This window comes from Enoplosus armatus, chromosome 14 (genome assembly GCF_043641665.1).
Source record: "Enoplosus armatus isolate fEnoArm2 chromosome 14, fEnoArm2.hap1, whole genome shotgun sequence".
In the NCBI taxonomy this organism is placed as follows: domain Eukaryota; kingdom Metazoa; phylum Chordata; class Actinopteri; order Centrarchiformes; family Enoplosidae; genus Enoplosus; species Enoplosus armatus.
Genome location: NC_092193.1, coordinates 22,739,710 through 23,022,971, shown reverse-complemented (window position 1 = coordinate 23,022,971; position 283,262 = coordinate 22,739,710). Strand labels below are relative to the sequence as shown.

At 45.5% G+C, this 283,262-nt stretch overlaps 13 protein-coding genes and 11 non-coding genes across 24 annotated transcripts; 16 read left to right on the top strand and 8 right to left on the bottom strand.

Annotated features, from left to right (window-relative positions):
• The first annotated feature begins 698 nt into the window (after positions 1-698).
• Positions 699-5,046, top strand: LOC139296897 (proenkephalin-A-like). Its single transcript, XM_070919461.1, has 3 exons — positions 699-872; positions 1,235-1,381; positions 4,196-5,046. The coding sequence occupies exons 2-3, from the start codon at positions 1,238-1,240 to the stop codon at positions 4,793-4,795; spliced, it is 744 nt and encodes a 247-aa protein (XP_070775562.1). The 5' UTR covers positions 699-872; positions 1,235-1,237; the 3' UTR covers positions 4,796-5,046.
• Positions 5,047-25,371: 20,325 nt separating this feature from the next.
• Positions 25,372-56,581, top strand: LOC139296745 (epidermal retinol dehydrogenase 2-like). Its single transcript, XM_070919243.1, has 7 exons — positions 25,372-25,450; positions 26,852-27,176; positions 32,467-32,598; positions 33,977-34,076; positions 38,795-38,939; positions 42,156-42,281; positions 56,253-56,581. Exons 2-7 carry the CDS (start codon positions 26,859-26,861, stop codon positions 56,347-56,349), a joined length of 918 nt encoding a protein of 305 aa, XP_070775344.1. The 5' UTR covers positions 25,372-25,450; positions 26,852-26,858; the 3' UTR covers positions 56,350-56,581.
• A 7,936-nt stretch (positions 56,582-64,517) lies between these two features.
• On the top strand, positions 64,518-98,991 carry LOC139296063 (choline transporter-like protein 5-A). The gene is made up of 22 exons (XM_070918346.1): positions 64,518-64,605; positions 77,308-77,356; positions 77,838-77,911; positions 81,400-81,484; positions 85,801-85,885; positions 89,926-90,054; positions 90,232-90,292; positions 90,865-90,988; positions 91,098-91,181; positions 92,377-92,489; positions 92,611-92,742; positions 93,890-93,989; positions 94,082-94,174; positions 94,996-95,083; positions 95,489-95,757; positions 95,861-95,955; positions 96,058-96,161; positions 96,295-96,368; positions 96,502-96,572; positions 96,733-96,821; positions 97,025-97,109; positions 98,894-98,991. Exons 1-22 carry the CDS (start codon positions 64,518-64,520, stop codon positions 98,989-98,991), a joined length of 2,190 nt encoding a protein of 729 aa, XP_070774447.1.
• Positions 98,992-104,669: 5,678 nt separating this feature from the next.
• Positions 104,670-146,729, top strand: LOC139296478 (voltage-gated inwardly rectifying potassium channel KCNH2-like). Its single transcript, XM_070918886.1, has 23 exons — positions 104,670-104,745; positions 108,438-108,668; positions 116,083-116,247; positions 116,737-117,247; positions 118,020-118,192; positions 119,490-119,569; positions 120,348-120,470; positions 131,999-132,171; positions 132,973-133,111; positions 134,807-134,944; positions 135,162-135,316; positions 136,824-137,065; positions 138,647-138,846; positions 139,471-139,558; positions 140,197-140,361; positions 140,442-140,563; positions 140,724-140,795; positions 141,278-141,389; positions 142,115-142,217; positions 142,321-142,469; positions 142,581-142,854; positions 144,665-144,893; positions 146,481-146,729. The coding sequence occupies exons 1-23, from the start codon at positions 104,670-104,672 to the stop codon at positions 146,727-146,729; spliced, it is 3,969 nt and encodes a 1,322-aa protein (XP_070774987.1).
• trnak-cuu (transfer RNA lysine (anticodon CUU)) lies at positions 128,435-128,507 on the top strand. Its single transcript has one exon. It is a non-coding gene; the product is annotated as a tRNA-Lys (tRNA).
• On the top strand, positions 129,020-129,092 carry trnak-cuu (transfer RNA lysine (anticodon CUU)). The gene has a single exon. It is a non-coding gene; the product is annotated as a tRNA-Lys (tRNA).
• Positions 129,610-129,682, top strand: trnak-cuu (transfer RNA lysine (anticodon CUU)). The gene has a single exon. It is a non-coding gene; the product is annotated as a tRNA-Lys (tRNA).
• trnak-cuu (transfer RNA lysine (anticodon CUU)) lies at positions 130,401-130,473 on the top strand. The gene has a single exon. It is a non-coding gene; the product is annotated as a tRNA-Lys (tRNA).
• Positions 130,980-131,052, top strand: trnak-cuu (transfer RNA lysine (anticodon CUU)). Its single transcript has one exon. It is a non-coding gene; the product is annotated as a tRNA-Lys (tRNA).
• Positions 146,730-150,947: 4,218 nt separating the features above from the next.
• On the bottom strand, positions 150,948-156,238 carry odr4 (odr-4 GPCR localization factor homolog). The gene is made up of 14 exons (XM_070919293.1): positions 156,172-156,238; positions 155,712-155,815; positions 155,299-155,415; positions 154,829-154,921; positions 154,310-154,416; positions 154,171-154,207; positions 153,670-153,813; positions 153,498-153,593; positions 152,971-153,018; positions 152,763-152,882; positions 152,545-152,662; positions 151,504-151,707; positions 151,348-151,401; positions 150,948-151,056 (listed from the first exon to the last, which is right to left on the bottom strand). Exons 2-14 carry the CDS (start codon positions 155,808-155,810, stop codon positions 150,986-150,988), a joined length of 1,308 nt encoding a protein of 435 aa, XP_070775394.1. The 5' UTR covers positions 155,811-155,815; positions 156,172-156,238; the 3' UTR covers positions 150,948-150,985.
• Positions 156,239-156,737: 499 nt separating this feature from the next.
• On the top strand, positions 156,738-183,786 carry LOC139296064 (nucleoprotein TPR-like). Its single transcript, XM_070918347.1, has 55 exons — positions 156,738-156,888; positions 157,534-157,638; positions 158,835-158,899; positions 159,248-159,338; positions 159,603-159,706; positions 159,946-160,110; positions 160,314-160,406; positions 160,771-160,851; positions 160,951-161,038; positions 161,260-161,397; positions 161,517-161,611; positions 162,320-162,517; positions 162,618-162,725; positions 162,878-163,098; positions 164,270-164,433; positions 165,338-165,462; positions 165,574-165,722; positions 165,859-166,021; positions 167,343-167,477; positions 168,159-168,299; positions 168,402-168,606; positions 168,711-168,907; positions 169,122-169,262; positions 169,970-170,086; positions 170,176-170,379; positions 170,513-170,700; positions 171,178-171,325; positions 171,443-171,580; positions 172,263-172,394; positions 172,640-172,770; positions 173,037-173,247; positions 173,361-173,510; positions 173,739-173,852; positions 173,949-174,053; positions 174,209-174,421; positions 174,619-174,657; positions 174,806-174,973; positions 175,543-175,654; positions 175,748-175,941; positions 176,245-176,315; positions 176,609-176,808; positions 176,935-177,129; positions 177,266-177,372; positions 178,727-178,801; positions 179,133-179,408; positions 179,504-179,687; positions 179,775-179,971; positions 180,164-180,235; positions 180,332-180,423; positions 181,184-181,296; positions 181,418-181,516; positions 181,607-181,748; positions 182,074-182,171; positions 183,101-183,202; positions 183,427-183,786. The coding sequence occupies exons 1-55, from the start codon at positions 156,738-156,740 to the stop codon at positions 183,480-183,482; spliced, it is 7,566 nt and encodes a 2,521-aa protein (XP_070774448.1). The 3' UTR covers positions 183,483-183,786.
• Positions 183,787-194,519: 10,733 nt separating this feature from the next.
• dusp12 (dual specificity phosphatase 12) lies at positions 194,520-198,083 on the top strand. Its single transcript, XM_070919366.1, has 8 exons — positions 194,520-194,639; positions 195,398-195,665; positions 195,802-195,915; positions 195,988-196,106; positions 196,302-196,389; positions 196,622-196,713; positions 196,854-196,933; positions 197,144-198,083. The coding sequence occupies exons 2-8, from the start codon at positions 195,400-195,402 to the stop codon at positions 197,300-197,302; spliced, it is 918 nt and encodes a 305-aa protein (XP_070775467.1). The 5' UTR covers positions 194,520-194,639; positions 195,398-195,399; the 3' UTR covers positions 197,303-198,083.
• Positions 198,084-207,109: 9,026 nt separating this feature from the next.
• Positions 207,110-215,027, bottom strand: olfml2bb (olfactomedin-like 2Bb). Its single transcript, XM_070919345.1, has 9 exons — positions 214,716-215,027; positions 213,542-213,796; positions 213,338-213,445; positions 212,765-212,932; positions 212,427-212,664; positions 211,262-211,741; positions 210,996-211,172; positions 210,312-210,508; positions 207,110-208,540 (listed from the first exon to the last, which is right to left on the bottom strand). The coding sequence occupies exons 1-9, from the start codon at positions 215,025-215,027 to the stop codon at positions 208,151-208,153; spliced, it is 2,325 nt and encodes a 774-aa protein (XP_070775446.1). The 3' UTR covers positions 207,110-208,150.
• Positions 215,028-217,510: 2,483 nt separating this feature from the next.
• On the top strand, positions 217,511-231,409 carry LOC139296820 (protein Niban 1-like). Its single transcript, XM_070919344.1, has 14 exons — positions 217,511-217,569; positions 219,619-219,749; positions 219,880-220,017; positions 220,110-220,227; positions 220,646-220,807; positions 225,344-225,459; positions 225,584-225,688; positions 226,510-226,672; positions 226,815-226,996; positions 227,117-227,263; positions 227,346-227,456; positions 227,972-228,079; positions 228,196-228,307; positions 229,430-231,409. The coding sequence occupies exons 1-14, from the start codon at positions 217,515-217,517 to the stop codon at positions 230,899-230,901; spliced, it is 3,120 nt and encodes a 1,039-aa protein (XP_070775445.1). The 5' UTR covers positions 217,511-217,514; the 3' UTR covers positions 230,902-231,409.
• Positions 231,410-233,148: 1,739 nt separating this feature from the next.
• LOC139296823 (kinesin-associated protein 3-like) lies at positions 233,149-242,057 on the bottom strand. The gene is made up of 20 exons (XM_070919346.1): positions 241,988-242,057; positions 240,632-240,763; positions 240,284-240,441; positions 240,137-240,198; positions 239,739-239,880; positions 238,410-238,509; positions 238,197-238,321; positions 238,008-238,106; positions 237,564-237,742; positions 237,064-237,226; positions 236,645-236,745; positions 236,397-236,505; positions 236,104-236,216; positions 235,837-236,002; positions 234,712-234,837; positions 234,423-234,521; positions 234,226-234,311; positions 233,953-234,109; positions 233,648-233,729; positions 233,149-233,276 (listed from the first exon to the last, which is right to left on the bottom strand). The coding sequence occupies exons 1-20, from the start codon at positions 242,014-242,016 to the stop codon at positions 233,174-233,176; spliced, it is 2,331 nt and encodes a 776-aa protein (XP_070775447.1). The 5' UTR covers positions 242,017-242,057; the 3' UTR covers positions 233,149-233,173.
• Positions 242,058-242,880: 823 nt separating this feature from the next.
• On the bottom strand, positions 242,881-244,709 carry pdca (phosducin a). The gene is made up of 4 exons (XM_070919367.1): positions 244,648-244,709; positions 244,233-244,452; positions 244,008-244,120; positions 242,881-243,069 (listed from the first exon to the last, which is right to left on the bottom strand). The coding sequence occupies exons 1-4, from the start codon at positions 244,690-244,692 to the stop codon at positions 242,881-242,883; spliced, it is 567 nt and encodes a 188-aa protein (XP_070775468.1). The 5' UTR covers positions 244,693-244,709.
• Positions 244,710-251,910: 7,201 nt separating this feature from the next.
• trnad-auc (transfer RNA aspartic acid (anticodon AUC)) lies at positions 251,911-251,982 on the bottom strand. The gene has a single exon. It is a non-coding gene; the product is annotated as a tRNA-Asp (tRNA).
• A 955-nt stretch (positions 251,983-252,937) lies between these two features.
• Positions 252,938-253,011, bottom strand: trnan-guu (transfer RNA asparagine (anticodon GUU)). The gene has a single exon. It is a non-coding gene; the product is annotated as a tRNA-Asn (tRNA).
• Positions 253,012-253,184: 173 nt separating this feature from the next.
• Positions 253,185-253,258, bottom strand: trnan-guu (transfer RNA asparagine (anticodon GUU)). The gene has a single exon. It is a non-coding gene; the product is annotated as a tRNA-Asn (tRNA).
• Positions 253,259-253,475: 217 nt separating this feature from the next.
• Positions 253,476-253,548, top strand: trnak-cuu (transfer RNA lysine (anticodon CUU)). The gene has a single exon. It is a non-coding gene; the product is annotated as a tRNA-Lys (tRNA).
• An 88-nt stretch (positions 253,549-253,636) lies between these two features.
• Positions 253,637-253,709, bottom strand: trnav-aac (transfer RNA valine (anticodon AAC)). Its single transcript has one exon. It is a non-coding gene; the product is annotated as a tRNA-Val (tRNA).
• A 97-nt stretch (positions 253,710-253,806) lies between these two features.
• On the top strand, positions 253,807-253,878 carry trnag-ucc (transfer RNA glycine (anticodon UCC)). Its single transcript has one exon. It is a non-coding gene; the product is annotated as a tRNA-Gly (tRNA).
• A 3,096-nt stretch (positions 253,879-256,974) lies between these two features.
• rab36 (RAB36, member RAS oncogene family) lies at positions 256,975-259,694 on the top strand. Its single transcript, XM_070919368.1, has 10 exons — positions 256,975-257,052; positions 257,592-257,683; positions 257,771-257,845; positions 257,985-258,086; positions 258,228-258,292; positions 258,408-258,459; positions 259,054-259,135; positions 259,233-259,323; positions 259,429-259,542; positions 259,633-259,694. Exons 1-10 carry the CDS (start codon positions 256,975-256,977, stop codon positions 259,692-259,694), a joined length of 813 nt encoding a protein of 270 aa, XP_070775469.1.
• Positions 259,695-261,416: 1,722 nt separating this feature from the next.
• On the top strand, positions 261,417-281,802 carry depdc5 (DEP domain containing 5, GATOR1 subcomplex subunit). The gene is made up of 42 exons (XM_070919343.1): positions 261,417-261,474; positions 261,573-261,660; positions 261,820-261,866; positions 262,303-262,388; positions 262,474-262,557; positions 262,655-262,704; positions 262,888-262,957; positions 263,414-263,492; positions 263,597-263,658; positions 263,745-263,814; positions 263,901-263,973; positions 264,096-264,199; positions 264,300-264,374; positions 266,212-266,346; positions 266,422-266,483; positions 266,566-266,639; positions 266,725-266,794; positions 266,893-266,929; positions 267,486-267,606; positions 267,721-267,944; positions 268,025-268,225; positions 268,770-268,905; positions 269,016-269,101; positions 269,950-270,009; positions 271,010-271,193; positions 271,918-272,078; positions 272,170-272,290; positions 272,447-272,614; positions 272,744-272,966; positions 273,402-273,538; positions 273,630-273,726; positions 273,999-274,061; positions 274,925-275,067; positions 275,182-275,265; positions 275,523-275,655; positions 276,250-276,349; positions 276,443-276,682; positions 278,971-279,140; positions 280,352-280,523; positions 280,616-280,676; positions 281,106-281,188; positions 281,271-281,802. The coding sequence occupies exons 1-42, from the start codon at positions 261,417-261,419 to the stop codon at positions 281,567-281,569; spliced, it is 4,791 nt and encodes a 1,596-aa protein (XP_070775444.1). The 3' UTR covers positions 281,570-281,802.
• The last annotated feature ends 1,460 nt before the right edge of the window (positions 281,803-283,262 follow it).

Genomic DNA, 283,262 nt, shown 5'->3' with positions numbered 1-283,262 from the left:
ATAAAACAACAACCCCCCCCCCCCCTCCCAGAGCTGTTTCTACTGGCCTAATGGCATGGAGAAAGCAATGTTAATTCATCTTTGTTGAGGATAAAAAGACATTTCTCACTCGGACTGCACACACACACACACACACACACACACACGCCTAGAGACATAAAAGCTAACGTGATATATTATTCCCACACATAGGCTGCACGCTAGAGTGCCATTTATTATCTATGTTCCTGAGAAGCAATAAAACAGATGACTTGATAGAGTCAATGTGTGACAGAAAATAGGTGTGTGTGTGTGTGTGTGTGTGTGTGTAGGGGGGGGGGGGGGGGGGGGGCTGTCACCTCACATCATCACGCGCACCCCTCCACCCACTCCCCTTTATGCCCGGTGACGTAAGCCCCACAAACTACTTAAACAAGCCGCGGAGCCGCCAGCCGCGGCAGTACCCCGAGCACTTTGAGCGGAGTCCGCGCGAGTTAAGCGGGTGTTTCGTGGGGTTTTTTTTTCTTGGGGGGGGACTCTTCGCCGGTGGAGTCCTGAACGACGTGGTCCGGTGCCGCACTTTGTGTGTCACGGTGGGGGGACACAAAAAAAACAAAAAAAACCCCACATAAAACCGAAGACAGAGCGCGGATAGACCGTGAGAGAGCGAGAGGGAGAAAGTGTTGCGCGTGTGTCTGGGTGCGTGTTTGCTGATTGGCTGAGCCGTGAGCGCCGCGTGCGAACACGGGACGCCGCGCGGCATACACATATATCGGGTGCACAGGCTCGCGCCGCTCGACAAGTTTCCCCACTCCGCCGGGACCCCCGAGGGCGCGCGCGGACCCCCGAGGAAAGCACAGCTCGGCTTGAGTAGCGTTTGAAACAACTCCGAGGTAAGCTAATGACTTCTGCTACTTCTACTACAACTAGTACTACTACAATTTCTACAACTACTACTACTACTACTACTGCTACTACCCGGCTAATACCCGCACTCGCCGGAGTCACGCGCAACATCCACTCATGCAGTTTACACTTGAGGCAACTTTCACGACATGGCTTACACACACGTTTTGTATTGCTGTTTAGTTCCTGTTCGCAATACTTAATAATATTAGTTGCAGTAGTTTGAAGTTATTTGTGTTTTATTATTATTATTATTATTATTATTATTATTATTATTATTATTGTGTAGTGAAGTATAATGTTAACTACCTGACAAAGTCTTGTTTCCTATTTTCTGTTTTATTTCAAGTCCATGGCTGCCCCTGCACACGGCACATGCGCGTGGGTGTTGGTCCTGGGCGCGTGCGTGTCGCTGGTGGTTGGAACGGACTGCGGGAAGGAGTGCGCACTGTGCGTGTACCGCCTGCTGGGACAGCAGTCTGGCTTTTCCTCGCTGGTAATGTCACTATATTTGATTGTTACTATAAAGTATATATATATACATTTTTTTTATGAGTTTGTCTCTTAAGTGTTATTTATATTATATTTAATATGTAATATTTTCTAGTATATAAAAAATCTAAATCACTGAGATTACAGAGGCAGTCTGCTGTCTCACCTGTTTATTATACATTATACATTATTATTATTATTGTTTTTATTCCACCCCTGTCACTCTTTGCTTTCTGTATAGTTCCTCTCCTGTCCTCTCTGTTTTTCTTCATTTCCTTTCCTCTTACTTTCACCCCCCACCCTCCGGTGCCATTTTCATCTCCAGTTATTAGGTGACTATAAATGTGATAATAATGTTTCTATATTATTAATATAGAAATAATATTTCCTAATATTAATAATAATATATATTTCCTTTCCTTTCCCACGGGCTTTGTCCCCCTCTCTCTCTCTCTCTCCTCCGTTCCCTCTCTGCCCTGCTTATAGTTCTGTAGGCTTCAAGCCAATTTTCAAAACTGCTAGCTTTTCGGTTCCTTTTCTCTATTCTTCTTTCCTCCTCCCGTTCTCATTCTCTTTGCTCTCCGTGCCGCCTTTTCTCTCTCTCTCTCTCTCTCTCTCTCTCTCTCTCTCTCTCTCTCGAGTTTTCTTTCCTTTCCTGTCCTCCTCCATCCGCACCCCTGCACCCTCCGTTTTTTTAGACCAGAGTAATCGTGTTAATATCATTCTATATAGATCAGTAACAACAACAACAAAAAAAAAAGCAGCTTAAATACAAGAACATTTTATCTAAATTGAATTGTTTTGTTGAGAATGCAAAATACATTTATGTGCATGTCCATCGTCATTAATAAATATATCAAAGGGGCTCTTCTAGTTCAGGATATTGTAAATTCCGTGAAATCCTCCGAACGCCAAGAATGTGGATTTCATTCCCGATTTCCGTACACTTTAAAAAATGTTTCAAGACCTGGTCAAAACATACTATAATTGAATATTTTCTTTTAGGCTTGAAATCTGAAAGCCTGTCCGTATTTGGCATTTGCTGTCCCTTCTTGCACTTGCTGTGTGCTTCACAATGTGGCCAGCGGAGGGTGCTGCTGCTGCTGCTGCTGCTGCCCTCCACCCTCCCAGCTCCTCGGGTGCCAATATGTCCTCGATTCAATTTTCCTGTTCGTTAATTCTGTCTCCATAAGCCCGCGGCACTGAAAGCTCAGCGAGAGTCCCTCCTCCGTGCCATCAAGCAGGGATCTCCAGTGGCTCCAATAAGTGAAATCCAATGACACACGTGGGGGTTGGAAGCATGTTATCCTGGCAGTGTGCAGCCCCCAGGGCCCAGCAGATGCCTTCAGTCTGATTATACTACTGCCACCAGGTTATATGGATTCACATAGTTAAAGGATGACTGGGATAAGTGGGTGGTGGGGGGGGGGGGGGCACACAGCTTTTATAGGGGATACTGTGTCAATGGGTGAGAAACCAGCAGGTTCAGATGGTTTTATAGGAGCAATTGCGCTTTTCTACGTTGTTATGGGTGAGGGACTGTTTCTTTCTTTTGTGTCTTTTTGTCTTAAGCCTTATTGTCAGGCTCAGCAGGCGGGAAAATGAACAGTGATGGAGCAAGCCACATACAATACATGATTCAAAATCCAACCCTTTTTTTGGTGTCTGTCAGTGGAAAAATCTATTCCAATCTGTGCCAATCTCTTCAGTTGAATGCTATTGGAGGTTTGGACTATGGCCTCAAACGACTCTCCCACCGCAATACACTCCGACTATATAACATATATGAGATTTGTTTTATTCTGCCATGATTCCGTCGACAGGTCGGTGGGAGAATTATTCTCAATTAGGGCTGATATTTTTCATTATCGATTCATCGATTATTTTCCAATTGCCGGTGAATTGTTTGGTCTATAAAATCCAAAAGAATTGTGAAAAATGCTCAAAAGTAACTTCAACTTGCTTTTTTTTTTTTTTTTCCAACCAACAGTCCAAAACCTTCATTTACTGTCAGAAATGACAGAGATGGGTTGTTGGCACCATGGGTCCTGTACAGAGACCAACGTGAAAACCTGTGCTCACCAAACCAAAGTCCTGGGAGGATGAATCATTTGTCAAGAAACGTATGCATGTAGAGTCTCTTAAAACCGCAAACCTTGACATGTTCAGTACACGTACAAATGAATCTTTTAGCACTTTATCACAGTGACAGTGGAGGTCCCCTCGCTGGGGACTAAAAGCATTGCCACGCACTCAGGAGGTAGATCGGGTCGTCTTCTGATCACAGGGTTGGCGGGTTTGATCCTCACCACCTCCTGTTCACGTGGTCGAAGTGTCCTTGGGCAAGACACGGAAGCCCAAATTGCTCCCGATGTGCGCAAGTTTCATTTTGCACCGCCAGAAGATATTTAGAGCGCCCGCTGACACGAGAAGGCCTTTAGACACATATTTGTACACAGTTGTAGGTGTTGAATTATTATGATCCGATATTTGTTTTGACCTGTCTCTGGACCCCGTATAATAGCAGCGGAGCCTTCGTTTCAATTGCACTTTCGAACGATAGAATGCTTAAAGTAGAGGTAGCGAGTTTATAGCAGTTGAAGAGATTTTCATACAGCAGCAGCGCTAATCATTTAGCAGCAGCGCTGCACTGGAATGCAAATAGGGGAAACACTGTTTGATTGTGGTAGAAAATGGAAGGATTCTTTCCCTGATAAAACCAAAGGGATTTCAATGGAAACATGACTGCATGTTGGAATTGGCAAACATTGTATTGATCGACTATGAAAAGTCATAATGATCATTTTGATTCTTCCAGACATGCTCGCTTGAGTGCGAGGGTGGGTTGGACAGCCAGAAGCTCCGCCTTTGCCAGGACTTCCTATTGGAAGAGGAAAACCACATTCCTCTGGATGCTGACCCCCGTCAACAGCACGAACAGGAAGTAGTGAGCGCCATGACGGCTGACGAAGAGGACGCGACATCACCGGAACACCAGCTGGCCAAGAAGTACGGCGGCTTTATGAAGCGCTACGGTGGTTTCATGTCTCGCCGCTCCTCCTCTCCAGAGGGGGCACTAGAGGAACCTGGAAACCAGGATGAGGAAGAAAACGTGCGCCTGGAGATCCTAAAGATTCTCAATTCAGCGGCCGAGCATGGCGGCGAGGGGAATGGTCAGGGAGGCGAGGCGGTGAAGAGGTATGGGGGCTTCATGCGTCGGGCTGAGGGAGGGGTGGTGCAGGGCGACCTGCTGGAAGCGGTGTTAGGCCGTGGGCTTAAGAAGCGCTATGGAGGGTTCATGAGGCGCGTGGGCAGGCCCGAGTGGCTGGTGGACAGCAGCAAGAGTGGGGGGGTGTTGAAACGGGCTTGGGAGAACGGCAGCGAGCTACAGAAGAGGTATGGTGGGTTCATGGACTAGTACGCCACAGTTATGACCCTTCACTTCCCCTCATCCCTCTCTTCAACCAATCACCTTGTAGTCTGGACTTGTTGGTGTTCGAATCAACTGGCCACCCGCTCTGCTAATTACATTGCATCATCTGGCTTTGTATAACGTGCTGCTGCCTACTTCATTGGTCCAATTGGTCCTGTAATGATAAAAAAAAAAAAAAGATAAACATATATTGTTCAGATGTACACAATCATTTTTTTTTGGGGTCTGTTTTTGGTTTTCATGATGATATTATTTATTAAAAGAATCTGTTGATCGAGGTGTGTTGGTCAAGTGTATGATTTAAAAAATGAAAAAAAAATGTTTGTGTGCACGTGCTAGGGTATAGGTTTCAGAACTGGGAGACACAATAAAGTCAATGGCTCTTCAAACATTAACACCGTACTTGACACCCGACCCGATACTTCATGATAGATCCTGTTGTATTCGCGTCTTTGATGCCTTATCTTGGATTGAGGTCCAAAAAAATTGTAATCACATATCGTCAGCAGTGAACCAAAATATGCATTTAAGATCCAGGTCAGCCTGGAATGGCAATCGCGTTTTAAAGCTAGCCGAGCTCACCTGGATTTCTGATAAGGCGTGCATCTTTTCTTGTGCTGACAACAAAGGCATTTCTGTACGAATGGCGCGTTAGCAGCTGGCACAGCAATGAGGATTACCGATAATTAAGTCCCCTAGACCTCAGAACAAATCATTTTACCGGTACTACCTGTGCCATGATACCACACTGAATACACAGTCCAGGTCACCTTCAGTGCCCCTCCAAATCAGTGGTTGGGATAACTGGATTATGATTTCAATGAGGTTCAAATGATGTATTCAAGTGTTAGGCTATAGTTACAGGTTAGTCCACTGAAGTATAACCGTTTAAACATGGCCACATACACACTGTAGGAGACCCCGGGGCCATCAATGAGCAGTGGACCCCTATTAAACTCCAGTATCAGAGTCCAGATCAGGGCTGTCCAGCACCTCAGGGAATGGCATAACCTTGCCCCCAGCAATGTCATTACTCAGAATGAAATTGACACATTTAAAGGGCAAGGCTGGACAAACTACAACTTTGAAGAACCCACTGACCAGGGGAGACTGGCCATGAACTTGGTGCAAAAGGTGACGGTACCAAGCCCATTTCGAAACCTTGAACAATGGCTCTTGAGTGGCAAGATGATCTTGTTGACAAGGATAAGATGCCCTCTAGGACAAGACGATTCAAACCCCCAACAATGTGTCATCCCCGAGGTGGACTAGGGGAAGTGGAGTCAGTAACACCACAACCAGAGTGAAAGAAACAGAGACCAAATAGTGGTGAACTGGTGACATTTACATAAACAAAACCATAAAAGAGGGAGACCCCATCATACCTTAAGTTCTGGACACTGTAAGAAAGGGAATATGAATATCAACAACCTCCGATGCGAGCAGCCCACACCCTGAAAAATGGCAAGTTTTTACAAAGATTTGGATCGCCAGTGGTTTTAACGGGTCCAGTGAGCTAAAGTATAGGTAAGCTTCATCTCTAGGACGCCAATGATCAAGTTATGTTCGTCTTTTTTGCATCCTGGCGACTGTGATTGGTTTAAAGAAAAACAAACAAGCCAGAGTGTTTTTTTTTCCCCCCCTATCCCAGAAGGACGATGGGTTGAGCCAGACCTTTCTCCAACGTGAGCTGGAGATAGGTCTAAGAGGACATCTCTTGCTTACATAGAACCATATATGTACTCTTAAAACACATGGCACTATAGTAGTTCTAATTCAAAGGTTGCGGGTTTGAGTCCCACCAGAATCGCCAGTCTAATTTCCCCCCCGGGGATCAATAAAGTAATTCTGATTCTGATACCTTATTTGGTGGCATCATTTCCTAGCGGTACCCGCCAGCACCAACGCTTTCAAAGCTGTCAAACCAATGAAATGCTTCGTGAGGCGCCAGTGACGTCTGAAGCTCCGCACGTCTTCAGTCACGTGGTCATTTGACAGCTTGGGAGCTTCGGTGTCGTCTATTGCCATCACCGCAGCAACCCACTGAGGCTGTTTTGAAGGTAAACCTCACATGTACGTTGTTTTAATCCTTTTTGAAGGAGCTGAGTCAAACTGAGGCCTGAACAGAGGGGCTGATTGTCCCATCGAATGCAAACAGGCCCATGACTTCAGCAGCCAGTGATTGCAGTAATCCACAGCAGCCTTTTATTGAATCTGAAATTACTTGCCGGTTTTTGAGCCAGAGGAGCCACTTATGTATCTCTGAAATAATTGGATACATAAAATCCACACAGTGTGCAATAATAGTGGATGTCCAGTCGTGTAGAAAAGGTGAGGCACGTTAAAGTAAAGCGGGGGAAGTGCTGGGTAAGTCAATACAACCATTTATATCAGAATTTTCTTCAGGCTATTTTTCTTGGCAAGAGAGAACATTTATTCCATCTGGTGATAAAAATAGATAAATAAAATCTTCATTCAACCAAATGCGGACGAAATCTCTAGCGGCTCTACAAGAGCAAGCTCACCGCACTATGGCATCGGACAATCAGTCAATTAGTTCATCAATAAGTCTTAACGTACATTACTCTGAATGCGCAGAAATGTGTGACTGTATCCAGATTTCACGGAGGTTTCTTTGAGGTTTCTCTGGTTAACGTAGCAGTTCGTCCGAGAGGTGACGCAAGGTGTTTCTCATATTTCTCAGTCCTCAGATCTCACCGGCAAAACAGGGTAAATCACACATTTGGTTAGGACTAGATCAAACCCTGGACCTAAGTGACAGGGATCTATATATCTATATGATATTTATACACCCCCTGTAGATTCTCCCTATTTTGAACATTGAAACATTTTTCAGAAAATCGCCCAGGTAAACGTACTTCTAACTGGAGATCTGCACGGACGAACAGGGACTGAACCTGATGTCATCGACCCACAGGGCAATAGCCGTGTGTTTGGTCAGTCTCCCCTGTTTACCACGCCAACCATCACCCGTCAGAACAACCCTGACTCTGAAATAAATCAAAGTGGCAGGGAGGTACTGCATCCCGGTCGTGCCTTAGGCCTGTACATAGCTAACGGTAGCCTCAGAGGGTCTTGGGTCGAGTATAGTAGACTATGCAATCACTGACACGGACCCCTCCGCTATCAGCGTCACTGTCAGCAACCCCCGCTTTCAGACCACAACAAATGCGTTCTTTAAAATCTCAGGTCTACTTACAGATGGGCCCCAGACCCCAGACAGTGGAGACAAATTCATCATGGCCTTGAACTCACCTGATCTGATGAATGGCATACCAATATATATACCAAAATCAATAAGTCCCTACCAGAGATGGTGATGATATTTCATGACCTTATAAAGCAGAAACGCTGACAGATGGTTTGATCAAGAATGCAAAACCGTCAGAGTAGACCTGAGGAAAAAAAGCTAATGAAAAACCATCGCCAACCAAAACAACCCACCCATACGCATTAGGTTCAATGACAAATATAAACGTACAATTAGGAACAAAAAACAAAACGATACCCACATGAAACTTGGAAGATTTTGAGAATACCATTAATCAAAATGAAATCTGGGATATGTGGAACAACTTCAACACAAAGCAAGCACTACCCATCCAAAACAGTAGACATCTGGGGCCAGTTGTTCAAAAGTAAATCCGATCGGATTTACGGCTGTCAGACTGGATCAAATCTTGGAAACGGGCTCGTTCAAAAGGAGATCTGGATTCTGAAAATCGGATCACGTCACCCGATCCTGTTTTTAAACTGGATAAAACCCTCAGTTTGTGTTGTTCAAAACATTTTAGTAGGATTGGGATCACTTTGATCCAAAAAAAAAACCCAGGATTATTCTGATCCCATCTGAAGGGTGGATTCAGGGTGAAAATGTCATAAAAACTTTGAAATTGACAATTGGATCCCTCATCCCACATCTGGTTAGCGGACCTTATTGTAGGTCATCGGAAAAGTCTGACAATTTAAAAGGTGTTAAAAATGGAAGAGCATGTTGGCATTCTGTTGGTCCGTCTCTTCACTTAAAAAGACTTAAAGTGGCCCCCTGCTGGCCATTGTTACCATTCAGAGCGCTGGTAATCTGGGGCCAGTTGTTCAAATTCAATCTGGATCAGAATGGAAAGCATGATTTTTTTCATCATCATCAGATAATCCGTCTTGCTTTTTGTGCCGGTTTTTCAAAGAAAATTGCATTGGTAAAACGGATTACCTGATCCTGGTTAGGAAAAAAGAACTGGTCCCTGGAGAGCACAATCAGTGTATTATAAAAGAAAAACTCCAAACATTTGACGAAACTATTAAGACAGAATCTCTCCTTGTGGCCCAGACAGTATTAAAAATGAAATGCTCTAGCGCTCGCCCCAGAGATGCAGGGGTGCAGTAGCTCAATATAGCGTTACAGTCAGGATGTTTTCCTGGCATCTGGTGCAAAGGGCTCATTCCCTCCACTCATAAGAGTGAGGACAAATCAGACCCTAGGGACTACCAGTCTGCAGATGTCTAGGTAAATGATCTTCTTGAGTAAAAGCCTAACTGGCATCCACCCAAAACGCCGCACCATTGACCATGTCCTTCACACTTTGATTGGACAAACACCAAACAGAAAATGGTAAGATACTCACTTGTTTTGTTGATTTCAAGAGAGCTCTAGACTCTATTTGGCATGGTGGAGACAACTGGAGACAACAACTGGAGACAAACAAACCGAATTCTTCGCCGTGTTCGGAGAGAGTTAGGGTACACCCTGGACAAGTCGCCAGTTTAGAACCAATACCAGTTTACCATAAACAATCAAATCATTGAACGTGGAATGAGTTATAGCTACCTTGGTATGACCATAACAGCGCCAGGGAGTTTCAACATGGCAGTGAGTGCACTAAAAGAACATTTTATCATGTCCAAATTCCAATTAAAGCCCTGTCTTGAGCCCATGTCGCTGTATGGCAGTGAAAGTATGGGCTCCACCCAGTCATCATAGCTGTACCCGCTGGGACAAAAACACATCCAGTGGAATCTTTACATGCAGAGGCATATGGAGCTGAATGAGGCAGATAGCCCCGCTGATTATTAACATTCATAAGGGAGCACTCAAATGTTTGAGTCACTGTGACGACCTCTGACTCGGTCAGTGCTCCTCCTGCTGTTTTGTGTTCTCTTTTTGCAGGTAGAGATGGGCGGAGCCATCCAATTGGTCTTTCACCTGGGCATGCTGGGCTTCTGTCTCTCTCTCTCTCTCTCTCTCCTGCCATCATCATTTGGTCTTTTGGTTTGGTTTACCCCTTTTGCCTTTACAACACTACACATACATTCACCATTGCATTCACCACTGACTTGCAGACTACCTTTGCCTTTGTCTTCCTTTCAATTAAAACATTGTTTAAATTACTTTAAATCTTGTGTGGTCTCCCTCTGTGCCAGCCCTCTAGACACCCTCCATCCCAATGCCCTCCAAGCCCAAGACCTGAGAGCCCAGAAAAGGGTCCCCTGCCCCCTCTCAGACAACAACATTGCTTTCCAAACACCAACCAAGAGGAAACCAATTTATAACACAATGTAAATAAACATATTTGGAAGAAACTGAAAGCCAGAGCAGGTCGGAATGCTATCTGGCCCTAGAAAGAGAGTCTGAACTGGCGGAATATCTCTCTACTGTCAGAGAGAGGAAGCAGAGACAGACCCTAACAAATAAAAAAAATCACAATTCTTCTGTTTATGTACATTTTTTTTTATTCCACACTTTTTGGCACGTCCGTTTCCAATGCCAATAAAGCCCCTTATTTGAATTTGAATTGGAGTGTTGAGCCCAAACCCCTAAAGCCCCGCTTCAACTGTCGTCGTAGCCCTGGGGGTATCTCTAGAGTGGGCTTCAGACGATTGTGGCAGCATGTATTGTGCTGCACAATATTGCATCGCATTAAACATGAATATAATCAGTAATATTAAAATGGCTCCATTTCAGTCCAGGAACCTGGTATCGTAAACCTGTACTTTTCTTGCACAAGTCTACTGGCATGTGTACAAACTACTTTCAGCTAACAATGTGACTAATACTGTTGTGCCTCCGTAAAAATATAACAATTAAATCCTTGTAAAACATTTCGCTTTTGAGTTTTTCTCTCGCACTACCACGAGGTCGCCAAGTTGAACAGCCGAATCCGATTCAATTGTGTGACTGTAAAAAAAATGCACACAACAAAATGTGCTACAGTAATGAGAGTAAATATAATTTGTGTCACTTCCGTCCTTGCTTTTATGATTCCCCCCAAACCCTTAATGCTAGAAGGCCTGAGAATAGCCTGTTTTTCTTGCTGGTATACAGTATACTAGCTACTAATGGTAGCTGCTAATGGTCACACACATATTCTTCCCCCCAGAGTCTAATATTGTAGACGAACTTGCACCTTAAAGTTGACTTAATTGTTAAGTTTCATCTCTTTCCTCTATCTTGTTGCAGCAGTATTGCAACAAAAAAACAAATCCTCCCTTGCGGCGCCTGAAAGCGACGATACCATCCCCAGCATTAGTCATACAAGCATCCCTGCCTGATAGCAAATTACACCAAATCAGCAATATTTATTCATTGAGTCTTCACCTTTAATCAAATGAGAGATTCCTTTTCATTGGACCATCTCAGTTTACCCATGCATATAATCCCTCACAGCCACTCCTTCGTCTATTTTATTGGATTATCTGAATTATCTGATCGCCGTGTTTGGGCAATACTGATCAGACTCCATCTCAGACACCCTTCCACTTATCTGATTACATCAACTTCATGATGAAGAATTTGATTTGCATTTAAAACTTGAGCCTACGGTTTCTCTCTCACCGGGCATTTCTCTATATTTTCATTCTGGGGCTCTGTGCAGCTCTCATGCGCGTGAAGGCACTTTGAATCCAATGGCAGAACCTGCCACTAGTAGTGAAAACTGCGGTAGGAAGGTCATTTCGGAATGGAAATACATTACAGCCGTGTTTGTGTACATTGGTGTTTGACTTCACGGAAATCAGAATGATTAAAACGTTAAGGGTACTGTGCAGTTCAATGAATCCAAAGCAAACTGTAGGTGTCAAACATGTTCATTCTTAACATTAAGTCGGTTTGGGGGCAGGCCGCGTTGGCCCTATAGCAGAAGATGGCGCATTATGGTGGTACACACTTCCTGTCTCGTAAGTGGGCGTGGTCACCTCCCCGCCGCCTTATTTTGCCGCTCGTAAAACAGTTAAATATTAACGACAGTAGTGTTATTAAGCAAGTGTCAGAATGTTCAGAAGATATGTGGTCCAGTATAGACTACAGGGCGAAAGAATGGGTCATAATCTGTGCTCACGTCCACTTCCCCCATTGGAGTGAACGGACTTTCTAAACCTTTCTCTGGTAACGGTAAAAACCTTCGCCGCACTAGCTGTAGGCGGAATCAGTCGTTTATCAGGTATAAACGATAATAATATGACCATCCTACCAGTTGTACTGCAGTGACACGTCCTTCTTACTTACGCATCACTTGCTTTCAGTCATGAGAATCTTGCCAGCGGGGGTGTTATTGACAACAAAACCAATGTGATTTGAAAGGTGCGATTTCAGGTTTGTGTAGCTGCTCCGAAGACAATGTTTGCTGGCAAAAAAAAGCAAAAACAAAAAACACACAAAAAACAGAATGAAGCTCAGGGATTTCGTTTTGTTATTGCTCTGAACATGAGAGACAGAGGTCTTTCAATTATAGATCACAATTATCCCTCTCTCTTTCCATCTCTCTCTCTCTCTCTCTACCTTTGTTCTCTCTCCCCCTCCTCCCTCTTCATTTAGCTTTCAGCTGTGAAATGGGGGAGGGGGGGGGGTCATTTCGTCCTGTTGGGATGGAACATAACAGCATTTTACTTCTATTAGACTGCACAAAAACACAATCAGTCCTCCAGATAGAACACAGCAAGCCTCTGATCACTGTACGTGTGTGTGTGTGTGTGTGTGTTGCATGCCAGTGTTGGGTTTGACAAGATTAGTCTTGTGTGATTACTATTATATATTATTATTTTGTTTTTTTTATACATCTTTGCCGGGTTGCAAGTGCGCTGTTTGTTTTGTAGTCTTGTAACCTCTTTGTTGTAAATAAAGTTTTTTAAAAAGTTGAAAAGAGATGGCCTGACTCAACGAACCGGACAGAAATTGATAATCAGTTTATAATTTAAGTTAAAAAGAACTGAACAGCTGTAATATGTTCCACCGTAGCAGGGTCCACAAGGAGGTCTAATGTGTAAAAATTATTAAAAATTATTAAAATTATTTTAAAAAATGGGTTTTCCCATGGGTGTGTGGGGCATTTAAAGGTCCCATATTGTAGAAGGTGAGACGTCCATGTCTTGTTTGATTATAAAGCAGGTCTGGGTGCTGTATATATACTGTGAAAGGATCAAAACGCTCAGTCCACGGAGAAATGAAACACAGCCCGTATTCAGACTTCCGTAAGGTTGTGATGTCACAACTATACAGTCACCGCCCTCAGCCACGCCCCCCCCAGCAGGTCATCTGCTGCAATCACAGCAGCAGTTATTGGAGCGCTCTGCTCAGGAACTACTCTTCAAGTGTTTGGAGGTTGTTCAGTTTGTCTCGCAGAAAGTTCTTCGGTTCGGTTGTGAAGTAAAGTTGGTTAGTTTCTTGATGGACTGATGGATTTACTTGTTGCTAAAGTAATCGCTAACTACTGCTAACTGTAGCTGCCGTCAGCTAGTTAGCTCTGTTAGCTGTGCATCTAGCTAGTAGCTAGCTGACTCTGCCTGGACTGAGATCTCAGAGCTCCCAGTCCTATTATATATATATATATATATATGAAGAATATTTAGGAGACTCTGGTTTAAGGACTTTATCAACTCAATGGCGTGTCGGTTAGGACAGATGAGCACAGGCAGGAGGTTCCATTTGAACCTTTTATTGTAAGGCAGTTGAGCTGGTTTGTCTGACAACAGAAGAAAAGGATAAAGAGTATTAAACTAGACATCATGATTCCTGATTTAAAATAATTAATAATCCAACAAAGGTCATTTAACTTCAAACAGAAGAACTATAAACCTATGTATCGGGAAATAACTTAACATAAACTTAATCAACACAACAAATAAATAATGGTCCTCTAAGATCACTATAAACGCATTTAAATCAAAGGAACTCACATTTCATGTACTCAGTTCAAACAGTTCAATTGAAGGATGAGGCATCCACATGCTCCTTTGTTCTCCAGAGAAAAAAGGACGCCACATTTCAATTTCAATTCAATTTTATTTATATAGCGCCAAATCACAACAAAAGTCATCTCATGACACTTTACAAATAGAGCAGGTCTAGACCGACTCTTTATGATGTTATTACAGAGACCCAACAGGTCCCACCATGACCAAGCACTTTGGCGACAGTGGCAAGGAAAAACTTCCTTTTAAGAGGCCGAAACCTCGAGCAGAACCAGGACTCGAGGTGGGCGGTCATCTGCTTTGACCGGTTGGGTTTGAGAGAGAGAGAGAGACAGAGAGGGAGGGAGAAAGAGAGGGAGGGGGAGAGACAGACAGACAGACAGAAAGAGACAGAGAGAGAGAGATAGACGTAGAGACACAGATAGACAGACAGACAGACAGACAGGCAGAGATGGATGGCAGCACTAGCAGTAGAAATAGCAGCTATAATTATAATAATACTGGAAATATGACCGATAATAGTAGTTACAGCTGTAATAATAGCTGAGATTAATAATAGCAGCTTTAATAGTAACAGAACTACGACTAAAAATAATAACTGTAGTGATGAGAGTCAGGCAGGCCCATGGCAGCAGCACCCAGGCGTACCAGGACCACGATCCACAGCAACCTGAGAGACGAGAAAGCACAAAGACACTCCGGGGAAGATATAAAGTTAGTAACATGCATTGGAGGGACATGAATGTGTAAAGATGGAGAGGAGGAAAGCTCAGTGCATCATGGGAAGTCCCCCAGCAGTCTAGGCCTATAGCAGCATAACTAGGGGCTGGTCCAGGCAGGCCTGAGCCAGCCCTGACTATAAGCGTTATCAAAAAGCAAAGTTTTAAACCTACTCTTAAAAGTAGAGAGTGTGTCTGCCTCCCGGACCCAAACTGGGAGCTGATTGCACAGGAGAGGAGCTTGATAGCTGAAGGCTCTGGCTCCTGTTCTGTTTTTGGAGACTCTAGGAACCACAAGCAACCCTGCATTCTGGGAGCGGAGTGCTCTAGTGGGGTAATAGGGTACTATGAGCTCTTTAAGATATGATGGTGCCTGACCAGTAAGAGCTTTGTAAGTCAGGAGAAGGATTTTAAACTCTATTCTAGATTTTACAGGGAGCCAGTGCAGCGAAGCTAACACAGGAGAAATATGATCTCTTTTCCTGGTTCCTGTCAGTACACGTGCCGCAGCATTCTGGATCAGCTGGAGAGTCCTCAGGGACTTATTGGGACAGCCTGATAATAAGGAATTGCAATAATCCAGCCTAGACGTGACAAATGCATGGACTCATTTTTCTGCATCTGTTTGAGACAGGATCTTCCTGATTTTTGCAATGTTACGGAGGTGAAAGAAGGCAGTCCGTGAAGTTTGTTTTACGTGGGAGTTAAAGGACATGTCTTGATCAAAGAGATTCCTCACGGTGGCGCTGGAGGCCAGGGCAATGCCATCTAGGGTAACAATATCCTTAGATGCTGTGTTTCTGAGGTGTTCAGGGCCAAGAACAATAACTTCTGTCTTGTCTGAGTTCAACATCAGATAATTACAGGTCATCCAGGACTTTATGTCCTTAAGGCGTGCTTGGAGCTTGGCTAACTGATGAGGTTCTTCTGGCTTGATCGATAGATATAGCTGGGTATCATCCGCATAGCAATGAAAATGTATGGAGTGTTTTCTAATGATATCTCCTAAAGGAAGCATATATAAGGTGAATAGTATTGGTCCAAGCACAGAACCTTGTGGAACTCCATGACTGACTTTGGCGTACATGGAGGATTCATCGTTAACATGTACAAACTGAGATCCATCTGATAAATACGACTTAAACCAGCTTAGTGCGGTTCCTTTGATGCCAATTAAATGTTCCAGTCTCTGTAATAGGATATGATGGTCAATGGTGTCGAATGCAGCACTAAGGTCTGACAAAACAAGTATAGAGACAAGTCCCTTGTCTGATGCAGTTAGAAGGTCATTTGTAACTTTCACCAGTGCTGTCTCTGTGCTATGATGAGCTCTGAAACCTGACTGAAAGTCCTCAAGCAACTTATTGTCATGTAGAAAATCACACAGCTGGTTGGCGACTGCTTTCTCAAGAATCTTGGAGAGAAAGGGAAGGTTAGATATAGGTCTATAGTTGGCTAAAACCTCTGGATCAAGAGTGGGCTTTTTAAGAAGAGGTTTAATTACAGCTACTTTAAAGGACTGTGGTACGTAGCCTGTTAATAAAGACAGATTGATCATGTCTAGTAAAGAAGTATATATATATAGACTCTGGGCTCCGCCCATTCAGGAAGAGGGAGGCAGGTAGGAGTGGTTGGGGATTTTCCACAACCGCCCCTCAAATATGTGAATCATATTTGATTTTAAGGAAAATCCTCATGGACCAAGCAGAGGTTCTGTATCATCCTTGATCTCCGTGAGAGCAACCAACCGACTGACAGGACGCACACAGGTTTTTCCTTTCATCAGTATCTCTGCAACTCTGACTCTGCCATCTGAGCTCGGGAGAACTTTCTGCACTTTTCCAATTGGCCATGACGCACGGGGAAGATTGGGGTCCACAACCATAACCATGGCATTCGAGGTGAGATTAGGGTTATCCACTTTCCATTTTTGTCGTGACTGAAGTGTTGGTAGGTAATGTTTGACAAAACTTGGCCAGAATTGGTCAGCAAGCACTTGACTGTGACGCCATCTCCTTGTACCCAGAAGGTAGGGACGGGCATAGATGACCTGTGGAAGGGCCGCCTCCAGCCGCCCCTTGAGAAGAAGATTGGGAGTCACTGGGTCAGGGTCGGATATGTCCGATGATAGGTATCCAAGGGGTTTTGAGTTTGAGATCTCCTCCACCTCTATTAGCATAGTGTTCAACATATCTTCTGTGACAGTTTGATCACCCAAGGTCACACGTAAGGCAGACTTGATGGGTCTCACCTCCCTTTCCCAGGTTCCCCCGAAGTGTGGAGCATGTGGGGGAATTCTCAAGAAGCAGACTTTGGATTTTTCCAGTTGTTCCTGAAGGGCAGGCGTCAACTGATCAATGGTTTTCTGTAACTCTCTCTCTCCTCCAATGAAGTTAGTGCCACGGTCAGAGATGACCTCAAAGGGGGTTCCACGCCGAGCGACAAAGCGGCGGAAAGACGCTGTCAGTATCCAGGCTGGCAAGAAGCTCAATATGGATACAGTGTGTGAGACATTTGAAAAGTATTCCCCATCTCTTTTCCTGTCGGTGGCGAGGGACCAGTGGTTTTGCTTTCCATTTCTTACAGTCGATACATGAATGCTGATGTTTCCTTACTGCTTGTCTCCCACGCAGGATCCAATAGTTCCTCCTGAGGCTGGCAAAAACTCTTTCTGGGCCAGGATGGTGCAACTTGTGGTCATAATCCTTGATGAGCAGTTGTGTAATGTAGTGTTTTGGATCCAAGACTACTGGATGGATATTGTTGTAATCCAGATCCTCACTTTTCCGCAACCGACCACCCACTGCTCAGGTTTGTGGTGTAATCGAACTCGGGGGCCAGACTGTTTAGCCGACTTTGGTTAGGGACAGGTTTACTCGCTTGTAGTAAAGCATACTCTTCTGGGAAACTCCCCTGTTGTGCATGCTGTAAGAGGAGAATTTCCACGTGGGATCTCTCAGGGGGTTGAGAACCTGGATCTGAAGACGAGATGATATGAGATGCGCCAACCACTAAATCCTCCCAGCACTGGAAGTTGAGGAAGGAACGTTGGTCGGCATTACATGAGTAGTACCACAGAGTGCAGATTTTTTCAACTCTGTAGCTGCATCATTGGAAGCAGTCATTGGAAAACCTGACGGGAGAATGTGCGCACCTGCTGTACGTAACAACTCAGACCCATGCGTACGAACATTTTGGAGACGCGGGCGGTGAGGTGGTGAACTGAAGCCAGGTTGTATAATGATGCCATCAACATTCAAACCAGCAGTGTTATTCGTACTTGCACTTGTAGCGAGCCATAGCTTAATAGTCCAAGCAGCCTGGCTTTATGATAATAAATAAAGATATAACTTCTAAAATAACCCTTAAATTGAGTTGTCTTCTTCACAGAAATGAATTAAATGCATGTATATTATATATTTACATATATATGTATATAAAAAGATTCTTACACCCTTAAAATCAAGAGAGCTTCACGACCCCCCGTGGAGGTTTGGTCTCAAGCGCTCCCTTGTCCACACATGACCAGTGGAGACGAACATGTAAGCGTCTTAAATCTATCTTAAAGCAAGTTTACCTGGATATGATTTGATGTGACGGGTGTACAAAAGGGGCAATTCTCTTGCTCTGGGACAGTCGACACTATTTCTCGTTTTCATCTCAGATAGATGTTCCTTCCTTTTTTTGGTTTGGATAGGCCCGGTGATTCCAGAATTCTCAAACTGCGGGCCTCCATTTCTATTTTCTCATGTTGATTTTAACATTAAAATTAGCATCAAACATTGTTTGCTTTTTTAGCTGGTGTGGGTTGTAAAAATGGACAAATTGTATCATACATTTAGAACAGCACAATCTCAAAAGGTGACAAAGAACCACAGAGAAGAGACAGAGCCTTTAACATGCAAGCATGCATTTTAAAAACACAAGTAACGGGATAATGTACAGCCAAATCCATATTGTGGCCACATCTCTACAGGTGTGCCCATAGTCACATCCGTCACACATGTAGCGGCCATTTGATCTGCTCCCCCTCTGTACAGATTACAGACATTTCATTGCACTGTTATCTTCAGCTCCTTCCCGTTCCTCTGTTATGAGGACAGCACCACCACCCCACCCACCGACCTGAGACGTTTATCACTCGTGACAAACTGTCCCCCTTTGCACAGGGAAAGATAAGGGAACGTAATTTACCTTATCGTTCAGATGATGGTGACGTCGTCTGGGGTTATTTTCTGAAACTTTCCACGTGATCCTCAAGATCCCTAGTGTTTTGGGTTTTTTTACAGGCTGAGGAGTATTGGCCGTGATGATACGCTGATTTTGATGTGTAAAATCGTGTGGCGTGCCCTTTTAGTTTGATGCACTCTTACGCATGTGCGCATCTATGGAACGTGGAAATGTTTCGCCGTCTTTCCAAGTTTTGAGATATGTTGCATTATTAGAAAGTGTCACTTGTTGCCTGGCCCTGTGTTGCTCTTGTACAATGTGATCACTTATCTTTCTGACTTCAAGCGGGCAACTTTGTCCACACGCTGACAGCAAAGCGCAACGGGGGAGACACAAATTCATTTAGAGCCATTTCATTAAAAATTACTGGCTTGTTGCTCTATTAGTATCATATGGTGCTGATTTCGCCTGTGGCTGCACACCATGGGGAAACAAAGTGCCCGAGACAGTGACAGCACAAATTGTATTCTCATGACGATGCTCAGGCACTTAACCATTCAGCGATCCAAGTTTCTGTCTTTACAGTACTGAACAAACAAAAAAATACTTCTAAAACTAAAAACGCGATAAAGGCAGTGACAAGTCTTTACACTGGAATGGAACAGCATGGAACTAACTATTGAATTTGCTTACATTGTTGAATGAATAAATCAAATAAATCATAATTATTCATGTATTATTATACGTAACGCTACCATTTATTTCGCCGTTTGCTGCATTTGCAACCGAGTTTGAGAGGCAACGGGTGTTTTTTTTGTTTATTTTCCTATGTGGCTTTAGTTGGGAGATTTCAGGCAAAGATGGGGTTATAAACTGAGAGCATGTCTGAGAGCTACTGCGGAGCCTGAATCCTGAAAGAAAGAGGTAACCAATGAAGGTTTCGGGGTGCTGGAGTTCTGGGTAAATTGTAATCTATCGATTGTTTTTGCAGCTCATATCACCATCCACGGTTACTCCTTGGTTTTTCATCTGGTCACTTGTTTTTGGAGATCTGGACTCCAGTTACTCGCAGACCAGCTGTCTCAGGGCACCGGAGACCAAAATCTTGCTTTTCTCATGTTTCAGCTCAAGGAAGTTTGCTTCAGTCTGTCCAGTCTGTCAAGATGATTTCCAAGCCATAAACTCCGGCTTAAAAATCGTCAGTGGCTATAGTGAGATGAGAAGCAGCGTGTCATCAGAATAATTATGGTGGCTGATGTTTGTGGCCGAGGGGAAGCATGTATAAGTGAAATGGAAGAGGATCCAGGATGGAGCCCTGCGGGACCCCACGCGGTAATTCGTAACTGATGGAGTGGAAGTCCCCAAGTGTGACGATGAAGTTTCGATAATGCAGGTAAGATTCAAACCCCTGGAGAACCGTCCCAGACAGGCCCACCCAGTGTCAGCCTTTCAAGCAGCGTCCCATGATCCACTGTGTCAGATGCAAAGATATACAACCTTCTCGATGATCTTACTCAGGAAGGTGAGGTTGGAGATTGCAAGTTGCAAAGTACCATTAGGTTGTTCTTTTTTAGAAGTGGTCTGAGCAGCAGTTTTCATGCAATGGGGAAAAATACCAGTCTTGAGAGAACAGTTTACTGTTGACGAGATGTCGTCTGTTAAAAATTCGGCCACTTCCAGTGGATCAAGGGGGGCTGGTGGAGAGCTTACGTCGATTGATAGCAGTCAGTCAGATCTCTGGAGTCTACAGTGGAGAAATGCTGAGACCGTCGGCCCTCAGTGGTGGACGTACGTCATGGTTAGAGGGGCCAGTGATTGAAATACTTGCGTCTGATGTTCCGAATGTTGTCGTTGAAAGGCGATGCAATGATTTGAACATCTGGGGGGGGGGGGGCCTCAGAGACTGCCGATGTAACCATGCCACCTCCATTCCTCTCTCCGTTCCACAGAGGCGCGCACACCTTGTTGTCATCTGTTGATAAGATCGGAACGCATCAGTCAGCCAGCTCTCTCCTCGTGACACCTGGGGGTTGAGATGGAGATTAATTATCGTCGTTAAAAACTGAATATTAATTCCTATCTTGCCATCAAGTCTGGAATAGGATAGATGATATCAGCCCCTCCCCCGACCCCACTGATGGAACTTTATATTAACTGTTCAATCAAAACATAGTTAAGGTTAAGGTAAATTGATTTAATGATACGTAACTGTGCAAGAAGTAATTCGTCTTGCGAGGCCAAACTTTCTCTGAAAACTAAAATGCTCTGTGGGTAGCGGACATGGCATCATGTGCCTGATGCCTGTGTAGTTCTTGTGCTCTGGAGAGGCTAGATGAAACCCCTGTATCCAGTGCTATATTCAGGGGTATGCTTCCAGCGGGGGGGGCTGTCTCATGATGTGTGAAGTGATTTCAACTTACTCAAGCTAATTAGTCTCTCTTCTTCCTGTTAATTGATATTTTAACATGGCCGACATGTATTTTTTAAAGAGGACCTGTTATGCTTTTCCTTATTTTCTGTTATATATGTAACGTTATGTCGGATATTCACACTAAACGTTGCCAAAGTTGCCAAATAATGAGGTAAAGGTATGTAAAAGTAATCCCTGTGAGCCAAAAGCTCAGGCTGCAGACTGCTCGGAACGCTCCGATTCAGTTTTTTCAGCCGCTGGGTCTATCTGATGTCAGACAGGCACGGATGTCCTAATATGGTCATCTGCTCCAGGCACAGATGATGACAGATGACAGACGTTTATGTCAACGTTGCATCGCAACGGTTTGCCTTTGGAGATTCTTCCAAAGACTTCCGGAACTTGGCCGGCCAATCAGAAGAAAGTGGACTTTTAGGGAGGGGGGGCGGCCTTAAAGAGACAGGAGCTCCAACGGCTTGTTTCAGACAGAGGGTGAACTGAGGGGGCTGCATGAAGGGCCAGGAGAAGATAAATCAGGACTTTTTTGAACTGTGAATCATGCAAAGCTGCTCTAGTGGAGTCACAAAATGAAAATATACAGCTGGAAATAAGAACAATAGGTCCTCTTTAAGAACAAACATTGTTTTCAGCCAAATAATAATGGATGCAAGTATAAAATAAGAGAGATAGTCCTGTCTAGTCACCAGGGTTGACCTATAATGCAATACTATAAGCTTGTGCCAGTCAGTCAGGCTTCCACCCTTCCTTTCATATGGTTCGTCTTTAGTTTAATTTCTTTTAGTTGAGTAAAATTAGCTTTCTTTTTTATTTGTTACATCTCCTGTCTGGTCCTGGTCCATTGTTGATTCCACCTGCTCATAATTCCTCCCACCAATAATTTAGTCACTCTGCTCCAGCCTCTTCCTCCAGTCTGTTTGACAACCCGGAGATGGTCACCAAAATTTCAAAACATGTGTGCTAACAGATTGTGCATGTGTTTGCCCTGGGGGGCGGGAATTTTCAACTTCTTACTGTCGTGATTAGATCCAATAAGTGGAGAGGGAGCGCTGTTTTCAGGCCCTTACTCCATCACACTGTGCGTCAAACCATTCCCTCCCTCATTTTTAGTCCTGAATTGCAATATGAAACACAAGCGGCAGTTAAGCTAACTGGTCTTTTATGGAGATCAGACTCTCTCAAAAACAAAACAACAAGAAATAGTGCAGGAGCAGCAGCTTTCTTTGTTTGGAAAAGTTCAACGCAATAATTAGGAAATGCGTGATAGTCCCCCACCTGTGCGAGGACGGTGAAATGAAAGTGTTGCTTTTGTATTCGTTTGTTCGAGAGACCCACGCACAATCATGCCCTGTAAGCGCAGACAAACATAACATAAATTCACATACACACGGTTTACATACGCAACACAGTGGTTCGGCATTAAAGAATCAGATCAGCTTTATTGGCCAAGTGTGAGCGCACACGAGGAATCGGACTACAGTTTTTTTTTATTGCTCTCAGTGTGCTTGTAGACATCATATAGACAATAGACAGGACAGGATGTACACAAGTATGTGAAAGAAATAGGTGTATATATAAATGTATATATGATATATATATATATATAAAAATCAGGAGCAAGCAATTTAGTCAGTGTAAGTGGAATACTGTTTTTAAAACAAAAAGAGAAACCAATTGGACGCCAACATTTTCTACATGTGTGTTTCTATGTGGGGGTTTGGACCCAACACTATTAGTTTGTATGGAATAGAGTAAATCTGTGTTATGTATGAATGATTGATTTTAGATAGTTTGGACAAGCAGCGGACTGTCGGTCCCACAGTACGGACCGACAGGACTAAAATCCCTCAGAGATCTATTGAAGTCCCTCGATGCGATCAATCACCAAACACAAGGGGGCGGGGGGCAAAGCGGCAAAATGGCAAGGCCGCCTTTTGTTTTTCAGCTGACATTAATTATTCCAAACTCTTGATTTCACCGTCAGATATCTCCTAAAATATATCTGTCATCTGCTTGTCAAAACTTCATTGTAGACAAATATTATATGAATTAATATATGCCTTTCAAAACCTTCAAAACCAACTTTTTGGGAACTGAGTGAAAGAAAAGCCAGCTTTCAGTTTGACCAATGGGGGCACTGAGTGTTGGCCTGATGCACTCCTGTATTAGAATTACATACAGTATGACCTGCGGACCGAGTACCCCTAAAAAGCTTGAAGTATACTTTCAAGATCATTCAGAAAGTCCTGAAAAATTGACACTAAAGGTGCTTTCCTTAAAAAAAAGTGAAGTGGAAGTAGTGCGATGCAAAAAAGGTCCTGCAGACTCGTTGAAATCGTTGCAAATTGAAATTGTTTGTTGAGCCGAAAGCAATGGAACCGTTTACACCTACCGCTGGTAAACAGAGTTTGTTTGTTCTCATCGTTGGGAAAAGGTTGTCAAACCACAGTAGATTGTAAAACCTCTTCAAACATTGTCAATGTTCCATGGAACTATAGTTTATCATATGTGTATATATATATACATATAAAAGGAAAAAAATGGTTTAAACGACATCAAATATATAGTTAAAATGTACAATTACGACCATATTTTGAAATATTTGTATTAATTGCACTAAATGAATGCTGGTTAGAAAATGCATAACTCAATGTCAAGTTGACTATAAGACTTGAATATGTATTAGTTGATTAGTTTGCACACAAAATAATTTAGTTTAGTCACATCGTTGTTGTTTGTGTTGAAAAGCCATTAATGTATACGTTTAACAACTTAACACCTTTGTGTACGCTAGGTATTCCCGCTTGATATGATATATAAATTCTATGTTATCAAAACACATTGAAAATGAAATCAGCAGTCAGACAAGGGTCTTGGGTTTGTTTAACATAAAAATAAACACTGGTAATTTGATGTTGTATAAGATATATATATATATATCCCCTGTTAATGTAACATAGACTTTTATGCTCAAGAGCACGAATGATTTAATTGTGTGAGCAAAAGGTTCTGTAGAGCTGAACAGAAATGTCCAGTCAGATGAGGGTCATGTGACGCAGTTATTTTGTGTCAGGTGTACCCATAGGTGACTTTCATGTCATTGTACTGTACCACACTAAAGGTACCGTGTGCAAACCATTTCCAATAAACCCTGAAGTTGAGTGAGCGAATTGGGATTTACCGAAGCAGTTCCCGGTTTGTTTTTTTTCCTCCACATATCATGTATATGTTAGTCATGTGATAGACAACTCATTATGTTTATGTTATATTTTAACATTAGCACACATTTATACCATCTAGAATGGTACCCAAAACTGCCATGTTTTAAAGACATTCTTTGTGTATATCTTCATAGATGTATGCGAAACTAAATTTTTATCTCTATAAACATATATATAGCGTTCAGGTTTCCGTTTGTAGTCCAAGTGGTATTAACCAATCACCTTTGAGCAGGCTTCGGTTGCATGCAGGTAAACAGTACCTTTTTTTTTTTCTTACATTTATCTGCAGATTGCTCAAATTTCAACTAGTGTCTGTTCAATGTTGCACTCTGGTAGTCTGGAAGTTATATATATCTACTTGTTGAAAGCGCCTCCCCTTTTTACTGATAGGTCACTGAGTCATACCTTGTAAAAAAAAAAAAAAAAAAAAATAGATTGAATACACCAAAGTCCTTTCAAATTCTCATGTTTTTATTCATCCGTTTAGCTTCGTCCATAGATTGGATGACATTACTTTCAGCGTCTCCAAGGAAATTTGCCGTTGCCTTTAGCTCTAGTCTCTTTGTTTTCCAGCACTATGCATTTTATTCATTTAGTTCGTTGCAGTGTTTGTTGTACATTCAATTCACATTTAACTCGACAAAAGCACACGCACTCCAAGTCCCACGTTGCCTTGCGCGGCAGAGGAGGGGCGCGGGCCTGGGAGTGGTCGACGGCACTGTCACGTGACGCGCCCGGCGTCTCCCCATTGAGCGGCGGGTTGTTTTGTTTGATGTGACATCCTGCTTTTTTTTTTTTTCCCGGGGGCTATAGAAACGGCAGGCACCTCCGACGGCCGGGACAACGCACCGAGCGCAGCCCTGTCAGAACCGCCACCCCGCCAACAAAACCCGACGCCACGGTACGTTCAACCTACTCTGGCAGCTGTAGACACGCACTTGCGTTGGTTCTCTGAACTTCAGCGTGATAAAAAAAAAACTTTGACGAGAGCAGGGCCCCGTGTGTCGTAACGTCAGCCTGCGTGTTGAGCAAAGGTCTCGGGTTGTAGAGCACGCACTCGGTGGTGGCTCAGCCGGGACTCGGTGCGTCGGTGAGTTAGAAGCGTGTTTCCATCAAACAGGCGCATTATCAAGCCGAGTCCGTTAGACGTATGACCTATTGTCACTTCCGCTTTGTTGGGGGAAAAAACCTCCTGCCTTTTGTTTATTGCTCGGAGGTTAAAGGTGTTCGCCGCATGTGGTGGCTTTTTTAAAGGGAAGCCAAACTTCCAAAGTTCCTCGACTCGGTGAATGCCTCAGAACAAACGAGGGGAAAAAAACTACTAGGTTGTTGTTTTTACGTGACTGTGTTTCCACGTGATGTAGCTAATTCCTGCTGTTCTCAGAAGCTTCTCCATCATTTGCATGTTGTGGTGGATAGAGCTGTGGGTTTCTTACTTTCCTCACAGTTTTTGCTTTTGTATTCTACATGGTCACTAAGGTATGGGAGTTTAGCTTGAGTTTTTAATCCTTTTAAAAGTAAATGTATAATTGGTACTTTTTAAAGGGGACCTGTTATGCTTTTCCTTATTTTCTGTCGTATATATAATGTTACAATGTTGAATATTCATACTAGACGTTGCCAAATAATGAGGTAAAGGTATGTAAAAGTAATCCCTGTGAGCCAAAAGATTCAGGCTGCAGACTGCTCTGAACGCTCCATTTCAGTTTTTTCCAACCGCCGGGTCTATCTGATGTCAGATAGGCATGGATGTCCTTATATGGTCATCTGCTCCAGGCACAGACCAGATGTTTATGTTTCTGTCATTGTTGCTTATTATCGCTAAGTTTACAGTTTGCCTTTGGAAGTTCTTCCAAAGACTTCTGGAACTTGGGCGGCCAATCTGAAGAAAGTTGGCTTTTGGGGATTGATTAGCTGAAATGATTAGCTGATTAATACGTGAACATGTTACCCCACCCCACCAGCCTTACTGGCCTGCGAGTGGCTAGTACTTAGTGGCTCATTACTTTGACGCATCCTTGTGATCGGTTGCTCGCTGTGGGCGCCGCTGTTCCCCTAGGGTGAAGCATTTTGGTAACTCATGGGAAATAATCAAAGCTGTTTGTATTCATGTAGGACCCCGCCACTCATAGTAGGAAGCAGGGCCTTTAATGTTTATGATGTAAGTGGAGGTGGTCGTTGTTTCAGACGAAGGCAGCCCACCTTTGCTATAAAAAAAAAACCTTTTACTTGAGTTCATCCTGCCATCCCATTATGGTTCTCTCCTAATGTATCCTCTTTCTTCCCCTCCCTTCCTTCTTAGATCCATCATGAATTTCTTCCTGGAAACGATCCAAGTCCTCCTGCTGTCCATCTGGTACAACGTGGAATCCTTCATCCACCTCTTTGTGCCCACGAAGAAGAAGAACATAAGTGGTGAGGTGGTGCTGATAACCGGGGCGGGCAGCGGGATCGGCCGTCTCATGGCTCAGGAGTTCGCGGCTCTCGACACCGTGCTGGTGCTGTGGGATATTAACCAGGAGGGGATGAAGGAGACGGCTAGGCTGGTTAAACAGGGCGGAACCAGAGTCCACTACTATCTGTGTGACTGCAGCGACAGGAACGAGGTCTACAGAGTGGCTGACCAGGTACGGTTTGACCAAGTCCAAATGCCTGGCTTGCTGTGCTCAGCTAGCTGCACTTGTTCTTGTTGTTGCTTCCATTTTTCAGATGAACAAATCAGGAGAAAATTAATTTTGTTGGAAGCCTGTCTCTGTTTCAGCCACACACCCTCGCGAACCCGTGCCGAACCAGCGCTGATTTAAAAAGTTAGAACTGAAATGAAACGTGTGTTTCTTTGTTTGAGAACACTATTATTGTTAACTGTTTTTGGAGGGGGGGGGGTGAAAAAGAGAACATTATTAGACGTATAAAGTGGCAAAATAAGGCGGCAGGGAGACAACCACGCCCACTTAGGAGAAAGGAAGTGTATACCATTTCGTACCATTGGCGCAGCTTGTAATGCGCCATCTTCCGTTACGGAGCATCTTTGGTTTGCGCTCAAAGTAATTGCAGAGATCTGTCAACGTCAGCAGCTATTAAAAAGAGGTCTGATGGGTGAAGTCAGACCGGGTTGTAAACCAACAGTTTACACGCTTTGGAGACAGGTGTTGTAAACTGTCTGACATATACACAGATGCAGATATATTCCTGCAATAATCTAATATTGGCCGATATATCAAGTCGAGCTTTAATTTTGACGCTTTATTTTCTACAAATCATCTTTCGTTGGCAGAGTGGTTTCCTGTCTAACTTTATCAAAACACAGCCCTCTTACATTTATTGGTTTATCATGTTGTTTTAGGCAGCATATTTTATGTTCAGCTGCTAGATATTTACCTAGTTTAGCCTTTAGCCTATTTTATGTTGGGTAGTAGTAGTAGTGTACTTTCCTGGAAATTTGAGAGCCGCGAGACTCAACCACATGGTCCACGTTCTGGCTGTAAAACCAAAACCGCGAACCAGGGCTGCACAACTAACGGAACGTTAATCTCGATCGCGATTTTGGCTTCCCACAATTAATTTGAACACGATCGGATGGGATATTTCATAAATCAAGCGCTTCCTAAACTAAAACAGCCAGTCATCTTGCTTCCAGGAGATGCACTGTGAGTAAGGGCCGGCCCTTCATTTGATGCAGAGATTTGTACATTAGCAGGAACGTAGCACAACATGGAAGTGAACGCGGCGCTCTGTTTATTGTGTGTCAGCACTTGTCCGTGTTCATATAAAACCTGTTGTTTCGAGGGAATTGTTCATGACATTTCGCAATGTAAAAAAAAAAAAACAGAAAAATCAGCTTGTCAGTGCTCACTGGTGGAGAAACTGTGTAATGGAGACATGGTAAATTACACTGGGGAACACAATTTTTGTTGAGTTAGGTCTGACAGCTGTTTTTAACTAATTTTTGGGTGCGGAATCCAAAACTGATCTCAGTTTTTCTCTATCACGTCAAGTTTTTGAACTATAGGATCCCCGTTTTCTTAAAAAATATGAAAAATACTGTCCTTAACAGATATGTGTGTGATAGTACTGACCTATTGGGAACTGCACACACCTCTCACCGCACTGTCTCAATTGTGACTGCACAAACAAGTTGCCACGTAGCTGTAGATGAGTCCAATCGTAATCAGCTGTCAAGTCTTACTACAGCTAATCAGTGGAATTTTGCTTATCTGGAGGGTAAGCTGTGAAGAAAAAACTTGACGTGCTAGAAAAAAACTGACTGCAATTTTGGAATCAGCATGCCAATTTTAGTTTTAATCAGCATAAAAATCTAACTCAACAGAAATTTTTTTTCAAATTGTTCCCCAGTGTTACCTGAGACTGAGACATACAGGCCGACATAAACGCCGATACTGACATCTTTTGGTTTGATGTCACGTAAGTAGACGTGCAGCTTCCGACTAGTTTTATTGCACTTGAAGCTGCCGTAATTCCCGTATTTGAATGAGCGGCACATGGACGCGCTAAAAAAAAAAATGAGGTTCAGTGATCCTTACCTGCCGAGAGTGGGAGTCCCGAAATGGCTCAGCCTAGTTTTACACTGAAAGGTGAACCGATGAAAATACGCATATGTTATTTTCTTTCTTTTTTTTTTCTTGTTTGGCCAGTTGTTAAATAGATGATATCCACATAGACTCAGTTTATGAACACCTCTTGGTGTAGCACAATACAGTTCAACACAAGCACAAATGATAACTTTTGAAAGTTAAAAAGTTTTAAATATATAACCGAATCATTATAACGTTCATGAAGGTGGGATTTATCGCCGGGCTGTTGTGTCACGCTGCATTAGTTTAGACCCTAATGTAATGTAGTGTAGTGGTATGTAAATCAGGGCGTCGCCTGGAAAAGGTCATGCATGCGTAATCAGCACAAACCAGGCCTGGACAATGCATGTGGTTATTGGGTGTGCCATGGTGCTGCCTTCAGGGTATCGTATTTGATAACATTTAATGCTAAAATCTTACAAATAATACAACTTTATTCCTAATGGTAAGTCAGCTCAAGGAAAAAAAAAAATTCTGAATTTAAATCTAGCTGTTTGTCTGTGTGTGTGTGTGTGTGTGTGTGTGTGTGTGTGTGTGTGTGTGTGTGTGTGTGTACACGCGCCCTTGAGGCAGGGGTGGAGTGACTGTTGTGTAAACAGACACACTATTAGCCTACTACACTAAACATGGCCAGGAACTGTAACGGCTAGACCCAGGTGAATACAGAGAGAAGGATCTGGACCACTTTTTAAGGTAAACAACACCGCGGTTGTTGCATGGCTCAGGGCTGTCGCAACACACACGTGTGTGTGTGAGAGAAAACTAAAGTCAGTCATAAAAGACTAGATTAGTTGCAGCTACGCCAACAGATGTAAGGCCATTATCTTGTATCAGGCTTACAAGACAGGAATATTGAACGGCACAGTGTACCGCAACCTGTCTGCTGATTGGTGCTTGAACAAGAACAGATGCCTCGAGTTGAAATTTGTTTTTATTTATTAAGAGAGGTGAAAACTGCTGAGACCACAGCACTGATTCACCAGCTGAAAAAAGAATATTTATATAAATATAAAAAAAAAATATCAGAGTCAGCATTGTTACACTTCCTGTTCCCTCGTCTCGAAGTCAATGGGTGTTTTGAACAGGTTTTTGGTGAGATTTTAACGTTTTGTTCTACAACATAAAATACGTCAGTAGATACCCCCCCACTCGTGAATTTTGGATCTTTTACGTGTCTTAAAAAAGGTGGTTGCTAACAAGCGGCTAAATGAGACTACAGAGGTTGTCGCGGACATTAAACGTCTTCATGCCGAACACGGAAAGTCATCTACTCACTAGTCCGCCTTTACGGCCTCGCTGTGTTTATACTCTGTATCTATCTATCTATCTATCTGTCTATATATCTATATCTATCTATATTCTCTTAAAAGTGAAGCTTAGTGGTGGTGATGTTGAAGTGATGCGACCGTGGTGTAGTTCGTTTGTAGCCTAACGTTAGCTTTTTACTTTACACTTCAAAAATCCTAAAAGTGGTGTTCATCTTGCTGAACAGAACATGTAAGCATCATAAACTTTTTGTTTTGCCACAGAGTTTATTTTCTGCAATAATCCAAAATCCCATGGAGAAATCCCATTGGCTTTTAGTCGAGGGAACCAGGGCGACGCTAACTTCCGGGTTTGGCCTACTAAAACACATTCCTGCAGCACTCCATAATAGACAAAAAGCTATCAACTGCATTCCTCAGCACATATCATGTCTCCACCTGTCTGTGTCAAGCGGACACCTCATCTCCCACCTATGTTTAGTGGTAACTGCCAAGGGATAAGTAGTTTTTATGCCCCAGGGTCAAGAGAAATGCTAATTTCAGATCAAGCTAGAGGGCAGAGACAAAGCCATCAGGGGCCGCATTCAAAACAGTCTGAGAAAATCTGAGTTCTCCGAACTCAGCCAAAAAACGTCTAGCAAGGTAGCATTACCTTTCAGGGTTAGCTCCTCGCTGGTGTGTGAGACGCACATTTACGATAAACCAGCTAATAGAGTTCACGCGTGGAAATTGTGTTTTTATTAAAGTTACTTCCGTAAAGATCTCCTTCCACACCGAAATGCTTACACAACAGGAAAAAGACAAAACTGCAATGAGACAGACAATCTGCTAAACCTACTTTGCTGCTGCACAGCTCACAACCCAGGCTTACGTCAGAGTTTTTCAAAAGCTCAACTTTCTTTTGCTCACGCTAAAACGCTAGGCTGACGTTTTCAAATGCCATCTTAAGCTGGATTTATGGTCGCCATAGTGTCTCTGGCGAGAGGGTCCGTGCGCCCAAAATGACGTCATCACGCCATGCCAAAGGCTCCGCAAGCTGTCGTGGCGCATGGTCGCGTACCTCTGAATTTTTGTAACTGGGCGTCTTACGATTTCAACGTGGACGCCTGTGAAACCAGACTGGCCAAAGCCGGTAGGTCATTTCAAGCACCTCTACGACCCTTCCGTGAAAGACCACAAAGAACCGTAAAGACTACTTTAGTGAGAAATTTTCATTTAGCGGTCTTCTCCCACTGAAATATGGGAGCAGCAAACTAACGCTAACTAAGGCTGGCGGGCGAGTTGAGGTGACAAAATTCAAAATGTCAAGTTTGTACGGAAATACACGATCTTTTCATGGATTATTATTGATGCCGAATTGACAAGAAGACTATCGAAATACAGAGCACTTCATCTTGTGTTTCCAGAGTGATGTGTTTTTACGGACACGTAGGGTGTCACAGTGACCCTGCAAGATCCCCAGTCTTTGCAAAATCTTTTAGTCTATGACTTAAACTCTTCAGATGTGAGAGGGCGTCAGACTTTAGTCAAAGTCTTCTCGTGTATGGTAGGCATGACGCTGTGTCCATGTCATCCATGTCTGTTGTCACTTTTCACGGCTGAAGCTAGCTAAGCCCCCACCCTTGATCCAGCCTACAAAGCTCTAAGTAGACTGGGTGTATAGGTCCCGTACTTGTCATGTGATTTCTCTTTGTGTCGGTGAAGACCAAAAGGATTTTTAGGACTTGAAGATGTATTGCTTTCCTAACTTTTGAAGGGGATTGCACTTTGTGACAGTGCAGCAGACACATTATTGACTGGTTCAAACAGATCAATCACAGGCTCCTAGGAAATAATTCATAGCTTGTGTCTAGACATTTCTTGTGCAACGGAAGTCCCGGAATGGTCACTTTTTATTTAGGGTATCAACAGCTCATGTAAACAGTCTAAACAGTCTTCCGCCTGGTAACATTTCAAGCAAAAACCTACGTGTTGAGGCGCTCCGTCTGCCCTCGGGAATATGTTTTTACAACATGGGGTCCCATCATTCATGACGGCCGTTTTTCCTTTGCCCCACACAGGTGAAGCGAGAGGTGGGCGACGTCAGCATTCTGGTGAACAACGCTGGGATCGTGACAGGAAAGAAGTTCATGGATGCCCCTGATTCCCTGATTGAGAAGACGGTGGAGGTCAACACCATGGCTCACTTCTGGGTCAGTCAGACACGGGGGATGGGGGGTTTGTGGTGTGGCTCCATATATTTTCTTATGCAGACTGAGAAATTAGAAATTAGGCAATATACCCTTCCCAGGCGGCAGCCAGTCCAGAAGCAGCACACATCCGATTGTCTATTTCTGTTTTCATTCTAAATATTTAAAGTTTAGCTAGCAGCATGTAACCTGGTGTTTGGTGCACTCTTTTCAACCAGCTACATAGGCCCTGTTCAGACCTGGTATCAACATGCGCCCTGGGTGATCCGATCACAAAGTGGACAGCTCTAATAGCAGGTGTGAATGCACCCAAGACGAATTGAGATCCGATCACTCAGACCGCATTCGGAGGTGGTCTGGGCAGCTTGTGTCCACATTCTTTCAGCAGCGCGTACGCAAATGCGTCCTGGGCCACATTGTAGGACCACCTACTGCGAAACAAGAGGAACAAGGCGCCACAACAACAGGCAAAAACAGATTCGCGTGGATGGAGTACACACAAAACGTGCTGTGCGACGTCCCCCGCCTGCTCTGCCTCAACTGTCTGCAATTTTACAGAGGTTCCAGGACGACGGATAGCTTTACTTGTTGTTAACATAACCGCTAACTGTAGCTGCTGTTAGTTCGTTAGATAGTTAGCCGGACTGTGAACCTCAGAGAACCGGGGGGGGGGTGCTGGTGTTTTACACCGCTAGCACAGGAGCTTTTGACCGTCGGGTGGAGGAGGTTTAAAGCTTTATTTAGGCACAGAGCAGGCGGAGGACGTCAGAGGGAAAACAAAATATTTATTTCCGTTAAACAGGTTTCACAAGTTTCACCGGTGAGTAATCGTTTTTTTTGTGCAGTAATCAGTGAGGCGACGGCCCCCAGAAACACTCCGCTCCCTCTGCATCTAGCCTGTTGTTTTTCCAACCTAAAGTCTCATTTGTGGTACGATAAACAGTCAAGTTCATCAAATTCAGGGTAAAAACATTTGGTCTTGATGCGCGTGTTTATTTGCATATAGAGCGGGTGAAGTGAGATCCGATCACAAGTGGTCACTGGAGACGCACGTGGAGGCGCATGTTAATGCCAGGTGTGCATGAGCGGTCCACTTGTCATCGGATCACCCAGGAAGAATGTTGATACCAGGTCTGAACAGCCTCATAGAGCGGCCTGCAGTGGAGGGGCGAGCTCCTTTTGTTTACACCAGGGAGCTACTCCAAGCCCCGAAGATCGGCTAAGGTGCCCCGGGGGGAGAAGCTGGAGACAAAATCAGGAGGAAGTACCGCGGCTTACATTTAAATGACAGTTTGGAAGTGGCTGTCAGTGGTCCTCTGAAATGTCAAATCCTATATTTTGCTCTGTGGTTTATTTGTTTTCTGTCTCTCTCTCCGCTCAGACCTACAAGGCCTTCCTTCCCGCCATGATCGCCAACAATCACGGCCATCTTGTCAGCATTGCCAGTTCTGCTGGACTCATAGGAGTCAATGGATTGGCAGGTGTGTGTGTGTTTTCTCCTCCTAATCATATCATGCATGCCACTAATTCTAAAGTAGAGTGCCATTGATTTGGATCCAAGTTTAACTCCTGAAGGAATCGGCGACGTGGACGGTGATTCAGAGGTCTGGAATCAGGCTGGAAAATTGATTCAGTCTGTGTTGATTTGTGCCAATTCATTCCCACGACCGTTAGGAGGGACCAAATTAAGTCGTAAAAAAAATGAAGTCATTTTCTTTTATTTTTTTGATGCTCTCATGTTTGAAGACGAAAATATTAAACCGATGCCCCCATACGTGTCGTACAGAGAGGTTTTATAAGGAAAGAGAAGACCCTGACAGGCAGAGACTAGTGCTTTTTGAGTAGAAAGAAAGGCGAGACGGAGGGCGAGCGTATGGTTTATATTGTAGTTATAGCACGGATTATCAAAGGGTGAAGGCCATGTGCAGCATTCTTTTGATAACAAGGTGCAACTCTACAAGTAAAGGCCCTTTGACCGCCAACCATCAGTGGATGTAATCGTGCATGTAAATAGTAGGGATGTTAATGATTAACCGTTTAACCGACAATAAGAATTTTGATCGATTTTAATACTGTCAGTTAAACAGTTAAAAGGATATGACTGACCCTTTGAACTCTGCCATAGAAAGGGTCCGCCGGTGCCTATATTGGAATTTTAGCACACAGTGATGTCATTTCTTCAATTACAAAGTCCGGCTCTTGTTTGCTGGGCTATTTATTTTAATCAGTAATAAAAACATTGTTCTACACGGGAGATCCCGGCTGTTATGCCCACTAAATGTTCTATACAGCGGTCTCAGAGCTGGAGGATTCAATGTATGCGGGCTATCGGTCAGAAATAATGATTCTTAATTAGCATCCCATTTCCTCTACAGCTGTTATAGCTTGTACTACTCTCCTCAATTATGTCCTCAGTCGATCAGCAAATAGTTTTCACATCACTGATTGTCTGTGTACTATAAACAGAACCACACAGGCATCCGCTATCTGCGCTGTCTGTCTTGCTTTTGAACTACGTCCGGTGTGGACTGAGTGCGGACAGAAGGCCAAAACAGAAAAAGATTTTTCAGATTTCTCCGCCTCAGCATGGACGTGATCAAAGACAAAAAGATATTTCCACCAGAAGCTTCCCTCAACCGGTGACGAGGAAGGAATTTGATCAGGTTTTGTACCGATATTCAGTATGGAGTTTTTGTGATTTGGGGAACTGTATTAGTTAGCTGGCCAACAAAAGGTTCAAGGTATATCTATTTGTTGTCTTGTCTACAACACAGGGCTGCACAATCACCATCATTAAGATCTGTACACTTCTGTCTTTTTAGGCAGTGAAACCTTGATTTCAGGCTGTAGGATGGGTTTAAAATTTAGAAAACAATTTAGTATAGTATATTATAGACTGCAATGTCGACAGTGAAAGTAGCCCTGGGCTCCAAAAGCAGTTTATCTCGTTTAATTCAATTTAAGTAGACACGCCAGCTGCTTATCACCATACAGTTGTTAAGAGGACGGTACTGATTTTGCATCATGGCTACAACTATTACATAATCTGACCCAGACAGGGTTACAGGTGATAAGCCACTAAAGTTGTTCTGATGAATATAGGTGAGAGGGCAACTCCATCTCGGAGAGTCACCGATCTATTAAATAGTAATATTCTACCACCTCCTCGTCTTCCCAAAAAAGTCAGCTGATGCCTAAAGGATTGCCAGTTTTGCAAGTTCAATCTTCAGAATGCACTGTGGCCTATTTTACTGTGACCCCGGAGGAATTTAGGGTCCAGCGACCGGAACTGACGTGCAGCTGTCCTTGTAAATACTGTCACCTGGTCATAACTGAACTGTCGGGGAGGGGGTGAGAGAGTCAGGGATGTCCTTAGCCGCCCTGCACCCGCTTTCTGTCGGGGCGGATCGCAGCGTCTTTTTGTAATTGATGAGTGAAAGGCTGCGTAGCGGCGATCAGTTTCCAGTCCCATATTTATTGTAACCCATTGTGCTTTGGGTACACAAGCTGTAGAAAACACTCCATTGTGGTCTTTTTAAATGAGTGGAACGGTTTTCTGACTCAGTGTTGTGAGTGACTCAACCTCCGAGCAGCACAAAGTCAAATAAACAAACAGCAGGCGTTCATCCTCAGTGAAGTATTCACACTGACAGAGTGTCAGCAAGGGGGTTGAATAAACAAACAAAACAGAACAGTTTTGTCTCTACATTCGTGACATGAACCAGGTCTCTAAAGTCCTGCATTTGAACTTAAGCGTTTTGATCATTTGATTTGGTTTGAAGAGCGGCTGTCCAAATCCTGGCCCTTTTTAGTGCAGATGTCATGATCACGGTGTTCACAAATCACCTCAGAGCAGTCGGCTACATAACCTCGCAAATACATCATCATCATCATCATCGTTGTGTTGTTGGCTGCCAGAATGGAAGGAGTAATGGCTCCAAATTGAAATTTTATCACATACGAGCTGCCACTGCCAGTCAAACAAAATCAAAGACAACTACGGTTAAACGCGATAAGACGAAAGGATTGGACCGAGGCGATCGTCAAAATCGCTCGTGTTTGTAGCTCAGACTTCGTGTCACGTAAGGTTAAAAAGTGTTGTCTGCTGTTGGTATGGAAAACGTTATGTGTCGAAAGGTTTGTCATGAGAAAGAATCAGAAACTGGGGAATAGGTGATTTCTCTCATTACGCTAACTCTTTTACCGCATTAGAGACAAACGTCATCTTTTAAATCTTTGCATTTCAAGTCTTGTAGACCCACATGACCATTCAGGACGTAGTTAAAGGAACATTTATACATTCATACGCTCTCAGTTTCTTTTTACTACACACGCTTGGTTTCTCTGTCCAGGTAGGTGTAGCGCTAAATGTCTGGCCATTCCACCACCGGAGGTAGTCCTGTCAGATTGTCCATCCACTGAGTGAGCGTGTACGGGTTGGCCAATCAGGACCCATTGGTTAATGTTAACTTTAACCAAGTGACTGAACATATTAAGAGCTGTCTTTTATTGTTTTCTTCAGCCATTGTTAAAAAGCAAGCCAACAAAACTTGCTAGCTAGTGTTCAGGGAATTATTCTGCCTCCACCTAAGCCCCGCCCACAAAAGTTATAATATTTACTATTTATATATACTACCATATATACTATATACTACTATTTACTGTGTATTTCCAAACTCCACGGTTATGTTCTGAAGTCAGTTTGCAGGCACCTTCTATGTTTGATTTTCCGTTCATTTGAATTCAGGGGTTTTGGGATGTGCTAAGGCACTACAACTAAATCCGCGAGTATCATAAAGCTGAACTAAGAACAGTTCTTAAAAGAAATAGACCTCAAATCTTTAAAATGGTAATGTTCTATCTTTTTGCTAATGCTAGATTTCTGCAGTTTTTTTTAGAAAGTAACCTTTGTAGTAAACATCTTGTAGTACTTTTAGTAAAAGGTGGAGAAATGGATCAACAACCAGTTTTCAGTGCCGATCAGTTCCAAATTCCAATTAGGAAACAAGACATTGGTAGTTAATTGAACTTGCAAAACTGGCAATCCTTTAGGCATCAGCTGACCTTTTTGGGAAGACTAGGAGGTGGTAGAATATTACTATTTAATAGATTGATGACTCTCCGAGACGGAGTTGCCCTCTCACCTATATTCATCAGAACAACTTTAGTGGTTTATCACCTGTAACCCTGTCTGTGTCAGATTATGTAATAGTTGTAGCCATGACGCAAAATCAGTACCATCCTCTTAACAACTGTATGGTGATAAGCAGCTGGCGTGTCTACTTAAATTGAATTATACGAGATAAACTGCGATGTCGACAGTGAAAGTAGCCCTGGGCTCCAAAAGCAGTCTGTAATATACTATACTGAATTGTTTTCTAAATTTTAAACCCATCCTACAGCCTGAAATCATGGTTTCACTGCCTAGAAAGACAGAAATGTACAGATCTTAATGATGGTGACAATAATAAGCTACAATCAGAATATATCTGGCCAGCAAAGCATGTCATTTTGATAAAAAAAACAATACGTCCTGCACAGTTCTACCCTTATGCACTCCATATGAAACAAGGGATACTCTGAAATTCATTTTATTATAGTAACAGTAAAACATTGAACAGAACTTGCAAAAAAAAAGGAAAACTATATAAACACTCTTTTTTTTAATTCATTTCGCAGCCTTGTGTTGTAGACTAACAAATAGATATATCTTGAACCTTTTGTTGGCCAGCTAACTAATACAGTTCCCCAAATCAAAAGTCCATACTGAATATCGGCACAAAACCTGATCCTTGTTTGAAACACAACCTTCCAAATTCCTTCCTCATCACCGGTTGAGGGAAGCTTCTGGTGGAAATATCTTTTCGTCTTTGATCACGTCCATGCTGAGCCGGAGAAATCTGTAAAATCTTTTTCTGTTTTGGCCTTCTGTCCGCACTCAGTCCACACCGGACGTAGTTCAAAAGCAAGACAGACAGCGCAGATAGCGGATGCCTGTGTGGTTCTGTTTATAGTACCTTGGGAGTACATGGAAGGTACTTAGGAATAAATTGTGGGTTAAAGGATGAAATCACTGCCATGGTCCAACAACGAATATCCAAAGTGATAAGCTACCATTTCCTGTTGGAATGTATCCAGTATGAATGAGACTTGAAGCAAACAACAAATAAGTCCTTTCCACATGTGTGTTTTTTGCCAGACTACTGTGCCAGTAAGTTTGGAGCAGTAGGTTTTGCAGAGTCCGTGGGTCTGGAGCTGCTGGCAACTGGGAAAGACGGAGTCAAGACCACCATCGTGTGCCCGTACTTCATCAACACTGGAATGTTCGACGGATGTCAAACCAAGTAGGTTTCCTTTTACATGATTTTCACCTGTTTCAACTGTTGGTTGAAATGAAACTAGTCATTCAAAAATAATTTGCAAACATTATGTCCAGGAGCCTGCAACCATGTCCAGTTTAGTCTCTCTGGATGACCTGGCTTCATGAAGTATAACGTTGGTGATCCTGGATGAACTCTGGGGTTTACTACGTTTTTCAACATGTTCAATAGGACAGAGTACGTTTGCTTTTGTGAACAAGCTATAAAGAAGCAGACTTCTTAATTACAAGCCAGTAAGATGCACCGAGAACCAAGTATTTAATATGTCATAAGATAAAAATGTTCCTATCGTGGGGAGCTTAGATTTCTTTACAAAAAATACCAAATTTTAAAAGTAAGGCTAAAACAAAGTGTTGGGATCATTTATTCCGACATGTAATGTAGTTTATAGAAAATACATGGGTGTATATATGATATATGGATGGATATTACACTACAAAACAGTTACCACAGTTAGGAGAACGTTCCGTTTCTTGCAGGTTTTGATCTGATCCTCCTTAAACGTATCTGCTCTGGAGCAGGTTAGCCGTATAGCATAGGTTACCACGGTGATCTAACCTGGTTAAAAATGAGCCAACCTGTGTTACCCACTCCCCCGCTAACCTCGCTTCATGATGCAGGCTCCTGGTTTTTCCCATTCTGAAGAGAAGAGAAACCCGAATGATATGCTAGTTTTAGCTTCAGTTTAGCGGCTGGGGTCCCGTGGCATTTAAACTACCTTCACCGGGTCCCTGTCTGCTTGCAGTACCTTCCTCGGCTCCAGTTATGTCGGCAGTCAGTCAGTAAAACTGAAAATGTGATGATAAACAACACAGGGATATCACAACCGATCAGGTGACGAAAGCAACTCGAGCTAAGCGGTAATCAATCCGGTAATTGAACAGAACTGGGTGTAACTGTTGGTTCAGACAGATGAATTCCTGACAAGGTCCATCAGTTTTCATGAGCACTTACTTTCCGTCGAAGAAGTAATCCCTATGACGGTGTGTTCTGTGGATTATCCAGATTAACGCGTACATTGCTTCCGGAAAGACGAGGATTTGTTGAGTGTAATCTTTTCAATGCTATGAGCGCCTCAAATACAATTCTGCTCGCTTCCATCTTCGGGCTGGGCGATATGTTGAATTGACTGGCTGAATTCAAATCATTGTTTTTGCTTCACGTGTAAAATGGCTAATGACATCTTAAAAAAAAAAAAAATCATTTCTGAAGAGAGCTGCCACCATCAGGTCACCAGCTCTAATCGCTGTGATGTAGACGCTTCTTCGATCACAAACTCCAATAATCCTCTCTTCGTGTCGCTCTGATGGATTCAAATGATTGGCTGTTATCGCCTCATTTTGGCTCTGCTCGGCTTAAATGAACCAATCGCACATTATCACATCGTTCTCAACTTATTTAGTGTTTTTCTCTTTTTTGTGAAAAGCCATGTCACTATAGGGATAAGTTTTCTTCAACTCTTACTTTCTCCCTTTTTTCCTGATTCCCTGGCTTTAGTAATCGCATGGCCTGTGTAACTAGTAGGGATCGGTATCGTTATATATTAGAAACAGAGTTGTTGAGATAAAAGGTGCAAGGTGTGTGCCTTATGTGAAATATATTTGCTTAATGTCTCCAGTACTGACAGCAGAACCGATAACGTCGGAGCTTACCATGGTCATCAACAATTCAGTCCCGGGCCCATCCCTAGTTACTGGATTCCTACAAATTTTCTTATCCTGGGTCTATTGAGAATCAGAATCAGAATCAGAAATACTTTATTGATCCCCGGGGGGAAATTGTACTTAGGTGTGTGTGTGTGTGTGTGTGTGTGTGTGTGTGTGTGTGTGCCCTGGGTGTAACCGGCCACACAGAAAGACATTAAGGAGTGCCAGATTGACTGACTTGTTGTGGCAGAGGAGGAGGTGAGAATCATAGTTTATGTAACTGGGCAAGTCCAATTAAGCGCTAAGTCTTATTTGTAAGGACAGCCTGAAAAGCTAGGGACCTCCAGGGGAAGGAAAAGGAACAAAACAAATGAAACGGAGAATATGGGCACCCGCTGCCCAAAGGTTGACGCCCGAAAACGTCCCGAACACAGCAAAATAAGAAGAATATTAAGTGAAGTTTGGTGCCCTTTCAAGGGTCAGCCTGCACCACGTGGTTCTGCTTCTCCGTAATCAAAGTCTTGGTATCAAAAGTGTCTGTTCACCAGGGTGTTAGATAATTATACTCCAGCTCTCCTCCCGCTCTCTAAACCCCACTGGGATAGTGCTTCCATTTTTATTTTCAACCGATGCAATGGAAAGACCCGATCAACTTGTTTGTGTTGTTTGTTGCTGCTCTGACCAGCCGTTTTTAGGAAATTACTGAGCCTTTTTTTTAAGAACTAAATTTTATGTTTGTGTCCTCTGTCGGAACCAATGAATTGGTGGAATTTGTTTTGTCTACTTTTGTGTAATAGAAAACAGAAATGTCAACCAGCTCACAGACAGACAGACAGACAGACAGACAGACAGACAGACAGACAGATGGGTGAATAGACAGAAAAGAAGCCTCTAACCCATTCAACAAAAAACACAAAATGATGCGGCCTAATGAGGTCTCTGTGGTGACATTTAGACTGGTAGACATTAGACTGACAGTCTCTTTTTTTATCTATGCACACACACACACACACACACACACACACACACCATTGCAGGGGCCATTGTGGTACACTCCCGGATGTCCGGGGGTCAGGTTTTGAAGGTGTTTGGAGACTTGTGTCCACCTTGTACTTCTGTCTCCCTGCCTTCATCCATCCAACAGCCCCCCTGAAGCCACCAGGACACATGCTTTACGCCAGTGCCAAACACTTGGCCTGTCACTTTCGACTTCTCACACCTGTACCTTGAGGGTCTTTTTTTTTTTTTAAAACAAGCACACAACATCATAAAAAAAAAAAACCTGTACATGTTTGTTCTGTGCTCCTTACCAAACAACACTGGACCTAAGAGTCAGGTTTTGGAAGGTTTAAACGCTTCTGGCAGCATAGGGAAGTTTGCTTCATTGGTCGAAATTATGCATTAATGTGTACTGTGATCTTTACCTTCAAAAACTCATCGTGGGTTCATGTTATTTATTATGCCTCTGCGCCGGCCATGTCTCCGTCCCATTCTCGTTTTTTTTTCTCTTAACTCTTTTTCTTGTCTTCATCAGGTGGCCAACACTGCTGCCAATCCTGAATCCAGACTATGTAGCCAAGAAGATCATCAATGCCGTGCTCACAGACCAGGTCTTCCTGCTGCTGCCCAAGAGCATGTACTTCATCGCTGCCTTCAAGAAGTTAGTGTCTGCCTTTTTCTTTTCACCTAGGTGCCATTGAGTCAATAGTGCATTCATGTTAGAACTAAAGGTTCAAGGTGTGATGCTGAAGAACCAAGAACCTAAAACTGTTCACTTGCCCCGCCAGAAGTAAAAAGTGTTGGGCTTCAAACGAATTACACCGCGGTCGCATGACTTCAACTTCACCACCACTGAGCTTCACTTTGAAGAGAATATAGATAGATATAGATATATAGACAGATAGATATAGAGTATGAACACAACGAGGCTGTAAAGGCAGACTAGTGAGTAGATGACGTTCCGTGTTCAACGTGAAGACGTTTAATGTCCACGACAACCTCTGTAGTCTCATTTAGCCGCTTGTTAGCAACCGCCTTTTTTAAGACATGTAAAAGATCCAAAATTCTCGAGTGTAAAATACTGACGTGTTTTATGTCGTAGAACAAAACGTTGAAATCTCTTAAGCTCGTGTTAACCACAGACCTTATTTCAGGCATCTAACCAAAAAACTTCCAGACGAGGGAACCGGAAAAGTGTAAATATACTAACTCATTTCTGGGTGATAGGACTCATTCCTGCAGCACTCTGTTGCATTTCAAAAATAGCCAAACAGACAGACCTGTCAATGATAACATCTGTACTGTATGTTTTTTTTTTTTGCTGTCAGATGACACAAATATTCTGGATTTCTGGATCACAGGTCTTAAAAATCACCTGTTACCAAAGGTATTAGTATTAACAATTAACATTGGGCGAGAAGCGAGGTACACTCTGGACCCTCTTTTGTTAGATAGTAGTAATATGAAGTAAATGGACCTCACTCCTTAACGGTTGTCAAAGCGCTTTGTGGATCAGGTCTCAATCACCCATTCACACAGCGATGGCGACCGAGCATGCCACCTTAAGGTTCAGTGTCTTGCTCAAGGACACTTCGACATGTAGACGGGGAGGGGGGAGGGGGGAGGGGGCGGGGATCAAACCCCCAACCCGCTATGCCCTGCTCTATTTCCCATGTGTCAGATCTAACACCACCATGCCGTCAACATTAAACAACATTAGTACTTAATTCTTATTAGTGATGATTGCACCATAGTGACAATATAGTTTGTGGAGTCCTGAGTAATGAGTGTGACTAGTTTTTTTTTTTTTTTTTTCATAACTTTGGTATCTGAGACACACATCCCCACCACCTGCTCCCTGACATGACCCTAAAGCAGGAGGTCACATGAAGGGTCAGAGGTCAGCCTGACCAGAACAGATGGTTTAAAAGTATCCAAAGCCTTCAAGCTAAATCATCTTAATAGCTTTGATGTTTATATTGTAGAAATATAATGGAAAACATCTCTAAGTACTCTTAGTACGCCGATAAACTAGTGCTTAAAAAAGTTTCAATTGTGACGAGTCACAATCAGGTGGGTGGGCCTCTGGGTGTTGATCCCGAAAACCTGAAAACTGTGAAATCTGTCTGCATCTAGCTAACATGATGTTAGTCTGGGTTAGTAGTAGCCTGATGTTTCAATTCAATTCAATTCAATTTTATTTATATAGCGCCAAATCACAACAAAAGTCATCTCATGACACTTTACAAATAGAGCAGGTCTAGACCGACAATCCAACAAAACATTTCTTGGGAGACGATAGCAACTTTTTCAACATCTTCCAATAACGCCAGAACGGCCACGGTAACTTCTTTCTAATTTGACACAGTATTTATTGAACACCGTGCGGCGTGTTTAATTCAAAACGTCTGGAAATTCATTCCTCACCTCTTTTTTTAAAATTGATAACTCCCATCACATTGTTCTTAAAGCTAATGCAAAGTACCCCACAGGCTCGGGCGCATATGCGTCCCAAACTGCAGTACCCCTGCACAACCAGCAGGAGAATCGCTTACGTCAAGTTTAGAGATGAGACCATTCCCACGTCAAAGCAAGGTTTTAGAAAGTACTACTTATACGTGGTTTTCTGCTGAAGTCATACTTGAGATCAAAATTGATAGGAAGTCTGGTTTGTAAGTGAGGCCCCAGGACCTTTAGTGACTGTGAAGCCCACAGAAGGTGTTTGACTTCATACTGACATGAAACCGCAGTTTAATTTCTTTGCTGGTGCGCACGGGGTTATTATCCTCCTGGAACATCAGCGCATCCTGAGTGAACATTCTATTGAACTTGGAGTCCTCGGCCATTTTGCCCACGCAGAACTAACATTAGACCCGTACCGTGTTTAACAGATGACAACATGCCTGGTTGGGTTGAAGGCATCCTTAGGCTCTCTCCGAATGAAAGCCAGAGTGGATCCAGCAAAAAGATTGGAGGGTGACTCACCCCAAACATTTTCCATTGACCAGGGGTCCAGGTTTTGTCCGTAGCACCGGGTTACGTGTTTTTTCGCGATGCCCTTGGTTACAATTGGTCTTGTAATGGAAACCCTGCCCATGAATTTCATTTCGCTGCTCATGCCGTGCAGTTTTTATTAAGAGGGGTCACGGGGGTGCCGCCTCAGTGCTGTGGTAATTTTCAGCCTGTACATCTGTGGCATTAATCATCTACAACAACAACAACAACGTGTGTGTCATATCAGGTCGGTGTTGATGGGCTTCTGTTTTTGTGCAGTTTGTCCATATTCGGCGTATCCTGTCATGATGCTTGGGATCGGTCCTCTTGACAAATTAAAGAACTGTGTTTGTTTGTGTAATTCGGGCAGTTTGGAACCCTTCTCGTTAGACCTTTTTGATTATAGCTGCTAATTGGTAACCGTCCTTGTATGACAACATTTGTAGCTGATAATTGTGGTTTGGTTACTTTAAAGTTCTTCCATAGATTGTGTTACGTCCCAACCTTAGGCCACCCTATGGGACGAACAAAAGAAAACGTCCACCACAGACCCAATCAACCATAGAGAAACACCTTTTTAAAACAACCAAAGCGGATGGATTTATTCCCATGAAGACATACAAACAACCAAGACACTAAATGAAATGCTAGTCAGGGTCTTTTAAGTACTTCTATGCCCAGGCCAGGTGCACCTCCATTGGGCAATCACGATGTACAGCACCTGGACAGAGCAAGAGAGGACACTTGTACGTCACTTACTTGTACGTTTGAAAGTTCGGCAAAGTCTCCAGGATAATCAGTACTCAGCACCACTGCTGCTTTCAAGGGTCCTGGGTGCATAAATAAACTAGATTCAGAGTCTATTGCTATGATAGTGGCTCAGTGAGGCTCTAATGGTCACTGTAAAGAAAATTAAACTGTTAGATAAACCCAAGTATTGGACGATTTGACTCGACGATGGCGCTAGATGGAAAGTTAGGGGCACTATGGATATCTGTGGTATTCCATACACCGGCCCCGACCCAATCGTGAGTCAGTCACAGCCGTCAATCATGACCCCCTTTTTCAAGCGTCAGATTACTAATTAAAACCAAACTTACCAGCAAAATGAACACTTGAGCAGGATAAGAACTACCTGAAATGGCAGAAACCATCTTTGGGAAACATTTTATTTGACGCCTTTTGATTAGTTTAGTTCGGCCCATGTCCCATCCGCTAACACGGAGGGGGCGGGGCTTATGACCTATACTGCAGCCGACCACCAGGGGGCGATCAAGATGTTTTGGCGTCACTTTTGGAGAGCTGTCATGTCGTATATCTCTATATAGAGTCTATGGCCTGCACACTTCGAGTCACCTTGTGTGCCACTAATGTTACGATTGGCAAGCAGCAAAACCAGCAAAAGGATTCAGAATTTCCAACAATACCAATACTGTATATTGATTAATTGAAATGCTGAATGCCCTTCCTGCCTCACCCTGTCCCTCCATCATCCTCTTCAGTGTTCTACAGTGGAAGCAGACCACCCTCCTTGGCTCTTACCTGGGATTGTCGGTCGAAGAAGACTGCCACACTAACCGCAGTCTGCACTACAAACTGCAGTAGCACGCATTCAGCAGTACCGCTATGTTTTTCTGCAGGCGCTTTGAACAACTTGTTCTCCATCTCTGCCTAGTGTGTGTGTGTGTGTGTGTGTGTGTGTGTGTGTGTGTGTGTGTGTGTGTGTGTGTGAGGAGGTGTACTCTACTCCAAGCACTGACAACACACGGCAGCTTACTTACAAATTCAGTAAATGCTATGAAAACCAGAATGTGATTCAGCAGCATACTCCGAACAAAGTCAAATTGGCGTGTTCAGAGACTATACGCCGCCACATCAGCACACACACTGTGACTTCAGTTGTTTAAAACTGTCCCCGCCATTTTGTTTTGAGTACGCTTAAAGCGGAATTCTGCTTTATTACAACTTTTATTCTTTATTTTGGTCGTTTCTATCAAACTGTATGCACACTAAGGCTGTCTCTCTTCATCTCTATTCTTTGCTCACACAAAAACGGAGGAAAACTAGTGAGCCGCGCTACACACAAACAATCATGGCCGTGCCAGAGCATCTAAGAAGTGGCGTTTGGCAGCAGTTTGGATTCGATGAAAAAGATGAAAAAGAAATTAAGTAATTGAAAACTTGCTCACCATAACGCTACTATGACAACGAAATCTGTAGTGGAGGCCGCCAAGGCACGGCAAACGAAAGAAACCGCATACAGGCTACATGGATTGCATTCAAATAACATCCAAACAAATGATGTGATCGGTTCATCATTCATTCCAAAGGTTGCCTTTTAAGGACTTCTTCTCTAGCACTAATGTACTCTGTATCAACCATGGAAAGCACTGTTATTATGGTGGTTGTGGCTTGAGCATGCCGCACTCACAGCCTAAGTACAGCTTTTCAGGGAGGGGGGGGCTCTTTAAACCCCCAGATTATTGTTCTCTATTGATTTGCAGGGACAACGCACTGTAGAACAGAGCCAGCAGCGTGGCTTCTCTTTTGATCGCAGGCAGTTTAGTTTGCTTTTTAGCCATAAACAAACCTCGCTGTTACCCAGAGACAAAACTGAACCTGTTTTTTTTTTTTTTTTTTGTAATGTCATCAAGATAAAGAGTGCAGAGAAACTGACTTTGACAGCCCGAGGGTGCTTCATTGTTTCATTTGTACTCGGGCAGGTTCCTGCGCAATGGAATGATGATGTTCCTCGGGGCGTTAAAAGCTCACATATTCTGCGAATCTTGTCAAGTCCGTGTCGGCAGAGTAGCTCGAGGCGACGTGTCAAGTCCTCTGGTTTGGAAAGCTCTTGTGCAGGTTTTGATCGAACGTGAGCACCAATTGATTAAAGGTCTGATTTCATGCTGCTTGAGTAACTTAGAGTCAGTTCGTATTTAAGCACTAAAATGTGCCTGATTATTGTGCCGAGTTAGTCACTTGTCTCTGATGTTGAACAGTGTTAAATAAAGATTGTGTCAAGGATCAGAATTATGTGTGTGTGTGTGTGTAATAAAGCCACAATTAGGGTGTGGCACTGCTATCACTGAGGCTTAGGTGTGTTCAACATGTAAATCATTCTATGCACTATCTGCAGGGTTGTAATGTAACAATTCGGTGACCTTTGACATGCTCATGCCCACTGATGACAATAGTAAACTTTTTAAGTCAGAATTGAGTCTACAACTGACAAAGTTTCATATATATATATATATATATATACATATATTACGTGTCTTGGTAAAATAATTATCAAACGTCAAAGAGATGAAGAAAAAAAAATTCAGAGTTACGCGTATTTAAACATTAAAGCTGCGAGCCCGTTCTGGTAGGTTGTAGACCGCCGCTACTGAAAGTGGAGAAGCTGTCTAAACATGTGTAACCGCGCTCAGCTACACTTCGCTGTAACTGGCCGGTTCTATCAACCCCCCGACTCTGCGTTGTGTGAATAATGATGAACAGGAGGCCGGTTTCTCTTTTTGGGCCGCCGTTAAACATCTGAACGGGAACAGAACATGTACCGGTCAGTCTCTCAGTCGGCTCGTTTCAGGCAGCTCACACACACAGCACACTACAAAAGATCAGCAAATTATTTTAACATCGACGCTAGCTAGCTAACTTAACAAATGTGTTATACCGTTAATTGTGCATTTTTAGCACTTAAAAAGTACAGCAACCCATTTTTTTAACTCTTCTCATTAACGTTTCCGTAAACCACAGTGCATATATGTTCATATGGTGGACATACAGACATTAAATGCACGACATTTGCATACAGTGCTGTGCACAGCAACTTACCGCGGGCATGTCTCTCACAACTGGCAATGCCTCTAAGGTGCCAGTGGCATTTACCGCCCCTGAGAGAGGGCGCCCTTGAGCCAACGAATCTACATGAAATAGCAAGTGGAATTACATCATACAGACTCTGTTACACATGTCTTTTAAGGAGCTTTGGGTCACTGGGGCCTGCTTAAACTATTAAAGAGATGAGATACGGATTAGCCTGGCCTGTAATGGCTACATGCATTTACCCATCATGCATATACTGCATTGTATGTACAACCTATGTCATTTGATGTGCATGAAGTTTTAAGTTAAAAGTTCATCAAGTGGTGCTCCAAAGTTAATGAGGAAACTGTGTCGGGCCAATGCCAAAACAAAATTCTCAAATAATGGCCCAGGGCGGGAGAGAGAGAGAACCAGGCCTTTATTTGGGACATGCTTATACTAGAGACTCATACGGGGGCTCTACCTTGCCTTTTCCCCCTGTCAAGCTCCCGTTCATGAAATTTTCACGTGAAAAGTCTTGCAGCCTTCCCTTTATAGGCTTTCTTTTAATGTGGAAAAAAAGGAAGCGTTGAGTTTTGTTGACGGTAGCCTAACATCGATTAGGAGTAGGGCAAAGAAGAAACGACTGAAATTATAAAAACATTCTTTCTGAAAATAAAGAGCAGCAGTGACGAGTATAACTCTCAATGAAATTCAAAAAAACATCATTTGCTGACATAAAACATTGGACTAAACGCTTGCCTCTAACTAACTATCTTGAACACAATTTCATTGCTCTGCAGTTTGTTATTAAGGAGACGCTGTGTTTGAGGTCGTCCCCTTGAGTAAAGTCTTCCTCCAGTTCCATTCTGTCTCCGTTGTCTTTGCTTTTCACTCCTCACCCGGTGCAGTGAATAAGCCTGGTTGACACCGGTGCCCGCTGACATCGACTCACATTCAAATTCATAAATCCCACGTTCGGCTTTGAAACGGTCAGGAGCACAGTTATGACACAGCTGTGCAAAGACAAAGTTTTGATAAATGAGGAAACGTAACCGGAGGCCATTTTCAATTTTCACTTCACTCCTAAAAGCATTTCCTATTTTTCTTCCCTAAATGCCCTCCATTTGTTTACCTCATTATCTTTTACACACATTTAGAGTTCTGGTCCAAGTTCATTTCTTCACACAACCTTTTATCCCAAGCAGGGGCTTTTAAAGAGGGGAAATAAACCGAGTAAGGTGACAAGAACAAGAAATTAAACGTAACCTACCCAGATCTAATAAATAACAAAACCACAGGACGAAATATGAATAACAGACCAATCTAGGCATGCGTGGAAAACCTGTGGCTAACCAAGCACACAGGTTCTGAGCAGAACATTAGAGTTTATATGATGTGGATAGTGGCAGTCAATGAAACCAAATGGGGCTGGAAATTTTATATTGAATTGATGTGGGCTGGTACCAATGTACAAAGTGTGGCAATAAAAGATGGACTTAAGTTTATGGTTAATGGCAGCAACTGCCTCGGGATGAAGGAGCCTTGAGCTCTGCCCAGAGGGCGGGTGGAGGTGGAACTCCTGATGCAGGGGGTGGGATGGATGGGCCAAGATGGAGGCAGCCTCTCAAAAGTGATGGAACAGAACAGAACGCCCCTGAAGGCCCGGGGCAGTTTCCTGGCTGGTAAATGAAATCAAAAGTCAATATCGGCAACAGTATTTAAAACATGATCTTTCAGCAGATCACTTAAGCGGTGGGGGGGCTTGACTCATACAATACGCCAGCAATGCGAGACTAAGGCGCTACAAAAATTTCAAGACGTCTCCCAACACCGAGCTTGACTGAGTGCAAGCCGGACAAACAGCCAGCAGAAACAGCAAACGGGAGACGTAATATAAGACGTAAATCAGCTGGCTGCTCTGTAGCTGTGTTTATGACCTTCGGTGAAACCGAACGCAGGCCTCGAGCTGCCTTTTATACAGCCATCAAAGACCATCAGTTTTATGGAGACACTGGAGTGTCTTTATGGCAGTGGGCACAAGTGTCTGGCTAGATACAACTTATGAAGCATGATAATGTTCCTGTCAGGAGCCGGGGTTTTTTGTTTTTTTTAGCTGAGCAGTGGATTATGCAAAAGCTGGAACACATGCAAATGAGTTCGACCGTGTTGTGAACTGAACTGGGGGGGGGGTGGGGGGGGGACTGCCTGCACAGTGTGACAGTGAAGTTGAAAGGGCCACCCTCTGTGGTCCCCAACTTCAAATGTTGATGCAGCTGATCCCAACCTGTGTTTATGTTGATTTTGTCAAGCGATGTCGTGGTTATTAAAAGTAGAGATTTAATTACCACTGGCGGGGGGGTGGGGGCCGTGATTAAATGATCAAGGGCTATTTCTTACTCGTTCAGTTGTCTGACAACAGAAACAGAAAAATATGTTAACCGCTAACTTTACCTCTTGTGTAGGCTATGTGTCACAGAGAGTTGCAAGTCCCCCTTTTGCGGGGGTTGGGAGTCCCCGCTACCTGTGAGGATCCCACTGAGGTCATTAAGCAATGGGTTGATGGTAGGGGGTGTGCATCTCTCCCTTACAAGACGATCCGATATATATATATATCTAGATAGAGGGGCTACGACACGATTCAGGGACGATACATTTTAATACAGAAGGATTCGGTGCAATCTGATCGTTACACCCCTGGTGGTCACCTTTTTAAGAAGCAGCTCAAGACCCTTTTGTTCCGACTTGTTCTTGTTTAGTTTTGCCTCATGTTTTTAGCTGGATGTCTGCATTTCATGTCTGTTGCTCTGTCCGCCGACTGACCCCAAGAATAAACTACTGCGAGAAACAACCATCATAGTCGAATGTTGACTCATTTCCAATCAAAACACTAGTTATGCAAGTACTGCCATCTGAAAACCAAACAGATAATTATTATTTTAGGAAAGTCATTTATAGTTCTGACTTTGATAGTGTGTGATACTTGGCAAACGTGAACTTAATAAGTAGCCTACTTCCATCTATTGAAACTGCACCGGAGGCATTGGGTGCTTTTGACCCTCCCATGCCATCCATTGACTGCAGAGGTTAGCCAGGACAGCCTCAGACAGTGGGTTGGGCGTCACAGGGATGTTTTTACATTACTGTATTACTCCCATATGAAGCTATTGACCATGTTGTAATCTTAATGTGATGGATTTGATGGATCTTGAAAGAGCAGTAAAAGTAAAAAATCTGAATTAGGCCTTGAAACACGCACTTGTCCTGTCTCTTAACAGCTGGCGAACGGCCAGCCAGTCCATTTGGATGTTTTACGTCGAGGGCTGAAGATGAATTAAATGACAATCTAAAAGTGCGTTACCTCCGCTCATCGAGAGCTCACTCTGTGGTTTATTCTTGGCAGCGTTTACGGTGGCCGCTCACAGTAATGGGGCATTTTCATTACACTGCGTTTTGTGTCCAGCTTGTGGTTGGATTACAAATCACTCTGTCAGCCCGCAAAATCATTGCGCTTGATTTGATTTAGAATGCATGAAAGTGCTCGTGAAGCCAGATGTCGTCCAGTCTCATGGTTCCGTCTCATCACGCCTTTGTTTCTCAGCAAAGCAGCTGTCAACATAATGAGCAGTAAATGCCATTTAACGTTAAAGGTCCCATATTGTAGACGGTGAGACGTCCATGTCTTCTTCGATTATAAAGCAGGTCTGGGTGCTGTATAAATACTGTGAAAGCATCAAAACGCTCGGTCCACGGAGAAATGATACACAGCCCGTATTCAGAAACTGTGCCTTTAAACGAGCCGTCGGGACTTCCTGTAAGGTTGTGATGTCACAGCTACACAGTCACCGCACAGATCATCTGCTCCAATCACAGCACCACCCACCCCAAGTACAGGGACACGCTCATCCAACTGTCTGAGTTATTGGAACGCTCTGCTCAGGAACTACTCTTCAGGTTTTTGGAGGTTGTTCAGTTTGTCTCAAACGGCTTGTTTCAGACGGGGGGGGGGGGGGGGACTGAGGGGCTGCATGAAGGGGCCAGGAGGAGATGCATAAGGACTTTTTTAAACTGTGAATCATGCAGAGCTGCTCTAGTGGAGTCCCAGAATAAAAACACAGAGCTGGAAATGAGCATCATATGGGACCTTTAAATTGGCGCATGCACTGTCTAGCTCATGGAGGGATTCATGCATTTGAAGATGTTCTAACGTGCACACTTTGTTTATGATGTTTCTGTCCTCAGATGGGTTTAATTCATGAGTTGAATGTTAGTGTGTGGAATAAGCCAACTCTTTATTAATGATAGCACATTTCAAACATGATCTTTCAGCAGTGTCAGGGCTCCACTGTCTGGAAGAAGCGTCCCCCCCCCCCCCCCACACACACACACACAAAACCACTCAGAGTGCTCAAAGTGCAGGCATTAAAATGAGATGAATGCATTTAGCTTTTTCGACCTGCACCATTCCGGACCAGATCTGTGTGGAGGTCCAGACTACTTTGCGGAGTCATCAGGCACCACTGGTCCTCCATCACCCACCTTGTGCACCACTGTGAACAAAGGCTTTCTGATTGATTGGCAAGTGGTCACATCTGCTAGACTTCTTTAGCCACCTCAAGTGATAAGATCAGTGATTGTCCGTTACTGTCTTGTGTTCCTTTTTTTTAAATTTTTTTTTAATTCTTTCCGTCACATCATTTTTCCTTCACTCATCTCTGCTCCTCACCTCTTTCTCAGATCATCGTCCCTCCTCCTTTTTTTTTTTTGCTCTTTCCTCACCATTCCTGGTCTTTGGTCCTTCCCTGTCCACATTATTTTCCGTTTGCGTTACAAAAAGCCAATTGGATTTCTCCACGGGGCTTTGGATTATTGCAGAAAATAAGCTCTGTGGGGAAACAAAAGTTTATGATGCTTTCAGCGAGATAATCTTCACTGACGAACACCACTTTTATGATTTTTGAAGCGTAAATGGAATCGCCAGAAGTAAAAAGCTAACGTTAGGCTATAAAGGAACTACAGCACGGTCGCATTACTTCAAAGTCACCACCGCTGAGCTTCACTCTGAAGAGAATATAGATAGATATAGATGTATAGACAGATAGATATAGAGTATAAACACAGCGAGGCTGTAAAGACGGACTAGTGAGTAGATGACTTTCCATGTTACGCGACAACCTCTGTAGTCTCATTTAACCGCTTTTTAGCAACCGCCTTTTTAAAGACACGTGAAAAAAAGGTTCAAAATTCCCGAGTGGGGGGTATCTACTGATGGATTTTATGTCTTAGAGCAAAACGTGTAAATCTCTTGAGCTTGTTTTAACCACAGACCTTATTTCAGGCATCTAACCAAAAACCCACTGACTTCCTGACGAGGGAACAGGAAGTGTAAAAACACTGACTCATTTCCAGGTCTCAACTCTGTTCAAATTTTAAATTTTTCTAGATTCCTTATTAAAGCAGCACATGGGACTCTGCATTGGTTCCAGTAGAAGGAAGGCCGCGTGAATCAGTGATGGTTCCCATCGCTTGATCCAGATGATTAAAAAAACGTGTAATATCTTCGCAGTAAGATTGGTAACGGAAATGAAACGGCACCGCTTCTGATAACCGCGCCGAAAAACCCTCCGAGTTCTTTTGCCCTTTTGATTTCGTTTGATAAGAGGATTCTGAAGACGTCTTCTCTCGTTGTTCTCTGTTCTTTCTTTCTCTGGTCCATTTGTCTGGGGACAGAGCCCATTATTCTCTATTAGAAAGCTTTTTCGTCTCCGGAACACAGCTCACACAAATGGAGATAGTGCCTCGCCTGTCACCTCTGTTCATTTTACATAAAAGCCATTGTGTTCACGCTTTTAATAATGTGTTGTTGTGTTACCCAGCCTTGTCTCTGCTCCCTCTTTGAAGACAAGTCATTGTTAGTCAGAGGATTGTTAGTCATCCAAAAGCTGCTAACATGGGCTGATTTAGGAAGGGACGCAGGAAGGCATCATTCTGGCTCTAACCAAGTACTTAGCACAAATGCGTTATTCCTTTAGGAGATTCAGTTCTTCTTGTTGACCCTAGCAAAGGCAGTTTTTACTCCAAGCTGTTTCGTATTGCACTTTCATGAAGTCAGAGGACTTGCCAGAGTCAGAACTGATGCGGAAGCCAGTATATCCTGAACGTACAAATATTTTCATTCACATATTTTCACTTTTCTTGTTGAGCAGACCTAAGGTTGCATGAGTGCCATTCACGTGGTGACATAAACACAAGGTGCTCTGATGCTAACCGGAGCCTCTTTTTGTTCGGCTTCTGAAGGACGCGGCGGAATAAACAGTTTTGAGAGTTTTATTCAGCGTATCCCCGAGCTGCTGTTTGAATTCCTTATCCGCTCTGCCACAGAACAGTGCACAACACAAGAACAGATGTTAATGAACTAAATCAATCGATCATTACTAATACGTAAGCGTGGTCGACAGCATCAAACAGCTGCAAGAGCTCTAAATACATAGTAAACCCAAAACAGTCATTATGAAGATAACTCGGCGTCTGTTGAACGCATCTGTTCACTGTGGTGAAGCAACTTGCAAATTGTAGCTTTCTAACAAGTAATGCTAATGATGGGATGTCTAGACTGAGGGCAGCAATGCATGAGCATCATTGAAGTGGTGATTTACATATGTACCACAGGCTGTATATAAAGATGGACGACATGACGGCCCCGGTGACCGGCTGCAGTATAGGTCATAAGCCCCGGCCCCCTCCATGTTAGCAGATGGGACATGGGCCAAACGAGAAAATCAAAGAACATGTCAAATAAATTTCAGGTAGTTCTCATCACGCTGATGTTTGTTCAAGTGTTCGTTTTTTCTGTTAAGTTTGGTTTGAATTAGTTATTTGATGCTATAAAGACGGGCTGAGACGTCATGATTGACGTGTTTGTATGGGCGGGACCTCAATTACCCCCCCCCCCCCCCCCCCCCCCCCCATCTCTACTGTGCAGACTCTGGTTCCAAATGACAGTGGGAGGAAGTGGAGGCGCGTCGGCCATCTTTATATACAGTCTGTGGTGCATACATGGTCAAAGCAGATGACCGCCCACATAGAGTCTGGTTCTGCTCGAGGTCTCTGCCTCTTAAAAGGAAGTGCTTGCTCATGGTGGGAACTGTTGGGTCTCTGTAATGATATTGCATATTGCATTATTTGTGTGATATTTTGTTGTTGTTGTTATCTCTAAACTTGCCAGACCCCTCTGCCTCACCTTTCAGTCTGCGCCATTCAGAGGGAATTCTTGTCGTTCTGGTGCAGGGCTGTCACTTTGTCAGGTCTGACAGGATTTAAATACAGTCGTATGTTTGAATTAAACAGTAACCCATGTAGCCTGATCGCAAACAACGCAGTCGCCTCACTTTGGCGTTTACTGGTAGTTGGGGCAGTTTCATTTTACAAAGTCAGATTAATACAGGTTGAAAAGGTGCTTTGAAATGAATCAAAGTGAGCGCTGGCTTGCTAACACATTGCAATCACACCGGCTCTTTTGCATCGAGTCTACACACTTTTAGTCTAAAGCTGGATTTATGGTCGCCGTGGTGTCTCTGGCGCGAGGGTCCGTGCGCCCCGAAAATGACGATTCGATTTAAAAATAGACTTTGGATGCAAGTGACTTACGAGAAAAGACATGAGGACCAGCCAAAAGGTCTTGCTGGCGAGCTGATTTCTTTGTGTAAATGACCATCCCCAACCAAGTTCGGCACTTCCTTTATGACCGCCAACACCCTGTACAGCGCGGCGCTGCATGCAAACCACAGTCGCAGCTTGCAGCCCCTTACGTTTGTTGTGCTTCTCTCCACAGCCTCCTCCCCATGAAGCAGGGCATTCTGCTCGGCCAGTACCTGGGAGCCTTCAACCTCATGGACACGTTCAAGGGACGCTCCAAAAAACAGGAGTGACATGAAGGAGCAAATGGGAGGAGACGTGGAAGTATTAAACCCATCCATTTCAACACTTAATTTAATCTTAATCCTGGTGTAATAATACTAAAAGAGTCGGGCAGAAGAGTCGTGGCAAAGGTTGGATTTGAATTTGATGCCTCCCTCATTTCAATGGTCCAAACTTATATTCTATATATTATATCGTACAAATACTGGGGGCTGAATAATTCATGTTTGAAGCATTAATGTCCTCGATGTGCTTGTTTTTTAAATGTGCAAAAATCAAAATGTGATCTCGTATTGAGTAGAAAATATACTGTATGTTGCAGGCGATAGACGGAGCCCTCCTGATGGATTACGTGATTGCATTTGAATTGTTTCAGCGTTGCTGTCACGCATGTAAACCAAGTGCTCGTGAGGGCCTCTTAAATGCGGCCAGCCGCTACTTCCTGTCGAGGACCAATCCTGGTGACGTAGCGGCGTGCCATCAGTCCAGGGCATCCACAAACAGTCCATCCGCTTAAATGCGGTGCTTTCTGAATTTCCCTAGTTCCCACGTGGATGTCCTTTCTTTGTAATGTGTCTTTTGCTTTGTGGCGTTCACAGCAAATACCAAACCCAAACAAAGAAAGTCGCGTCGATTCAAAACAGGGTATTTAGCAGGAACATCGAGTGCAGGTGGAAATCAATTATATACGTTTATATCTATCAATATACACTTATTACAAAAGCTTTTTGATGACCTCTATTAAAAAAAACAACAACAACAACAAATACGGAGAGGCTTAGCTGTAGTAATAGAAAGTAATCTCGTTATAGTGTCATATTAGCACTGTTATCATGTAATTGTCATGTATGTGGGGTTTTAAGGTACACTTTTTTTTTTAGTTTTGTTATTAATCTGGCTCAGTGTTTTACAGTCTAAGTCATTTCTTGTTTTAAAAAAAAAGAAAAAAAACAGGCGCCAGAGCCAGGCGCTCACACTCAGGAACAGTGACCCCCTGCTAAAGAGGGTTTCTCAGATCTCCGATACCTCACCTTGTAAGGTTTGATCAGCGATGGTCCCGGACCACTAGGAGCGGAATGCGCGCCTCCGCGTGGCTGGCGTGAGTTTCGAAGTCGGCCCCCGTTCGCCAACCGCAACCGCTAACCGCCGACGTGCTAGCTATAGCTAGCTAGCTAGCTAGCGTGTGTGAGTGAGTGAGTGGACACCCCTCTGCTTTCCTTCTTGTGTCCACATATTCAAAGCCTCGCGCTAAGCACAAATCTTTTCAGCGTGCCTGCTATTTGGACCCGTGGTCTTGAACCCAGGCGTCGCTGTGTTAGAAAAAGCCACAGGGAGCGCGTACGTTGCAGCGCACTAACAGAAAGGTGCTTGTGTCCTGAATGACCGCCTGGATGAAGACGTTTTTTTTTAAATTCCGGGAAAACCTGAAGTTATTGTGTCTTTGAAGTAATAGCCATATATTTCTCACCCATTAAGCACATTTACTACCATGCAACGTGAGCGGCGCTATTATAAAGCTTATAATGCACGTAACTTTGTTTTTACTCAACAATGTGTCATATGTAATTTGTAACTGATTATATGCCATTATGTATGTAATTTGTATGCGTTTTCATAGATTTAAGCATTTAAGAGTATACACCTGTTGCCTTAATCATGCAAACCGTTAAGATGTACTGGGAATGGGCAAAAGGAGTGCCAGGAATGTAGAAATTGTTTTAAGGGTGTATCTAAAGGTACATTTTTAGTACATGTAATATGTTTTCAGAGCTATCTCACAGCCTTTGAATGTAAACTACCTGGAGCTGTAATTTTTGGAAGTCCCAATCAATACACATTCCCGATTTCAAAATGTTTTCTGCCTGCGTGTTGAGTCTCTTCTGTTCAGCGTTACGACTGTTAAGTGAGTTACTTGTGTTTCCCACGAGACAGCGTTATGGCAAATGTTTGTTTTCAGCGATCGGTGGTTGTTTTTATTTTTGACCTCTGATTTCACAACCCACGGCACCAACCCTCAGTCCATGTTACAGTACATTCCAGTAGACTCCACCCTGCACCCTCATATAGGAATTGCAATGGAGTGTCGCAGGGGTGACGTATTTTTTCTGGAGGCGAACCTGGAAGTTAGCGTCGAAAATAAGCTCTGTGGCAAAACAAAAAGTTTACGATGCTCACACGTCTCGTTCGGCGAGATGATCTTCACTGACGAACACCTCTTTTAGGACTTTTGAAGCGTGAATGTAATCGCTAGAAGCTAAAAAGCTAACGTTAGGCTATAAAGGGACTACACCACGGTCGCATGACTTCAACGTCACCACCGCTAAGCTTCACTTTGAAGATACAGTGCATCCGGAAAGTATTCACGGCGCTTCACTTTTTCCACATTTTGTTATGTTACACCCTTATTCCAAAATGGATTAAATTAATATTTTTCCTCAAAATTCTACACACAACACCCCATAATGACAATGTGAAAAAAGTTTTTTGGAAATTTTTGCAAATTTATTAAAAATAAAAAACTAAGAAATCACATGTACATAAGTATTCACAGCCTTTGCCATGAAGCTCAAAATTGAGCTCAGGTGCATCCTGTTTCCACTGATCATCCTTGAGATGTTTCTGCAGCTTAATTGGAGTCCACCTGTGGTAAATTCAGTTGATTGGACATGATTTGGAAAGGCACACACCTGTCTATATAAGGTCCCACAGTTGACAGTGCATGTCAGAGCACAAACCAAGCATGAAGTCAAAGGAATTCTCTGTAGACCTCCGAGACAGGATTGTCTCGAGGCACAAATCTGGGGAAGGTTACAGAAAAATTTCTGCTGCTTTGAAGGTCCCAATGAGCACAGTGGCCTCCATCATCCGTAAGTGGAAGAAGTTCGGAACCACCAGGACTCTTCCTAGAGCTGGCCGGCCATCTAAACTGAGTAATCGGGGGAGAAGGGCCTTAGTCAGGGAGGTGACCAAGAACCCGATGGTCACTCTGTCAGAGCTCCAGAGTTCCTCTGTGGAGAGAGGAGAACCTTCCAGAAGGACAACCATCTCTGCAGCAATCCACCAATCAGGCCTGTATGGTAGAGTGGCCAGACGGAAGCCACTCCTTAGTAAAAGGCACATAGCAGCCCGCCTGGAGTTTGCCAAAAGGCACCTGAAGGACTCTCAGACCATGAGAAACAAAATTCTCTGGTCTGATGAGACAAAGATTGAACTCTTTGGTGTGAATGCCAGGCGTCACGTTTGGAGGAAACCAGGCACCGCTCATCACCAGGCCAATACCATCCCTACAGTGAAGCATGGTGGTGGCAGCATCATGCTGTGGGGATGTTTTTCAGCGGCAGGAACTGGGAGACTAGTCAGGATAGAGGGAAAGATGAATGCAGCAAAGTACAGAGACATCCTGGATGAAAACCTGCTCCAGAGCGCTCTTGACCTCAGACTGGGGCGACGGTTTATCTTTCAGCAGGACAACGACCCTAAGCACACAGCCAAGATATCAAAGGAGTGGCTTCAGGACAACTCTGTGAATGTCCTTGAGTGGCCCAGCCAGAGCCCAGACTTGAATCCGATTGAACATCTCTGGAGAGATCTGAAAATGTCTGTGCACCGACGCTTCCCATCCAACCTGATGGAGCTTGAGAGGTGCTGCAAAGAGGAATGGGTGAAACTGCCCAAAGATAGGTGTGCCAAGCTTGTGGCATCATATTCAAAAAGACTTGAGGCTGTAATTGCTGCCAAAGGTGCATCAACAAAGTATTGAGCAAAGGCTGTGAATACTTATGTACATGTGATTTCTCAGGTTTTTTATTTTTAATAAATTTGCAAAAATCTCAAAAAAACTTTTTTCACGTTGTCATTATGGGGTGTTGTGTGTAGAATTTTGAGGAAAAAAATGAATTTAATCCATTTTGGTATAAGGCTGCAACATAACAAAATGTGGAAAAAGTGAAGCGCTGTGAATACTTTCCGGATGCACTGTATATATAGATAGATATAGATATACAGACAGACCAGGTCTTTGGGCCTCTCAAGGTTCCTGTGCAAATAGCATGATTTTGAAATGCGTTTGTAAATGCATGCCTCGAACCTGAGTGAATCTGACAGCATAATGTGGAATCAGTAGAAGATGTCATGGATCTGTGTTAACGGTACAATTTCAAATACATTTTGCCGTTTCAAAAGAAACACGTCATTGGCTGTTGGGTCAAAGGCTTTAGTTTCATCCTCGTTTGACTTTGTTGTGAGTCGTACGGAAGGAATGTTATGGTATCTGATGGACCTGAAGTTAAACAGCGTTGGACCTCCACCGTGCTCCCCGGGGATTTATTTGGCAAAGTGGCTCTTGAACGGCGACGCGTGCGACGGAGAATTCTATTAAAACTGCTGGTAATGATGTGCCTCCGTCTAATAACGTGTAAAGCCGCGTTTCAGAGCTGCTCATCATGAAGTATGTGAACCATTCTGCCATCCCTGCTGACAGAGAACACATGAGGAGGAGGAGGAGGCTCACTCAGACTGCTACTGCCATCTTATGGATTCTTTTGAAATCACAACCTAAATCACCTCACTCTAGGTTTTGGCCAGAATACACCCACACAGCATGGACTCTCGTTCGGTGGTCTTGACTGAAATCCACTTTGTATTCTCAAATATTAGGGTGCTTTTTTTTGTTTGTTTGTTTGTTGTTTTTTTCCCCCAGAATTGGTTATACACATTTCTCAGTAGTTCCACTCTTTCAAACTGTCAAACACAGTCGGCACAACGGCACTCACTGCAGACTCAACTGTGGATCATTTGATGCGTTCAAGCACACCTTTTCACGGTCAATCTTACGCACGTCTGCGCGCCGTTGGCAGCCTTTTCTGATCCAGCACACCGGAGGGAAGTCCTTTCCAACGCGTGGTGGTGCTTTCCTTTATTTGTGAAACTAGAGCGCTGCGCTCCCAGAATGCAGGGTTGCTTGTGGTTCCTAGAGTCTCCAAAAGCAGAACAGGAGCCCAGAGCCTTCAGCTATCCAGCTCCTCTCCTGTGGAATCGGCTCCCAGTTTGGGTCCAGGAGGCAGACACACTCTCTACTTTTAAGAGTAGGTTTAAAACTTTGCTGCTTTTTGATAACGCTTATAGTCAGGGCTGGCTCAGGTCCTGCCTGGACAAGCTCCCTAGTTATGCTGCTATAGGCCTTAGACTGCTGGGGGACTTCCCATGATGCACTGAGCTTCCCTCCTCTCCCTCTCCATCTTTACACACTCATCTCCCTCCGATGCATGTTACTAACTTTATATCTTCCCCCGGAGTTTCTTTGTGCGTTCTCGTCTCGCAGGTCTCCTGTGGATCGTGGTCCTGGTACGCCTGGGTGCTGCTGCCATGGGCCTGCCTGACTCTCATCACTACAGTTATTATGTTTAGTGGTAGGTCTGTTACTATTAAAGCTGCTATTATTAATCTCAGCTATTATTACAGCTGCAACTACTATTATCGGTCATATTTTCATTATTATTATAATTATAGCTGCTATATCTACTGCTAGTGCTGCCATACATCTTTGCCTGTCTGTCTGTCTCCCTGTCTGTCTGTGTCTCTACGTCTATCTCTCTCTCTGTCTCTCTATCTGTCTCTCCCCCTCTCTCTCTTGTGCAGCTCAGAACTGCCACAAAGAGCAGGTGGTGGCTCTTTTTATTTATTTATTTATTTTTATAGCTGAATTCACTTTTGTGGACACGTGCGTAATAGCAGCGCGATTGTTATTTGCCATCACAATGGTCCACGCAATAACCATCTGCAGTTAACGCCGCAGTACTTTCAGTGGGGGGGTGAAAGTAACATTTAACCCTTTATGTTGGGGGGGGTTTTCCCAACATAAAAGATGCCAAAATACAGCCCCGAGATTCCGTCCCAACAACATAAGAAGACATTGGATTTACAGGAGGTAGTCCGCCAGGAGTTTTTAAAAAAAAAAAAGAAAAGAAAAAGGTTTATGCTATTTCATGTTATTTTCTGCGCCATTATTTTGCGTTGGCCAGTTATGTTGAGGTGAAGGCAGGCATGTCATGTCAGGATATTTGAGTGGAAGACCGCACGTTTATCCTTCACTCTCGCAAAATAAAGCACATTACTGTTGTACCTTTAGGGGTACAACGGCCTGCCACTGGGGGTAGTACAAGGTAGGTACAGCTATTGACACTGGGTAGTTATTTGTACCCTTGTAGTTTGTATCTTATAGAGCTATGGGGGGGGGGTCGTGAAGCCCTCTTGATTTTAAGGGTGTTTTTAGATATATAAAATAATATATATACACGCATTTAATTAGACAACTTAACTTAACCCTTAAATTTAAGGGTTATTTTTATCTTCATTTGGTTATCATAAAGCCAGGCTGCTTGGACTGTTACTATAAATCGTATATATATATATGTGTACACCGATCAGGCATAACATTATGATCACCTGCCTAATATTGTGTTGGTCCCCCTTTTGCTGCCAAAGCAGCCCTGACCCGTCGAGGCATGGACTTCACTAGACCCCTGAAGGTGTGCTGTGGCATCTGGCACCAAGATGTTAGCAGCAGATCCTTGTAAGTCCTGTAAGTGGCGAGGTGGGGCCTCCATGGATCGGACTTGTTTGTCCAGCACATCCCACAGATGCTAGATTGGATTGAGATCTGGGGAATTTGGAGGCCAAGTCAACACCTCAAACTCGTTGTTGTGCTCCTCAAACCATTCCTGAACCATTTTTGCTTTGTGGCAGGGTCGCATTATCCTGCTGAAAGAGGCCACGGCCGTCAGGGAATATCGTTTCCATGAAAGGGTGTACATGGTCTGCAACAATGCTTCCCATAGTGCATCCTGGTGCCATGTGTTCCCCAGGTAAGCGACGCACGCGCACCCGGCCATCCACGTGATGTAAAAGAAAAGGTGATTCATCAGACCAGGCCACCTTCTTCCATGGCTCCGTGGTCCAGTTCTGATGCTCACGTGCCTATTGTTGCCGCTTTCGGCTGGTGGACGGGGGTCAGCACGGGCACCCTGACTGGTCTGCGGCTATGCAGCCCCATACGCATCAAACTGCGATGCACTGTGTATTCTGACACCTTTCTATCAGAACCAGCATCAACTTCTTTGGCAATTTGAGCTACAGTAGCTCGTCTGTTGCATTCGCTCCCCATGTGCATCAATGAGCCTGTCACAGCTGTTCACCACTGTTCCTTCCTTGACTGTTACAGGGTGCAGTGTATGTATTTGTCCACACACACACACACACACATATATATATATATATATATATCAAACTTCAGAATGTTGAAAGCAAAGACGTTTCAATTTCAGTTCATTTTTAAAGGGCTGAAGTCCCTAAAGCTTTTTTCCCCCACTGTAATCGTCATATACTGTGCAGATTGTAAAGCCCCATGAGGCAAATCGCGATTTGAGATACTGGGCTGTATAAATACAATATGATTTATGAATATTAATAAGCGCAAAATGTATGTACAACGAAATATCTCAGGGGGGGGCGGCATATTGGCCTCTTCACTTAATTGAAAGTGACAGGCGAGTCGGTGTGAGGTGTGCGGGTCTCAACAGGCGAGAGCTGCAAAAGGTAGGAACGTCACTCCGTGTGCTACCGCTCTTCTACCGGCAGGGGGCAGTGGCGCCGCGCCAGAGACAGCACAGAGTGGGCCGCTCGCTCCCGTCAGAGACGCACAGGTGCTCCTCCAGTCGACGACTTTACTGTCGGCGTCATCATCGCGATAAGACCCGATGACGTCGCAGCAGTTTGGCTGTTCGCAAAAGTGCTGAAACAGTCAACTAATGAATGGATTAGTCTTCTTGTAGATAGTTTTAAAAATATATATATGTAACATTAAAGATAATAATAGCAGGTTAGGTTGTTTAAATTCCTACTTAAAGCCTATAAAAAGGATACGTCACAGTAGTGTGAAGCACAAAAGTTAAGACTCCATTCTTATACGCCGGCGTGAGGTTTAATCAAAATGCCATTTTGGAAAAAATACAAGTCGGCGTGACGTCGGAGGTCCGGTCTAAGCAGCCTGGAGGAGAAGGCGGGGGGGGGGGGGGGGGGGGCGCTGGAGGAGCGCTGTATTTTACTCCCACAGTCAGTCAGCTGCCTCCTCATTCACCCTCTCCTTTGTCCGACGGCAGCACCGCACCCGCACCCGCACGCTATGGTGACCCACCGGTACAGCCCGAGCGGCTCCGCCGCCGTTCAGAGCGAGGCAGCGGCCGGAGCCGCGCCGCCAGCTACCTACTACGGTGAGTCCCCGACCATGTGTGTGGACGGCTCGACAGCGTCACAATGGACAGGCTGTTGTTTCTACAGCCAGGAAGGATGCATGCATGCCAGTGTTATGCCCACGAGGTATAGCGGCGTACTCCTGTATATTGAATATGAGCTATGTGGCATATTATAAAGGCTAATAGCTTTATCATTATAATTAGTAGTTGAATTAAGCTGCTAGGCAGACAGAACAGAAACCACAGTTTTCAAAACTTATGGTAATGTAGAGTGGACAGGTTCTCCAAATCAGTTTAACTAATATGATCAATATAATTAAAAAGCATGAGAAAGTCTTAGGAGTTTGGTGCCACACTTTTTTGACAGAAACAGCTACTCTGTGTGTGTCTGTGTGTGTGTGTGTGTGTGTGTGCGTTTGTGTATTTGTGGATGCCTACCCAAAGTTAGAGTTATAATTCCACTTTTTAGCATTTAATAATAAAAGACAAACTGTTAAAATGAATTAGCCACTAGCACTATTATTGGGTAGCCTAGCCTAAACAAGTCGACATTCTTGCCTTACGGTGGGGGTTGGCTTTACAGTGAAAACACGTCCAGCCAACTTGTCCGGCTAACCTCCTAGCAAGCTAACACTTCAAGCTAACAAAGCCAACATACACCTTCATTGTTTAGGGGGGAAAAAAGAACGTTTATTTTGACCTTTGCAAAACACTGGTGATTTGAATCACAAAAATGTCGGAAATTAGTTCGCATTTTTACACTTGCGCCTGTTCCCTCGTCTGGAAGTCAGTGGGTTTTTTGGTTAGACGCCTGAAATGAGGTCTGTGGTTAACACGAGCTTAAGAGATTTCAACGTTTTGTTCTACAACATGAAATACATAAGTAGATACCCCCCCCCCACTCGCGAATTTTGAAGCTTTGAGGCGTCTTTAAAAAAAGGCGGTTGCTAACAAGCGGCTAAATGAGACTACAGAGGTCGTCGCGGACATCAAACACTCAAACTATATCTATCTGTCTATATATCTATATCTATCTATATTCTCTTAAAAGTTAAGCTAAGCGGTGGTGACGTTGAAGTAACGCGACCGTGGTGTAGTTCCTTTATAGCCTAACGTTAGCTTTTTACTTCTGGCGATTCCATTTACGCTTCAAAAATCCTAAAAGTGGTGTTCATGAGTGCAGATTATCTCGCTGAACAAAACATGTAAGTTTCATAAACTTTTTTTGTTTTGCCACAGAGCTTATTTTCTTGCAATAATCCAAAATCCCATTGGCTTTTTGTCGAGGGAGCTGGGCGCGACGCTAACTTCCAGGTTGGCCTACAAAAATACGCCACCCCTGCAGCCCTCCATGGCCGTGCACGGATCCTGAAAACCAGGCAGACATTTCATCATGTTGCATTGCTGTCGTAAAAATTTGTATCTAACTCAAAACCTAAAACTGAAGTTGTGTTTTGCAAACAAGCCGCGCCTCATGCCGATGATGACTTCATCTTGACTGACGGCCGTCATTCCTGCTGTATCATCTCGGGGGGGGGGGGGGGGGGGGTTGCTTCGTGTCGTGGTCCTTCAGATGAGATGTTGGCTGTGTTTTATCTTCTGAACATGAACACCGCAGGATACTGTAGATGGCCAACGAGTGGTTTAAAAATAGCCAATGCCGACTATGCCAACAAAGGTGTTGGTGCTTTGTACTGAGAGGGCTGCGGCTATTTTGGTCAGCAGCAGGATAAAGATTAGCTGAGTATTACAGTTCACTAATGCCATCAGCTGACCTCAGGTCTGTTTACTTCAACAAGGATGACGCTTACGCAGCCTGCCTTGTTGTAGGCTACATTAACTGCCTGCCGTACATTGGTTTACCAAAATGTTTTCTTTTATTTGTGTATTATTAGTGTTAATATCCTACTTTCCTCTTTTTTTTTCTCCGTTTCTGTCTGTCGATAAAAGCCTGGGGACAGCTTGCAACAAATCTGTGTGTGTGTGTGTGTGTTGGGGGGGGATTTGGTAGAGTGTAACAGATAAGTAGCGGTCCTTTCTGATAAGACGTGGCTAAACATTTTCACAACCACACTCTCAGTTAGGTGTGTGTGTGTGTGTGTGTGTGTGAGTTTCGCAACAGTAGCTCGGTTTGTTTGGTCTGGACCAAATTGAAAAATGAAATGAAAATTAGACAATAGGCGTTTTCTGGACCCAACAGGTCTGGACACTCCCCCGAGAGGAACGGCACACTGGCGAGAACTGCTGAACTTCAAGGGCTGTTTTTTTCTATTTGCAGTTGCGCCGCCAACTGGAACGCTGAAGTGACGTAAGCCGTGTCCCGGCAGCTGGCATAGCAACGTTTCTTATTTTTATATTTTGTACATACTTTTATTTCTAAATTTGTGCTGCTTTCTAATCTTGAATGGGAGCACCGGTACTGTACAATTTCCCCCCCCGGGGATCAATAAAGTATTTCTGATTCTGATTCTGATTTGGAAACGTTGCGCCCAAGATTTTTTATATTTAATTTTGACAAGTCCAAATCGCACTGTATTTCCTGTCGCATGTATGCGAAAATAAAGCCCGAACTTACATTTTTGAAGGTTTACCGCAGGTTTTTAAAGATGGCGGGTGCCACTCGAGGATTCCTCTTGTGCTGGGAGAGCATTAACCCTGAAGCAGGAGCGAAGACAGTTGATCAAAACGGCGTTTGAAGAACTTTCCAGTTCTTGCAGAAACACAAAAAAAATGGGCGGGGTCCTGCAACTGTTCTTAACACCTATTGATGCCTTTTAGTTCTGGTCCGTTTCATGGTCACGCTCACCAATTACACACGAGCCAAGAGCTGAAACTATGAAGTCCCCAAAAAAGGTGACTCGCAGGCGTTCAGCAATATAGCGGGGATTACTGCGGGATCACTATGTCACACGCTTTTTAATGGACTTGATGGACTGCCAAAGTGCACAGAGTAGCTGTAGCAAGCTCAGCACACCACAGTTGTAACTTCTTTTGGCCTGCTGGGCTGATTATCCCAACACTCGCGTGCTGGAGCGCACACATGTTACCACGGTTACCAGACGATTTACAGAAATATGGCTCCTACAGATCGGCAGATGGATTCAGTAGTAGGTTCGCTTCTGAGCTCATGCTAAAATTGCACATATAATTGTGGTTGGTTGGTCTGTTTGCTGTCTACGGTGCGTGGGAGGTCTTATGGAGGAAAAATAAATAAATAATTTGTGCTCTAATGTAATAGCCTATTGTACACTCCAGAAGTACAAAACACAGGGAGCATCTAAATAAACAGCCACTTCATGAGTAAATGGCACAGGCTTACTGCATTATTTCATGAGTACTGGTCGGTTAACACTTCATTTTACAGGTCCACAAATGTCATGGTAAGTAGGTGATAATTAGATAGCAACCTATCTGAAATGTCTTTGAAATTACACCCAACATTTACCCCAGAATTTATCGGAAATAACGCCATTTCCCAGTAAGCAGGTACATTTCTTTAATACATTTCCAGAAATGTAATGCGAAGTTGAACTGATTGCCATGAGGTAACACAAACGCTTTATTCCTAGGTCTGTTATTTCCTGGCAAATCGATGATAATTAGCAAGTAACTCTCCTTGAAACTTCTTGGAAATTACAACCAAATAATAATTATGTATAATTACATTCTCTTTCCCAGTTGAAAATGAGCTGGTAATGTGTTTTATATAGGCCCACCAAGTTACTTGATTAGGCTCAAAATACAGAGGAATTACATACCTTTTGTAATTAGGCCTGCATTTTCTTTCACATGGAAATGATATCATAGAGGGGGTCAGTTGTGATATTCACCTTCAAGTTGTCCTTACCTGCTTGTGATGGGCAATGAGTGTAGGGCCATGGCAAAACAGAAAGGGGGTTAACAACTCGCCTTACCGGGCACGGCCTTCTTTTCAAGGACGGAGCAGTTGAAGGTCCGGGCTTGGTGTTTCACTTCAGTCACTGAGGGTTCAAATACAACGTCATAATGGAGAAGAGTTTTAAGTGCCGTTCCTAGTAGTCATTACTGCATTATTGGATGGGGCCACACCCACACGCTAACATACTGGGCCCTAACTACGCCCATTCTTCATGTGGCGACGCTCGTATTGTCCCTGCTGCTGCTGTGTGATGGCCACCGGTGTTTAATAATGAACGTAAGTAAACACATTATTTAGTGAGATGCAAACATAATTTATTCATCTATTTCTTTATCTATTCGGTGATGCGGGGAGAGACACCCAAAAATTGCACCGGCGTTTGATTCGGCACCTTTCACATCTGCTTAAAATGAAAGGTTTGAACCGGACCCAACAGGTTTTATTGTGAAAGCACCCTTAAACAACAGCATCACGTCCAAAAAGAAAAAAGTTTGAAGTGATTTTGAAAATTTAGGGACTAGCCTCTCTGTAGTTTTTTCTTCCCACTTTCGGAGTCATGCAAAAGTCGCCAGTCATTAGAGACGGTGGGGACGTCTATGTATTAATGCCTTTAAAACAGTCGGCGTGAAAATAAACAACGCAGTATCCTGCCAATGGGACCAGCACTTGTGTGTGTGTGTGTGTATATATATATATATATATATAAAAACATCACAGGGTCTTTGTACTCTGGTTCCCTTGATGTTTGAATCTAAAAACTCAGATGATTTATCTCAGAGTGGGAGGGGGGGGGATAAAATATAGACGAGAGAAGTGCAGGGGTAAGACGCGGACTACAAAGTACAGCATGTTGAGAAGATGTGCAAGTGCAGTGGTGCGTTAAAATGGAGGAAACTAACCGGAGGAGTGACGATGACGCTAAAAAAAAAAGAAAAAGAGGACACTTGAAAAATGAATCGAACCAAATTATAATGAATGTTCGAGAAATTACATATAAAAAAAAAAAGAACAAAACTAGCAAAACGGACTGTAGGAAAAAATGACTAATAGGAGTAGAAACTGAAGCGAGCGGAGTACCACGGAAAAACTAGACAACACAGTAAAACAGATGAGACCAGAGAGTGGGAAAGGATGTGATAATTGTCACATCTGGCCGGACACAGCGGTCAATATTCAGCGGTAAGAGCGGGGATTTTATTCTCGTTTTGGCGGAAAAGCCTCTGAAGTAACATTTAAAATCACTGATAATAGTAATAAACTTTTATTACTTCTACAGAAACAATTCGTCCCATAATTGTGCCGGAGTTTGCAAGACCGAATGTATCCGCAGTCCTGAAAAAGGACGCAATGTCGTGTTTCTGATGCAGGTCGTAATAATAAAAGAATAGATCAGAGTGTATGGAGCGATGCCACAATCGTTAGGCTAGGTGTGTGTGCTAAATATGTACCAAATCAAGTGATAAGTATGGCGGTAAAACACACCGGAACAATAACTTCTACAGTGTCTCTATTGGCCGAACGAGCACGTCCACTAGGCCAGAGTTGAATGAAGGTGAAGGGCGTGGAAAGTACGACGCAAGCTTTTTAAACAAGAAGGGGTACGGAGGATATCGGACGGCGGGTTGTGTTGCATCCTGTCTTTCCTCCTGCGCCCGTCCTCCTCTCAACGCTCCTTCAGATTTCCTCTATCTCCCTTGTACTGCTGAGTAATCTGAATATATTTCCATCTCATCTTCTCCTCTGTTCCCCACCTCTCTGTTCTTCCTGTCTTCTCAACAATTGCTTCCCCTCTTAGAGAAGTCCTCGACACACACACACACACACACACACACACACACACACTCTTTACAGTCCTCTGTGATTCTCAGAAGGACTGTCTGACAGGCAACCCTCCTGGGCTCTCCTCATTTTAGCTTCCTTTTCTTGTGCCTCCTTTGTAGACCAGTACTCACTGAAACGTACGAATATGGCCGTGCCTTTCGAAGTTCAGGGTTTGTCCCCTGTGTGGCGGCGATGGTCGCTCTCGTGATGAAGCGGGGGCTGAAGCGTTTTCCAGAGATTGGAGGCATGCATCGACGGTTCGTATGGAGTTGCAGGGTGGCGACCAAGGTGTTGCCTGAGGTGGAGTGACCTGGAGCGGTATAGAGAAGAGAGAGAGAGAGAGCGATGTGAATGAATGAGCCATAAAGATAGTCTTCCTAAGCTTAATTTGTCATACGGGCAGCGTTAGGTAGAGGGGGGGAAGAAAAGCATAGATGAAAGGGATAGTTGTGCGTATAGGAGTCCATGTCGGGAGGGGTTTAGGGGGAAGAATGATGGAGAAGGTTCGTGTTAATATGGCATCTAACAGTCGCTGATTATTAGATACATCACAGCGGATCAAAAGAGATCGAAGAAGCACATTTGTTGTTTTGTCTGCGTGGTTTCATAGAAAGTAGAAAGGTTTGCGCTGTTCGTTTATTTCGCGTGGGAATTGGTAATTCCGTATTTAGCGCCTTTTCGGTTCCTCTCCTTTACTTGTAGGACCTTTTTCACGCCTGAAAGTCCGAACCAAGGTTTGTGGTTTTTGCTTCAGTGTATTTGATGGATAGAGAACTATACGCGACATATCGGCGCCTTGTCGCCATCGCCTACGTGAGAGCTGTGTCTTCCTGTACTTGCAATTGATTGGTTTGTAGACAGACGTGCCGTCAATTTAGCGATTAGCCCTTCAATCAAAGATTAAAATGAACAAATAAGCAGCTATAATCGTATTATTGTGGCATTACTACCAGCCCGGACCAAATGTCAATGTCTGATGATAGCCCACCAGAATTCCCATCTTTTTGTCCATTGTTTCGACAGTGAATTGGAGGGTGCCGTTGGACTGATCTAGCTTTTTTTAGTGTCGAATTCCAGGCTTGAGCAGAGCTCTCGTTGCATTGTGAAAGTGTGTGACCAGGAAATCAAGTTAGTTATTCATGGAAGGAAGGATACTGACCTCGATTCCTGGAGTTTGTTGACCCCTCGTGTCTGTCTTCTTTAGCTCGTTTGGGTCGGATGGGTCTTGCTGGAGAGTATCAAGCCTAATATCCATTTTGCACTGCAGCAATTCAGCCAAGGACCATACTTGGGGAACACTCCATGTTCACCAGGTCATACAGTCGGTTTGTCAGAGCTTTTTTGACTGACACCGAGCGGCCTGCTGCTGCTGAAATTGAGGCTGATGAGAACCGCAAGACCGAAACAAACGTTAAGTTTGCTGTAAGAACCAAAGAATGAATTAAAAAAGGCTAAAAAGCGTTAATTAGATTTACCACAAGATGTATTCTAAAATGCCACAACCTACCCCAGTTGTACAATTGTGTTAACATTTTTTTTGTTCTTGCAACAAGTTTCGTAAGTGGAGTTGGCAACAACCCCCATGACACTCGCATATTTCAAAAAATGGCATAATCTTTGAAAATTGGAATGAGTTCGCTCGAGTTGTGGAAACCCAGTCTTCTGGAAATTGTTCATAAGCTACAAATTTTTGCAACGAATGCATCAGCAAGATGCACACCGACATCGTATCTCATTTGATTTTCTGACAATATCCACTAGCGGCAACGAAAGCATAATTCACCTTTTTTTAGGGTCACGCTTAGGCTTTCACAGACAGCATGGGCTCTGATTGGACGTTACGTAACCAAACCATGACTTTGACGGCTGACATGAAGCAGGGGGGGATGAAAGACGAAATGCTGCCCCTCCTCCGAAATGTTTCCTGTCAGCCCTGAGATGTAAGTTTCAAAGACAAGAGAAAGCCCGCGTCGCCTGCATGCATGCATGCGCGTCATTGCTGTGTGTGCGTGGATGTGGGTGGATGGGAGGGCGGGTGTGAACGTGAAGCATGATGCAGCTGATGTTTAAATCTTGACAAGCATCGTCTCATTTCCATATATTCATCCTCGAGAACACTCGGCGAAGAAAGGGAGGGAGCGGAAACATTCAGCGAAGAGCGGAAGAGAGAATAAATTACAGTCTCATCTGCATGTTCAGCCGTGTACCTCAGCCCTCCGGAGAAACTCCCAAAGCAATTCATGCAACGTGGACTAAACGAACCGCTTCATGCAAGGTGTTTGTGCGTCCTACAAAGCTGTTACTGTCACCGATGAAGCTGCATGTTGCGTACAGCTTCAACTTTTAACTTCAACCGCACAACCAGAGTTTCTGTGGGACACATAGAAAAAATAATAGACCCCAGATGTATGATTGTCAATATCAGAAAATGAGCTAACGATGTGTATTTTAATGATTTTAAAAGGTACCCTGTGGAGTTTTTGTGAGTGGGTCCCCGTTTTTTTTTGATCGACGGGTGGTAAAGCACCAAGGAACACAGCGATGTGCCAACAACAAGTCCTCTAAATCATGGGCCTCAATCTCGCGGCCCGCGGGCCAATTGCGGCCCGCAGGACAATATTTTGTGGCCCCCACCTTGATATAAAAGTTTAATGTTAGTGCGGCCCGCGATGTTTGTTCGTCCAATGTGCGCTGAGAATGTGCGCACCTCACGGTAGATTGTGTTGTTATTTTTGCTACACAGCTTTCTGTAAAATTCAAAGATGCATTATTAAACCTTAATAAAGCATCATTCTTTTAATTTCAGCATCATCTCCCCGTTAATGATCACTTAGTTTAATTATTGTGAAGCACTTTGTAAAGTCCGTTTCAACACGAGCTCTGTCAATACATCACAATACGTTCTTCTGATGTTTAATAATGATGACTGACACTTTACAGTGGTGACGGTTTGCAGAAACGTGATGAATTTTGGGTAAAGTCGCCCCAAATATCCAGCTGTGCGTACTGATCAGCTGTTGGAGAACCTGTGCGTAATTCTCACTGAGGTCTAATGAGTAGAGCAGACGTACAAACGGACGTTAAAAGACCTTTACATCCATGTTTGGCGCGCTGTGTGACAGCAAATGAGGCTCGTATATGTGATTCCACAGCGTGTGACATTAATAAAACAGAACCAGGCGAACCTGCTGCTGTGCCACACGACATATTTGATTAGACAACGCCGCTATGCTCCTACTGCATCCATGGAGTTATTATAGAAAATAAAAGCCAGTAAATAACGCTTCCATGGGATAATGGTGTCCCACATGCTTTCACTTGTTTCTATGACGACGTTTACAACAACAACAGCACGGCGGATAATGAACAGCCTGGTAGAATTTGCCTTTTTTTGCGCTCACTAACCCGATACTTTCTACCATCTACAAATGTCATGATGTTCATATCATCATGAAAGACATGAATATCGAGCGCAAAAAGAAAGGCGACTGCTACCGGGCTGTTCTGTTCGGCTCAGCTATGTGAGAGGAAGTGCTGCCAGGTTTCTGGCAGCAAGGAGTAGGCAAGAGACGCCATGTTAAGAAGGAACGTTCATGTTCAGAAGAACCCACTGAAGTTAAATAACTGTTAGTAATGTAGTTTGAGAAGTTTGGATTTTTTTTAGCAAAGCTTTTTTTGTGGAATACCTGAACACCCAGACTCTGCCTCCAGCGGCCCCCAGGTAATTTGAGTTTGAGACCCCTGCTCTAAATGAAACGTCAGAATACGTTGTTAGTCCGTGCCCTCAAGTGACACGCATACCCGTTTTTTTTTCTTCCAAAATGGTTACCACTGCAAAAATCAACATGTTTTGCGACCCGACAATCCTATGATTAAGGTTCGGTTAGGTTCGGGAACGAACACGGCTAGGTTCAACTGGCTCCTCGACACGAAGGAGCAGCGGCTCAACTCCGAGCTCCCCTCCGGATGTCTGAGCACCCCTTTCTGCATCAGTAAAGCTGAGGTGGAGCAGGTGGAACAGCTTTATGTTCCTAGGTATCAGCATCACACATCTCCGTGCTGGTAAAGAAAGCTCAGAAACGACTGTGCCAAGTCCTTGTTAGCTTACAGAGGAGCCATAGAAAGCATCCAGACTGGAAACATTACAAACCGGCATGGGATGCGTAGGCCCAGGACTGGAGGGCTCTGCAGCGGGTGATTAAAACCACCCAGAACACCATCTACCCATCTACCAAACATCACTGATACTGGAGAGGTGAGGTGCCTGCACAGAGCCCAAAGGATACTCAAAGACAACCCCCCCCCTCCCCCAGCCACAGCCTTGTTCACCCTGCAGCCGGAGTTTTACGCGCTGCCACGGAACCATGGATGTATTTTCTTGCACTAAATCCGTGACTACAATGCATTGCGGGTGATATGCGCGTCTGGAGGGACCACCATCGCTGACTCACTCCTTCAGCCCTCCGAGGGTTGATCTCACCAAGTTCACGTCAGTTTTTCAGACAAATGGAACGACACTTGTGATGGCGGCGGGAATTCCCCCGAGGGCGAGTGGGACAAGTCAGCCGGGACACGTTGAACGACAAATGAAACGCCGCCTTAGCTTTTATTTTATTCTACTTGAAATATTTGTTTATACTGTATGTTCTATGTGTGTGTAGCATGAAGGGGCTACAACTTACACTTGTGCATGATGATAATGATAAGGGCAGTAAATGAACCTTGATACCTTCGTCACATGACCTAAGCATGGAAGTGACGTTATTCCGGTTGTTCTTACTCTGAACAGGTGGGATACTGTTGTATGGTACTCATTTCGGCAGTAAGGACAAGCCGAGTCCTTCCTTATAGTTTTCAGGAAGTTGCCACGGCAGCATTAATTGGATTTAAGGACAAGGACTAAGACCCTACCGGTCGAGGCAGATGACCGCCCCACCCAGAACCTGGTTCAGTCCAAGGTTTTTCCTAGCTCATGGTGGGAACTGTTGCTACTAATACCAGGCGCTACTAATCATGATCACACTATATTTGTTCATCACAATGAATTAAGAATGCTTTTTTTTTTAATTTAAATTGAATTGCATCTGAATTAATTGAGTGCTGTGCGCGAAATACGAGGGTGTCACTTTCGCAGAAACTGCCAAGTTTCTTTGTTCAAAAGCTTTTTGAACTGTGGGATTCAGTGGGATAACTGCATTGATAGTGTGACTGTGTGTGTCAGACTATTGAATAAGACATGACAGACCTCCAGAGTGACCTAGTTCTCTGTTCCAGGAGCCAGCTGTACAGTATTCATATCAACACACTGAAAACCCATAAGGCTTCAAAACCAGAGGCTCCCAGACAAAGACAGACGAGAGCTGTCTGAACCGCGTAACTAAAAATGACAGATGGAACTGAAGAGCTGTGTTGCTTTGATTCATAAAAATGGGTTTTAGGCTTATAGTTAGGAAAATATATCGCGATGTCAAATGCAAAAATTTAACTAATACTTATCAGCTGGGGTGGAAATGACTGACGTATCCAGGGCTTTCCACGAGGATATGGAGTAACCAGCCAGTGGGAAACAGCTGGAGGGGTCCGTTTTGGCCACATTCTAATGCCACTATTCCATCATATACACCGATCTTTATTGTTTGCACATTTTTTGAGTTTGTAGTGAATTGTTGTAAAGGAGAATTAGCCCACACACAGTAAATAGCTGTTGGTCTTTAAAACCTTGCCTGTTCCTGACTGATCCGAACTTTTGTATTTAAGAATCGTCAGCCCCCAGTTTATTGTTTTCTACTTATTTATTGACACCTTCACTGTAAGGTTTATCGCCCTCCCAAAGTCAAGGTGAAGCCACCAACCAGCTGTAGGGACGGGTACGGTTAGCGTTTTGCCTTTATCTTAACCCAGCAAATGAATTAAAGAATGGGATTAAAATTGATTTATAGCTTAAATATGGATAAACAGCAAAGTCCCTATATACACACAATAATCTCTCACTGGAAACAAATCTAAAATGTCAGTAAAATGAATAATATTATAATAGTGAAGTTCTGATACCAGGTGTACCCAGGACGCATTGAGGTCCGAACGCTCAGACCACATTCGGAGGTGGTCTCTAGTGTTAAATTATGATCGGTCGACACATTGATGAATTAATATGTGCGTGTATTTATATTATAAAACCAAGTTATTATAAACGTTTTTCAAAAATTATGATAAAAGGTGATTAATTATTAATATAAATGCATTATATTTCCTTATTCTGTGTTTTAAAGGACGAATTTTAAAAATCGAACCGCCAGGTTAATTTTCCTTAAGTTGAATGCACCTGCGTGTCCGCCAATCTTGTTCACAATGAATATGTTTTCTGCTTTCCAAGATCAGTTTGATTGAAAGATGTGCGCCAACCCACAGAGCGGCAGGGATAAGGAGCGCTGGCAGATTAATCAAGCCAATGTAATGATACTTTTACGATATAATTCAAATTTAATTTATCACTTCATCAAAACCTCTCACACCACTCCTGCTGTACGATCCATCTTCAACTGTCCATCTGTCCATATGCTTAGCATGTTCAGTTTTGCCAAAGTACGACTAAATGCACTTCTGTTGACAGCGTTCGGTTTCCGTGTTCTGGGACTGGTTTCACAGCGCTGCCAGCTGTCAGTACAGTCCACGGTTACTCTAAATTGGCCCCTGTGATAAACATGTTGTGGATCTGAATGTTCGTTTCTCCAATCGGCAAAAAAAGTCTTTTAGCAGTGGGCAGCCTGCACGGACCCACTGCCGGTCCTGCTTCCTGTTAGGTCGGAGTATTTGCGGTGATCCTCTGGATCCATCATCTTCAGACCTAACCCTAACCCTCGGCTGTGTATCAAGGGTTTTGGCGGCGTTGGTGAATTTTGCAAGTGAGATGAGCTGAAGCTGAGCCGCATGTTGCTAAAGAGAACCGCGTGAAGAGCTTCCCATTAAAGCGTTTCCATTTCTTTTCTTTTCTTTTCTTCCAGGAGAGCCACACAAGTTTGATCCGTCCTTCCGAGGTCCAGTCCGCAGAAGGTAACTCCATACTTTTCCCTTCTTCTGCATGTAAAGCACACAAGTACTGACGAACATAAATGAACAGAAGACACTGACAATAACAATAGTTTGCGCCGGTTGTGTTCGACTTCTCTATGTAATATTAAGCTCCTCTTCGAGTACTTCGGGGACTTTTCCACCCACCTCATCATTTTTTGGGGTGTGAACCGGCAGCCCTCCGATAACAAGCTCACTTCTTAAATCTTCAAACTCCACCCGACAGATTTCTGTCTGTGCTTATCTCGCTAGTTTTAGGTTCCTGCTTGAAAACATGGCGTCGTACATTTCTGGGCGCCAGTCAGGGTTGGGCAACATCAGAAACGCGCCCGATGCCCTGAGCCTCTTAATGGAATGTGATCAAACTAGCGGCGACGCGGAATCACAGTAATCATGGATCCGGAATGAAATCAGAAATATTGCTGCTGTGGTGTACAACTATGTTTCTTCTCTGTTTCCTCAGAAGCTGCACTGATGTCTTGTGTTGTTTGATCTTCATCATTGTCATCCTCTCGTATATGGCCCTGGGGATAGTGGGTGAGTCTATACACACACACACACACACACACACACACACACACACAGTGCCTTGAGTGTGGCAAAAAGCCTCTTTGATCAGACTCCTCTTGCAGTGCATTCTCTTGTGAATCTACTGTACAAACACATACAATCTGTGCTGTTTGCTCTTGATCTCCAACACGTAGCTGCACCCGCCGCGATGCTGTGCTGTGCACGCACTTAAAAGAGCAGCCTCCTCCTGCGCTGACTGCTATAGATGGGAAGTTCTCACAGTAATTAACACTCTCGCGCACACACACACCGCAAATGCTGCGTTGCAGCTGGACACGCGTTTTCCTGATTTATTTCCTCTCCGCGTGCGCCCCGCTCACGTTGATCGTGCAAGTGGATAAAGGTTTGGATGGGGGGGGGGGAGAGGGGAGGGAAGAAAAAAAGATAGGAAAGACGGGAGAGGAAGGGGAGAGGCGGCACGCCGCTGGGAGGCTTATCGGAGTTGTTTCCTGAGCGATGAGAAATGGAGGCAGGGGAGAAGCTGATGATAATGAGAGCGCAATGGAAATCTCTTTGTTGTGCAACAGCCGATTGATATTTCCAGTGGCTCCTGAAGTCGCAGCGGGAAGTGGAGGAGGAAGCTGAATTTCAAGCATTTGATGTGAGGGCCGGAGGAAGAGCGATGCTCTGGAGCGCACGGCTCCGTACGAAACCGTCAGTGGAGTGCAATATCCACCTCAAGCGCAGTCTGTGCTGACACACCAAAACCAGCTGACGTTATCCCTACGCAGGTCCAAAGGTTACCGGTCCCCCCCCCTAACGCAGGCCGACCCACAACGTAGCTGTTCCCCTTTTGACATATTTCACCTTGTCGTCAGACAATTAAATGAGCATTGTGGGCTCCAAAAGCTACGAACCAGGAACTATTAACCTAGACCTACACGTGAAAGAAACTGTTGCACCTGACATCAGGTGAAGTAGCCTCGAGTCTCAGCCATGTGTACCGCGCTGTCCACAACCGAGTCACGTTGGGGGCTCTGTGTTTCTTCCTTTAGGGGAGTAGACTTGTTAGTTAGTTGTTTAAGAGAGGGGGGGGGGGGGGTAGACGGTATCGGATTGGTATCAGTAGCAGCAGACACTCAAGGTTGTAGTATTGGTAAGTGGTATCGAGCCGTCCCTATTCGTAAGTCAAAGCCTTTGTCTCCACATGACAAAAGTATGGGGGGGTTTTTTTGTTTTGTTTTGTTTTTTAATCAAGCCGTCGTCATCATTTTACCTCAAGGCACTTTTAATGTAAGAATCCCCTGAAGCTCGAGCTGCAGTCTCAAACAGCATGAGATCATCCTCCCTCTCTCTCTCTCCGCTCTTTTGCTCTGTATACATCACCAAAGGGTTCAGATCACCGGGGCGGGGGGGGGGGCTCTCAAATGCCGATGCGTGAGGAGTAAAAACAACGTGTTTCCTCCTGAAGTATCTGAAACAGCCGATTTAAACCATCACAGACGCAAACGAAACCTATTTTCACTTGTAAATTTTTCCTGTCATGTGGCCACGTGTGGTTACAGGTAAAAAGATTTAAGATGGTGTGTGTGTGTGTGTGTGTGTGTGTGTGTGTGTGTGTGTGCGCGTTGCCTCATTTGCTAGTATGAGCTCATTCCCAAAGAGCAGTGTGTTTGTACAGAGCAGACGTGGTAAATGGAGTTCTGAGTGAGTGGAGGGGTCCACTGGTGTGTGTGTGTGTGTTACTGGGAGCTACTGGTGACATCATCCTATAAAGACATGAATCCACTAATCCCACTTTACACACAGACATGCACTAAACAGCCGAGCCTTCATTTCTACACACACACACACACACACACACACACACATTTACCTGTGTGTGTGTGTGTGTGTGTGTGTGTGTGTGTGTGTGTGTGTGTGTGTGTGTGTGTGTGTGTGTGTGTGTGTTGTATGCGATCATATGGGTGAATGAATAAAGAGCACGGACACGGACGTAAATACATAGTCGCACACACTCACAGGTGCACGTGTACTTACACAAAGACCAAAACCACTCCACTCCAGCTCTGCTACTACCACACACGGATGACATCATTCCCAATGACATCACCCTCTCTCATGCATACCCCCCCCCCTGTCTGCACCTTGTACTTAGCCCCCATCTCTTTTGTGTCTCATCCGTCCTTCCTTTCATCAGTGTCACACTCACAGTATAAACACAATCTCCTCTCTCTTCACTCTCTTCCGTTGTCATCAATCACATCAACCGTGTCACTGCACTGTAGATATATGAGTGTTTATTGGCGGGGGGGGGGGGGGGGGCACTGGGAAGCCACTTTTTGCACACTACAAAACATCTACATTTCCATCCAAGTTCCTTTGTGCGGAGAGGATAGTCAGTTTCTCCAATCCTCAAAAAAAAAAACATGGTTAGCAGCCAATATTCATAGAATAGAATATATCTTCCTTTCTTCAGAAAGTTTGACACGAAAGTATGAAAACGAAAACAAACAAAAAAAAAAGGATTGGAAACTGTTAGTGTGAAGCATCGGTGCAAATGACGAGCAACCCGGGAGACGAGTCAGCACTTTTACACGTCCGGTTCCCCCGTCTGGAAGTCGGCTGGGGGGTTTTTTTCTGGTGAGACGCCTGAAATGAGGTCTGTGGTTAACACGAGCTTAAGATTCACGTTTTGTTCTACGACATAAAATGTGTCAGTAGATACCCCCCACTCGCGAATTTTGAAGCTTTAAAAAAAAGTGGTGTAGTTCCTTTATAGCCCGACGTTAGCTTTTTACTTCTGCCGGTTCCATTTACGCTTCAAAAATCCTAAAAGTGGTGTTCGTCTTTTGGTTTTGCCACAGAGCTTATTTTCTGCAACAATCCGAAATCTTTTCGTCGAGGCGAACCTGGCCGATGCTAACTTTCGGTTTTTCGGCCTGCAGAAAAACACGTCGTCCCTGCAGCGCTCTCACTGTGGCTAAATCACACTTCTCTATATTCCAAGTCTGTGTTTCTCTATGCGAGAGCAACGTGCAGCTCAGCACGACGGATCACCTCACGCTCAAAGCCCTTCATACCCAAAAACCTAGTAAATGAGATTTTTTGACATGCCACTGAAATATTTTGGCACTGAGGGATAATGGAAGGTTGAAAACGAGCAAAATTCATCATTTATTCACACACACACACACACACACACACACGGATTCCTCCCGAGGTAACTGGATGTCTCAGTCCCTCCCTGTTGTGTTGCGCAGAGACAATGTTGCACGTCAGCGTTCGACTGATTTGGATAGTTTGAAGGCCGAGTGAAGCCACAGCTGGAAGGTGTTTTGTGCTGACATTTCGTGGCTTCATAATATCCCATTTTAAAACCCATGAATTTCAAATGATGCAAATAAATATTCAGATATATAATATTATTGTAACAACCAGGTCTGAGCCTGGTCTCCACACTGTATAACTGCGCATAGGACTCTCTGTTTAACGCCTTGTCTTGTCTGTCACAGCCTGGCTACATGGGGACCCCAGGAAGGTACTCCACCCAACGGACAGCTACGGCCGGTTCTGTGGTCAGAAGGGAACGTCCAACGCGTAAGTCACCGACATTACACTCTACTCGTAGTCTGAAGGTGCTCCCGACGCCAAAAAAGTTCCGTGAAATCCGAATTTACAGTTCTGCTGTTTCGCTTCAACACACCAACGCGGCACGGTGCAACAGGTGCAACGGTGGATGTATTAGCGTTACCACTGGGGCTGCGACTGTGATGCGATTGTTTTCGTTGTCGATTAACCTGCCGGCTATTGTCACAAGTCGTCGGTGAATGAGTTGTGAAAAATGCTTCACATCACAATTTCCCAGGGCCCGAAGTGGCGCCTCCAAAATAGCGTCTTTTGTCCAACCAAACCACTGTCGCAAAACGACATTTTTGAATGAATAAATCGATGAATCGAGAAACCGCTGCAGCTGTGATATCCATCCATCCATCCGTCCATATAACCTCCATTTATCTGTATCTCTCATGAACGCCAATGTCCAGGCTCCCTTTAGCAATTTGCAGAAATACCGTACAGTGGATTATGGGATATCACAGGCTGCTAATAATAACCTAGTTCAGTCCTCCCGAGTTCTACCGAAAACACAAAGGCTGCATTCCTTGGCTGCATTTGAAGGAGTCTTTGTTGTGGGACGTCACTTATCGACCTGTTGTGCTGTATTCCCGGCCAAAAACAAAGGGCCGACTTCAGAAGATATAAGCCCTGAATTAGGACACAGCACATATTTGCAAACCCTCTATGGGGAGGAAACCCTCATTATAGCAGTGCAGGCATTCTCTTTGTCTCTTTGGCGACAATTATCTCTCGAATTCCTGAATGCGATGCTCCCGATGCTCATGTTTCTCCACGCGACCGGTCCAAAAAGAAACTTCTCCCTCATGAAGCTGGTGCAACCGTGGCGATGAGTGAAGCAGGAGAGGTAGTAAGGGTGTGTGTCTGTCACTTTCAGGAGACTCAGTGCGATGTGTGAGGTACAGACAAAGAAACCCTGGAAAACTGAAGAAGCAACGCAGACGCCCAGTATCTTCCTCTTGTTTGCGTTGCCATCTACTGGTGATTCCCTGTCGCTGCATGCTGAATGTTTTGTTGTTGTTGAAGTACAACAACAACTTACTTTGGCACTAAAGAAAACTGATGATTCTCCGGCGCGTTCCGGAGTTTAAGGAGCATCTTCTCCGTGATTCCTGATTTATGGATGTTTATTTTCCCGCTGGACATTAGAGATAATGATGTCCTCAGGAGGTGTACGTCACACAGAATCTATGGATATGTCTTTTAGGAGTCATGACTCCAAGAAGGAGTACAATTATGGGTGCAAAGGGTTTTAAAGTACCTTTCGGAACACTGGCACACACCTGCCCCACCCCCACCCCCCCCCCCCCCCACCCCTTTGCAGTGCTGCTTATACGGGACACCTGAGCCCTGGACCCTGTAGAAGTAGCACTGCTTGACACAATTACAGAGACAAAATACAGTTCTTTTTTTTTTGCAATTCTATATTCAGAGTATAGTTGAGAACATTTCACCAACTACAAAAAAAATAGCCTTGCAGTTACTTAGAGCATTAGTTAGTTGGCAACAAATCAACAGCATGAAATTTGAAACCCTTCCATTCTCATTATCCTGTGTTTTTCTTTTTTTTTTTAACGTCATGGATCCCATGAAATAGGGGAGGGATATATAGTAACAACATGGTGGGAGACAATCAAAAAAATAAATAAAATAAAATAAATAAATAAATGATTTTTTTTAGACAGTAGAACTGTGTATCAGATTATTAAAAATTAAAAAACAAGCCAAATCTACAAAGGGTCTATTCGTTTGTTAACTCCATAAAGTGTGGCTTTGACTGCCGTACATAAGAAACCCACTTTGACCATAACTGAGTAAATCTGTTCATTTGTAGGCGGAGTGAAAACATTTTTTTTCCCCATTATGCGTACTTCATCAACTATCTCTGTCCGTTCCTCTATTGTGGGGGAATCGGGAGGCAGCCGTGGCCTCGTGATTCTCTGAAGTGCCCTGAATGAAAGTCCACTTTCCCTGAAATGAAAGTGCAAAACTGAAAAGGTTTTTTTTTTTGTGTGTGTGTGTGTGCCTCCCAAGGTTTTGCGCATCTTTGACCAGAAAGGTCTTATTACTGGACATTCCCAAAATGTATGCCAGTGATTGGCACCCTGCCTCCCACACGGTCTCCAGCACTTTGAATCATCCCCTCCTGCATAGCGTGCTTTCTGCTTTAGGGTGATAAAAAAAAATTAAAAAAAAAAAATCTAATTCGACACTTATTTTGAACATACTCTGTGGAATGAGATTTTCTTTTTCCTTTCCTGGAAGGAATATAATACCTCTGTTTGACTCTGATCATCCACATCTAGGGGGTCATTTTTAACAACTTGGTCAACATAGTGACGTAATTGGAGATGCGTATAGAAATCCCGCTTCTTTTTAATTGTTCCTTATCAGAATCAGAATCAGAATCAGAAACTGTTTATTGCCAAGTAACATACATTACAAGGAATTTGCTGTGGTCTGAAGGTGCTATTGTTTTGATAACAAATATGACAAAAATATGAAAAAAATGTCAATGTAAGTTTGTCAGGTTGACTGCAGAGGGGAAGAAACTGTTCTTGTGGCGGGAGGTTTTGGTCCTGATGGACCGCAGCCTCCTGCCAGAGGGGAGGGGGTCGAACAGATGGTGTCCGGGGTGGGAGGGGTCAGCAGCGATCTTCCCTGCTCTCCTCAGGGTCCTTGAGGAGTACAGGTCCTGAAGAGATGGGAGGTTGCAGCCGATCACCCTCTCTGCAGAGCGGATGATACGCTGCAGTCTGCGTCTGTCCTTGGTGGAGGCAGCAGCGTACCAGACGGTGATGGAGGAGGTGAGGATGGACTCTATGATGGCAGCGTAGAAGTGAACCAGCATTGTTTGTGGCAGGTTAAACTTCCTCAGCTGCCTCAGGAAGTACATCCTCTGTTGGGCTTTCTTGATGAGGGAGCTGATGTTCAGCTCATCAGCCCAGGAAACGGAAGGACTCCACAGTGTCCACTGGAGAGTCACACAGGGTGATGGGGGCAGGTGGGGCTGCGCTCTTCCTAAAATCTACAACCATCTCCACTGTCTTTGAAGCGTTAAGCTCCAGGTTGTTGCTGTTGCACCAGGTCACCAGGTGGTCGATCTCCCACCTGTAGGCAGACTCATCCTCTCCAGAGATGAGTCCGATGAGGGTGGTGTCGTCCGCGAACTTCAGGAGCTTGACGGACTGGTGACTGGAGGTGCAGCTGTTGGTGTAGAGGGAGAAGAGTAGAGGAGAAAGAACGCAGCCTTGAGGGGAGCCGGTGCTGATCGTGTTTCCCCAGCTTCACGTGCTGCTTCCTGTCAGACAGGAAATCTGTGATCCACCTGCAGGTGGGGTCAGGCACGTTCAGCTGGGAGAGCTTGTCCTGAAGAAGAGCCGGGACGATCATGTTGAAGGCAGAGCTGAAGTCCACAAACAGGATCCTGGCATAGGATCCCGCGGAGTCCAGGTGCTGGAGGATGAAGTGTAGAGCCAGGTTGACGGCGTCGTCTACAGACCTGTTGGCTCTGTAGGCGACCTGCAGGGGGTCCAGCAGAGAGTCTGTGATGGATTTGAGGTGGTACAGGACCAGGCATTCAAATGATTTCATGACCACAGAGGTCAGGGCGACGGGCGACGGGTGTCGTCCTGTAGTCAGTTTCTACACGCACAGTATGGACTATTTATAGTATAGACCAGACTGCAGTTTAAGATGTTGCGATTTAAATCTCTCAAACTCTTGATCTCCTCCTTAAATGTTCCCCTAGGTTTGTTCAGATTTAGGCTCGTCCCAGCGCAGAACCCAGTAAAGATAAACGATTGGCTCCGGCACCATTCCATCAAATGGAAACAGCGCCGCTTTCAGCTCGCATGGCTTTGCGCTTCAAGCTTTCGGATCTCCAGGACGATTTTAAAACACAGTTCTGTTTGGTTTGCGACAATGGATTTCCGCTAGCGCACGTTTGTAAGGTTGAGCCGCCAGCAGGTATTTCGGAATTCACGAAGTGAAGTAAAAACAGCGCAGCAGGGACCACAGACGTGTGCTTTGTTTTTTTTGTTTTTTTACAAACCAGGCGGTCAGCCCACTATGTTTAAAGATGTTTCTAACCTGCTTTTGATATAAAGCAACAATCTGTGCTCTCTGCTGTGGGGTCATCGCTCAAAGGAATTCTGGGACACAGTAGGAAATCACTGACTGAAAGGAAGCAGACAAGAGAAAAGTGAAATGACGACATGTAATCGCAAAATAACTCCTGAACTTTTTTTTTTTTCTTCTTCTTTTTTTTTTTTTTGCAGGAAGAAGCCCATCCTATTCTATTTCAACATCTTGAAATGTACCAACCCGGCTATACTCATCAACCTGCAGTGCCCCACAACTCAGGTAACCATTAAGGATGCGTGCCTGCCTGTTTATCACGGCCACATCTGCTACAACTGATTAATCATGTCCGTTTTAAAGGTCCCATATGATGCTCATTTCCAGCTCTTGTGTTTTCATTCTGGGACTCCACTAGAGCAGCGCTGCATGATTCACAGTTGAAAAAAAGTCCCTATGTATCTTCTCCTGGCCCTTCATGCAGCCCCTCAGTCCCCCCCTGTCTGTCTGAAACAAGCCGTTTGAGACAAACTGAACAACCTCCAAACACTTGAATCAGAATCAGAATCAGAATCAGAATCAGAATCAGAAACTGTTTATTGCCAAGTAACATACATTACAAGGAATTTGCTGTGGTCTGAAGGTGCTATTGTTTTGATAACAAATAAGTAGAATATAAAAGCTAAAATAAGAATAAGAATAAAAATAAAAATAAAAAATAAGATAAGATAAATAACAACAGTGCAGTGACCAGAATAAAGTAAAGTTTCCAGATAAAGTGTCCAGTAGGGGGTGGGTGCGTTAATGTAACGCAGTGGGGACAGGGGTGATGTACGTTAATATAACGTATAGCTTGTGTTTGTGTTCTGGGGGGGGGGTCAGTGAGAGTTTGTCAGGTTGACTGCAGAGGGGAAGAAACTGTTTTTGTGGCGGGAGGTTTTGGTCCTGATGGACCGCAGCCTCCTGCCAGAGGGGAGGGGGTCGAACAGATGGTGTCCGGGGTGGAAGGGGTCGGCAGCGATCTTCCCTGCTCTCCTCAGGGTCCTGGAGGAGTACAGGTCCTGAAGAGATGGAAGGTTGCAGCCGATCACCCTCTCTGCAGAGCGGATGATACGCTGCAGTCTGCGTCTGTCCTTGGTGGAGGCAGCAGCGTACCAGACGGTGATGGAGGAGGTGAGGATGGACTCTATGATGGCAGTGTAGAAGTGAACCAGCATTGTTTGTGGCAGGTTAAACTTCCTCAGCTGCCTCAGGAAGTACATCCTCTGTTGGGCTTTCTTGATGACGGAGCTGATGTTCAGCTCCCACCGGAGGTCCTGGCTGATGATGGAGCCCAGGAAACGGAAGGACTCCACAGTGTCCACTGCAGAGTCACACAGGGTGATGGGGGCGGGTGGGGCTGCGCTCTTCCTGAAGTCAACAACCATCTCCACTGTCTTTGAAGCGTTAAGCTCCAGGTTGTTGCTGTTGCACCAGGTCACCAGATGGTCAATCTCCCACCTGTAGGCAGACTCATCCTCTCCAGAGATGAGTCCGATGAGGGTGGTGTCGTCCGCGAACTTCAGGAGCTTGACAGACTGGTGACTGGAGGTGCAGCTGTTGGTGTAGAGGGAGAAGAGTAGAGGAGAAAGAACGCAGCCTTGAGGGGAGCCGGTGCTGATCGTCCGCGAGTCTGAGACGTGTTTCCCCAGCTTCACGTGCTGCTTCCTGTCAGACAGGAAATCTGTGATCCACCTGCAGGTGGGGTCAGGCACGTTCAGCTGGGAGAGCTTGTCCTGAAGAAGAGCCGGGACGATCGTGTTGAAGGCAGAGCTGAAGTCCACAAACAGGATCCTGGCATAGGATCCTGCGGAGTCCAGGTGCTGGAGGATGAAGTGTAGAGCCAGGTTGACGGCGTCGTCTACAGACCTGTTGGCTCTGTAGGCGAACTGCAGGGGGTCCAGCAGAGAGTCTGTGATGGATTTGAGGTGGGACAAAACCAGGCGTTCAAATGATTTCATGACCACAGAGGTCAGGGCGACGGGTCTGTAGTCATTTAATCCTGTGGGCCCTGGTTTTTTGGGGACGGGGATGATGGTGGAGGCCTTGAAGCAGGCTGGCACGTGGCATGTCTCCAGTGAGGTGTTGAAGATGTCCGTGAACACCGGAGACAGCTGATCGGCGCAGCGCTTCAGGCAGGATGGGGAGATGGAGTCTGGTCCAGCAGCTTTCCGGGGGTTTTGTCTCTTGAAGAGCCTGTTCACATCTCTTTCAAGGACAGACAGAGGTGTCGATGCTGGAGGAGTGGGGGGCGCTGTGGGGGGCAGCTGTGGTGGTAGGAGGTGTGAGAGTTCAGCCCCAGGTGTGATGAGGGGGTTGGGGCTGTTGGGCTGGAGCTGGTGGGTGATGGTGTGGGGGATGGTGTCAGGACTGTCCCATTGTCTTTCAAAGCGACAGTAGAAGTCGTTGAGGCTGTTGGCGAGGCGTCGGTCGTTAGCAGAGTTGGGGGCTCTTGGCTTGTAGTTGGTGATCTGCCTGAGCCCCCTCCACACAGAAGCAGAGTCGTTGGAGGAGAACTGGTCTTGTAGTCTCTCTGAGTACAGTCGTTTAGCTTCCCTCACCGCCTTGCTAAACTTGTACTTGGCTTCCTTAAACTCTGCTCTGTTGCCACTCTTAAACGCCTCTTCCTTTTCCAACCTCAGCTGTCGCAGTCTTGCTGTGAACCAGGGTTTGTCGTTGTTATAACTCACCCTGGTCCGAGTTGGTACGCAGCAGTCCTCACAGAAGCTGATATATGAAGTCACAGCCTCTGTGTACTCATCCAGACTGTTGGTAGCAGTCCTGAAAACATCCCAGTCAGTACAGTCCAAACACGCCTTCAGGTCCTCTGCAGCTTCACTGGTCCACTTCTTCGAAGTTCTCACAACAGGCTTAGAAAGTTTTAATTTCTGCCTGTATGTGGGAATCAGGTGGACCATGTCGTGGTCAGAGTGTCCCAGTGCAGCGCGGGTGACGGCGTGAAAAGCGTTACTGACTGTGGTGTAACAGTGATCCAGAGTGTTCCCCTCCCTGGTGGGGCATTTAATAAACTGTTTGTATTTTGGGAGTTCATGTCTGAGATTACCTTTGTTAAAGTCACCGAGGACAATAACTAAGGAGTCCGGGTTGGTCTGCTCCGTTTCCAGTATCTGGTCGGCGAGTGCGCGCTGTGCGTCCTGCACGTTGGCCTCCGGTGGAATGTAAACACCGACCAGAATGAATGAAGCGAACTCACGGGGGGAGTAGTAAGGTTTACAGTTTATGAAAAAAGTTTCCAGGGAAGGAGAGCAATGCCGTCGCATCACTGTCACGTCGTTACACCAGCTGCTGTTGATGTAGAAGCAAATCCCTCCACCCTTTGTTTTGCCGGAGAGGTGCGCGTCGCGGTCCGCTCGGAGAAGCTGGAATCCGTCCAGCTGCAGCGCCGCGTCGGGAGTTCTTTCCCCCAGCCATGTCTCCGTGAAGCACAAAACAGCAGATGAATAAAAGTCCTTGTTTCTCCTCATCAGCAGCTGGAGTTCGTCCATCTTATTCCCCAGTGAGCGCACGTTAGAGAGAAATATTCCGGGTAGCGGTGTGCGTTGTCCTCGCCGGCGAAGACGCACGAGCGCACCGGCACGTTTCCCTCTACGTCGGCGTTGAGCTGCAAAGGTGAGAGCACCTTTGACCAGAATGTCCCATAAAGCAGTTAAAGGTGCCAGAAATTCGGGAAACAAATCCACTGGAGATGTTCCCCTGATGTTCATGAGCTCTTCTCTGGTGAAAGAGCTCCGTGAACCAAAACAAAAAACACTGTTTACAAACAAAACAAGGCAAAACAATGCGCTCCAACAGACCGAGGCAGCCATCCGCGGCGCCATCTTGGATGTAGTTCCTGAGCAGAGCGCTCCAATAACTCAGACAGACTGAGCGGGTGGATGAGCGTCCCTGTACTTGGTGGGTGGTGCTGTGCCTGGAGCAGATGACCTGCTGGGGGTGCGTGGCTGAGTGCTGTGACATCACAACCTTACAGAAGTCCCAACAGCTCGTTGAAGGGGCGCAGTGTCTGAATACAGGGCTGCGTGGACTGAGCGTTTTGATCCTTTCCCAGTATTTATACAGCACCCAGACCCGCTTTATAATCAAACAAGACATGGACGTTTCACTCTCTACAATATGGGACCTTTAAGTTGGGACAGAGAGGGCTAAACTAACCATACTATTACTAAAAGCAGCGTGATGTTTACAAGCTGACTGCGAATTGGTGTCGGCAGCGATAAAGCCATGTCATGAACAAAGCGCACTGTCTTGTGTGAATTTCCTTCCAGATGTGTGTGTCAAAGTGCCCGGACAAGTTCGCCACCTACACCGAGATGCAGCTGCAACGCAAACTCGGCAAGAGTTACTGGGAATATTACCGACAGTTCTGCAAGCCTGGCTTCAACAACCCTGACAAGGTACCGATGCTGACGCACGATGTGCACGCTGAGCCTTTTCAAAGTTCAGACCATGCTGGACGTTTTTGTTTGTGACCAGACGTCTTCACAAAGACCAAAGTAACAGAACGCTACATTATCATTATTATTATTATTATTATTATTCTAAGCCTCCCGTCTCTCCTCTGTTTCTTCCAGCCAGTTTCTCAGGTTCTGCGCGATGAGGACTGTCCCTCCATGATTGTACCTAGCAGACCATGTAAGGATGAGACACCTCTCTCCCCAGCAACCTACTGCAATTATGTCAGTATTTGAATTTACAAAATAGCCACAGTATAAGTCCCCACTTCATATATATATATATATATATATCATATCATAAATATGGTTATATTTACAGAATTGATGGAGAGGAGGACTTTGGAGATTTCATCCTGAAAATAGTTCAATAGTGTGTTATACAGGACCTCCTCACTAATCAAGTGGTTTTTTGTTTGCTTGGTTGTTATTATCTCATTTAATTAATTATCATTATTGCCATTTGTTGATTTCTTTGTATACCTATTTATCTATCTTCTATTATATATTGTTAATCTCTTCACCCCTTCCATAACCAATGGCTCCCCAGAATGGGGCGACACCGGGGCCTGATCACCACTATGGGGCCGGGGGGGGGGGGGGTAGGTTTAGGCTCTGTAGGCTCTGGAAATGGTCAGGTCCCTCTCACCTTGATATTTTGAAGTATAATGCGCTCATATTGAATATTATAAGGATTTGTCTGTCTGTGTGTGTGTGTGTGTGTGTGTGTGTGTGTGTGTGTGTGTGTGTCAGTTCTCCAGAGATGTCTGCCGGACTTCATCACTCTGAATGGGACTGTGACTGTAGCGAACAGAACCAGGTTTAAAGACGCCCTGGAAATGGCACGCAGTGTTACCGAACTCCAACATGCTGCCAAGTACTGTACCGTCTTCTTTTACATGTTTTTGTATTTTGCCCCCCCCCCCCCCCCCCCGTCAAATTCCCACTTTTGCACATTAACACTCATTTCTCTCTCGTCCATGCAGGGGTATAACAGGACTAGTGGACACCAGGGAGCTGGGCATGAAGATAGTGGAAGATTATGCCAAGTCATGGGCATGGATACTCATGTAACTACACAAACAACACACACATAGTGTGCACAGTTATCAGAAGCAGTTCTGCTTATATCTACTTTCCTTCCAATGTTTTTTTAAATGTTTCTATCGTTTCTAAGTTCTCTTTCCAAGTGTTCTACCATTTCAGACCTCTCTGAATAACATCCACAGTAAATTTACATTGATTTTCCGATTCAACAAATCAGTAGCCGCACCTTAGCAGTCTGTCACAAGTTAAAGTTGTAATCTTTATGATTTCACACCTGCTTGACTTGGTGACACCCATGGTTACTGTGGTAACAGCAAGTGCGGGATAATAGACCCCTTTTCTGTTAGTAAATATTATAAGGGGTTTTTTTGTGGGCGGAGCTTAGGTGGAGGCAGAATAATTCCCTGAACACGTTAGCTAAACGCTAGCTAGCAGGTTTTGTTGGCTTGTTGTTTTTAACAATGGCTGAAGAATGGCTTGAAGTGTTGTCCCCTAAAATCAGCACCGCATTGTCCTCAAATGGCTACGTTATGAATAATGTGTCATTATTAATGTGTGGCAACATCAGGCAGAGTAATTCCCTGAACACGTTAGCTAAACGCTAGCTAGCAAGTTTTGTTGGCTTGTTTTTTAACAATGGCTGAAGAAACTAGGAGTTTCTCTGTGTACGGCCACTCACTAACTAACCCATACCTACAACTGACAATATTTATTATTAGTCTTATGGCGTTTAACCATAGTTGTCTTTGATTTGTTTGACCGGCAGCGGCAGCTCGTATGTGATAAAATGTCAACGTGGAGCCATTACTCCTTCCATTCTGGCAGCCAACAACACAGCAAGATGATATATTTTCAGGAGGTTATGTAGCCGACTGCTTTGAGGGGATTCGTTTTTTGCCTCCAGCCAACACCATGTCGTAGTCATGGCGTCTGCATTAAAAGGGTCTATACTACAGCAAACAAGAGCAGCTGGTGTGTGTGTGTGTTTACAGTGCAGCCAAACAAACGCGCGTTGTTTTTAATAAAGAAGTCAGTATAAATATATAATATGTGGTTAATACATGCCACACACTGAGCGAGTAGTTCCACACGACAAAAAGGCCTGTCGCCAGCAGTGCCCTGTTTGCATTAGCAGTAACTTGGTACAGCTCTGGCAGTAAACAGTGAGGTTTACATCAACAAGCTTTCAAAGTACCTGTATCTGCACATGTGTCACAGAGGCCTGCTGTTGTCCTTGGCTGTCAGCCTGGTCTTCATCCTGCTGCTGAGGTTCACCGCTGGGTTGCTGTTGTGGGCTACCATCTTCACTGTCATACTGCTGCTGGCGTACGGTGCGTGCTCAGGGCTTCACATTGTTTTAAAGGGATTTCCACCTGAATGTTATCATTCTAACGTAGAATTCAAATGCGTCACTGAATGTGTATCCGGGTGTCGGTATGTGCGGGTGTGCAGGTATGTGGTACTGCTCCGTGGAGTTGTCCCAGATCAGACACAGACCAGGCTCTGACGTCACCATCGTGGACGTCGGCCTGCAGACTGACCTGCAGGTCTATCTCCAACTCACGCAGACGTGGATCATATTATGTAAGTCTGCCTGTTCTATCGAGATTCTTACTTTTGGATATTTAGTGTTTGGCGTTCTGTTTAAGTTTAAAAGTCAAGTTAAGAGCAACTGCGCATCTCTCAGGTGCTGTTTTCAAGAAGATCTGTCTTTTTTAAAGTGCTTAAGAGGACTGTATGCGTTCTCTCTTGCATGGATAGTGCAGCAATTTCCAATCTGGGAATGGGAGTTTGTAGTCTCCTACCTTCCTATGTATTTTCAGTTCAAACAAGCTGTTGGATAGGACTTACTGCCCAAAAAGCACTGAAGTTGTTCAAATAAAATGTCAACAGTCAATTTTTCAGTTTTCAAGAAGTCAGTCAGATAATGTTTTTGTAACCTGTGTACTAAATGTACTCCACATTTCCCTTAATCCAATTAAGTACTGTAAGATTATATATATTGTATGGGTATATATAAGTCAACCAATTGGTCATAAATGGCTGCTGCATCCCTGCTGGTTTACGTTATATGGGAGCTATAATAATTCAGTATCAAAGCAGTCAACTTTTGGGGAATAGAGTGTGTGTTAGCGTCGCCCCGGTTCACCTCGACTAAAAGCCAATGGGATGGAATCGCTAGAAGTAAAAAGGTAACGTTAGGCTATAAAGGAACTACACCATGGTCACCACCACTAAGCTTCACTTTTAAGAGAATATAGATAGATGTAGATATATAGACAGATAGATATAGAGTATAAACACAACGAGGCTGTAAAGGCCGACTAGTGAGTAGATGACTTTCCGTGTTCGGCGTGAAGACGTTTAATGTCCCTGCTGTAGTCTCATTTAGCCGCTTGTTAGCAACCGCCTTTTTTAAAGACACGTAAAAGCTTCAAAATTCACGAGTGGGGGGTATCTACTGTCGCATTTTATGTCGTAGAATAAAACGTTGAAATCTCTTAAGCTCGTGTTAACCACAGACCTTATTCCAGGCATCTGACCAAAAACCCCACTGACTTCCTGACGAGGGAACCGGAAGTGTAAAAACGCTGACTCATCTCCAGGTTTTAGGACTCATTCCTGCAGCACTCTGTTAGAGCAAAAGCAAAAATGGGAAAAACAACTAGCTAACTGTGAAACTACCCTGTCCCTGAACAGCGGCATGAACGGTCTGTTGTCTGTTTGTCAGTGGTGTCTCTGGGAGTGGCTGAAGCGTCCATCTTGTTGATGCTGATCTTCTTACGGAGAAGAGTCCGCGTGGCTATCGCCCTGCTCAGAGAGGCCAGCAAGTATGACCTCTAAAAGACAGACCCATCTATTCATAAATGTACTGTATAATGACAGTTGTTTTCCTGGTCTCATGGGTTCTCTCTTGTTGCAGAGCCATCGGTCACATCATGTCCACGCTGTTCTTTCCAGTCATCACTTTTCTCTTGTTGACGGTGTGCATCTCCTACTGGGCGGTTACTGCTGTGTATCCTTCAGAGGAAAAAAATGGAAAGAGAAACACGTTTATTTTTCATGTGACGTTTTGTAGCTCAGGGCTGAGATACATTTTAAAGTCGAGATGAGGTGAAATGTTCCCTTTTGACCCTCGTGGGTCACATCCCCGTTCATACTGTGCGCATATTTAACAATATATGCCGAAGAAATTACAAAAAAAGAAATGTCTTTGTATTCTTATATCAAAATCCAGTCATGTTTTCTTCCTGTAAAACAAAATATGACGTGTGCTTACGTAAGCTTGAATTAACCGATTTCAACCAACAATGTCATGACATCCACCCATCAATCGATCTTCAACTTTTGGTGGCACAGAGCTAACATTCATTAGTTAGCTAGCTAGCAACAGCATGCTACGTCGGTTATGACCACAAACTGTATATAAAAGATGGCCGACGTGTCTCCACTTCCTCCCTCTGTGCAAAAAATGAAGCCAAACTTGGAGCCGTCATTTGGTCTGCGCAGTGGTGATCGGGGGGGGTGGAGCCACGGTACGGAGGTTCCGCCCATACACCCGCTCGAACCAATCACGAGCACACCACCGACAATCTCAGCTGTCAATCATGATGTTCTCCCCCCACCGTTTTTATAACATCAAATAACTAATTAAAACCAAACGTGAACAAACATCAGCGCGATAAGAACTGCCTAAAATGACAGAAACCATCTTTGGGGAAAATGTCATTTTTTAGTTTGGCCCATGTCCCATCCGCTAACATGGAGGGGGGCGGGGCTTATGACCTATACTGCAGTCAGCTAACCAGCTTGTTAGTCTTTAACCTGTGGAACCAGTTACCTAGCATCCTCCGGTGAAGCCGTCTACAAAGTGATGTCTCCTGATGTGAGCTGCCCCTACGCCAACAGTACCTGCAACCCTGAGGTACAGTATATTATCTCCATTTTAAAGCTACAGTAGGCAATATTATTGAATCATAATGTAGGTTGAAATAACGAACAATATCTAATTGAAAGGCTCCTTTTAAAAAAATACGAGTCTGTGAGCACCCACCCCTTTATATTTAGTCTTTTTTAAAAACTGGAGGTCTGAATCAAACAACCAATCAGGGTTAGCTAGCACGTTAACTGGCCAATCACATCGACTCTCTACGAACAAGGGCGTAAAATGGCATAGGGCATAGAGTGTACTTAAGGGTTCAGCATGCTTCAGCTAAGCAGTTAGCTAGTAGCTAAGTGTGTGAGTACAGTCTGCTGTGTAATAAAGGCATATGACGCCGACTTAAAGACATACCTCCACCTCTCCTCTGTACTCTGTTCTCTCCGTCAGACCTTCAACCGAACCAACATCTCCAAATCAGAGTCGTGTCTAAGTTCTCAGTGTCTGTTCGCCTTCTATGGCGGGGAGACATCCTACCACCGCTACCTCTTCCTGCTGCAGCTGTCCAACCTGCTGGTCTTCCTCTGGCTGGTCAACTTCAGCCTGGCCCTGGAGCAGTGCACCCTGGCGGGGACGTTTGCCAGCTACTACTGGGCCAGGAGGAAGCCTCAGGACATCACGCCGTGCCCGCTCTTTTCGTCGTTCAGCAGGGTCATCAGGTCAGGGCACGTGCTCAGAGGAACCAGGGAACTAGGGATTCATCAGTTTCACACGTCAAGTCTATGTCTTGTGTGTAAGAGATCCTCCTCTGTCTGTCTTCAGGTATCACACAGGGTCTTTGGCGTTTGGATCTCTAATTCTTTCAGTTGCCCAACTGGTCCGGATCATACTGGAATACCTGGAGCAGAAACTAAAAGGTTCACACACACATATGCACAGTTTCTCCATAAGTCCTCACGACTACTTTAATTGCTACCCGCTATCACCGTACTGATCTTGGACATGTTGATCCCCCGTAGGTGTTGACAACAGCTTGTCCAAGTTCATAATGCACTGTCTGAAATGCTGTTTCTGGTGTTTGGAGAAATTCATACGCTACATGAACCGCAACGCTTACATCATGGTGAGTTGGTTAAAGTTTTAGTTTTTTTTTTTCCAGCACGAGTGGCATGAACGCTAGCTATGCTGCCGTTCATTTCGCCGACAATAACCTGGCGCTGTTGTGATAGCGGTGTCTTTTGTCTCTTCTCCACCAGGTGGCGGTCTACGGGAAGAACTTCTGCACCTCAGCCAGAGAAGCCTTCCTCCTACTGATGAGGAACGTGGTCAGGTAAGGAGGCTTTAAAGGCTGTCCCGACAAGTTCAGCGGTCACGTTACCTTTTTTCCCTCCGGACGCTGTGACTGTAAGCAGCTTGTAGTCGACGAGCGGAAAGGCCGAACTTTCCTGACTGTGTGTCCACAGGGTCGCAGTTTTGGACAGAGTGACGGACTTTCTGTTGTTTCTGGGCAAAGTGCTGATAGCCGGAGGAGTTGGTGAGTGACAAGGTGCAAGGTCTAAAAGTCTTGTGCCACTGTCATGTTCATGTTCCACTTCACACTTTCCAATGTGTTTAACCCACAGCTTATTTTTTAATCAGATCAGAGAGCTCATGCAGACAGTGTGTGTGTGTGTGTGTGTGTGTGTGTGTTTCAGGTGTGGTCGCATTCTTCTTCTTCACTAGGAAGATCCCTATTATCCAGGAGGAAGTACCCAATCTCAACTACTACTGGGTCCCCCTACTGGTCAGAGTCACAAACACACACACACACACGTACTGTACATACACTCACATGCATGATGAAAATGTTGTCCTTGTTCAGCCCCCGAACTAATAAGAACTCAAAGGGATTATGTCTTAGGTTTCTTGTCGTCTGTAACCAGAGCTGCAGTCCCGCTGTGGTGTTTCTAACCTGTGTGTGTCCCCCCCCCCCACCCCCCCCATCAGACAGTGGTGATAGGAGCCTACCTGATAGCTCATGGTTTCTTCAGCGTCTACGCCATGTGTGTTGACACGCTCTTCCTCTGCTTCTGTAAGTACAACGCGATTGTTTTCAGACGAACATTATGTGTTTCAAAGTTGCAGTACTTGAGCTGTAGGATTCCTTCACGCCAAGGAAACCGAGGGTTTCTGCCTTCGCTCACTCGAGAAACACGACAGTTATTCTACTTAACTCTTCAAAATTCATTTCTGGCAGAACGTTCCTGCTTGCCTTTGAATCTAGTCGATGCAATTTCACATCAAATACCCCCTCTTGTTCTCGCAGCCATCAAAAAGTCAAATCAGGACACAACAGGCAACACACACTTAAACTACTTAACTCTCTCTCTCTCAGTGACAGTGGCGTCTCCATCTGGTATAAACAATTCTTCACTGATTACAGTGTAAACAGGAACATCACTTATAATGTCTTATGTCCCTGGAACATATACACTTTCACCATTCAACAACAACAGTTTCAAGTTGTGCAATTGTTTTGTCATTAAAACGGTCCGAGAACATTTCTGAGTAGCCTGACTTATGTTTAAAATAAGAATGGGTTCATTTATCCCACCCATAGTATGTATTACTTTGGTTGGATGTTGCAACAGGTCAAGGCACTGTTTGAGTTCTGGGGGGAAAAAAAAAAAAGATGGCTGCACTGATTTGAGTGAACCCTGTAGTCTTTAATCACATGGGACCAGTTGTTTAAAAAAAATGTAATCTGGATCAGAATGATCCGCATTTGGAAATCCCTTTTTTTTTCTTCTAACCAGGACCAGGTAATTCTGGCTTACTTGTTTTTCAAAGAATAATTGGATCGGGATCACCCCTGATCCAAAAATCCAACTTTTTAGGATCACCAAATCCTGGATCAGCAGCACTCTGAATGGTAACAACAGGTCACGGCCAGCAGGGGGCCACGTTGAGTGTTTTTAATTGAAGTTGCTCTTCCATCTTTAATACCTTTTTAAATTGTCAGACTTTTCAGCTGAACCCACTATAAGTAAATTAGAACAAACATAGGAATTTACCACAAATACACATTTTTAACTTTGAATTGACCAAACTGAATGTCCACTGACCAGATGTGGGATGAGGGATCAACTTTGGACTGCTTCATCTCTGACGATTGTTTCATTGTAAATCATGTACAGTGGTAAATGATCATTGAATGTAATTCATTTTTACTTCATCACGGTAACAGTTCAACAAACCGAGCGCAAAATGTAAATAAATGTTGTTAAACTTCATGTATTTTTGATCAGTTTCAAAGTTTTTTATGACATTTTGATCCTGAATCCACCCTTCAGCTGGGATCAGAATAATTCTGTTTTTTTTTGTTTCCAAATCCTACTAAAAGGTTTTGAACAACACAAACTGAGGGTTTTGTCCAGTTTAAAAACAGGATTGGTGACAGGATCTGGTTTTCAGAATTCAGATCTCCTTTTCGAACCACCCATTTTCAAGATTTGATCCAATCCGACAGCCGTAAATCCGATCGGATTTACTTTTGAACAACTGGACCAAGGTGATCATCTTCTTTTGCATGTCTGTGTTTAACAACACTAACTAACAAACCTCTTTTTGCCATTTTTGTCTCCACCCCATTTAAAATCACCCTGCTATCCTGCCGTTCTACTTCCCCTCTGTACCTTGATTTGACCTTTTAACCTCAAACTTGAACTCCATCCTTGACTCCCTCCGTCTCCATCATACCCATTCATCCAAACATGTATTATTCATCAACAACCCATCAACCCGTCGTCCGTCCATACCTGCTGTTTCTCCCATACTTACCCCCCCCCCGATCCATCCATTGATTGGTCCAACCAGGCGATGACCTGGAGAGGAATGATGGTAGTTCAGAAAAACCTTTCCTCATGTCCCCAGAGCTGCACAGAATTCTGGGAAAATCCAGTCAGGCACGTTGATATGCGGCCCTCCTATGCGCCGCATCAGCAGCCAGTCTGGTCAGAGACAGACAAGGCCAAATCCAAGAGATGTCAAGGTCCCCACACTGAACAAATATGAGACTAAGTTTATCCTCAAACTTGAACTCCATCTTTGACTCCCTCCATCTCCGTCATGCCCCTTCATCCACCCATGTATCATACATCAATCCATCTATTTGCCGCAACCCATCTACCCGTCGTCCGTCCATACCTGCTGTTTCCCCCCCCCCCCCCCCCACAATCTATCCATCCATCCATTGATCGGTCCAACCAGGCGATGACCTGGAGAGGAATGATGCATCAGCAGCCAGTCTGGACAAACAAGTCCTGGACTGGTTTCACCCGGCCAAATCCAAGAGATGTCAAGGTCCCAACACTGAACAAAGATGAGACCACAGAACAACACCAGACAGTTTTACAATAGGAATCAGAAACTAGATAAAATTTACACTAAAATGAGGCAGCTGCTTGAGTCAGGACCACGTTCTTTTGGTCTTCTTCTTTCTCCTGAAGCCCTCTGCAGTGGCACCCTGTACCACCAATGTAAGAAGAACTTTGTTTTGTATTCAGTGTTTGAAAAAAACTCCTTTTTTTTTATTAAACATGTGTATGTGTTGTGTGTTTTGGATGACTGTTCCAAAAGGACATGGATTTGGATATAAATGGGGAAACTACCCAGTTGTGACTGTATCATTTAATCAGTACACGGTACAAGAACATCTACACCTCTCTGCAGATTCGAACCCATGAGCTTATCAGGACTTTGTCAAATTCTGGAGTAGTGCTTCCTTTTCAGATAGTCCAGTCTTGACATGTCCGGCTCAATCCCCAGCTTCTCCCGTCCACATGTCAAAGTGTCCTTGGGCAAGACACTGAACCCCAAATTGCTCCTGATGGTTGGCACTCGCTGCCATCGGTATGTGTGTGTGTGTGCGCGTGAATGGCAAAAACCTTGTAAAGCACTTTGGATAAAAGCAAATGATGCTAAATCGATGGCTGTACGCAGACAATTCTGATCTGGAATATTATGTGGCCAAATTTTCTCTGCTCAGTTTAAGTCTCAATGATTTTCTTTTTCTATGTGACGTCAAGGCTCATGTTTTTTTAAAAGGCTGTTTCAAACTATTTATACTGATATATATACTCCCTGTTCATTCTTATAAGATGGATTGCTTTTGTATTTGTAATGTGGGTTTGTTTTGTTACTTGTTAAGTTGATTCCAATATAACACAATGTTCTTAATTAAAACAAAACAAAAAAAAAAGAATAACAATGTTCCAGAATTTAGTTGTGACGATTTTGTTTTGTCTTTGGGCTGGGTTACTCCAAAATATGACACGAGGCACATTGTTCCAGTCTCAAGTTGGTGAATTTAGTTAAAAACCATCATCAAGTAGGCTGAAGATGTGGCGGGCCTACGCAGCTTGTAAGACAGTTCGGATAAGATAGTTAAGATGAACACGACGACGTTTCCAGAGGCCCCCAAAGAGCAACCAGTCAGTGCAATACCTCAGATACAGCTCCCTAAATCACCAGAGGCCTGTACTACGATGCAGGTTCAACATATCCAGGATATCCTTTGGCTGTCTGGCTTCACTAAGCCTAACAACCGCGATCCCGCTAAGTGGTCACGGTGGTTATCAGCTTGGTAAGTCGACCCAGGTGTTTCCCATTCTGGCCACGAGCGCGTTCACACAAAAGGGCCGGTGTTTGCGGCATCCAGGCCAGTCGCAAATGTGGACGAGTCTACAGGCAGCAGAGCGGCATATTTTACAAATAAAGGGCAAACTATAATGTTAGACAAATACGAAGAAGTCAAACACATCAGTCAGGCTAAAAGCAAGACAGCTGCAGCTGCCAAATGCAGGAAGTCACCGCTGTGTGAATACATCAGGTTCCTAATGTCACTGCCCGAGGAGCTCTGAATGTGATTCTTATGGCTTTAGTGCCTCAATCAGTCTCTGCTGGAGGACGCTATCGGTGTACAAAGGCACAATGGAATGCACACATAAGCCAGAATCTATATCTCTCTTAAAAACACCGCCATTTTCCAAGAGAGTTGATTGGTCAGTAGGGCTGTGCTTTTATACGCGTTGTTATCTTGAACATGCCCTGCTCTGGAGCAGGTTAGGTTTATGGCCTAAGTTACCATGGTGATGTACCCTGGTAAGAAGTGTAACCCTGAAAACCCAGGGTTAACCTTGAAGTCACCTCGCTAAGCTCAAATCCTGCTTCACAGTACGGGCCCAAAGTGTCTTACTATAGTAGGCTTGGAAGGGTTGTGACAGCATATGATAGCAAGCGAAACAGCTGGCATTGTCCTTGTTCCAAAGCAAGGCAATCTTAAAGCAGTTGGTATCTCTACCACCTTACAAAAAGGCAACTGTTCAGGAGGGTCGAAAACAACCGAACTAGAGGGAAGCCCTCCACCACAGCACACCACAGAACAGAACCCAAGTGAAATGGAAGGTTCTGGCACGGATGGTGAGGTACCTCATAGCAAGTAAAAACAACCCCCCTGCTGAACTCCCCCAGGCTGTCGTAGAGCAGTCAAGAGATGCAAAGGTACTGAATGGCTTTCCCAAGCGCCTGATCCGGAAAGGGGCCCAAATGCGAGGAATGTGAACACGTACTCGCCGACCCTCTACTGCAAAAGGGAGGATTCGGACGAAACGCTGGTGTGGTTGCAGGTCAGTCATATCACAGTTCTTTCGTTGATTCTAGCTTCTAACATCCTTATGATCCCACAGTACATGATTCCCAGATACAATGGATGATATAAAAACCATAGTCCTACTAGTCTCAAAAAGCGTGTGTACAAGATTTATCACGTTTTGGTTGAATTGTTTTCTTTTAAGGGATAGAAACCCACAGGAAGTCATGCCCGAACTGCGGCGTGATCTCCAGGTTCCAGGAGTAGGGAGGATCAATCCTGTCTCTGCACCTATGCCCGATGATGAGGATCCGTTCCTCTGTGGTCTCTTGTCCAGTTTTTCAGAAATCATCGAGTGATAGTTTCTCAAACGTCAAACGGCGGTTTTAGAGAGAGCTTCTTGAACATATAGTCACCCGTGGCAACCAGCGTTCCGTCATACGTCCGCACTAAAAGACCAGTTGTTAATCATAACTGGACGGAATGTTTCTGGGGGACCTGGAACACCACAGCCTCATGTCTTATCCTACTGGAGGTCCGGCTGAACTAGTCACGGTGCCAGTCATTGCACTTGGTGATGCTTTCAATGCCTCTGTGTGACTTGTGAATTTTGGTTGTCGATAATTCTCGTGGGGTAATGTGTATGTGTAGCAAAGTGTGTCCTCCACAACCTGCTGTGTTGCTGAAGCTGAACATACATTGCACACTATGATGTGCATCTATATACTTTATATAAACTGCATTTCCATTTTCGTTACTTATTAAAAGTGTGTGACGATTGTTCTCTGGTGCTCGTCAGTCATGTGCCGAGAGGAATTTAACACACTAGATGCAGGACATGTGCGGTTTTGAGGTTGTTTGTTCATCAACCAGCAGGTGGCGCTTATGTTCACTACTTTGCATTTACTGGCCCTCCACCACCTTGTATTCGTTTCCTTCATGGGTCGTCAGCTCTTACAGCACACGAGAACATTTTTAATGAAACGTAAAATATAACACAACATACACGTAAATATGAAATAGAGAAATAATTGAAATGGCTTTTCAACAAACATTGGTACAAATTCTTGAGGGCAATTTTTGTTTCAGTAACACAGTCACCTGTAGATGAGAATATTGTGGGATGCTGCAGAGTGAAGCCTACAAATAAGTTTGTAATAAACTCACTGGCAACTGTCTCACATTGTGTATACATTTAATTTTGTCCCGACCTGGGTCTTAAGGTCGGGACAATGGGGGATACAGTTATTTATGTCAGAGGAGGCCCAAACAGATTTCACGAAGAAAGTTTGAGTGCTTTGGAAAGGTGGTCAAAGACTTCATCGCCTCCACACTACCGCTTCAACAGAACCACGGACGGCGCCGTAGATCACCTCATACACACAGCCCTGGCCCACCTGGACATCGAGAGGGGGAATTATGTTGAAAAAGCTGTTAGTGGAGGGGGGGGGCTGAGAGGCTGTCATGGCAACAACTGTATCGAAAGGCACGAGAAGAGAGGATGGAGGGCTTTCGTCAGTGGTCTACGTTCCTTAGGGGATACAAAGGCCTAAGTAAGCTGTTTGCGGGCGACATCTCAGCATTTAATGCAATTACCCCCCCCCCCCGGACTCGTCACGAAGGGCAGTCACACCTCCATCCTTCCACACCATCAACACAGGAGCCCCCTGAGGATGCGTCCTGAGCCCTCTGATTGTGTGGTCGGACTCACCTGGAGAACTGGTGCCAGAGGAACAGCCTCTCTGTGAAAGTCAGCAAGACTAAGGAGCTGATAGTTGATTTTGGGAAGAAGCAGGAGCTGAAACTAGCAACCCCTCAGGACCAACGAGGCCCGGGTGGAGAGGGTGGTCAGCTTCAGACACCTCGGCGTCTGCATCACAGGGGACTTATCGTGGTCCTCTCACGAGCAAAGCCCGTCAGCATCTCTACCACCTCAGACGCCTAAGGGTCTTCAGGCTGCCCCTTAAGGTGCTAAAGAGTTTCTACACCTGCACCGTAGTGAAAGTCCTGACAGGCGGCATCGCTGCCTGGTTTGGGAGCAGCGTCCCTCAGCCCCGCAAGACATTTACACCAGGAGGTGCAGGACGAGGGCTGAGAGGATCATAAAAGACCTCCATCGCCTCGACAACGGACTCTTCTCTGCCGCTGCCTCAAGGCCATAACCGAGAGGATGAGGAGGAGTTTCTTCCCTCAGGCCAACCGCGGTCCTGAACCAATGACTTTATCTGTACTTACACAATTTATTAACCGATTCACTGACAAAGACCACGCCATTAGTGAGGTATAAAAGGTCATTTATTCGGATAGATCCTGGCAATATAGGATGAGGGTCGAGTACGGTAGGATGATTAGGGGTCGGGGGGGTGGGGGGGGGGGGGGAGGGGGATGAAGGGGGTTGAGGAGAATCATGATGTGGCTGGAGGAGCCAGGGACCCGGGGCTCTCGATGAGCTGCTGCTTCATCGGATTGATGAGCGTGAAAAAGGATGTGGTCTTATTCCTGAACCTTAGTTGCAATAACTTCATTAATCATAATCCATCCAACCCGCCACACACACTACCTGATGATGTAACCCCCCCCCCCCCCCCCCCCCCCCCTCCGCCCCGCCCCCCATCTACCTGAAACTGTTTTGTTTTGTTTTGCTGCTGACACAGTACTAATAGCTGTGATGGCTGCTAATAATAACAGTAATAGTTTATAGATAATAATCCCACACAGTCTACCTGTTTCCCGGACCAATCAGAATGCTTCTTCGGGTCATGGGCGGGCCCCTGTGCTGTCCGGGTAGGACAGAGCGCGAGCGAGCGAGAGAGGGGAGAGTTGGTGGGAGGGAGGGAGGGGACGTGGTCGGGACAGACAAACCCAAACAACAACAACAACAACAAAAAAGAAAGAAGGAAGGAAAGAAAGAAAAAGAAGCCCCAACCGCGTTGACGGGGTCGGAACGGCTCGAGTTTCAGCCAATCGGAGGCAGTAGGAGGCTCCGGCACCGGGTCCCGAACCATGCCGGTGAGACGGGGCCATGTGGCGCCCCAGAACACTTTCCTGGACACCATCATCCGCAAGTTCGAGGGGCAGAGTGAGTACAAGGATCCGGCGTGACAGCGAGAGAGATGATGCAAAAAAGTCTCAGTGAAAAAATGACGTAAAGCCTCCTTTTTTGGGGGGGTTATGTTTAGAAACAAAGTATAACTGGATTGTTAGATTTTCAGGTGTAGCTCTTATTATGTTTTCTTTTTTTAATGTTTCCATGGCAACCCGATTATAGTTACTGGTTAATTAGGCTACAAGAGGCGTTTATTAACTGCATTGGCTGCTCCATAGGATCTGCATCAGCCGTTCATTTATCTCATTCAATCTGGAAAACAACAACAACAGCAACAACAACAAAACTCATCAGCTGAGTGTATTTCACTCATGCGGAACATTTCCATGTAAAATGATGAGATTCATATGTGGTTTTCCTCAAAACTCAAATGTAAATGTGGTTTCCTACCTCACCAACATAAATGTGTTACCGGAACCCCCCCCCCCCCTTCACGAAGTTTCAAATTGAAGAAGAAATATAGTAAAAAAAAAAAAATGTTTTAAAGTACCGTTCCTGACTCTAAGGAAAATTAGAAGCAACAATAAATGGAAGACATTTTTTAATAAACCCTGCAAAGAATACTGACTTCCTGAACAACTGCAACAGAACCGCGCGGGGACAGTTGAGGACGACAGTTGATAATGATGAGTTACAGGCGGGGAGATACTGTATCAGTGAATCATTAGGTTGGTTCACGAGTCTCCGTGAATCGGAATAACGACACGTCACAATAATTAGTTCCTCTGTTTGTACACCCCCAAGGAAAGTGAGGGAGTCCCACTTCCTGATTACCTGACCATCGCTTCATGGAAGTTTTGATTGGACTTTGATAGCTGAATGGTTGTAAAGTCCAATCAAAACTTCCTTAAGGAGAATCGCGCCACCTGCATCCAGGTAGAGCGATGACGAGGGAGACGCCCGTGAGACCCCCTAGTGGCAGGAAAGAGAACGGCACGTTGGATTTTCACGATTTTACCGCGTGCTTACCGTTGCAGCCCTGCAGGCCGAATGCGTCCGTTGTTGCCGCGGTTACGACGCAGCCTGCCCTCTTCCCGTTTTCAACAAAATTCCGTGACTAACGCGCAACGTTCCGAACGCAAACCGAGCGTTAGGGCGTGGCGCGTTCTCCTCAAATAAGACGGGGCGTGTTTTTGGTCAGCAACCGAACAACTGAGGCAACTCACGGGGACAGCTGCGTGGTTCTCTTGGTGTTTTTTTAACAGCCGTTGGTAACGACAACAACAACTGACGCATTCGGCTGAAAGTCACCAGTTGACGCGGTCGCTCGTTTAAACTGAAACATGCGAATGAGTCCTAAAACCCGGAAATGAGTTCGCAATTTTAAACACTTCCGGTCCACTCGTCTTGAAGTCAGTGTTTTTGTGTTTTTTATTTAATGTTTTTTTTATTTTTTTTTATGTAAGCCCCATAAATTGAAGAGGTCATCAGTTAAATGAAAGGTAGGACTAATGGTGCAGTTTGGCTAAATGTCCAATAGAAGGTGCCAGACACCTGTAGAAAGAGTCTGTAGCCGGCATTGGGAAACGAGAGAACGTAGAGTGCTGCGTGTACGCAAGCTAGCTTAAACAGTGGTGGGTAAAAGGCGATTATACCCGTTGGAAGTGCATAGTTAAAGCTATCCAGGGGGTAGTTACCTTGTTCGGCGATACTGGTTTGTTTATGAGAAGATTAAGAAGGACCATTATTCGACGTGTTTTCGAGTGCGTTTTTCTCTTTCGGCGCTAGCTTGAAATGATGTTAGCTCATGCTTCATTTCGTGGCTGCTAATGGAGGGGGGAAAAAAACTATCGGAGAAACTTGTGTGTGAGTTTGAGAGATTGAGATTTGTGAAACATTGTTGCCAGCAGAAACTACTGCTGCCTCGGGAAATTCATTTTCCAATCAAAGGCAAATTGAGTGTGTAAAAATAGAAGGTAAGTGCAAGATCTTGCTGTTATATGCATACTGTAAAAATGGACGTAAAGTTACACCGTAAAGGTTTGTTCTACGGCAAAAAAATGCGTCAGCAGATACCCCCCCACTCGCGAATTTTGAAGCTTTTACGTGTCTTAAAAAAGGCGGTTGCTAACAAGCGGCTAAATGAGACTACAGAGGTTGTCGCGGACATTAAACATGCCGAACATGGAAAGTCATCTACTCACTAGTCCGCCTTTACAGCCTCGACGTGTTTATACTCTATATCTATCTGTCTATATATCTATATCTATCTATGGTCTCTTAAAAGTGAAGCTCAGCGGTGGTGATGTTGAAGTAACGCGACCGTTTTGTAGTTCCTTTATAGCCTAACGTTAGCTTTTTACTTCTGGCGATTCCGTTTACGCTTCAAAAATCATGAAAGGTGGTGTTCATCAGTGAAGATTATCTCGCTGAACAAAAAAGTATCATAAACTTTTTGTTTTGCCACAGAGCTTATTTTCTGCAGTTATCCAAAATCCCATTCGCTTTTTGTTCCCTGCAGCACTCTATTGTAAGCTATTTCTTTAAAATCCTGACGCTGAATCTCCTTTTGGAAATGCACAGCGGGTAACCCCGAAGCCGCCATCCAGGTCACCCAAAGACCTCATCCCTCCACTTCCCGACATTTGGAACAAGTGCAGAATGTGCAGACCTGTCCGTTGCTGCAATGGCTGACGACCAGTAGCCGAATGTGCTACTAACTGTAATATGGTCCAGGTCACCAAAATGGTCAAGAGCCATCCTCTGGTGTGAACCTTCCTTTGAACAACTTTCGAGGCGACCTGGCCGGCTTCAATGGTCACCCAGATACATCACAAGCACCGCCATCCGCGAGTAAAACGTGACATTCCTAGGATTCATGACAAATACTGTTAATATTACTTATTCTGCAATCTATTTCTTTATGTTAAAGCCACTATTTGTAGGTATGGAAAAGTTCCATACTTTGGTGGTATCTAGTGTTAGTACCAAGAATTCACAAATTCACAAAATATCTTGATGATGAGAGCATCGACCATTGACATATTTAGTATCCACATCGGCATCATCGGACTTTAGGCCTACTTTACGGTGGCAGTGCGTGAAAAAGCGGCGTTTTACCTCATGCCGATACGCTAGCTTCCTCTTGGCAAAGAGTTCGCCGAGGCACTCGGGCCGCCACCGTGTGTGCTGCAGGTGCCGCCGTCAGTTGCAGTCGTTGATCCTGACCCACCAGGTTTTGCTCTTTTCGAAGGATTCAGAAAGAAATCCGAAATTCGCTTTCTGTGCCTCCATTTTCTCTCGTGCTGTTGCCACGGTTGCGCACCTGAACGAGCACCTGACACTTGAGACCTAAACGTCACCCAGGACCCAGGATCTGTTATTAGCCGCTTACTGAAATCAAAATATCATTAGAATATAAACATAACCGATGACATTTTTATATATATATATATATTTTTTTCCATTTATATTGAACTTGCAGGTCCCCTACCGTCCGCCAGGGGGTGCTGCAGCCCCCTCCGCACCCCTACTTCCCATGGCCTTGCTCCGACCTTGGAAAATTATTGTGAAAACAAGATCGCTTCATAGACCTCAGAAATGATCTGATCTGAGTACATTGTTCAGACACTGACGGACTATATGAGTGTGTGTGTGTGTGTGTTTTTGTGGGGGGGGGGTATTTGTCTTCCTGATCCTCTCCCCTCCTTCCCGCTCCTCCACAGATCGAAAGTTTATCATCGCCAACGCCCAGGTGGAGAACTGCGCGATCATCTTCTGCAATGACGCCTTCTGTGGGATGTGCGGCTACACCCGGGCTGAGGTCATGCAGAAGTCCTGCACCTGCAGCTTCCTGTACGGACCTCACACCAAGAGACCGGCGGTGGCCCAGATGGCTAAAGCTCTGCTGGGGGCCGAGGAGCGCAACGTGGAGATCGCCCTCTACACCAAAGACGGTACGATCCGGTCGAGATTTTTCGTAGATTCAGTCGTTATTTGCATCAGCTTTGGTAAGGTTTGACTCTCCAACTTCATTTAGGAGGTCTGGTGGTGTAACTCGTGAACCGATCATTAATCGTTAACTGACGAGATACAAATACATACATTGTGTGTGTGTGTGTGTGTGTATAACCCGAAGTTGTTACTCTCACATAAATCATACATTATAACAGAAACGTGCGACGACTAATAAAAAAAGCGCCGCCTACAGTCTTTCCCCTGTGTGCGCTTATCTCCGCCCGACGTCGGCCTGTGTAACACGTTCGCCTTTCCCCCGGCGGCCCCTGATTGGTTGACGCACTGGAAAATAACTCGACACGTTGCCAAATTGGGCCTAACCCTATTTAGGTGGCTGTAGGATGGTCGGTTAAACCTAGCTCGGGTTTGTTGGCCAAATTTTGGGCTGATTTGTCGTGGTGCCCACATTTTTCTAATTTGCTTCATATTATTTTCTTCATATTATTTTCTGGCGACATTTTTGAACCAGCCAGCGCGCCCGTAAATGACGGTAGAGACTCTCAGCATTGCTTTTTAATACTACACGTACAATCTCCAGTTGTTTTAGATTATGCTGTATGGCCAATGTTCTGTTATTGCCTGCTTTATGTCAATGGCTCAGGGATTTTTTTTTTTATATATATACACATAACCTCCAGTTTAAATATGGGCCAACACAATGTTGACTTGTATTTATGCCACTCTTGAGTTCAAGTGGTTACATGGTACAAATATGTCCTGGAGCGGAAAACACATTGAACACAGAAAATGAGACAGCCTGGACAATTTCTGACTGAATCCGAATACATTATACATAGTGAAGCCAAAACGTCTTGCCCCCCACCCCCGTGGCTGGCTGCAGTATAGGTCATAAGCCCCGCCCCTCCATGTTAGCGGATGGGTAAGTACACATCAAATACATTTTTCCTTGACTTGGTGTGTTCACGATTGGTTTGGCTCCATTGTGCTGAGCGCCAGTCCAGGTACGACACTAACGCCAAAGAAGTTCAAATGGAAACCACAGCTCAATTCTAAGTAGTTGTGAGTAAGCTCTGCGACTGTGACCCACTTGAATGAAGTCCAGCTGTGCGATTGCGTTCGGCTGGACATGAATGGAGACGAGTAATGACTTTGAGGGATAAAGACTAAACCCAGTGAAAGCCGGCGATTTGGCCACACATTATTAGCTGCTGACAGTAAGTTAAGGAAGAGTGAACTGAGGAGAAAAGGTACGTCTTCCAGACAGAAGAGTTTCGGTGGCGTGGCGTCACAGGTCCCTCTGTGTCTCTGCTGCTGCAGAATATCGTGAAGTCCCTATTTAACATTTCATCCGTCATCTCAGCAGCTGCTGACATTCACCTTTTTTGCCAATATTTCACGGTGAGCTCGTCGCACGCGAACACTGGAGGGAAAATCCGAGAGATGAATGAAACCGGGTCTGCATCGGCAGTCGCGTCACCTGGCAGAGGGGAGGGAGCAATTAAAGAACAAGACAAACATACAGCCTTTTAAGGGTTTTTGTTACCGACAAAACCATCCTTTATTAAAGACGCAGTATGATAATATAGTGTATGTTTGCTCGCCTATCCTGTGCACCCAGAACAAAGAAATAAGAGATAAAAATAAACATCCTTAGCGAGCTGGCCAGCTTAAACAATAAAGTCATTATACAAAGGAATGTTAAGGAGCACCACAGTGGATTAGAGCGTTAAAAGGCATATTTGATGCCTTAAGAATGATCCATTTTCACCCTTGAATAATTGGACTATGGAGAAAATACATAACACTTAAAGGTCCCATATTGTGTTCATTTCCAGCTCTATATTTTTTATTCTGGAACTCCACTAGAGTAGCTTAGCATGATTCATAGTTCAACAAAAAAAAAGTCCTTACTTATCTTCTACTGGCCCTTTATGCATGCGCAGCTGAGGGCGGTGACTGCATAGTTGTGACATCACAACCTTACAGGAAGTCCCGGCGGCTCGGGAAGCTGAGTCCGTCTCAACTTGGGTGTCCGCTGAATGACAGAATAAAACACACTTTTAAAACGATTACAATTCATTCTGCGGAGAAAATATTCAGTCATACATTCTGTGCTGCATGTTAACTGCTACAAGTTTTCGGGCTTCGCTTGTAGGGCGATGATCGTCAGCTGCGGGGGGGGGGGGGGTTTGAAGGGGAAATTCCGCCTCGCTTATTTTCACAGCTTTGTCCATCATTGTACTCACCGAGTCGATCGCGGGGACCTGGATTAAAAATATAGATAAAAAAAAAAAGAAGAGGAATAAAGCCTGCGCTGTGTGACTGGGAGGCAAGGTTGGGAGTGATTCTATGCTACAGGTCAATCAATGCCAAGTCATCTGTGCACTTAATGAGGGTGCGTGGGATTGCATGTGTCTACAGGGAATACATGGACGGAAGATAGGTCCGTATCAGGTCCGTATCTTCTATGTCAAGTTCCTGTTTACTCACTTCCTGCTGCTGTGGTTTCACAGTAAAAGCCTTGCATTGGCAAACAAAGGTTTTTATTGTGAAGCAACTACAGGAGAGACTTCGCAAGTCTCATATATCTACCGCTAACAACCCTGACGACTGAAAACTACTACACACTATAGCGCAGCCGATACTGGATTTTGGAGGCCAACATTGATAACAATGTGCCCCCCCCCCCCAAGTCTCTCACTACTTTCTCATTTTCACTCGTTGCTGTTTTTGGTGAGACAATACATTTTTTTATCACAGTTTACTGAGATAAATATATCTATAGCCCCATCTGAACTACTGTAACCATGGCAACTGTATGCATCTCAGAATGCTTAGAAATGCCCAGATGAGACAAAAGATTTCAACTAAAAATGTCTTTTGTCTGAAAACAAAGTGTTGACTAATCCTAATGAACATTACATCAAAAACACAAAAAAAAAATTGAAATGCCCAAATGAACACTGGCTCCGTCCAAGTTACTGAGTGGAGGGTTAAAGGTTTGTCCAGACTGAATTTAAAGCGAATGAAGGCAGATTCCAGAATTGCGGGGTCAGCAATGACCACATTACAGTCATCGTCGCTGAGAAAGAATTCCTTTTCAGCACCCTCTTTAAGTGGAGTCAGTGGAGCGCATCTGGAGGTTTTTTTGTCACCGCACATTTTGCTGCCATTTGGCCAAATGTGAAGCTCTTCCCGCAGGCTGTTGGCATTCCAGCACAGAAGAGCCTGAAATACTGTATCGTCTGATGGGCATGATGGGGGGGGGGGGGGGGTCACACACGTACAGACAAAAACCCTCTTCATTATAATAGTTCAGTAATGTGTCTCCTTGGTTTACATGACCATTTTGACTTTCACCTCCCTCCACACACACACACACACACACACACACACACACTCACACACACTCACACACTCATAAGACTGTGTGAAGACAGTAACAGGCTTTGTTAATGGAGTGGTAACAGGCTTCATTTTACAGTTATGACAATACAAACTCACACCCAAATTACATACCACACAGAGTGAATGCATGGTGATTACAGGGCGGTTGAAGGGGACCTTCACAACCCACCCCCACCCCCATTGGAAGGATGAGAGGATCTGTTCCTCCTCACAAACTACGCAAGCTATCCTAGGACTGGTTAATATGGGGATATGGTAATTAATAACATTAATAACATAACTGTTTATCCCCCCAATATCTATATATAATCAGTCAAATATGGTTTTCAGGCGGTTCTTATCACGCTGATGTCTGTTCAAGTGTTCGTTTTTCTGATACGTTTGGTTTTAATTAGTTATTTGATGCTGTAGAAACAGGGTGAAACCTCATGATTGACAGCAGAGATTGCCTGTGGTGTGCTCGCGATTGGGTCGGGGCGGGACCTCGATGTCCAGCGCAAGACGGCAGCGTATCTCGCCTCGGCCATCTTTACGTAGTCATGGCGCTTTTGGTGCCCGTTCGGCCATTTCAAGCTCTCGGCGTACTTCAAAACCAGACACGTTTTTTGCGCGTTTAGGCCCGAAAAATATCTTGGAATATAAATGTACGCTTTCATATGTTGAAATGTAATATTTTTCAATTCTTCAAACTTCTTAGACTACACGTTTTAGGGGAAATAACGCTCTATCAACCATGAGATAGACTGCGTCTGCGGACTGAAGAGTGTAGCTGCGATTTAATGTTAGAACATGCAAATGCAAAACAAGACAATTCACTGGAGGAGGAGGAGAAGGGAGGTCGCGGTGGAACGACAGGAAGGAAGAGCGAGGTGCGAGGCAGAGCGAGAAGCAGAATGAGTGTGTGTGTGTGTGTGTGTGTGTGTGTGTGTGTGTGTGTGTGTGTGTGCGCGCGAGGGCTAGATAATCTTTTGGCTCTTTCCATTAATCTCTAATCCATTTCTTTTGTCTGATATGGTACTTATGCTCTAATGAAAACTATGATCCCGTTTCTCTCATTGTCCCTAAAGACTGGCAGCGACCTTCACTATGACCCCCCCCCCCCCTTCACTATGACACACACACATTCTCACCATGGTTGATGTGCAACTTCAGGAACATTTATTCCAACATTAACTGAATTCATGTGATTGAAGTAGAAATGCTTTCAGCTGGACAACACTGCAGTGTATGAAAATGACTGGTTGAATGGATTTTAAATGATGTCTAAATGTCGATGCACCTGCAAATAATAATCTAAACCACCTCGGGGCTAGGCTGTCACCAGATGCTCCGACAAAAAAGCTCCACATTTACATTTTCGTGTGTGTTCTGAAAAATAAAACCGATTCAGTTTAAAAAAAAAAAAATATTCAAACACATAACTGAGCACAATTTAACTTGTTGCCATTGGCTACAGCAGTGGTTTCCAACCTTTTTCTTAAGGGACCCCTAGTTTACCATTATATATTATATATACGCTGACAAAAAAACAACCCTTAAATTTAGTCGTCTACTTCACAGAAATTAATTCTATTTCATATATATATATATATATAAATTCTTACACCCTTAAAATCAAGAGGGCTTCACGACCCCCCCGTGGAGCTTTGGCGACCCATGATGGGGGTCGGGACCCGCAGATTGAGAACCACTGAGCTACAGCATGTGGGAGTGTACATGTAAAAAGGTCAGTACAGCTCATGATTTAGTCTCAATATCAATTCATAGTTTGAGGATTATCACGTTGGAAATGCCTGGCTATTAAGTGTGTGTGTGTGTGTGTGTGTGTGTGTGTGTGTGTGTGTGTGTGTGTGTGCGCGCGCACTCTATAGCAGATGGTCTTCCAGGCATGTCGTTGTGATATCATTATTAAGGTAGAATAAGTTAGCATGTAGCTACGTTAATCCACCCTGGCTGTCCTAACAAGCCCCAACACACACACACACACACACACACACACACACACACACACACACTGCACTGCATTCTGTTTTATCCATCCATTAAATCCTGTTTCAATAGGAGACAGAGGACAGTCTGTGTGCGTAACCTTTTCTGTTTTGAGCGAAAGAATTGGTGACACAAAGTCACACCGTCATGTAGTCAGCAGTCACATGAATAACACACCAAATCAAATACAGTGCAGTGCTTTGTTACACTAAACATCCAGAGATAAAAAAAAAAAAAAAAAAAAATGTATATAAAGTGTACTTATCAGGACTCGTACAATAGTTGCACGAAAATACTGGATTCTGATTGGCCAGAGGGTGTTCGTTATTTTTCACGTCACCTCGCGGCCCTTATATGATGTCGTCATCAGTCTGGATGAGTTATCACGTCAGCATCAAAAGCTTTGACTACATTGTTGAAATAGTCAAGGAGCCATTCCATTTAAAGTGTACATACACATGCAGTGGGTAGCCCATTCGGATCCGTTTGGTTATGAAAAATGTTTTGAAGCTAATAACCGCTGACATTAAGGAGGATGAGATATGACTTCTCAGAGGTCGCAGATTATTCCTTAAATAATAAATACTGATAATGCGCCGTCACCAGATAACCAGAATGTATGAGTTACAAGCAGTGATGTCAGGGTGTACTGAGCACGCCCTGACGTGCACGTCTACATCACTGCAGCAAGGGGAGAATGTAGACTGCTGGAATGTCATCTGGTAATTTGTTCCAGCGTGAGAGCAAGGGTCCTCACTCTTTGGAATTCCAACAGTGTAGTTTGTATTACTGTTCCTGCAGGCTACTGAATGGATGTTCGAATTTGGATTTCATACTCCCTGCCATCTTGACAGGTACTGCAGCCAAACTTAAAGGGGAGCTATTATGCTTTTCCTTCTTTTCTGTCACATATATAATGTTACAATGTCGGATATTCATATTAAATGTTGCCAAAGTTGCCAAATAATGAGGTAAAGGTATGTCAAAGTAATCCCTGTGAGCCAAAAGCTCAGGCTGCAGACTGCTCTGAACGCTCCGATTCAGTTTTTTTCAACCGCCGGGTCTATCTGATGTCAGATAGGCACGGATGTCCTTATATGGTATCTCTGCTCCAGGCACAGACCAGATGTTTATGTTTATGTCAACGTTGCTCAGTAACGTTAGGTTTACAGTTTGCCTTTGGAAATTCTTCCGAAGACTTCCGGAACTTGGCCTGGCCAATCAGAAGAAAGTGGGCTTTTAGGGAGGGGGGGGGGCTTAAAGAGACAGGAGCTCAAAGGGCCAGTAGACGATAAATTAGGACTTTTTTCGAACTGTGAATCATGCAGAGCTGCTCTAGTGGAGTCACAAAATGAAAATATAGAGCTGGAAATGAATCATAGTAGGTCCCCTTTAAGGCAAAAGTTGGGAGATGGTTGGACGAGTGGAGCTGAGAAGAATCAAGGAAAGCTGCAACAACCATGGCTATGATAGCATGAGACCGCCTTTTCTGCCCCAGATCTAGCAGTAAAGTGAACTGAAACAACAACGAAAAGAAATCACGTGGCTGGTATCAAGCCATGCAAGTACTTTCAGTCGAAATCACGAAGTTTTAAGACATCCGTCTTCGAGACTTCAAATCTGCCTCTTGAAAGTCCGTGTGAAGAGAGAAGATCTACAGTTTACTAAATTACCCCACAGAGCCCGAGTGGATTTGTATTTACTCAGGATTCTATTTAGTAACATACTTATCAGGTGAATTAGTACTCTGATTGGACCTACTGATGGTCATTAGGGACAGATTTCAAGACGTCAGCTTTTGAAACGGTGTGAGTGTATACACTCGGATGATATAATGAGGAGCGCAGTCGTGGTTTTCTGTGTGATGTCACCACCTAGAGGAAATATTCAGAATTACACACATTTACTGACTTTTTTTTTTGTCTGTCCCAAACAGAAGCTGGTCACACGGCTGCTCCCCTCTAGTGTTCTCTCCTGTGTCTCTTGTCGCTGCAGGAGTGTGTTTCCCCTGCGTAATAGACGTGGTTCCAGTGAAGAATGAGGACGGCCGGGTCATCATGTTCATTCTCAACTTTGAGCTTCCCACTGACCCCAGGCCGACCAACAGCTCTCCAGCCAGAGAGCTCAACAGCGCGATGCGTATCCCCTGGCTGACCCTGGGTATGTTTTACACTGTTGTGAATACGAATGATGACATACAACACATTGAACTTGAAACACTCACACAAACTTGATGTTCTTACTACATTTTGAGGGATTTTATTTATATATATTTTTTTTTTGTTACTTTTATTACAAGATAGTCTCATGATTGTTACATGATATGTAAAGAAAGTAACCCTTGGGTTACAGATGTAGTGAGTGCACATTAAAGGCCCCATATGATGCTCATTTCCAGCTCTGTGTTTTTATTCTGGGACTCCACTAGAGCAGCTCTGCATGATTCACAGTTGAAAAAAAGTCCTTATGTATCTCCTCCTGGCCCTTCATGCAGATTATTTTGTGCTGTAGTGGTGTATATTAGTAAAACCTTTGGGGTCTTTCTTACAAAACTACTCCGTTATAACAAGCAAATAAAGCGGAATTGTATTCCATCCTTTCTTTGTCAGTAACTGAACCATCACTGTCTTGCCCCTGTGTTGCATCCAGCTCGGAGGCAGCGCCTGCGCCTTCTCCTCCGCTCCTTCAGCCCCAGTACGGGTGTCCTGTCACAGGACACAGAGCTGGGGGCTCCTCGCGCCAACCTCCCTCCCCTCGGACACGAGTCCATGGCCCTGGACAAACTGCTGTCCCTCCCCGAGAGGCAGCAGCTGGAGGAGGAAGGAGCCGGACTGCTCCTGTGGGACAAAGAAGGGGAGGAGGAGGAGGAAGAGGAGGAAGAGGAGGAGGAGGAGGAGGAACGAATGAGAGGAGGGGGAAGAGGAGGAGAGAGGGTCGGCTTGGCGGCATCCAGGCGAAGGAGCGAGGGAGACAAAAAGAGGAGAGAAGGAGGTGACCTCTTTGGGCTGCTGGTGGATACAAGCGCAGGAGGAGGAGGAGGAGGAGGAGGAGGAGGAGCAGGGAGAAGAGGGAGGGAGCTCCACACAGGTCTGCCCCCAGCTCCAGCCTCAGCACCCCCAACACTGGCCCTGCCCCCTGCCTCCTCACACGCTCCACCAAGGTTATTAAATATATTTATTTTCAATGTTTTAATAAAGTTGTCATTGTGATTGTATTTACCATGTACTTTCACAAACATTAAGCTACAGTAAGCAATATTATTGAATTATAATTTTGTTTGAAATAACTCATTTTGACCATTGTATGTCACTAACAATAAAAAAAAACTGGACCAGGTCTGAATCAAACAACCAATCAGGGGTTCTGATCCAATCCAGAAGGTGCAGCCTTCTGTAGAACGCCCTTGTTTGTATAGAGTCAAAATTAGTTATTTCAACTGAAATTATAGTTCAATACTATTGCCTACTGTACCTTTAAATAGTAGTTTATAACAGTATAATAAAGTATATTTGTGAATGATTATAACTTCTCCTATGAAGACATCTTTTGTGTTACCACAAATGTCCTGTTTACGCAGCAGCCTCCACTCATGGCTGCCCACTGAAGGCAAAACATCTGGACGTTAGCTGATAAATGCTCCACTATGCTCACCAGCTAGCTCGCTAACCGTTCAGCGGGTTTATCAGAGCTTCTTCGGTGAAAACTGCGGTGGCCCTGAGAGCTCAACGCACTGCAAATTAAGAACAACATCTTCACCGCGGAGCCCTGCTGTTGTTGAGAGGGGGGTTGCTGCTGTGGTTGGGTGGGTAAGGGTAGTCCAACAGTAGCCGGTCACTGCTTTGTGGGCCGGACCTCCTTTCTTTCTTTCTTTGGGTGTCAAGAAGCCCCGTGGTCCGACGCCCCAACTCACAAATGTCCATTCTGTCTAGGAGAGAGGAGAGAGGAAGAGGCAGAGATCAAGACGACTGTCCTCTCCACGTGAGCCGCCCTCCCAGCCGGTCGGACGGCGGCTGCGGGAGCTTAAAGCATTCCTCCTCGGTAGACGACATCAAGAGAGGGCAGAGTTACTGGGAAAAGAGGCTGCAGCTGAGACACAGCTGCACTGGTGAGAACAGGTCCAGTTCCAGAAGGTCCAGAAGAATATCTAGCATACCCCAAAATGGGCCTGTAGTATTTGCACATTGTCACTTTACTTCTGCTGCTCGACTTCAGGGACTAAGGATCGTTGTGGGTTATGGTCAATACTGGCCCACAGAATATAGGGTAAGACAACTACATAATTATTCATTTTGAGTGACGTATTCCTTATTCCTTTGTCCGTCCACACATGAAACTATTCGGTCCCCTTGCAAGTAGTCTACGGAATCCGGTAGTTTCTTTTGTAAATTATCTTGGAACAGGCCAGAGTGTGCCACCATTATAAGATGAAGATTATTTGTCAAGGGGCAGTTTGCAAATATTACTGGTCCTATACAGGCCTAATGCATGAAATAACATATTGAGCAATGGCACTGAGCATCTACAGGTCTAATATTTAGCTTACCAACATCTACCATTTGAAACACAAATATATCAAGTATATCACATATGTTATGAACGTCATTTACAAGGTCCTGTTATTAAACAGTGCCCGCCGTCTTCTTTCCAAAAGACACCTTATTTTGTTGCATTATTGAGGTAAACCAACAAGGCAGGTAGGCTGCAGGCTTAGGTCTGATTGGCTTACCCAGATATTCTAACTCTAACCCTAACCAACCCAACCAACGAAGGCTATGAGTACTAGCCAATCAGAGGCGGCAGACTAGAGCGGGTCATTCCCTCGCCATCCTAGGGGGGGGGAGAAAAATTGAATGATATGCATCAGAGAGGATTTAGAAGTGGGTATACGCACCATTGCCACTGCCTCAATGAGACTATAACTTCCCAACTCAAATGACTTCCTCAAAAGAAGTACTGCTGAAATGTTTTACTTCCAAAGAAGAGAAAGAAATGTTCTACTTCTGGTCAAATGCGGCCCCTTTAAAATATCCCCATTGATATGATCACTTTGCTTCTGTAAGGTGCTTGTTCTCTTGACCTGCACTTTCTATTGGCGTAATGCGAAGTAAGAAAAACCTTCATGATTTTCAACCATTGAAAAATAAAATAAATGATGAAAACAAAACAGGTAGGTACTGGTCAACAATTACCAGTTAACTTTTACCAGTGAAACTAACCAAGACAGAGGATGATTTAACGAAGTTTAAGGAGTCATGTTGTTTTTCATTTGTCTTTTTGAAATTTTGATAACTGCTTCTGATAATCAGTAGGTAGTAGTAGTTTTTTTTTTTGGAAATCCCATTGTATTTGGCTTTGGCATACTGTAATTATGAATGTAACAGAAGCTCTCCCCTCCTCTCTAGCTGGTATGGTATCCATTCGAAAGAGCAGTGGGCCAGTTGGGACATCAGACGCTGATTTGCGTTGCCGGACCAACAGCCAGGTAACACATGCAGACACACACAATTACCTTTTTATTTTACATGTAAGGGAACTAAAAACAGAGTACTTTCCTATGCTCAATTAGTATATGATATTACATTTTCTACAGACAATTTTAATTGTTACACAGTTTGGTATCACGTCAAAGACCTAAACTGTTGTCTAAGATGTGGGGTTGCTTGACAGGTACAGTAAAACATTAATGTGGCTTATCAGGGACCAAGCAGTATAGGCAGGGACACAAGGATAACTTTGTAAAGTTAAGGCTTTATTTGGCCAAAAAAAAAAAATCAGACATTTAATCACTAGAAAAACAAAGTTGCAATTGTTTAAAACACTTAAGCAAAGAAACCTGACCTAACAAATGACACAATAAGAGGGGTATATATACCCATAGGCTAGCCTAGCACAGGAAGTTGTCTTCTTCCACTTCCTGTTTTTAGCATAAAAGCAGCAGCAGCATGTGGAGAAACAAAGAGAAAACCAGGTAGACTACATTAACAAATTCCAAACCACTCTGATAAACCCATGGCCATTCACTGTCAACCAAAATGCGTGCACATAAAGTCATATAAAAAGAAACATGCTTAGCCAAAAATATTGTTTAGCCATTATTTGTGCCTTTTATATACTGAAGTGAAAAGTAAAGTAGGTAGGGCCGCCACATGGCTCATATAGAAAGAGTGGCCAGCTGATTGTGTGTTTTTCTTTGAGTCATCCCCTTCAGCCTATAAAATGTCATTAATGTGTGTCGAAATGTGTGGTTTGTGCACATGCAGCAGATGGCCCAGAGCCTACTGGACGCAAAGGCAGACGCCTTCGTGGCATTACCTCCTGGTGAAATCAGACCTCCCTGCAAACTGATCGACAGAACACACCATGTTACTGAGAAGGTCACCCAGGTTAGTAGAAATGACTTGCAGAGACCAGCCGTCCGTCCATTTTGTGGTTGTTACTCCAGGTCCGGGTCGCATTGGCAGCAGGCTAAAGTGGAAAGGACACTTTGCCAGATAACTGCAAGGGTCTGTGTGATGTAAATTTTATCATCTGCCCATGTCCGTGAAGGTCCACGCGGACCATCTGCAAGCAGATTACATTTTATGACCCCCCGGACTGTCAACGCAAACCATATGGGCTAACAATCGTGTGAACGCTCCCACCATGCAGACACCCAAGTGTAGTATAGACGGAAACATCTGCATCAGTCGTCCGTTGTCGCGTCCGTGCACGAGCACCAGCTCCTCCTCGAGGGTCCCAAGATGCTCCTAGGCCAAATGGCATAGGTAATCCCTCCAGCATGTTCTGGGTCTGCGGCGGGGTCTCCTCTTGAGTCGGCCATAATCCCAAAGGGAGGCATTCTAATCAGATGCCCGAACCACCTCAGCTGGCCGGTTTAGTTTAGTTTAGTTGCACATGTAACAAAATGCACAGACAGAAAGACAAAATAAATGAAAGGAGTAAAAAGTTCCACACCTTCAGTGTCCTTCACAGTGTGTTTGTAATGAACTGAGGGTTTATCTGTGTCTGCTGGGATTACTGCTGACTAAACAAATACAACCACAGCTTCAAGGAGACACCCAGTGTGTGTGTGTGTGTGTGTGTGTGTGTACTGAACATACTAACATCTGATGACACCACATGAGATTAAACATGAGATTACTGTTGGACTACCCTTACCCACCCAACCACCGTAGTAAATGGATAAGCTACATTTTCTGTCTTGGCCAGGACTCTTGTGTCCCAGCACAGGTAGTACTGGTAAAATGATCCATTTTTAGGTCTAGGGGATTCAATTACCACTAAGCCTTTTGGCTGAACCAACTGCTAACAAGCCACAAGCCACAAACTATGCTAGGTTAACAAATAGACGCCGACAGAAACTAAACCAAAACACTGATGAGGGACGAGGGTCATCATTCATTGTCCACCATGGTCTCGACAAAAAGGTTGTTCTTGCACGGCACTCTCAAGCATCCATATCTCTACTCTGTCTTTCTTGAGGGTTGACAACCAATCAAAAATGCAACCGGTCATTGCCATTGTCATTGCCACTTGCTGAAACTGCTTACACGGAAAACTTAAGTCTTATGTTCCATCAGTTAAAATGACCTGTATGTAGTACCGTGACATAGTTATTGCACCTCAACACCTCTTGGGTTGTAGGTCAGGATGGACCTCACTTTGAGTCGGAAGACTGCCTTTGGCATACTAGCAGAACTAAGCAGGGTGCCCCTCCATATGAGGATCCCAGTGATGGCTGCTTTCCTCATTTTCTCCTCCAGTACCACGTTCCCAGTGGATTTGAAGAGGGAGGTGTGTAAGATACATCAGAACGGAGAAAGTTAGCTGCAGACTAGGAGAGCATACCCCCTCCTCAGTATCCTGTCCGGCCAGGGAGAGGGTGAACTGCTGATTTGAATAGTGAGTAGAGTGTTTCTCCAGGAAAAAAATTGCTAACTGCTAGCTTGTCAAAGAAGCCATTGTTATTTGGAGGGGATGGTACCTTCAGGATCTCAAGCATCTTTCTGAGAGGATAACCAAACATTAAAGGAGCAGGAGTCGTCTAGACAAGGCTGTAAAATTAGGCCCGCTTGGTAGCGCAAACACAGCTGCCCAAATTGACTGCGCAGGAGGAGAACAGGTATGTGCTCAGTCGCATTATTACCTGTATTAAACTGTGTGGAAAATGTGAAATGGCGCTACATGGACAAGACAAATCTGCGGATTGCGATTGTGACCTTGTGATTTTCCGGCGCATATTTGAAACCATGTGTGAGGGCGACTCGAAGCTCCGGAGGCACTATTATGTTCAACCAGTTTTCAAAGGGACCTCTTGCACGAACGAGCTGTTGGACCGCATCTAGGAGGTGTACAGGGAGGAAAGTGGCTGAGACATCGTTTGTTTCTGTACAAGCAGATGAAACGACTGAGATACATACTGCCTAGTCTCACATAGCCAGTCCAATCTCCACACTTCGGAGGAAGGTCTGGCTGCACCCATTATCATTCTGGGATAGGGGGAAAACACGTTCTGGCTTGTTTGTATTTCTGTAAAACAATCACAATCGTCTTGTGTAGCGGCTGTAGCGGCTGTAGCGACGGTGCCTTTTGCAAAAACAGTAACAAGCAGATGGCGGAACGGGAGGAGAATTCCAACTCAAATAGTCGGCCAGTGGCAGGCTTATCCAACAGCCTACATCTGGCTAGTCAGACTACTGCCAAATGATACAGTGACAGAACATTTCGTGGAGTTTGTCAAGTTTGGGATAAAACCACCCCGGGCCATCAAAAGTGTACTGGAGCCACAAAAGTTAGGGGTTGATTGCACAAACATATGATGGTGATGAGCGGTAAGGTCCGCGGCATGCAGACCTTGATGGAAGGAAGCCTACCCAAAGCCCCGAAGCCTGCCCACTTTGTGCACCGCTATGCACACCAGCTAAATCTCACTTTGCAGCAGCTTTGCTCGGTCAGGGGTTAGCATGTTGAGGGTGTTTTTTGCAGACCTAACTGCTTTCGCCACCTTCTTCCCGGGGTCTCCAAAACAAGTTGAAGCCCTCGCAGACGCCACTCAAGGATGGATTCCAAGGCCACCGGCTGACTGATGGAACTTTAAAAGTGTTGTTTCACAAAGTGCATGATATCATCGCTGTCAGATGACCATGGTTGTGTAGGGCCTTTAACAGTGCCTTTTATGTTATCGACATAGTGGCTATTATATCACTTTATGATACCATAGCCAATGAAAAAAATACATATTCAAAAATGAATATTGAATGTCATTTTTATGCTATACACTAATGGTTTTACATATACTGTATATACTTACATCGTAAGTCTTAGGGTGAGATTGATTTCCTGATATAACCAGTGTTTTTTTGTTATATCACGCTTACATAAATAAATAAATCGGTCAAAACCACAAGCAGATGTTGTTTGAAAGAGTTCGACGATTGGAGTCAGAGTGTCACGCGGCATTTATGTTGCAGCTCTGAGGCTGATGTGGGGGGGGGGGGCAGCGTCTCCCTCACTGCCTCCCCAAAACACTCAGCTATTTCAGAGGGAGGGCACTGAGGTACATGGGAGATATTTCTGTTGTGGGGCAGATCAGATGCAGACTACATGATTAATGAGGGGGGCACCCACTGATAACTGTATAGTTAATTTGCACAGGGCCAGGAGCGTTTTGATGACGTTACTGATGTCCTCCTATTAAGGACACTTGAGTACAACAGTAGTACTCTCACAGTGGAGCTTGGGCAGTCTGGGTATTTGTAGCATTTATTTGATGGCCTTTGTCTTGTAGTTTACCTGTTACCCTTGCAATATGGTGAAATCAACTCCCCCCCTCCTTATTTGTTTTTTCCTCTTCCTAATCACACATCAAGAATGTCACCAGATAAAGCCGTGATGAGAAATGTGTCAGCAAACAGTTTAATCTCATAGAGCTGGTGTGAATACGGACCTGTTTTAATGGATTGCTAATGGATATAATTTCTCTCTCTTCCGTTCTCCCACAGAGAGAGAAGGAACAAGGTCAGAGATAATGATGCCGTTGTGCAAACAATGGAGGTGACAACACTGTTCCTATGTTAGTGCGTGCCTGTGTTGATAGGATAGGTTGTTGTTAGCTATAATTAGGCGGGCACATATTGAAGCTCGAGGCTGTGCAGTGGACCTTACCCAAAAATATCTGTTGATTTAACACCAGCAGAGTCACTTCAGTTTACCATCACTGTCTGACATCGCATCGTAAGATTGAATATAACCACTGTAACCCTGGTTCTGTGAGCAGAGCCAAAGCGGTCTAACAGCTCAGACTCATGGTCATGGGCCTTTTGAGATGCGCAACATAGTCCATGTCAAGTTAGAAACCTTTATAAGAAAACTGCAAGTCAAGATTGAACTCTTAAGCTGGATTTATGGTCGCCGTAGCGTCTCTGGCGCGAAGGTCCGTGCGCCCAAAATGACGTCATTGCAACCTGCCGAGGGCTCCGCAAGCTGTCGCGGCACGTGGTCAAGCACCTTTGACCTCTGACTTGCTGTTAGAAATTAAACCCTTTTGTGATTTTAACAAAGTGAAACAACTCTTACTTTCTGAGCACAGGAAAAAAAACTACAACTCCCATGTAAGTTTACTGACAATTTGGGGGCTTACACCATTGTAACTTGGTTTTCGCTCCCCTGTCTAATCCTTTTGATAGCGTTCTCTCCTCTCTATTACATGCATGTCTGAGCTAAATCTGGTCCATCAGCTCACCCATGGCCTTATCGGTCAAGGTAGAAGGTGGAAAAGGAAGTGGGGTTGAATTGGACACAGACCGGCTCTAACATGGAGCCCACAAGGGAAGAGAAGACAACGGAGACCTAGAAACAGCTGGGGGAGTACAAGCACTGTCAGTCCTAGAACCATGAGCTAACCTCTTCTCTTCACATAACCCGCTGATGAGGGGTTTTTGTCCTTGTTGACTCCAACCTACACAATGGGGATGAAACTCCCACACACTGATGCCCTGCTGTTCAGGCTCATCGCTGGCAAGTGAAAGCTAAAAAGAAGAGGGTGGGGGGACGGGGGGTGAGAAACAATAAGGAGGGAGACAAAAAAGGGGAGGAGAGAGAGAGGGAGTGACGGGAATGAGAGAGGCAGCATGGATCAGTGTGTGGGACTGAAAGTGCTGAGGAGCACCACTAACGCTAGCCCAGAGATCCCGGACTGACAGAGAAAGATTCATTTAATAAAAAGAGACCGTGAGAGAAACAGGGAGCTGTCGAGGAGTACTTTTACTTCAACTGAGTTTTACTTGCAACGTCCACTCTGATAAAACAACTACTGAAGACAGATGGGGACTATATTGGTCACTTCTCGGTCTACTTTGTCAACACTCGGGACTCTTGGATTTAAAGCATCACTGGGAGGATATAAGTGAGACCAAATGCTTTTGTTGAAATGATTCAGCGAGTGATGCGTTGTGGATGTGGATGCTGAAGGGAATCGGAGTATTATATGTCACTGTGTAAAACCTTGAGAAAACTATCCTGGAGATCTACGAACTCAGGACTTCTCAAGAACTGTACAGAAACAAGATTTTCTTTTTGGGAATATGCTCAAATACCAATAACGAAAGTACCCTTTAAGAACATTGTCCTCTCCGAACTTAACTAAATCGTTATCCAAGCATCTAAAGTGAAAGCCGGCTGACCCCAGCCCTGTTCCAGTGGAAGTTCATGGCCTACAGTGAGATGGAAACTGATGGTATAGCAGTGAGGTGAAAGGATACAATGACCTCCACAAGGCTTCAACCAAGAAGTGGGTGGATAGGGTGACAAACTCCCAGAGATAAAGGTGGAGGAAAGTGGAGAGAGAGCTAAAACAGGGAGAGTGTGATGGGGGAAGGACAGGCAGAAGATCAGGAACCGAACAAGTACAAAAGAAAGGCAAGGACAGAGGGGGAGAAAAAAGACGAGATTGAATTGCACTTGCAGCAGGTAGTTACCATGTCTTCAGTGAGCGTTGTGGACAGTGGCGTGTCTCAGGACGGCCAGTCAGCTTTGGGCAGCGAGCGCCGAAACACCAGAGCAAAGAGAGTCGTCCGCATCTCCTCGATAGTAGCTCATGAGGTGAGTGGAACTGTGTGTGTGAGACTATCACCTAACCCCTGATACAGTGGATGCAAGGCAGTTGAATTGATTCCATGTTCATCGCAGAACTGATCAATATGAAGTGGTGTCTTAATGGGAAGACCTTCGCCATAATGGATACTATTCAGCATTGGTATATTATTACTGTATCAATATAATTATCCTCCTGTGTCTTAATGGTCTAAATGTGTGTGTTCAATACGGAGAATATAGCCAGATGTTTTTAGCCAGATGTTTTCGGTGGTTTTCGTTAGGATCACTGTACTGTAGCACAGTGGTTCCCAAACTTTTTCTCACGTCAAAGACCCCGAAACTGACACAAATTAGACCACGGACCCCCGTTTGATAAGATTTTGTCCCAGCGTCTTCCGATTCTTTTGCTTTTAGATGTGTTATTACAGAAAGTATTTGAAACTCATGACCAAAATAGTCATACATATTCTGTCATTGTGTTACTTATGGATGGAATTGTAGCAGGGGACCCCCTGGAACCCCCTCAAGGGTCGCACTTTAAGAACCACCGCTGCAGCAAAATGAATACAACAAAGAATGTATACTATTATTTATTGTAAAATATAAAGGTACTAAAATACTCATTTTAAAGATGTTTTGAGGACATTTTTCTTCTCTACTGAGGATCATCTCTACCTCCCAGTCCTCCACCCATTAAGGTACTCAGTCAGACCCTTGACTGTCCTTGACTGCTCTCCCTGGGTGCTACTGGTCATGTCATGTCAGATCCCAGAGGACTTTAGATCTGCTGCTGATTAATTACACTGTTGACTACACTACAGCTCCCTCCCCAGGGTCTACATGTGTGTGTATGTATGTGTGTGTGTGTTTGTGTGTGTGTGTGTGTGTGTGTGTGCATATTTGAATTGGTATACCTGCCCCACTTTCATGTTGGTGTAGCTGTAACTTTTTTTTTTTTTTTTTATGTCGTGTCAGCAGTTCACACCAATAATTAGTTATCCAGTAACCCCATTAACAACAGGCCCCCAGTTTAGCAATGAATTGCACCGTAAACCTAAAGCCGAATTGAAAATGGAGGTACTTCGATTGCTAACATGAGAGAATTTTCCTCTAAGTTAGATTTAGATTACTTTTTTTACATAACAAATATCCGTATATCAGCAAAGTTGCTTTAGATTATTCACGTGTTGATGCTGTTATTGCATTTCTCGTAGCTCTGTGAAACTTGATTAGGATTTTTTTTTTTTTTTAAATGTCCTTCATGGTTTATCAAGTAATTCATCACTGTCATCGGAGTCCACACACACACACACACACACAGAGTTGTGAAGGTACAAGGTCACTGTTAGGTGTGTGTCTCTGTAGACAGTCTGTAGAGGCCGTGGTCCGTTAGAGATGATGAGATACGAGGTGTAGAAAAAGAGACGCACCCCATTAAAGTTGCGGGCCATATTGTAAATGTCACATCGCCTGCTGTGAAGTTGCCCTTCACGGGAGCAAAGAGGAAATGTATATGAAGTTGTCGTTGCCCCTGCTGATGCAAAGGTTGATGGATGTGAGCAAGGAAAATATGCGATCCAGGGATAAGAATGTGTGCACAAATTAAAGTAGTTTTGCGTGATTATTGCTCAGTGTGTGGAAACAATTATTTGCCTTTCCTCATTCATTATTGTTGAACCAAGAATATATCAGTACTTGTATGAAGAAATGTGTAAATAATCCCATGTCTGAGGACAAACCAACAAGATTTAGCACTGGACAGCTCCTCTGAGTCATACAGTAGCTCTAACCCAATTCCATATTACACACAACAGTAATTCAATGCAGTGTTTGCTATAGAGTGCTGCAGGAATGAGTCCTAAAACCCAGAAATGAGTTAGTATTTTTATGCTTTCGGTTCCCTCATCTGGAAGTCAGTGGGTTTTTTGAATGGGTTTTTGGTTAGATTATTATTTGGTTGGTGGTTAGAGATTTCGATGTTTTGTTCTACGACATAAAATACATCAGGCCGCAAGTTGAGTATGTTAAATGTTGGTAACATGATACTAGTGGCAGGTTTTGAGCCCCGTGGTAGGCGCTGTCGTGGGAATTTCAGGAAAAACAGGCGCTAGTGTTTTTGGGAGATCCAATCAATCAAAGATGTCGTCATGCTGATATTGTTGCTGGAGCTGAAAGAAGGCAACCACCACCCTCCTGAGTGTTGTCAGTCCTTGATACGGCTGCGAAAATATGACCAATTTTCTTTTCATCAGTCGCCCGGCTAGCTCAGTCGGTAGAGCATGAGACTCTTAATCTCAGGGTCGTGGGTTCGAGCCCCACGTTGGGCGTGTGAGTTTTAGGGTTGAGCAGATCAGAAAAGTGAGGACATGCCAAACTCCTCAGTGGTCTACAAGCAACTTCATAACTACAGCCAAACTAGACCACTAATGAAAAGGCAGGGGCCAGTTAATCGGCCTCAGGCCTTTCTGCCAGAAGGCCTTTGTAACACGTTAACTTTGTGAAATGCTCGCAGTTTGGTTAGGTTTAGGAAAAGGTCATGGTTTCGGTTAAAATGACAAGTCAACGTTGACTCATGGTTACTCACGGGACACGAGCAGCAGTCTACTGGGTTGAAAGTCCTGTCTTCCTTTTGGAAATGCTTTCTGGCAGAAAGCCTTGAAGGCAAACCTCTCCCACATTCCCCAAGCAGGTCAGGTGTACCTGAACTTTTTGTCACTGCTTATGTGCACTGCATGCTGATATTGTTGCTGGAGCTGAAAGAAGGCAACCACCACCCTTCTGAGTGTTCTCAGTCCTTGATACGGCTGCGAAAATATGACCAATTTTCTTTTCATCAGTCGCCCGGCTAGCTCAGTCGGTAGAGCATGAGACTCTTAATCTCAGGGTCGTGGGTTCGAGCCCCACGTTGGGCGTATGAGTTTTAGGGTTCAGCAGATCAGAAAAGTGAGGACATGCCAAACTCCTCAGTGGTCTACAAGCAACTTCATAACTACAGCCAAACTAGACCACTAATGAAAAGGCAGGGGCCAGTTAATAGGCCTCAGGCCTTTCTGCCAGAAGGCCTTTGTAACACGTTAACTTTGTAAAACACTTGCAGTTTGGTTAGGTTTAGAAAAAGGTCATGGTTTCGGTTAAAATGACAAGTCAACGTTGACTTGTGGTTACTCACGGGACACAAGCAGCAGTCTCCTGGGTTGAAAGTCCTGTCTTCCTTTTGGAAATGCTTTCTGGCAGAAAGCCTTGAAGGCAAACCTCTCCCACATTCCCCAAGCAGGTCAGGTGTACCTGAACTTTTTGTCACTGCTTATGTGCACTGCACTGCATGCTGATATTGTTGCTGGAGCTGAAAGAAGGCAACCACCACCCTTCTGAGTGTTCTCAGTCCTTGATACGGCTGCGAAAATATGACCAATTTTCTTCTCATCAGTAGCCCGGCTAGCTCAGTCGGTAGAGCATGAGACTCTTAATCTCAGGGTCGTGGGTTCGAGCCCCACGTTGGGCGTATGAGTTTTAGGGTTCAGCAGATCAGAAAAGTGAGGACATGCCAAACTCCTCAGTGGTCTACAAGCAACTTCATAACTACAGCCAAACTAGACCACTAATGAAAAGGCAGGGGCCAGTTAATAGGCCTCAGGCCTTTCTGCCAGAAGGCCCTTGTAACACATTAACTTTGTGAAACGCTCACAGTTTGGTTAGGTTTAGGAAAAGGTCATGGTTTCGGTTAAAATGACAAGTCAACGTTGACTTCCAATCCTCAGTGGTCTACAAGCAACTTCACAACTACAGCCAAACTAGACCACTAATGAAATGGCAGGGGCCAGTTAATAGGCCTCAGGCCTTTCTGCCAGAAGGCCTTTGTAACACGTTAACTTTGTAAAACGCTTGCAGTTTGGTTAGGTTTAGAAAAAGGTCATGGTTTCGGTTAAAATGACAAGTCAACGTTGACTTGTGGTTACTCACGGGACACAAGCAGCAGTCTCCTGGGTTGAAAGTCCTGTCTTCCTTTTGGAAATGCTTTCTGGCAGAAAGCCTTGAAGGCAAACCTCTCCCACATTCCCCAAGCAGGTCAGGTGTACCTGAACTTTTTGTCACTGCTTATGTGCACTGCACTGCATGCTGATATTGTTGCTGGAGCTGAAAGAAGGCAACCACCACCCTTCTGAGTGTTCTCAGTCCTTGATACGGCTGCGAAAATATGACCAATTTTCTTCTCATCAGTAGCCCGGCTAGCTCAGTCGGTAGAGCATGAGACTCTTAATCTCAGGGTCGTGGGTTCGAGCCCCACGTTGGGCGTATGAGTTTTAGGGTTCAGCAGATCAGAAAAGTGAGGACATACCTCAGTGGTCTACAAGCAACTTCACAACTACAGCCAAACTAGACCACTAGTTGGCAGTGGCCAGTTAATACGCCTCAGGCCTTTCTGCCAGAAGGCCTTTGTAACACGTTAACTTTGTGAAACGCTCGCGGTTTGGTTAGGTTTAGGAAAAGGTCATGGTTTCGGTTAAAATGACAAGTCAAAGTTGACTTGTGGTTACTCACAGGACACGAACAGCAGTCTCCTGGGTTGAAAGTCCTGTCTTCCTTTTGGAAATGCTTTCTGGCAGAAAGCCTTTAAGGCAAACCTCTCCCACATTCCCCAAGCAGTTCAGGTGTACCTGAACTTTTTGTCACTGCTTATGTGCACTGCACTGCATGCTGATATTGTTGCTGGAGCTGAAAGAAGGCAACCACCACCCTTCTGAGTGTCTGAGTGTCCCTGATACTGCTGTGAAAATATGACCAATTTCCTCATGTCAGTAGCCCGGCTAGCTCAGTCGGTAGAGCATGAGACTCTTAATCTCAGGGTCGTGGGTTCGAGCCCCACGTTGGGCGTTGGAATTTTAGGGTTAATCAGAAAAGTGAGGTAATATGGAACTCTAGGAAATAGGAAGGTAAAATGCGTAATAAAGTAGATGGCATGAAACACCCTGCTGCTCTTTAGTCTTGCGTTGTTGTGGTGCTGAATGAAGTGTCCTCAGTTTTCGACTCAGAGTAGGAGGAGCTCATGAAGTGGTCTGGGACTGCAGAGGCGACTAGAGCTCTCGCTGTCGTGAATCATCTGGTACAGCTACTGCAGTTACCAGCTTGGTTTGGAATTACTGTCAGACTGTATCTCCAGATCAAAGCCATGGAACTGCTGATCAAACTGCTGTCATAACTGATAGGTGACCAAATATTTAATATACTGGAAGTATGCTTTCCTATCCCTTCATCCTATTTTCAGCGTTTCAGGTGAGGGGTGGTGTCTTGGGACTAATGACCTCAGTGATGTATATTTACTGTCATCACTGGTTATGGTCATGACACAAGTAGAGTTTGGCCTGAACTGATTAGATCTGAAAAGTCACTAACTTATGATCAGTACAGAGACTGATAAATATAAAAGATTATTGCTGTGACTTAAGGAGATTAACCATTGTTATGTCCCACCCTTTGGCGGCCGTAAAAACTCTTACCACCGACCCAATCAAACAGAGTGAGACGCCTTTAAAACGACCAAAGCCATGGGATTTATTACATAAATACATACAAACAACTAAGACACTAAATCAAGACAAGCAAACAACAATCCCAGGCTGAGAGGCGGCAAAACCAGCAGTCCCCATGCCAGAAGCCTCCCCCCTTCTGATGCTGGTTTCAGATCTTTTAAGCACATCATGCCCAGGCCAGATGCACCTCATTGGGCAGAAGAGGATCCTACTTTTGCTGCCTTGCGAGGCATTGGTAGCATCATGCAGCTGTAACAACAGACTAATAGATCTCCATCCCTGTGCTCTAGGTGCTGTCTCTGGGTGCCGACGTGTTACCGGAGTATAAGCTGCAGACTCCCAGGATCCAGAAGTGGACCATCCTTCACTACAGTCCATTCAAAGCTGTGTGGGACTGGGTCATTCTGCTCTTAGTCATTTATACAGCCATATTCACTCCTTACTCGGCTACATTTCTACTGAGGTTGGTGGAGATTCGGTGCTCTCCTGACACTGCATGAGTTGATTTTGAAGATGTAAGGCCCCCCCCCCCTCTGCTGTCCTCTAAACTAAGAGATAAGTGACCATGACACTCCTTTCCCAATCCAAAGCTCAGATAAGGAAAAAAAAAACCCCCAGCAATGAGCTGGTAATAAGTGTGGGGCTTTGGAGCCTCCAGTGGGCGCTGTAACAAATCAAAGAGTGGAAGGTCATGCAGTGTTTTCGACAATTAGTGAATAGGTCAGGTTGATGTCTCTCTGTTTGATATTGCGAGAAGGTAGCAGGAAAATGTTCAGGACAGCACGTTCAGTTCAGTACGTGTCACACAAGGTGCCCTTTCAAATACTGCCAGACGCACCCGGACCCATATGGTCCCATATGAATTCCTGACCTTCTCCTCTGGCGCCCGTCCATCTTCAGGCCAAAAATTTGAACTCAGCTGAACAAAATATCTCCTATATATCTAATCTGCAGATTAAACTTGAAATGACCCCACGGCCTCGTTCCTCTCCTCTCTGGAAGCACATAAGCTGGCTCAAAGAATACCAGACCTGTTTGTATGTCCACACATTAGACTGCAAAAGCCTCTTTTTGATCTAGAAGAATTTAAAAACATGTCAATATTGAATGTGTGAATGTGTCTTTAATTCCTTGTTGTCTTCAATGTTGTGGTCTAATTAACTTAAACTGTTGTTTTGTTTTGTTTTTTGGATGTTTCATTCTCTTGTTGAGCGAAAACCCATTTTATTGATTCCCTTCATTTGTTGATCGTATTACCCTTTAGTGACCAGGAGGAAGCTGCCATGCAGACCTGCGGCTACTCCTGTTCCCCCCTCAACGTGGTGGACCTCATCGTGGACATCATGTTCATCGTTGACATCATCATCAACTTCAGGACCACATACGTCAACTCCAATGATGAGGTCTGATCCGACTCATTAGCCGGCTCATTTGTAGCGCCATCTGTGGTTTCGAGGTGAAACAAAGAGTGCTGTCCGCCGTGGATGCGGGGAAAGAAGCAACACTGTTTGCTTGTTCAAAAATAAAAAGCCTTTTTTATTGTCATGATAACTCTAACTGTAGATTGATCCATTGATTAATTGTTTATTGTTTATAATTGCATGACCAGGGGTTTATTTGTCTTTGATATGGCTTTCATAATAAGTTATAATATATTATTGTACTGTATTGTATTCTCTTCTATACTTAACTGTTTGTTGTTGGGGGTTTTTTTTGGTAGAAAATCTTTTGTAACACGCACATAATTATGATAGTGTCACAATATGTAGTAAAATGGCACAACTTTTTCTACTGAGGAAAAAAAACATTGGTTACCTGCCAGGCTAAATGAAATAGTTCTTTGGTGGTAGCTTAATTTTTGAAAAGACTTAAAGCGGACCTATTGTGCTTTTCCTTATTTTCTGTCATATATATATACAATGTCGGATATTCACACTAAATGTTGCCAAAGTTGCCAAATAATGAGGTAAAGATATGTAAAAGTAATCCCTGTGAGCCAAAAGCTCAGGCTGCAGACTGCTCTGAACGCTCCGTTTTAGTTTTTTCAACCGCCGGGTCTATATGATGTCAGATAGGCACGGATGTCCTTATATGGTCATCTGCTCCAGGCACAGACCAGATGTTTATGTTTATGTCAACGTTGCTTAGTAGCGTTTAAGGTTTACAGTTTGCCTTTGGAAATTCTTCCAAAGACTTCCGGAACTTGGCCGGCCAATCAGAAGAAAGTGGGCTTTTAGGGAGGGGGGTGGGGCTTAAAGAGACAGGAGCTCAGACTGCTTGTTTCAGACAAGAATCAGAATCAGAAATACTTTATTGATCCCCGGGGGGAAATTGTACCGGTGCTCCCATTCAAGAGTAAAAAGTGGCATAATTTAGAACTAAAAGTATGTACAAAATATAAAAATAAGAAGTAGAAAATAAAAAATATACACATTTACAGTATTTAAGTGAACAATGAAGTAAAAAATATATACAATAACAATGTATATGTATGTGTATACATATATAAGAATAAATAGTGAGGTAGTGTATGAACAGGTGAAGTAGATACAGATTTCCAGTCTCTTCCTGAGTGTCTGACACTCAGAGGGAGGAGTTGAACAGTCTGATGGCCACAGGCAGAAATGATTTCCTGTGGCGCTCTGTTGTACATTTGGAAGGAATGAGCCTCCCACTGAAGCTGCTCTTGTGTCCGACAAAGGGGGGACAGAGGGGGAACTGAGGGGCTGCATGAAGGGCCAGTAGAAGGTAAATCAGGACTTTTTGGAACTGTGAATCATGCAGAGCTGCTCTAGTGGAGTCACACAATGAATATATAGAGCTGGAAATGAATCATAATAGGTCCCCTTTAACAAGAAAATCCAGTTTCCTTTCAGAGGGTACTGCATAGACTTATTTTACTTTGGAATAGTTACGTAGTACGTGAAATATTTGATACCAATCAAATATTTCACGTATACTGTACATGTTATACTGTAAAGCCTTAACACAAAATGCTACACATGAAAAAAAATGTTTTTGATATATTCCTACATATATATCGTCAAGGCAAGGCTGTGGGATTCTTGAGTTCAAACCTCTCTCTTTTGTCCCCTCAGGTGGTGAGCCAGTCTTCTCGGATCGCGGTCCACTACTTCAAAGGGTGGTTTCTCATCGACATGGTGGCGGCCATTCCCTTTGACCTCCTCATCTACCGCTCAGGAGAGGAGGTGGTTAGGGGAGGTGGAGAGGGAGAGGTAGGGAGGAGGGAGGGAAAGAGGAAAGATGAGGATGGGCTGGGAGATGGTGAGGTAAAACAGCTGGGATTGCAGGGGAGGGAAAGACTGTTTGGGAAGCAAGAAGCCAGAGAGAGAGAGAAGAGGAAGAAAAAGAAACATCTCACACTCACACTGACGTTTTCTGTCCAGTCACATAGTCACATTGCCGCTATCTCTGCCTCCCCCCTCCTGACAGACCACCACGCTGATCGGCCTGCTGAAGACCGCTCGCTTGTTGCGATTGGTCCGCGTAGCCAGGAAGCTGGACCGTTACTCGGAGTACGGGGCAGCCGTCCTCTTCCTCCTCATGTGCACGTTCGCCCTCATCGCCCACTGGCTGGCCTGCATCTGGTACATTACTTACTTACATCGTGCAGGATTTGTGCCTCCCAAACTCCAGACATTCATTTCATCATTGTTATAGGGTAGGAATAAAATGCAAAGTGACGTATAAAATCAAAACTAAAAACGCACAATGGTTTTATCAAACATTGAGCTGAATTAAGACATGAAGAGTAAATAAAGAAAAACTGGGATGAAATATACAAGAATAGAAATGAAATGAAAAGAGAGAGGACAAATGATAATAAAATGTAACGTCAATAATGATGATAATACAGTTAAGCAGATCAATCAATAAAAACATTGATAGGCTATTGCTTGATAGATAGTTGAACAGACTCAATGTAATACACAAAGTCAGTGATGAATTAATTCAACAGATGGGAGAGATTTAGAGAATTTGGACTTATGAAATTTACCCAGGTCAGTTGTATTTTCTGTTTTCATAATATAAAACAGTATCCTTGGCTTCCAGCTTACTTGTATGGGTTTCTTTGATTTGCTAAATAATTCTCCAGTCTCCTCCAGGATGTGTATAGATGTTGTATATAACATCTATACATACATGTATACACATACATATATGTATATATATATATATATATATATATATATATATATGTATATATATGTAGATGCCATCACATTTGTTGAAGAGATGGTGGGATGTGTTGTAAGTTATGCACAATTTTGTCGTCCACTGTAGAAGCCATTTTGTTTCCCACTAAAAAGAGTTATGCATGTTTTCCATAGAGTTATCCATATATGATGTTTATTATGGATTTCAATATCTACTCCCATTTACAAAGAAAGTAGGCTTTTGGATATATGGCATGTAGAATTCCACCAGGAATGGCATTTACTACGGTTTGGTGCGCTTGATGTGTCAGGGGAAGGAGGTTTTGGATCTAAGACATTCCTCACGTCGAAGAATTTGGGCGTTATCATTTCTATAATAATAAGAGCTTTAATAGTAACAGAACTATGACTAAAAATAATAACTAGTTAAATAACTAGGTTAGTAACTATAAGCCTACTCTTGAAAGTAGAGAGTGTGTCTGCCTCCTGGACCCAATCTGGGAGCCGGTTCCACAGGAGGGGAGCTTGATAGCTGAAGGGTCCCATTCTGCTTTTGGAGACTCTAGGAACCACAAGCAACCCTGCATCCTGCAGTGCACATGCACCAACTGTGCACGCAGCCTGTTACAGTGTATAATTTCCTCCCGGGGATCAATAAAGTATTTCTGATCCTGATCCTGATCCTGATCCTGGGAGCGCGGCGCTCTAGCAGAGTAACAGGGTACTATGAGCTCTTTAAGATATGATGGTGCCGGACCAGTGAGAGCTTTGTAGGTCAGGAGAAGGATTTTAAACTTACTTTTGATTTTCTTTCATGCAACATATTCTTTTATAAATGACATCATGGGAGAAGTACTCAATGTTGACAATAACTCTGTGTGTGTGTGTGTGTGTATAGAAGGAGCGTTAAGTTAAGTCTTTGTCTTATTGGCCCCAGGTACGCCATAGGTAACGTGGAGCGGGCCACCTCGGCCGGGATCGGCTGGTTGGACAATCTGGGCGACCAGCTGGGAAAGCCGTACAACGAGTCCATCGCTGGGTCGGGTCCTTCCATTAGAGACAAATATGTCACCGCTCTGTACTTCACCTTCAGCAGTCTGACCAGCGTGGGCTTCGGGAACGTCTCCCCGAACACCAACTCTGAGAAGATCTTCTCCATCTGCGTCATGCTTATTGGCGGTGAGTTCCGGTAGGACTTTTTCGGGCCATGTCGGAAAACTCGAGCGAAAGTAGCTAAAGTAGCAGCAGGTTGGTTTCCGAAGAGCGGCACCAATGATTTTGAGCTCGGAGCGTAGAATAGTGTCAGACACACTTGCGTCAAGGAAATGTGCGACAATGTGGGGGGGGGGGATTCTGACCACTCATTATCATCATTATTATCATGTTCTACATGTGCTCATTTTGCTATAATTTACCATTGCTTTTGTAGCATTGCATCACTTACCATCCCGGGTTTGTTTGTGTTAGCGTTAGCTTACAGGTCACATCAAAGCACAAGTTAGTTTCAGTTACCTTTATTTGAGTTTGATCGTGGTTTAATAGTTTGTTCCTTTTTTGGGGCCCAGCATGCAGGACTAGTGTTTGGGAGGAGGGGGCCGCCCAGTATTTCCTGATTTTTTATATAGTGTTAGTCATGGCTGACATCATCGGGTCAAACCAAATGGAGGGGATTTCTTTTTTTTTGTAGAAAGGTTTTTTCTGTTTCTCTTACACATTCCAAGTAATGTTTTAGGAATGATTTACTATTAAAGAGCCATTCAGTAGGGTTAATGAGCTGAGGCGTAAGCTCGTGAATCGTGTTTGATTGTCTGATTATAAGTTTACAGTGTAGTTCACCCACTTTTGGTTTAGTACTGGCTGAAGCAGGCTTTGTGTTAACGGAACAACCTATAAATAGTCAGTTGGTTTTTGCTGGGGGGTGGAGGCCGTGCTGCCATTCAGACGTGCCTATCTACCACCTTCCGAGACGCTCGAGCTAAACTATCTCACAAAATGACTATTTCTAACAAGTGGTTCAATAATTAGCTCTCAAAGAATCCAGGCAAGGTTCCTGCTGGTAGTAGTGATACCAAATGTTGTTGGGGATGCGCCTGGACGTGACTAGTCAGCTGATCGCACATCTTCCCCCAGTTTATCAGTGACAAGACAGAGGTCAGAAACCTGGGTGTCATTGCTGTTTCGGATCTGGCATTCCAGAGCCATGTAGCTTAGACCATTTCACACCTGTCCAGAATTTATTGCACATTTTTTACTGTGGCCTTGCTCCCGCAGTACCCCTCTGCCATCAGAACTCTTGGGTTCATCTGGTTCATCTGGTTAAAGAAGAAGAAGAAGCTTTTGGTTTTTGTGGTCTCCCTTGCTGGAATACCATGCCAGATTGTATCAGATGTGCTCCAACATTAACATATAGGGTTTTTCCATGGGACCGATCTTGCTTGGTAGCACGGTTGACCATGGTCAACCCATGGCAGACTCTCTCAGTACCTACCTTCTACCTGGATCTCTTTGGTTTAGTTTCACCCGTGTTCCTGTTCCTGTCCTTTTCCATATCGGCCTTATTTCACCGTTTCCTGATGTCGTTCAGCCTTATTGGAGCTGTGTTAAGTTTCTGCTAATGCAAACTGAACCTTTCCTGCTGCTGCTAAAGTTTTGGTTCCTTGTTCTCGGGACTCTACAGAACCGCTTGACAATCAACTGTCAAACTCCGTGTTTGAATGAAAGGTAAATGATACAAGGTCTCTGCCGCTGTCTCTCCTCCAGCTCTGATGTATGCCAGTATCTTCGGTAACGTGTCAGCCATTATCCAGCGACTGTACTCTGGTACGGCACGCTACCACGCCCAGATGATGAGAGTTCGAGAGTTCATCCGCTTCCACCAGATCCCTAACCCTCTTAGACAGCGGCTGGAGGAGTACTTCCAACACGCTTGGTCGTACACCAATGGGATAGATATGAACGCTGTGAGTATGGTCAACTTTCAAGTTTTAAACGTTACGGCCATGGAATTAGGGACAGCTCAATACCACTTTTTCACGTCCGATGCCGATACCGCAACCTTGAGTGTCTGCCGAGACCGATACCAATCCGATACCGTCTTCTTCACCTCTCTTAAACAACTAACTAACAAATCTAAACAACTCTACTCCCCTAAAGGAAGGAACACAGAGCCCACAACATGACTCAGTTATGGCCCTTCCACCTGATATCAAGTTAGATGAATTGAAAAAAATACATATCTAAGTGTCGAAACAGTGCGAGCTCTAAAGTTTCTTTCACATATAACCTCTTGGGTTGAACTGTATGTAAAAGTGCAAGTGTTTAATCAGGTTCAAGTTTCCAATCCAGTGTCCAAGACAATACAAGATGCCCGTCTCCTTCACCTATACATGTACCGGAGGCAAATCCATTCTCCTCCAAGGTAAAGCGATCATCCTCCTGGCCTGCAAGAGTCCAAAGTCAATTAAAGTGAACCGTTTCAAACAAAAAGACACCACATTGATGTCTGCGTGCTAGTTGTACGCAAAGGTATTAATCCAACACGTGTCCACCCTTTGTGTCCTCCGTCCCTCCTGCTTCCACTTCAGGTTTTAAAAGGTTTCCCAGAGTGTCTCCAGGCAGATATTTGTCTCCACCTCAACCGGTCGCTGCTGCAGAACTGTAAGGCTTTCAAAGGTAATACTCATTTTACGTCACACATGATGTTTACTGAGACAGTTCCGCTTTATGCCACTTTACACTCCTACCCCACTATTCGACAGCTGAGTGTTGAGTGCTGTTATCGCATCCAGTGATGTCATAATTGATCCCCAAGCTCGAACTGCTCCAGCGCCGTCAAGTCAAGTCTAACTGCTTATAATCAGACACCTTTACTGACTCTTTGCATTTGTCCTGCAAAAATCCAAGTAGGTCTGTCCTAGTGTCTTTCTCCCTCGGTCCTGAACTTGTTGACGGTAAGCTTCGGAGACTAACGTATGCACTTTTAGCACTGGCTTTTTCTGAGACCTCTTACGAAAACGTCTATAGGAGTGACAGTCACCTCACTATTGTATTGTTGTGGAGGCGGAAATCTCAAAACCTGATACCTCTACAGCTCGGCTAAAACGTGGATCGACACACTTGCAAAAGAGAATGAATCCAGGGATGACTATGCACTGCTGACCCCAAGAATCTGTACTGAAGAAGCTTCCATAATGTCAAATATATATGCTATAATATGATATGAATAATATAGTAAATCTAGTAAAGAAACATAAAGGAAACATGGTTCCTGTAGCATTGGACCAACACATTGTGTTTGTCATGGTGTCTAGGATCCACAAAGGGCTGTCTGAGGGCCCTGGCCATGAGGTTTAAGACCACCCACGCGCCCCCCGGCGACACCCTGGTCCATGCCGGAGACATGATATCAGCTCTGTACTTCATCTCCAGGGGATCCATCGAGATCCTCAAAGGAGACGTGGTGGTGGCCATACTGGGTAGGTGCTTGCTCCATCAAGTGGCCCCAAGTAAGACTTAAGTAGAACCGGCAACATGTCTACGTGTCCCTCTCCTCCAGGGAAGAATGATATCTTCGGAGAGCCCATCAATCTGTACGCTCTGCCGGCAAAGTCCTGTGCCGACGTCCGAGCTCTGACCTACTGCGATCTGCACAAGATACACAGAGAGGACATACTGGAGGTATCACGCATTGTCTCAACATATCAGTTTTGTTTATCTGTGCCATCGTTTGTTTAGAATACACACGTATACACATGTTACTTTTGTTCTAACCGTAGATATTTTTGATTTCGTATTGATTGACAGTGCCAATAACAGCCCCGGTATTTGCGTTTTGCAGGTTCTGGACATGTATCCTGAGTTCTGTGAATATTTCTGGTCCAACTTGGAGATCACCTTCAATCTCAGAGACGTACGTTACCCACGCCACAGCGCGTCCGTTTATCGAGACCGGGCCGAAATGACGGCATGCCCAAACCACACTGGAGGCATCTTGAGTTTCGATGGGTCTTAATTTCAATGGAGTCTGGAGTGTCAGATATATTCTCAACTGGGGGCTCAGTTACGATGCCAAGGCAAACGTAACTTCAGCCTTACTTTCGGAATGTTAAGTAAAACATTGGACTCTTTAAATATCATTAAAGGCATCCATGTAAATTGATTGTAACTCCCACGTCTGTGTTTACCACTGATCCCATTGGCCACGCTCGAAGGTGGGCCGTCCTCCAAGCAGCTCTGATGGAGTATACTGGAGCCCTAAGTTGAATATGTGCATTACTGAATGGAAATACTGCAAAGCCCTGGTTGACCGCTGCCTTACGTGAGTCATTTCATGTCTAAAATGTTGACTTCATTTATATACCTTTGCACATTTCCTCCCTCGTCTGCCTGCAGGTGAATAATGAGGCCGTAGGTCTTCTGAGCGGAGAAGACTCCGACCGCGAGGGGTTCAGCGGGCCGCAGGGGAAACCCAAACTCTCCTCCACTCACACAGGTAGCACTTCATGTCAACACATGCGGCCGTAAGGACGTGCGCCACCTGCAGAGAAGCACTGCAGTGAAGGGCAAGAGGCAATGAGGAAAAAAAACTTTCAGATGTTTTAAAGATGAAAGGAAATCAGTACCTTGACATCTCGTTTCCAATCGGACAATGACGGTAATGACTTAATTTCATTCGTTTTTGGCCTACAAAAGGTCAAAATACAAAATTATGCATGTTTTTGATTGTGTTAATTGATACACGGTGGTGCAATGTCTTTCAGAGAGGATGGTACAGATTAGCTGTGATGGATTGAACAACGATTGAACAACTTTCTTATTTTATCTTTTATCTTTTATTCTACTTCTAATTCTAATCATCAGTAGTATTGCACAGCCTTTTAGCACATCCTCTAAAGCAGTGGCTCCCAGCCTTTTTCTTAGGGGGGCCCCTATTTTACAATTGTATATACACTGATGTAGCTGGGGTAGCCTACTTCTTTTGAAATATCTTAATACCTGTAGGAAGTTTGTTTAAAAGTATAAAATTCTAAACAACTGTGACCCTGAAAATATGAGTATGTGACGCATAAATCGTTGAATCTTGAATTTAAATCTCGCGTTTTTTTAAATGCATTCGATCTGTTGAAGGGTGCGTAATGATTTGCTTAGGACTCAGAAACACAGGACTTGGACTTCTGTTCATTTCTCCGGGTCGCAAACTCCCAGTGACTGTTTGTGTGTTCTCACCAGGGGACAGCGGGGGGAGGCCGAGAGCTGCCGACAGATGTAGAAGAAGACCCAGTGACTGGGAGCAGTGTGACGGCCACAGCAAAGACGATCTTAAACAAACACTGTAAGACTTTTGTTCCTCTCCTACCAAATGCCCCCCCCCCCTCACACACACACACACACACACACACACAGCAAAACAAACCTCTGAACTAGTGCTTCTGTAGATATGGCCCTGTGTTCTCCAGTGAGGATGAAGGGGAGGATTCGGAGGCGACCAGCCCTGCTCAGACCTCCGTGCTTCGTGCTGCTGCCGCGAACGCTCCGGGGTGCCCCGAGCCTGGCAGGAGAGAGAGGACCTGCGCCCCTTTAACAGGCAGGTGTAAAGATGCACTGGAGGCAGGTGCAACAGCAATAGCTGTGTGTGTGTGTGTCTCACTGTGTTTCTGTGTGTGTGTGTGTGTGTGTGGACCAGATGCGTTCTCAGGAGTGTCCAACATCTTCATGTTCTGGGGCTCCGAGAGTCGAGAGCAGCAGAGATACCAGGAGGTGCCCTGCTCCCGCAGCCTCCCCTCGCCTCCTCCCCCTCCTCCTCCTCAGCCTCCCTCCCAGCAGCTCCCAGACCCGCCATCCTCTTCCCACTGTCCCTCCAGCCCCCCTCCTCCTCCCCCTCCTCCTCCTCCTCCTCCACCTGTCATCTCTCGGAGGCAGAAGGTGGAGCTGGAGCACAGGCTGGAGGCACTGCAGCGACAGATAACCAGGTAGGTAGCGGGCCTCGATCAGACTTTCAAACACCACCAGCACCAGCGAAATAGTAGCAGGTTGCAAAGGGTGGGTGCACTTTTCATAATTCACTACATCTATACAATTGACAGCTATATCTATATTACGTGGTGTTTAGGCCGGAGTTACTACAGGGCAGGTAAGCTTTTAATTTGAATCTTTATTCTCAGTGACAGAAGAGACTCGAGATGGCACCCAGACATGTTTCAAGACATATACAAATACCATTCTTTTTCAAAAGGGGTTCTGTGTACTGTGGGCATCTAGCAGGCGTGACAATGCACATCAAACTGAATTCTGAGATTTAAAGGTCCCATATGATGCTCATTTCCAGCTCTGTGTTTTTATTCTGGGACTCCACTAGAGCAGCTCTGCATGATTCACAATTGAAAAAAGTCCTGATGTATCTTCTCCTGGCCCTTCATGCAGCCCCTCAGTCCCCCCCCCCCCCCCCTCTGTCTGAAACAAGCCATTTGAGACAAACTGAACAACCTCCAAACACTTGAAGAGTAGTTCCTGAGCAGAGCGCTCCAATAACTCAGACAGACTGAGCGGGTGGATGAGCGTCCCTGTACTTGGTGGGTGGTGCTGTGCCTGGAGCAGATGACCTGCTGGGGGGCGTGGCTGAGTGCTGTGACATCACAACCTTACAGAAGTCCTGACGGCTCATCTAAAGGCACAGTGTCTGAATACGGGCTGTGTGGACTGAGCGTTTTGATACTTTCACAGTATTTATACAGCACCCAGACCTGCTTTATAATCAAACAAGACATGGACGTCTCACCTTCTACAATATGGGACCTTTGAGGAAATTGTGCAGTCCTCACTTAGGGCCCCATTTCAATTAACTGTAAACTGTTTTTATTCACGGCACGAGTTTTCCTCGTTTATTCTGGTCTGCCTTTACATCCCGCCTCAGACCTGTGTTAGTGAGAAATTCCAACACCTGGCTGACCAGATGACTAACATCCGGGCTCCCTGCTCATTGTTCTTGGGGACATTGTTCAGATGACCTGCTGGGGGGGCGTGGCTGAGGGCGGTGACTGTATAGTTGTGACATCACAACCTTACGAAGGTCCCGGCGGCTCGTTTAAAGGCACAGTGTCTGAATACGGGCTGTGTTTCATTTCTCCCTGGACTGAGTGTTTTTGATGCTTTCACAGTATTTATACAGCACAGTGAAAAGTCGTTCATTGAAGGTCAAACATCCAAGTAACGAGCACAGTATTAAACAAGCAAAACACTTTTTTGAGAGGAGGTGGGACAGTGACCACCGCAAAAGTCCAAAAAAGTGGACTAGTGCTGTCAAAATGAAATAAGAATCATTTCTGATCTCCATGTAATTATACTATGACAATATAACTATTTGACTCTGTGTGATAAACGTTTTCATGTATATTTGTGTCCTCTGCGGTGGCTTTTTGTAGATCTGAATGCCTTTTAAGCACCTTCGTCAACAAGGACAGTTTGACAATTTGTATTTCATACACCGTTGTATCTAAATATAGCGATACAAGCAAATCAGGGACCTCTGAGACCCCCTGGACTCTGATCTTAACTCCTTGTTAGCGACGCAGCAAGTTTTAAGGACACGTTTTATCGCTTGAAATAAAGAGAGGGGGCAGGAGAAAAGTTCGATTCCGGAGAAATTGGTTCACATGTACACATTACTGAAGAACTTCTCCCAGAGCGACAGAAAACCACCTTCTTAATTTTACTTACATGTAACACGTGTGTGTGTGTGTGTGTGTGTGTGTGCGTGTGTGCGTGTGCGTGTGTTTTGTCCAGGTTGGAGTCTCGTATGTCAGCCGATGTTGCGACCATCATGCAGCTGCTGCAGAGGCAGATGCCAATGATCCCACCCTCCTACAGCACCCTGACATCTACGTCTAACGCACCCTCCTCCCCTATCCTGTTGCCATCCCCTACTGCTGCCTCCCCAACCCCTGTCTCCCCCACAGACAAGTCGGCAACCACCAACCCCCAGCGGCGGCAGTCCGACGACAACCAAGACCAAGTCTTTCAACAGCTTCCAGAATCGAACTCCCTCGATTGAGGTTCCTCTGTCCTCCATCTTTTACTGCCCCCCCTCTCACCCGTACCTCACCCTTGCACACTTGAAGTCACAGTCTGGGAGGTAGTTTAGAAAAGGCGCCCGCAACTTATCAAAAGGCCTTTCATTCCCCATCAAAACCAAGCTAAAGATTTCTCCATACCACTGGTTAACAGGTGGAGGTCTGGGCTTAATGCGCTGTTATAAAATGCACCTCCTTGCTAATAGCAGAAGCTTATTCAATATTTTTTTTTTTTTGCCGGATACTTGTCAAAGAGAGCCCTTAGCCCTTCACTTGAAAGATTGAACAGCAACAAGCCGGGATTTCTTTGAATTTTATTACCAAAAATGGAGTTAGGTTCTTCAACCTCTTTCTTGCACTTAACACAGAGGGGAGAAATCCCAGGATAGGAAGTATTAAGGGATTGGGGTGTGCATTTGCAATCTATGACGGATTCTGTACTGACTCTCTGTTAGCCTATTGCACATGAACATTTTTCCTACTGGCTCCACTGCATCAGACCAAGCCTCCTCCCCAAATCCAGTCCCCAAGTCCCTCCCCCATTCGCTTTCACTTCTGTCAATGTTGAATGTATCTAGGGACTGTCATTTTCCTTAAAAGTGGGATATCTGTTACAGAAATTAGTTAATAGCAGAGGCTATTGGCTGGGTTTCAGGAAAATTGAGATTGCTAGTGAAGTGTCTAACCTGTAGAAAGCCATAAAAAATGTTTCGATGTTATGCCATATTTGGCTTTGAGTTGTTCAAATGATAATAATCTTTCAGCCTCAAATGAATCACTCACAATCCTGATACCGTGATCGTACCAGCACAGAAATATGTTTGTACCCAGTCCAGGGGGGGAAAGACTTTGTATAATGGGGTTCAGGGGTGTTAAGGGACCCTTCCTTCGAGTGAACTTGACCATCTCCCCCCCAGGTTTTGATTGTGTTAATCATAATTGGACTGCTTTTGACCTCGGTTGGAAGCAAGGATGTTTCATTGGAGACAAGGCTAAGCAAAGACAGAGAGGGGGGCAGTATATGGATCTCCTGCCTGGAATCAACAAAATGCCTCAGCCAATCTGACAGTATTTTAATTAGACTGACTCTACCCAACCAGGAAAGAGGGAGGTCAAACCACCAGAGCAGATCAAGCTTATATAGATTATTTAACTTGGCAGAAATTTTAACGCCTAGATATGTAAAACCAGATTCAGACCATTCAAGTCAAGACAAGTCAAGAAAATTATCTGGATGACAATTAACAGGATTATTTTAGCCAGATGATGACATGTTAACCTGAATTAGTAAAGCCCCATTTGAAGAACAGGCCCCAGGATACTAGGGTCCATGTAAAGGTATTCATCGAGAACTGTGCATGCCTCAATAAACTGAAGGCCATTCAGTTTTAAAAGAAGGGCTCCGTTTAGACACCCATCATTTTCTCACTCTTAGAGTTCAGTATGTTTTTAATTAAAGACCACATTCACCGGAACTCAGGCTTCCGTAGACTCTGAAACGTACCTTACCGTATGTCTCTCCATGGCAGGATCTCAGCCAACACCTCCACAAGCCCCCTAGCCCCTGTCCCCCCCACCATCAGTCCGAGCCTCTCATCCGGAGTGGAATCAACCAAACTAGAAGACAGCCCTGGCGAGCCTCACACCTGCTCAACCCAAGAAGCAGCATCTGGCCAATCAGAGCAGCGCAGGAGCCAGCGGCGCCCGTCAACGCCACGGTCACCGGACAAGCAGCTAGCCGCCTCAGCGCAACGGTTCAAACCCAGGGAGTTAGTTAGCAGGGGTGAAGAGGTTTGGCATGTCACCAACACTGCAGATAGTCGGCTCTGAACTTTGTGAACATGCTACTGCTGGACGACGTGGCATGGATTTACTTCGTCAGCAGTCGACATGTATAATATGTAAGTAAGTAGCAAAGAGAGAGGGAGGTTTTTTCATTTTCTCTCTTCGTGACATTATTCTTCAAACCTGGCTGCTGTATTTTTTTAACCTTCAATTAACCAGGAATGTTTTCATTGAGAGCAATGCTGGGGAACGGACCAAGGACGTCAGTGTCACAAGCCTGCTCCTTTTAACCTTCAGGTCACCACTGCACCATCTCATCCCTTAACTCGTCAAGTACACTGTACAGTATGTAGTCATGTAGAACTGGTGAAGCATTGGAAAAGTTATAACGTACAAATCTCCCTTACTTTTAGAGTCACCTCGTTCAGTTTTTTATACTTGCAGGGCTAAATTTAAAAAAAAAAAAATTCTTTTGGAGCAAGTTAGTATGCAGGAACGGCGATATGGTATGCAAAGTGGAGTGGACATAGGGACTTTGTACAGCTGTGGAGGTGTAGTGTAGAATAAATATATAATATAATGAATGAAGTTAGAAAAACTGCAATACTAAACAAATACTGTAGCTATGGTCCAGAGTAATGTTGTTAGTAAGGTTGTATTAATGTGGTTGATTTGTTACTTCATTTCTGTTTAGTTCTCCTCGTTCTAGTTTCTTTCATTACCTTACATAAATAATGAACACCTGCTCAGTTAACATAAGAGGTTTTTCAGAACGGAGGCTAAAAAAGCGGGACAAAGCCTTGAGCGAACATAATGGATGTTCAATGTATAGTCCAAGATCGTCTGCATAGAGAGGAATAGAATGGGAAAGTGTTGAGAGGTAGATGTAAGAGTACGTGGGAGGCTGAACGGCTGATTGAACAGTGTAATTGTGCTCAAGAAGAGGCTGTTCAGCATAGTGGGGGTTCGATCCCCGGCCCCCCCCCTTCATGTCGAAGTGTCCTTGAGCAAGACACTGAACCCTAGGATGCTCCTGATGGAGGCCAGCACCTTGCATGGCAGCTCGGTCGCCATCTGTGTGTGAATGTGTGTGTCTGGGAACCCTTATGGTTGAAGAGCATTGTGTAAGTGAAGTCCATTTATTAATATTGTGTCTACACATGTTATGGTGTATCCAAACAGGGAAAGTTCGGGAATGTCAGGGAATTCTTGCAAATGAGTCGATGTACAGGAACATAGTAGATTTCACTGCTTTTTCACATTTGTTGTATTAACCTCTTCATCCTTAGGCCTTGAAAATGACATGCCCAAAATTAATATGAGTATATTATGAATGTGATGCACGCTCAGTCAGTTGCTTGGTGTTTTCCTTGTGCTTTGTTTAGGTAGGAATGGTTACGCTGGCTTAACTAGTTGAATTTTTTCTGGTCAAAATGGTATGTCACGTGACTATGTTCTCACGTGTTTAAATGCCCCGTGACGTGTTTGTTTATGCGAGGGTGGATTTGCCCCGAGCTGGCAAGGGGGCTCTCAAGTGACCAACAGGTTAAATGGTAGCTTTCAGCTGTCCTCACCTCTACAAACCAAAAAAAACCCCAGACTCAGACTTGACACTGACAAACAATAGATCAGGTCATAGAAAATCCCAGAATACCTTTTGCAAAGTTACGTGCACCAATTTGTTTTTTAAAAAAAGGCTGCCTTTATAAAGGACAAGTTGTAACTAATGGCTTAAATAGTGGTTCACAAATCATTTGCTGATGCTTTTCATCGTGAAGGCCATTAGTTCAAACGTTTAAAGAGAACCTATTATGCTTTTTCCTTATTTTCTGTCATATGTATAATGTTACAATGTCGGATATTCATACTAAACGTTGCCAAAGTTGCCAAATAATGAGGTAAAGGTATGTAAAAGTAATCCCTGTGAGCCGAAAGCTCAGGACGCTGCTCTGAACGCTCCGTTTCAGTTTTATCTGATGTCAGATAGGCACGGATGTCCTTATATGGTCATCTGCTCCAGGGACAGACCAGATGTTTATGTTTATGTCAGCGTTGCTTAGTAACGTTAGATTTACAGTTTGGCTTTGGAAATTCTAACAAAGACTTCCGGAACTTGGCCGTCCAATCGGAAGAAAGTGGGCTTGTAGGGAGAGGGGGGGGGGTTTAAAGAGACAGGAGCTTAGACTGCTTGTTTCAGACAGAGGGTGAACTGAGGGGCTGCATGAAGGGCCAGTAGAAGGTAAATCAGGACTTTTTTTGAACAGTGCAAAGCTGCTCTAGTGGAGTCACACAATGAAAATATAGAGCTGGAAATGAATCATAATAGGTCCCCTTTAAACCGTGTATAAAAGCTGCCTTATGAGTTCTACCAGCCAATGGTCCTTGTAATCTTACATTAAGATATTAGTGAGAATCTAACTGCCTATGATCGGCTTGTAACACTCAGCTTTTTCCTTCAAACACCCTAATTGTGGATTTGAGGACATTTATTGTTGAGTGTGACCCCGTTCATAGTTCACCAGATGTTTAGACTTTCTGGGCAGTCTCACCCAGAGCGCTGAATGCAGCTATTTCAATGCGGCCATTGAGAGACACAAGCATCCAAACCTCAACCTCGAACCTGTGCGAGTCATATTTATATGATTTTACGCTCACCGCTAGTTATAGTTGTATTTTTCTACATTTTTTCCAGAGCTGCCAATGCTCTGTAACATCATCGTGTTATCATCAAAATCACTTTATTAGAATTTGGCAAAAATAAACGAGATAGAGATAGAAACAGAGATATCGTTGATATCGTATATTGTCATTTCTTTGCCATCTATCAAACATGAAAAGTATTACACTAATATATATTACTAAATTATGTCACTATTTATGTATTTATTTGATTGCAGTTTATTTGTATAAATATATGAAATGTGAAACCATGATAGGTCATTTGCACAAAGACGGTTTAACGTATTACTGACTGTAGAAAAAACACTGCACACTTAAAACCACTGGGTTAATGTTGATTAGTTACAGAGTAACTGGTTGGGTATGGTGCGACTGCATTAACTTGCTGCTCATTTACTTTTTTTAATACATGCATTACATTACAAAACCGATCTATTGTAGACCGATTCTTACCAATCAATCAATCTCATATTCGAACCCCTGATTGTATATTTTTCTTATACCTTTAAAATGTTATGACCTCACATGCGTTCTATTCCCTTTGAAATGTCTTTTTATTGTATGTATATTTTAACATGTGTGAACATTTTTGGGTAGCTCAAGTAGTCCAATCGGTTTGTTAGATCGCAGGAAATCTGAGAATGTATTCATATATTTGTATTCCTCTTGTTTTCACGTGTATATCGCTTAATTATCCAACTGGAAGTTGGCCAAAAGACCATTTGTGTTGTGCAAGTCCATGTAGAATTAAAGAACGTGGGTGAACAGCATATGTTCATTTAAATTTTTTTTGGGTTAGGGTTAGGTTCATTTTGAGATGAGTTTATTTCGACCGCTGTATTGGGTTAAGTTGGGTTTCACTGATTTCTCCAGTTTAAGGGCTTGAAGATTAGCTTCACAACAGGCTGAAAAGCAGTGTTTTGCTGCCCCCTTCTGGTAGAAAGTTTCAAGCCTGTTTCACACCCAACAGTGATGCCACAGGGTCCCGGAGTACACCGGTACGTCGCTGCAGCAAGCTGAGAAATTAAACCTCTGGAAGTCGGTAAAAACAAGATTACTCCTTACTCCTTAATTCCCCACCAGACCTTTACGAAAAGCCACTCCGCTTGAATAAACTGTCAAGCACCAACATCCTGAGACATTAGACCAGTCTCATATTGACATAGTAGCCCCCCCGTGAAACCAGGACAAGTCCAGGAACTCCAGCCACTCCAGCTGCACTGCAGGGCCAATCTACCGCCACCTGAGGTTGGCAAAAACCAATACCCAGCCATCAGTTCTCAAATTGCGGTGAACCACCAAACCCTCCCATCCATCCTCTACGAACTATAGGCATCTCGGGTACAAGTCCCTAATCTGGTTTGAGTCCTACCTCGCAGGACGACCATTCAAAGTGGCAATGCAAGGGGAAGAGTCCAAGTAAGGCACCCTCCCACTGGGGTACCGCAAGGATCGATGCTTGGTCCCCCTTCAAATCCACTTCTGATTAAACCAAAAACACACACACACTATGTAGAAATGTTACAAACAAACACTTTATTAGGTGCGCGCACGTGTGTGTGTGTGTATGTCAAACGTCATTGAGATACAGCATCGAGGCGGCAGTGGCAAGGAGGGCGGCGGCGGCGGCCATGGCAACACCTACAAAACACAGAGGAGAATGAGGACACACAGGCACATCACACCGTTTGTTGTTGTGATACCAAGCTGTTCATTGGAAAAACGAATTGCTCGCTAAACATACCGGTCCGATGAACCACACCAGACACGGTCTAACATGCAATTCCGCCGCCCTCCATTCTCTACGCAAAGAAAGCAGTTCCCTGCACAGTGCATGCTGGGGAACACATTACGCAAACGTGTTCGCCGTAACGGTCTGTGAGAACCGATTCCAGTGGCCGTTTAGAGGGTTACAGTGGAAAAGTGTCTTACCAATGTAGCTGTTCCTCTTGGGCTTCGTTGCTTCGACAGTTTCCACAGTGGGCTCTGGAAATGCACGACACACAGTGTCATCCAATAGGCCGCTACAATAACATCATGTCTCAGTCTCTCAGACCTGCCTTTCTCATCTAGGGTTGATTTCAGTACCTGCCTCTGCGTCTCCCTCTGCGATTTCAGCGGCCGTTTCCTGCCCGGCGTCCAAGTCTTCCTCGGCCGCGTCGATGTCCAGCATCTCCCTCAGCCTGTCGGTCACCTCGGATGGGCCCTCGTCGCTGAACTGGTAGTCGCACACACACACCGGCCCGCTGGCTTTTACTGGACAGAAGATGCGGCGAGGGAGACAGAATTGCTCTAAAAAAAAAATTTAAAAAAGAGAGAGACAGATACAGTTTGTTTGGGGTTTATTTCCCAGTTGCGTATTTATCCCGTCCTCGCTCAAAACCAATTGAACTGTCACCTGCGATATCGCTAATATTAGCTAACATTAGCTTTGCATTTGCACCCTTGGTTATATAAATGCAGCTCAAAATAATTACGCAAGTTAATGACAATAAAGTTGGGATAAGAAGCTGTATGATTTACAACTTGTTAAATTATGTTCGTTCACTCGCCAGGGGCGGATCTATGGTTCATGGCTCTATGTTCCAAAGGTCCCATGTTCCCCAGCTCAATATCCCCTTAATGTCGCACGTTAAGGGGACCTTTACACGCGTTTTACGTTCTCAGCAAGGATTTTTCGTTCGGTCAAATGTCCAATGTAAATTTCCCTGTAAGTGTCAATATGTTGAAGTCACCCACCTACTGGTTTTATTCTCCTTGAAACCTACACACAAGGTAGTTTTCTAGACTTTAGACATTGATATCTCTACAGTGGCTGGATTTTTGTGCTAAAAATCATAGAAAACATGGTGCAACAGTAGCACGGGTCACTTAAACAGCAATATAAGTATTGTAACATTAGCATAAGCTGCTGGTCATACCAGACCAGCTAAGACCTTAGCAGCAAAACTGAGTGTACTGAAATTATTAAAAGGTCCCATCTTATGCTCATTTCAGCTCTGAACTCTGAACTGAACAACCTCCAAAAACCTGAAGAGTAGTCCTGAGACTTTGGAAAGTAAAGTCAACGTTTGGCTTCAGCTTTCAATGCAGATCTTATTGTCACCGTCCGAATCCTACCTCCCTCACCTGTCTGTCGTTTGGCGGCGCCGCCGCCGCCCTTGCTCTCCTCCTCTGATATCAGCAGCTCCTCCAGCAGCATCTGAACCCTCGTGGCCACCGTAGAAACCACATCCCTCTTCAGCAGCTGTGAAGATTTGGTGACAAAATGAAACGGGGATTGTTCTTTTTTGGGGGGGGGGGGGGGGGGTTCCATTTGACGTCGCCTACTGTAAGCAAGGCGTTACCTTCTCGGCCAGTTTGGCCTTTGGCTTGTTGCTGTGCAGGTAGGCTCTGCTGTGGACCGCCTCTCTGACCGACACGCTGCCTCCGCACTGCTGGACCACGTCTGTCGACCTCCGGTCATCCTAACACACGGGAAATCATCTTTTCACGAACAGCGGCCATGATCGCTTGTTTTCCACCAAACCTTAAAAGCAGCGTTCTGTCTCTTACCGGTGCGGTGAGCAGCTGGGCTGTGTACGTCTGTCTCACGTTCCTCCTCTGCAATAATCAGACACGGTGGGTTAGAATTATACTGCCTCTCACACAAACCAGAGAGCCAGTCCAGATTCATTATTGTAGTCACGTGTAGTTCTTCTAGGCTTTAGAACCAACCCTGTTTCTCCTTTAATGCCTTGTGGTACCATTATTATTATTATTTTTTTGCCTCTCCTGGACTATGGGGATGTTCTGAACATGAATGCGCCTCAGCTCAGGGTTTTTTTTAATGGGTTTTGGTTAGATGCCTGAAATAATGTCTCTATATCTATCTGTCTATATATCTATATCTATCTATAGTCTCTTAAAGGTGAAGCTTAGTGGTGGTGACGCTGAAGTAATGCGACCGTGGTGTAGTTCCTTTATAGCCTCTGGCGATTCCATTTACGTTTTCAAAAATCATGAAAAGGGAGATGCAAACTTCCGGGTTTGCCTCCAAAAATACGTCATCCCTGCCCAGTGTTGGTTTGCACTTATACAACCTGTCCGGCTGTCAGCTCTGCGTCCTCTGGCAGCTGTCTTCCGTCGATCAGACAAACTCCACTCTGAATCTGGCGTGCCCACGCTTTTAGTCCCTCCTGGAAACAAAGCATGACCTGAGAACAGTTCCACTCAAGTTCCTGAAAATGGATTTATATGTGTGTGCGCGCTAACCTTAAGACATTTATCCATGTTGTCTGAGCCGGATCTGTTGTCTGGCAGTGGTACCATGATGTCCACATTTAGGCAACATGACACCATGCTCCAGGAGGAACACACGCCTGACTGGTACCTCCAGTCTGCAGGCTTGGCCGTGCTCTGGAACGGCCAATGGCATTAATATGAGTGATGACAACACAATGCTGCGTGTTTGAATCTAGAGACCACGTCAAGACCGAGATCTTTGGTCAGTTAAAACAACTTGAGTGAGAGTCGTGAGCTCAAATCCTTAGTTCCTGTGTCCAATCGACTGATTTGGCCCTCAAATCAAGCTGCTGATAAGTCTTGAAGACATTCAAAATAATCTGGATGGACCTTTTAGAGTGTTTCTCTAAAGGGGTTGAGCACCTATTTACTCAAAACATGTCAGCCTTCCTTTGCTGTGGGTAGATCAGTGACAAAAACTCTTGAAGTACTTCTTGAAGGAAATGTGCGATGACAAAGATGCAAACTAACCTTGGGATCTTTGGTGTCAAAGGTTCTGCAGACGGTTCTGACATGTGGGGTTAAAGACTATCCACACACACACACACACAGAGTGTCTGGCGGCGAACCTGAACCCACTGAGAAGGCTGTGCGAAAAAACAAAGGATACTTTCTGGTTTTGGGGTTGACGTGCAGCGCGACGCAGTCCGTGACGTCGTCGTCCGCAGGGCTCCACAGGTGCTCCGAGGAGATCAGGTTCTCCACTGCGAAAACCAGCTGCACACACACACAAGGATCAGAAGAGTAGAAAGCACTCGCAGCTACATGCACATAAGCAAAGTTGGCAAATCATCAGTGTACATAACAGGAGTGGGTAGGCTATGGCTGGCTTTCGACCAGATCCTCCAGAAGTTCTCACGCAACGCCGATCTTGATGTCTCTTCACTGGCTCCCCGTCAAACTCAAAATCCACTTCCAAGGTTCTTGTGATCACTGCTATAATGAGTGCTACATGAACAAACTCACTTACTAGTCATAACTCATTTTCTAAGTCAAACGACATGCGACGGCTGCGGATCTGTCAGCTGATTTGAATGTTTCTCTGCCCCCTAGTGGCCAAAAATTGATTAACGCAGCTTTAAGAGTATGGACGTCCTGTGCGCGTGCAGTGCGTTTGTATGACTCTCACCTGTCGGAGTGTGGTTAGCGTGTCCTTGGCATCGGTATCAGCGATGATGAAGACTCCCAATACAGACAGGCCTCCGGGCAGCATCCTAGACAGCTGAAAACAGATCAAACCAGTAGCCAATCACAGCACCATCACAACAACAGACGCTGGCAAAAACACTTTAGCAACCATAGTTGTCTACAACCAGTGGACGCAACTCGTCCATTGGTTGTATACCGTAGACTCGTGCCGTAAAACACATATAAAGCTCCACGTATCTAACTCTTACATCATCACATGGAGCCATATTTTACAAAGTCTTTCTGTTATTGTTTTTTTATTTTGTTTATTATCATGCACTGACTGCATGAGGTTCTCATGTCAACAAAGTGTGTTCTAAAAACCCTCCACACTTAAGAGTTATCATGCAATACACGCCTAGACACTCAACCACACGGGTGTGTATTGGAATAAGGGCTTCTTGTGCCTACCTGTCGAGCGTGCTCAGTCACCCACTCCTTGTCCGGAGAGTTTCCCGCCGCCGGAGCCGACTCCTCCCTTGGAGGCGTCCGAGTTGCCATGACGACGAAATCCCTCTGGGCTGAACTCTGAAATGTCATTGTCATTGTTGATGTTATCTCTTCACACATGTCATACTGTGAGATACAACGAAATACGTCAATCAAAGCCCAGGCACTTTTTGACAGCTGTGTTAGCAAGCGTACATCCTGAAGACACCGTGTTACAGGTGAGGTGGCGATTTCCTTACTTCATCATGACCAAAATGTAACTGCAGTGAGTGATGTCTGGCGGTGGCAAGACTGCTATATCTGATCAGAATCAGAATCTGGTGCTATCTTCTGCGGAGGAAGGCTACAGACTGATAATTAGCGCGTGACCTCACCTGTCCAATCAGCAGGCCCGTGACTGGAACCCCTTGTCGCTCACACAGTTTGGACAGGTATCCCTCCACGGCATCCTCTACTATATAGCTACGACCCATGATGCCTATGGAGGGTGTGGAAAGAGATGGAGACGGTGACACCAACAGACATACATTTAAACTTAGCCACTGTTTTTTTTTTATGCGCACTCCTGCAGTGAGGAAGTGCTGGAAGAGGGGGAGCTGTTGGGGGGGGGGGGGGGGGGGGGGTATAATATGGCAAAGTTATCCACAAAAATGGGCACACAAGTAGTTAAACCACATAAACTCAAGCTCAACGTTAAGTCTTAGTTATAATTATGGGCTGCCTGCCCCTCTAACTTTAGCTAGCCGACATTCATTTGCGACATTTAGCCGACGTTGGGTCGTCAAAGTTGCAATTCAAAAGTTCGGAGCTACAGCTTGAGCCCTGTCAACGTACCTAGAGGGACGAAGCAAGACAGTGGGTCAAATACGAACCAGAAGGCAGGCAGTGGGTCGTCAGCAGAGCAGGAACAACTCAATTTACAACAATGCTTCAGTGCAGCGACGCACTTCCGTCGCACGTCTCTGTCGTCGTAGGTAAGTCAAATAGTCAAGGCACGCAACGAAACGACAACGAACTGATGGGACGCTTGATTTATTTTCAAGATAAAATATGTAGCAACCAACTTAAACTAGTGGTTCATTTCAGACGCTTATTACAGACAGGCTTTATTTGTGTTTTACAACAAAAGCAGCAATTCTGAGTTCAGTCGGTGCAAATTGAATAACAGCATCCTCGCTACAGTAGGCTATGTTGTTTTTCACTTAGCTGTCTGGCGTCAACGATTGCTTTATTCTGAAAGTCTGGAGCGGATGTCCCGCCTGAGAACAAGTGTGGCTTGACGCTGTCTCTGGTGAGTTATCAGCGTTGTTTGCGGACGGCAGACGGGACAACATTGTTTTACCAGGTCTTTGGTGTCCATTTACTCTTATATTTCGGAGGCAGGGGGCGGATAGGTGGAGATGGCGACCGTCTTGCTGCAGGTTCTGGAAAGGACGGAGTTGAACAAACTCCCGAAAGGCGCCCAGAACAAGCTCGAGAAGTTCGTAGCGGAGCTGCAGAATGCTAACGAGGCGCTCAAGACGCAGCACGAGCGGTTCAAAGCGGACAGCGGTGGGTAGCTACAACCAACTACAAATGAGTTAGCCGGTTAGCATTAAAGCTATGACACAAACCTCACGTCAAACCCCATTATACAATGAAGCAGTGTCTTCTGGTAAATTCGGCAAAATAAATAAAAACTAAATGTTGTGTGTGTGCGCGCTAACGTTAGCTAAGTTACCATGTCACATTCAGGCTAGCTTAACTTTGGCGGTAGAGAATTGTTTGACGTAAGGAATTACGAATTCTCGTGTTGAATTCATGCCTGTTATGTTTCATATATTTGTTGAAAATTCAAGTGAAGTTTGGTATGACATGTTTTCACTACTTTTAAAGCAGCTCAACTGAATTCCCAATTATGAATCCGGGATCAGGTTAATTCGGAATTTAGCTATACTTTTAGCTGATAAGAGACATTACAATATGATGGTCATTAATGTTCAAAGCCTGCCATTAAACCTGTGTGTGTGTGTGCGTGTGCGTGTGCGTGCGTGTCCTTTTGCACGCTGTAATGCCAGTTTACAAAGCTGAGTAGCTGTTGCTGTTTCAAGCTGTAGTCTGTCAGACAGCAGGGGAAGATGGCATGAAGCTACTTTTGTGTTGGGTCACTTTTGTGTGTATCTCCCGTTGAATGTTCTCTGCCCCCCACCCTTACAGAGCAGCAGTACTTTGACATCGACAAGAGGCTGGCCGAGAGCCAGGAGCAGATCCTGTCTGCCACCAGGGACCTGCAGACCCTGAAGGAGGAAAATAAGAAACTCAGTGAGCGCCCACACATACACACTATTAACACATATTTTCTTACCTTTTAGTTGTCAGTGCTTGCAATAAACAGCTGCTTCTTATTTTCTATGGTTGCTTAAATGATCCATTGTGCTTTTGCCTTAAAGTGGCCTCAGGGCGCTCATGGGCATGCACAGTTCTTCTGACATGTAAAAGTGTTGTTAATGCCAATTCGTACCATTTAAAGCATTAGAGCGTCAGGTCTACGTCAACACAGAACAAGGTTAATAGTTCAGTATTTGTTCTATACTTTCAAGTAGGGCTGCACGATTATGGCCAAAATGATAATCGCGATTATTCATTGATTTTTAGGCACAAGATATTTTTATTGCACTTTCACGTTCAAATAAACAGTTCACTTCCATGTTGTGCTACATTCCTGCTAATGTACAAATCCTTGCTTCAAAGTAAGACGGGTCCTTATTCACAGTGCATCTCCCGGAAGCGCAACATAAATACAATTGTGCCAAAACTTTTAATGGTGATGCTGCACAGCATGGTTGGGATTCAATGAGGTCACGTTAGCGACATTATTCCTCTTGGCCTTCATGCATTCATTGTGCTGCAGTTTGTGGTGTTTTGCACTCTTGGCTTATGATTTGTGTAGCGACTTCCTCCAACCACCATAAGCCGCTGAGAGGCTGAGACGGGGAATGTTCTACACCTGTATGACACAAGGTTTGAATGATTCAGGTTGTGCATTTAAAGATGTATTCTTCATTTTAGAGTCGAATAACACGAACAAAACCCAGTTTATGCACTTGATATGTGGCAAAATGAACGTGGACGCTGTGACAGCATCCACAGTTGTGACATCTTAATCGCACCCCCTGGTGGCTGGCTGTTTTAGTTTAGGAAGCGCTTGATTTGATATGCAGCGGAGTTTCGTAAGAGCGGAGGACGCATTTTAAATGTCTTCGTCTTCATTTAATTGTGCGGAGCCAGAATGGTGATCGAGATTAACATTTGATTAATTGTGCAGCCCCTACTTTCAAGCGGCAAAGATTTAGAATACCATAGTATCATGTTGTAAAGTTTTGGAAAGATTAGTGAGGAAAGAACCCTGTGTACAAAGACCTCAGAGGATACAGGCCCTATGATCACCAATACAGCCAGTTAAGTAGATGATGATGATAATAATAATAATAATAATAATAATACACCCCTCTGTGCAGATGAAGAGCTGAGCACTCTGAAGGGAATCGAGGGGGAGACTTCTGAAGATAAACCACCGCAGCAGGTAAACATACCCGTGCACCTCCGTGAGCGTTAATGATGTTCTGTTAGTGTTTGAGTTGTGATGGCGCACCCAAAAACAGGATACATTTATTATTTTTCTGTTTACAACATTCACTTGCCTTGTTTGAGAAATTGAAGTACACGCTTTAAACTTCATTTGAGTTCAAACGGTAAATAAGATAAAGAAATGAAATGAGAGTAAAGCACACTCAAATGTGCATGCATCTGCCATGTGTTATTTTTGTCTGATTAGTGTGTGCAGTGTGTTATAGTTCAAGCAGTGTTTGTAATGTGTGTGTGTGTGTGTGTGTGTGTGTGTGTGTGTGTGTGTGTGTGTGTGTGGCTGCAGCAAACCAAGGCCAAGTATGAGATCGAGGCGGAGAAGAGAGAGCTGGCGAGGCTGCTGGAGAAGAGAACGCAGGAGGTGGAAAACCTAACTGGTGAGATATCTGGTTTACACACACGCAGAAACAGTCCAAAGACTCCAATCTGGATACATTGCATGTTTAATACTGCATGTTATGCCATAAAACCAACATGTTTTTTCTTTTTAGGCATTTTTTTACAGTGCTAACAGTTAGTCAATATCACAAATCACAAATCTAGCCTCAAGGGGCTACAGTCAATCCCTCGATTAAGATAAGGGGTTCTGTTTTTAAGTTTTTCCTCTGTTTTATGTTTGTGCGTTTCGCACGCGTTTCCAGAGGACGTGAAGCGTCTGAATGAGAAGCTGACGGAGACCAGCAAGGTCAAGGTGGAACTGCAGTTAAAACTGGATGAAATCCTGTCATCGGAGACGTCTGTACAGGTACACATCCAGACACCGTTGCAGCTCAACGTGTTTTTAAAGCTCACGTGGACACACGTGGAGTCAGTTACGTTTCTCCTCCAGAAGTGACTTTCTTAATAGCTGATGCCACTAATAGCCGTCGTGCGCCTGCCTGGAAAACTGCATGACTATGGGCCCTGAGTAGCACAAGTCTCAAAAATGTTCTGTGCTTCTTTTTGTTTATGTGACGACATGTTCCTGGGGTTTTTGTGTTGTAGCACCGGGAGAAGCGCATGGAGCAGGAGAAAGAGTTACTGGAGAAGAAGATGGAGTGGTTAGCCGCAGAGCTGAAGACCAAAACGGACGAACTGTTCACCACCAACAGAGAGAAAGGCAAAGAGATACTGGAGCTGCAGGGGGGTGTGAAGGACAGCAAGGAGCAGGTAACGCACAAACAAAGCACACAGTCAGAGTACACAACCACTCCACAAAGCTGGCATCAAGGAGACCTGTTTCAGCTTCCACTACTGTTCTCTTTGCCCTGTGTGGTCAGGCTTCACTGAAATATATATATATATTAAAGATAAAGACAAAGACATCAGGCGACAGTGCCAACGTCTTCTGAAAGATCTTTTCTCTTCGACAGGTGGCCGCGCTGGAACGCCAGCTCGCGTCTCTGAAGGAGACCAGCGAAAGCCAGAGTAAAAGAGCCGTGGACCTGAACAACAAACTGAAACAGGTAAATACAAGCGCACCAGTTTGTGGCCTCAGATAGGAATTCAGGCGGGCAGGGACAAAGTTTGAAGATCTAGGTTCACGCCTGCATCTGTATTGTACTGGTTGTAGCTGCTGTATAAGACAGCTGAGGGGTCCTCATGCCATTGTTGAGACCCCTCAGGTCCTCGAAGCAAGGGACTGTTTACTGTTCTGACGTCCTAGCTAAATATCAGCAAACAAAGAGTATCATTTATTTAACTTAATCTGTCCAAGACAAAAAAATATTTATTGTGATTGTGGATGGAGATCAGGCCACGTGACCTTACAAAACACACAGGTGCGTATCCTTTTTTGACGTCATGCTATTCCTTGTCTCGTCTCTCCAGGCTAAAGACGAGCGCAGTGCCATGGAGGAGAAATACCGCAATGAGCTCAACGCTCACATCAAGTTGTCTTCGCTCTACAAGGTGGGATTTCCCCGCCAAGCAACCGGGGAACAAATAAGTGTCCCCCACATGTTTAGAAGTAAGCGTCCTCTAAGCGTCATCTCTTTGCTCTGCCCGCAGGGGGCAGCAACAGACATGGAGGCCAAGAACCAAGAGCTGAGCAGAGCAGTGGAAGAGCTCAGCAAGCTGGTTAAAGACATCGGAGAAGGTATCGCTCAAGCGTCGTAGTCGTCCTGTGGAGCTATGTCCCACCCTCACCGCTGTTAGCTGCTTTTGGCTCACTGCTAATTGTAACTGTATAACCTTAATATATTGAAAAGGGCAGATAAGATACTGAATCAGGATTTGAATTTTTTTGGTCTGTGAAGTGTAGATTTCCATCTGATATCATTAGTATTAAAGTATGATTGATGTCACTGTCTTTTGCAGCTAATAAGGCTCTAGAAAAGAAGGCGTCGGAGGGAGAGGAGCTGAGGACGCGGCTTGAGGCGGAGCTCCGAGAGAAGCTCAAGAAGATGGAGAAAGAGCTGGAAAACGCCACCGTGAAGGCTGCTGGCAAACACTGCTGTGAGAGCACACACACGCCGACATTTTGGGCATATTTTCTTATAAACGTTCACACTTGTATGTTTTGTGTATGTTTTGAGCATGTGTTGACATACGTGTGTGTGTGTGTTCTACTCCAGGCGCAGCCTCTCTGACTGAGGAGCAGCTGGAGTCCATGTGTCCGTCCGCAGCTGCCATCGCTGCAATAGTCAAGCCCGGCATGAAGTTCTTCGACGTGAGTTTTAATGGGACGCACCAGGGCTGGGTGACAACGGCCATTTTCTGGCCTCAATCGACTCTTTACACATTTTAAAATTTAAAAGTTGTCATGTTGGCCTGTTTTTTTTTTTTTTCCATCCGGCAGCACTCAGACCCTTTTAGATCACATCCCCTGTCAAGTTGTGCACATGATTTAACAATATAGGCCAAAAAAGTACAAAAGAAATCTATTTCTCATGTTTTCTTCCTGTAAAACAAAGAGCTAACATTCGTTAGCTAGCTGGCTAGCAACGGCACAGTGCTTCGGTTATGACACGCCCACTTCTCAGCGCTCAAATCAAATTCCTCCTGACGTCAAGTCCCGCCTGCCGATCCTGTGTCACTCACCTCACGATGCGGAAGTTAGATAGTCTTGTTCTTCTCCACTTCAACGCTTTAAAAACCTGTTAAGCCTGTTAAAGGTCCTATTTTCTACCACATCTTTGAGTGTTTATTGTCACTTCAGTTACGTTTTGTAACTACATATGTTATAACAGCAGGAAACCACCAGTATTCAGTAGTATCCACTGAATTATAGACTTTGGCTTTCTGCAACCTACATATGTCTTTTCTAATGAGTAATCTTATCTGACGTGCACACTACAGTTTATTGTATTTGTTGTAGAAAGTATTTGACCCTTCCTCCTCCTGCCCCCCCACACCCCCCACCCCTGTCCACGCTCAGCTGTATAACGCATACGCAGAGTGTCAGACGCTGCTCCAGCTCGAGAAGCAGGAGACCAAGAGAGTGAGCCGAGTCCTGGACGAGATCGTCCAGGAGGTCGAGTCCAAGGCTCCCGTCCTCAAACGCCAGAGAGAGGAATACGAGAGCATGCAGCGGTCCATGGCCTCCCTGTGCAACAAGCTGGAGCAGGCTCGAACGGTCCGGGACAAGTTCGTGTTCACCTTTTTGATTCCAGATAACGACACACTCTGTGAAGTTTAACGCGTGTTTTGTTACCTTTTTTTTTTGTTGTCATCAGACGATCTACAGTTTGCAGAAAGAGAAGGAGGAGGCCAAGCAGCTCTGCGATACCACGGAGAGAGAGAAACTGAGGACGGAGAGACAGCTGGAGGATACATCCGCACAGGTACACGTGACCTCATTAGCCGACACAACTGCTTTTATTTTGACGGAATTCTTTCTTTCTGATCAATCTAGAGATGCTAATTTTGAAATTCTTTTTCAGGCCGATTAACCGATCATTAACCTTCACTCCTTCATTGTGTCTCTTTGTCTCAGGTGTGCGATCTCCTGGCGGAGTTGGAGGAAGCCCGAGGCAATCAGGTGACCAAGGACGACGGCGGCTCCAACATTTCCAGCACGTCGGAGGTCGTCGGCCGCCGCCCTCTGTCCTTCCGCAGTGTGGAGGAGCTGCAGAGGCAGAACCTAAGCCTGCTGGGAAGGCTGAGTGAACTGGAGGAGGAAAAGGACAGACAGCAGAGCCAAGTCACATCAGCGCGGTAATAAGTGCTATTTTACTGCTGCTTTTGCCCAAAGCAACGAACAAATGGTGTACAATCCACAATCCTTATGAGCAACCGTCAGAGAGAAATAAAAAGTGGAGTGACATGAGCTTTATACTAGTACATAAACAATGAATCGACAATAAAATGAATGAATCTGTCACTGACCGAAACCAAATGGATAGGACAGTTTTTAATAAAACCAACAAATCAGCTGCCAGCCCGTTATCTTTTAACTGGTCACACAGTAATTAAACAAGTAAATCCTATTGGAAGTGAGCTAATGTGAGAAAGGAAATGGCATGAGCCTTGCAGGAACCTGAACCTGCCAGAAGCCAGGTACACGTAAGGCACCGGCAGCACAGGCTCGGAGAGCAAGTGAAATCAGCCAGGAGACGGTTTAGAAAGGAGACGGCTCAATTGCCTGTGTCGGTGTGTCATGTGGGTTTCGCCACTGCCCCGCCCCCTTTAGGAGACTGGCGGCAGGTCCTGAGTCCGTCCACTCCAATGGGAGAAGTGAATGTGAGCACAGATTGTGACCCATTCTTTCGCCTCGCAGTCACTGAAGTAAATACTGGACCCGTTTTTTCAAAAGCCACATATCCCCCGAACACGACAGACAAATCAGGAGCTCATTAACCTTGTTTAAGGTTGTCTCAGCAAATCACTCTCGCGAGATCTGGTAATCGCTTCTCGCTGCTGGTGCTGAACCGGCGGTGAATTAAAAGTCAAAACTGAAATGAAACGTGTCTTTCAATGCTTAATAACAACAGTATCGTTATTATTTAACTGTTTTTGGAGGGGGGTGAAAAAGAGAATATTATTAGACGGATAAAACGAGCGGAAAAATAAGGTGGCTGGGACCACGCCCACCTAGGAAACAGGAAGTGTGTACCATTTCATACCATTGGCGCACCTTGTGATGCGTCATCTTCTGCTATAGAGCATCTTTGCCTCTATTCTTCGATTGACTACATTTACCATCAACCCTGATTGGCAAAATTTGCCTTTTTAAGTAACCTCCCAGCCCTATTACACATGCACTCAAGTAAATTCAAAATGTTGTCACGATGGTCGCATTTAAAGAACCCGTCCATGCGCGCCATGAGCAGCGAAGCTACTTGGAATGTGTTGTAAACCTCAGCTCCCCCTCTGGTCATCCCGCCAGGGTGTCGGAGTTGGAGGCCAGCGTGGACAAGCTTCAGAGGGAGGTGGAGCAGCTGAGAGAGCAGAGGAACCAGCAGAAACAGCTGGCTGACTCCAGCGCCAGACAGAGGGACATGTACAAGGCTCTGCTGACTCAGAGCACTGGCTTCAGCCTGCCTCCTCAAGGTGATGCACAAACACACTCAACACACGGCGAATTTGTGTTATTGTTTTCATGGAAATGACAAGATGAGAGCTGACAGTTGACAAAGAAAGGGGGTATCTCTGGTGTGAGGTTGGTTGGTTTCAGTTAGGATAGTCGAGAGTGAGCCAGACTTGAGTCGGTAGAGCACAGAGCTCGCTCGCGATCAGAGAGGAGAAGATGGAAGTAAATGGGTCCCAAATAGAATGAAATGTCTCTGCTTTGTTTTGTTGTGAATATCGAATCTTTTCAAGATGCAAGCAACTCATTAAATCTCTCATCCAATGAGATGGTGGTTGAGTAGACTTTCAGCCCATGAGAATCAACCGTCTGGCGATTAGGGTGGAAAAGACCAGGGCATCCTTCTGGAAGCTAGAGAGGGGAATATTTTTGGGTGAGAGGCCGAGGACAGCAACGAGTGGGGAAGGGTCAATGATTGTCTTCAATGCTTTAGAAATAGTGTGAAGTTTGTGATTAGGTTGTATAGATGGGGAAACAACACCTTTCTCATGGACATTGGTCTCCAGTATGTTATCTAGCAGAGTTTTCAGAGGGAGCGACGGACAATCTTTAAAGTTTTTCTTCACAAAATCCCGAATCTGAAGATATCTGAAAAGGTGACTTTTGGGGCGTTTGAATTTCAGGGACAGTTGTGAGAAGGAGGCGAACATCTGATCAATATACAGATCTTCAAGTGTTGTAATGCCTCTCTCATGCCACATTCCATATTCGCAGTGTTTGGCTAACTACAGGCTTACATTCGAAGGAGACAGGGATAGTGGGGCGCAGGTCAGCGACACAAGGGACATTGGTCTAGACACAAAGGTGAATTTGCTTTGAACTGTCCGTGTAATGCTGCTCACAAGCTTTAACGTGTGCGTCCGCTAGGTCCAGATTCTTCACCCCACCCGGCACACGTCAGGCCCTCGGTCCCAGCCACCCGCTCTACCCCCCAGAGGGCCGCCGCTGCCGAGTCCACGCAGACCGCTCAGGCCAAAGCTGCTTTGAAACAGGTCCGCACAAACACTCCATTTCTCTTCACCTTCATATGAAATGGTGGAGCAAAAGAAAGTTGTGAGTGACTGCGTGTATGTGTGTGTGTTTGTCTCTCTCTGCATTTCCAGCTGAATGACGCCTTCACTCTGTACAAGAAGGAGAAGGCCGAGAACGACAGGATGTCGAACGAAACGAACGACAGGCTGCAGAGGCAGCTGACAGAGCTCCGCTCCAGCCACGCCAAGCTGACCTCTCAGCTGGAGTTCAGCAACAAGAGGTTCGTTAGGTTCAAGTGCTGCTGCCTCATGTTTCACTTCTTAGATCATGTTTTTTTTACTGTGTGTGTGTGTGTGTGTGTGTGTGTGTTTGTGTGTGTGTGTTTGTGTATGTGTGTGTGTTTTGTCCTGTGTCAGGTATGAGATGCTCCAGGAGACCGTATCTGCCTACCGCAGGGAGACCTCTGCCCTCCAGGAGAGGAACCAGAAAATGGCGGCAACGGCCCAGCGTCACGAGCACGTCATCCACACAATGAGCCAGGACCTGCGACAGGCCAACGAGAAACTGGCACTGGAAGAGGTGAGGAAGAAGAGGCGCTTACTTATCTTAAGGATACATATGGTGATGGGTAGATATTGACTGCACGAAAAGTTTAAAGTTTAAATATTTTAAACAAGTTTTACGTTCACGACGTATTAAATGGGCTACATTTGTTCGACTTCTTTGATTGGCGTTGAACAGATTGATCATACACAGTAGCTTTTTTTTTTTTTTCATCTTTAAGGTTAAGTAAGTAAAGTTTTCTTTCTTGTGTTATTCTGCTGACATTTTACATCTGCATCCCTACACGGTTTCCTAGCAACGGCCATTGTTTAAACGTCCTTTGTCAGTTAGATTGATAGCTGACTATATAAACAGATCTGGCGATTTCTCCAGGACACGAGGGAGGGAGAAACGGACGGGGGAGAGACCAATGACCTGTCATTTTCAATGAGGAATCTTCATCTTAGGAAGATGAGCCGGCATACGGTTTATTTCCAGTATGATGTTGAAAATGAACTAATTTAACTCCTCTCGAGAAATACCATCTTTGCGATTGCTGGCGCTGTTGCACACCCTACACCCCCACCCCCGGAGGTTCTAGGGGTATTGGAATGTTGGCCGTTCCAGTGTTAAAATCAGGAGACGCACACGCAGTTTCTCAGCTGAACCACTGTTTGTTCAGTGGCCATTAGAGCTACAGTGGAGAACACTGTCAACCTGCTAAACCTAACCGCTAATAAGGGCGGGACACTGGATCGTAAGTCAAGGTAGCGCTAACACTGTAATATCCAAACAGTCTGGGTTCACTGTCGCATTCGTGAGCACGTTTCACCGATTCTGGCTTCCTTCCAGTTGCATTTAGAATTGATTTTTAAGACATTACTGACTACTACTACGAGATGCTTCGCTCCTTGTTGTTCCAAGGTCCATATTCATTCACAAAGGTGCTCGTCTTTGCAGTCAGTGCTCCCAGGCTTTGGAGTGACCTGCTGGTGGAAATCAGGCCGGCGAACTCTGTCTCGTCTTTTAAAACACTTTTTAAAACTCGCTTATGTTGTAAGACCTACGCAACATTTTAGTTAATTCTACTGTCTCTGTGTTTTATAATGTGTTCTGTTTTTATTGTAAAGCACTTCCTAACTGTGTTTTGCAAGGTGCTACACAAATCGTTTATTATTATTACATTTTGGAATAATGGAGTCTTTGCCCATATTGTGAAGTCTGTAAGTGTCTGTTTGGCACGCACGCAGTGAAAACCCACCAACCAAACTGATCATATCTGCCGTGCCCTGCTGTCTACTTTGTTACCTTTTTAATATTATCTAATTTGTCTAACTTTCCCCTCTTGTGTCTGTAGGTGCGCGTAGAGAACGTGACTAAAGAGAGAGACATGTTGAGACAAGCGGAGAGTCGACTCAATCGAGAGAAGGAAGCCATGCTGGCCGAGCAACGCAACCAGAACCTGCTGCTCACCAACCTCAAGGCCATCCAGGTACCATATCGCACAGCTGTGTTCTTATATGTAATAATGACTTCAAGCCACACTCAGCAATATTGTTGAATTATAATTGTGGTTGAAATAACTCATTTTGACCATTGCACGTCACTAACAATATCTAATTGATGAGCTCCTTTAAAAAAAATTAAAAAAAAATGTGTGTCTGTGAGGACCTGCCCCCTTTGTATTTAGTCTTTTTAAAAAATCTGTCCCCGTCTGAATCAAACAACCAATCAGGGTTAGCTAGCACGTTAACTGGCCAATCACACCGACTCGGTACAAACAAGGGCGTTCTACAGAAGGTTCCACCTTCTGGATTGGATCAGCACCCCTGATTGCCCTGATTGGTTGTTGGATTCAGACCTGGTCCAGTTTTGTAAAAGGCTAAATTCAAAAGGGGGCGGGGGCACAGACACATTTTTTTAAAGGAGCCCTTCAATTAGATATTGTTAGTGACATGCAATGGTCAAAATGAGGTATTTCAACCAAAATTATAATTTAATATTGCCTACTGTAGCTTTAAGTTTACCTTAACCAAAGGTGAAGTGGATTTCCTGTGTCACCTTCTTGCACCCACAGTGATTTGACAGTAGTACCAGTCTATGCTAGTCCCCAAACGTTCAGGTGAACCTTAAATTCATTTCTCTGATTTTTCCTCCTCTCGCATCGGCCTAGTTGACTATGGAGCGCACAGATACGGACACTCGCCAGCGGCTGAACAACAAGATAGAGCATCTCGAGGCAGAGCTGGCCTCAATGAAGACCAGGCTGGACCAGGAAGTGGCGCAGAGACACGCCCTTGGGCGCACCATGGACGTATGTGTAGAGTATATAACGCATGTGTATTTATGTGTTGTCGGACACGGCACGTAACCATGTCTCGTCACTCCCTCTGTTATACCTCCACCTCCTGGGCAGGCCCAGTTATTAGAGGCCAAGAAACAGCTGGAGACCCAGAACACCTTGCAGCAGAAGACCAGGGAGCTGCTGCACAGCTCTGAGAAGCAGGTGGAATCACTGAAAGCCCAGCTGGCTTCCCCTTCATCCTCTGAGGCTGTGACCACTTCCAGCAACACCGCCACCCCGGGTACCAGAGCCTCAGGCCTCAGAGCACCACTTAGAGGTAAACAGCCGCCAAGACCACATTTGTAGCATGTGGGCAAATAATGGGAGCTTCAAAGTCTCCATCGCTTACGTGCTGAACCCTCATCTCTGTAATACCCTCAGTACGCTCCCCAGTGCCGGCAGCCTCCCAGCAGCCCAGCCAATCAGAGCAGGAGCTTGCGGAGGCAAAGGGTCGCCTGCGTACCACTGAGGAACAAAACAGCGAGCTCGCGGAGCAGCTGAAGAATGCTAATGCTACTGTGGAGCAGTACAGGGCTGTGGTGCTGACTCTGGAAGACAGTCTGAAGAAAGAGAAGGAGGTATAATTCAACAACACACTCTGTTGTTCTTCTTCTTCTTCTTCTTCTTCTTCTTCTTCTTCTTCTTCTTCTTCTTCTTCTTCTTCTTCTTCTTCTTCTTCTTCTTCTTCTTCTTCTTCTTCTTCTTCTTCTTCTTCTTCTTCTTCTTCTTCTTCTTCTTCTTCTTCCTCCACCTGTCCTCACGTAAACTTGATCTTCCTCCTCCGTTCTTTAGTCTCGCCTCCCTCTGGAGATCCGGCTGAAGGAGTCGGAGGAGGTGCAGAAGCAGCTGGAGAAGAGGATCTTGGAGGTGGAGAAAACCAAGCAGCAGGTGCAGGAGGAGAGGAGGAAGGCTGTGGATGCGGTGGAAAAACAGGTGAGCCTGTTTCACACATTCATGCAGGTGTTGTTGTGACACTCTGTTGTGTCTTTCATGACCGCTCCTTTTGGACTTTGCTTGTCCAGGTGTAAGACTCCTTTGACATTGTGTCTCCGTTACTTTGTTCGATTTGTTCAGGCACAAAATAACTTAAAGCGGGCCTAATTTATATTTTTATAATAACAATGCATGCAAAGCTGCTCTAGTGGAGTCACAAAATTAAAATATAGAGCTGGAAATGAATCATAATATGGGATCCTTTAAGAAAAATCTGTTTTGTGAGCAGATTGTCCAGTCTCAGCAAAACTTACAAGGTGAGACTGAGGCGGGGCCCGCATAGTAAGTGGGCGTGGACTAAAAGTAGTCAGCACTGCGTGAGCGATGGACTAACCCGCTAACGACAGTGTTAGAGGGCTTCGCCTAATCACAGAATCCAGAGTTGCGATATATAACTAACTTTCGCGCCTGTTCATTTTGAAAGAGCAACGGCCAATGGGTAAGCTCCAACACTCACACCTATTGTTAAAATAATTGTTATGAGCCCCGGCCTTCATCACGACTCCTTTTGTCTGTAGAGCCGCGATTAAAGCAGGAGAAACGGTTCAGCTGACTTTTCAATTAAATCACCTGTTAGTCTGGCTAATAGCACTGACCCTTCATCCAATACAACGTCTATAGCTCCTTTTCCCGGCTGTCTTGTCCAGGTGTGTGAGCTGCAACGCAGCCTGAAGGCCAGCCAGACCGAGCAACAGGAGGCGCTGGAGAGAGCTGCTGCTGCTGTTACGATGGAGCAGAAGGCCATACAGGACAGCCTGCTGCAGGTTCATTAACAGACACACACTCTTATGCCATACTTTGAATTAAACGTTTCACCTATGACATGACTCTCAACCCTCCGTCCTCCTCTCAGACCAAGCTAGCCGGAGAGGCGCAGGCTAAGTACGAGCGGGAGCTAATGCTTCACGCCGCTGACGTGGAGGCCCTGCAGGAGCTGAAGAAAAGAACCCAGGAAGAAGCAGCACGGAAGAGGGAGTTAGAGGAGCGACTGAACAAGACGACCTCCCTCCTGCAGGAGAAAACCGCAGGCTGGACCACAGTGGAGAGACAGCTGAAGGTAGGGTGTCCTTTCACACAGTACACGCACGGGTGTTTTATCCAGCATATCCGGAACATCACTCTTAATGAAAAAGCTCCACTTGAGGAAAGTGTGTTTTCTGATCGGCCGTAACAGTTTGACTCTCCCTCAGGAGGACCTGTCCAATAAGAGTCGTCACTGTGCCGAGCTGGGAAAGCAGAACGCACTGCTGCACCAACAGATGGACGAAATGGCCACCAGGAATCGGCAGCAGCAGCAGCAGCAGCAGCAGCAGCTGCAGCTTGACCTGTCATTCAATGAGGAAGGGAAGACCACGGAACAGATACTAGAAATACTCAGGTACTATAGTACTGCAACACCGAGCATGGCTGTCTGTTTGCATTAACACTTATGAGAAAGGCTTGAGATTGCTAATATGGAAAACACTGGATTTTGTAGAAACGGAAGGCAAAGTAGAATCTTATTCTCTCGTTACACTTTCCATTTATCAACTTAAAGCTACAGTAGGCAATATTATTGAATTATAATTTCGGTTGAAATAACTCATTTTGACCAGTGCATGCCAAACAATATTTAATTGAAAAAAATGTGTCTCCTTTTAAAAAGATGAACACTTTGTATTCCGTCTAAAAACTGGAACAACCAATCAAGGTAATCAGGGGTGGAACCTTCTGAAGAAGCCCCTTGTTTGTAGTGTAGAGTTGATGTGATTGGCCAGTTACGTGCTAGTTAACCCTGATTGGTTGTTTTATTCAGACCCTCTCACTGTGAACTCATGGGAACTACGTTTGAAACGTGTGTGTGTGTGTGTTGTAGGTTTGTGCGGCGCGAGAAAGAGATCGCCATGGCTCAATGCGAGGCGTCTGAGGGAGAAGCTCTTCGCTACAAACAGCGAGTGGAACACCAAGACAGAGAAGTGAAGGAGCTTCAGGAAGCTCTGAACGCAGAGAGGGAGAAAATGCAGGTACGGGGGGGCAGGGGGGGACTCGGCTTACCTGTGAATGATGAGAACATGCATCACAATCATCCCTGTATTTGAAGTAATTAGGCTGTCTGTTTGCCCTGCTTCCCTGTTACTCAGGCTACGTCGAAGACCCTGGCCCAGCAGGAGGAGCAGCTGAAGAAGGTGGAGACTATCGGCGCTCTCCAAGAAACCAACAGGATGATGAAAATGGACAGAGATAAACTGGAGCAAGAGCTGCAGCAAGCTCAGGCTAAAGTAAGATTCAAGGGTTTGAATTTAATTTATTTTTTTAATACATTTGTGGCTACAATCAGAGAATCAAGCCACGCTTCAGTTTTCATTTGGTCCCTGAAACTCTCTCAATCTTTTCACCTGCATTGTTAACATATGCTTTATGGTGGAGACCACAGACAGTATATAAAGATGGACGACATGACAGCTCCCCCAAAAGTGAAGCCAAAACGTCTCAATTGCCCCCCTGGTGGCTGACTGCGGTATAGGTAGATAAGCCCCGCCCCCTCTATGTTAGCAGATGGGACATGGGCCAAACTAAAAAAATTGTTCGTATCACGCTGATGTTCGGGGTGAAACGTCATGATTGACAGCTGAGATTGACTGTAGTGTGCTCACAATTGGGTTCGGGCGGGTGTACGAGTGGGACCTCGATACCATGGCCCCACCCCCGATCACATTTTTTGTACAGTGAGAAGGAAGTGGAGACACGTCGGCCATCTTTATTTACCGTCTGTGGTTGTTTTTACATTAAAACCTTTAGAGAGCAGTGTTGTAGATACAAGAATAGTGTCAATACAGGAGGAAGTTCCTCAGTAAGCTTAAGCTCATCCACCAGCAGGCGCTGAGTGAAATTGCAACTGCTCTTAAACTTATAAAATAAGTTTTAAGTAAATACCTCTCCTCTTCTGACTTCCTCCGTCAGGTTGTGAAGCTTCAGTCCGACATCAGCCCACTGCATCACTCTTTGTCTCAGCTGTCGGAGAAAAATGGCTCCCTGCAGGCTGATAAGCGGATACTGGAGGAGGACCTCAAACGCTGGAGGGCCAAAGCGCAGGTAACTGCAATGTGTGTGTGTTTAGGAATATGGACAAGAGTGTGTATACCTGCATTTATTATTTTTGTCTCTCATGCCTCCTGCAGCTACACCATAATGGTTGACGTTTTTTTTTTTTTATAGTTTTGTCACTGCTGTATTTTAATCCAGCTCACGTTTTCCCCGTTTGCCACAGTTTTAACTCCATATTTCCACGGTTACTGTATTAGTTTCACTTCAAACGTGACTGACTGTCCCCTCTACAGCAACTGGTCAGCCAGCAGAAAGACGGCGATGTCGAGGAGAGACAGAAAATCACCGCCGAGAGAGAAGCTCAGCAGAGGCGCATCGCGCAGCTGGCTGAGGAGACAGCCAAGCTAAAGACGGAACTGGCGAGGTAGAACACACGCGCACTGCCAACATATAGTACACAGGTTTTACCAAACAATAATTATAATAGGTATTATAATGATAGAATGATAGATATTTTCTACGTTCTTTAGGTCTCGTTTCTCTAGTAGATGTGGTTTGTACCTGACTTTTTGTAATTTGGCGGTTAAAATGAGCAGAGCAGAACTTCCAGCGGCCATTATACTCAGTGGCCGATTGACCAACGCGTCCCTAAAGACAACCTAACAGACTGTTGTCATGTGTGCACGTCAGGTCCAGTGCCAGCACTAACTCGGCTCAGTCTCAGCTGCAAGCCTTCAGGGACTCGGTGGCCCGTCTGACGTCGGAGAGAGACACTCTGAAGAAAGACCAGGAAACGAAAAGCAGCGACATTCTGGAGAAGAACAAGACCATCACCCAGGTCAAGAAGATTGGGCGACGCTACAAGACCCAGTATGAGGAGCTCAAAGCCCAGCATGACAAGGTGGGACTGCGGCTGCGGAATTGGTCAAGGTCGAAGGCTTGCGGTGGGCAAACCAGTTTAATATGGATGAGAACTGAAATAGTGAGTCGTGTGTGTGTGTGTGTGTTTTCCAGCTGGTTGAGGAAACGGCTGCTAAAGCAGGAAGTGAGGTGGGTCCGAGCCAGGAGGTGCAGCAGGAGATCAGTAAAGCCCAGGAGGAGCTCAACAAGGCCAGAGAGGAGCTCAATACACTAAAAGAGGAGGTGCAGAAAAAACAGGAGGAGGTGAGCGGAAAGACATGTTGAGTCTTAATTAACCCAAACACGCAATGATAGAGCACTACCACAATACAAAGGCCTTGAAACCAGACTGGTGGGGCTCAAGGAGGTTGTCCTGGTGAAGATCAGTTGCATACATACATACATGGCTCTGGACCCTTAAAGTTTAAACCAGACTGTTGAAAAGTGTCAGGAGCATTATGTTTTTCTTTTCTTTTTTCCCCCCGCAATCAGTCCCAGAAGTCCCAGCAGGAGCTGGAGGAGGCCCAGAAAGAAAACCAGCAGGCCAAGGAAAAGCTCCAGGAGGTCCAAAACCAGCTGACGCAAAACCAGAACCAGTTGAAACAGGTACTGTAGCATATTCAAGTTAATGTATAATCATTTAGTGAGGAAAGTGCATTAGAAAGGCTGGAATCACTGCCTCAATTGTCACCTCTTCTGTAGGTCCAGTCCCAGTTGTCTCAGGCCCAGACTCAAGTGCAGCAGAATCAGAACCAGCTGACCCAGAGTCAGAAAGAGCTTCAGCAAGCCAAGACCCACACCCAGCAGGTAAGGAGGACTGCCAAGAACACTGCAACACCCGACACCGAGATTACATTTATTTGTAATGTTGATCCACTTTGGCACAAATGTCACTGCGAACCCACCCAACAACAGACCCGCATTGGCAGCCTAACCCCCTCCCCGTTTTCTCATTTTTGCAGGTGCAGAATCAGTTGAAATCGGCTCAGTCTCAAGCGCAGGCCCGCCAGAACCAGATTCAGCAGATCCAGAGGGAGCTCCAGCAGGCTAAAGAAGCCCTTCAGCAGAACCTGTCCAGTCAGAAAGAGCTCCAGCAGAGCCACCAAAACAGCCAGCAGAGCCACAACCAGGAAGTGAACAACCTCAAGACTGCTCTCGGCCAAGCAGAGGGCAAGGTGAGGAGCCTTCCTTCTCTTTACTGCGTGTCTTTTCTTTTGTTTTTAACCACTTACAATACATACTTACATGTAGATAGCATTATAGTCGTGTCTCATTCAGCAGTTATTTATATTTAATTCCAAATGGTTGCTGTTATGTTAAAAAAACCTGTGCAAACTAATAAGTAGTTTTATCTGTGCCTTCCTCCTAACAGGTGACAGAGCTTCAAGGCCACCTAGACAGCCTGCAGAAGGTTGGGAGTTACACTGAATTCTTTCTTTCTATGACGACTATAAGCAGCACTGCATTCATTCAGTTTTCCCTCCCTCTGTGTTCACATCTCCTGCATCACGCTCCCTTTCTTTTTCAATGCCACACTCACGCACCCAACCGCTCCGCAGACGGTCGGCGAGCGCGAAGCGGACGTCAGGCGTCTGCAGGAGCAGCTGACTGAGGCTAACCAGGCCAGCCAGAACCAGAGTTCCCAGTCCGCCCCGGCCAGCGACTCCAATGCCGCGAGTGACGCTAGCCCGGCACTGCAAGAGGAGCTGGCGAAACTCAGACAAGAGGTACTTCCAAACGGAATCATTTTTAATCAAACTGGATCGATGTGCATTTCTCTGTTGACGCCCGTACATTCTCCCTAATTAACAGCACTTTTTTTTTTTAGCTTGATTTGGCTTATTTAGCGCCGCCCAAGACGATTGCGATTGGTTTAAAGAAAAACAAACAAGCCAGAGCGTTACCCAGTTTATAATACCTAAATACCTGTAAGTATTTAGGGGATGCTCCTGGGGCGGTTGAGAGCTCAGTAAAGTTTCATGGTGGCTCTTAGATGGTGCGGGATTTGTGCGCATTTAACACCAAAGATGCATTTGATAAGTTCTCACAAAAGTGATTTACATTCATGAAAAATGGATGGGAACCCCGGGGCACACCCTTTTTTTAATACAGGGAGACAGGATGACCCAGTAAACTGTACGCAATGAGTTGTAGCTGACAAGTCATGCCTAGATAAGCCAATACTGCGGAGTCCTATTAACCAAGGTGACACGGTCAGCTACAGCCTGTTGTCTTTAATAATGTCATTCGCCACTCTTCAGAGCAGCTGTCACAGTGCCGTGTTATTTCCTTACAGCAGTCGGAGAGCAAGAGCAGAGAGGAGCAGCTCCGACAGCAGATGGCCGAAAAAGAGGAAAAGACGAAGAAGGTCTTCATGGGAGCCAAGACCAAAATCGGCCAACTGAACAGTAAGTTTCACAAGCGCTAACCTGAGCTGACATGCTGACAAAGCTACTCGGTTTCCGTAACTCGAACGTGCTCACCCGCACCTCAACCCGTAGGCGCCAAGGAGCAGCTTGGCCGGGAGGTAGACGAGCTGAAACGGAGCAAGGAGGAGCTGGAGGTGAGGATGAACGCCCTCAAGTCTCAGTACGAAGGGCGACTTCTCCGGCTGGACAGAGAGCTGAGGGAACTGAGAGAGACACAAGCGCATTCTGACCCCAGAGAGGAACCACAGGACCAGGGTGGAGCTAAGGTACATGCACACGAAGGTCCATGCTGAGGCCGCCGATCACTGACTTTGTCTCATCAAAAGTAAACCCAATGCTTTTAGAAAGCCAGTGTTAGGGCGTACGTATAATTACAGCAAGTAAAATATGACTTTTTTCTCCAAATATTACAACTTTTTTTTCTCGCAAAAAAACTTTTGTTCGTAATGTCATGACTTAATTCTCTTAATTAAAGTCATATGTTAACCCCTCTTGTGTTGCAATGTCCACTCCCTCTTGAGTTATTTCCATCACCTAATTGCCAATTACAAACCTGCATGTGTACTTAGGTGGGTGATCAGGCCAGATCTGCAGACCAGAGACAGATATCTTTGAAGAGTCCGGCCCAAGACAGGGGAAGGTAACCAACGAAGACGTGCACACACGCACACACGCCAGAAACTATTCTGAACGGTTGTAAACAGGCCTTTTCATTCACACTTCTCATGGCCCTTTTGTAGTTTTCACTCAATGGATGTAAACCAGACAGTTCTGGCTTCACAAACACTGTTAATAAGTATTCAGAGCCAGATCAGAATGGATCCAGTATGAGCCATAAAAGCTTTAACTAAGTTGTTCACAGTCGTTAAGAACAAAGACAAAAGAACAAATTGCACATGAAAAACTGTAATAATCGAGGTTTCTCTCCGTCAGCTCCAGCCTGTCGGACCCTCCCACTGCCAACATTCGTCCCACCCCGAGTACTCCATCTCCCAGCAGCAAGCCCAGCCCCTCCCCTGGTAGCAAGGCCACGCCTCGTGCCAGCATCCGGCCTATGGTAACACCGGCAACTGTCGCCATCCCGACGCCCACCGCCACTGTCATGCCGACCACGCAGACTGACAGTCAAGAGGGTGAGAGAGCAGGGAGGAAAAGAGATGAAGCGCAATTTTTTTTTTGGTTTTGAATATACTGTATGTTCAGTTGGATTGTACTTTATCTTGATCCGTGTCGGTGTACGATAATGTTCCTCTCCGCAGTGCTGATGAGTACGGGAGCCTCTGTGCACTCCGCCAGCTCCAGTCTGGTGAGCACACCCGCGTCGATACCTCAGCCCACCAGCACCCAGGCCACGGCTTTCGTTCAGCCCACCCAGCAGCAGGCAGCCAATCAGGATGCGGGCCCCAGCATGGAGGCGGAGCGACCATCCATGTCCTCCTCTCTGATTGGAACAGGTCAGAGCAGGACCTTGTCCCACACCCCGTCGGCAACGCCTGCGACTTCCCAGATAACCTTAAAACACGTTAGCAGGAGAAACGGAAAGAATCGAGACACGGCCGTTAAAAAAAGTGTGTGTGTGTGATTTTAAAGCAGGTTCAAAGCGAAGCAGAGAGAACGAGGGCGAGGAAGAGGAGAGCAGGCCAGAGAGATCACACACGCCTCCGACCACTAAAAAACTACGACTAAGGCCTCTGCAGGTAAACACACTCTATGCTCTTCATCCACATTCTTTCAGCGTGATACACACATCGCGTCACACTAGAAATGCTTGAATTGCACTGCACACTAAAGACAGAAAAGGTGTTCCACACGTACTGGATTTACTTTGCGTCAGCTAATACGTTTGTCATAGATGGGTTAAAGGGTTTTTTGCTTTGCTGTCTACTTCTTTAAGCATTCAAGGAATTGATCGTGAGGCAAATAATTAGCCAAAATGTACAGTACAAGCGCAATTTAAGCGTCCGTGTATTAAATAACTTGTCGGCAGCTCAGGAAGCTGAGAGCCCAGAGGACGGTGGCCAAGCAAACTGTATTTTTCATTTCTGCCTACAGAAAGCTCCAGAAACTGTGGGGGTGTTAATGTGTGTCTCTTGGAGTTGGTGTGGGTTATTACCATAGGCTGTGTATAAAGATGGATGACATGGCAGCCCCCGAAAGTGAAGCCAAAACGTCTCGATCACCCCCGTCCCCAGCCATCTTTACATTTGGAAATATTGGAAGCTTATAAAGTGTCGGGTGCTCCAGATTTTAAAAGAACAGAGGTGGAGCAGACCTCAGGTTTCCTGGGAGTTTGTTCCAGATATGTGGAGCGTAAAAAAATGAGACACTGCTCTCTGTGTTTTTAGTTTTGACTTCCGGGCACAGTAGGCAGACCCCATCCCAGACCAGCTGAGAGGTCTGGACAGTTCATAACGGAGCAGCAGATCAGAAATGCATTTTGGCCCCTAAAACCATTCAGCGCTTTATAAACCAACAGAAGTCTCTCCTGGTGTTAGCAGCAGCGGTCTGAATCTGCTGCACCTGTCCGATGGGACTTTTTAGAGAGAGAGAGAGACCTGTGAAGACGGCGTTAAAGTAGTTGAGACCACTGAAGATGAGGCGCGTGGACAGGTTTCTCTCAAGTCCAGGACCACACCAAGATCGCCGGCTGCGTTTGTGGCCGTTAAGATTATTGAAGCTGAGCACTGACTTTTAATCGTTCTTCGGCTTGGTTTAACTGTAGACATGTTCGGCACATCCCAATCAATGATGTGTTCAATGAAGACCACATTCAGGAACTTTGAAGAAAGTCTCTGTGATTTGCTGCCAAAGCATAAATCCAACATTTGTCCTCCAGAAAGCTCAAGCTCAACAGATCCCAGCATGGCAGCAGTGTAACACAAATGTTGTTCACCGGAATGTAACCAGGCCCTCAGGACGAAAAAGCCCAGATTCAGAAGCCTGGCACTGAAGGAGCTGCTGTACAAAGCCTGTTTTTTTTTTTTTGGTTTTGTTTTTTGTGCGTCTTTCAGTTCCTTCATTCTTAACTGTGTAATTTTGGTGTGTTTTCAGATGGAAGGGGATGAGGAGATGGAAGGGGAGCTGAGGGACGAGGAAGAGCGACAGGATTCGCCAGACGACAGTCGGGTCAGTTACCAATGAAAGCAACTTGAGAGATGATGACCCAGTAGGGACCCACGCTCTGTGCCCCACAGGATTTTGTGAGACTGTTGTGGGTGGACAGCATGCTCCCCCAGAAGAACATTTAGAACATTTTGTCAGTCAAACGCGTCAATCTGCTGCACTTTGAAAGCAAAATGAAGGGTCTGTGGAAAAAACTGTATCATAATTTCAGTCATAAACACATTGGTTGTATAGATATGGCTAGTATAGTATAATGAAATCCTGCAGTTCGTTCCTAAGACCACCTGCAGTGGTTTAAAGTCCTCATAATGGGTCTGTGTTTGGGGGTTTATAGGAGCTTCCAGAGGAGGGTTTCCCCGCCTTAGCCGAAGAAGACGAGGACGCCGAGGAAGAGGGCGTGTCCCAGTCTGTCCCCTCTGATCCGATGCTCTCTCAGGGCACCGCTGTTGTCCGCGATGTCATCATTATCGACACGGACAGTGAGAGCTGCGAGAGCAAAGAGGGGGTGGAGAAGCAGGAGGACGAAGGTGAAGGTGAAGAGGAGGAAGAGGAGGAGGAGGAGGAAGAAGAGGAGGAGGAGGAGGAAGAGGAGGAAGAAGAAGAGGAGGAGGTGCTGTTCCATTTATGACCTTGTCAAAAATCGCTTTTGGTGTATTGTTGTCTGGAGTAAATGACCCAGCTCTCTCTCTCTCTCTGCATCTGCAGTATAAGGAGGAGGATGAGGATGAGGATGATGCTGGCGAGAGCGGGATGAGGGACGGAGAGGAGAGTAATGAGGAGAGCAGGGAGGCAGAAGAGGAGGGAGGGCCACCAGAAGCCCCCAGCACCGACGAGACTGCGTGCGGAGCCTCCTCGGACTCCCAGTGCCCCCCCGAGCCCTCGCACAGCAGTGAGCACCCTCACTAGCCTCTGATTGGTCCCATCGTGTCCTCTATGTTTTTGACATCCCCTAATGTGAGTCACTTGTCTCTTGCAGGTGAAGGCAGCGCGTCCGAGTGCGACCCCCCCAGAGACCCCGTACACCTCCCCCCGACCTCCTCCTCCTCTGCGCCCTCCCTTTCCTCTTCCTCACTCACACCCCGCCTGCCCCACCCTCGTCGGCCCCCGCACCCTCTCCCGCCGCGGCTCTACATCCAGCCTCCGGCTCCGGAGCTGGGCCCCCCACACACACAGGTACACGCTCTCACACACTCAAACACACGCAGCCGTTTGAGGGGACGTCTAAGCGTGCCGCTCTGAGCTATTTAGACGGTTGTTTGAACAATAAGACTTCGGTCTACGTCGCTGCCTTGAAAATGTCCTGGAAAGTGATTTCTTGAGTGACTCGCAGAATGCTCTGACAGAGATGACATGTTTGTTAATCAGAGGCAGCCCTCTCAGCTGCGCAGGCCATCGGTAGGACGCGGACCCCAACTAACCCCTGGAATAGGCAGCATGGTAAGAGATGGTGTGTGTGTGTATGTATATATGTTTATTTATATATTTATATTTTATTGGTCCGCATCTGATGGGCGCGTGTTTGTGTGTTTGCAGCAACATTTCTTTGATGACGACGACCGAATGGTCCCCAGTACTCCCACCCTGGTAGTCCCACACCGCACCGATGGCTTTGCCGAGGCTATACAGTAAGATCTGCGGGCGCACGAACCACAGACTGTATGTAAAGATGGCCGACGCGTCTCCACTTCGCATTTTGAGAGCTGTCATGTCGTCCGTCTTTATATACAGTCTATGGTACACACACTATAAATACTATCGTGTGAAATACACATACCTGGAGCATTTAGTGGTCATGGAATTCCTAGAATATCGTTGAATCAACGGCTGTGCTTGATTCTTGATTTTACTTCACAAAAACATAGCAATTTTTTCCACACAGGTAATTGAATTAGATGTTTCGACGGCTCCTCATTTTTGTTTTTACTGATTTTGAATCACAAATATTAGGATTTTTTACAAATAGCAATAGATTTTCATCCAGACTGTATTTCTTCACTCAGGGTTTCAGTATTATCTCTGATGAAATGCAATATTAAGCTTCAGTGGCAATGAGCAGTGGAGCTCCATCGCCCAGCAAAAGCCATTGATATTTAATGATGGAATGGTAACACGGTAATGAATCGAGGCAGCACGTCCCAATGTCAGGAAAAGAAAGAAAGCTTCGTTTTTGTGTCCGTTCACCACATTCGAGGAAATCAAGACTGTGCTGTTTTAAAAGCCTTTTTTTTTTGGGCCCAGATTTTTGGATCATTTCTGTTTTTAATCATATTTTGAACCACGTTGTAAAGTTTCAAACAAACACTCTCGAGCCTTAGATGTCCGCCAGCCTGACTAGGTTGGAGAGCAGACAGTGTGCCTCATCAGTCTGTCTTTTCGTCTCCTCAGTTCTCCTCAGGTCGCAGGTCTGTCCACCAGGTTCAGGTTTGGACCTCCAGAGGACCTGCTGCCTCAGACATCAGCCTCACACTCTGACCTGGGACAGCTGGCCTCTCAAGGAGGTAACACACACACACACACACACACACACACACACAGAGTAAGACCTGAACTAATCTGAGACATGTTTGGGGGTTTTTTTTTATAAACACTCTGCGTTACCACTGCTATGTATGTGTGTAGGCCTAGGGATGTATGAGTCCCCTCTGTTCCTGGCCGCCCACGATGAAGACGGGGGAGGGAGGAGTGTCCCCACCACACCTTTACAAGTGGCTGCGCCAGGTAAGGCACACACACACACACACACACACACACACACACGACAGTTCAGCAGGCATCAAATCTAACGGTCTCTCTCTCCGCCTCTGTCAGTGACGGTCTTCACAGAGTCCCTGCCCTCAGACGGTGGCGACAACATGGCATCCCAGTCGGTTCCCATGGTAACCGCCTCCGCCGGGATGGCTTCCGCTGCCGACGATGGAGACGAAGTCTTCATGGAGCAAGAAGGAGAGGGGTGGGCAAACCTATGACCAGTCTGAGTGCTCTCAATCTTTTTAACGTTTTAGCATTTTAGAATCTTTTATTTTCTAAATTCATCTCACACGTTTTTTATTGTTTCACATTTGTGCACATATCTTGATGTTTGTATTGTCCATTACCATTTATTGTTAGTTCATTTTATTTTATTACTATTTACTACTGATGTCTTTTACTCACTATAGTGGTGCCGTTCACTTCTTTTTGTACAGCACTTGGGTTGTTTTTAAATAAATTTGATTTGACAATACGGTAACTTCTTCAGGATGGAGGCTCATCTCACCTTGCTTTGTGTTTTCCAGCCCCGGCATCGAGTCCTCTTTGGAGAGCCAAGCAGACATGGAGTCCACAGGACAGCAGAGTGACGATGCATCGCTGCCGTCTACCAGCCAAGACCCTGGTAACTTATTCTGTTTACTGCCGGTAATTTTAAAGGGGACCTATTACGATTCATTTCCAGCTCTATGTTTTCATTTTGTGACTCCACTAGAGCAGCTTTGCATGATTCACAGTTCCAAAAAGTCCTGATTTATCTTCTCCTGGCCCTTCATGCAGCCCCTCAGTTCCCCCTCTGTCTGAAACAAGCTGTCTGAGCTCCTGTCTCTTTAAGCCCCCCCCTCTCCCTAAAAGCCCACTTTCTTCTGATTGGCCGGCCAAGTTTCAGAAGTCTTTGGAAGACTTTCCAAAGGCAAACTGTAAACCTAACGTTATTAAGCAACGTTGACATAAACGTTAACATCTGGTCTGTGCCTGACAGGCAGATGACCATATAAGGACATCCGTGCCTATCTGACATCAGATAGACCTGGCGGTTGAAAAAACTGAAACGGAGCATTCAGAGCAGTCTGCAGCCTGAGCTTTTGGCTCACAGGGATTACTTATACATACCTTTACCTCATTATTTGGCAACTTTGGCAACGTTTAGTATGAATATCCGACATTGTAACATTATATATGTGACAGAAAAGAAGGAAAAGCATAATAGGTCCCCTTTAAACTCCTAATAGCTTGATTACGAATCTAGAGCTGCAACGATTACTCGATTAAATGATTTATTCCATCGAAAGAAAATAAGTAACTATTTTGATAATCCATAAATCTTTTATCTTTTCGGTCATCTTTCAAGCAAAAATGTCAAACGTTTGCTGGTTCCTGCTTCTTAAATGTGAGGATTTGCTGCAAAAGAAGAGTCTTTGGAGTTTTGGACTGTTGGACAAAAGTCCAACAACAGTAGCATAGTTCATATAGTGCACCCCGCTGTCTTGCTTGTTATCTGTCACTGAAAGTCTAATGCCCAGTCTCGCTGCTCATCTCTGGCTTTATTCGTAGACACCGGCAGCGTTACTCAGCGGCGCACAATGACCAGCCAGCCTCTGATCAGAGGAACCAGAGGAGGCAGGGGGGAGGCCCGGACGTTATTCAGCCGCAGAGGTAAAGAGCCTAAAATAGCTAGGAGGGACCAGGCCTCCAGTGTCTCGGTAAAGATTAAAGCAGCACTGTGAGGAAATAAACTCCAGTCAAAGTCGGAGGTGTCATGATGAAGCTGATTTTATTGAAGTGCAACAGGTAGAAAGCAGCATACACATGGGTGGGCAGACATGACGGGGCGGGGATAATATCATAAACGCTGATGATAAACTGCCGTCCGTTTTCAGGAACCTTCTCTCGAGGAGGAAGGGGAGGAGCCATGGGCCGAGGGGGCATGGCCTGATGATGATGTCACCAGCCGTCTCATCCAACAAGGAAATGAAAAATTAAAAAAAAAAAACAAAGCTCAGTTCCCGGATTAGTGTTTAGACATTCGGTATATCAACAAATCATACAATCGCACTATTACAAGAGACAAGCGACAGCTTTGTACATGTGTGTGATTTTTCTTTCTCTGAGACATGTAAGGTCGCATTGTGTGTTTTTTTAGTTTCACGTGTATTCATGAGAGCATTCCTGGCTTTGTTTTTGCTCTGTCTTTGGACCGTTAATACACTTGTTTTAATAATAAAGTCTCTAATATCGAGGAGCAGCAATATCAAGTCTTTTTTTTTTATGATCAGCGTGGGAGTCCAATCAGAGGGGGCCAATCAGCGAAGACTCATCACATTTAAGATTTGTATGTTGTACATTTTATATTTAAAAACAAATGTATTCAATGTAGTCATTTTAAAAAAAGGACGTGTCTTTAGCAGTTGGACGGTTTGATGTTTTATACAGAGGGGGGGGGGGGGTGATGGTATTTAGCTGACATTGTAAATCACCCCTCTGGGAATTCAAAATCATGATGTGAATGTATTAGAAGTAAAAAAAAAAAGTTAATTGCTACTTTTTGTCCAATAGACCTATTTAGAAATGCAAGAAAACGCCAGGACAAGGGCCTCTGTCTCTAGGGACAGCGCAGCCAAACTCTGATGGAGTTGGCTGGGTGGGGAGGGTTAGCATTCTGCGCTGCCAAGGTGGCGGGGCTGAGGATGGGCAGGGGCGCCGTGGCCGCAGGTGGGTCAGGTTTGGCCAGCGCCGGCAGGTCACCCGAAATCTGGATGCGGAAGAAGAGAGCTGCGGAGACGACAAGAGGGATACGGGGTCAGCTCAACCAGACGTCGCACAAAATACGCACAAGTCAGCATCTGGATTCAGAGCGCGAGAGCGAACAGAGTGCGCTCGGGATGGTTCTTACGTCCAGAGAAGACGTAGTGCTCGTACGGCTCGCTCCTCTGAGGGCTGGGCATGGACAGGGCAGAGGTGACCGGGGTGGTGAATCCCTTCAGAGACACTTTGACGTTGATCGCTCCGCTTAAAAGAACTTCTGGGCAGTGGCAAATACAAAACAACAGCATTTAAAGTGCATTTAAGAAGTGAGAAGAAGGAGCCCACCCAATAAACCTGAGGTTTCACGTAATGACACATTAAAGGTCCCATATTGTTGTAAACTGTGCCTTTTTAAAGGAGCCGTCGGGGCTTCCGTAAGGTTGTGATGTCACAACTATACAGCCGCCGCCCTCAGCCAGGAATGAGCACCGATATGGGACCTTTTAATAGTTATTGCAAACACGCTCAGTCAAGACAAATGAAATTGAGTTGATTATGATAATACTCATGAGCGACTGGTTAGTGGTGAGGACCAAGCTGCCTTGGTGGCGTCGCTGATGAATCTGGAAAAAAAAATTGGGGGGGGGGAGGTGTTACTAACCAGCCTGGCGAGCGAAGCGTCTCTCCAAGGAGCTCCTTGGTTTCTCGGTGCAGGAGGGAGTGCTGCCGGGCGGGTAGGTGAACCTCTGCATGACGTCTCCTGGAGGACAGAGAGGACGTGGTTTTGAGCTCTGCCAGCTTTTTCAGACATTTCAGCTGCATCTCATGGTCTTGATCATTGAATGTAACTGACGACAGCTTCTGCCCATGCTATCTACAGCCATGCTGTTCTTTTTGAGTGCTGGTGGCTGTTAATGTGTGTGTTCACTGTTGCGCCCGTCTCTCTGTTTATTTGTGTGTTCCTCACCGTTCTTAAAGAAGTATATGGTCTCCGGTCTGCCCCTGGTGGCCGGAACCGCCAGTGCGGCAGTGACGCCTTCTGTCAGACCTGGGAACTCGGAGGCCAGAGGTTTGGGGTAGCCCGGCTCCATCACCATGTTCCCATCTAGACGCCAGTACTGGTCGCCCTGGAGCGGAGGAGGAGGAGGTGGAGAGACGGTGACGAAGAGGATAATCTAATCTCTAATCACCACAGAGGGAGCTTTCTTGTGAAAATGGTGATTTCCCTCTGTCGTGTTCATGCTGGCATTGCTGTAGCACACCTTGGCTTAAACATACAGAATTCAGTATACTCATAATATAGATAGCTCTAAAGCGAATATCTGGAATTTAAAACTTTAAAAATCATCTGTGCATGCGTCACAGTCGAGCAGAATTTTCATCAACTGCATAGTGGCTATTAGCTGCACCTCCTCTTCAAAACTGGAAGTAAGTATTCTCCATTGTTTTGGAAATACGTTAGAATTTAAATCCAAAAAAATGCTTGGCCATTGATGCAACTGCGAACGTTTCCTCATTATCTGACCAGATATCTTTACCAGGTGTTTGAGAAGTTATGTGAGAGTTTGATAGACAGACATAGTAGCCCAGTCTTTACCCCAAAAACATTATCCTCCCAGAATGATGCCCGATACATTTCACAGATAGTGGTGCCATGATGACGTAATAATGGGAGTTTACATGCAGTGACGACGGGTTAGAGGAATATTTGTACCTTGATGATGTAGGTGTTTCCGAGGCAGTTGCAGCGCGTGAAGACGGTGTCGATGGGAGAGGCGACGCCCAGGGCGTCTGTGATGCTCTGCGGGCGACCAGCCGAGCGACTGGTGGGGTCCACTGACCAGAACAGCTCACCTGAAGCGCACACGAGACCTCAGAGACTCGTCCGACAGCAACGCCCAAAGATCTCACGCACACATTCAAATCAGTACATTATACACTTAAATATATAATACACTTCTTCTTCGTCGGCACACACACTTGAACATACGTAGAAACAGCACAACATTTATGTCACATGAGGGTAACAAGCAACAACACACACACACTGACCTTTAAATATCAGCATGGTCCCATTGCTGAGAGCTGTCAGTCCATTGATGGGAGAATCACTGCACAGGTCCATATCAGCAAAGGGTCCTACACACACACACACACACACACACATTGTCTTCAAAACTGATCCAGTGTGTTCTTTTTAATAAAACCACCCGAGTCATTTTGATACAGAGACATCGAATGTGCCAAGAGAAGAGCATTACTACGAACTGAAATATGTAATGTTGCATTTGTAATATTTCTATATGTAAAGACACAAGAGTAAGAGAAATTGGTCAAAATGGCACACACACACATCCACAGGACCACTTGTCTTACCTGTCCCTGGTCCCTCAGAACCTCCCTCCGCCAAAGACATACCCAAGGCCTGGGCTACGTCCTGCAGGGTGCTGGGTCTGGGCCTGGAGCCTGCTGGGCCACTGAGAACTGGAAACAGTGTTTTGTTTTTTTACTCATCCAGGATACGGCGAGTGTATCAATTATTCAAAATCCTGCCCCAGTTGAATGACACAAATGCTATATTCAAAATGAGAGTGAAATAATGAACCTTGGCTCAGCCCAGACGGAGCCGCTCCCCCAGGCGACAGCACCAGGTGGACGTTCACTTTGCCACCATCAGCTCCAGGACCTCCAGAGGGACTGACGAGAGCACTGCCGCTGCTGCCCAGAGACGGCACACCGTGGCTGGGCAGAGAGGAGCCAGGTACTGGGGAGTCTGGAGCTCCAGCATGAGAGGAAGTGCCGGATATTGGCAGTAGACCGACAGGGATGTTGCCCACACCTACAGGGGGGAAAAAGGTAGGAAGAAGCTTTGTATGTTTTTTTATGTAATTAGACAAAATATTATCTTTTGAAAACGAAATTCCAAACCTTGTTGTAGTGGATTGGTCAGTACAGCTGGAGGGGCGGGGCCAGAGGACCTGCCAGCGAGTGGGTTGAGGAGGTCTAATGCACCTGGACACTTTGAGGAGTTAGGCATTTTTGGGAAATCCGTTTCTTCGCTTTCTTGCTGATTATGCTAAGCTAGGCTAGGCTACTGAGCTAGCCTCACATTTGCCATACGGACACGAGGGTGGCATCAATCAATCAATCAATCAATCAATCAATCAATCAATCTTCTCGCCTGACTCGCGGCAAGAAAGCGAACAGGCGCTTTTCCCAAAAGACTTAGCATCAACATCTCTACCTGTGTACCATTCCTCGCTGTCACTGTTGGACTTCTTCCTGTTCTTCTCTGACCTCCGGTTTCCTGAGGAAGAGGAGGAAAATGATGATGATGACTTGTCATCAGACAGACTTATTCACTGTCAGTCTTCCTCTCACAGCTTATTGGCAATTTACGTGAGCAAAAACTGGTCTGGATCGACAGGTTCGAGTACCCACCAGGAGCTACATGTTGGTTTGGTTAATAACAAATTAACACTAATAGCAAATGTCCCTGTGGGAGCTTCTGCGGAAGGGAAGCCCTGCTGCTGGTTAGTTAGTTAGTTAGTTGTTATTGATGGCTGCTAACCTGAAGCTGCAGCCCTCAGAGACTGGGGCATCCTGGGGCGTGACACCGACACGCTGGCACCTGAGGACAGAGGGACACGGAGACACCTGTTTGATACCCAAGCTCCGTCTTTAAACTCCTCTACAGTTGTGTGTGTGTTAAGTTACAGTGGGGCACCGTGTGTGTGATGTAGCTGGTGGTCGTGGTTGTCGGCCCTTACCGCAGTGTAGCTGGTAGTCGTGGCAGCAGGTGCTGTACTGGATGCACTGGGGATCACAGTCACACAGCTGGCCGCGCCTGAATGTCTCGCCGCAGCGGCCCTGACAGGACTGAGCTGAGGACAGCCAGACAAGCACAACATCGTGGACACAGCGGAGCACGTCTCGCTTTTACCTGCTCAGAACCTGTCTGACATTTAAAGCCGCATCGGTCCATTTTGGCCACTAGGAGGCGGAATAAACTCCGAAGCAAGTAGACTTTGTATAGAGATGGACGACATGACAGCTCCCCCAAAAGCGAAGCCAAATAACGGCCTTTTACACATCCAACAGACGTGGATCGACGCTGGCATTCATTCGCTAAATGTTCCGCCATGTTCATCTTCTAGCAGCAGAGCTAAGAGAAGCTCATAAGTTCCATTAAAAAAAAACTAAAACAACGAGCTAGAAACAGGCTACAAGGTCTATAGACACCAAAACCACATGCTAAACAAAAACATTGCCATTGACATTGCTGTCATGGCTGGCTGTGGCACTTGAATGGAACACAGCCATTGTTAAAGGGGACCTATTATTGTCATTTACAGCTCTATATTTTAATTTTGTGACTCCACTACAGCAGCTTTGCATGATTCACAGTTCAGAAAAGTCCTGATTTAGAGAGATACCATATAAGGACATCCGTGCCTGTCTGACATCAGATAGACCCGGCGGTTGAAAAAACTGAAACGGAGCGTTCAGAGCAGTCTGCAGCCTGAGCTTTTGGCTCGCAGGGATTGCTTTTACATACCTTTACCTCATTATTTGGCAACTTTGGCAACGTTTAATATGAATATCCGACATTGTAACATTATAAATATATGACAGAAAATAAGGAAAAAGCATAACAGGTCCCCTTTAATGTTATGTAACACTTGTGTCTCTCCTACCAGTCAAAATGTCTGCTGTGAAAAACATACTGTTATCATTGTATGTGTCTTATGAATGTCTTACCGGTGGTGCAAATAGCCTGAAAGTCTTCGCAGCACTCGTTGTGTTGCAGGCAGCCGAGGTCGCAGGTACACTGCTGACCTCTGATGAACCTCTCGCCACAGCGAGCCACGCAGCTGCCTGAGGACAGACAGACAGACAGGCATGTGTGTGTGTGTGTGTGTGTGTGTGTGTGGAAGTTCAGTAACACACTCACTGAAAGTGTGTTATATTGCATCGGTAACGTCAAGAGAACTGCAAGAGTACATGTTATTAGAAATCTTATAGCTCCATTGTTTTTAAGGCGTAGCAGATGTGTTACCATTATAAAGTATTACATCTGCATCACGAGGAACCGGAATTTGATTGCAAGGTGTTATAAGCGTGACACATGGCAAGGTACATTATTCGACATTAGATGACATAACAGCTGCATAATCAGTAGACATTTTGAACCATAGCGGGGGTGCGTTACCAGATCAGATAAGGCGTACATTATAAGGAAAATAGCTGTAATGATGCATCAGGAGATGCATGATTAGACCTTCTAAGGTGGAGGTACGCTATGAGGCATCAGAACAGGCATTCAGTGTTTTTTTTGTTGTTGTTGTTGTAGATTTACAGAGTTAGATACATGTGTCAGTGCGTGCAGTACCTGGTCCAGCAGCAGCAGCGTAGGTCACGGCAAGGCCAAGCAACTGGAGGCACAGTGTCATTTTCACCACCATCACCATCATCATCTTCTTCATCCAAGACTCTTGAGTCCGAGAGGAATCGGGAGTCGAAAAGCAATTTGCGACAGAGAGAGAGAGAGAGAGAGAGAGAGACAATCAGCAGCTACCTTCTCACCTCTTCTCAGTCTTCTGTCGGTCTGTCGGGTCTGTTGGGTCTTATATATGCAAAAAGGACACTTTTAATTACCATCGCACACTCACACTTACACCCACAGGCTCATTAAAAACTGCCAAGAGAGGCATTTAAACGTCCTACACTGCCAGTAAATGGAACTCCTACACACAGAAATCACTTTTCAGGGCCAGGGATGGAAAGTAACTGATTACAAGTGACTCCAGTTACTTTAATAGCATTTATTTATTTATTTACTGGTGTAACAGAGCCCGGCGTCCACCTTCTTTTTAAGAGACGTTTGTAACATTTTACTTGTTCAGTGTTGACACTTCACTGTCGTTAACTACTTTAATTAAAGAAAAGTCTCCTCACATGTTGTACCCCCGGGAACAAATTGGTGTCATGTCGCAACCTCAAAAGCAACAGAGAATTATGAAGTACTACTTTAAAGTTACAGGCAAACTGACCTAAAGCGCTATAATACTCGAGTATTTCAAAGTGTTTTCCACTTGGGAGGTCTGTGGTCTTGGTCCTCCTACCTGTTGCCTTTTGGCAACCCCCCCCCCACTGCCAGCCGACTGTTGAATGAGGTGCTCGGGCCGGGCCAAAGCTGACGTCATGTGGTTTTGACAGTTTTCGCGGCGGAGGTGCAATTGTTCAGCTCTGTTCAGTCCGCGGGTCGTTAAAAAACAAAAACAAAGTGTCTGCACGTGGGTGACTTTCACAAGGAGAAGCCAAAGAGAGGAAATGACTGAGAGGCATTTCATTTTAATTTGACGTGGGGGAGACGTGGCTTCGTCTCTTCCGAACATTAAGACCGGGAAAAGGTAAGGTCAAAGTGACCCATAAAGAGCCAGAATCCCTCTTACGTGAAATAAGCTCGAACAACGCATAATGAATGGCTTCTAATCTCTTCAGTGATATCAGAGCGTTGTTGGAGTTGGGGCTTTCGACCACATCGCACAGTCTTCATCAGAAGGTGGCGTGGAGGTGACTCCGTTGTCAGGATGAGAGGGAATCCACTCCGTCCACTGATGAAGATGCTCTGCGGTCGAAAGCTCCAGAAAAAAACCCAACTATGATTTCCAAGGTCGAGGATGAGCCGTTGCGCTCAACTTTGACAGCAATTGTTTGTTAACTTGCACGATTTCAAAGCACAAGTTCAATATCAACGTCTTCTCGCACGTTTTCTTGATGCTGGTGTTTCTCGGCTGGAGGGAGACTGATGTCTTTTTCCGTTTCCTAGCTGAAGATGGGAGACCTAATCCAAAACATCTCATTAGAGTCAATTCAGGTGATTTTTCATCACTGAAAAAAAACAAAAAAACTGTTGATACAGACGTGTGGGACCAAGCTAGTGAAGGTTTTTTCCTATTTATAATGGCTGTATCATCTCAGCTGTGCAATCCAATTTGTAAGCTTCATTCTAGCCGTCGCATTAGAGCTGGATGACACTCACTAGATGACGTTGTATTCGAATGAGAGACCAACATCGGGTCTAGAGATCGAACTCTTTTTAAAGCCCCTACTGTGTGCGTAGGATTTGAAAATGTGCGACTTTGCTAAACCCCAGCAGTTCAATCATAAGCTGCAAGATGCTCCCATACTAATGTATATATTCTAATGTCATATTCACATACAATTCAACACATAGTGGTAAAAACAGAAGTTTGATGTCAAATATTTTAAAAGTAGGAAAAATCTTGTTGCTTCTTCCAGGCCATCTGCTGGAGAGATGACCCACCGTGAATGACTCACTGCGGCAGACACGAGCACATCAACACACCCACTCTGTTCCCATTCACCTGCCGCTCTGAGTGACTGCATGCGTGTGTGTGCAGTTGTGTGTGTGTGTGTGTGTGTGTGTGTGTGTGTGTGTGTGTGTGTGTGTGTGTGATGGGCAGCCCTCTAATGAGCCCTCAGGGAGGGGCGTGGTCACAGTGAGCTGTGGTGATTGGTCAGACCGGTCAGATTAAAGCGGCTCATAAAACTTTTATTAGCACCCCACATTGTGACCATGTACAGACTGTGGCGGGCAGTTCCGAGCACCACGCACACGCATTCACACACACACACTTAGTAGGTGTTGAGAAACATAAGGCCAGACAGACATTATGTAGCATGTATTTAAAGAGTGTCTGGCAAAAGAAACACAAGTGAAAGAAGAATGGAGATTCATTTGACCCGACCGTGTGATTGTAGGTTTGGTCCTTTTTAATACAGGAAGTCAGAGAGCTCATTACCAGCCGCGACAGTGTGTGGCTACTATTGTTTTCACCTTGTGAGTCTCTGCATGTGTGTGTCATCATGGCAAGATGTGGTCCAGGAGACACCTACTGTGGCTAAACTAGGTTTTGAGTACTTTGCCAGGTGTTTATTTATCTGTCTCTCTGTCTGTGGACCGATTTTGTCAACATGATGTCGCAACCGTGCAAGATGCAGTCATGAACCTTTACAGGTGTGTAGCTGAGATCAAAATGAAGGCAGAGTTCAGAGATGGGTGCAGTCTGAGCAAGGGCGCCGGAAGTGGAGGGGTAGGAAGTAGGGAAGGGGCCATTGGCCCCCCCACTTTACACCCCTGGTCCTTATTCATTTTAAGTCGCAGATATAAACAACTAGTCCTCAATTATAATAATGCTGTAATGATGACTGAGTAGTAATATAATAATGCAGTTATGACTTCTGAACACTCATAAAATAATGTAGTAATGTCTACTGAATACTCATGTGATAATGACTACTGAATACTCATGTGATAATGACTGCTGAGTATTCATGTGATAATGACTACTGAGTATTCATGTGATAATGACTACTGAATACTCATGTAATAATGACTACTGAGTATTCATGTGATAATGACTACTGAGTACTCATGTAATAATGCAGTAATGACTAAGTATTCATGTAATAATAACTACTGAGTACACTTATAATAATGCAGTAATGACTACTGAGTACTCGTGTAATGTAGTAACGACTACTGTGTACTCATGTAACAATGTAGTAATGATTACTGAGTACTCATGTAATAATGCAGTAATGACTACTGAATACTCATGTAATAGTGCAGTAATGACTACTGAGTACTCGTGTAATAATGTAGCATATGTATGTAATGTATGAGAACTGAGTCCTCATGGGTCGGAACATCAACATGTTGTCGTGGCTGCTGTGATCCCATCACAAGATGGGCTCTAGTTACGTGTGTGTGTGTGTGTGTGTGTGTGTGTGTGTGTGTGTGTGTGTGTGTGTGTGTGTGTGTCTCTGCTGCCCTGCGAGCTGACAGGATGTTAGTAGATCCACATGACCTTCATGCAGTTTTACTGCTCCTTCTTTCGTCAGTTCTTCTGACTCTGATGAGACTGTGGGTTGCTGACTCGTGTCTACGTGCATTACCTCATCCGCCTGGTATCTTCCCCTCACTTGTTCCTACTCATTAATTCAGCTTCACAGCTGAAGCCAACTTCAGGGTAACGTTTGTGGAATGTTCCCTTTTTGTTTGTTTTCAGGACCTTATTCAGATTCGGAAATGTAGTGAGATCAATGTTTTGATGTGTTTTTCCTCAAACACGTTTGATTTTTTTAAATTGAAATATTTCTGTAATGGCAGCAGCAGGTTTATCAACAGTGCTACCCTGGCCAGTAATAAAGCTCTGTATGCTTTGTGAGAGAGTGAATCGAAAGTCTATTTTTCCTGAATTCTTTGGCTTGAGAAGCATCTACAAAGACCCAACAGTTCCCCACCATGAGCAAGCACTTTGGCAACAGCGGCGAGGGAAAAAAATGTCCTTTTAAGAGGCAAAACCAGACTCCAGGTGGGCCGTCATCTGCTTTGACCGGTTGGGTTGAGAGAGAGAGAGAGAGAGAGAGAGAGAGAGAGAGAGAATGGGTTTTTCCAAAACAATATAGACACCAAAACAAAAATACATGGACAAGAAATTAGATTAAAATAGTTAAATGGGTGATATATGGGTGGGTGCAGTAACGACTACTGAGTACTCACGTAATAATGCAGTAATAACAACTGAGTACTCATGTAATAATGTAGTAATAACAACTGAGTACTCATGTGATAATTCAGTAACAACTACTGTGTACTCATGTAATAATAAAGTAATTACTACTGAGTACTCATGTAATAATGTAGTAGTGACTACTGAGTACTCATCTAATAATGCAGTGATGACTACTGAGTACTCATGTAATAATGTAGTAATAACAACAGAGTACTCATGTGATAATTCAGTAACAACTACTGTGTACTCATGTAATAATGTAGTAATTACTACTGAGTACTCATGTAATAATGTAGTAGTGACTACTGAGTACTCATCTAATAATGCAGTGATGACTACTGAGTACTCATCTAATAATGTAGTAATTACTACTGAGTACTCATGTAATAATGCAGTAATGACTACTGAGTACTCATGTAATAACGTAGCAATGAGTGTGCATATATATAAATATATATATATATATATATATTTATATATATAGCATTATTAGGCTCAATTGTTCGGTAAAATCAAAGAAAGAATGTTGGTGTAACTCCGGAACTATAAAGTCGTCCTGTGTGTTTCCGCCCGGACGGTGTTAAAGACGAACCAAACATGTCAATAACCGCGCGTCTTCCTGTTTAACTCCGTACTCTGTGTGGCTGCAGCCGGTTGTTCTGCCCTCAGTGTATATATCACATGTTAAAGGCGAACCGGCAGAGTTTGACCGGGCGACGGAGAGGCTGAACTCCGCCGACGAGGTCAGTTAACCGCCGTTAGTTACCGGGCAACGTAACCGTGTCCACGGGCTGTCTGTCTCGTGGAGACGTCACGGCAGTATGCGCGTAACGCCGGTGCGCCCGCCAGTTCAGTCGGCAAGTCAAGGCAGACCCGTTTCAAACAGTAACGTTATCATTGACTTGGCTTTTGTCAGCTCTACCGGCTGACAGAGGATCAGTTTGCGACACTCTGAAACGGCGGTAAGATGTCGTTTTCAACGAGCACAGAAGTGAAGCAGCGTGATGCAGAAGCCACAGACTCACACAGTCATTTTACCACTAAAAAAAAGACTAGACGGAAACATTAGAATATATTAACACAGGAAATAAAGGAATACAAGATACACTTTCTTTCATAAATGAATTCTTACAAACACTTAAAATGTATTGATACTTTTTTTTGTATTTTTTGTGCCAAGCCTTTACTTCCACGTGTTAAAACCAACATTTAGAAGACAGGCAGGCAGACAGACAGACAGACAGACAGACGTGATCTCTGTTGATCTGTTGTGTAAGGACGAGGACTTGAGGTCCAGCTTGGCCTGTGACGTGACGTGGTCCTGTTTTCTCTGATGGTTTTGGGGACTCTGAGGACAGTGACGTCAGCCTGTGTACTTTATGTATTGTATGTATGTGTACAGTGTTTGTGTATGTGTACTATCATCGGCCTGCTGTCTCCAAATTGCCCCTCGGGGACATTATACTAGTGCAGCCTGAGCCTCACTCTGCCCTCCCTGCAGCCATGCTCCTGGTGGACCCCGGGCTGTACATCGGCACCGCGGCTGACCTCAACGATGGCCGGGCGCTGGCCGACGCGGCCGTCACCCACGTCCTGTCCGTGGACTCGGCGGACCCCGCCCCTCTGCTCCACGCGGGCGGGGGCCTCCGCGGGACGAAGTGGGTCAACGTCCTGGATGAGGCCACCTCCGACCTCCTGAGCCACATGGACGACTGCTGTCTGTTCATCCGGGAGGCCGTGGGCGGGGGCGGGGCCGCGCTTGTTCACTGGTAAGGGGGCCTGTCTTATCGGCATGGATCGTACGGATTCATCTTCTGTGTGTTAATTTGATACTGAAATGCCTGTAGTCATTGTGTGTGTGTGTGTGTGTGTGTGTGTGTGTGTGTGTGTGTGTGTGTGTGTCAGCCAGGCCGGTCGGAGTCGCAGTGCCACCATCATCACTGCTTATCTAATGAAGAGATACCAGCTGGGCTTCACTGAGGCTTACCACAGGCTGAAGAGTGTCAAACAGGACGTACAGTAAGTGTGTGTGTGTGTGTGTGTCATTGGGTGATGGACGCAGGACAGACGATTGATTGCTTGGTGTTTCAGGGTCAACAGTGGTTTCGAGGAGCAGCTGTGCCTCTATGAGGCCATGCAGTGTGAAGTGGACCCCTCCAGTCCTCTGTACAAACAGTACAGACTGACCAAGATCACTGAGAAGTACCCTGGTAACCACACGCACACGCACGCACACACACACACACGCACACACACACACACACACACACACAAAGGTAATTGTGTTTGATTAAAAACGTGGCCAAGAGTGCAGATCAGTAGCCAACACGCAGTCTTTTCCTACATGGATCATTATTTGTGTATCAATTGATAGTGTGTGTGTGTGTGTGTGTGCGCGCGCGCAGAGTTGCAGCACGTTCCCCGGGAGCTGTTTGCCGTTGACCCCGCCCACTCCAGCTCCTCAGAAGTGTCCTATCGCTGCAGGAAGTGCAGGTGAAAGGTGGAGAGGGTTGACAGTGATGGTGCGTTCATGTGAAATGGGAAAAGTCAGAGAACCCTGAGAGACCGAGAGACTGAATGTTGATGCCAACAACAAGGAGTGCAAAAAAAAAAAAAACCAATGGAGCGTTTATTTCAAAATAAACCATTTCATAAATCCTTTTGTTATCTCTGCGGTTCAAGGAATAATCCCCCCCCCCCCCCCCCCCCTCCCCTTCTTCCGCAGACGAACTCTGTTCCGGGGCTCCAGTCTTCTCAGCCACCCAGTAGGAGAAGGAGCGCCAGCCTTTGGTCACAAGAAGTCCTCGAACCTCACTGGTAAGAAACACAGTTCATCTGGCCCATCTAGCGCGAGTAGGTTGAATGGGGAGTTTGGAGGTGGGGGGGGGGTCATGGCACATTCTGAACATGTAGTTTATGTTAAGCTAATGACAAGACATGTTGTTGTTGTTGCCTAGGAGACATCCAGTGCACGTCTTACTTCATTGAACCAGTGCAGTGGATGGAACAAGCTTTACTTGGAGTGATGGATGGACAGGTAATGCACGCACACACACACACACACACGCACACACACACACACACACACACACACACACACACACACACACAGGTCAGGATATACTGTGTTATTAACTGGTGTAAAATACTGCCATGGATGTTACTGCCTTGTGCTGATGGTACTTCCCTCCTCTCATTTCCTCTGTGTGTGTGTGTGTGTGTGTGTGTGCGTGCGTGCTGCGTGCAGCTGCTGTGCCCCAAGTGCAGCGCTAAGCTGGGCTCATTCAGCTGGTGCGGCGACCAGTGTTCGTGCGGCCGCTGGGTCACCCCCGCCTTCCAGCTGCACCGCAACAGAGTGGACGAGATCCAACAGCTGAACGTACAGAAGCTGAGCGTACAGAAATAACACACACACACACACACAAATGAATGTCTTCTCTGCAGGCAGAAAAAGAGATAACACACATCATATAAATCATATATTTTCATAGTGGACTTCCTGGAAGCAGTTATAAAGGCTGTTTTTATAATAGCGACGTATTAAACCTACAGAGAATAAACCAGACGTATCAGAAAAACAAACCTTTGAACAAACGTCAGCGTGATAAGAACCACCTGAAATGACAGAAGCCATCTAAGCGGGGCTTATGACCTGTACCGCAGCCAGCCACCAGGGGGCGGCAATAGAGACGTTTTTGCTTCACTTTTTGGTTCACAACCTGTTTCCACCAAGTGGCCAAAAAAATCAGTTATTGCAGGGGTTTTTTTGGTTTTGGTTTTTGAACGATTGTTATTATAGATAAATATTACAAATGAATACTTATTAGTGCCGCTGTAAGACACGTACTAGCCTCTCTTCATGGCTTCTCACATGAGGAAATGCTTAGCTTTGCCTGTTTCCTCTCACTGCACATGAAGTATCTTTGGGTTTCGGTCTGTTGGTCAGACAGTCATCTCTGGGCGGGTTGCTGATGTCTCGTCATTACTTAAAGGAATAATAATAATAATAAACCAACATCAATAGGTAAATAAATGGGGGGGGAAACAAACATTAGTTGCAGTTAGTCCCTAACTGTAATGGTGAAACTGCTACCATAAGTTGATATACCAATGTTACACCACTTTCTGACTGCCGTGTAATACACACAAATCATGGAAATAAGTGAACAATAAAAATATCAATCTGTTGCTGCAAATCCTGTGAATTCATCTGAGGTCTTTACGTGTGTTTACGTGATCATTGAGTGACATAATGTCTGGCTTTTCCTGTAGTATGGCTCAGATCCGGGCAGACGGATGACGTGACGTGACAGCGGATTATTTACTGCAGATATGACAGATGCTCCGTCAGTCTTTCTCATGCGCTTTGTGCATCTTTGTTTGTTTCCTGTACGATGTCATACACTTTTCAATAAGTCCTGTGGCAGCATATAGAGGTGGAAAACAAATGTCTCTTATTTATTATTGCACAAGTGATACTGCAGCTCGGAGTAGCGTGCACTTTTTGCGATCTCCATCAACGGCAGTCTTTTGTTTCTGGCTTCACCCAGTAGCTCACTGAATACAACAAAACTCTTCGCGGGTCAGTGCCAAGTTGGGACGGTAACTGTTCAAATTGAAGTTGCAGATTTCCCAGAAAACCTACAAGAAGAAACGGACGTGCGAGAGTCATCATCGCTGGTTTTGGATACACCAGTGGGATGAAAAGCCGGCCTGTACCTGGATGCGATTGAGCTTTTTTGTTTGTTTTGCTTTTGTTTCAGAGGTTATTTAGGCCATCCACCATCTGTAGGTTGGCCGCAGATCCACCTGGGGTGGGGGGGGGGGGGGGGGGGGGGTCACAGTTAGTGCCTGACGCTGTAGCAACAATGGCTTTGTCTTGAAGCTCTGCACAGTGAATCAGCTTTGGCTGTTATTGGCCTGAGGATATGACACTAAAGTGAGGACACTGTCATGGACCCACGTTCTGTCTTTTGCTGTGAGTTACAGAAGTGCTACTTCTCCTGCTGCTAATACTTTTACTTAAAGGGGACCTGTTATGCTTTTTCTTCTTTTCTGTCATATATATAATGTTACAATGTCGGATATTCCTACTAAACGCTGCCAAAGTTGCCAAATAATGAGGTAAAGGTATGTAAAAGAGCCAAAAGCTCAGGCTGCAGACTGCTCTGAATGCTCCGTTTCAGTTTTTTCAACCGCCGGGTCTATCTGATGTCAGACAGGCACGGATGTCCTTATATGGTATCTCTGCTCCAGGCTCAGACCAGATGTTTATGTTTATGTCAACGTTGCTTAGTAATGTTAGGTTTACAGTTTGCCTTTGGAAATTCTTCCAAAGACTTCTGGAATCAGAAGAAAGTGGGCTTTTGGCGGGGGGCCTTAAAGAGACAGGAGCTCAGACAGCTTGTTTCAGACAGAGGGGGAACTGAGGGGCTGCATGAAGGGCCAGGAGAAGATAAATCAGGACTTTTTTGAACTGTGAATCATGCAAAGCTGCTCTAGTGGAATCACACAATGAAAATATAGAGCTGGAAACGAATCATAATAGGTCCCCTTTAAGAAGGATTTTCAAAATGGGACCTTTACTTTTAATGGAGTATTTTTGACATTGTTGTATTCATACTTTTACTGAAGTAAAGCATCTGAGTACTTCTTCCACTACTGGTTAATGACCTTTCGCAGACAATGTTACAAGTTGGCAGTAGCTTAAATGTAAATGTAGTTTTATCATGCCTTTTAAAAACAATCATTCACAGACCCCCAGGCCCCCAAAACGAGGCAGTTTGTAACTGTGATCCTTAACTGGATGAAATAAGGTTGGCCCACCGGCCGAGCCTTTTGTGGGTTTGTTCAAATGTACAGTGGGCCATCAGTGGGTCGGCTCAAGTCCCCGCTGGCTGACTTGGCACCAGCCTGGCTGCCAAATGTGGGCCAAACAAGTGCCAACATTATCGTCCTAAACCAGATGAGGGCCGTGAGACAAATGCTGCTATCTTAGCATTCCACATCGAGTATGTTGCTGCTGTGTTGTTGCTGTTCAAACAGCACATGTATCATTTAGGAAAAAGGCAACGCGTGGACCAGACCCCTGCCTATGAACTGGTGTTTTCTAGTGAAGTCTGTCTCCTCTGCTTTTGAAGCCCTGCCCAACCTCACTTGTAGTAACGCATGGGTGCCACTAGATGGCACGTCGGCTCCGGTGAGAACATCTGCGCCTTCCGAAAGCCTTTCAAGCAGAGAGGTGGTTAAGACCAGTTGAGGTTTGAGCAGCTCTTCCTCTTCTCCTGAGGCTTTGGTTTGTTTATTATCATCATATTTGCTTTCAGTGGAGCGTTAAGGTGATTACAGAAACTGTAGGTGTTACCGTTGTTGGATGAATGAATCGAGCATGAAGTCATTGTTCTGGATAAACCGTCAAATACAGTATGTATTGGTATGAACTTTATCCGGCCCTGAGCCGACCACTACACGGATCTGTAGGACCGCCTCAGGCCACAGATCACAGCTGTGTGAGGCGTGCACGCTCTTATGTCAGCGCGAGTCCAGACCTCAGTGCCAACAGGTCTGCCTCAAAGTACAGTATGTGGATTGTTACAGCGAGGTACTGGTATTAAGTCGGGCCGGACTGTCCGACAGACGCCTGGAAAACTGGAGGCACACACACACACACACACTGGAAATGTGGTGCAGGGAGGAGGAGGAGGAGGAGGAAGAGGAGGAGGGGGAGGGAAAGCTGTGACCGCCAACGAAAAAGAGGAGGGTTATGTAAAAAGAGATGGAAAAGGGTTTAAATGAGGTGAAGTGAAAATGTGTGAAAAAAAATGAAAGGAAAGAGGGTGTGTGCGTGTGTGTGTGTGTGTGTGTGTGTGTGTGTGTGTGTGGGGGGGGGGGGTGTATGTGGTCCAGGTTTTCCATGCTCTCATAAGTGCTGGAATTAGGAATCAATCAAAGGGGGACCACACTACTCTGTGGAGATCCTGCAGTCAGCCTGAACTGCAAGTCCAGGTGCACGGTGCGACCGTTGACAGGGTCTCGGTGTTTGAGTGTCCCCCTTCTGACGGCTAACATCAGCAATGAACAATGAAGCCAATCACAGACTTTGAAATACAACATGCTAAGCTAATTACGACATGAGGCAAGACTCACAACATATACAAAAGGTGAAAAGGTCAAACCCACTCTCACTTTTGTGTTGGCCTGGTTCCAGACTTGGGGTGGGGGGGTGGGGGGGGGTTTATGGTTGGTGCCCACCATCTCTGAATTGCTCCAAATAGTTTGTTCAGTCTTGTTTCTGCTGGTCTGTCAAGACTTTCCGACTTCCAGCCCCGAGCCCATCGGTTCATACTGAAGACATACAGTGATGTGTTGGGGCACTGCAGTTTCACTCGAACGGGAGGAAACGGGGGCCGTTTCGCGGGGACTATTTTCAGCGGCGGATGAATCCACATTTGCTGCTCTATTGAGTATTTGGGGCTACTGGACGGTGTGTATATGAACTACAGTTGGTGGCAGGGTTGCACAGGGTTTTTTGGACAACAGAGGATATCATTTTGATAAATAGGAGACATGTTGGTTTTGCACTGATGAAATGGAACTGGATTGTTGATCCTCTCCGTCTGTCTGTCTGGCCAACACTAGTATATTCTGACTGTGGGGGGGGGGGGGGGTGCTGTTCAACTGTCCATAAAAGTATCATCCTCCTTTGTCTTAAGATGGTCTTGTTTAACTTTATGGCGTCACAAAGTGCAGGTTTTTAAATAAGACCCTTATATGGCAAGTTTTTCTTTTTAATGCCTGTTCCGCTTGCAGTTACCGATCTGGTGAGACGTGAGACGTCCCGGGACAGCCGGGGGGGCTCTCGCTGTTAATGCTCCTGAACTCTGTCTGCGACCGGCGCGTCTGCGAATAAAGCTGACGTTGAATGATGGCGGCGATAAAAGTAAAGTGCAGCGATGTGCAGATGCCAGATGTTGCTGGAAACAAAAAAAAAAAAAAAGTTGGTGAAACGGTGATCACATCCTTCTCTCCTCTTTTATTTTTCCGTCCTTCCTTCCACATCCTGTTCTGTCCAGCGTGCAGACTCTTTTTAAAAAAAATTTACGACAACACTGTCTGCTCACCATCTTTGAATTAAGACAACTTAAGACAACAAAGCGTTTCCCCATCGTCGCTCTTCTCTTAGGTAAGAGGAAAGTTCACGAGCGGTCGAGAGCGCTCTCAAACATCTCGTTTTGTTTTCGCGGCCCACAAACTGTCCAACGCGAGGAAACGTACATTTTAAATTTGAGCAACATAAAAAAAAAACCAAAAAACCCATGAATATCATGTATTCAAATTTAGATTATTATATGTTTTAGAGCTTTTTGTTCCAAAAAGCACTTGGACTTGCTTTTTTTCTGCTGACTTGGCATTTACAGCACCAATGTTTTGCTGTCGCTGGGTTGTCGATGTTCCTGTAACGCCAGTGCTGACACTCTGGAAAGGTCTTCCAGCCTTTTTTTTTGTGTGTGTGGGGGGGGTGGGGGGTATCTCTCCAGTTCTCGGGCACGGGCCTGAGTATTTGCACACCTGCCCCTTGCACAGTGTTTAGGGGGCGTTACCTATGCTAACAACAAACAATCGGCCTCCAATTTATGATGAAGTGGGATTCAGCATTCGGCAGATTCGGATGGTTAAGAGCGTTCGGTGCGTCCGGAGTTGACTAAGAGAAAATATAAGGGAAATTTAAGAGAATGTTGCTGCATGAGGCCCAGTGACTGATCACCGACATACTGGCTGAACCCGTAAGACTCACCTCGTCAGTCCTTGTGGCGTCATGACCATGTGTCATTTTGCATGTGATGGCTCCCAAAGCGTTTTACAGAGCGGGTCTCATTCACACGCCCATGGAGGCCGAGCTGCCGTGGCAAAGGTGGTTCAGGGTTCGGCGTCTTGCTCAGAGGACACTTGGACATGTGGACGGGGGTCGGAAAAGCAGCGCGGTCCGCTTTGGTCGCCGAGGCGACATCGGCGGCGTCACTGGGTCGAGCGAGGAGAAACGCAGGCAACTCCTGCAGGTTTTTCTTCTCATTTTTCCTGCAACGGGGACCCGTGGGTGGAGCGGGCCTGGACGAGATCAGATGAGTGCAGCAGATGTGTCCGGCTGCGGTCTGGACTCGTTGGCGGCATCCAAAATGAGACGCCTGACACTCACACTGGCTTTGGCTTTATGTCCCCGCACTCTCGTTTAACCTTGCTTCATGTGACCCGACCCCAGCGAAGAGTTACAGGAACGACGGCAGGAGAGGCGCAAGGAGGAGCGACTCGATGAGGATGTGAGTCACCTCCCCCAACCCCCCCCAACCCCACCCACGACTCTTGCGGTTTCTGAGTCTGGGCCTCGTGGGGGGGAACTAGACAGCACTTTAAAAAGCACTCCGGAGAGATCTGCCGCTCTGATTAGACCTGCAGGAAAGGTGATTTGCAGTCATCACGTGAAAGAATGCAAAAAAGGTTTCTGGCAGCAAAACTGCCAAAAGCGCAATATTTGCACACTCATGCAAGAGCTCTTCTTTTTTTTTTTTTCCTCCCCGGAATGAGCTATTTCTGTCTTTCTATTTCTCACGACGTTCTCAAACTGCTTTTCGTCCAGCTCTTCTCCGCGAGCCCCCCTGAGCTGCTAATCATTTTGCGTCGCCTCCATCGCCGTCGTCGTCATCATCTTCTGTCAGTGGTTCAGTTTTTTGTTGTTTTTTTTGCTCTGTCTGTCTGAGACGCTCGGAGCAACTAACCAGATGTTGGAATCTAATGTCTGGGGGACACATTAGCTCTCTCTCCTGTCTCCGCTTCCCCTCCCCTCCCCTCCGTTATTTTCCTCCGCTTTCTAGTATTTCCCCTCCACCGGCGCCGAAGCTCTGGCCGGACGCCAAAGCAGCGCCTCTGTGTTTCACATCAACGCGCAAGCGTAATGTTGAATCCCCCGCAAACCTCTTGACCTCTTCGTTTGCCCTCCGAATGTCTCACCGGGATTCTTTCAGTGCTACTGTGATGCTAACGCGGAGTGAAATGTCCAAACGCATATAGATGTTCATAAGTCTTTCACCAGACAGAAGTGAGGTGGAAACTTTGGATACCGGAGATAAGATACCAACTTTACTTTGTCTGACTCAGACCGCTAAAGCCTCGTGTTAATGTATTCTTTTCACAGAAGGAGGATTTTTGGCCCCCTTACGCTGGAAGTGCACCAGGAAGGCCGGGGGGGGGAATGATTACAGCAAGCAAAACCCCTGTTTCCATGTGGCTACCTGAGTGTTGTTTTAAATAGGAACCAATTTTACACTTCAAAATCTGTTTCCAGGTCTTGGGGAGTACTGCTGCGCATATGGGGGTGGAGCCACGGCATCAAGGTCCCACTAAAACTTATCAGAAAAACAAACACTTCAGTGTGATGAGAACTACCTTCAGTTCGGCCCATGTCCCATCCACTAACATGGAGGGGGAGGAGCTTATGGCCTATACCGCAGCCAGCCCCCGGGGGGGCGATCGAGAGCTTCACTTCTTGGGAGCTGTCATGTCGCCCATCTTAACCTAACCTAACCCTAACCGTGACCCACACTGGGACAGACCCGGTCCAACCTGGTCCCACCAGTCGACACACCCAAATCATCGTTGCCTCAACAGTCAGTAAATGTGGGTTTGGGGTCCTCGTCTTCACCAGACCTCTGCAGCCCGCTCCTCGTCTCTGCTCGAGGCTAGAAGCTCAAGGCTACGTCAGCCGCTACTAGCACCCCAGTCTCTGACTGAACCTGCGGGATAATATATAATAAAGGCACCAGGTTTTGACAAGGAAGAATAATGAGTGGCCACCGTTTAGTGGAATGTGGCCACCGAGTCTCCTCGGTGTAAGCCAGCAGCTACCACTGCAGAGCTTTGGGAAATATATGGCTGTGAGGACATTTTGTTTTGTAGGATGCTTTTCATTGTTTAAACAATGCAAATAAGTTTGCCGCAGCGACGCGCTAATTTCAGCTAGCCAGTCCACAGAGGGTTTACGTGACATGTTAGCATCAAGCTATCGAGCTGAATGTGAATTTGGCACATGGTTATGTCAGAGCATGTTACAGCCTTGTTGTTAGCGCTTGGCTAACTAAGTAGGTGTAATAGAGTGACGAGTTATCTAAATGATGAGACGATGAAGGATTGGGTTGGATTTGACGGTTCCAAAACGTGAAATCCGCAATGAAAAAAACCTTTGGCGTCACGTTCAAACCGGCGCACAAAACCTCTTGCGGAAACTCATCCGTGCTTTTTAATTCCATCGTGCCTCGACTATTATGTCACCATCATCTGCCTCGGGCCACCGCCAAACAGCTGCACTACTCCAAGCATCTGGGGGTGGGGGGGGGTGGCTCCAACGGCTTGTTTCAGACAGAGGGTGAACTGAGGGGGCTGCATGAAGGGGCCAGGAGAAGAGAAATCAGGACTTTTTGGAACTGTGAGTCATGCAAAGCTGCTCTGGTGGAGTCACACAATGAAAATATAGAGCTGGAAATGAATCATGATAGGTCCCCTTTAATGCTGCAGTGTCAACCATAAACCAGCAATCCACGTCGTGTCGCAGGAAATCACTCATGCCATCATTTTTTTATTTTTTGTTGCTTTTCTTTAACTTCGATGCCCCTGAACCTCACAGTGATGTGGCAGCTCGCGGTGAAGCGTCGCGCCTAAGAGTCGGATTGGCCAAATAAAATGAGTCGTCACGCTCTTTGTTTGTCCTTCGTTCCTCCACCTTTTCCTCTGACATGCATCCCTCGACGTCTCTTACCTTTTCCAATTTTGTACTTCTTCGTTCTCTCTCTCTCTCTCTCTCTCTCTCTCAACAAGGCTTATTTTCTTTTCTTTCTTCCCTCCCTGCAAACTCCTTTCGGGAAATTTTCGGTCACCTCCTCTCATTCCGCCCACGGCTCCTATTATGTAGTTAAACACAAATGACCCCTGAGTGAATCAAATGGTCTCAGTCTCTGCTACCACCAACCCCCCCCCTTCTTTTTCTGTCTTTGTACAGATTTTTAGTTCAGTGGCAGTCAGGTATGCGTCTGCAGATACCGCCGCTATCTTTAAACAAGGCGTTAGCCAGTGTGTGTGTGTGTGTGTGTGTGTTGTAAACTACACATTCTGCTTCGTGAACTTGGACAGATAGCAACCTTAGCATGTGTTTTCTGGACTGTGTGTGTGTGTGTGTGTGTGTGTGGTCCCCATGCTTTCAGACATTTAGACCAAGTGGTGTAAAGACAGTTGTACAGAACACACACACACACACACACACACGTACATTCATACAGCTTGGTGAGTATCCAGTTGATGTGAATGGGCGCCTTTCTTCTACATCCTGCTAGGTGGTCACTTACCACACACACACACACACACACACACACACACACACACACACACACACACCACCACCACATAAACATGACACGTTATATAACTTCAGATGTCATCTCCAGAGGATCCAATCAGCTTCAGTGCCGTGTAAATGCATTTGTAGTCAACGCGTCGTTCATACGTTTTGGAACCGTTTCGTTCCAAACCTTCCGTCGGCTGCGGTCTAACGTTTGCCCCGCTTGCACGTGAACTGCATCGCATTATTAAAACACCGCGCAGGCAAGATTGCGCCGTTGAGATGAGGAGCCAGCAGTTATTTTTGCAGTGAATATTTTCCCCTGAAAGTTTGTGTGTGTGTGTGTGTGTGTCAGGTTGAGTTCTCTGGAGAGTCCATTAGAAACCGCGTGCCAGAAGATGCAGGGCTGGAGCAAAGGGCCCATAAACTAGTGCATGAAGCAGAAGCTATTGACTCCCCATGTGCCCGCCTGCTTTGAAGATGTGTTGCCGCGATAAGCCCACGTGATCTGGCCTGAGGAGGACTGGACCGCGCCGAAGCCGAAGCAGACTGGAATGTAAGTGATTTGAGTCTTGTCCGTGATCTCACGTGTAGAGGTTTCTGGTCTGCGTCCCGAAGCGTTCCCAGTTTGGAGGTTCACCAGCGTCTGGCCGGGGGCTCATTTTCCACCCTGGGATACCTTCCAGTGGCTCCGGCAGCTTCCAGGAAAACCAAATCAGTCCAGCGGGCTGGACAAGCACAGGGAAAAGACTGAGGGGAAAGAACTGTGAGAAGAGGGCGAACCAGCGAGTCTCACCTTCGCCTTTTTGAAATATTTTAATATAAATTAACACAACAAAAAGGCAAAACTGTGTAGGGAAGCAGCTGAAATCAACCTTGTCTCATCGAGCGAAGCGGCGTGGAGCACGAACTGTACCGGCTTCCTCCCCGTCCCCACCTGAACTTAAAGTAACGGGCAGGAGTGAAGGTACGCTAGGCCGGCATACAGTAAAAAAAACAAACAAACAAACAAACAACACCATACAGTATGGATCATATAAGAAAATAGGCTGAAAATACCACCACAGTAGCTTGTTGACCAGAGGTTTTGGAGAGCTCCTGGTTTTGGATACCTTGTCAGTACCTAAAGACACTGGATCATACACATCCCACAACGCCAACCAAGAGCGCCTTGTCAAAGTAAGGTCTCACAAGAACCTGGACTACATCCATCCCGTCTTACACGACACCATAGACTGTGCATAAAGATGGACGACATGACGGCTCCCCCGAAAGTGAAGCCAAAAAGCGTCTCGATCCCCCCCCCCCCCGGTGGCTGGCTGCAGTATAGGTCATAAGCCCCGCCCCCCCTCTATGTCAGCGGATGGGACATAACTAAAAAGATCCCAAAGATGGTTTCTGTCATTATAGCTAGTTCTTATCACGCTGATGTTTGTTCCAAGTGTTCGTTTGGTTTGAATTCGTTATTTGATGCTATAAAAACGGGGTGAGACGTCTCAGCAGGTATACGTAGTTAAAAAAAAAAAGCTCTATGTGGATAAAGAGAGTAAGATGTGTATACATGTATTTACATTCATTGGCTTTTGTCCTTTTCCAAATGGGAACGTATTTCCACTTGTTTTCTGACTTGTGAGTTAAAAGCCGCTCTTGTTGGTTAATACTGACTTGGTGTGTGTGTGTGTGTGTGTGTGTGTGTGTGTGTGGCAAAGCAGTAGCTGGGGTCAATATAAAAACACACTCAGTGAGACTGATCCACAGTCATTTACAAACAAAGCATTCAGTTGTTATGTTGTTCCTGCGATCCTCGGCTTTGTCTTGACCTCTTGCTGGAGATGCTGATCACAATGTCTTCCATCTGCGCGTCCGCTGGCCGTGCTAATAAGCAAAGATGACGTCATACGTCATCTGATGTCCGCCGTCCCACGCGTACAGCTTCTTGTCTAGTGGGCAGTAAGCCAGCTGGGAGGTGTGCGCGTGCGCGTTCGTGAAGGCCAGGCTCGGCACGGTGTGCGTGAGCGTGTGCGTGTCGAAGGCGTACGTCACGTTAGCGTAGCGGCGCTCCATGCTGTCCACCGCGTACAGCACGCCGCAGACCAGGAAGCTGTTTCCGTAGCGGCCACGCCGGAGACCCGTGCGGAAGCTCCGCACCGGCTGCAGGTCTCGGGGGCGGAGGTGGATGAGCAGGATCACCTCCTGGTGGAAGCCCTCGGTGTCCACAGCCGGGTAGAGCAGCCACAGGCCGGACTCATCGACGGCAAACTCCACCTGGAAGATATAACCGTATTATAACTTACAGAAGACTCTCAGACACGTTCATGTGGACAGTTTTTATTACCTTTATGCCTCCAAGCAGCTACAGTCAGTGGATCACGTGACTTACTTACGCGTGAAAGGGGTCGCTCATAGTTGATGAACCAACAAGTAATTAACACCCGACTCTGCAGTTCCACTCAGCTCCACACAGCGTTTCCAACATCTTTCACGTCATTGTTTTGGTTTTTGCTGTTGTGGTTCACCGTCAGCCCTCATTTTCATTTAAAAAGCTTTAAAAACCCCACTGTACACTCCCCACTCAGCACCAAATGGCAGAAAGACACAGTTAGCGACTAGCTGGTGAACATAGTTGAGCATTTAGCAGCTAAGGGGCCGGATTTTACTCTCAAGAGGTGGTGGAGACCAAAAACAGAGCTAAATGGAGAATGAATATTAGGCTACACATAAAGACTCGGAGCACAGGGGGGAAAAGACTCACTATCTAACCCAGTGTATCTCATAACCATAACTTTTTTAGGTGTAGTTTTAATAGAGTGCTGCAGGAATGAGTCCTAAAACCCGGAAATGAGTTTGCATTTTTACACTTCTGGTTCCCTGGTCTGGAAGTCTATCGGTTTTCGGTTAGATGTCTGAAATAAAGTCCGTGGTTAACACAAGCTTAAGATGGTACGACATAAAATGCGTCAGCAGATACCCCCCCACTCGGGAATTTTGAAGGTTTTACATGTCTTTAAAAAGGCGGTTGCTAACAAGCGGCTAAATGAGACTTTGTTATATTCGTGCCGAACACGGAAAGTCATATACTCACTAGTCCGCCTTTACAGCCTCGTCGTGTTTATACTCTGTATCTATCTGTCTGTATATCTATATCTATCTATAATCTCTTAAAAGTGAAGCTCAGCGGTGGTGACGTTGAAGTAATGCGACAGTGGTGCAGTTTATTTGTAGCCTAACATTAACTTTTTACTTCTGGCGATTCCATCTACACTTCAAATCTGGGTTTGCCGCCAAAAATATGTCATCCCTGCAGCAATCTATAGTCTTGTCGTTACAGGTTGCCAGGTTTTGGTCCCATTGTGGCTATGCTGAAACGTGCTTACCAGCCCAATCTGGCAACCTGCGCAAAAAAAGCCAGAGGCGCGACACAGAAGCGGATATCTATCAAGAAAATACAATATAAGATACTAAATATATATATATGCTAAATAAGAAATATTAACTCTGTTGATGTCCGGATTAAACAGACAAGATACGGCACGTTGCTAAGTGAAGTGCTTTATCGAACTTTAAAAGAGAGCCGGGCTAGCTTCATGTCTTTATACTAAGCTAAGCTAACCACCTCCCAGCTGAAACTCTGCACTTACTCCACAAACATGAGATCAGCGTTGATCCTGTCATCTCGCTCTCTGAAACAAAGCAAACGGGTGAATGTGTTTCCCAGAAGTTGAACTATTCCTTTGAAGAACGTTCTTCACTTTTATGGCTAAAGTAGTGAAATCCAGACACGTTTCAGTTCAGAAATGTGAACAGGGAACAAAACTACAAAAATACCCCCCCCCCCCCCACCCCCCAGCAGCTGTCTCTGCTCCTCGCTATTTGCCCTTTTGAACTCTTTAGTGATTTGTAGTGTTTTCGTTCCCCTCACCATGACCTTTTATGACCCTTTAAAGCGTCCCGAGTGTGTACCCCTCCAGTAAATCACCGAGCAGTGTCTCTTGTACAGGTAACCACGCTCACATTAAAGTGTCCCACGGGTTCTTACTTCGCTCTGCGTCCTGTGAGCTTGCTCCTCCAGCAGAGCGTCATGCAGTGTGGTCCAGGCAGCCACATATCGGTGCCTCAGGTCGTATCTGATGACGTCCCTGCTGAAGGCCCGGTTGTAGTAGAAAGCGCCGTTGAACACAACGTGGCCGGCTCCGGTGAAGCTGTAGGGCAGCTTGTATGAACTACTTGCCTGACCTGAGCAGGAAGGACGCACAGAGAACATACATGCAGCTTGGTCAGGCCCACAACCCACGGCCAAGAGCTTTAGGACGAGTGTTACCATGACTACACATCAAGGTGTGATCCATCCATCCATCCATCCATCCATCAAAACACAACTTGAATCCTGACAGAACTGAGAGCAAGAGGACCCGTGTGGACCTTCTGGAAAATTGGGACTTTGAAGAAAATGTATCAGTAGCTCTGGCGGATTTGTTTCAAGGAAAAGTAGAAAAGGATTCATGAGACGACTTAGGGGATCTGAAACTGAGACTCTGTTCGGGTTGAGAAGATCCATAGGTTTTTGGGGGGAGTGGGTTTGTCTTAAATACCAATCTCCAGTTCCCCAGCTGCAAAAGATACTTAACACTGTTAAAACTGGACGTGGCTTGCTGGTTTGGCGTGGTTGGAAATAGATTATGGGTTCGTTCCCTTCCACACACATACACAACAACACCTGTACCTGATTTGAAGGTGTCCATGTCTCGGAACTCTAGGAGGGTGCTGCCATAGTGACCGCTGGTAAGGTAGATGACGTTGCCGTGGCCACGGGCGTCTCTCATCCAGGCTCCGTCGCTGAGGCCGTACGAGTTCTGCTGGACTGGTTCGGAGATGCTGGCTACTGTGTCCTTACAGACCGCTGCAAGATCAAACACCAAAGGTCAATGATAAAAAACAAAAAAAAATCCTAAAATATGTGCACTACCGGATAAACTGATATGTATCTACCAGGCTTTTTTGTGGTCTTTGGTTGGTCAGCGGGGCTCTCCGTCCAGCTGAGTCGACTTTTGGGTCTTGGCCGAGACTCTGCCGTGTGAGACTTAATGGGTGGACCTGTATTGGTGTCCAAGGGTGAGGTGGTATGCTGATTGACATGCAGGGTAGGCTGAACGGGGATTGTAGTTTGTTGGGAAGTAGTTGTCAGTTTGGCTGCCGTCGGTTTGGGAGTCGTCGGTGGTATGTTCGTGGTCAATTCAGTCGTTGGCCTGATGGTGGTGGGGGCTGGCTTGGTTGCGATGGTGGTTTGTTGGGTGGTCGTCGGGGGAGCTGTTGGCTGCTGGGTGGGTACAGGCCCGCTCGGTCTCCTTGATGGGTCCTGAACGTCCTGTTCTGTGTTAACGGTGGTTGAAGGTCCTGGACTCTTGGTGGGGAAAGTCACGGGAGGTGGGAGCTGGTCCAAGTCCACTGAAGCACTTGCAGTTAGAGTGGCTGTACAGAAGGGAAATGAGAGATAGAAGAAGAGAGGTCAGTTTTATGTTTCATACCTACCGCGGTAGGTATCGAGGTCCCGCCCATACACCCGCCCATACACCCGCCCCTACCCAATCGCGAGCACGCCACAGTCAATCTCAGCTGTCAATCATGACCTTTTACCCCGTTTTTATAGCATCGAATAACTAATTAAAACCAAACGGATCAGAAAAACGAACACTTGATCAAACATCAGCGTCATAAGAACGACCTGAAATGACAGAAACCATCTTTGGGAAACATCTATTTGACGTGTGATTTTTTTTGGGGTTTGGCCCATGTCCCATCTGCTAACATGGAGGGGGGGGGGGGCTTATGACCATCAAACATCAAAAACTTGCCAATGATAACCCCACTGCGTACGTTCCAACTTCCAGTTAACACATTTTAGTTATAGATATGAAACATTGACGTGGAATATTCCTACCGCAGAGGCCTGATTAGGATCCAACTTAACAATTTGCATTTTTGTCTTAATAATATTAGAAATAATCTTGATAGTCAATAACTGTGCCATCAGTTAATGAATGTGTGCTCAGCTTAAAGCAAAAAAAAAACACACAATCAGGAGCAAACTGTACAACAACCCCCCCCCCTCCCCCCCACCCATAAAAATCAGTCAGAAGGGTTACAATAGACTTACTATTCTTTCCTTTCTTCACCACCTCCTCCTCCTCCTCCTCCTCCTCTTTGTAGCTCTCCTCCGGCGCCTTGTAAAAGGTCACGCCCCTGACGACCATGCTGTTCTTGTCTTTGACCGGCTGCTTGGCCTCCGCCTTGTCCTTGATTGGCTTTTGAGTTCCCGTCTTGTTCCTGGTTGGCTGCTGCTGTTCCAGACCGTCTTGCTGTTGGTTCTTCTTCAGCTGACCTTCATAATTCTTCTGCATTAGGACGTGCATGAAGAATATGTGTGTTTTTGTTTTTTTTTCAGTTGCGATAACAACATTTTTTTTGGAACACAGATTTCCAGACAGTCCCTACCTGCTTGTTGCCGTAGGCTGCCGCTCCGCTCTTCTGTCCCGCGCCCTCCAAGTCATTATTCACTTTCTTCTTTTTCTGCTGGCTCTTCTTCTCTTTTTCCTTCTCCTTCGCTCTTTCCCTCGCGCGCTCTTTCTCTCTCGCTCTCTCGGTCAAGTTGCGGGCGAAAGCCTGAAAAGCACAGATGGGGGGGGGGGGGGGGGTAGAAAGGCAACTCTTTGCTCCTATAAGAACTCAGAAGACAAATGAAACTACGTCCACTGACGGATATGAACAGAAATGCAGTTCACGCTGGCAACACACTGCTACAATCGTCAGTTCTGCTGTGTGACGAGTGTATGGTAATGAAATATGCAGTCACACCTCGGCAACATTTAGCAACGACCCCCCCCCCCCCCCCCCCCCCATTATGGCTATTAGAGTGTATGTTTCCTTGTCCTGACAATGAAATGTATCCAAGTATCGCCCTGTTATGGGAAGCAGTGAGTGACTTTGGAGTTACATTCCCTACAGTAGATGTGTCAGTGTGTGTGTGTGTGTGTGTGTGTGTGTGTGTGTGTGTGTGTGCGCGCTCACCTTCTCCATGTTGTCCACCCTGGTCAGCAGCTTGGTGGTGACAGAGTGGAGCTTTAACAGGTCCATTCCATACAGCGAGCCCTCCAACAAGTCGATGATGGTTGCCAGCTGAACAGGAGAAATCACACGATCGATGACGCTAACAGTGAAAGCAACTACGTTTCCACATTGTGTGTGTGTGTGTGTGTGTGTGTGTGTTTCTACCTTAATGTCGTCTCGGCCGGCCTCCTGCAGTTTTTTGAACCTGTACTCTCCCTCGCAGGGGTTGACAGCCGAGGGCGGAGCCATGCACACGCACGTCTTGCAGTCCGTCCCCTTAGCAACCGTCTCCACGGTGTAAAAATCCTGGCCCTCGTGGATGCGGCTGCAGTCGGAGCGCTTGATTGGTCGGACGACACAGCGGCACACACAGTCGGACCCCGATGACACCGTCTTGACTTTGTCGTAGTCGCCCAGCAACTGAAAGAGGGGGACAACCACAGTTTAACGACTTAACACAGGCTGCTCAGAGGAGAAATAACACCCTGTAGACTTTGATGTGATTTTGATCTGTGCTTATTGAGTGAAATGAATGGAAATCCAAGAGCTGCAGCATGCGCGGTGACGCGCAGCTGCAGCATGCGTGGTGACGCGCAGCTGCAGCATGCGCGGTGACGCTGCCCTGGGAAGCAGATAGCTCCAGGCGTTTACAAACAGGCACTTTTTGGGTTTGGAGCACTTACAGTTTTGGAGGATATTACATAACCAACCACCAGAAGGATACAAACCGTTGCAGTGGTGCGCACACACACACCCCACCACACACACACACTGATTTACCACGTCATGTAAGCTGAACTGACTTTTCCTTGTAGAAACATTAGCTGCGTCTAATGCAATCATTCAATCTTGTCTCTGTGTTCATGAGGATTTTGAAGATTTACAGTTTGAAAGAAATGTCCAAAAAACACAAGTGCTGTGAGATCCTCATGTGGTTTGCAGAGAGAGAGAGAGAGAGAGTGGAGCCCGAGATCAAATGAGGTCTCATGGAGAGAGGAACATTAAAACTGGTCAAGGCACTAAACTTCTGGAAATGTGATATTTCCCATCAATCCCAAAGGGATTACAGGCCCATACAGAACTCCACTGCAAATCGATCAACTTTTACAACTGATCCAAAACTTAAACTACCGTGGACCGTGTTATTCACACATTTTAAACTTTCTTTTCTTTTTTTTACTGAGGAGTGCTGCTTAGTAAGTTGGATAATGGCGAATTCAAGAGTGCCTGTTTCTAATTTGTTCTACTAGTTTTGCCGTGCGCAAATTTGTCTTTAAACTACGAGTTTGTGCATGCGGTTTGGCGGTGAAGGAAACACACACAGCGGGCCTACACAGACCTGGCTAACGACGTTCTCCTGGTTGTCCAGCTCTTCCTCCAGAGGCTCGGCGGTGGGCTGCCGAGCTCCCCCCCCGGCACCGGCACCAGGAGCGTCTCCCCCGGGGGACCGCTGCTCCGCTCCCCGCACACCGCCCTCCACTTCGGCCGCTGACGGAGCGCCCTTGTCCGGTCTACCCGCCAGCTCTGCCGCTCCGGTCGGCGGCATCTCGCCCAGCGAGGGGTCCGCGCTCCTGTCCGCCTCCAGAGCCCCGAGACCACCGAGACCACCCACCGCACAGCACAGGAACAGCAGCGAGAGTCTGCGCCACATCTCTCCGCGGAGCCGGCCGACGGCGAACTGCGCTCGGTGGGGAAACTGGTCCCAGGTGGGTTATCAGGTAGGCTGGCTGTAGCCAACGGAGGCTGCGCAGGTCCGGTATGTCTCCCAACAGTCCATCGGTTTCTAAATCGAACTTACTCGAAAATAACTGTCCCCCTTCCAAACGCTTAGAAACGACGGTTCCGGTGACGACGCACTGAATGGACGCGGGTCCGGGTTTATCTGGGGGGAAACAGCGGGATAGGCTCGTGCCCAGTAATGTCGGACGGAGTTCGTCATTAACAGAAAGAATGGAGGGAGAGAAAAAAAATTTCATAAAAAGTTATGAATTATTCACGTTTAAAATCACGGAGAAGAAGAAGAAGAGCCCTACTGCAAGTCCGTGCGACGTGTCGCCGGTGAGCTGGGTGGCACCGACAAAGGAGTCAGACCTCCAGACCCGGCCCCGGTCCAAACCGGGACTGAGAGAGAGAGAGAGAGAGAGAGAGAGAGTCAACAGTCCTTACAGACAAGCAATCCTTAATTTACCCCTGAAAACGCATAAAACACCCGGATCAAGGTGTTTGGTATGGAAGCCAGAGAACCCCTAATCCATCTCTTATTTTGATGGGGCAAAAACAAAAACCCTTAAAGGCCCCGTATGATGCTCGTTTCCAGCTCTGTGTTTTTATTCTGGGACTCCACTAGAGCAGCTCTGCATGATTCACAGTTGAAAAAAAGTCCTGATGTATCTTCTCCTGGCCCCTTCATGCAGCCCCTCAGTCCCCCCCCCCCCTCCCTGTCTGAAACAAGCTGTTTGAGACAAACTGAACAACCTCCAAACACTTGAAGAGTAGTTCCTGAGCAGAGCGCTCCAATAACTCAGACAGACTGAGCGGGTGGATGAGCGTCCCTGTACTTGGTGACCTACTGGGGGCGGGGGGGGGGGGGCCGTGGCTGAGGGCGGTGACTGTATAGTTGTGACATCACAACCTTACGGAAGTCCCGACGGCTCGTTTAAAGGCACAGTGTCTGAATACGGGGCTGTGTTTCATTTCTCCGTGGACTGAGCGTCTTGATCACTCATTTAAAGTGTTGTTAAAGTCTGAATTGTAGTTTAGGGGTCTGACATATATTTAGGTGACATATGAAGCGATTCTTATTCAGTTTTCAGGTGTTTAGCCAGATTTGAGGGAAATTAATGAATTGTAATATACTGTAGCTCTTAAAGGGTCTGCTGCTCGGATTGGTAGATATAAAAAAAAAAAAAAATGTACAAAAATTTGTTTCTAAGTTGTGCCTTTAATTGCGGTGCAAATTCAGTGGGTCACCCCAAATGTTGGGGTTAATTGAATTAAATGGATAAACTAATAATTAAATAATGCTAATAATAAACTAATGGATTCTGATATATCAAGGGGTTATAATGGGTTATCTGCACAGTTTAAGGGATTTTTAAGGTGTGAAAACAACATTTTACCAAATACCATGAAAGCCATATACATTTTCCTTAATCAAATTAATTAATTAAGATCAAGGCCCCATATAGGCATACATTAAGGAATGGCTTTCATGTTAGCTGGTCAATTTTAAGATGTTTTTTTTTTTTTTTTAATCCCTTAAACTATGCAGTCCATTAAATATGCTGCAATATATCACAATATATTAATTTATCCATGAATTATCCCCTTAAAACCCAAACAAAATACCTTGATTACATCATTATTGATGGTTAAATTGATGGATTTTTTTTTTTTTTTTTTTATGTTCATAAAAATGTTCATAGTGACAGGTAGTTCAAAGGTATGTCTGTATTTGTTTTTATGATCATGCGTTTCATAATGACTCCCTTTTTAAAAAAAAAAAACACCTGGACCAGAGATACCATATAAGGACATCCGTGCCTGTCTGACATCAGATAGACCCGGCGGTTGAAAAAACTGAAACGGAGCATTCAGAGCAGTCTGCAGCCTGAGCTTTTGGCTCACAGGGATTTCTTTTACATACCGTTACCTCATTATTTGGCAACTTTATCAACGTTTAGTATGAATATCCGACATTGTAACATTATATATATGACAGAAAAGAAGGAAAAGCATAACAGGTCCCCTTTAATTAGGGGGAAGACTGTCACTATGATATATTCTCTCATGTCAGTAATAAGTAATACTGTTACACTGTTTCGGTGTTTACCAGCAGATGGCCCTACAGGGGAGGCGGTGACACTTGGTATGATGATGGTGCGACCGCTGTGACAGGTTTCGCCTCACGTTTCAACGGTCCCGCCCAGCTCACCACACACACACACACACACTGACTCGCAGAGAAACAGAGGAAATGAGCTGAGCGAGAAAAAAAAAGCTCTTGACACATTAGAGCAGCCCATTTAGTTGACATTACGTACATATGTGCCCTGCGTAAACTGTGTATACATTCCACACATTTCAAATAACCGAACTAAGCTTTTTCTGGAGGCATTTGAGAAGAAATCCGGACATTATGGGAGCATCTCCCTCTGGCCTGTTGGATGAGGCCAAAATCAGCAACATCAAAGGTAAAACTACGAGTCTGCAGCTCTGGACACACTTCACTTATAAGTCAGCAGTGTTTAAATGTGAGCTTTCTATAGAGAGTGAAGTGGAAGGAGAGGAAGGCAGAGAAATGTAAAGGTAAGGAGAAATGACAGAAGCTGTAGGGGTGTGGGGAGGAGGGTTAGAGGCACAAGCAGTAGTAGTAGTAGTAGTATACTTGCAGTTGCAGTTGAGGTCGCTTCACCCTCCACTGTGTATCTGCTTTAGATCTGAGTGTTCTCAGTTTTCTGTCCCAAATTGCCGCATTATTCCTAATAATCCCGACATGTACTTAATAAACTGCCCATATAGGAACGGAAGGGTATTTTAAAGTTTGACCAACAAACCCTGCGCAATCGAACGCAACAATTCAAATGTTTCAACGTGCACGAGTATTTATATTTTGGCCTTCATTAGGCAGCTCTCAGCAAAGAGGTAGACAGGAAACGTGGGGAGGGGTGCGACACGCAGCGAACGTTGTGGTCACACGGTACCAGTCTTGTAACCACCAGGCCACCAGGAGCTAGCTAAGTTAGCTTAACTTTTTGTTTGTTTGGGTTTTTTTGGGTTTTTTTTTTGGGGGGGGGGGGGGGGGTTAAAAAGTGTAATTTGACAATGTCCCAAATTATAATTGATAACAGAAAAAACAGATTTGCTCGCGTCTATGTCGCATTCCATATATGTGTTATCAGCGCGGCCGCATCCTGCCACTAATCTCCACTGCAAACCAGAACCTAATTACAGCCATTTCCAACCATTACATTATCATGGGTTGTCTGATATGTGTGTGTGTGTGTGTGTGTGTGTAAGATGAAAGTCAGGCGACAGAGTGACCCAAACAATTGTGTGATAGTGGCCATACGCTGTAAACAAAACGGTCAACGGCAAATTCTGACTGGATCCACATTCTAACGCGTCCGGGCCGCCGTACGCAGCGACTTCACCGTCTCAAATCACAAAATGACCACAATTCGGAGTCCAGTAATACGTCTTTAAATATGCACTGTGACGTATACTTACCAGTGTGACGATGAGATTTGGCTTTTGACAGATTAGATAACATCACACCCACAAACTGCGGCTGTGTGTGTGTGTGTGTGTGTGTGTGTGTGTGTGTGCGTGTGTGTCGTTATTTATTTGCTTTCCATATGACTTGTCATGATAGCATCATTAATTATTGAGTATTTTGTTCCATGATCGGAGAATTAATTGTGTGTGTGTGTGTGTGTGGGCAGGTTTTAATGATGTTGTGGGGACATACATCTATTAACACAGTCACATTGTGGGGACTCGTCTTCCTTATGGGGAACAAAATGCAAGTCCCCATAATGTAAATCATAACATTTTTAGGGTGAAGACGTGGTTTAAGATCAGGGTAAGGTTAGGTTGAGGTTGAGGAAAGTAGTGGTTTTGGTTGGGGTTAGGGTTAGGGTGAGTCTCCAGGGAGTGAATGTAAGTCACCCCCCCTCCCGTCCTCCACACTCATTACTGAACTCAGAGCAGACCAGCAGCAGTTTCAATCCATTATGCCAGGATCACAACCTTAAAGGGCTTATTTGATTGAACACCCCCCCCCCCCCTCCCAAAGTTTGATTAAACCATCCACTCAAGGCGTTTGCGCCATCGGTAATTGGGTCACTTTTAGTCACTTGGGGGCAGCGTAACCAACTAAAAAAACACGACATTGACAAATGAGCTGTTATGGCCAACGTGTTAGCCATGTTAGTCCAACACCCCCACTCTTCTTTTAGCTGTTTTTTTTTTTTTTTTGGTCTCTACCGGCTCCCGAGAAAGACATCAGGCCCTTTAGCGCCATTGTTGTCACCAGCCAGTCTCGTCTTTATTGTCATACGCACAAGGCACAGCTCGTAAACACGTAGTATACAAGTAAAAGTAAGTAAATATATACACATACTGTGAACAGTTACTATGTACCAATGGTTTTATTGCAATACAGTATGACGTATATTTTTATATATATATATATATATATATGTGTGTGTGTGTGTGTGTGTGTGTGTGTGTGTATCCAGGACTCGTCGACGGTACATTCCAGAGCTTCAGCGTGTTTTACCGCCAGCAGTATTCCGCAGCCTACTTCAGACATTTACACCAGGAGGTGGAGCCTAAGAAGGAAGGGAGGGGCCTATTGCTCACGCACACGGTAGGAGCTGCACCTGTCAATCAAGCCGTCAATCAGTACGGATTCTTTCTACTACATATTCATGCTGGTTTTAAGACGTTAAAGGTAAATCTGTGTGTGTGTGTGTGTGTGTGTGTGTGTGTGAGAGCAGCCTCAGTATGCTCCGCAGGAAGTGCTGTACCAGGGGGGTGTGAGGTTCTCCTGCTGGGACGAGCAGGGGAAGAAATGCAGAGAGAGACACACAGTCCTTAGAAGAGACTACAAAGTGGAGATACATGAAAACATTGAGGTAACACTTGCCCCCCCCCCCCAACAAAAAACCACAACATGACATTCAGAGTCTAAATGATATGCACGCTTGTGTCGTGTTTCCACCTGTAGACTTTCAGTCGGGGATGCGCAGCTAAGCTGGTCCTGCAGCCCGCGGGGGCCAGTGTGTTCACCACGGAGGAGGAGTCCAGGGCTCACCTGGAGCAGACCTGTGCTGGGATACTCAATGGTAGTATTCATTTATTCCTATTCACAGTCATAGAACAATATACCTACCTAGTTTGAAAATACCTGAACCTGCAACCCAACCAAACCCCAAAGCTTCAAACAAACACAACGGCCCAAACCCGACCTGAAACCAGATTTGTGCTACCCATCCCAAACTTATTGGGTCTTGTAAAAAAAAACAATTTGGCCTGTACCAGTAAGGTTCAGTCGGGTCTGGTTTGCAGAACCCGAAAACCCAGGACTCTGTTTCTGGTCTCGGCTGTGCAGAGGGTTACGTGTGGGTAATCTCTGTAGTCTCGTTGTCTCAAAATGTCGAACCTTTAGGTGCTTTTTATTTTGTTGAACACAAACTAGTTCATGGTGCAGAGGAAATACAAGTCAAGCCCACATCTGTAACACTGCTGTCTGTGTGTGTGAAGGCGTGAAGGAGGATTCTTCTTCGGTGGTGTCGTCCCCAGATGTGTTTGCTGTGTATCTGCACCTGCCTTACGCGGGCCACACCTGCTTCCTGTTCCAACAGGAAGAAGAACGAGATCACTTCCGGTCCGCCCTCAAGACCTGTATTAGACACTGCAACCTTGGTAAAACACACACACACACCACTTTTACACCGAGGCTGTATTGGAAACCGCCTGCTACACTGGCAGTACGCACCGATTTGGCCAAAATGTAGCATGTAGCATGCAGCGTGCAAACAAAAGCTAAATATGCAGTATGCCAAAAAAACACCCGGATGTTCACCTCACCCATTGTGTCTCACAATGCAAAGCGCTGGTGGTGGTCTGCCCTTAACGTTGCATAAACTTTCACTAATTTCACCAACATCTGCCTCTGAACAAATCTGAGGCGAGAAATAAGCGAGCCAGCTACTGAATCTTCACTCATATTAGACCTACGAGGCCTCATTTAGAAGGGGCGTAATACCTGCGTGATTATTACTTCCGCTTTCCAAACACCGGTCCGGTGGTGTGCAGTAGGCGGCTCCAAATGCAGCCTCGGTGCTGCACCTGTGTTTGAAATGTGCAGTATGTTAACAAAATGAAGTGACTTTAAAATGCCAACATGCTTAAGTTGCTGGTCGTGGGTGGTGAGGGGTGGGGGGGGGGGGTGTATTATTCCATATTTTTAGGAAATGCACTCATTCACTTTCTTTCCAAGAGCGAGAGGCGAGAAGACTGATACCGATCATCGTGCAACTTCCTCTTGCACATGAACAGTTGAATTCATGAGCACTAGCGTGTAGCCTCGACTCCACTAAACGCGCTCGTGGGCTTTGCTGGTACTCTGTCCTGGCCTGGTGTGTCCAGTAGCATGTGGTGGCTAATGTTAGCTTACAGGATCAACCGTACGACATTTTCGAGTAACCGGCTTTGACTATGACTTCTTCTGCTGTTCGCCGCCTCGCCGCCGTGTCACAGATGAAAAGGTGACATTGCTATACGTGATACTGATATTGACTTTTGCGCACGAAGCTGGAGCTAGCTAGGCTCTGTCCAAAACCTCTTAAAGTTGGCTACGACTACATTCACGGTTTCAGAGGGAGTTTAAGTGCTGCAACTGTCTGCGTACTGCGTAGTGACGTCGCGTAGCTTCCTGTCGCTCGTCAATAAATAGCTCATGTGTTCATGAAACACGCGATGTGACATATATATATATATATTTTTTATGTTAAGCTACGCAAAAGCTCCTGTTTCCCCGAAATGTTGACCTAATCCTTTACATTTTAAATGCAGATTACCGCAAGTGAGATTTACTGGTGACGTGCGACACAACGTGCCTCGAATGATATGCTGTTAAAAACACAGCATTTTGACTGTCAAAATGATCATTTGAGTCATAACCACCGTCCCACTGCTGAGGTGGTGTCAGGACTCTTTTTTTTTTTTTGTAATGTCAGACGAGTGCAGTGCAGCGCCGAGCGCTCTTTGCTGGTTTGTCACGCCTGCGGTGGCGATTGCCCTGGCGACAGATACAAATATTAATGCTGTTGGCTTCCTGTGTGGTTAGCTTGGATACAAACCAAAAGCAGCCCCTCCGCCGCGGAAACGCAGCATCATATCTGCAAGAGCCACCGAGACATCCTCGGCAGTGACAGGAAGCACACAGCCGGCCAGCAGGGACTGTTTCACTTCACACATTTAAAGGAGCCGCAATGCAAAAAAAACTGTGTTGGGCTCAGTAATACTTACTGTTTTTGTTTTTTTCAAATAACATTCTCGCTTTACTTTTATTGCTTTCTTGGTTTTTTTCAATTCTTTGATTTAATCAAGTGGAAATGGCTCCCTCTGGTGCCAATCGATATCGATATTTTTACACAAACGATGGGTGAAACCCCATCATGTCGTTCCCTCACCTGCGCCGAGCATTTTAGCATCTTTCGGTCCGTTGTTTCGGTTCAACGACGTGCAACTTTACTGTTCGGATTCAGCCTCATCCAGTTAGTTTACAGCAGTGGCACGTGGCACCAGGTGAATCCAGATGAATGCCAATGCTTCTCCATGTCTGCTGAATGTGTCAATAGGCAATTGTTTGCTAACGCATCAGCCATAACGACTTTATGAGGTAATAGTATGTCAGATGTGTGTGATGCTCTGCTTGTTAGGGAGTTGTAAAACTGATTACGTTTTAGTTTAGTGAAGGTAGTTTACAGTAGTTTGAGATGATACAATACAATTGAGGTAAAATATGATTCCTATCCACTACGATAAGTAGCTTGAAGTGCAAACAGTTGGATATTAGAGGCTTATAGAGTGCTGCTGGGATGACGTATTTTTGTAGGCCAACCCGGGAAGTTTCTCCACGGGATTTTGGATTATTGCAGAAAATAAGCTCTGTGGCAAAACAAAAAGTTTATGATGCTTACACGTTTTGTTCAGCGAGATAATCTTCACTCATGAACACCACTTTTAGGATTTTTGAAGCGTAAATGGAATCGCCAGAAGTAAAAAGCTAACGTTAGGCTATAAAGGAACTCCACGGTCACCACCGCTAAGCTTAACTTTGAAGAGAATATAGATAGATATAGATATATAGACAGATAGATATAGAGTATAAACACGACGAGGCTGTAAAGGCGGACTAGTGATGAAGTAGATTACTTTCTGTGTTCGGCATGAAAACGTTTAATGTCCACGACAACTTCTGTAGTCCCATTTAGCCGCGTGTCAGCAACCGTCTTTTTTTTAAAGACGCGTAAAAGCTTCAAAATTCCCGAGTGGGGGCCTCTACTGACGTATTTTATGACGTATTTGCAGAACAAAACGTTGAAATCTCTTAAGCTCGTGTTAACCACAGACCTTATTTCAGGCATCTAACCAAAAACCCACTGACTTCCAGACGAGGGAACCGTGAAAGTGTAAAAATGCTGACTCATTTCCGGGTTTTAGGACTTTTTTCTATTTACTGTTGCTACATAGGTGTAGTAGTAATTTAGCTGTACTGAATAACCACCTAGCTAAAAATGAACAACAATCATACATCACACATTTTAAACTTGAAACTTCAAATTTAAATTACGGAAAACGTGTGTGTGTGTGTGTGTGTGTGTGTGTGTGTGTGTTAATTAACCTTCAGATGAAGGCGAGCATAATTAGACTAATAACTAATTGGAAATGGGTATTGATGAGATGAGATGAGATTGATGATGAGTAAACTTGAACCACCAGAGCATATTACATCACATGTCGGTGACATCAGCGGGGGGGGGGGGTGATTCCATGATTCCGCCTGTGTGATTCATGCTGACGGTGTTGATGAGAAGAGGGGAAGCATGCTCAGTGTCAGTAGAGCTTTCTGTTCCTCAAATGTCCTCCTTCAATTTAGTAAGAAAAGAATGTCCAAAAGTCTTATGGGGAACTGGACCACAAAAGAAATGATAACTGGGGGGGGGGAAGAAAAAAAACGGAACGTAAGATTATTGGAAATTAGAGATGTGAAACCTAAACACCACTAAACACAACAACAGCAACTACTAACTGCAAAGACTGAACAGTAAAACCAGCAGACAGCGTCAGTCACAGATGACAGGAAATGAGACCATTGGGGGGGGGGGGGGGGGGGGGGGGGGGCGACGACATGCAACAGAGGTCCCTGGGTGGATAGGAACCGGTTCATGATCAGTGCCCTAACCCCTTAGACCGCCAGGGTGCCTCCATAGTTTCTAAAACAGCTGCTCCCTGGAGTATTTCTCAAAAATGGATTGATGTGTTTTGAATAGTTTTTTGGACAACAATGGAGCTCTAGGACACGGAGGAAGAGGATATATCAGGCTGTGATACACACACACACACACACACACACACACACACACACACATGCTTGTTCGTAGATGCATTGACTGCTGGTTTGGGTTTGAACATTGGATTTGTTGATTTGTAGAAAAATATAATATAATCATCACGAGCTTATCCTTTAAAGGTCCCATATTGTAGAGAGTGAGACGTCCATGTCTTGTTTGATTATAAAGCAGGTCTGGGTGCTGTATAAATACTGTGAAAGCATCAAAACACTCAGCTCACGTAGAAATGAAACACAGCCCGTATTCAGACACTGCGCCTTTTAAAACGCGCAGTAGGGACTTCCGTAAGGTTGTGATGTCACAACTATACAGTCAGGAGAAGATACATGAGGACTTTTTTTCAACTGTGAATCATGCAGAGCTGCTCTAGTGGAGTCCCAGAATAAAAATATAGAGCTGAAATGAGCATCACATGGGGCCTTTAAAGTTACAAAAGCCTGACAGAAATAGGAACAGAAACTGTGCAATAAATTCTCACATAATGGCCAACAATAAAACAACCACTGTAAAAGTCATGTTTAGTTCAATTGTCCCCGGCCTTCTTTCTGCAAGGAATACAACTCGTAAGATTTCCTCATACCGAAGAATCCCCTCAACCAATGGGATCTCACCCAAGAGGTCCTTGGAATATCCGGGGGTCCCCAGCAAAACATGCAGTAGTTTTAATTAAATATGATTGGCGATGAACTTCTATCAAGGATCATATAAAATTTTATGGCAGAATGTACAATGAGGTTTCCACAGAGGGGACAGGGGGAACCTTTCAACTTCAACCCCCCCCCCCGTCCCTGGATCATAACCAAATCCGCACTTCCCGTAGACCCCTGGAGCGATTCATCCTACGAGAGCCAGGCATTCGCCCGGGCCCTCCGACTCTACCGGCAGGACAAAGGGTGCTACGAATCCTGGGAAATGCTGCTGGGCACCGAGGAACAAGTCGGCAAACGCACACACACACACACACACACACACACACACACACACACTTACTTCAGCTTTCCACCTGTCTGTGGGTTGTTGGTCCACCCGCTTATTAAGTTGTGCGTGTTTGCGTGTGCAGGTGCTGGCCTCCCAGGTGATGGAGGAAGCGTTGCCGTGGCTACAGACGCAGCTTCAGCCCAGAGTGAGGGGCAAGAAAACCGAGAGGATACGGCAGTGGCTGGCGGTGAGTTCCACCAACGCACCAACCACAACGCCACGCTGTTATAAATCACGTTACACACGTCATTTAGCATTTAGCAGCTAAATAGCCTGGGGCCTCAATTTTGATCTCAAGTATGACTTCGGCAGAAAACCACGCGTACCAGTAGTGCTTTATAAAACCTTGCTTTGACGTGGGAGCGGTCTCACCTCTCAGCGAACCCTAGACCCGACGTGCTCCTGCTGGTTGTGCAGGGGTACTGCAGTTTGGGACGAATGTGCGCCCGAGCCTGTGGAGTACTTTGCATTAGCTTTAAGAACAATGTGATGGGAGTTATCAGTCAAAAGATGTGAGGAATGAATTGCCGGACGCAAGGTGTATATATATATATAAATACTATGATAAATACTGTGTCGAAAATGAGCAAGAAGTAACCGCGGCTGTTCTTGCGTCATTGGAAGATCGAGCGGAAGCACACCGTCGGAAATGATCGTAAGATTTTGACATATAAATGAGGCCCCAGAGCTTTTCTCTCAGGATTTGGTGGATTCTAATGTTGGACTTTCATCAGCTCCAAATAATGACGCTGCTGATGTTGCTCCGTGTCCGCTAGCGGCCTTAAAAAAGGAAGCTGTTTGCTAACGGACGTCGCGCGTCAACATCTTTAGAGGGTGGAAAAAATGTCCGTGTCGCGTTTACAGCGTGTTATGCTGCCGCCATTGTTTCCCCATCAGGTTCGGATGACAACCTTGTGCCCCCGACGTCCTTTTTTTTTTTTTGATTCTTTGCAGCTTTAAACACTGTGAACACGTCTACCCTGTGTATATTATCATTATTACGTACAGACGGTACAGGCAACCTACGCTTTGGTGCTGGATCAACTCGCCGCAGGCCTGGAGGCCCTGAGGGCGGAGTGTCGCCAGACAGCGTCGGCCAATCAGGCGCTGATCAGATCCAACCTGGACCAGATCATGTCCTCTCACCGCTTCCTGCAGGAGAGAGTCGGAGGTACGCGGGGATCCAAGTTTCCTGTCTGATACGTTAACCCTCCAGCAACTAGCCAAACATTTCGCGAACGTGTGTGTGTGTGTGTGTGTGTGTGTGTGTGTGTGTGTGTGTGTGTGTGTGTGTGTGTGTGTGTGTGCTCCAGCGTGCATACGCGAAGAAGCTGAGAAGGTGTGCGGTGAGTCCGTGGCACCCTACATGTCCTCCATCCTTGAAGCGCTCGCAGAAAACATAAGTGCGGGGATTCGGGGGATGCAGCACACACTGCACGTGCAGATGGACTCGGCCTTCACACACACACGCGGGGGAACAGAGGAGACAAAGGAGGTGAGGTGGGGGGGGGGGGGGGGGGGGGGGGGGGCTGCTGTCTTTGGAGAAAGAGTCTTTGTATTTATTTGGTTTAAGCTTGTGATTGTGGTTCGGTGTGTGTGTGTGTGTGTTCTCCAGGCCTTGTCCACTCTGCGCTCCATCAGCCTGGAGCAGTGCTACAGGCAGGCGGAGAAGCTGACGGAGAAACTCGCAGGCTTAAAACAGCGCTTTGGGCTGGGCAGCGCTCAGAGACTGGTCCACTCCGCACATCTGGAGATGGAGAAGGTATTCAAGGACCCTGAGCAAAGTAGAAAGCGAGGTTTGTGGCCCAGAGAGAAACAAGTGTCTGTTGCTTGTCACCCTCCAGCTGTTGGACAGCGCTGTGTACACCCTGGAGCTGTTCCTCCGACCATCGGCCGGACCGCCCCCCTCTCAGATTCCTGTCAGGATGGAACGAGCGAAGGAAAGAGTCCTGAAGGTAGAGAGGCGCCGACGATATGTTTCATTATATTCATCGCATAAAAACAACACAATGGACCTAAACAGTGAACTTAACACCTGCAGGAAGTTTGTGTGAAACTAGCAACTTGAATATAAATCTGAGCAGACTATTAGTATACCACAATCTTCCCCCTCATATTTAAAGGAACACATGTACATGTCCGTATCATGATTCTCTATTAATTTCACTATCATACAATTGTCCAAGCAGCCTGGCTTTATAATAAATGAATACAATTCTTACACCCTTAAAATCAGCTCCTGATGGGGGACCCCCCCCCCCCCCCCCCAGATTGGGAACCACTGCTCTAGAGTAATAATTCTATATATTTTCAAGCAGTGATACCAGTATGTCAGATTTCGGGGGGATTTGCGTGTGTGTGTTAAACAAATACAATAAACCTGCTACTTTATAAACTGTGATAAAGTGATGATGACATAAGGATTCAGTAAGTGAAAAGTGTGTGTGTGTGTGTGTGTGTGTGAGAGCAGCAGCTGGACCATGACAGCAGAGTTGTCCAGAGGAGGCTCTATCAGGAGGCTCTACTGGAGATCACTCTGCCCGCTCTCACCAGGAGGATGGACAGCAGGTGGAAGACTGTAGGTGAAACACACACACACACACGCACACACACACGCACACACACACACACACACACACTTCTGCTCATTTCACTACTTCGATTTCGAAGTGTTTGCACGCGCTTTCTGTCCAGGAGCTGCAGCAGTTCGAGCAGTACATCTTCTCAGACTACAGCAGCTTTATCCTGGTTCATAACGTCTACGATGATGTGCTGAGAGACATCCCCAGTAAGGAGATAGAGACAGGTAAACACACACACATACACACACACACACACACACATACACACACACACACACTAAAAAGCTGTCCATACACAGATCATTTAGGCCTTCTGTTAAATCTGGTATCCACTCACAGCGGCGATGCGGAGCAGTTTGGTCCTTCAAAATGAAGCGTGTAGCATGCTTTATTTGTTCTTTACAAATGGATGGTCAATTAGTAAATCGCAAAACATTAACATAACAATCACCTTTTATAAAATCATTTTCATAACATAAAATATTTATTTCTTCTCTCTCTCTCTCTCTCTATATATATATATATATATATATGTGTGTGTTAAATATATTTGTTAAATATAACAAAGTGCATTTCATCTGAAAACGGGTGGAATCCTAGTTTTTCCAAAACAGTACATTGTAAAAAAAATTTTTCAGAACAGTATACTCAGATGTTTTTACACTTAACGGAAGCCCTGACGCATTTCTGTGAATCTACAGTTGGCGCCTAGTACTGTACGGGAGCTTATTGCTGCCACGGCAGATAAAAAAAAGAAAATCAGTATCACGTTTATAACCCCCCCTTTGGTTTTTATGATGAAGCATGTTATAACAATGAGCTTGTTAGTAAAGATCAGTGCACCAAGATGTTTTTTCACGTTTTAACCCGATACTTTTTTACGGTATCGCAAGATATTTTCATGTCATTACGACGTACAACCCTACCGCGTTAAGAAACCTTTTTGCTGGGGTTGAAACGTGGCGAGATTCTGCCGTTATTGAGCACGGTGGATGAACAAGGTGGAGGGTATTGTGAGAAGGTGGATGGCGCTGCGCTGACGTATGCGTACGCTAAGAAGGTTTTTAAAATGCACGGGGCCGTACAGGACCAGCGGTTAACTTAAGCAAGAAAGGTTTCCTGTCATAACGTGGTTTGGTTTGTATTCCGTAACAGCGTGAAAGTTACATGATTCAACAGAAATTCTGAGGGGCTACCAAAAACAAAAAGGCGGCAAAATCGTCCCTTTCCTGATGTCATGTCAGTCCATTTATTTTAAGCTGCTCAGAAATAACATGTTAATTAATACATGGAGAATGGAACGTACCCGTCTGGTCCAAACTTGATTTCTGCCTTTGCCCCCCCAGTGGTCCAGGATGCCGCCAGTAAGAAGAGCAACAACCTCTTATTGGACACGTCCGATCTGGGCTTCAGTCAGTACAGTCTGCTGGGGGTGACGCCTCCTCGCTCCGCGCCAGGCAGCCCAGCCCTCCGCGCCCGAGACTCCCCCCCAGCAGCGCCCCGTGAGGAACCTGTTGCCGCGGTGGAGGGGGCAGGTCAGCCAGTCACAGCTAATGTCTGCCTCCAGAATGACCCGGCAGTTAGCTGCGACCAGGCTGACCCCGGTGAGGAACCTGTTGCCGCGGTGGAGGGGGCAGGTCAGCCAGTCACAGCTAATGTCTGCCTCCAGAATGACCCGGCAGTTAGCTGCGACCAGGCTGACCCCGGTGAGGAACCTGTTGCCGCGGTGGAGGGGGCAGGTCAGCCAGCGGCAGCTAATGTCTGCCTCCAGAATGACCCGGCAGTTAGCTGCGACCAGGCTGACCCCGGTGAGGAACCTGTTGCCGCGGTGGAGGGGGCAGGTCAGCCAGCGGCAGCTAATGTCTGCCTCCAGAATGACCTGGAAGTTAGCGGCGCCGAGGCCGACCCCGGTGCCACTCAAAGCTCAAAGCTCCCGTCTCCTATGATCGTTGTCACGCAACAGTTCGACGGGTCGTCGGCCGAGGAGGCTTCTCGCTTTGAGGATACCCGAGAAGCCCAGCTCAGAGTTGACACTCCGTCGGCACCTGACTCTGACCCGCACGGCGCTGGTACACCTGCTGACCCAGAATCCATGAATCCCATCCCAGGTTCTGCTGACCTTTCCATGTCCCCTCCGTCCTCACCGCAGTCCACAGATGTTCCAGCGGAATGCGCTCAAAGTGGTCTACCTGCAACACCTGAAAGATCAGATCGAGTCACAGAGGACGCAACCGCCCTCCAGCACCCCTGCCCCTCATCGCCACACCCGCCTTGCACCGGCGGCGGTCCAATGAAAATCAGCCTCGGGTCGCTAAGCGAGGCGATCGGCCGCAACTCTGCAGCACCTCCTGTAACGCAGACGACGGCACAGCGGACCACTGACAAAGCGGTCTACTTGACGGGAGACATAAAAGACAGCTGGGAGGTGGAGAGGGGTGTAGCCCAAACAGGAGGCGAACCTGTTGATAAAGGCAGCCAGTCCTCAGAATCTCCAGCAGAGAACGCTTCCGCCGCCTTAACCGCGGAGCGAAGGCGGAGGGAAGAGACGGTGGATGATGAAGAGAAAGGGAGTGAGCTGGAGACTGGGACAAGAGAAGAAGACGAGGAGGAAGCAGAGGAGATGGGAGATCCTGCGGAAAAAGGCGGAGAGAAAGAAAAAGAGGAGGTTCTCCAAAGCCCTCGGCCAATGGAATCGCAGCCAGAACGTGCTGCTGGGCTGCCGTTGGACAGCGTGGCTGTCATCAGGGAACTCGTGACTGAGATCACTGAGGTGGAGACAGCGGTCAGCCCCTGTCCCAACAGCAGCCATACGCCCTGACAAACGCGTTACCACGACAACTGACCCCTGGTCAATCAGGGGTTCCGATCCAATCCAGTAGGCAGAACCTTCTGTAGAGTCCATGTGATTGGCCAGTTAACGTGCTAGCTAACCCTGATTGGTTGTTTGATTCAGACCCAGCCCAGCTTTTTAAAAGACTAAATACAAAAGGGGGTGGGGGCTCACAGACACATTTTCTTTTAAAGGAGCTCCTCAATCAGATATTGTTAGTGACATGCACTGATCAAAGTGAGTTATTTCAACCAAAATTATAATTCAATAATATTGCCTACTGTAGCTTTAAATGGTACAGAGAATAGAGGTTAACCCATTCCTTTATTGCTACCATTATCACATTTTTATACTACTACATTTAGAAGAATTCCTTCATTTAATTTTCACACTCTGTAGCTGTAAGCTTTTCTTATTTTATTTTTTTTGCCAAGACTGAAATGGATAAAATGACCCAATAAATAGGTGTAAAAGTTGTCAACGTTATGATCTCAAAGCTGCATTCATTGAGTTTTCTTTCTTTTCTTTTTTTTTATTATCACATTATAAAGTTGTTGGCATGTTGATTGCGGCTAAGGCGTCACCAAACAGTTGTCTATTTACCAGCAGACAGAGAGCAACATTAGCATTCGTTTGGAGTCGAACGGCGTCTGCGATGATCACTGGCACAGTCGGACAGTCGATGCCGATGTCCGTCCTGATAAAGGGTTAGTGGACTGCGAAGACACGGGGCACAATGACGGAAGCAAGTCCAGCACAACAGACAGGTAGTGCACAAATATACTACAATATTCTGAGTAAAACAAACCAAACCAAACCAAAGGAAATGATGCATTTGAAGCGTCTTGACAGGTCCAAACAGGTACACAGAATGCATGTTTTTTTTGGTGCGAAACACTCCACAGGGTGCCGGTCATGTCCAGGATGTAAGCGTGAACGCAGTATGATTTTTTTTTTTAATGTATTTATTTTTTATTAAAGAACCTGAGGATGAAAGACAGTGAGAGAGATGGAGAATATCTACAGTCCAGTACTAGCTTCTGTTTACAGTGTCTTGTTAATAATAATTAGAATAATAAAAATAAAAAAACACAATAATATACATAGATTAATTAATACTTAGAATAATAACTTATGATGCAAACACAAAACATAACCAAATATGCCTACAGGTAACACAGTATGTAGCGAATTGTCAGTGTCCTGCAAACATGTGCGGTTTGGTCAATGGCACGATATATTTTCGCTTTCCGCTGTCTAGCAGTGCGGGCTAATTGCTAACCCAAGCTAACCCAAGCTATTCAAATGCGGGAGAATCTAGCGTCCAGTCCTCGTGTCAGTTAGCGGCGTGCTAATGTTCTCTAAGTCGAGAAAACACTCAATGACATTCATTCAGAATAACGTCTGTGTCCCAACGGGGTTAAATGTCCAAATACTGTGCTGAATATTAAATAGTGTTAGTGTACGGTGTAATTCAACATGTAGGATGGTTCAGCTTACATACTATTAGTATGCAGTGTGATGCTTTCAAGGCCTTCTGGCTATTTAAATATTTAGCGAGAATGGAAACAAAAAAGGTCCCTCTCTTCCACTTCATTTCAGGAAGTTGCCCCACCCCCCCCCATTCTACACAGGCTAATACTAAGAAGTACACTCAGCGACCCCCCACCAGTACTGTGTTGGAGCATTTCTGGCCCCACTGCTAGCTGCTACATGTGCTGTTGTTGCCTGGAAACAAGCTCGGTGCCTATTTTGACAATGGAGAATATGCCATTAATGATGTCATGACCACATGCACACACGTTATATGTGCATTGTGGCGCGTGTTGACAAATTGACTGTGTGTAACTTCTGCTCGTGGGTTAGCATGTTGACAGCATCAAGGTGAGTCCAACTGGCGGATCTCAAACCGTTTAATAATGGGATGTAAGGGAAGAACACAGTTGTTTTTTTTTCTCTCTCCAGTAAATAATATTCATTATCAAATAGTGAAAACATGCAAAAACGTAACAAACATGAGTCTGTTCACATTCTTTAAACACCTGCACACTGTGAGAAGACTGTAGCCGGTGGCGAAGGAAGACTTAACTCCGTGTTAACACCGTGGTGACTGCATGGAACTGCGGTGTGTCAGCATTATGTGTTTCAGCCTTTATGATTATTGTCTTGTGATGAGGGATTCGGTGGACATGCAGGGCATAAGGCATGGGGAGGGGGGGGGGGGGTCTAAGATGACAGGACAAGCCAGGCACGCATGTGTCTATGAGTACTGATAGAAGGGTTGCTCGTCGGGTCTGAAGCCGTAGGCGGTAGCCGGCCGTCCAGGTGACGAGCTGGTCTGGTCAAAGACGTCACTGCCGTCTCTGGAAAACATAGCCAGTTCAAAATGAACACAGACTGCGTTTTATCATGTGGGAACCCAAACTGAGACGGATTGAAACAGGACAGAGAGTGTTTGGGGTTGACTGAAGTTCGCCAAACCCCATTCAAAAATCTGGCGGTTTAATAAAGCGTTGCTCGATAGTCCAAATACATTTAGTTTTTTTTTCAGGTTATACCTGAAGTAATACAGCTCATGATTATGTTATTATGTTTTAGCTGAGCTTGGACGGATTTTAGGGATATGAAGCACTTGAAGGTAACTCCGAGAAAGAAACTGCATCACAATAAGCTAAAGCTCCAACATAGGCACTGGTGGACCATTTCTACTGCAGAGTTCAAAGGGTTAACTCACCCTGTATGGTGCAAGTCCCCGTTTTGAGGCTGCAGGCTGAAGAAATCTGGGCTGACCGAACCGTCTGCAGGAGTTATTCCATCTAAAAAGACATGAGGGTATCAGGCACTTCATACTTGGCCAAAGTCATCAGAATCAGTCTTTTACTAAATGTTACTACAGTAGCTATTACTTCAATTCAATTTGACATTTACGTCACCAAATGGTAACAGAGGTCGTCTCCGGGCACTTTACGTTGTTTTAAGTTATTCTACACGTGTATGTCTGCAGTGTTTGAGCGTGTGTGTGTGTGTGTGTGTGTCCACCTGCGCTATAGAACAGATCAGTCCTGTCGTTGTCGTTATCATAGAGATACGGTTCGGACTCATCGGCCTGGCGACTCTCGACCATCTCCAGCCACTGGTTGTTATGGAAGCGGAACTTCTCCGACTGAATCTTCCTCCCCCACTCCTCGTCGTACTCCTGGAGGACGAAGAAAAAAAAAAAAAACGGGAAGGCTGCGTTTCGTATTCCTTACCAAATACGTGACTTTGCCCTTTTTCCTTTTCTTGCTACACCTGCGTGTGCGTTTCACTCACGGCGATGATGTCCAGCGTGTTGTCGCACACTTTTCTGATCTCGGCATTCTTGTCGTGCATCAGGTCTATCAGGTAGGCCGGAGCCTCTGCAGAGAGAAGGTTAAAGAAAGACATTCTCCGAGGGTGTTAACGGGCTCAAGATTCTCATTCGCCTTTGAATCTTTTGGCCCGGGCAGAGTGCACCGTGGGAAGGATACGGGTGTCTTTGATGATGACGTCTCGTGTGGCCTGGTGGAACACCATCTGATAGAAGACGTACACGATCTGACACACAAACTCGTCGTCCTCCTGTTGGGCTACGTTCACAAACACAGAGACACATTCAGGTCTCGGTGAAACAGATAAGAGAGTGTATTCAGAGTACGTCTATGCCTCAAGGCTTTCATACAAGAGAGCATACTGACATCTGAACATTTGAAATCTCAAAACGGGTCAGCATTTACCGCTCGCTGCGTTCGTGAGCAAAACTAAAGCCACGTGCGTTACCGTTCAGCAGCTCGATGAGGGCGGGAATGATGCCGGATTTAGCCAACATGGCGGCACAGGCGTCGTCCATGGAGACGGTGCCGATCATTATCACCACCTCTAGGATGAGGTCATCCTCTGCCGAGCCTGAAACACACACACACGATTAAAGAGAGACAAACTCACGCTGCTGTAGTAGAGAATAAGTATTATAAGTGAGCACACTGGGCCAAATCAAGTAGTTTTGGTGGCCATGTACGAGAGCCCGACTGATGTTGGTTGATTTTTGAGGTTAAAGCAAATATTTGGCAACAAAAACCAGGGGCCAGTTGTTCTGAAGTAAATCCGATCGGATTTACGGCTGTGGGATTGGATCAAATCTTGGAAACGGGCTCGTTCAAAAGGAGATCTGGATTCTGAAAATCGTGTCACGCCATCCAATCCTGTTTTTAAACTGGACAAAACCCTCAGTTTGTGTTGTTCAAAACCTTTTAGTAGGATTGGGATCCAAAAAAACCCAGAATTATTCTGATCCCAGCTGAAGGGTGGATTCAGGATCAAAATGTCATAAAAACTTTGAAATTGATCAAAAATGCACCTGAATCATGCAGTTTAAATACACTTATTCATATTTTGCGCTCGGTTTGTTGAACTGTTACTGTGATGAAGTAAAAATGAATTACATTCAATGATCGTTTACCACTGTACATGATTTACAATGAAGCAATCGTCAGAGATGAAGCAGTCCAAACTGGATCCCTCATCCCACATCTGGTCAGTGGACATTCAGTTTGGTCAATTCAAAGTTAAAAATGTGTATTTGTGGTAAATTCCTATGTTTGTTCTAATTTAATTATAGTGGGTTCAGCTGAAAAGTCTGACAATTTAAAAAGGTATTAAAGATGGAAGAGCAACTTCAATTAAAAAACACTCAACGTGGCCCCCTGCTGGCCGTGACCTGTTGTTTCATTTCATTCAGAGCGCTGCTGATCCAGGATTTGGTGATCCTAAAAAGTTGGATTTTTGGATCAGGGGTGATCCCAACATATCTTTGCTAAATGTGTGGCTGCATCAGTTGGGCCTGTAAAACGGACACACGTACACACACATTATCATTAAGGCCTTATGGGTAAAGCTAATTAGTACCTGGTTTGAGTCTGTCTTTGAGGTAGGGTACCAGGTTGTACTCCTTCAGCACCAACTCCCAGTCCAGGTCAGGGATGGTGAGGTTGGCCAGTGTCCCCAGACACTCCAGAACCCACTCCTCCTCTTCCTCTGCACGGATCTCCGCCGCCAGGTCACCAACATAGTCCTGAAGTGGGGGACAGATGAGACAGCAAGGACCGGTCACGTCACCAAAACCCTCACGTAAAAAAAAAAAAACACCCACTGATACTGATACTAATAACTGACTATGAACAGTGGTTTGGTCAGCCCGTCGTGTTGCGAGATGTTTCGGATCATCTTCATCAGGAGGCAGTCTTTCATCTTCAGAGCTCTCTTCATGAGCATCTTCAGCCCGTTCCCTACAGACGGGAGGAAACAAAACAGAGACTCTCGTGAGACACAAGTGTAATAATCACAAATCGAATCAAATGGAAGATTTGCTTGCGGGAAACGTCAAGTCGTCTGGGGGCGGGGGCGGGGGGGGGGTCTCACAGAGGCCGTGAGCCGGTCATGAAGTGCACCTCAGAATAAAAACACACCTTCGCACATGAGTTGTGCGTTCCTCTTGTTTGCGGCCAGGTTGATGCAGACGGAGACGAGCTCCGCTTCGATTTCCTCCTCGCTGTGCTCGTAGAGCATTTGCATTAGCTGGACACAAACACAATTTCAACTGTGACTTCCGGACCATCAAAGTCAGTAAAAAAAAAAAAAGTTTAGAAAGTTACAAAACTCATGGCTCGCATTCTTTCCGCGTGTTTGAAGTGACTGTCGGCGGGCCTCGGTGTACCTGAGGTATGCAGTCGGTGTAAACGAACATGCCCTTGAAGCGGTCGTCGATGCTGATGTGATACAGGATGCGCATGGCTACCTGCCGGTTGTTCTCGTCGCCTGCACGATGACACAACACACACACACACACACGTCAAGATATTCTTATACTGGCACAACATTGTGTAGATCAACACCACTCACTGACACAGCAGTAAGGAGATGAATGCTAATGTCAGGATGCTAACATGCTCACAATGATGTTAAGCTAACGTGCTGATGTTAACCCCCGTTCGCTGTCTTACACGTCTTCACCATCTTGCAGGTCTTTGGTTATAAAGTATTGGTCCCGCTGAAAGTTTGGCCTGATGGTGGCGCTAAAAGGTGGTTTAATGTAATGTACATATTGTGTGTTACGATGCTAGCGTGTACTGTTACCCAACAAGGCAGTCAGCTTGGGTAACAGCCCGACCTCCACCATCTTGGCTCTGAGTCCAGAGTCGAAGGAGAGGTTGAGGAGCAGGCGCAGGGTCAGGTTCAACAGGTCTTCGTGGTCACAGGGAACCAGGTGAGCCAGTCGCTCCACGGTGTCCACCTCAGCCTGCAAATCCCAAGACACAGAAGCAGGTCAAACGAACGGCACGGAAGCCGATGGCGAAGTGAGAAAACGCTCACAACCAGAAGAACATCCATGTCTGTTTTTTTTTTTGGCTAAACGGACGTTATCACCATATTGGTGATATATATGCGGGTTTCCAGTGATTAATGAAGGATCATCACAGATGTATTGGCTAACACATGCACATGTGCATGATCACTATGTAACGATGGATTCTCGTGGAGTATAGCTACGCAAAATGTGGTGCTTTTGGCATTTTTTTGCCAAAAGCAAATCGTTGATCCAGTCCGACGGGGCGGATTTTGTCGAGCCCACTCACCATGTCGTTCTTGTTCTCCAGGAAGATGGACAGTTTCTTGAGGAACGAAACCACGAGGACCAGAAGCTCCTCATCATCCCGCTCGAGGACTTTGACCAGCAGACCAACAATGTTCTTATTTCTCATCTTCAGCTCCGTCCTCGTGTCCTCGGCAAGGTTCAGCAGGAGGTAGAGAGACACTGGGAGACGGAGGTGGAGCGAGATGCAGCGGTTATTGCTTCGCCCTACTCTACAAAAGTGTTAAGTATGGGGGCGGGAAAGTCATAGAATGGGTTATCTATGAAATACATCGCTGGGATGGGACCCAATAGTCCAAGATCTCTCAGATCTGAGGACCGAATGCTCTCAAATGTGCCGTGGTCCGGGCTCAAAACAAAGGGGGACCGGGCTTTGGAGCTGCTGTTTTTGAAAAGTTAGCCACACGAATAAAGCTCGCCTACTCACCTCTGAGCAGCTGTTCTTGTTTGGCCAGGAGGCCTTGGTACTTCCTCAGAGCTTTGTCCTGGTCTCTTCTCAGAGAGCCATTCTCTGGTGCCGACTCGCGTACACAAAAGAGCGTTAAGGAACACACACACACACACACAGGCCTCAAGCCACGAAAAAAAAAAACTATACAGGAGATTAAAAGGATATAAGCCTTGTTTTTCTTGCGCAGCTCCTCGCGCCACACATCATGTCTCTTCAGCTCGTGCTCCACCACGCTCATACACAACGCGCCTATCTTGTAATGGCTCACCACTCCGTGAAACTGGGAGAAACTGGAGGAGAAGAGTAGAGTAGAGAAGGTGAGGCAGAACAGTCCATTCTGTGTGTGTGTGTGTGTGTGTGTGTGTGTGTGTGTGTTACCTGGAGAAGCAGAAGAAGATGTAAATGATGATGGTAGCCAGCTCTACACTCTGTTTCCAGTCCTCCCTCAACACTCTAGCCAGAGCACCGAGAGCTGCCTCTAAACACACACACACACAGACACAAGACACGTGCATATTTATGGCCTTACTTGTGTGCGTAACAGTCAGCTTTAACTTGTAAACACATCATTACTTTCTGGGTTTTTTTTGTTTTTTAAAAAGAAAATAAAACCGCGACAGGAATTTTGAAGAGCCGGTCGACTCGAGAAGTGAAGGAGTTTCAGGAGACTTGGACGTCTCACGCAAAAGCATTTATCGAAGCGTGATCGACCACCGGAGAATGGAGATTTCGGCAGTGCGAGTTTACACAGCGTAGTGCCCCCTCGATTCTGAAGAAAAGTGGGCAAAGAGGCCATCTTTTATCCTGTTGCTCCGGAAAGACTGCTTTCGTATTCCAAATAAGGTTCCCCTCACACAGATACATACGTGTGAGGGTTCTATGGGGCATTTGATTCTAAACAAGGAACTACGCTTACCTACGCTAATGCAAGTCACATTTAGTGCTCGTCTTAGAGGAAAACAGTCTATCAGTGTGTAGTATGAGACCTTGGTCTCCTAGAGAGCCTCGGTGTACCACTGACCTGAGTGTGACCTGGAGGAACCACTGTGTCACACTACCTTTAACCTGATGAATGCTGCATTAGTCTTTTTGGATTACGGTCACCTTAATTAAATGATTTCATTCAAGTGGAGATGACGCAACTTGAATGAGGTAAACTAGTTTACAACAAAGCAATAGAGTTGACTTTAGACTCAATTCTTACTTTCAGCCGGTGCAACATGCTACTGGTTTCTTTAAGAATTTAGGGTTACCGAAGCCGACCTATTCTTTAGCTCTGGGAGGAGCTCACTGGACCCGAAGGGGAGGAGACTTATCCCAGCAGCCTACATCCGGTGAGTCAGACTAGGTTTCCAAAGACTGGAATAAATGTGTGAAGTTAACCAACTACAATAGAAAAGATAGATCCCGTAAACTGGAGTAAGAACTCCACAGGCCACAGTAAGAGAATATGGGGTTTACTAGTTCATAGTTGAATTGCTTAATAATAATGTTACCATTGTACATGAGTAAACGCTCTATCATTAAACCTATATGCACTATACTATGCTGCACATCATTTTATGTGTCTAGTTTGAACAGAATGAAAAAAGAAGTGCCACAAGCTTCACCGATGAAAAAAAACAACACAGGAAAGAAGACAAACGTAAACACACCCTTTGATTGGCTCGGGCATAAAAAGCGAGGGAAAAGTGTAGCACACCGTACCGTTGTGAAGCAGCTCCTCCAGGTTATCAGGGTTGCGGGCGAGCTGCAGAATGAGAGCAGAGCCTCTGACCTTCTCTGGGATGCCTTCGTAGAGCAGTTCAACATACTCATCCACTCTGGTTATGCTGGCTTCCTCGTTTAACTGCACAAGACACACGGAGTATATACACTGTTGGTGGCCGATAACAAGGCGCGAGCGACACACTATTCCAAGTCAAACAGAACGGGGACGTGGATACACCCATGGTAAATATAGAGAGACAGAACTGCGATTTTGCGCCAGAAGGGAGTTAAATTAACATGAGAACGGGAAATCATAGATCATTACATGACGCAAGTCTCAAATTTGATGTTGGCCCAACTCAGGTTGGCGAGGCTGGAGCGCTTTAAGTTGTTACCTCCATTCCTTCAAACGGGGTCAGCTCTCTGGGTTTCACGGTTCTTTTCTCTTTCTTCTCCACTGGCGACACAAAAACACAAACGGCCAACAATGAGAACACGTTTAGCCTCTACAGCGAGGGTGTCATAATGGTGACGTGACTGACTTTTGCCCTCCACCGGGGATGACTTCCTGTTCTGCAAGTAGTAGAGGAGCTGCTCCACCTGGGGCAAACGGGAAGGGGGGATGAGCTTACACTCCTCCACCACTTTCTTGGCCAGAGCTCCCACGTCCGTACTGGGGGAAAGGCTTTTCACGCGGATGCTGGGGGGGGGGAGAAAGAGAGGACATTTTCGCAGCTTTCAATGGGTTTACAAGAGTGCACTTACGTACCTGCGACAGAATTTAAGAGGTTTCAAGATTCTATGTGAGGGTAACTTCAAGTAGAGGAAGAAGAAGAGATGGAACAATAAGCCCAGGAGGACACGGGAAAGAAAATTAAGAGCGCACTCACATTTTTTGTCCCTCTTTGCGTTCGCCCAGCATATGACCTCCACTCTCTCCCAGAATAGACGCCTCCACCTCATAGTGGACCACAAGGGCCTTCTCAGTGGGGTGGACATCCAAGCTGCCCGCAGTCACTTTGCTTTTTTTTGTGGAGGGGGGGTTGAACAGACGGTTAAGCAAACTCAAACATTTAACAGTAATATTCCAGTGCCCTCACTTTAATTACACATGACACAACCCTTGCAACTTGAGCTTAGGTTTCAAATGAATGAATTCCACAATAATTGAGTAGGGTGAAGTCAATGTCTCTTGCAGCATATGAGCATATGAAGCATTTAAGGGGAAAAAATCACGTTAAAACACTTCGGATTGTCGTTCCATCCATCCATCCATCCATCCATCCATCACAACAATAGCGTTCCATAGAGGAAGACACGCCCAGACAGCGACATGCAGGCGGCTGTGCTGGCTGGCTGGCTGACATGTTTCCATGAAGGGTCGGACTAATAGAAAGATTAGCGTTAGCTCAACTCACAGCGTGATTTACACCAGGCAGCTCACAAATTCAACACAAGACAGTGCAGTTTTTATCGGTCGCCATTTCACAGTAACGCTAGCTTGCTAACAAGCTCTGTTAGCTGTAGCCCAGATAACCCCAGCCCCCTCTTCATTGAAGGGAACGTAATGCTAAACCCCCGTCTACCAGTCTGTTGGTCGAAAGGTGTTGTGTTTATCGGCGAAAATATAGACCGGTTGGAAAGTGTCATGCAGTCTTGGTGGTTTTTAATGGTCTTGTGGTGGATTCGGCACTGTTAATGAGCCACACAGTATAGGTTGGGTCCTTGCACTGATTCACACGCTTTAACTCTCTAGTTTAAATCAGTCAAGTTAGCGCAATCTTCCGCTAAGGGGGACGCCAGTGGAGGCAAGCGCACCGGTTATAAAATGTGAGACTTTTCTCAAGTGTGTGGCTTATCTGAGGATTACATATACGCCGAATTGTTTGGTAGGTCATGTAGGTTTACAAAAGCCCTGAAGTCACCTTACACTTGGTGCTCGTTATTCCTGGAAACCAAGAAACCATGAAATTGCCCTGCGTTTGACCAAATATTGGTGTGAGCTTCCATCCATGCAATGGCACTGCACGCACCAGGGCTAACTAGATACATATTTCAATAACAAACAGTCCTTCGTCTCAGCCAGGTGCGTGTTAAACGTCTGTAGTTACTGCCGACGCAGAACTACGGATACCATATTTTAAATATTACAGTTAGAGGCGCTCTATAGTAAGGTTAGCTAGCTGACGATGCTTCAAGATACTGAATGTTATCGTTACAGTCGCGTTAGCTTGGTTACGTCTCACCGTTTGAGGTAGCGCGCGTCATCCTGCATCTTCCCAACTTTTGATGTGTCAGATTTTCAATGAACTCAACAGCTCGATCACATTTAGTGGATCCCCCCAAAAAATCACGACCATAGAAATCCGTGTGCCAACCGCTAGCGCCACTGTCATAACAGCAGATTGGACTACAAACATGGAGTTCCTTCCCTTCCTTCCTGTGATCCCCCCCCCCTCCCCTCAGTACAGACTCTCAGGCAGCACTACGACAGCAATTTAGGGTTTATATTGCTAAAGGACTTATACTGGAATCAATGTTATCTGTGCTGATCTCTTACAAAGAAATAAAATCAATGTCTTAAGTTTTGTTTAATGAAAATGGAATGGCCCACCTGATGACCATGTTCTCTTCATTCATACTTTTTAGTTGTGAGTGGGTAGAACATTTTCAGCAGGCTTTCGCCACAGTCACGTTAGATTGGATGGGTTAGAGTGTATTATGATATAAGATCGGATGTGTACCATTGGGGTTTGTGCAGTCCATTAGTAGCTTGTGTAATGTTACACAGAAAGACGCAGACACAGAGAGCATGTCGGTAAGAGTAATCTTTTATTGGAAAGCTATGATATGAAAGCAAAGAATTATTTCAGCGGACTTTCTCACACCGTGTAGTTTACACCTACTAGCTTCTAAATGCAATCAGCATTCAGTGTGTTCTGGTGGATGGTTTTTTTTGTGTGTGTGTGTGTGTGTGTGTGTGCGTCATGACTGGAACACTGTCCCATTGTTTTGCTCCACTTCTTTCCCCAATTCCTGTCCTCTAGTCTTTGTCTCTTAACTGTTGTATTCCCTCTCTGCCGTTCCTCCTTTTCTCTCCCTTCTCTCAACTATCACCCTTTCCTCTTTCCTTCTCCTTCTACTCCACGTCCCCTCCCTCGTCCTCATCATCAGCACATGCCGAGAACTCCTTCTCAGGTAACAGGCCATATCCGTTGAGAAACGCCTCCACGTCCGTCGCGAAGAACTCTTCGTTGAAGTGTTTGGTGACGGCCAGGAAATTACCCAGTAACTCACCAGCTTTGTACACCAGCAGGGCAGGAAGAACCTGGAAGGACATTAACAGGAATCACAATTTACTTGTAGGCTGTCTCCGAGGTCGGTCATTTAATAGTGACAGTGACACTGGTTTTAATAGAGTCCGCATCTTGTAACAATAATATTATTAAAGGTCCCATACTGTAGAAGGTGAGACGTCCATGTCTTGTTTGATTCTAAAGCAGGTCTGGGTGCTGTATAAATACTGTGAAAGGATCAAAACGCTCAGTCCACGGAGAAATGAAACACAGCCCGTACTCAGACACTGTGCCTTTAAACGAGCCGTCGGGACTTCCGTAAGATTGTGATGTCACAACTATACAGTCACCAGAGGGGCTGCATGAAGGGCCAGCAGAAGACACACAAGTGTGAGCATAACATGGGACCTTTAACTCTTTGCTCTGAATAACAAGGAGTTTAAGTCAATATTACTTTATTACTTTATTAAGTCAATGCTTACTAGGCTTTTCCTTTCTAGCCAGATTGGGGGCTACATATAGGGCGTTTCCACCAGGGGTTTCTGTAGGATAGTTCCAGGTGTCCGGGGTCGTGCAACGGTAAATACACAGAGCAGAATCACTCTGTGATGTTGTTTCCTCGTGTGAAACATTCCGTGTCGTCACAATCCGTCATCGGTCTGATTTGCCTTCTCTTCACAGTTCTTCAGATGCAGTGGAAATGCATAAAGAACCACTGGTTTCACAGTTCCTTTAACCGTTTTTTTGGCCGATAACATGATACCATAACGAGCGCGGTGCTCTTTGCTTCTGGTTTTGAAAGGGTAGCAAACTCTTTAGATGCCAAGTACTGCTCTTGGACAATTGATGTTCACTAGAAATGACACTGCTAATACTACAGCCCAGCGTCCCAATGGGGATTAGTGTCAATCAGTCAATCATTAGTCGAGTCTACTATGATGTCTTAACATTACCTTCATAGTTTACTAACCTCAGAGGAGAAGCGCTCAGCAGCGCCTGTCGCCACAGCATCAATACGACAAAATTTAATGCTGGGGTACTCCGAGGCCAGACAGTCCAGGCATGAGTTCAACTGTTCACAGCCTGTGGGATACATAGATATGTTAGATGAGAGACATTACTGTGGTTGTAACATGAGTCAATGTGCTAAGACTTAAACATATGTGATAACCCCCCCCCCCCCCCCCCCACTGACCTTTGACTCCGTGCTGGTAGATGTGGACCACCACTAGGGTCAACCGATGTTCCTTCTCTATGACCTCCAGGAAGGCTTCTCCACTCTCAAGCTCGTAGACTGCTTCGAACGTAGGACCAAAGCTCAGGCGCTCGTGCATTTCCTGCATGCACTGTTTTCTGTAGCGTTTCAGGGAGCGCTCGTCCTCTTCTTGGATCAGTTCGTACTCCTGGACACTCATCTACAGTTGGGGAAATGCATGTTACGGCTCAGCTCTTTTTGTTACATTTAAATGCATTCTTTTGTCCAAAGAGACCCGTAAAGAGTCTGTGATTTGTTGGCACGTATCTGTCCAACTGTCTTCCTCTTATTAACTCTAAAATCTGTCAATGGCATGTTTTCCTGTGCGTGAGGGTCTGTGAGTGTTTCCGTCCACCTTTCTGTTGAGTCTCTCCTTGTCATCCTCTCGTGGGCTGGACATCTGTCTGAGCAGCTCTCTCTTGCTTTGGGGGACAGTCTGATCCACGCTGTCCAACTTAAACCTCCGCCAGTCGTTGATTACACCTTTAGGACCTGCAGGTTTTAAGTCAGAGTAGCTGTTGTGATGACAAAACCTACACTTTACTGAGTGATGCTGCCATTTTAGCAATCCATGTCTACTGCGTCGTTCTGACTTGTGCCTCTGACCTGTGTGATTAGCAGGCAACTCCTCTTCTTCCTGGGTAGAGCCAGACATCCTGGTGGCAGTCTGCAATAGAGAGAGAACACACAAGCTGAATAACCTGACCAGGTCTGCACAGAGAGCCAGAGAGGTGCACTTTGAAAGCCATGCCACCATCTGAAGTCCATCTAAATTGCAACTCTTTCAGCAAAATTCCGGTTTATTTCAACCTGCTGTATTTCCCTTAAATGTGGTCTACTGTGGCGCTACGAGATGTGCTAACTTTGCACTGGTTTTTAACAATCATTTCAAAATCTTGTCTCTTGAGTGTTTCACAGAGAGAAGCCGCCTGGAACAACCATTGAGGCTCACTGCATGGGGGTCTACGTCCTGGGGGGGCGAGTGCAAAGTTAGCACGACCCATAGTGCCCCAATAGCCACATTTATGGGAAATACACCATGTTGATATGAAGTGGAATTGTCCTTTATCAGAATCAGAAATACTTTATTTAATTGGGGGAAATTACACAGTACCGGTGCTCCCATTCAAGAGTAGAAAGTAGCATAAATTTAGAAATAAGACTATGTACAAAAATATAAAAAATACGAAATAGAAAATAAAAAATATACACATTTACAATATTTAAGTGAAAAATAAATGTAAAAAAATATATACAATAACAATGTATATGTATGTATATATATGTATTGCACTTGTGACATTTAAAGAATAAATAATGAAGTACACTTTTAATATACATTTGTCTATCTCAGCTGCCTGATATATCACTTGTTTCCCCTGGTATAGGTGTGCAAAATAAAAGGTGGACTGGACTGAGAACAGATCCTCTTGTTTACCTCTGATGTGATGGGTATTGATAATGTTTTCCAAGTAAATGTCATTGTGACTTTGATACAGAGCTAACCTTATTTCATGATTTGACATGACATTGTCTACATATTGCCAAAAATTAAATACACCACAAAACAACAAAACACACCCAGGAATAAACCTGGGTAGGCATTGTTTTGGGGGGTGAAATGCTATCTTACGAAAAGGCCAAAATGGGGAATGACTAATTCAGTCATCTTAGTGTGAACAATGTTGAATGTTGCCCCTAACTATCGGCAACATTTTGTGTGTGTTCATGTGCATGGGTCCGTACAGTTGTTGTCACAGCCACTTACTGCGAGCCAGGCTGAAGTTTAATAATCAGCTTACGCTGAGATTACCAAGAGTCCGACATGCACATGCCTAGGACATCTTCTTATGCATGTGCGTATGTGTGATATTAAGTAATTTGCTAGCTAAGCTTGTCATTCTGTTTACCTTCTGTTTACAACTTTTCTGTTGTGGTGATCCTCCCGTGACAGACTCAATTTTCACAGATACAATTTTATGATTCACTGAATGCCAGCATAATCACTGCTTAATTAGATTACATAGTCCTTGAATGCAATTCTGTAATGTCAAATCATCATATTTGGGCTCCTTTCGCACACATGACCTCTCTTTTTCTTTTGTCATAGTAGCCAAAATGTAAAATGAACGCTTCCATTAAATTCCAAATAAACCAACAGCAATTATGATGTTGCAGTTAGGTGCCAAGTGAGTATCAAGTATCACACTCATGAGGAAACCGCTTCTCTGGACGCAGCAGTAAAGGCCACATTGAAAGCTATTATGCTGACACAGCTGAGCTGTCAATGACAACAGGGTCCTGATCAACACTACGTCAGTCATAAAACTGGTAATGCCCATCAGCCTGAGGCAGCTAATTACCAGCCACGACAGCATGTGGCTGCCATTGATTTCACCTGGTGACACCTGTGTGTGTGTGTGTGTGTGTGTGTGTGTGTGTCATGGCAAAATGTGGTCCTGAAGACACCTACAGTAGAGGGAACAACTACAGAAGCGGTTTTGAGTACTTTGCCAGGTGTTTATATGTCCGTCTGTCGGATGTTTGCGCGAAATACTATGTCAGTATGAGGGTGTGGTCCGACCCGTGAATACTGAGGACTCACGTAATAATGCAGTAATGACCAGTGAGTGCTCACGGGTCGGAATGTCAACATGCTGACGGGTGTCACGGGCTGGTTTGATCTCCAGTTCCTTCATGTTATCAAGGCAATATATTTCTTGCATGGTTGGTTTTTTAATTAAATCAAGTGCAGTTCACGGAGTGGACTTAAACCCTCAAGGTTTTAAACATGGCATGACATGACTTGAAAAGTGTCTGAATAAATACAGTTTATACCACATGCATATGAACAAATGATTTGACTAAAGCAATGATTATGTAAGCAAATGTAAACATTTGTAAACCTCGTGCTGCTTAACAGTGATATATATATATATATATATATATATATATATATATATATATATATAAAATAATCTCTTACAGATTTTAGTGTGTTGAAACTATTTGTAGCTCTGGAGCTCACCTTTTTGTGAAAGAAAAAAAAAACCGCAACAGAGACACAGATGATGTTACTACAATGCAGTACAAATATCTGCATGGTACCGAACTATAACAGCCAAACATTCTTACCTTTGTGTCTTGAGTGAGAACTGCTGTCTGTCCGTTTCTTGCAGCTTGTTCGTTCCTTTCAGTCTTTGTCTGTTGTGTCTATTTGTTATCTTCTGTCAATCTAGGCAGGACTGACAGCAGAGAGGGGAACACAAACTTAGAAAAGGGTGGGGAGAGAGATGAGGGAATAAGCTTTATCATCACTGTCACTGTAATGTGATGTGGTCTAATATGATTAGGTGTAATACCAGGCTCAGTGGATTGATGACAGCAAAGTACACACAAGTAACAGAACATTCTTTCGAATTTGTAATAACACATATGCAGCTAAAATAAAACAGGTCCAAATATACTGGTCTAATACTTACAGTGTGAGGTGTAACTGAACTGTGAAATAATTAGACATTTTTGGGATCTTACCTGCCATTTCTTCAGTCAACTTCCTTTTGGTGCAGGATGTTCGGTTCAGTATGCAACTTACTCAGCTTGGCATGTTCTGTGACCAAACAATTACTGTCATATTACTCTTTTTTTTATGTCTACTACTCGCAAACAGAAATTCTAGAGCATGGCTTTTACCTGGAAAGTTTCAGCAGTGCATCAGTTGTTGTCTATCAGCTGTAGCATGCTAGTCGCCTCAGCCCGGTTAGCTGGGTTAGTCAAGCTCAAGTAGTGTTGCTGCCTCCGAATGGCAAACAAATGAGAGACCAGAGCTGGAGGATCCTCCCGTGGCTTTTAGCATTACAGTTGCCCAGTTAGTTGCAGCAGAAATGGACGATGAGTGGATCAGACGAAAGCTATACGCCGACGTTGTCCAACTGAAGTCGGGTATGTATGTGAAAACACTTCCAACATCAGCCATTTAAGACGGGATCACTCAAATGGGCGCCACTCCCAGCAGCAGAGACCACTTTTCCACTTTAAGCACTGGTTCGAGGCAAGCAACGTTAAATGAGGTTACAGCATCCACCGCAGTTATCCACTAGTCCAAACAATTTTAGCATTATTAATGGACGACAACAGACAGATAATATTACTGCAGAACCTGCTGAACCACATCTAGGCCCGCAAGCTGACTTGCGGGCCTAGATGTGACCTAGATGTGACTTCTCCAGCGCATTTTAATGCCATCCAACCAACTCTGCTGGGTGAGAAGCTAAGAGCGAACTACCTGACCGACAGACCAGAGTATGTGCGCTTTCAACACTGTATGGCATGGGTCTCAATCTCGCGGCCCGCGGGCCAATTGCGGCCCGCAGGACAATATTTTGTGGCCCCCACCTTGATATAAAAGTTTAATGTTAGTGCGGCCCGCGATTTTTGTTCGTCCAATGTGCGCTGAGAATGTGCGCACCTCACGGTAGATTGTGTTGTTATTTTTGCTACACAGCTTTCTGTAAAATTCAAAGATGCATTATTAAACCTTAATAAAGCATCATTCTTTTAATTTGAGCATCATCTCCCCGTTAATGATCACTTAGTTTAATTATTGTGAAGCACTTTGTAAAGTCCGTTTCAACACGAGCTCTGTCAATACATCATTTATCGTTCTTCTTATGTTTAATAATGATGACTGACACTTTACAGTGGTGACGGTTTGCAGAAACACGATGAATTTTGGGTAAAGTCGCCCCAAATATCCACAGCAGCTGTTGGAGAACCTGTGCGTAATTCTCACTGAGGTCTAATGAGTAGAGCAGACGTACAAACGGACGTTAAAAGACCTTTACATCCATGTTTGGCGCGCTGTGTGACAGCAAATGAGGCTCGTGCATGTGATTCCACAGTGTGTGACATTAATAAAACAGAACCAGGCGTACCTGCTGCTGTGCCACACGACATATTTGATTAGACAACGCCGCTATGCTCCTGCTGCATCCATGGAGTTATTATAGAAAATAAAAGCCAGTAAATAACGCTTCCATGGGATAATGGTGTCCCACTGTCCCGGCTTCATGCTTTCACTTGTTTCTATGACGACGTTTACAACAGCAACAGCACGGCGGATAATGAACAGCCCGGTAGAATTCGCCTTTTTTTGCGCTCACTAACCCGGTGCTTTCTACCATCTACAAATGTCATGATGTTCATATCATCATGAAAGACATGAATATCGAGCGCAAAAAGAAAGGCGACTGCTACCGGGCTGTTCATTATCCGCCGCGCTGTTGTTACCGGAAGAAGGGGGAATGACCTGCATTACGGAATGACGTTCTCCATGTGACGCTGGTTATTTAAAAACATGACTGAAACTTTATTGCGAGAGCGACACCAAGTGGAATGAATATATATCTTGTCACATAGCCCCAATCATGTCTTTTTCAAAGCCTGCAGTGAAGAGAAAGGTTGGTGACGAGCACAGACAATTTCAGGAAAAGTGGGAGATGCAATATTTCTTTGTCGAGCACAGGAGCACCCCGACGTGTCTTATTTGCACAGAAAAAGTTGCAGTGCACAAGGAATACAACCTCAAACGTCATTATTCAACTAGACATGCTGAGGAGTATGCAAAATACCAGGGAGATGCCAACCAGGGTGCCAATCTTAAAACATGTCTACTGAGGCAACAAAATTTCTTCAAGAAAGCAAGCAAAGAGAATAATGCAGCAGTCGAAGCTAGCTACGTGGTTAGTGAGATGATTGCTAAGGCGGGAAAGCCATTCACAGAAGGCGATTTTATCCAAAAGTGCATCTTACAGGCTGCAAGTATAGTCTGTCCGGAAAAGAAAGGCCAGTTTAGCAACATCAGCCTTTCTGCCAACACCGTGGCAGAGCGCATTCCTGACCTGTCAAGTAACATTTATGATCAACTGCGTGAGAAAGCAAAATGTTTCAATGCATACTCAGTCGCTCTTGATGAGAGGACAGACATCACTGATACTGCCCAGCTCGCAATATATGTCCGTGGTGTTGATGACAATTTTGATGTGATGGAGGAGTTGCTCACAGTAATTCCAATGCATGGCCAGACCACCGCTCAGGAGATATTTCGCCAGCTGTGTGATGCCATTGTGAATGCCGGTTTGCCATGGAAGAGGTTTGTTGGAATAACAACCGATGGAGCGCCATCAATGACAGGGAGGAAAAATGGACTGGTGGCACTTGTTCAAAGAAAACTGGAAGAGGAGGGTGTGGAGGAGGCCATTGCTCTGCACTGCATTATCCATCAGCAGGCCCTTTGCAGCAAATGCCTGAAGTTTGACAATGTGATGTCTGTCGTTGTGAAATGCATCAACCAAATCAGATCGAGGGGCTTAAAGCACCGGATGTACCTTGCTTTTTTTTAGAGGAAATGGAGTCGGAATATGAGGATGTGCTCTACTTCACCGAGGTACGTTGGCTCAGCAGGGGAAACGTCTTGAAGAGATTTTTCGAGTTGAGAGCAGAGGTGAAAGCCTTCATGGAGAAGAATGGGGTGGCTGTTCCTGTGCTGAGTGATCCCAAATGGCTCATGGACTTAGCTTTTCTTGTTGACATCACGCATGAGCTGAATGTACTGAACAAGAAGTTACAAGGCCAGGGGCAGCTCGTCAGTGCTGCCTATGACAACGTAAGAGCATTCTCCACAAAACTTGTGTTATGGAAAGCCCAGCTCTCTCAGACAAACCTTTGCCATTTCCCAGCATGCAAGGCACTTGTGGATGCAGGCACACTATTCAGTGGTGAGAAGTATGTTGATGCCATTTTGAAGCTACAGGAGGAATTTGATCACAGATTTGCAGACTTCAAGACGCACAGAGCCACTTTTCAAATTTTTGCGGATCCCTTCTCCTTTGATGTGCAAGATGCCCCTCCTGTGCTTCAAATGGAGCTCATTGACCTGCAGTGTAACTCTGACCTCAAAGCCAAGTTCAGGGAGGTGAGTGGAAAAGCAGACAAGCATGGGCAATTTTTGAGAGAATTGACCCCCAGCTTTCCTGAGCTTTCCCGAATGTTCAAGCGGACCATGTGCCTTTTTGGGAGCACATATTTGTGTGAAAAGCTCTTCTCCACCTTGAACTTCAATAAGTCCAAGTACAGGTCCAGACTTACTGATAATCATCTTCAAGCCATACTGAGGATCTCAAATGCTTCCTCCCTCAAGCCAAATGTGGCTCAGCTATGTGAGAGGAAGCGCTGCCAGAAACCTGGCAGCAAGGAGTAGGCAAGAGACGCCATGTTAAGAAGGAACGTTCATGTTCAGAAGAACCCATTGAAGTTAAATAACTGTTAGTAATGTAGTTTGAGAAGTTTGGATTTTTTTTAGCAAAGCTTTTTTTGTGGAATACCTGATGCGCCCCAGCCTCACCCAGACTCTGCCTCCAGCGGCCCCCAGGTAATTTGAGTTTGAGACCCCTGCTGTATGGTATTTGGTATTACCAAAAAAAAAAAAAAAAAAAGAGGAAGACTCGAATAGAAATATGGGTGAGAAAAAGATTAAAGAGCAGCATGCATGTGTTTTATACTATGCTCAGAGCAACACAGATTTATGTTTGACAAATCTGGACAAGGAAAAACAATCTATCTCCCCGTCGGGGAATCGAACCCCGGTCTCCCGCGTGATAGGCGGGGATACTCACCACTATACTAACGAGGAATGTTTGTCGAAATATCCGCAGTTCATTATGAACATTGTGCGAGAGTGTATGCGGTGGTTCACACACGACACACCCCAAATTCCACTCACTCGGTCGTAGGTTGTGACCAAAAATCCAACTCTCCACACTACAAAGACGACATTCCTACTAGTACCTAGTAAATCAACTCCAACACCTAATTGAATTGGTCCATCTGACTGAACAAACTTTCCCTTAGATAGAATTGCAATAAAACCCTGTCATATCTCAATTAATCTATATTGATCAAATAAATTGTAAAATATTTTACAAGTCAGAGAAATAAATGTTTTGAGCGAGTCAGTCAGTTGCCTTCTTAGGAGTCATCATCTCCCAGTATGACATACGCATGAATCCCGACAAGGTCAGTGTGGTCACTGATTGGCCCACTCCCACCAGCCGTAAGCAGGTGCAAAACATTTTTGGGGTTTCCTAATTTTTAGAAGACATTTTATGCGCAAATTCGGCACTGTGGCAGCCCCTTTGTATGCTTTGACCTCAGCACTCTTCCGAGGATAAAAAGCTTCACCCCTGTGCGTTTCTGTCACACAATCTCCAGCAGAGTGCAACTACGACGTTGCAACAGTTCCTGGTGTGGACTGCTAAAAGGTTGAACGGCAGACAAGCCAGGTGGGCTCTTTTCTTTAATTGTTTCAATTTTACCCTGTCCTATTGTTCTGGCTGCCGAAATGTCAAACATGATGCTCTGTCTCGCCTTTTGACCCTGATTCTGCTTCCTGCTCTCCCTCCAATATCATCCCATCGTTGGCATTGGGTAGAGTACGCACAGGATTTTTAGGAGCAGGAGACAGACACTAATAGCATGTTTAATCTATTCAAGCCACGCTTAATAAATACAAAACTTAGAGACAAACAATGACTAACAAGTATTAATTTACTATTAGCAAAAGTTCTTCAATGAAAAAAATAAACTACCGTCCCTGGGTGGGCTCGAACCACCAACCTTTCGGTTAACAGCCGAACGCGCTAACCGATTGCGCCACAGAGACAGGTAGTCCACCATTTTCACAGGAGGAAGAAGTGTGTGGTCATCTCAAATCGCATAGGGAGACTTAAAGGGTTGGTTGACTGTTTTTTCCCCCAGATACATTATGGTGTTTAGATGATGTACCTCTAAAATCATTCTCAACACTGAAGAAAGCAGAAAGTGAAAAACATCTGCCGTCCCTGGGTGGGCTCGAACCACCAACCTTTCGGTTAACAGCCGAACGCGCTAACCGATTGCGCCACAGAGACTCTTATTACAGAAAAAAACGTGGTTTTTTTTTTTCCCCCTTCACTTAAATGTTTTCACTTGTGGCCTTGTCCGACTCACCACATGCAGGCAGGTGGCATAAGTCTGCCATTGGCCAACTATTTCGATTGAAATTCTCCAATATATATCAACTCTCATAAAGGATTGTGTTATTGAAATAGAGACATTTTTAAAAGGCATATTTCTCCCACAATCACAGCCCGGCTAGCTCAGTCGGTAGAGCATGAGACTCTTAATCTCAGGGTCGTGGGTTCGAGCCCCACGTTGGGCGTACATTTTTTGATCGCGGAAGAACATATTTACAATGGCTTTCAGAGACACTTGTCAAACACAGACTTAGAAATAAAGAAGCATAAGAGTGTTTCCGCCCGGTCTCGAACCGGGGACCTTTCGCGTGTTAGGCGAACGTGATAACCACTACACTACGGAAACTGCCACAGCCCCTTATCAGTGGGACTTTCAAATAGCAACCATGCTCTGACTTGAAACACACACTCTTATTATGCATTATGTAACATCACTGTAACAGGCGTTGGTGGTATAGTGGTTAGCATAGCTGCCTTCCAAGCAGTTGACCCGGGTTCGATTCCCGGCCAACGCATTCTTTTAATACCTTCAGGTCACTGACTATAATTTAACAAACTTGCAACCTTATTGTCACAGTAACTTCAGTGCTAGTGATGGTTGCAGCAACAGTAGAAGCACTAATAGCAGAGGTTAACAGAAATACTAGAATCACTAATTGAGGCAGTAATGCAGTAATAGCAATACTAGCATAGATGATAGCAGCAGCTAGCTACTGCAAATGGTAGCAGTAATAGTAGTACTACTAGTAATGATAGCATTGACAGTACAGTGTTGGTACTGTACTATCGGTGGCGTAACTAACAGTGTAAGCTTAACATATTTAGGCTGTTTTATTGAGCATTTGTATGTGGAGAACAGCATTCTTTGTTCACAACGATTCAAGTAACAAATCGCAGCCTATAACATGACGGTACTGGACCAGCGTAACCACAGACACGCCCCCTCACGACACCACTCTAGCATCTACACAACAGGAAAGCAAAACCTCGGAGACAGCATTGAAAAATGAGATAAATTAACCTAAAACTTGCCCTCAGAGGGATTACTCACCCTTTCGATGCCTGCTTTTGGATGAAACTGTCATTAGTCACAACTATAACTCAACCTTTTCATTAAAAATGGGCCTAAATGGACTGTGGACCAATCTGCATGAGAACAGAATGTAACACAGTGATATGGACACCTGATTCAGTACTAAGTGACAGTATGCAATTACCAGTAACGTACACAAGGGCAGAAAAACACCAGCTCAATTAAAGTCCCGCTTTAACTAACGTTGCAACGTAATTGGTAAGGTTCATGCAGCAGTTTTAAAATTTTTACAGTAATACAATTTAACAACCGTGAAAAACTGTCTGCCCGTTACCAATGTAGTTTTTAATAAGGTAACGTTAAGCACCGATAACAATTCGGCATATTGAATACATCACCCCTATAGCGTTAATCCTTAGATGGACTCATGCTTCTCTTTACAGATACACAAAAAAGTTACCTACGTTTAAACTATTTAGCTAAGCACATAAAATTCATATCACTTGCAAGTTGGAGGGAAACTCACAAAACAAACTAGCGTTAACCAAGAAATCCGTGAAATCCGACATTAGTCCCCTCTTAGTGACCCCTTGCCTGACGTTACATAACGCCGTTTTCGAAACGGCATGTGGAGGGCGGCCAAAATGATAAAAAAAAATTGATGGAATTCTAACATTAATTTGGGAAGACTTCTACTGTATCATTTACTTAAATGCAGACATTTAGTCAAACTTCTTAACATTATGGCGAACATTTTTAAAACGCGTGGCTGGTTAGCCAGCATGATGCATCAACGTTAGCAGCGTAGGTCGTGACCATTAGCTAGCTAGCGTCAAGTAAGGTAGCAGGTAACATTACCTGTGTTCTCTTCATTCCAAAAGTACGGCAGAGGTCCCAAACTCAAACAAACTGAGCTGGCGAAAGTGGTTCTGAACACCGTTTACTGCGAATTCGTACGAAACGGCACCGTCCAGAGCCCGTTTAGACAACGTTTACTCGCTTATTACGCGGGAAGCTTCGTTGACGCACATCGCTAATTGCACCGCTCGCCCGCTCCCAGCAGCATCCCCCTCACCTGCACGTGACCTGAGGTGCGTTCAAGTACTGGCGGTGTTACACTATTGCAATTTAAATGGGTGTAGTCACAAATACTTAGGTAATAGTGGTGGTAAATATGGTATGATGTGGTAAACATCCTCACGAATTTAGAGTTTTTTTTAACTGGATCATTTGACTAAACTGATCGAGACTGTTACGCCACAAGGTGGTGCAATTAGTCTTGTAGTATTCTCAAATATGACTGACTGCAATCAACTTTGCAACAGAGGAACTAACAACTTTTTCCTCCATGTGCAAAATGATCGGGAATAATAGTTGAACAAAAACTGTGAAGGAGTTTGAGAGAGTAAACGTGTTGGCAACGTTGGCTCCTTGTACTTCACTTGAGTATTTCCATTTTATGCTACTTCGTTCTTATACTCCACCACATTTCAGTTGGAAATATTGTAATATTTACTCCACCACATTTATTTGGGAGCTATATTGTCTAATGCACATTGTCTAATGCTACTTAGAAGGAGGGTTGACGGGAGAGATGAGTGTGTGTTTCTAACATATAACACTGTGTTTGTTTAGCCAGCAGTGTAATATTAGACGTATTACAATGAAAATAAGCGATTATTTGTTTCCATGGGGGTTCTATGGGACCCTGTAATGGGCCCCACTTTTAACCACGCACAAGAAAAGGCTGGTTATCACGTGACACGGGGCAAGGGCATGGTTGTCGTGGAAACGAGCTCCTCATCAAACAGCGTCCGTGCTCGCGACCGCAGCAAGCGACGGAGCCACAGTGAGCGCGGAGAAGTTTGACGCGATTCCTTCCGCGGTGAGTACACGCCATTCTCCGCCGTAGCGAGCAGAGGGCCAACGGCGCGACGGGGTGCCATATTGAAAAGAAAAAAGAAAAAAAAAAAAGAAACGGACGCGTGTGAAATAATGGGTGGTGGACGAGTCGGGTCGCGGTTGTATCTGCCCGTCGCCGCCAGTGTCATCGGCACCGTTAGCAAACAAAATGTGACTTCCGTTCAGGACCTTCAAACTCAAGCCGCTATCCTTTGTCCTAGCTGACGCAGTTTTCTTTATTACGCAGAAAATCAACACAAAGGCACGTCATAAGTGGTAATAAAGAATATACGCAAAGGGCGGCGGTACACGTTCGGAGGTTCCATTCGACTTTTGTCTGCCTGCTTTTATTTTGAAGTCCCCCCGCTTCCTGCGCTGTACTGGCGATCTTCACAATAATGCTGCAGCTTTATTACGAGCATCTTCCAGTCACGAATACGGCCTGGATAGACGTGTTCGTAATGTCCCCACATCAGTATTCAACACTCACACAGTGAAGATACTGTATGTAGATAATGGAGCTAAATGAGAATCAGAATTCGGGACTCTAATCTATGTGTTGTAAGAATAGACACACACACACACACACACACACACACACATATTGAAGGAGTGCTCGGTATTGGACTGAATTAGATAAAGCTAACTCGTGTTACACATTCCCTCGCAGGCTGTCATGCAGGATAACAGGAATGGGATGATGCCGTTCCCACCACCCATCAGCAGAGACCGGGCCATCTGGGAATTCCCAAAGGTACATACTGTGGTGACAGCGGTCTGCTCCAGGTGAATCCAGGTCCAGGACAAAAAAAACCCCAGAAAAACTCCTGTCTTTTAATGTGGGATCACTGTGGTTAAAACATATCCTTTTGCCCTCTAAATCTTCTCCAAATAATACAGTCTTGGACACTTTATTTGGGACAGGGGTCTATGGTGTTTAACAACTTCTCATGGGGTCAGCTCACAAGTTCTCGGTGCAGCTGTCAGTCCTTGTTTACACGCCAGGGCCAGACTAGTCCTAAAATATCTTAGATTATGTTAAGTGGTTTTGATTACTTCTGTCTCAGCTTCTTGTTTAGTCTCCTAGCCGTGGTCTTATAGGTTAGGATTGCTTTTTCTGTTTAGTTAAAAAGGTCTTAAAAGTCTTGAATCAAAGTTGCGGAATCTTCCAAGCACAAGCTATTAAGAGTAGGACACGGAGGTGATTCGTCCCTATTGCAGAAGTTAGTTTGCAGAAATAGCACAACTCCAAACTGACAGCTGTACTCGAGCATACTGTCCTGTTGCTTTCAGTGCTACACACCGGAGGCCTCCCTGCAGCTGAAGAAAGACTGGGACGTTCAGGCTCAAGCCGCCTGTAAAGACAGAGCCCCCAGGCATCAGCCGTGAGTGTCTCAGTTTTGCTCGAAACATGGCGTGAAGAGCACCAATGGGGAAAAAAAACAAAAAACAACCTGTTGTCTTCTTTAAAGGTGGGACCGACAGAAGATGTCCAAAGTAGTGGTTGTTGGAGACCTCAACGTGGGGAAGACCTGCCTCATTAATAGGTACTTTATCAAGAAGATCAAAATCAGATCTGTTTTATAGTGAAGCAAGAAAGACGAGTTCTTATAGGTTTATAGGTCAGTGGTGGCTTGTGACCCCTATCCATTTTTTTCTTGATTTGTTTTTTTTTGCTGTTTTCAGGTTTTGCAAAGACGTGTTTGAAAGAGACTACAAGGCCACCATAGGCGTGGACTTTGAGATCGAGAGGTTTGAGATCTCTGGGGTACCTTTCTCCCTTCAGATGTGAGTCGTTCGCTTTCAAAATAAGTGCATCCGTGCATACGCGTGCCTTGTGGGGTTTTGTTTTGTTTTTGTTTTTGTTTTTGTTTTTGTTTTTGTTTTTTTTGCCATTCACGTTCACTTTCTTTTTTTTTGTTGTTCTAGCTGGGATACCGCCGGGCAGGAAAAGTTCAAGTGCATTGCTTCTGCATACTACCGAGGCGCTCAGGGTAAGAGGCTGTTGCAGCGATTGGTTGCGTGTCTGATGCTTGGTGGGAACATTTTACATTTTAGCCAGCGTGAGCTCACAATGCTGAATCGCCTTGTTCATCTTTCTTTCCCCAGTCATTATCACAGTCTTCGACATGGCCGACATTAAGTCCCTCGAGCACACACGGTAGGTCGGATTATAACGGGCTTGTTCTACGACTCCGCACGTTGTTGTGGTTTTCCGGTTCGCACTCACTGCTTTCATTAACTACAGCAAAAAGCTCAGATTAACCCACCGTACGCTATCTGCCCAGCACTAAACAGCTAGCTGGGGAACATAGTGGAGCTTTTAGCTGCCAAAGAGATGGATATTTTTCTACTGGAGACCAAAAACAGAGTTAGTAGGAGAGTGAATATTGGACTTACGTTTATCAAGTTGCCAGAAATACGGCTTCAAATGAGGATTTGCAACAAAACAAAAAAAAGGATTTGCTAATAAGGCCACCATATCAACTTAAAAGGTGATGTCAGTGTTTGTGTGTGTCCGCTGCTCAAACATCAGTTATTGGAGGTTTAAATAAGTCTGAAAACAACCTGTATCCATGTACGTATTATACATACGTTTTATTAAGCTGTAAACACACTGATAATGCACATAGTGATTTGCTTTCCCAAAATAAAGCTTTAATATCTTGTTATGTCTATATATATTGTGTTATATCTCTTATAAATAATATAATAATAAAAGCAACGCCTGTCTATGTCTTTTTTGTTTTCATAGCCAATGGTTGGAGGAGGCCATGAGAGAAAATGAGCCTGACTCTTGTTTCATCTTCTTGGCTGGCGCTAAGAGTGACCTGCTGGTGAGTATATAGATATATATACATAGATAGATATTTTGCAGATTTTCACACACACACACACACACACACACACACACACGACTGTCTTGTTCTTAAGCCCTTAGAGGAAAGACAGAGGACAGAAAAAGATGCCATCAGGATAGCAACAGCAATGCATGCAGAGTTTTGGGCTGTTTCGGCTAAAACAGGTAAAACCAAGAGCTCACATTTGTCAGCGCTGCATGGTACGTTGAGATAACATGCATGCAGTGATTCTGGGGCGATGCAGAAACCATCTTTTTCCGCATCTCTAGGGGAGAACGTACAGGCGTTTTTCTTCAGGGTGGCGGCTTTGGCCTTTGAGAAGTGCATGCTGAAGGGCATGGAGAACGGGGCGCCTGCTAGCATCGGACACGGGGACAGCATCAGTAAGTCAACGCGTCAGCGAGCGGAGATGTTGATGAGGGAAGCCACCCTCGAGGGTGTACAAATATGCATAAAAATGTTTGTCTTGGCAGGATCAGATCGCGCCAACCTGGAGGAGGCGGTGCCCCAAGACACGAAGAGAAGCTGCTGCTGATGAAAAGCGGAAGCCAGGCAGAGGCTGGACTGGACTCAGATGTGCCTTAGGACATGTTCCATTAGGTTTCTTAAGGCACCAAAAATGCCATGTGTTCTGACGTAAAAGGTTTGGACCAGTATGCGTTCCTGAAAGCCATTTGTTATTGGATCGAAGGCGCCAATAATGGATTCTTTTTTTCTGATACTAAATCTTAAGAATTTGACCATTTCCCAAGTCTAAAAAAAAAGGTAAAAAGTTGTTTGGGAGTCATCCAGAGTATGTTTTTCAAACATATGTAGACGATGGGAAACCCAAGATAAAATGCTACACTGTGGCAATAACAGATCTGATCAGTGTGTCTAATTACGTCAGTTCAGTTTATGATTTTCCTCATGTAGTATTGGTGAATTCTGCAATACAAATGATCATGGGGGGGGGGGGGGGGGCACTGTCATAGTGTTTGGTGTTTGTTTCTCCATACAGTATTGTCATGGAATATGTCTCGCCCATTTTTGTGGGTTGTATACAGTTTATGTTTTTAATGAAATTATCTGGCTGGTATGTTGGGAGCAAGGAAACCAAATGTTTATGTTTACTTTCAAGTAATGAGAGCGTAAATGAGTCCACTATTAACGTAACGTACTATATGCAGTGGTCACAACATTATAATGGCATGTGTTTAAAGTAATATCTAGCTGAATAGCTGATGATAGCGGCTGTGCATTTACAAGACCAGTATTTTTGTCGAAGCCCATTATTATTTAATAAAGCGGTTCATCAGCTGTCTGAACTGCTCTGTCATAATAATATTCAAGATTATAAAATATGGCTCGATATCCAGATAGCCAAACAAAGATGAATGAAATGGAAATTTGCATCACATCATAGTTGTATGTCCTTGCTTTCAACCTGAATATGACCAGTACTTATTTAAAGTACATGTACTTGAAATAAAGTGTGTAATGCGTGTTTCGTGTTTCGTTTTGGGGAATTTATTAAGTATTATTAAAAAAAACAACAAAAAAAAACACCGTGCGTTTTAATCTTCTAAAAGAAGCGAAGGTGGAGATGAGCGGAGGGAGCCCTCTCGCTTCGCTGACATACTCTCTGAAAAGCCGTGAACCAATCACATCACGCCCTCCCATGTTTTGGAGGAAGTGCGACCAGCGTGAGCTAGCGCGCTAAGCTAGTTAGTCAGCGAGCTGAACCTCTTCCCTTGAAGTGGGGGTTCAGACTTATTTCCACTGCATGGGTGCATGTTTTTCTTTTTTTTCCAAGTTGCCAACGTAGTCCACGAGTTGCACGTCGGCTCGAACTAGCCTCATGCTAAGCTAGCGCATGTCAACACCGCAGGGCAGTTTGAGCTGTCGAGGAGAGACCGCTCAGGTACCGCTACATTTACTCCACACGTCCCCACTCGTTCTGGCCCTTCACTGAGCACTCAAAATAAGTTATCACAACAAATGTATCCGTGTCTGTGTTACTCACGGCAACGCTGCGGCTTTCGAAACACCCTGTGGTACATAGCTACCCGTCACAACAGCGTTTTATTTCAGCCAGAAGTCAACTTTCGGACTAGCTTGTAACGTTGCCCCCACGTCACAGTGCCGAAGACGATAAGAAAGTCACGTTAAGTGAACCAAGCGTACCGCAGAACCGGAACGCTTTATGTCGCGATAAAGTGGAACGCCTGCGACGTCACGCACGAACTCACGCTTTTGGCTCCCCAGCAGGTTCATTATGAAGACCAACAAGTCGTATAAGCTCGTGCTGCACAAGAAGGGCTTTGGTGGAAGTGGTAAGCAGGAACGCGCACCCCCCCCCCCCCCCCGCATCCCCCAGTGAGTGTGTTCTCCTCTTGAAAGATTTGCCTAACGAGCCTTCCCTTTTGAGCAGACGATGAGCTGGTCGTCAACCCCAAGGTTTTCCCACAAGTCAGTCTGAGGGACATCATCGAGATCGCACACCCGACAGATGAATACAGGTCAGCTTGCATTTGGTCTCAGAGAGTGTGTGTGTGTGTGTGTGTGTGTGTGTGTGTGTGTGTGTGTGTGTTTTTCTTTTCCAGTTTCACTGATATTATGACCATTTTGTCCCCCCTGCTGAGCCTGTAACCTGGCATTGTCTCTTCTGAAACCCCCAGCCCCCTCCTTCTGCAAGTGAAGAGCCTGAAAGAGGACCTTCAGAAAGGTAAACACATTGCGGCGCCTTAACACTGTTTGCGTGCGTGCTGCGTTGCAGGAGCTCATTCAGACGAGGGGCAGCTCAAATCAAACGTGAATCACCCTGGACGTCGTTGCTGCAATGGGAGACGGCAGGATAAAATGGGGGGGGGGGGGGGGGGGGCGGCGGCATGTGGGTGGTTTCCCCGCCGTCTCATGTCATTTTATTGACCGAGAATGACTGGCAGAGACCTCTCATGCAGGGGGGACAGAATGACAGGAACCCCTCGCGATCTAATGCCGTCCAGCGAAGCAGCCCTGCCACACATCCCGCCTCCATCTTTCAGGCCGTGGTCGGCGGCGGTGGTACTGTGGCGTTAAATGATTAGGTGATTGGTATACAGAACGCAGTGACAAACATGCGTTGGTGGTTTGTGATAGTTGCCTTGCCCTGTCAATTGCAGAGACAATCAGTGTGGACCAGACTGTGGCGCAAGCCTTCAAGCTGCGTGCTTACCAGGACGTCATAGTCAACATCGTCGACCCAAAGGTATGTTGGCTCCTTCTGCGTCGCCGCCATTCAGCAGTCGAACAGTATCTCTCGTAGCCTTATCCATCCATCCCCTCCCTTGCAGGATGTAACCCTGGACCTGGTGGAGCTGACGTTCAAGGACCAGTACATTGGCCGAGGAGACATGTGGCGACTAAAGAAGAGCCTGGTGGGGCGTGTGAACGTGTGTGTGTGTGTGTGTGTGTGTGTCTGGGTATAGTGTGTAACAGAGGAGAGGATTAAACAGCTACAAATCTGCATTCCAGGTGAGCACGTGTGCCTATGTGACGCAGAAAGTGGAGTTTGCAGGAATCAGGTACATTTCATTCTCTACACATCCCATTTGCGTGAATGCATTGAGAGCGACTTGAACGCGACGCACCGTATGTGTAAAGGTTGGGTCGTCCCTCGCCTTGTGTTCCTTGCGCACAGCGGCGATGGTGACTGGAGGCTGCAGAGTGTTCCTGTCCCGCGCTCACTGTGTTTCTCATTCCTCCAGAGCCCAGGCCAGCGAGCTGTGGGTGAAGGGAGAGAAAGTGACCTGTGGGTACATCAGTGAAGACACCAGGGTAAGAGCAGGGGATACCCAGTACGTGCAACCCCACCCTACGAGTTTGGCCTTTTTACACGTAACGGTGAAATAGCGTGGTCGTGTGTTTAGTTTACCGCTGGATTGTATAGTGCCTGGAGCAGATGACCATATAAGGACATCCGTGCCCATCTGACATCAGATAGACCCGGCGGTTGGAAAAACTGAAAGGGAGCATTCAGAGCAGTCTGCAGCCTGAGCTTTTGGCTCACAGGGATCACTTTTACATACCTTTACCTCATTATTTGGCAACGTTTAGTATGAATATCCGACATTGTAACATATATGACAGAAAATAAGGAAAAGCATAACAGGTCCCCTTTAAAGGATCACATGTGATGCATGTGGACCTGTTTTTAAAGCTTGCTATTAGACAGTGACTATAGCATTTATGTAAGTCATTCACTTCTCTTGTCCTGTGACCCCTGTGACACAGGTGGTGTTCCGATCCACATCTGCAATGGTGTACATCTTCATCCAGATGAGTTGCGAGATGTGGGACTTTGACATCTACGGTTAGTTGGACTTCTTTGATTTGTTACACACACTTTTGCAAGCCGGTTTGCGTTTCGGCGACGCGAAGGTCCTCGTCTTGACGTGCGATTGTCGTTGCTCTCAGGCGATCTCTACTTCGAGAAGGCCGTGAACGGTTTCCTCTCGGACCTTTTCGCCAAGTGGAAGGTTTGTGACTTCTGTTTTCGTCCGCCTCTGTTGTAACCTGTCGTGAGTAAAAACGGCATTTTTTAACGTTGTCCGTGTTAAAACAGGAGAAGAACTGCAGTCACGAGGTGACGGTTGTACTTTTCTCACGCACATTCTACAATGCCAAAACTATCGGTGAGGCTCTTTCCTTCATTTGTCACACATGAGTTATGATGCGTATGAATACATGTATCATTAGAGGGTTTTTTTCCCCCCCTTAGATGAATTTCCTGAGATTCTGAGAGGGTCCATCAGACAGGATCACAAGGGACGTTTCTATGAAGACTTTTACAGGTGACTATAGGTGGCTTTTATTATCTTGCTTCAAGCTCATCTGAATTACAGACTGGGTGAGGAGGAGGAGGTGGTGTTTTTTTTTTTTTTTTTTGGACGGCTCTTAACTGTTTTGTGATCAGGGTTGTGGCTCAGAACGAGAGACGGGATGAGTGGACATCGTTGCTGGTCACCATCAAGAAGCTCTTCATCCAGTATCCTGTCCTGGTGCGGCTGAAAGAAGCAGGTAGCAAATGAAGCAAGCGCCCGGCGGGCCGACAGATCTTTTTGAATCGGGTGCCCCTTTTGTAACCAAAGTCTTTTGTGTTTGTTTACTTTCATGCCAGACGGTTTTCCTGTCGGTTACAACTCAACCGCCGCTCAAGGAAACTACCTGGAGGCCATTAACCTTTCCTTCAATGGTAAGCTCGTGGGACTGGGTATCAGCAAGTGGCTCGGTAACGTTGCTCTTAAATCGTGTTTCTGGCCAGACTGTAGGTGTTCATTAGTCTGATAAGCAGGCCGAAATGCCACTTCCTTTCACTTCATTATTTGGATCTGTTCATCTAATCTAATTCATCCATTTGAATTGTTGGGAAAAACTGGCAGAGATTCAGACGTCTGGAACCATGCCGTGGTTGATTCTTCATCTTATCCAGTTTTTAAAAAATATACATTTCTTGTTAACTCGGCCAGTTTCTGCTTTTTTAAAACACAAAAGTTTCTCAGTGCTCAGGTACTCGCATTTTCCTGGTCTGTCATGAACTCAGAGGAGCTACACAATTGTGACCAGCAGTTTAATGAAGTTTAAAAAATAAAATAAATTTAAATGCAAATTTAAATAGTGGTCATTGTGGGCCCTGTAATCTAGATGCAAATCTATATGGGATGACCAGATATGTACGGACATAACTGTGACAGTTTCATATCAAGGAAAGGAGGCTGAGCCTCCGACTTGTTATGCTGCCTTCATGGGCCAATGAATGCCCTCCTTTGTGTCCAGGTTATGAGGTTAAAAGTTTTCCAGGTTCAGATAGAAAGGAGAGAAGGATACCCTTGTATGCCTGTATTCAGTTACCGGAGTGAATGCAGAACGATATCACTGAATTCTTAGAAACCCAGACTTACATCAGAGTTTTTATTCCAAGAAGTTCCTGACCAATCGCACGAAGACAACTTGTGAATTTGGTAAAGAGGAAATTAGAAATCGCAGTCAGCACTGACTCAACTACTGAATTAGAGTTGAAAGAAATCAAACTCAGCATTCTGTATGAATGATTTGCATTAAATGATAGGTTCACAATTTTTTTCAAGTCAGTTTTAAAGAGGACCTGTTATGCTTTTCCTTATTTTCTGTCATATATATAACGTTACAATGTTGGATGTTCATACTAAACGTTGATAAAGTTGCCAAATAATGAGGTAAAGGTATGTAACAGTAATCCCTGTGAGCCAAAAGCTCAGGCTGCAGACTGCTCTGAACGCTCCGATTCAGTTTTTTCAACCGCCGGGTCTATCTGATGTCAGACAGGCACGGATGTCCTTATATGGTCATCTGCTCCACGCACAGACTAGATGTTAACGTTTATGTCAGCGTTGCTTAGTAACGTTAGGTTCACAGTTTGCCTTTGGAAATTCTTCCAAAGACTTCTGGAACTTGAGAAGAAGAAGAAAGTGGACTTTTAGGGAGGGGGGGCCTTAAAGAGACAGGAGCTCAGACGGCTTGTTTCAGGCAGAGGGTGAACTGAGGGGACTGCGTGAAGGGCCAGGAGAAGATAAATCAGGACTTTTTTTGAACTGTGAATCATGCAGAGCTGCTCTAGTGGAGTCACACAATGAAAATATAGAGCTTGAAATGAATCATAATAGGTCCCCTTTAAAACAATAGTCAGGTGCCCATAATGTACACTGGAACCGTGCTGTAATCATTCTTCCTGTTCATACTGACCATTAAACGTTCCCTTTCTAAAGCAGTTTCAATGTAAAAGATGGGGGACAACATCCTTGTTCTGTGCAAACACGTATTCCAAAGTTCAACCAAAGTTACTTTGAGGCTTCAGCAGTCTGAGTTAGTTCCCTCTCTTTATTTCTCCCAGTGTTTCCTTGTTGATCTGCAGTGGAAGGTATTTGCTCGTGAAATTGTGAACCTGCGTCCTTTTAATATCAGAAGTCAGATCCAGTCACAGCGAGTGTCTTTCGCTGATTACGAACTAGAAAAAGAAAGGCAAGATGTGCTGACAGCCACGGTGTCTCCCACAGTGTTTGACAAGCACTACATCAACCGCAACTTTGACCGCACCGGCCAGATGTCAGTGGTCATCACGCCGGGGGTGGGAGTGTTTGAAGTCGACCGCCTGCTCATGATTCTCACCAAACAGCGCATGATCGACAACGGTGAGTTTGTGACAACACAAACGCACTTCAAACACAAACTGAACGGAGCCACTGATGTCGGTCTCTCTTTTACAGGTATTGGGGTAGACTTGGTGTGTATGGGGGAGCAGCCACTGCACGCAGTGCCATTGTTCAAGGTAACGCACTCGGTGTCGGGCCTCTGTAGGCGCATGGGTTCGCATAGGTGTTGGTTACTGATGCAGGTCGTTCTCTCCGTAGCTGCACAACCGGACGACGCCTGGAGACTCCCGGGTGGGAGACGACTACAACCTCCCTCACTGGATCAACCACAGGCAAGGCAGCATGACTGACAAATTCAAATGATGTGCAAAGGTGGGAATGACTGATCTGTATCTAAATTCTCCCACGTCCCCGTAGCTTCTACACCTCCAAAAGTCAGAACTCTTGCAGCTCCTTCACCCCTCGAATCAAACTGGCCGGCCGCAAGGTACATTTACATGTTTTTTGCAGCCCTGCAGTTAAAGCATCTGGGTTTTTTTTTGTATGTTTTAACATTTCATACCCTACCCTTTTATTTTATTCTAGCTTCATGCTGAGAAATTCAAGAACAGCAAGGACCACAGTAAGTTGTCTCAGCTCTTTGGTCATTTCTTGAAGCATGAATTAGATGGTGAATTCACCATGAGGTATGCTAGGGACTCGTCGTTCCGTCAGTTGGTGGTTTCACCACTTTGGTCCAGACTGAAATATCTGGACAATGAATGACATTTTGCACAGGCATTCGTGGTCACCATAGTATGAATCCTACTCACTTCAGTGATCCTCTGTGGGGTTTTTTTTCCTCTAGCGCCACCATGTGCTTGACGTTTTTTGGGGGGATTTTAGTGAAATAGCTTTGACCGCTTTTGGAAGGATTGCCATGAAATTTGGTACAGTTTGCCCGAAGATTACACCCGCTTAGCGTCAGCATGTTAGCGTTACCATTGTGATCGTGTTCGCGTTCATGGACGTGGCTAGCATGCTGAGGTTTGCATTCAGCTCAAACCGCCACGATGCAGCCTCACACGCAGCTGCTAGCATGGCTGTAGACTTGTAGTCTTGTTAATTTCGGAAAGCACAAAGTAGATCATTCATTTTTTTTCTTGTACTCCAACCCTCCTCTTCACGACCTGGTCCAGCTCTCTGCGCTTCAAAGGACTCTGAAAACAGCCTGCCTATACAGGTGGACTATGACGCCTATGATGCTCAGGTGTTCCGGCTACCTGGTCCATCACGAATTCAGAGGAGCACCAACTTCAGGTATCTGACTTGCTTGCACAACACTAACCTACACTCTATTAAGCATTGTCCTTCCTAGTGAAGCTTGCGGACCTTCAGCCCCCCGTTGAACAGCAGTGACCGTGTGTCCTTCAGGATGGGTCGAGACAAAGAGACGAGCGGGAGGAAGAGCTGGGGCTCGGTGGACGTCAGCGCGGGCATAGGAGCGTCCCCCCCTGTTCGCTCTGGAGGTCCCGAGGAACAGCGTAGCCTGGCCTCCGATGATAGTCTGGGCCCCGTGTCCAACATGCTGCTTATACCCCGCATGCCTCCCGCCCAGTATGAAGTCAGCAGCTCCCTGGGATACACCAGCACCAGAGGTAGGGGACAACGTCTACAAGGGATACGATAAAGTGCGCCCCATCCCTTTCCTTGTTTCGTTATTCTTGTTCTTGTTCAGAGTTGCTGGAGAAGATGATGGACTCTCAGCGGGACTCCAGTGCCCCGGGCAGGTTCACGGTGGGAAGCGCCGAGTCCACCCTGCACATCCGTCCAGGAGGTTACACCCCCCAGAGAGCACTCATAAACCCCTTCACCCCGTCCAGGATGCCCATGAAGCTCACCTCCAACCGGCGGCGCTGGATGCACACCTTCCCCGTCGGTGAGGGCGAAAACGCACTCCTTTGGATTATGTTGTAACTGTTTTGGGAGAGGACAAAATAATAGAAACACCTGTCAATATAACGCAATGCAGTTTAATCTGCAGCCTCCAAAATGATCATACAGCTGAGTCAACACCTCCTTTTTTAAAGCGGTTTCAACAAAAACAAGTATTAGACTGAGTTAGGTTTAGCTAGGTGTACATCATAACCTGGCAACTCAATGTGGTATACAGTCAAGGTTGTAATAGAAGATTTAATGCCATATTAATGTTGAGGTGTGTCTTAGTTTAGTGTTTTCTTTGTCTTTTAAAGGATAGCGTCCGTTGCAGCTCGAGTCAAATTTGGTAGGACACTCATGCTCCCCAGAGCCTAAATGGTCTTTTGTCAATGTGTCAAAATATCCCCGACATACACTTTCTTTGTGACAAATTGCCGGGGGGGGATCTTTCACAGACATAGATAAACTGAAATGTTTTTGGCTAATGGGAAGATTTAAAAAATTTGACACAAGTGCAAACACGTGCCACCGTTATTCCGTCGCAGGTCCTTCCGGAGAGGCAATCCAGATCCATCACCAGACCAGACAGAACATGGCTGAGCTGCAGGGCAGCCAGCAGAGGGATCCCGCCCACACCTCCGCCGAGCTGCTGGAGCTCGCCTACCACGAGGCCACTGGAAGGTTAGAGCGCGCCTACCGCAAAAGGAACGACAGCAATATCGTTTGTAAAGAGCGTTGGCTTGAAGCGCAGACGAGCGAGGGGTTAATGCTTGCTGTCGTTTTCTTTTAAGGCGAACGGCCTTCAGGCAAGAGAATGGCCTTTACGTCGGTGGAGGGATGGAGGAGTTGACCGGAAGCCCAGGGAGCAACAACAGTGGTGATATGCCTACTCAAACAGCGTCCTCCTGGGACATACTCGAAATATATCAAAATACTTTTGCCTTGATAAAAAGAAGGCTTTGTGGCAGATAAGTGTCTTGGTCGTTTTTCCAATTTGGTAATGAACACGCAGATCAAATCCCTTGAAAAGACCCAATGTTTCTTCATTTCCATGAAAACACACACACACACACACACACACACATAGTAGTTTATTTGGACTCAATTCCACACACCTGCTGCCCCAAATACTTACTAGAGCACCAAATGTGGATTCATCCGCCACTGAAAATAGTCCCCAACTAATGCTATGCTATTTTCTTCCTGTATGAGCAATGTTTGCTAAAAAACTACAGCGGCCGGCCGTGTGAAATGAGTATGTTTCTGAGCTATACTCAAAGATTTACATCTTCGGTAGGAACCACGAAGACGGACTAACACGTTGTTGGTTTGGGTCTTGGAATTTGTTGACATTAAGAAAAATATAGAATAGCGCCATCTTTTAAGAAATGAAATGATGATGGATGCCACGTCCGGTTTTAGATGTATTTTATGTCAACAACCATGTGTTTGTTTGTACTATTTTTAGCTGTGCACAATCTCATTCTGCAGAAATTCTCTATGTAAAATGATATAAAACACTTAGCATAGTGCATTGTCAGCATGGACCCTATAGGTTTGCTGTAGAGTCCATGCTGCCTGGACAACTCCGTGAATTGTTTCTTTCTACATTTTTGACCTAACAGACTAAACGATGAATCAATGTGCAGATCAGTTGACTGTAATGATTCGGGCCCCTGCGCTCGCTCTTCCTTTGTTTTTAATTGACCTTGATTTTCCGTGCAGGAACTCTCACCAACCGCGGCTCCTCCTTCGAAGACCTGTCCCTCGGCGGCGCCGATCCAAGTGAGTTCGTCTTGCCCCTTTACAATTAAAAAAAATAAATAAAAAATAAAGACGAGGCCGACTGTCGCAGACATTCAGTCACGTAGTCACACCTCAGGATCGGGCTGAAATTTAATCACCGGACTGGTAACGGCAGTAAACTTTCAGAGGTGTCTTAAACCTGTGAGGGCTCGTTCAGGCAGGTTTCTCCACTTGGGGCGTCTGTCTCCAGGGGTCACAGGTATAAAGGAGTCTTACGGGTCACGTGGCTCGGGCTTACCCCCTCCTCCTCCCTCTGTATCCTCACTTCATCTGACTCCTTTCCGTCTCTTTCTCTTGGCCTCCCGTTGATCTTAATTCTCCTGATAAAATATGACCAGGTCTCAAAATTCATGCTCTAATCAATCAGCCCTCCCATTTAATTTCTAGCGTTCAGCAAGTCTTGCGCGTATATACATCTCTCCTTCCTGCATGGCGGTAGAGCTGCATTTCTCTCGACTGATTGTAAACTTCTGTCAGAGGAATCTGTCCTGCACACGATATTTGAAGTCGCCCACCACCTGTGTGTTTGCATGACGTGATTTCTCTGCTTAAATTCACCCGGCCACCTTGCCCGAGCGCAGGGCACACCTTTCACTTGCTTGCGGGCTGACGCCGCCGATCACAGACTGACCGTCACAGGGCCTCGATCTGCATGTTTTGATCACTGCTCCACAACCACAGGCCCCTCGGAAATCACCAGCAGGGGCGACCAGGCCAGTAAAAGTAACACTTTGCTTGTTTTTTTTCTTCCCCTCTCTTCTACTTTTTTTTTTTTTTTTTCCTTCTTCATGTCCTCATTCCCTCCTTTCTTCTCTTATCACCCCCCCACTGTGCTTCCCCTTCCTTTCTATACCCCCTCCCCTCCCTCCCCACACACATGTACCACTCCACTCTGGGTACATGCATTTGTCTTTGCTGTGGGGATTTTGTGTGTGTGTGTGTGTGTGTGTGTGTGTGTGTGTATATGGTGCTCCTGAAGCCCTGCTGCTGTCTGCGCCCCCGACAGTGCCCAGCTTCTGCTGCACAGTGGGGGTGGACTGGAAGTCTCTGACCACCCCGGCCTGCCTGCCCCTCACCACCGACTACTTCCCCGACCGCCAGGCGCTGCAGAACGACTACACTGAGGGCTGCTACGACCTGCTGCCGCACAGCGACTTGGAGAGGTGGGCAGCGCGTCTTTAGCCAATCACATTGTGCCACTGCTAAAGACACTGGTGTCGCCAATACAACATTAGCTATCATGAAGTATTAGGGTGTATATCAAGGTAACTAAACATGATTGTAAGTAGGGTTAGTGTATTAATAATAGAGCAGGGTTACTCTAACCCTAACCTTTGCTTTGACCGGGTGTTTACTTTTGCAAGATGGCACGAGGCCAGGGGCCGGTTAATAAACAAACATTAACAGGCCTCAGGCCTTTCTGCCAGAAAGCCTTTCAAACTCGTTAACGTGAAACAGTCGCAGTTTGGTTAGGTTCAGGCACCAAAACTACTTGGTTAGGTTTAGGAAAAGATCCTGGTTTGGGTTAAAATAATGAGTCAACTGGACTTCTGGTTTCACACAGGACACGAGCAGCAGTCTCTTGGATGAAAGTCCTGTCTTTCTGTTGGAAAGGCAAAATCTCTCCCACGTTCCCCGAGCAGGTCAGGTGTACAAGTGTTGCCGCTTCTGCGCACTGCACAGATACCCGATGTATAGATAGTTTTGTTAAAATTTAAGTCAAAATAACGTTGCAGAAAACTGAGAAACTGAGATCACGTATAATTCGCTCCTGTGAAACCAACCAAACTCCCGTGAGCATGAGCCCTCCTGATCAACACGACGCGAAACCAAAGGCTCCGACTGTGTGTTTCATCCGACCGTTAATGCATTCCGTCTCCGTCTCAGGCGGGAAGATGAAGCCCCGGTGATGAGTGCGTCTCAGGTGTTCGAGGAGTTCATCTGCCAGAGGCTGATGCAGGGCTACCAGATCATCGTCCAACCCAACAACCGGAAACCGCAGCCCTCCGTGGCCACGCCGCTCGGCAGCAGCCCCCTGTACTCCAGAGGTACGTCTTTTAAAAGAGATTTTGGGTAGAAAACGCCCAACAGCAGACCCATGGTGACTGGACGGCATCCTCTTCCCGCTTGTGCTTTCAGGTCTGGTGTCTCTGCGTCGAGCCGAGGAGGAGGAGACGGTTTACTGGCTCAGCATGGGCCGGACCTTCCATAAAGTTTGCCTCAAGGACAAGATAATCACCGTCACTCGCTACCTGCCCAAGTGAGTGCGCCTGTCAGCCTCCGACACCAGATAGGACCGCAGTCCTACACGAGCCACGTTGAACCCCCCCCACGTGGATAAAAGAGGTGTAAATGTGCCAAAAACACACAACACTGACAGTAAGCACCTGACCTGGCTGTCCCGTGTGCCCTTCAGGTACCCGTACGAGTCGGCTCAGATCCAGTACAGCTACAGCCTGTGTCCTCCACACTCCGATGCTCAGTTTGTGTCCTGCTGGGTGGAGTTTGGCCATGAGAGACTGGAGGAATACAAGTGGAACTACCTGGACCAGTACATCTGCTCCGCTGGCTCCGAGGACTTCAGGTACACACACACACACACAGCATGTGTATATATATATATATGTGTGTGTGTGTGTGTGTTTCCGGTCAGATCAAAGCAGAATATGTCATCGACCGTTGTTTGCACTCTGCCTTCCTTCTGCCTCCATAGTCTGATCGACTCTCTGAAGTTCTGGAGGACCCGCTTCCTGCTGCTGCCGGCCGGCGGAGCTCGGCGGGTGGCGGACGGGGAGGGGCACTGGGACGTTTACGGGGAGGGAGCGGGCGCCGGGATGGGTGGCAGCGGGGACTGGGTCCTGCTGGACGGCTTCATCCGCTTCCTGGAGGGCCTCAACCGCATCCGGCGGCGCCATCGCTCCGACAGGATCATCAGAGTGAGGCTGCAGCTGCCGTTTCTAATTTCTAATTTAATAATAACCCAATAGTGTAATATATAATAACATAACAGAACCTTTTTTTGATGCGTTTTGCTAATAATACTTCTGTACTTTTACCTAAGTCACATTTTATATTTTTGGGGGGGCATTTCGCCTTATTTGACGGCACAGTAGGGAGAGACAGGAAAGAACGGGGGGGGGGGGGGTTCGGACTCGAACCCAGGCCCCCGCTTCAGTGAGGACTCAGCCTCGAGGCATGGTATGCTACTTGAGTGGTCTTCTGTCTGCTGATGCCGTCTTTATAAAAGCTCTTGGGGTTCAAGCACCGTACCTGTCTGTTTGCAAGCTGCTGCATCTCTCCAACATCTGCGTCTTTTGGGTGCTAAAATGGACCCGTCCCTCTGTCTCCTTCACTCTTTGTTTGTCACGCAGCAGAAGGGCACGCCAATGAAAGGGCTGCAGGTTACCGGCCCTCTCTCTCCGTATCCCGCCGAGCCTGTGGCGCCCCCGCAAGGCAAGAAAGGCACGTCGGCTTTGTCGGCCTTGCTGGAGATGGAGCAGAACCAGAAGTGAGTCTGGGTGCTGTATAAACACTGTGAACGTATCGAAGCGCTCGTAATGTGGGACCTTTTGAACTGCTTTCTGTCTGCTTCCTCTCAGGACGCTGGATGAGCAGCAGCAGGCGAAGCCCTCGACAGCCGTCGGCGAAGCCTCAAGTGTTGCCACAGCTCCCACATATGTAGACAGCCCCCGCAAGGTGAGCATCTATTCCATGTGTGTGTGTGTGTGTGTGTGTGTCAGAAAGCCATTGTTTTGCTTCAGGCATTTAGCTTTTTCTGAATGTACTTCTATACTTGGATAAAAGGTCCTTCTTTGCCGGTGCTTTTGGTGTGGGGGCTTTGGCTCTTGTTTCTCTCCTCCCGTCTCTCCATTTTTTTTTTTCCTTCTCCACGCTGTCCTCTGTTCCGTTCCCGTATGCCGAGCTTTGGGTGTTTGATCCTGGGTTATGTTCCTCCTGTATGCTGACAGGACGCTGCCTTTATTTTGGATTTTATACGTAGCCCCCGCTCCTCCTACATCTACCACTCTCAGGTCAGTAACGAGGTCCCCGGGGCATCGCCGAAGCTGTGTGTTTTTGTGTGTTTTTGTGTGTGTGTGTGTGTTGGTGTGTCCACATGTGCCGTCGCTCCTCTAACTCAACCTGCATTGCCGCACAAGCAAACGACAGCGCCAACTCTCGCACCGGGATCACATTTTAATCCGTGGCACCGTTGATCAGTGAGGTTAGTGGTCGCGAAAACTGTCAAAATCAGGGGTCTGCATCAGGTTTCGAGATCGGGGGGCCGGATTCATAAAGCCAGAAGTTTGCTATGGCTGTCAGAAACCGGGGCCCACTTGTTAAAACAGTGAGTGCACGGCATTATGAGGGCGCGAACTGCACAAAAATACCTATTCTGCAGCAGATTCGGTCACGCGTGGCCCGGTAAGTAAAAGCCTAATCCAAATGTTTAGCCAGAGGTCGATCCTCATAGGCGCGCCTTTAGTGATGCATGAAGTGTGATCCCGGTGTAACTAACATGTAACTCATTCGCTCAGACAGTTGGCTGTTCCCCGTGCATGACGTCGGGACTGGGTCGGTTGAAACTTTTACTGTTTTCTCACTTCCCTCCAGTGTTTGTCTGTCCATTCAGACTTTTGAGATAATAATTGCGTCTCTGAGGTGAACGGGGACTTTGTATGTGGTGCTCACAGTGTTTAAAAAAAATAAATAAATAATTTGTGCGGCGGCAGAAATCTCAAAGTCAGATATGTCTCCCACCCTGGACACATTAAAACCATCCGCGTGGCCGGATAGCACTAGACGTAAGTGAGAAAGTCCCCTGAAATTCACCGGCTGCAACAGCTCGTTCCGGTTGTTTGGTTCATTCATTTGAAGCACTTTTTCGCCCGCGCAGTTGCCCACCGAGGCCAGCGAGGCGGCAGATAAAGGAGTTCAGCCAGTGGTGGCGGCTGGAGCTGGAGTTGGAGCGGCGGCGGCGGCAGCAGCAGCAGTGCCGGCTGCAGGAGAGCCTGCCGTCAGCAGCGCCGCGGACACCAGGTAAGCTTCAACTTCATGTCATTTCACGCGTTCAACGTTTTATTCTTTGTTCTAGTGTGATTAAATTGTGTCCGTGACCATCTGATAATCTGCTGATCCGCGATCTGTCCACAGTGGGCAGGCCGCCGCAGCAGGAGTCGTCTCTCTGTCCTCCTCCTCGACGCTCTTGGAGATCCTGGAGGCCATCAAACATCCCACGTAAGATCTGTTGCCGTCACAGCCGGTCCGAAAAGTCGACTCAACCTCGCAGATGCTAGGATCTGTTTCCCGTGGTGACGTGGTTATGTAATCAAAGCATTTTATATTTTATTAAAACCATTTGGAGTAACGACAAAAGTCTGAATGAAAGTGGAGAACAGGCTCTTGGGTTTGGTCGGTACAGGGGTTGCATCATCTGTGTTGTGGTTCCTGTTCGGAGAGACGGCACCTTGTCTTGTGCCCTCTGGTGTTTACAGGACGGGTGTACAGCTGCTCCCAGAGCAGAAGGGCCTGCCGCTCAACGGTTTCATCAGCGCAGAGGTCGTTCATTGGCTGGTCAACAACGTGGAGGGCGTGGCCACACAGGGGATGGCCGTGGATGTCATGCAGGTAAGCACCCAGACGTTCCTTTCAGCCTTCTGGGGGGGGGGGGGGGGGGACCCGCTATGTGGTCCAGGAAAGACATGAGCAAGGTTGGTGACATCACAAGTCACCGACGGCTCGCTTAAAGGCACAGTGTCTGAATACGGGGCTGTGTTTCATTTCTCCGTGGACTGAGCGTTTTGATCCTTTCCCAGTATTTATACAGCACCCAGAGCTGCTTTAGAATCAAACAAGACATGGACGTCTCACTGTCTACTAATATGGGGCCTTTATATGGAATAAGGGCATAAGTGTATCTCCCAAAAAAATGACCAACTGTCGCTGAATGCAGCTTCAGCTGTTCATTAATCCAAAATGTCACATACAAACATCTAGTATGGAGTAAGGTCTTGCATGGGGCCCATGGCTGACCACACTGCGGTACACTTTAAAGGTTCCCTGCGGAGTTCTAGACCTCGAGTAGTCTTGCACAGTCTCCACATAGACAGGCCTGTTCGTATCTCCTTAAACCCATCACAGTTGTGGTGGGGCTGGCGCTGAGCCCGGGATGCGGCGACGGCACATGTGTTCAGATGCTCACTGTTCTGTCTGTTTGTGTAGAAAATGCTGGATGACGGTTTGGTGGCCCACGCCTCTGGAGATGCCATGCGCACCTTTGTCTACGGATTCTACTTCTACAGGATAGTAGGAGAGAAGGATGGTGAGTGGATTTAAAACACGAGCAGATATCTACATATCTAGAGTGAATGTCAGGTAAAAAAAAGATCATTCTTGCCTGTCCTGGCCTCCGTAGGCCCGACCTCCCAGCCGCCCCCCACGCCGACCGGAGGCTGGTCAGCAGCAGCCCTGGAGGACTTCGCCCTGTTCCAGAGGAAGTGGTTCGAGGTGGCCTTCGTGCTGGAGGAGCGTCGGCCCTGCGACCTCCCGGCCTTCCTCCTGCCCTGGCTGCCCAGCCGGCCGGCCTCCTACGCAAGTAGGCACAGCTCCTTCAGCCGCAGCTTTGGAGGACGCAGCCAGGCCGCCGCACTGCTAGGTACACCCAGCCCGATCCTCCCAGGCCCAGGCCACTCTCCTCCCCCTCACCCAGTCTCGTGCAGATCATACAAAAGTCCACTTCGGAGCATTGCCTGGGTCCAGTATTTACACAGGGCAGGGGAGGGCACCCTAAAGTGAGCCCTCATGCTGCGATACACCGCTCATCCACATCCGTTTTGAAGGCTCATTGTTTTCGGTTTGTACGCGTTTCCAACACAAAGTACCCGAAGGACCAGACCACACTGCCAAAATGCTACATTACTGGATTGTAAATCGAATGTTCTTTTTATGACAAGCTGCCCAGGTCAGCCTTCACACTGTCTGATAACTCAATTCAAGAGCTCAAGTCACGGTGGTTTAGGTGGGGCCGCTCTTCTGTTGTTCATCTCCCCCAGGCTGAATGTGAGGCCCGCTTCACTGTAAGCAGCTCAGGCAGTGCTTTCAGAATCACTAATTGAATTTTGCTTGAGTGCATCGAGATTAGTAACAAATGCAGTGGTTACAGTCCAAATGACGGGGTCTTTGTGCTGCAAAGGGTGTTTTTACAACCCAATTCTTTGTTTCGTAAATTCCCAGATTAAAAACAGAGTTGCACAAGCCAAGAATAATGAGCCCCCCCATGTGCTGTACATAACCACCATTCCAGCTTTAGTTACAATACATGAATTATTTTCTTACCAACACAACAGAACTGCTTCCATTTAACATTTCATGACATCATCTTCGTTACCGTCACCATACTGGACTCAGCCCTCCTGATAGTGGACTGTAGATCTGGATTGCGCAGCTGCAGAGGGAGAGGGGGGGGGTGGGGCTCCTCTAGTGTGCAGTGCATGCATGACGAGTGTCCCCTGTAGCTGTGGGGTGTCGTCCATCCGTCCACATCGCTGATTGATGTGATCAAAATTTTCTTCCAGCTCCGCCCTCCAATCAGTGCATGCTGTGTGGTTAGTGTGCAGCTGATCCAGGAGCAGCAGCAGCAGTAGTAGTAGTAGTAGTAGTAGTTGGTGTGGTGTTTCAGCGCATGCTGTGGTGTTAGTGCCTGTGGTTCGGTAGTGCCGTGGTGTGCAATGTCCTCCTCCCCCCGGCTTTTCAGCGTAAAGCACCACCACGCCGCCGCGCGCTGTGGCGGTGTTTCTGCTTGGCTCGACTCCTCAGAGCTTCACTTGCTACCTCTGACCTCGGTGGATTTGAGAGCGCTCGCATGTTTAAAGTAACAACGAATGAACACTTTGCCAGTTTGCTACCTGACACCTCTGGACTGGTTTCCTGGAGAAGTCTTAATGTGATGCTGGGTTCAGGCGTTAAGCTCATTTGTTGTGATTTATTAGACCAGGAAACCTCTCCTTGAACTGGGGGTTTATTGGCAGACCTTAATGCTGGGATCAAAGCCTGGTTCCCATGGTTACGACTGTTACTGTTCATGGCAATCAGATAACAAGCGTAACTCACACACCGAACGATAGAGCTGCTAAATGTACATACTGCTGCTACTACTAATAATAACTTCATTCACAAAAGACATAAAACCAAGAAATGCATAGGTCAGAATCAAATCTAAATAAAATACAGTTATCTAAAATTTAAAGAGGAAATACAATAATAGTCAACAAGAAATTAATCAAATTAGGGTTTAGTTCATAGACTGTATATAAAGATGGCTGACGCGTCTCCACTTCCTCCCACTGTACAAAAATGAAGCCAAAATATCCCGGATACGGGCCAGAATCTCCAAATCCGGTGGTGATCGGGGGAGCGGAGCCGCGGTATCGAGGTCCCGCCCATACACCCACCCAACCCGATTGCAAGCACACCACAGTCAATCCCAGCTGTCAATCATGACGTTTCACCCTCTTTTTATAGCATCAAAAAAACCAATTAAAAGCAAACTCATCAGAAAAATGAACAAAGAACTACCTAAAATGACAGAAACCATCTAAAATGGAGGGGGCGGGGCTTATGACCTGCAGCCTGCCACCAGGGGGAGAAGGAGACGTTTTGGTTACACTTTTGGGGAGCTGTCATGTCATCCATCTTTATAAACAGTCTATGGTTTCGTTACGTTGATTGATGGATTTAGCAATTCAAAATGAATCTTCATGGAAGATGAGCAGAGGTGCTACCAAACAGGCTGACTTCACTATACCACCTATACCACGCTCTCCGCCTGCGCTCTCACTCCTCTGTCTGCCTGCCCCATCATGCCAGCCATGTCTCTCTTCTTTTTGCTTCCTTTGCCTCCCGTCTTCCTGCCTCTCCACATCCCTCCCTCCGTCTGTCCTCCAGCTGCCACAGTCCCGGAGCAGAAGACGGTCACGCTGGACGTGGACGTCAACAACCGCAGCGACCGGACCGAGTGGTGCAGCTGTTATTACCACGGAAACTTCTCCCTTAACGCCGCCTTCGAGATAAAGCTGCACTGGATGGCCGTCACTGCTGCAGTGCTCTTTGAGATGGTAACTACACTCTTTGTTGGGTCGTTGTCGGCGGGTCGCGCCTCATGAGACACAAAATCAAACCAGGGTGCAGCACCTACACACAAAACCTCCATTCCAATCTACATACGTTCGAACGCTCGGATTCTTCCCATGCAGTGTGAAAAACTAGTAACACAACACTCAAAAAACATGAAGGAAAAAACATAACAAAAACATAAACCAATGTACTTTAGCTCTGTTCAAAATCACATATCATCTGCATAGATGGATATTGTGTATTCAACATCACTGATAATGAACTCTTTAATGTTCATTATCAGTGATATTCAATGATCAATGATCATGACATGCTCTGCTGAATTACTCTTTGTTATTCCAGCTCCTTTGGGTGATCAATATAGTATTTTGGAGGACTTCATCGGCTCCACAGGCCTTAAACGAGTAATCCGCCGATTTAGTGTTGCACTGCTATAACTTTGTTGGACTCATGACACCCACCCTAGCCAAACACCTCACTGATCAACAGAAACTTTGTCAGACACGCCCAACATTCTCAGTGTGGAACAGGGAACACAAGACGTTTTTTAAAACAAGGAAATAACATTGGAACTATTTTGAGTATTGAGGAAATGAAAAGTGGATTCTAAGAAGTATCAGCAAATACTGGAAGTTCATTTCAAAGAATCAATGAAGAAGCTAAAGCTTGGTTGGATATCCTAAAACTATCCTTAACACTGTGAAATCAATTGCAGACCACAAAAAGCTTCAGCTTCAGTCCCGGCAAAAAAAGTAGAAGTCAATTCGGGAGCAGAAAAGAAGTTAGTGGGAGTTAGCTAATTTAGCTTGTTTTTTTTATTGCAACCGCATTATTAGTAATTCATGTTTAAAACATGCAGCTATAGCAATAGTTTTCAATACAGTTCGTTCTGTAAAGCCTCAGCAGGAAGAAATTATAATTCTATATGAAACATTAGCTCTCAGGATTAGAGGGTTCTATCTAACCCCTTTTTAAAAACCTGACAGAAGTTTGTTTTTGTGATTTTGACAAACGAGAGAGAACATGACTGTAAATCTGTTTGACAAGACGTCAGATAGTTTCAGAATGAGGAAGTCCACCGTGCCGCTGCTGTCACCTTGTGAACTTTAAACAATAAAAGGAAGTAACAGATCTAGGGAGAGGTCAGGTTGAACACTGAACCGCCCTGTTTTAACCTGTTGTTATCTGTCAGGTTCAAGGGTGGCACAGGAAAGCAGCCTCCTGTGGGTTCCTGTTGGTCCCCGTGCTGGAGGTCCCCTTTGCCCTGACGTCTTACCTGTACGGAGATCCACTGAGGGCGCAGCTCTTCATCCCCCTGAACATCCACTGTCTGCTGAAGAACGGCAGCGACAACCTGTTCGAAGGTACCGAGGCCGTCTGGCGGAATGTGTTCATGTGGTTGCGATGAGTACGGTGGCTCCGTCCCAACATGTGTCCGCTTTAATTTGTCCAACAGGTTTCGAACCAGAGACGTACTGGGAGAGGATGCAGCTCCTTCAGGAGGCCATACTGTACAGGTTGATGTTGTTTTGTGGTTCTCCTAATTTAGAGAAATCTCTGGGAGTTATGGTTGTGCCTCAGTCCTCAGGGCATGATGGGACTAGCTAGCTAGCATGCTAATTACTGTTCAGCACTTTATGGCATACTTTGAAATGAGATGTAGCACACTATTCAAAAAAAGTTATATCTTAAGATTTATTTGAATTTAAAGCTTACTTTTGTAAAAGAGCTACATTAATGGTTATATTGCCTTAGCTGTGTAGCTGGAATCACCAAGTCGGCCAGCTACGTCAAAACGCATCATGCAAAGCTGCCCTAGTGGAGTCCCAGAATAAAAATATAGAGCTGGAAATGAGTATGGGACCTTTAAATTTATGGTGAATTAACAGCGTCCTGATCAAATATGTTGTCTTAAGCATGCGTAAATGTTGTGCTCTTTCCACCAGATTCGGCTTCGTGCACGACAAGTATTCTGCTTCTGCTTTTAATTTCCCCTCTGAGAACAAGCCCCAGTACATCCACGTAACAGGTTTGTCACATCACAACGTAGAAAAACACACGGCGCCTGTTTTCTGTTTTCTGGGAGCTGACGAGCCGCTTCTTCTCTCCAGGCACCGTGTTCCTGCAGCTGCCGTACTCCAAGAGGAAGTACTCGAGCGGGCAGCAGCGCCGACGCAGGAACTCCACCACCTCCAACAGCCAGGGGCCGTTCGGCGGCGAGGAGCGGGTCGGTTACTACTGGGCCTACAACACCATGCTGACCAAGGCCTGGAGGACGGGCGTGCTGGGCGACGAGAGGCTCGCCGACCGCCTGCTCAGAGATTTCACCGACTTCTGCGCCAACAAGGGCAACCGGCTGCTCGCCTTCTGGGATGCCTGCCAAGAGAAGATGAACGCCAGCGCTCCCTGACAGGAAGAGGGAGACGGCTGCAGGAAAACATCCCGCAGTTACACTCTGTTCTGCTGTTCAGATGACTTTGACCCCCCCTCTGAGAATGAACCTCTGAGCTCTGTGGATGTTTACAGCATCACACGCTCAAATCTCCGGTGTTGGATGATGGATCACAGCATTTTATGCAGTTCCAATGCAGTGTTCTGTTCTGTTGTTTATTCACACAATATAAATAATAAGACACCGACTCATTTCAAAGTGTTTTTGTGGAACAAGACGAACCAGTCAAACCAGGAACCCTCTGCCTGCCTGTCACACACACACACACACACCAGACAGCTTCCAACTTCCACTGGTTTTCATGTCACATCCACCTGACACACTCGCAAGTGTTCTGCGATGCGTCCAATAAGCGAACCGCTTCCTGTCATTTTCAGCCAGGGGTCAGGGTTAGGCTGTCCGGTCTGGAGCTGAATCGCTTAGTTGGACAAGAACAGATCTGAGTAGACGGTCAGTTCGGATTCACGAGCTGCCGGTTGTATCTAGTTTAGCGACACAATGAAAACGCAACACTTACTGATCAGTCTCAGGTGCTTATCCGGACCCTGTTTTTAAAGCCTAACAACAATCATGTGGACCCCAACCTGAACTCTTGATGAGCCACGTGATCTTTGTGATTTTGGGGGGGGGCTAAATGAATCTACCGTAATGATCACGAACGAGCATGAAAAGGACCGAAAGGGCGATGCACATCAAACGGCAGCAGCAAAGTGGGGCTTCTGCAACAAGCGATTATAGCCATCGTCGTGTTAACTTGGGGATCGATTCCTTTGCTTTAGCGGGTGTGGCGTGACTCGGGCCTGAACCATGGAGACACACACACACACACACACACACACACACACACACACACACACACACACACACACACACAGCAGAGTCAGAAAAGAAAGAGTCTATTCAGAACTGTCAAAGGAATGCCAGGGTTGGTGGGAAGATCAGCGTATTTGCATAAAACCGTGACCGCAAGAGAGACTGATGGTGGTGGTTGAGATGGACGGAGTTAACGGCCACAACGTTCTCCTGTGTGAAGGCAGCTCATACCTTTTTTTTGGTTAGTTTGTTGCCTCAGCAGGGGAAAGACTCCGTGAACAAAGTCTTAAAACAAGGGCAGTCAGCAGGTGCGTACACCCAAACTCTTTGGAAACTTTACATTCCAATAACAATTATTTTTACATTAAAGGCCCCGTATGATGCTCGTTTCCAGCTCTGTGTTTTTATTCTGGGACTCCACTAGAGCAGCTCTGCATGATTCACAGTTGAAAAAAAGTCCTTATGTGTCTTCTCCTGGCCCTTCATGCAGCCCCTCAGTCCCCCCCCCCCCCCCCCCCCCCACCCTCTCTGTCTGAAACAAGCCGTTTGAGACAAATTGAACAACCTCCAAACACTTGAAGAGTAGTTCCTGAGCAGAGCGCTCCAATAACTCAGACAGACTGAGCGGGTGGATGAGCGTCCCTGTACTTGGTGGGTGGTGCTGTGCCTGGAGCAGATGACCTGCTGGGGGTGCGTGGCTGAGTGCTGTGACATCACAACCTTACAGAAGTCCCAACAGCTCGTTGAAGGGGCGCAGTGTCTGAATACAGGGCTGCGTGGACTGAGCGTTTTGATGCTTTCCCAGTATTTATACAGCACCCAGACCTGCTTTAGAATC

Coding starts and splice junctions, on each gene's coding strand:
- olfml2bb (XM_070919345.1), bottom strand. CDS start 215,027: ATGTGGCGCAGACTCTCGCTGCTGTTCCTGTGCTGTGCGGTGGGTGGT. Junction 211,173..211,261: donor AAAGACCACAAAAAAGCCTG/GTAGATACATAT, acceptor TTGATCTTGCAG/CGGTCTGTAAGGACACAGTA. Junction 208,541..210,311: donor CTCACAGGACGCAGAGCGAA/GTAAGAACCCGT, acceptor TATATCTTCCAG/GTGGAGTTTGCCGTCGATGA.
- LOC139296745 (XM_070919243.1), top strand. CDS start 26,859: ATGAATTTCTTCCTGGAAACGATCCAAGTCCTCCTGCTGTCCATCTGG. Junction 34,077..38,794: donor AGGAGTCAATGGATTGGCAG/GTGTGTGTGTGT, acceptor GTTTTTTGCCAG/ACTACTGTGCCAGTAAGTTT. Junction 42,282..56,252: donor TTCATCGCTGCCTTCAAGAA/GTTAGTGTCTGC, acceptor TTCTCTCCACAG/CCTCCTCCCCATGAAGCAGG.
- LOC139296823 (XM_070919346.1), bottom strand. CDS start 242,016: ATGCAGGATGACGCGCGCTACCTCAAACG. Junction 240,764..241,987: donor GACGCGCGCTACCTCAAACG/GTGAGACGTAAC, acceptor CACAAAAAAAAG/CAAAGTGACTGCGGGCAGCT. Junction 233,730..233,952: donor TGATCTGTTCTATAGCGCAG/GTGGACACACAC, acceptor ATGTCTTTTTAG/ATGGAATAACTCCTGCAGAC.
- LOC139296820 (XM_070919344.1), top strand. CDS start 217,515: ATGGGAGCATCTCCCTCTGGCCTGTTGGATGAGGCCAAAATCAGCAAC. Junction 227,264..227,345: donor CACATCTGGAGATGGAGAAG/GTATTCAAGGAC, acceptor GTCACCCTCCAG/CTGTTGGACAGCGCTGTGTA. Junction 227,457..227,971: donor CGAAGGAAAGAGTCCTGAAG/GTAGAGAGGCGC, acceptor GTGTGAGAGCAG/CAGCTGGACCATGACAGCAG.
- rab36 (XM_070919368.1), top strand. CDS start 256,975: ATGCAGGATAACAGGAATGGGATGATGCCGTTCCCACCACCCATCAGC. Junction 257,846..257,984: donor AAGACCTGCCTCATTAATAG/GTACTTTATCAA, acceptor TGCTGTTTTCAG/GTTTTGCAAAGACGTGTTTG. Junction 259,543..259,632: donor CGGACACGGGGACAGCATCA/GTAAGTCAACGC, acceptor TTGTCTTGGCAG/GATCAGATCGCGCCAACCTG.
- LOC139296897 (XM_070919461.1), top strand. CDS start 1,238: ATGGCTGCCCCTGCACACGGCACATGCGCGTGGGTGTTGGTCCTGGGC. Junction 1,382..4,195: donor AGTCTGGCTTTTCCTCGCTG/GTAATGTCACTA, acceptor TGATTCTTCCAG/ACATGCTCGCTTGAGTGCGA.
- LOC139296478 (XM_070918886.1), top strand. CDS start 104,670: ATGCCGGTGAGACGGGGCCATGTGGCGCCCCAGAACACTTTCCTGGAC. Junction 104,746..108,437: donor CCGCAAGTTCGAGGGGCAGA/GTGAGTACAAGG, acceptor GCTCCTCCACAG/ATCGAAAGTTTATCATCGCC. Junction 135,317..136,823: donor CACTGGCTGGCCTGCATCTG/GTACATTACTTA, acceptor TATTGGCCCCAG/GTACGCCATAGGTAACGTGG.
- odr4 (XM_070919293.1), bottom strand. CDS start 155,810: ATGGGTCGTAGCTATATAGTAGAGGATGCCGTGGAGGGATACCTGTCC. Junction 153,019..153,497: donor CAGAGCTGACAGCCGGACAG/GTTGTATAAGTG, acceptor TGATTATTGCAG/AGGAGGAACGTGAGACAGAC. Junction 151,708..152,544: donor CGCCGCCAAACGACAGACAG/GTGAGGGAGGTA, acceptor TTTTTTTTTTAG/AGCAATTCTGTCTCCCTCGC.
- pdca (XM_070919367.1), bottom strand. CDS start 244,692: ATGTCCAGCCCACGAGAGGATGACAAGGAGAGACTCAACAGAAAG. Junction 244,121..244,232: donor CTACCAGCACGGAGTCAAAG/GTCAGTGGGGGG, acceptor TGTATCCCACAG/GCTGTGAACAGTTGAACTCA. Junction 243,070..244,007: donor CTGAGCGCTTCTCCTCTGAG/GTTAGTAAACTA, acceptor ATGTCCTTCCAG/GTTCTTCCTGCCCTGCTGGT.
- LOC139296064 (XM_070918347.1), top strand. CDS start 156,738: ATGGCGACCGTCTTGCTGCAGGTTCTGGAAAGGACGGAGTTGAACAAA. Junction 156,889..157,533: donor GCGGTTCAAAGCGGACAGCG/GTGGGTAGCTAC, acceptor CCACCCTTACAG/AGCAGCAGTACTTTGACATC. Junction 180,424..181,183: donor GGCTTTGCCGAGGCTATACA/GTAAGATCTGCG, acceptor TCGTCTCCTCAG/TTCTCCTCAGGTCGCAGGTC.
- depdc5 (XM_070919343.1), top strand. CDS start 261,417: ATGAAGACCAACAAGTCGTATAAGCTCGTGCTGCACAAGAAGGGCTTT. Junction 262,705..262,887: donor GTGGAGTTTGCAGGAATCAG/GTACATTTCATT, acceptor TCATTCCTCCAG/AGCCCAGGCCAGCGAGCTGT. Junction 276,683..278,970: donor CCAGGCCGCCGCACTGCTAG/GTACACCCAGCC, acceptor TCTGTCCTCCAG/CTGCCACAGTCCCGGAGCAG.
- LOC139296063 (XM_070918346.1), top strand. CDS start 64,518: ATGGTGACCCACCGGTACAGCCCGAGCGGCTCCGCCGCCGTTCAGAGC. Junction 91,182..92,376: donor TCATGGGCATGGATACTCAT/GTAACTACACAA, acceptor CATGTGTCACAG/AGGCCTGCTGTTGTCCTTGG. Junction 92,490..92,610: donor CATACTGCTGCTGGCGTACG/GTGCGTGCTCAG, acceptor GCGGGTGTGCAG/GTATGTGGTACTGCTCCGTG.
- dusp12 (XM_070919366.1), top strand. CDS start 195,400: ATGCTCCTGGTGGACCCCGGGCTGTACATCGGCACCGCGGCTGACCTC. Junction 196,714..196,853: donor GAAGTCCTCGAACCTCACTG/GTAAGAAACACA, acceptor GTTGTTGCCTAG/GAGACATCCAGTGCACGTCT. Junction 196,934..197,143: donor TTGGAGTGATGGATGGACAG/GTAATGCACGCA, acceptor TGCTGCGTGCAG/CTGCTGTGCCCCAAGTGCAG.